Source organism: Pseudopodoces humilis, chromosome 3, assembly GCF_049639895.1.
Source record: "Pseudopodoces humilis isolate 2021_Gansu_Grassland_sample_001 chromosome 3, ASM4963989v1, whole genome shotgun sequence".
Taxonomy (NCBI): Eukaryota; Metazoa; Chordata; class Aves; order Passeriformes; family Paridae; genus Pseudopodoces; species Pseudopodoces humilis.
Window position 1 is genome coordinate 109,577,743 of NC_142202.1, and position 288,358 is coordinate 109,866,100.

Below are 288,358 nucleotides of genomic sequence, written 5' to 3' on the forward strand. Positions count from 1 at the left end.
GGTCATGAAAACACAGAAGCTTTCCCTATGCCAACCCTCTCCCATGTTGTCTACCCATGGGCTCTGTGGACAAAAAATTGACTCACTAAAATTAGTTTAATATTACAGTTAAAATTGCAAAATAAAATTTTTCTTTGGAAAGGTGAAGTGTGTGGACATACCTGCACCAGGTTTTACAACCAAAGGCCACGGACCAGGGAGTTCTTTCTCAAAAAGATGTCCTGAAAACCTGTGGTCTGACAGATAAATTGACTGATTGCTCAATTATTCATTTTTATGTGCAGCTTTGTTAAGAAAAGAACAGCAAATGCTTTGTCCTGTCAGCACTCAAAGCAGGATTCTGACTCTTAGAGGGTTTAGGCACTTGACTCCTCTACAGCTGTTGGAAAACAGGAGCTGGAAACAAACCTGAGTGCTAAATACCTGCAATTTGGTACTTGCATAGTTCAGGGGAGGAATCTGGGCAGAAAAGCCCAGTTTCAAAAAGGAGCCACCACAGAAGTTGAATACTATTTTATGGGGAAGGAGATATCTGACTTGGCTTCATTACAGATTCACACATTCAATCACACCAACATCACTTTTCAAATACCATCTCTTACAAATGGATGTTGTTAACTTTCCCCGACAGTAAAGGCACAGCATGTGATTTTCATCCATCAGAGGAAGCTTAATAAATCAACCAGTACATTACAGCTTCACGCCAAGTTAGCACCTTCATCATGGAATGAAATTAGCAAAGCAAATACACTGGCTAATTGTGAAATATGCTAATTACCAGCTCAACCCGTGAAATAAGGCATGAGTGATGTGTGACGAGCTTTGTACAGAGTCGTGAACGCTTGGAAATGCGACACTTAAATAAAGTCTAAAACTGCTTATGCAGAGAGAAAGGAGAACAGACAGGGCTAGGGAACAGACATGGTGGAAAAATATTTTCATAAGAAGTTTGAAACCTTTTCGCTTCTGCTACTCTCATGGGATTAAAGGCTGGGAGTAGGGAAATGCACTGATAACAGGCTACAGACCATTTTCCATCTATTTCACACCAATCTGAATCTATTCAAGGTCATTACCAAAGAGAGCTGAGCTACCAGTTTGGGATAAATTCACAAGCTGGCACAGTTTGACTTGAAGTCAACAGCATGGTGGTTTTCCATTGGTAGAGAATTTGTCCTTTTATTTGATGAATTCAGACTCTTTTGCTCACCAACCAGGCACTGACAGTTGGGCTTTGCAAATGTCTTCATTTTTGAGAACAGGAAGATGATTCACCAGCCTAGGGCTTTCTCTGCCATTCACCTTGGCTCTTATGGAGACTCTTATTTTCATTTCTACACAAATCTCCTACTTTTTTGTACTTGTCTTCTAAATTATGTAGTGTTTTCTCTATTTAAACTCCTCCTCCCCAGATTTTCATCCTGCTAGAGGAGTGGAAAAAAGGCTCTGAGAGAAGGATAAAATCTTAATGTGGTTCATCAACAAGGGAAGACTTCACATATGTGGAGAATGGGCTCTGTTTTATAAGGTTTTGCATTTAGTGCCCAACACTTCTTCCCCTCTGCTCTGCTCCTGTGAAACCCCACCTGGAATACTGCACAGGAAGGAGGCTCACTTATTGGAACGAGGCCAGAGGAGGCCAAAGGGCAAAAGAGATCAAAGGGCTGTTTCTGCTGTGGAGACAGGCTGAGAGAGTTGGGATAGTTCAGCCTGGAGAAGAGAAGGCTCTGGAGAGAACTTAAAACCCATTTCAGTGCCTAAAAGGGCTCCATGAGAACTGGATAGGGACTTTTTGCAAGAGCAAGGAGTGACAGGACAAGAGCAAATATCTTTAAGGTGAAAGAGAGCAGGTTTGGATTAGATACTAGGATGAAATTCTTCCCTGTGAGGGTGGTGAGGGCCTGGCACAGACTGCCAACAGCAGCTGTGGCTGCTCCGTGCCTGGAAATGTCCAAGGCCAGGTTGGATAGGGCTTGGAGCAACCTGGGATAGTGGAAGGTGTCCCTGTCCATGGCAGGGGGGTGGAACAAAATGATCCTTAAGGTTGCTTCCAACACAAGCCTTTCTGTGATTCTGTAATTCCATGATAACTGTAATCCTGTCAACTCTTTCCATGGAGGACAACTCAAAAAGGTTTACTCACAGGTAGAGCTGAGGTTCAGAGCCAAGCCTTCAGAAGCTTTGAAAATGTCTGAAAATGTCCTTATATTTTGACTACTGAGAATGGGATTAAGCATTATTCTGTAACAAACAGGAAAATTCTGTATTTTTGAATTCAGAAAATTAGTACCCGGAGCATTCCAAGCTACCCATTAGATACTCATAAATTCTTATGCAAGATTTTTTAGGAATGTCACCTGAAAAAAAGTAGTAACTCCATGATCACTTCCATTTACAAAATAGAAAACACAGTGATGTTGCCAGATTGTAAACTGGAGTCAAACTGCAGCAGCTCTTTGCCTCCAGAAACCACAGAAGAAAATAATGTGTGACCTTGGGAGGATGGGTGGAAAGTAGCTTGAAAGTTGTGTGAGGGGAAGTTTAAGTTCAATTACTTTAAGTTCAATATTAGGAAGAAGTTCTTCACCCAGGGGATGGTTGGGCACTGGAATAGGCTCCCCAGGGAAGTGGTCACGACCCAAGGCTGACAGAGATCAAGAAGAGTTTTTACAGTGCTCTCAAGGACATGGTGGGATTTGGAGTGTTCTGTACAAGGCCAGGAGTGGGAATCGATCCTTGTGGGTCCCTTCAAACCTATGATTCTATGAAATAATAATGACCCTGTAGGGTTTCTAGCTAGGCAGTCTGAGAGGCAGAACTCTGGTAGAAGTCAGTTGCTGTCTTATCCCAGCACAGAATGGGTCAGGCTGGAAGGCACCACAGTGGCTCATCTGGTCCAACTCCCTGCTCCAGCAGGGCCATCCCAGAGCACAGGGCTCAGGATTGTATCCAGACAGTTCTGGAATATCCCCAGTGAGGAGACTCCACATCCTCTCTGGTCTCTGTTCAGTGCTTGGTCCCTGCACAGGGAAGAAGTTCTGCCTCCTGGAACTTACTGGGATCTTTAGGGTGCCTTTCAACCCAAACAATTCTGTGATTCTGTGATTCTATGCCTCACCCTATCACGAAAGGCTGGGTTGCTTCTGTCATGGAATCATTAGAATTAAGTTTGGAAAAGAACTTTAAGATCATGAAGTCAAACTGCCCACCTGGACCACCACCTTGTTCACCATGAAACCATGTCCTTAAGTGCTACATACACATACTGTTTAAACACTTCCAGGAATGGCAACTGCCCAGCTTCTCTGGGCACTCTTCTCCAGTACTTTACCACACTATCCATGAATATTTTTTCCCTAATATCCAATCTAAACTTTCCCTGTCGCAACTTGAGGCCTTTTCCTTTCTTTCTGGTATTTGTTACCTGGAGAAGAGATTGACCTCCATCTGTCTGTCCTTCCCTGTCAGGGAGTTGTAGAGAGTAAGAATATCGCCCCTGAGCCTCCTTTTCTCCAGGCTGAGCTCCTTTCCCAGCTCCTCCCTCACCTGCTTCTCATCAGAGCTGTGCTCCAGACCCTTCTCCAGCTCCATTCCCTTCTCTGGACATGATCCAGCCCCTCAGTGTCTTTCAGACACAGCCTAAAGGAAAAGAGATTTCAAACTCTGCTAAATTGTGGAATTAGACTTTATTAACCTCATTTTCTTCCCATTTGCTGGTGGCCTGAATCAGTCACTAAAGTCATGCCTGCATGGAGCTGATCAGTCTGACAGGAGACTCAGGCGTCTTAGCATTTGGAGATTTTAGCATTTGGAATTTTAGGTGTATAAGAGATGTGGGGGGAGGAGCAGGATGATGTAAAGGGACCCAGTGTATTTAGAGGAACTTACATGTTCCTCAGTGCATTTCCCTTGACAGTTTGCAGAAATACAGTGAGTCAGCTGTCATCATATAATATATTAGTATAAAACAGTGTAAAAAGGGACAATATGCTTAGGCACTGATTAAAGAGAAAAGGGGAAAGGAAAAAAAAAAAACCTCCAAACAACCAAGCTCTTTGTTAGTGAAAGGGAATTGTGTGAAAGTTTGGAAATGTGCCTCCACTCAACTTCAGGAATTAGTTTTCAATTAGTTGGAAGTAGTTTCATTCCGGCTGCAAACCAGCCCAAAGACCACCTGCTGTGAAATAAAGGAGCACAGACCAGCGGTTATTATAGCAATAGCCATAAGTTTATTGCTTATTGGTACTAAACTTAAATCTTAGTAATTTTGAATCACTGAGTTAGCTTAGATTTATGGAGATGCAGGATCATTTAGAGCTGCAGTCATTCCAGAAGGGTATATTATCTAAACCAATTTACTTATAGTGATGCAATTGCAATACCAGAGTTGCGGTTGTATCAGGCTTTCCATTATAAACTCCTATTTTCAGGGGCTTGTAATTTGACTGTAAAAATTCAGTCCTTGTTGAGACGTGGCATACAAGGTCTGAGACGAAATTAGATCTGTTCAGCCACCTCTAATGCTCCAAATCTACCACCAGCAAAAGCGACCAAGCAGAAGTTGCCTGTTTAACATCCCTCAGTGTCCTTTTACCATAATTCAGAGGACACTCTTCCTGGCAGTCAGAACATGGCAAGTTCTAGTGGAAGGGGTCCCTGCCCATGGAAGGGGGGTTGAATTAGGTGATTTTAGTGTCCTCCAAACCAAATAGTTCTAAGATTCTGTAATTCTATGAAATTGCTCCTGTGGTGTGATGGGCAGGAAATGCAGTCATATACATTTGTGGACCCACTTGGGGGAAGATTTGCACTCCTGTCTAGCTTCTCTAACATGTGTGGATGAGACTTCAAGATTCATAAAACAGTTGCAAATAACTTTTAAAGATTCTTTAGGTGCAAATAGACAGCTTAAATTTTAGAGAGCTTTAGAAAGTGAAACATTTCACAGGAAATCATGGGCCTTAAGAAAACACCTCCTCTGGTTTTTGCTCTTTAAAAAAATTTGATAAGAAACATTATCAACCTCTTTCTGCTATAAAATTCCCATGACTGTAATTGAGCTAAAATATTAATGTTGACCCAAATGATTTCAACATTGATTCAATTTATTAATTTTAATTCTGATTTATTTATTAGCATTCCTTCATAAATCAGTAATGCTGATATATTAGCTCAACCTGCTCATTTCAGATGTCCCTCTCTATCCACTAGAAGGCACACCTTACATTCTGATTAATATATTTACAAACTGGAGGCTTATTCTGAACCATGTTTAAAAGCACTTTTGTTTTTTCCATCTGATCTTACAGTAACACAGATAAGGTCTGACATTTCAACCAACACAAAATATATTAGTTTTGGCTTTAGCATTAAATGAATCTAGCAATGATTATTTTGCCTCTGGCTGCTAATTATTGCCATGCAGTATTTGAGAAATACTTAAAACCATGGACTGTGTAAACCTACAGCAAAGTTTGCCAAGTCACAGTTGGATGAAGCACCTGCACAGCAACTCCTTGGGAAAAGACTTTTCTTAATCTCATGAGGCATTTAGCTGCAACAGAGACTCTGGAAAGTCACCCCTGTGTGAGCAGTTCTTTGAACTGTGAGAAGGATTTGTATTTTTGTTTATGTCTCATGTGGTTAATAGGCCAGAGAAATGGAAGGTTTGGGTTAACCTCGGAAAGGACATCCCACACTCCCATTCCTTGAGGGGTTGATCTGATGCTCAAGGAATTCAGTGGCAAAATGCCTCTTGATAGCAGAGAATTGAGATTAAATCAACAATAAAAAAATCCCCCAGAGAGTGTATTGTATTCCTAAGAATATGGACCTTGACATGATTTATAAAGTGGAAATTACATGACTGATCATTAGACACATTTCACACCTATCTAAAATAAATGTCCTTGATGAGGAATAGGAGTAGGTGTCAGCCCTAAGAGCTAAGGTACAAAACCATGTCTGATTTATGCAAATAAGTATTTATTAATTTATAAAATAGTGAAATTTGTTTTTTTATTATTGAGATTTTAATCTTTTTTGAAGCTTCTAAAATTGACTTTTATTTAATCCTGTAATTATGAACAAAGTTGACAAAAAGTTGAAGTAGCATGAAAAGCTAGGGGTAACACTAGGGATTTATTTCTGCTGGCATCTGGGTCTTTAACCTCAAGCATTTAAACTTTTATACAAGCCAAACAATTTACAGTGCTTACAGTTGACTTTATTCAGCCAGAATATCTCACAAAGAAAATAGAAGTGTTGTACAGAAAACTATTCACTGCCCAATACCTTGAATAGTGCTGCTAAACTGTGTGATCATAGAATTATAGAATCACAGAATGGTTAGGGTTGGAAAAAATATCCTCCAGTTTCAACTCCCTGCCATGGGCAGGGACAACTTCCACTATCCCAGGTTGTTCCAAGCCCTGCCAAACGTGGCCCTGAACACTTCCAGGGATGGAAGGTATATTTGGAAATAAATGTTTCTGCAGACTTAAATACATAACTTTAATCAAGCAGACTTGATAAACTTGGTTTAACACTGAGCAGGTAAAATATTTTACTGTTATCATTTTAAGTTTGCATTATGGGTTTTATAATAGATATAATTAAACATTTATGTAATTGTATTTGTATTGGTGTCCTTGAGACTGGGCAATTATCAAAGGTCAGCTTTGACTACAACATTTTCCTTAGCATAGAAAATATCAACTCTAGGTAAGATCAAGGAACTGTCAGCTTTTCTATTTACAGAATCAAGGCTTGGAAGAATCACAAATTGAAGGCATCCTTAAGATTTAGAAAATGAATTTTACATCCAGTACAGCTCTGTAGGGGAAAAAAAAATTAATTAGATATTCAAAGAAGTTGGTTGGTCTCTCCAGATACCCCAGCATCCTAAAGGAGCAATTCAGGATTATTTGTCTCCCTTATTCAAGGGTTATTTTGACTGTGGCATGAGCAGAGCTTCAGCTTCAGTGGACTTTGTTTTCAGTTTATGAGGTGACACCTCCATGGAAAACCCAGGAGGAATTGTCCCCAATAGGTGGAATTGGTCTGCACTTTCCTAATTTCATATAAAATTTATTTAATCTATATCATATACATTGAACATTTAAGACTTAATGGGGATTTTTTATGCTCTCTCTGATGACAACAACACAGAGGTGAATAACTCAAAATCAGAACTGGCAGAAAAATGCCTCTAAACCATGATAATTTTATTTTTTCCCACTTTTTTTCCCAATTCTGTTACAAAATGAGAGAGTGAAACAGCAAAGATTTTTTACTAGACAAAATAAAACAAAATAGATACCATTTTGGATCAGGTCAAAAACAATGTTTGTTTTCATCCTTTTACAGCATTTTGTTTCCAAACCAGGTTTTTTTACACATTCTCAAGTGGCAAACTCACAGTTTGGAATGCTCTTGAGATAGAAAAATCCTTGAAAATTATGCTTTCTCACACTGAAAAATTTGTTTCTGTGAAGCTGGCATATTCTAATATTTTGCTGAGGGGGATAAAAATAAAAAGCTTCAATTGGAAAATTTCTGAACAGAATCACTAAAAATATATGGCCATTAGGAAAGATGGCAGGAAAGGTTTGGATGGAAGCTCATCTTTCCTGTTTTGTTTTTTTTTAACCCAGTTTTAGTTTGGTGACTGTCACTGAGAGGACACTTGGCTTTGTCGATTTAGGTCTTGTTTTCAGGTATTCCATCTTCATTTCTAAAACTGCCTGCTGCCTTCATCTCACATGGAAGTTTTATTCACACATTCTTCTTGCTTCCTCAGCAAAAGAGGGAGCTGAATTCTCATGGGATCTCACCTTTTCAGGTCTGATGTCTTTTATTCTTGCTTTCCACATTGGGCGTGAACAATAGTTTTTGTTTTATTTTTAGTATCCTTATCCTAAAATTCACTGCTCTGGAGTAAAATCTGGGTTTCAAAAAACCCAAAAAATGTGTGACAGCATTGGCAAAGACAAACATGTTTATCAAAGACAAATGGGTGTTGGAAATGGATGATCTTTTGGGTTCCTTCCAACCCAAACCATGCTGTGATTCTTGTACTTATTTCAACTCAAGCAAAAAAATTCGTTGATTATGTAGAGAAAATAGGGATCATCATAAGGAGAGGTGTGGATTTACATTAATCATGAGTCAGTACCAGCAAATAAAATGGGCCTTTCATCAGAGAAACATGGCATTGTGGAATGGTAGCTGCTTCCAGACAAAGCTGTGCTCAGGAATCTGCTAACAAATGGTGGGAAGACTGTGGGTCCCAGATCAAATCTGTGCCATGGAGGTGGTTTGCTTGTTTGTGTAGATGTAGTCTGGGGAATTGGGTTCTGTTCTTTTCTATATTATTTTTGAATATATACTTTACAAAGAAATGAAACCTCAGTAAACACACTCCACCTGCTTATGTCTGTTTGCCCATTTGCTAATGGGCGTAAAAATCCTCACCTCTTTTGCAAAGATCCTTGAGATCTGATGACAGATAATGCTATATGTCAGCAAAGTTTTTTGTCAGCATTATGAACATAATCATTTCTAAGGACAACAAATTTAGATCACAAAGTCATTGCTAGGGAGTGAAATGACTTTGGCACCTCTCATTGCGATGTAGAACTATTGGTGTGATTAGGGCCAATAAAGTTGGGACAACTTTGGTTCTTCCAGCCAAAACTCTGGCTTGCTGGCATGTAAAAAACTGGCTGAGCCTCTGCCAGATACTGCATGCACAGCTGTATAGATTATGTGCCATTGCTTTTCCATCAGTAAAACAGGGCCACCAATCCAATTCTTCATGACTGGACTAAAGCTGAAAGGGAATTTGTTGGGGTTAAAAAAAGGGCATGCCCTATATCTTGAAACAGGAGCTTAAATAAGAAGAATGAGCTTAAATATTATTTTTTGTCAGGTTATCTCCACTCCTTTTTTTTTCCATACAAGTCCAATAAAGTGCAAACTAGTAGCATTAGTTTATCTATTACTATAGGGATCAGAAACTTTGTTCTGATCTAGAACTTTACTGAGACATGCAAACAAAAATGCCCCAAAGACAGAGAATGAATGAGAGTGTGTTCAGTATTCTAAGGAACTGAGAAAAGCTCTCTCAGGGAGTGACATCCAGGGTGCAATATGTGCCTAAGATCACTGTTTTAGAAAAGCATCAAATATTACTGCAAAAATATTCTCTTTCTTTCTATTTCTTCTAACCAAGGTGTCTAAATGACCATGGAAACAAAGATAGAATCCTCTGCCATTTCCCCCTTCACCTGATGAGACCTAGGGTGTAAAGATATAAATATTCTAAAAATCTTGGTAAGGGAAACTTTAGAGGGACTGGAATAAACTGGGACAAGACAACTACAAAAAATAAAGAGAGTATAACCTGAATAAAGAAAAACATTTTGGATTTTCTTGGTGAGCTTTGCAAAAAGACTCAAGAAATATGACTCTGGGAAGCAGATTCTGAGATATGATTAAAGAGGATAATAACAAGACCCAAATTCATTTAGTGGAGGGTTTATAAGTCAATTCTGAATGGTACAATAAAGAACAGCGAAAAATGAACTTCTTTATTTATGAAGTTGAGTGTGATACAACTTTACACTGAGTGGTCAGATGTATCATTAACATGTTCCAGCTTGTTAATTTGTTATTCTTTGAATAAAGATCTAAATTTGTAATGCTAAGTACCGTAACAATCTGAATTAGAGAGAGACCAAACGTTCCTCGTAGTTGTAATGTGTTAATCTTTAATCTTCACTTATTTCAGAAAATATTAAAATTTATAGCTGAGACTTTGAATATGGTTTTGAATAAATGCTGGGGTTAGACACCACAGTTAGTGGCTGTAAGGACAGGCCAGCACTGGGTGTCTTGAACTGTCATGACCCTTCCCTTGCCTAAATCATTGCTCACATTAACTAACCAAATAGACCAAAAAGCAAAATGGATGAACACACAAAAAACAGAGAATGGAGTCAATGTAGATCTCTTCTTTGAATAAATAAATACATTAATAAATGTATTCTAGGGCAAATTGAATTTTCTTGTTCAGCTTAGACCATTTCACCAATTTATGTTCTCTTTCAGTGTACTTTCATCGATAACTCAAAATTAAATTTCCTTTCAATGAGCTCTCAGTGTTATGACTTTATTTTTAATTTCTCCAAATTCAGTGACCTTTTGTCCTGTCCACTGATTCTGCCAATCTAAACTGAGGCATTTCTTTACTAGAACCAGTATGCCTGTCCCTGTTCATGTTTTTTTCCCTCTGCTGAAATCGTTACCCAACCAAATGAGCTGCAGTCCCCCGGTTTGAGATTCACTTCACTCTGATTCTCTGGGATTTTTTTCCACCATAAATTTAGATTCAGAATTCCCTGCCCAGTAGGAGAGGGAGGAAAGATGCGTGCTGGTCATTTGCATATTTTAACAGACGGAGCTGCTTTTGCTGTGCAGCTGTCGATGCAGAAGAAATATTCTTTGGGGTAAAGCACTAGGCTGAGCAAAAAAGCCTGTGAAGGCTTCCATCTCTTCCACTCCTGCCTTTCCACCAATTGGAACAGAGGAAATTGTCGTGGTATTAGATTATCTACTCTCCATTGTCACAAGGACAGATATCCCTGGTGGCTCCTGGAAAGCTCAGCTCCTCCAGACACTAAAATCCTTTCTATTTTAATACTCCAAGAACAGGTGACTGTGCTTTTCAGCTGCTTGGATTTTGGTAGCCAAACTGGATTCAGTTTTGCAGTAGATCCATAAAGCAAAAAGATTTTAACTCAATGGTCAGCTGTGGCATCTGCTGCAGCAAAACTCCACATATTCTTTCTGGGAGAAATCCAGACTTAGGAGTGCATTAAATTCTGTTTCTTTTCCAAACCAGGTATTTGCTACCATAAAAAATAATAGAGAGGATAAAGAAAAAAACCAAAAGCTTTAAATCTGTTACTGAAGATGGTAGAAAGGTAGGATTTACCTGTGTTTTTTTAATTGACTACAATTCAGATATGCAGGAATGTTACTAATTCAATGTACATTGATAACATAGAGGTCTGAAATCTAAGCTGAACCTGGAGATTGTCAATGGGGAAAAATAAAAGCCATGCTGAGTGAGTTATTCATCATACCACATAATACATAACATCTAATGTAGAATACCCCCCTGAAGCTGTCCCATTTTATTAAAAGTGAGGAAATATTGGTGATTAGCTTATTCTGAGCACACAAGTACTAGAAAACTAAACATGGATGTGAAAATTCCAGGGTGTCTGGATTTACTGAGCCAAACCAGCAAGGATTCATCCTGTCTTTTGGTAATAGTGCCTAATATGTCTGATTTTCAGAAATCTTCCTTTATGTTTTTCAGGTTTCAGGTTCTGAGCATGGGGATTTGATGTGCCTATTCAGTTAAACTGTACCCAAAATTGCTATGAGGGTGGAGGCAGTTCCTGAGTCAAAAGCAGTAGCACCAAAATATTGACAAGAAAAATTAAAAAAATAGGAACAGAAGACAGAGAGGGAAAATAGCAATATTTTATATACAATGGACTGCAGGGAAAATCAATGAGTCAGTATCTTTCTCTGTGTAACCAGCCTTTTGTTCTGATCACTGCTGTGTGACCCAGAGCATATTTATTAATCTAGGACGTTTTAATTTAACTCTTATTTCAGTTCCCCTGATACATTTGCAGAGCTACATTTCCCACCATGCTCTTTGTTAGAGCATAACCCAGTTATTTCATATTCTTCACTCCTCAGTGCAAAATGCCATGTCTCCTTTTTTTTCTTTTTATTTATTTTGTATTTTATGAGCTCTGTCCAACAATGTTGCCCACATATTTTAGAAGTGGCAACATAAGGAGTTATTTGCAAGAAGTCTTGAAGCACCATCAAGGACACCTGCTTACAGGATTGTATTAAATTGAGATCAGCCAACATTACAGTGTATTTCAGCACTGGAATCAGCCAAAAATATGTCCCTAGCAGTGCTATTTTCATTATTCAGACCTTCACCCAAAATCTGTGTAACTGCCTCTTAAATTAATTTTCACACTTGCCTGTCTCTATAACTAGCTGCAGCAGTGTGCTGTGTATTTTAACTACAAGGAAGTGTTGCAGGTAGAAGATTTCTCCCTGAAGTCACTCAAATCCTCCTTAAATTCAAGCCACGGTCTCTCAGTCCCACACTTGCAGTGGGGGGCACCTGTCATCTTTTTCATCACTGTGAGCTGTGCCCTAGATTCTGCACCCCCTCCCCTTCCCACCATACAGGTACGCGTGAGTGTGTGCTCTTTTCCCACTGAATTTTTTATTCAATAAATAAATAAAACTTTCCTGAAGTTGCTAAGGTCTCAAAGGTGCAGGAACTGGTAATATATATAAAAAAAAAAGAAAAAAAAAAAAGGAAAAAAAATAAAAAAGAAAAGAAGGAAAAAAAAAAGTTCAAAGACAGCCAGCCAAGGTAGAAAGGAAAATATCTGTTCTGTGGGACATGACAGGAAAATGGAGTTGTTCTGGACTAACATCAGTGGAAGGGATGTGAAATATTATTAAAATTCAAATAAATATCACCTTGACCTTATTCATTTGGGAAAAAGTATTGGTGTGTAAAAGTGTGGTTTGCTGTAAAACCTGAAAAAAGAATCCAAATTCTGGGGGGTGGTGCTATAAACTTTCACTGGTAGCAACATACAGATTTTCCAGGAAGGCAATAATTAATGGTACCATAAGGAAATCCTCTCTTTCTTTCCAGTAAGATGCAGCTGTACTGGATTCCTCTTCCTCTTAGCTGATGTGTAGACTAGGCTTTACATTAGCCATGTCTTACAGATCAACATCAGCTTTTCCTAACAACAGACTAAATCTCAGAGTTTTCAGTGTTTTCACAGAATTACAAAATCATTAAATTTGGAAAAGACCTCCAAGATATCCAATTCTAAACATTTCTTCAGCATCACTGTGTCCAGCCAGGAGCCACACGCCTTTGAGCACTTCCACCACTTCCCTGGGCAGCCTGCTCCAATGCCTGAGCAATGCTTTGCCCCTCTTTTGCCAAGTCCCATAAGTTGGAGCCATTCCATAATCTCCTTTATCATATGGAATATCACATCAAAACCCTTTGGACTCAAACTCAGTGATAACATTCTGTACCTACAGGTCTCATGTTTCTATCACAGCAACCGTGAGATGTCTTAGAAGTAGAGAAAAATAAGTCTGAGACTATTTTCTACAAATAATTTTCACCATTATCTTCAGGTTTGGAGCAGCTTGGTCTAGTGAAAGGTGTCCCTACAGGGGGTTGGAACAAGATGATCTTTAAGGTTCCTTCCAACCCAAACCATTCCTCAGTTCTGTGATTCCATTTCAATAAGAGGCAACAAACAGAAGCAATTTATCCCTACCCTGCTTTGAGTAACCTCCACCTTTCTGTGAGGAGGACAGATTTCAGTCCTTCACAAAATGCTCACTCAATGAAGGCCAAATATTCAACATCCAAACTTTTTGAATTTGGAGTGGGAGTAGCAGAGAATGGACAGATTTCTGTTCAGGAAACCTGGGACCACTGAAGATGATTTTTTGAAAGATGAAGAAGTCCTATACATTAAAATTACCAGTTTTAACTAAGAACAGCAATGGTGCCAAAATAACTTTTTGTTCTGTCTCAGTTAAAAAAAATCAACTTGTTTGTTGATATGGTTTTGACTGTGGGCCAAAAGTAAGCATTTGAAATGTGTCTGTGAAATGTTTCAAAGTGATGTTGGTAGGCAGCCAGTGTCAAGGATCTCCTTGAGGTTTATTTTGAGTCCTTAAATAATTCCATTATTAGGATATTGCCTGGCTTAAATTATAAGTATTTTTAAATAAATAGTTTAAATTAGAAATAATTTTATCTGAATTAAATTATAAATAATTTTCTTGGAGAGGACACATGTCCAAGATGGATAACACTTCCTTCTTGCCAATCTTTAATCACAGTCATCTTAAAGCTGTGCTTGGACAGAATTCTCTCAGTGGTGTTTCTCATATCTTCCTTATGTCAAATTCTGATGGCTTGGTGACCCCTTGCAACATGGTTCAGAAGAATTATTTAAAGTTGTTCATTTATAGTGGCCCAGTTCAGGAGATGTGGCTTCTTTTACTCACCTGTTTGTAGCTTTGGGTGCTACAGGTCACCTCAGGGGTTTCTTCTCACGTTGGTTTCTTGGTCAAAACAGGAGCTTTGGGATATGAGCTTTTTGGATGATGCTGAATGCAGTGGTGCTCGAGTTCATGTCCCCAAAATATTTTCATGGCATTAGCAAGCAGCAATAAATAGCAGGCTAATGGTGTACAGGGCTTACCTTGGGCTTCTACAAAAGGGGAATTTGACCTGCTGAAAAAAATCCCATACTGAAGTGAAAGGAACCTCTGAAACCTGATGCTGCTACCACACTTCCAGCATACACTAAATTATATTTTCCACCCTCCATGTGGCAATTTTCCAGATGAGATTTCTAAGACCATTTTCTTTTGCCAGATATATATTTTTTTTAAAAAAATAATATTCTTTCACATCTGTCTTAATTCTACTTAACTCATGAGAGAACTGAAAACAAACAAAAAAAAATTTTAAAAGAATGAGACAGAGAAAGATGTTTTTAAAAAAAGGCAAACAAACCCATCAAAATGATAATTGCTAAGTTATCATTTGCTTGCTCTTTTCCAGTCTAGCTGCTGCAGTAGCTCCTCTCTCGTCTTCCACTCTGCCTAAGCTCCCAAATGGTATCAATTATCCACAAATCTCACAGGGCCTGCACCATCTGAATAACAATTCATTAACCTTCACTTTCCTCCTGCTGATTAACTCGCCCCCACCACCTCCCCGATGTAGGAGACAGCGTGTCGGAAATTCAGCCAAACTTTTTAATTATGCAAATAATACAATACCCGGAGATAATTATTTAGCCCAGGACTCAGGCTGTGTATTCGATGCTCTGCTCTGCTCTCACAGGCTTTTCAGCTCTGTTCTCTTGCTTACATCATCTTGGTTGTGTCAAGGAGAATGAAGGATTTTCAGTTTCGCTCGGTGCAGGTGATCACTCCCAGAAGCGGCGCGCAGATGTGCTAACGCTTGGGGAAGAACAGGCTGCTGCAAGGCTGGCCAGGGAGCACAGAAAGCTAGTTTAAGTTTTCAGTATCTATCTCTCAGCTCCAGCAGCCTCCAGATGAACCCTGTGTGGATCCAAAATCTCTCTCTCTGCAGGGCTGAGTTTTGCATCTTACATCTGGTAGGATCCCATCTGCGCAGCTCAAGTCTTTGCACTGCTCGTGTCTGGTATGAGACTGCTGAGCACTCTGCACTTTTTAGCAGTCAACCCCCTTTCTTTTTCCAGGCAAATTTAATAAATGAAAAATTGGAAATCAACTTTAAACCTCCAAACTTTTCTTTTTGACAGAGATAACTTAAAAGCCAAACAAATTTATGGCCAGGGTTTTGTTTTATAGACACACATAACTTTCACCCAGAGCTAACTCTGGCATGGCAGGATGGATTTGTTTCAAACTCTCTAGCATGCTTTCTGACAGACACATATGGGATTATTTCTATTATGCACAGGGTATGATTCTGAGCACATGAGATTTGGAACTTGGGTCTGAAATCAGTTTACCTCTTGGCTCTAACAAAGTCCCATAAATATATTTTTGCACCAGTACAAGTTGTCTGTGTACTTACCTTTGTAACTCTGGCTGGTCTGTTGAGTTTATTTACCCATTAATAGGGGTGGCATTGCTTTATGAAGAATTTTTAAATCTCTGAACTGAAACTTTCTTAGCATTACAGATCACATCGGCAATATTGAATTTTGCCATCTGCTACATTCATCTGACATCATTCTGTATGAAGAAAAGAATTGATTCTGCCTGATAACCAGCTTCAAATATAGCAGCATAAACAAATCTTTGCGGGATTAGACAATGCAAAATTCAGGAAAGCTTGGCAGTACTTTATATGTCTCAATTTAACAGTGTTTAAATTTCAGGTCATGATTATGTACTCAATATCTCCAATTTTTTGAGTAGAATTTTTTTAAAGTTCAAGATTTCAAGCACATTCAGGCTGACTTCACTCTCCAGGATGTATAAGAGAGCAAGCCTTTGGTTATAAACATCCAAATCACTTCAAATAAGAAATAATAATGCCAGACCTTTCTATTATCTTACAGTTCTTGTTTCCTTAGATGTATGAGAGTAGCTGAATATAATTATCTCAGTCTGGTAAGTGTGAAAGTGAAAAAACAGGCAAAATAAGGCCTTGTTCTTAAATAATTTCTGAAGCTTAACTAAGAATTGCTAAATTCATACATGGACACTGAAGAATTTGTTCCCAGCTGCTTCTTAATGGAAGAGGAGTTCACTTCTCCTTGATATCTTGATTGTTCTCCAGGAAAACCTCCCTTTTTTCAGTGAATATGAACTACTCATATCATGATGCTGGAAAGTTCATCACCTAAAATCCCAGTATTTCAAAGGAAATATACTAATCTCTCTTGTCAGTCAAACTCAACCCACTGGGCAGGTGAAAGAGCTCAGGTGACACAAAATGTATAAATGTTGATATGATTAAGAACTGTGAAAACAGATTAATTTTTCTCTCACATTTCTTACTCTTACAGTCAGTCCTTTGCTCAGGCTGCTGACTTCACCAGGGCTCATCCTTAGGTATCCAGCTGTTCTAACACCTTGTGCAGGAAACCACCCAGCAGCAGAATAAAGATGTGACAAGAAGAAGCCCAAACTCAACATTTAGACCAAATGCCAAAATTTATTTATGAACCCAGTGCTTAAGGAAATACCTGTCTCACAGAGCTGCTGAAAACACTTGCCATTGCTGACTACAATGGAAGAGTCAGATGCTCTTGCTTACTTATTTTGCTATGTGTGGTGCTGCATAACTAATTTTAGGCACCCAAGTTTTGACAGTTCAGCCTATGCAACTGGGAAAGATCACACTGAAAAGCAGAATTAGTGAAGCAAAAAGCAGCCTTAGCTCTCTGGCCCACATTCAGTGTCTCTGATTTTATTGCTTTATATCAGAGATATCTGTGAGCGACTCTGCTTGCCTAGGGCTTGCTCCTGTCCTTTACAGTGGTCAGAAAATGACAATATGCAGAAATCATGCTGAGAATGTAAACAAAGAATGATATTTGATATGAGTGCAACATTTAGGAAGCAGCATCAGACCTCTGCAAAGATTGCTAATGGAATGGGTTCACTTTCCCAAAGGTTAGAGAAGTGCCCACTGAGTATTTTCTGTGAAGGCAATCACAGGAAGAAGGTATAAAAGAAGCTATAAATATCTAGCTTTAAAATGTATCCAGGACATCACTCTAAATCTCCAATCTATGTGAACAGTTAGGATTTGGTTTTTTAGCTGATTTAATAAGATCCTAATACCTATGGATTGCATAATGCCACCAGGGGACATGGGTTGGGTGTCAGTATGGCTATATTGGCAAAATTCTCCCTAATGGAGCTCCAAGACCGTGCCTTGCACCATTCTGAAGGTCTCCATATTTCTGGCTGCACGTTTGTCCTTCAAATTTTCTTCCTTAAGCATAAAAATCTTCCCTGCTATTAGTTCATTCTTGGCAGCCAATGAGTTATTGATGATTAATTAGTTTGTGTGTTTTTGGGTACAGTCATGTGCATGCAAGTAAATTTTAGTGATATTACCATGCCAGGTTTTTTGGCAGATATACAGCATTGGTTACTTGTCTTTCCATTGGTACAAACCTATATTCATCCTAGGCCAGGTTGGATGGGGCTCTGAGGAACCAGATCCAGTGGGAAACATCCCTGCTCATGGCAGGGGCTTGGAACTGGATGATTTTTAAGGTCCCTTCCAGCCCAAGCCATTTTGTGACTCTGTGTTGATGAACTTTCAGATTTAGAGCTGGAATAAGGTTCCCAGGTAACTTAACTACTCCTGGTTCTCTGTCCATTTGGACTGACCTTCAAAACTGAAGTTGAAGAAGGACTCAGTTAATGTATGTCTACAAACTTGCAACTTGATTTTTATATAAGTGCTAAGCTAACTCTGTTTAATTGATTTTCCACATTGTACACTGAGAAATAGGATTTTTATGGCTCTTGAATAATTCAGAACTTTGATTCCTAAGGCAAAAAAAATGGGCAAGGAATAAAAGCATAATTATCATTGTAGCAGAGGTCAAAAGGACAAGCTGGCCATAAGTTCATAATGTACTTGTGCTCTTGGACTCATTGTGGACTGTGGAATATTACCTTGCTGAAATCTTATTACTTAAGGAACGAAAAAAAAAAGCACACAGGCAGTTAGCTGCAAAAGAAATGGAGGAAGTGTTAATTTTTAAGCAAGTTTGACAAAGATTGAGTTTCATATGACAAATACTGTCAGCAAGACAGGATTCTGTCAGTGGAAGAAGTTTAAACATTAACAATTTCTGTCAGGCTGTTGACACAACCACGGCAGACATTTCCCAAGATGCTGAGATGACTGCTGGCATTTGTCAACAATCCTGTCACAGTGACAGCAATAAGACCATGTCTGGAAATGTGACAGTTTTGGCTTTGTGTTCCCCTGAGCATTGGCCCAGGTGTTCAGAGAAAGTGTGGGAAAAACCCGTATTTCTGCATTGTCATTCGAACGCGGAAAAAACACAGGAGGAAAATGAGCTGTCACTCCAATTCCCATGATGCCTTTCTGCTTAGCATAACTCCACTCCACGGCCCAGGGTCCACTGGTCCATACTCTGACAGATAATTAAGAAAGCAGCAGCTTTTTCTAGACGGCTCTTCCTCATGATTTGCATTTTAGCCAGAGGCGACCAGTTATAAAAAAAACATGATGGAAAGATGGTAAGAAGCCAATTAGATGGATGGATGGCTGACTGACAGCTCTCTGGTGTTATTACTCCAGATTTCATTGTATGTAGCCTGGCAGTTTTCAACAAGAACCAACTTTTGCAGGTTTGTAGAGCTGTTAAATGAAGGACTATATATAGAATGCAATGGTTTTGCACAAATCTTTTACATTTTCCTGAAATAAACATTTATTACTTCCATTCTAGTTTAAGCACCATAATCTTTCTTAGTTAATCGCAATTTATGTAGCTGCATCCAGGAATTTTGGAAGACTTTGTATTAAAATAACTCTGTTGATACAGCAATGATTAAAACATTAGTTGCAAGTTAAACTGTGATACTTCATGACACGGCAGTAATTAATGTTTCTTAAGAACAAGTCTGATTTTTAACATAAAGAAATGGCACTAATTCATTTGTAGAAATAAAGTATTTATTTGAAAGAAATAAAGTATTTGAAAAAAATAAATATCTGAATTTTGTTGTGGTGGGAGAATTTGTTCCAGTGGATGTTTCCTTTGTTCTGGGGATCTCTTTTTTTTTTCCTGCTGTTTTTCTCAGGAAGAAAACATTGTTTTGCACAGGACTTAGCAGTTTTAAATATGAAATAGCTTGTAAATTGCTGCTTTCCAGCTCATCTGTGCAGCTCCAACAGCTGGTAGCCAATCAGAAATATTCTTCTCTGCTAGTGCCTGGTGGCTGTATCTCACTATAAAATTTAAACATTAGCAGGGCTTTTGTTACACTTCTGTGTTGTTTGTGAATTTATTTTTTTTTTTGTTGTGAATACCAAATTTAACAAAGCACAGCAGCATTTGCAGTTCCAAAGCTACAACTGCCACCCGATGAGTAATGGCCTTTGCCAACATAAAAAGTCCCTCAGCTTTCTTTGGCTCCTGCACATTTATCCAGTGCTGGCAATTATCTCTTGATGAATGTTTGGTAGTTTTAGCAAAGTTTCCCGCAAGCCAGTGCTTCGAGGGATATGACTTTGTGCATGTGAGTCGTCTGAATTGTTGGGATCATGGCGACCTGAAAATGTTATTCCTTTCTTTTCCTTGCTCCAATACAAAAAAACTGAAGCAACTCCATTGGAATCTCCTTGTCCAGGCCTTAATGGGACTTTTTTTTTCAGATAAAAAAATAATATAAAGATATAAGTCAAATTCACAACATGTTAAAGGCCTGGTTATACTAACGCATGTTAAATAGGAATCTGTGGGGTTTTCTCTGCAGCAATATAGACTATTCATGGAATCACAGAATCACAGAATGGTTTGAGTTGGAAGGGAACTTAAAGATCTCATTCCAAGCCCCTGCCATGACCAGGGACACCTTTCAATAGACCAGGTTCATATTCATATTAATAGAGTAAGTGAATTTATAACAAATTTCTCAGAGCTTGTAAAACTTCTGGAAGACTATGAAATCTCCTCCCTGTATTGCTTTTCTGTCTCTTTTCTCTCTTTTTTTACTACATCCCCATTTTTCAGATTCTAGGAAAAGCCTGAATCACAGGCTTGAGGACATACTGTGAACCCCATGAGGAAAAAAATTTACTCCTCATGCCAAAACTTGCAGACCTTCCCAAAAAACAAGTCTCCACTGTGAGATCCTTCATCTCCTTTTTATATCATGCAGCTACACAAAACTTTCTCCTGCATGACTCCCTATTTAACCACAATAGATGGCCATAACAACTCCTCATTGACTTTTCACTGTGTCTGAAATTTTCTGCTGTAATTAAGGCTTCTTTTTATCCTGAAAACCCTTAATCTTGAACTTTTTATTCAGTAGTAATACTAAACCACCTCTCTATTAGTGATAACCCCAGTATAACACACATTTACCCAAAAAATATCATTGCTGGGGAGCACTGAAGGCTAAATACAACACAAAGCATAAAATCTGGGGTACCAAATTAATTTTGCCACCTAATCACCTAGAAGAGGAAACACCTGACCTGTGATGGGACTTGGAAAACTGGGACAATTCTGAAACAGACTAGTATAGGAATTGTGATGGGCTGCTCATGAAGTCCTGTGTGGGCGAGGAAAATCTCATTTTCCTTTTGCTGACCTGAATTTAAGACCTCAGAATCTGTGAAAAAAAATCAGAATGAAGGCTTAAATCTATATTCATATCCTTTGATGGGAATTTGCCACATTTCTTTCAAGTGGCAGGGAAGATACAAAGATGCTGCTCATGACCATCTCTAAACGGAAATTTCCATCTGCATTTGGGATGGCAAGGACCTAGGACAAAGTGTTTCCAAATAAACCGAAAACTCTGATAATTGTGTATTTTGCTGCTCATTTAAGTGTGCTTTTCTCCATTAGACTTATTTTTCTCCATTACTTACTTTAAAATATGATCTGTAAATTTTGTATAGTAGCTGTTCATGAGAAATCCTCTTATTTAAGATCACCTTTATTCCTTTCAGTCTTCAAAATAAGAAAATGAAAAAGAATTAAACCATCATTTTTAGGAGCAGAATATTTTAATGACATGGAGATCTAATTAAACCAAAATTTTTTTAGCTTGTCCCAGAAATCATGGCATATATAGATATATGTAGATATATACATTCACAAATACGCACATGCATACATTTGAAGGGAAGTTGCTCACAAACAAACTCTAAAGATCTGTCCTCAAGAAATCTGTATGTATTTCAAGAGAAACAAGATCTGGAAGGAAGATGAGAAGGTGGAGAAGAGAGAAGGAAGGATGTTAATGTAAATTTTCTCTTATAATGTTCTTCCAATGCTTATCTATCTATTTAAAAAATTACTTTTAATCTAAAAGTGGATTAATTTCAATCACTTACTTATTTTCATTCAGGGTGAGAAATGTTTATGAAATTTATTTCTACCGGTGAGGTAACACAGATCCAAAAATCCCACGGTTAAAATTAAATTGACTTGACTCACCACTACTAGAGAAGAAAGAAATAAACAGATGTGGCATAAATTTAAACTTTTTCATCTGGAAAAATCCTAAAAATGGCCAAAGTAAACATTGCTAACATTGTTTGCTTGAGCTTCTTGTTTTATTTAAATTTGGATTTATGAGAGTAGGAGGACAGGGACAATCATAAATGAGGCATGGAAGGAGGAGTTATAATGTGTATTCCATTAACATTTTAGGGATGATTTTATTATGCCAGGCTGTGTGATCTGATTTGGAACATGAGAATGACACCTGAAACCACTTTTGTTTGTAAGATTTATGGTGGAAAATACCTTTCCCTGAATAAAAAATGAAACTTTCAATCTAAGTTTGATTCTTCAGACGTCAGGTTGAGGGAGTGGATCTGGGGATCATCCATCCTTTTTTAAGTACAAGTATCTTGATACTTCAATTTTTTATCTTTATAAGTTCTAGGGAAAGCTGAACCTTTGGTTTAAAGGAATCACTTGCTCTTTACGTTAGTGCTTGACAAAATAGATCCCAAACTCCCTGTACACATGGCTGTGCTTTGGGATATCAACCTTACCCAGTTCTTTGCTTTAGCCAGGTCTGTGAGTCAGGATATTGCTTGGCTCTGACACAGTGGCTGCCATTTCTTTAAGGAAAATCCTGAAATTTCTGTACAGGTCTTTCTTCTTATACTCTGGTCTGTCCAGCTCCTTAGAGTAAAATTTTATAAGCTTAGCAGTCTTCCAAGACTAACTTTCTTTGTTCTTTCAATGTAAGTTGCTAGATGGGAACTGCTTTATTATTATTATTATTATATAGTGAAAATTATTTTTTTGCCTTATTTTCCCCTTACCAGTGATGAAAGATTACATATGAAATAAAGACAGAAGACAGTGAAGGTGAGAACTGCTTTATTATCCACCACTATTTATTATTTCCAGTATGATAGAAGATTAACATAACACTCCAAATATAGCCAGGATAATTTAGGAGAAAAATTTTTCCCAAGATTTTGAAGCCAGCAGCAGCATAATTTAGTGATTAGATGGATGTACTGAACATAACACAACACCAGGCTCTTCAATCCAAACCAACATAAATGTGAGGGATGAAAACAACTCATAAAGTCAAACTTAAAGGCAGAGCAAATGTTAACAATATTGCAATATGTCTTAAGGTTTGACTAAAGACCAAGAAAACAAAATCCTTCCATTTCTCCTGTGGCCCGGAGAGCAGGTTCAAAAAGCACAGGGCACAGCAGCAAAAGGTCTGATCACACAGGGGCTTAAAACCCAAAAGGAAAATCACAACTGTTCCCTAATTGGAGGCCCAGAGAGAGCAAAGGTAAGTAGCTTTTTCTAAAATTCAGAAGCAAGAAGAACGAGGAAGATGAGGCATTCACCGAAATGTCAAGATAAAATCGATAAAACATTTTCTGGGAAACCAATGCAGAGAGTGGAAGACATTGGAGATAACAGAGAGGCAAATGCTTTCTCTGGAGCAGATGAAAACTCCAACAGTGGCATTGAAAACAGGTGTTGTTTTCATAATTAAAACTCAAGGGAAACCTGCCTAAAGGGAGCTGTAATAATGAAATAGGGGAAAAAAAAAAATACCCACGGAGAACAACGTCTCATTAGGAGAGATAAACTTCACATGTGAACAACACTGTGTTAAATGACAAATTGTTTTCTTTAATGGCACTCTGGTGTGAGACAGGTTCAGAGGTTCTGCTTGTTTTGCTGCAAACTGGTGATTAATGACTGCAAAGGTTTCCACACAAGTGTGAAAGACAGGAGTGGGAAATGAAGATGCAAGTTGTCTCTCCAAAGGGACACTTTATAAAACCAGTGTCTGGACAGAAATGAGAAAGCCTTTGAGAGATTAGAAAGCCCTTTTAATAACTGGCTGTGGAATGACCCAGTTTAGATATTTTCTGTTTGGTTTCTAGTTAATACTGTTTTCCCCTTGTAACGGATGCACACTAAAACCTCACGAATAAGACCCTGAAGCAATTCTGAAATCATCTACAGTGTATTTTCTCAGAGATAAAAAACATCAGCAGCTCCAGTCCCTCTGATTCTGCTTGGTGTGCAGGTACCACGGAGTCAAACGTGGTGCAGACAGGCAGAGCATTGCTGGAAACCCTCCAGGAAATGTGAAATGTCTGGGTGATTCCACACTTGATTTTCCATAACCTTATCGATATTGTCCCTCAAATGGGGATGCTTAAAGAGGAAGAGAAACTGCTTATGTCAAGAGGTGGCTTCTAGGGCAGAGGAAAACTAGTTTGGTCTGAATAAATCTCTTCTGCTACAGAGTTTTTCAGAGGTGCAGTGTAGCACAGTGATTTCTGATAAGGGATTTTTGGAATAAATGTCTGCAGCAGACCCAATGTTCTCAGGTTTCAATGTTCTTCGTAGGCACAGCTGGGACTCAGGAGCTGTTACAGGTTTGACTAACAGCCTGCTGTGTGCCCACAAGTACCAAATAAACCAATAAATCCTCAAATCTGTAAGCAAGCAGAGCCACTGTTCCAGCAAGTTCCTGGGTAGGAGGCAAAGATAAAGGATATAAAGGATTCTGTAAATTGTTCAGAGGTAAAATAACTTGGCTCTTGCAAATACAGTGACTTGAAACACTTAGTCTACATGCCTATTTATATCAATGTTTAAAATGTTTGGTTTCTAATTACTTCTGTTTTATCAGGCGTAATAAGTAGTAAGTAATGATACCAAACTAAGCAACATTAATTAAATAAAAATAAATAATAATAATACTGTAAGAAAAGTCATACTTCTAAACATGAAATCTCTGTTTGAAGGCTTGGTTAATCATCTGCAAGAAAAAAAAAAATTAGGAGTGAGAATTAATAACGTTCTTACATATGTAACATAGGGTCAGTAATAAATAGCAGTGAATTTGTCTTCAAGCACATCACTGGAGAGATCAATACTTTATTGAGTTCTGCTCTCTAGACATTAAAAAAGATGTTGAAAAACTGAAAATCATGTGGAAAGCTACTGCCAGCACTGAAACCCTTGTGGTGAAAAGGAGTTCCTCCTCTTTTAATGCATCTCCAAGGCTAGACAGTGACAGACCTGAGATTTTATTTCACATTCACAAAACCATGTCAGGAACCATAAGAATCTTCTGCCTCATTGAGAAAGTTCATGACACTGCCTGGAATTAAATGTAAGGCAAGCTGACATTAGGAAATAAAACAAAGCTTTTTTTTTAAATTTTTTTAGACCTATAAATAATAAGAAAAATAGCATGGAATTATAAATTATTTTTATGGAATTTAATAGAGACTTATATTGCCCATCATGGCAACAGGGTATTGGTATAAAAGTTACACCTCCATTTGTATGATTAAGCTGATATAAATGTCTTAGAGCACATAAAGCCTTCCTGTGATCTCAGATCATCCAAAGATCTTTTCCTGAAGGAAAAAGACATGCAGACACAGCATTTTTCCAGAGTATGTAATTGCAGAGTTAAAGAACATTAGTACACATCCTTCTGCTTTGCCAGAAAAATTCACTTTATTTTGGGAGTCAGAGTGGCAAATATGAATCACAACTGAGCAACGCCCCATGAATTCAAGGGGGACACACATGTTAGCTTTTGCAATTAAAATTGCCCAGGGAACTTGCAAAGGTGAAATTGTAATTATCAAACTGGAGCCTTGCCAGAAAAGTGGGACAACCTTGTTGTCTTTGTTTGCATTCTCCACTTTTTCTTTTCAAGAAAAAAAATTTAGGATGCCTTTCCAGAGGCCTTATGCAACATCCTCATCCAAAGCATGGCTTTGCAAATTGAGACTGAAAACAATATTTCCTGTTCCCAGCAGGGCTGAAGCTCTTGCCCAGCCAGGACTGGGACCCCCACCCCAACTTCCTATCCAGAGAAACAAATTTTGTTATCTTACACAAAGATTGTTTTTGCTGAATTATTTAAGCCAACCAGAACAAAAAACCCAATTAAAACAATGTTTTGGGTTTTTTTTCAACCATGGGGTAATTATTGCTATGAATTGGGGATAACAGAATCATAAAGGTTGTTAAAATTCTTTTAGATCATAAATCTAAAAGACCTCTAAAATCATTGGATCCAACAGTTCCCCCAGTTCACCACTGAACCATGTCTCCAACTCTACATCTACACATCTTTCAAATCCCCCTGGGAGTGGTGATTCCACCACTCCCCTGGGGAGTCTCTTCCAATGCTTGACCACCATTTCTGTGAATACTTTTTTCCTACTATCCAATAAACCTCCCCTGGAAAAATTCACTGCTGGATTTTTACTTTTTCTTTTTTATTATTATTTAATATTTCTATTATGAATAACAGAATTAATGTGTGGAAACTTCTCTACACATTTTTAAAGGAAAGATTAAATATTGTGTGAACTTCTTTCACTTTTTGCTCACATTTTATTGTTTACTTCAAGAGTACACAACATTAAATACTAAGTACTATATATCTATACAGAGGAAATGAAGCAATAATTTTTAGTCTAGTCAGTAAAAATGCTTAAGTAGCTGTTTTATCAAAGATAAGATTTTCGAAGAGTTTCTTGAGCTTTCTCTGTTTTCTTATGAATTTTATGTTGCAAAAGTAAAAGAAAATTAAAAACTTTGCTGGAGCACTTTGATTACAGTACAGCAAGAAGGGCAGTTGGAATCATGGATTTCAAAGAAGTTTCATGAGGAAAGTTTTCAAGCTGCAGCTGTGCTCCTAAGGCAGAGCCAGCCCCAAGGCCAAGCACTGCCTTGTGGTAAAATTACACTGTTCATTGCTGGGATGATTCCTGGACTCGTTTTTGGCCCATTCCAAACAGCAACAACCACAGACCATCTTGGGGTTTGCACACAGGAATCATGGCTGGTAGAAAATTCAAGTTGTTGGTTGTGGAGGGTGAGAAAGCTGATCTGTGTGGATGTGAACTCTGTCTTGGGTCGGGGAGAAGTCACTGGCTAGTTTTATGGTCATAAAATTATAGTAGAGTAATAAATTGTTATTAAATTTAATTGCTAGTATAATCATAACAGGTTAATTACCTTTATAGTCAGACCACAAGTCTAGAAATATAATTTGAAAGCCCATTGCTGGGTAGTGACCGGTAAAAGAGTCATGAGAAAGCCAGAACAAGGCTGGTACAGGCAGGTATTTCTCCAGTACCTGTCCCAGCCTCCAGCAGCTGAAGGCCTGGGGCATTCCTGACCCACTGATTGTCTGATGTATTGAAAACCCTTCCTTGCTTCTGGCATCAGAGCTCTGCAGAGTCATTCAGCTTCTGGAAATTTGCCTGTCCATGAAACAACATTTAATTGGCCAAAGTAGCAGCCTGATGCCAGGTAGTGCTTGAGCTGTGGAGAAGGCAGAGGAGATGTGCTGCAGTCCGACAGGAATGGGATGTGGGGAGCATTTGCTGCAGGAGCAGCTAATAGCCACAATCAGCATTGGAGAGCTTGAGCTCTGGGCACACACAGTGAAAAGGTTATGTCTGAGGAAGATTAAAATAGGAAGCAATAATAAGAAAAGCAACACAAGCAAGCAAATAATATTTTGTTCCTGTTTCTAGACCGTGATCAGAGGCATAAAGAGATTAAATTATTTTCCCCAGCATGAACAGGATATGTGTGTCCTGAGCAAGAACTTTTTCTCCTCTGCTTTTGCCTTAGGTTTTCTTCAATCAGATTTGTAATATTCAAACTGCTTCTCACATTGGCCATCAGCACATAACAATTTGAAAGGAGCCCTGCAAGTAAAGCCTGTGTCCTAATGTCTGACTGGGCATGGGGACTGAAGGTCTGCAGGAATTTGGAGGAAGGATTTGAAAAATCACAGAGTGAGGAGAGCTACTTGAACTAGAACTGAAATGCATTTTAAGGCATAAAGAATATAAGGTATATTTGTAAAAGCATATTAGCAAGAAAAGCAGTGGCAGCAAAGCCCCTAAATCAGTGATCATGCACTCATTTTAACAGACCTGCCAAAACTTCTAATTAAGGCCTCCCTCAGGACTCTTGTTTTCTATCTCATTATCCTGATAAAGTGGACACCAATGAGTCCCTTAATGAGGATTAAACTGTAGGCTTTAGTTGAATTTGCATCTCACATTTTCTATCTATGAGACTCTCCCTAAATACACCAGATACACTTGCCAGTTTCTAATTCAGAATTCAAAATACTGTATGAAAAAGAAAAAAAATCTGGTAATAGAATTCTGCTTCTTTGCCTTACAATTGTCCAAAAATAAGAGATAAAAAAAAAGTCTGTTTTGATAAATACAGCATTTTACCATCCAGAGGCCAACAGTGTGTGTCATATTGCTGTGTATGTGGCTTAAAAGGGACAGCTGCTCCAGGGATCTGGAAACACTCTCTTTAGTTTTTAACAGAAGGAAAAACTGAAACGGAAGCAGATGTTTGTGGCTGTATCATGCGTGAGATAAGGCCTTTGGAGACTTATTTTTTTTCCCCGACAGCAAGTGTTTAAAGTCTCATCTTCCTTAAAGGAATTTTGATTTTGTGCCTGACCCAAGAAATATGCTTTGTGTAAATTCACATGACAGAGTTCCTTGCTGATGGTTTTAGTCAACACTGGGGCTGAGCCTTTAGGATGTTCTGAACACAGAGGTGATCCTTGGCCAGGTGGGAGTTTGGTCTTCTGCACCTCCTGCACTGCTCAGCTCTTACCTGGGAGGTAGCACCACTAAAGCCCATGTCCACACAGTGGCCAGGAGCCTGGAGGTCCTGGGAGACAGGAGGATCACCTGCTAGAAATTAGACCAAAAAAAGGTTGGTTTGCCTTCCTAAAATCTGCAAGTCCAGAATTAATGTCCCAGTGTATCCAAAATGTTCAAGAGAGCTTAATTAACACCTTCTAAATGAAGTTTATATCCATCCAGCAGAGATTTGCAAACCAAGAAGCTCATTTCTGTCTGAGTATTCCTTGCTCTTCAAAATGAGCAAGGATCAACACTGATGCTCAAAGGAGCTTCTCATCTTCTTACCTCAATCTAATCATTAACATCTGAATGCAGATTGGTTAGAAAATTTTTGCTTCAGAAAAGACAAGGACAAGGAAGAATGGTTTTAAACTAAGAGAGGAGAGATTTAGATTAGATATTAGAAAGAAATTCTTCCCTGTAAGGGTGGTGAGGCCCTGGCACAAGTTTCCAAGAGAAGCTGTAATTGCCCCATCCCTGGAAGTGTCCAAGGCCAGGTTGGATGGGGCTTGGAGCAGCCTGGGATAGTGGAAGGAGTCCCTGCCCATGTCAGGGGGTGGAACTGGATGAGATTTAAGGTTTCCCCAGGCACAAACCATTCTGGGATTCTATGATTCTACAATTTAGAGATCTTATGTAGGACTCTCAGGGATGTGTGTGCATGTGTGTGACCTGGAACACAGTTTTATAATGACTAGGAGATACAAATTTCTTAAGAAGTATTTTCCACCATTTTTGCATGTCATCATCTACCAAATCTGAGCTGGGAAGCACATCAATGCTATGGAAATAAGATCAATGTCTTCAGTTGTGTTCAGATAGGAAATAAGACACCAATTGTAGCCACAATGAAAACGGTGACATCTGAAATGAAATCAGAGACCTCGGGCAAAGCCAGAGGAAATATTCAGAAAGACTTCAGTCACAGAGGCAGTTTTTTCCCTACTTTGGCATTATTGACCATAAAATGATGTCAGAGACATTTTTTTTTTTAAACTTTTTTTTTGCCCATCCAGCAACAGCTGCCATGACAAGAATTCTGCTCTCTATCTGCTCTGATACCAAAGCAGTTTTCATATCACAGTGGGGATTTCTGTTCCAAAATGTTCCCCTCGACACACAAGAGCAGTGGTGGCTATAGGGGTGCCCAGTCTTATGCATCTTCCAGCAGCTGCAGGGGGAAGGGGTTTTGACACAAGCATTTTTCTTTTTCTATTCCATGGCAAGAAATCAATCAGACTTATTCAGCAAACTATATATGTTTGGGAATGTTTTTCTTTCAAGTCAATAAAAATGGATACACTGGAAAAGGACTACACTGATCATGGTTTTGGTGCAGCAGTGAGGTGTATCCAGTGAAAGAACAGATCAAAGATTTAAAGCAAGCTAAGAGAAAACCTTTGATCTTCATGGAACAGCCAGCCCACCCATGGAATTCCCTCTTTCCAGAATGTGATACCAGATATTACAAGGGCCAAATCTTCTGATAATTTCAAGTGTTGCCCATACAGCTTTGTAGACAAGAAATTCATGATGTTATGTAAAAAGCAGAATTTCAAGCTTATGAAACCCTTGAGCTGTAAGTTATTGCAGTCTGGGAGAGAATTCTGAAGAAATATTGTATATAAACACTAACTTTTGGCTCCTACTAGAGACAGGATATTGGTCTGATCCAGTATCCACTGATCCAGTGATTTTTTGTTCTTAAATATCAGCACATTTCTGTTGGCCTTACAACATGTAATATTTTGTCTTCCAGTCCTAAACTCCCAAAAAAGAGCTTTTTTTCCCCACAAAATTTAAAAACAAGAAGGAAAAAAAATCAACTTTGTTTTGTTCTGATTGATCCAAGATGACTTTTATTTTGCTTTTATTTTTCAACATTAAATTAGTAAACATGTTATTTGCAGTCAAAGCTAAGATTTGCTTTATTTTGTTTAGTCACTAAATAATTTGGACTTGAATTTAAGCAGGTTTGCATAATGACAGTCTGTTATGCTTCTTAATTTGGGAATTAGGGATCTTGGAGGAACCCTACTGTTTACCAGCTTCAGTAAAATATCAATTTAAAATTCACTCCAATGGGTTTGGTTTCTGCTCTTCCCTGTGGAGAAGCACACCTCAAATTATGTGGCAAACTGATTCCAATGGCACCCCAAATGCCCAAATTTCTTGTACTGCACTGACCACACCTCTGCACATGAGACCTCACAACTGACAGCCCTGAGATGAGTTTGTTTGGTGACCCTGATAAAGAAAACATTTTGAGTGAAGGGACTGACAGCTAGGAATTCTCTTCAGCCTTTTTCGAATAGTCAGGGCATTTCTGCAAATCTTGCGTCTACATAAAAATATTCTCAGTGAATCTGCTATAAAATGGCAATATTTTGGACTGCAAGAATAACAATTGCACTGATTAAGATTTTAAAGTCTTCTTAGTTAAACAAGATCTACCATATACCATATATATAGTAGTATTCTAACACTTCCACTTTTGGCTAGAACTGTAACAGTTTAATTCAGGTTATTCATTCTATTCTATGAAATGAGGACACAATTGTTAATGGTCACTGTCATTGTGCCTGACATCTTCCTTCTGAACAGCCTTGTGCTACCAGGACTGAGGTGGCTGCAGGTAATGGACAATCAGCACATTGACATGAAGGAATTTTTAGTCATAACTCTGAGGTCAAAAAATGGTTTGAATATGGTTTTGAGTTGCAGGATGACACTGGGAAATAAATTGGATGAGCTCATCCTTACCTTACTTTGCAGGAAGTAATTTAAAGCAATACTTGCTTCGAGTGGGATTGATGTGGTTATGTTTCCATCATTTGGAGAATCAGAGAATTATGGAATGGCTTGGATTGGAAGAGACCCTAAAGATTGTGTAGTTCTAACCCTCTGACGTGTCTCAGAAATGAATCTCTTCATTTAGCAGTGATAAATCCCAACCTTATATCTTCTCTACATTTCCTTAATATTCAAATCTAGAAGTCAAAGATTGGTTGAGATAGGGCCTACTCTGTATGATGGAAAGAATGAATGGGATGGAATGCTCCAGTTTTGCTTTAAACACAGATTTTCCCATGCTCATCTGAAAAACAAAGCTTTGTTCATCTCTTATTACACAAATGGAGATTATGGTATAATGACAAAGATCACCTCCATATGACAGAGAGAACCAATATCAGATGAGCATCATACTTAATAGCAATAAATTTTAGAACATCGGCTGTATTTCAGAGAGGTCACATTTTACCAGGGGTTAGTCTCTGTGTAATTGCATATCTTACTTTTAAAGGAAAGGAAAACACATTGTAGAAGCATTAAAAGGAGTAGAAACACCTTCTATAAGTATCTAGAAAGTCATTATGTAGAGCTGGAGGCTTCCCTTGCCAGTTTTCCAGGGCACATGATGCTTTCTAAAGAGACAAAGTTGCTGCTTACTGTATATTTTAGTACGGGACCAAAATCTGTCTCCGATGGTTTTGGACACCTTGTTACATCCCATTCCAAAATCTGTCAAGCATGTGATGACAGCTGAGGCACAGAGGAATACATCTCTGGTTCAAGAACAAGAAGGCCCAGAAGGAAAATTTGCTGATTTGCTAAACTCTTTAAGTTTCCAGATACAGCTGTAGGATACTGAGCATGTCACTGTAAAGCATCACAAATATAAGGAGTTTTGTCTCCGTGGATTATTGAGCCAGGCAGCTCCTATCTGAACTGCTCCCATGTAACTTGGGCACTGCCAATAGAGTAATCCTGAAATCTCGTGTTGACAGATAGAGCTGCATTTGGATTCATCCAAATCCAAGTTGCCTAGAGGTTTTGATGGAACAACTTTTACAGGAGATTTCAAGCCAGAACTCTAATGACTTGTGTTTGCTATCATTGTACAGAAACATCTTGCCTCAGAGAAGAAAGAAACCGTTTTGTGTGTATTTTTATTAGGATTAATGGTAGCAGTAAGGGTAATGGGTCCAAGGGACTTATCTAATATATCCATGCTGGTGTTGCAATTAATATAATTTATCAGTGGGAAAGCAAACACAAGGAGAAGATGATTATATTTTACTTAAATTTTGTGGTGGAGGTATTCCCCAGAATATTGTTCCCAGCTTATTACCAATGAGACAATAAGATGTGGTGTCCTATTTTTTACCACCAGATACCTACGTGCTCTCAGAGCCCTTGACCCATATGACTTCAGCTAAAGCACCTTGTCCATGGTTAGAGCCCATTGGGACTTCACTAAAATGGTTCCAAGCATTGGGAGCAGCCTGCCCAGAGCAGTGGTGGAGTTACCACCTCTAGAGGGATTTAAAAAACGTCTGGATGTGGCACTTGGGGACATGGTTTAGTGGTGGCCTTGACAGTGTTTGTCAATGTTAGATTAACAGTTGGAATTGATGACCTTACAGGTCTTTTTCTACCCTAAAAATATTTTGGTCTATGAAAACAATGTGATAATGCCCAAAATTAGATCTTGTATGAAAATTTACAGGTGATTTAAGTGAATTTTAAAACCCTTCTGTGTAGGAACAATTCAAAATCACAGTCTGCAGCCAGTCTGTTTCAAACTTATCTCCACATCTTTCCTACCAGGCATCTCCCTCCTGCAGTGGACCTGGAAACATGCAGAAAAGGCAGCAATTTCACTTGGCAAAAACTCAAATCAACACAGTTACAGTGAGCAAAACTTTTACCCTTGTCCCCAAGAATCTGTCTAGAATAGATGTTCTTATGCTGTTTTCTTTTGGGAATAAAATCCTATCTCTCCCCTGCAGGTATCCTTTCTCTCTTTATAGTAGCATAGTTACTGGGATCCAATTTAAAATGTTCAAAACCCCAAATTCCTCAAAAGGCACTGTGAAACTACACCTCACACATCACTGCAAAAAACAAGCAAGCTTTGATTTATTTCAGAAGTGGAGTGTTCCTTCACTCTCACTAACTAAAAGTTAGTTGTACAGGAGAGGTGCTAACCTGGCTAAAATACAGGATTATAAAGATTCTGATTATTTCCCAGCTTTGCTGTAATTTACACTTCGAGTGTAGAATTATGCTCCCCTCACCTCTAAAATTGCCCACCTGTAAGTCAGGCATCCAGTCCCTGTGGCACCCTGGACAATGATCAGAGAGAATGAAAACACAGAGAGGATATTTATTGTAATTGTTACAATAAATATTGATAGACACATGCTCATCAATAAACATATGTTTATTAATAAATCAAGAATTTAATAAGTAAATTCTCACATGGGTTGGATGTATTTTGTTCTGTCTCTATTTACAGGAGGTGTCTAGATGAACAATTTTGATTTTATTTATAGTTTTAGAGTAAATTTATTTCAGTATTATGAACTCCAAGTTTTTTTTTCATAAATGTGTAGTTATTATATCAGTTTCTCATCTCTTGGGAGCACTTTGCACACACTTTAACCAAGCTGGATCGCCCCCAAACCCCACTGCATTTCTTGCAGCCTGTCCGCTCCTTTAAAATATAAGAACCGTTTTAGGCAAATTTGTTTTGTACTTGTTTTGTTTGTTAAAACACATCCTTTCCCAGGCCCTGGCTGAACTGTACCGCAGGAGCACTAGGTGGCAATGCTGTTACAGCAAAAACTCCAGCAGCTCCCTAAAAACAGCGATCCCAGCCAAGGCTCCCAGGCACTGCTCAGAGAGCTGCCACCACTTCTGCAGCGGCTGCAGGACATCGTTTGGATTGTCCCCCTGGGCTGGCACTGGTGGGGACACACCTCGAGTCCTGAGCTCAGTTCTGGGCTCCCCGTGACAAGAAAGTCACTGGAGCATGTCCAGAGAAGGGGATGGAGCTGGGGAAGGGTCTGGAGCACAGCTCTGATGAGGAGCAGCTGAGGGAGCTCAGCCTGGAGAAAAGGAGGCTCAGGGGGAACCTTCTGGTTCTCTGCAACTCCCTCAGAGGAGAGTGGAGCCAAGTGGGTGTTGGACAAACGAAACTCCCCCAGGTTGTGCCAGGGGAAGGCTAAAGTGATTAGAAAAGATTTCTTCATGAACAGGGTTGTAAGCACTGGAATAGAGTACCCAGGGAAGGTGTGGGATCACCATGCCTGGAGGCATTTAAAAGGTGTGTGGATGTGGCACTTGGGGACACGGCTTAGTGGTGGCCTTGGCAGTGTTAGTTTAACAGCTGAACTTGAGAGGCCTTTTCCAACCTAAATGATTCCATGATTCCGTGGTGTTGCTTGCCCAGGCTTGCTCTGAGTGAGGAGTAGGTTGTTGATTTGTTTCCACTTTCAATATAAAGCAAAGATGATGACCTGACATTTAGCAGGAGTTTGTTCTTCCCCATATAATTTCCAGTGGTTCCAGGGAATATTGAATGCCAAATATTGAATGAGGAACACACAGGAATGAGCTTAGAGTCCTACCAGGCTGGGGTTCAACCATCTCACTGGGGAATGTGAAAACTGAAACCTGATCCTATTAAAATCATAAAAAGATCATAAAAAGCCTTCACTTGTGCTTCCTCATTCCATATGTACTACTTGCAGCGAAATCAAAGACAATATTCCTGATATAAACTCTTGAATGCGGACAGCTTTTGCTAAGATAAGTGCTTTTGAAGACAAAAAAGCCAGTGCAGGTGTTCTACAGCTTTAGTTCAGTATAGCTCAGCCAGAAATCTGTGTTTAATTGCAATACAATTTAATACAATTAATCAGTATTATCAGGTCATGATTTTGAGAGGCTTCTCCACACTTCTAGCATTTATTTTAATCCATTTTAATTTAATAATTTACCATTACTATAAACTCTGTGAATTGCATCTATGGATACCTTCAGAATAAGGAACTGTTCCAGACTGAGTTTATCCCATCACTGCAGAAACTGGTTTTTAATTTATTTTCATGGAAATACTGCATCCTGTTGATAGCAAAACTGCTCTCAGTACAGAAACACCCCCCACTATGGCCCAGGGTGAGGAGAAGATTCATCTTCACTATTTTGGTCCTAAAATGCCTTTATAGTTTTATGTCCTTTACATGACGGTTGGATTCGATGGTCTTGGAAGTCTTTTCTAACCTTAGAGAATCTATGATTCTATTCCAAATGTCAGGCTAAGTAAAAATAAATAAATAAAATGAATGGATGCACATCCATGGACTTGTAAGAGTTTTGCATCAGTATGTGTAGCCAAGTATGTGAGGTTGTTCCATGAATTTATACTTGAAATGTTAAATTTAGATTTTTCTAGAAACTTTTTAGTAGGAAAAAAGTGAGTAGTGCTGCTAACCTAAAAGACAAGTACATTTTCCTTTTTAATTCTCCCATTTATATAGATTTTTTTTCCTCACCAAAATACATTTAGAATATTTTCCACAAGCATGCAAATTTAGCTACTCTGGGTGTAATTGGGTTTTTTTTAGAGCAGCTCATCGATCCCAATTTCATAAATGATATGAGCTGCCCCAAAAGGATTCCTGCTTTTTCCCCTGTCTCATCTGACCACTATTTCCTTCTCCTCCCTAATCACTGAACTCTCCTGCAGTGTGTCAGAGGAGGGAAATTGATTGTTTAAATTGTTTTTTTTCCTCTTTGTTGGGAGAAATCCATGATCTGGTTGGTGATTGAAGAAATATACTGCAAAAAACCAACCAAACAAATGAATAAATATATAGCATGCAAAAAGTAGTTGCTAGTCCTGAAGAGTTTTGTGGGTTTGGATTTTGTTTGTTCCCTTAATATGTCATTAAAAGACGGGACAAGAAAAGATTTTATTACTATTATGGAATGAGCAGTTTCTTTTTCATACTCAGAGCCATCCATTTAGACCAGAATAAAGACAGGAAAGAAATAAGGGATTTTTGCTGGGGTTTAGCCATGTGATCCTACACAGACTCTGACAGTGCAGTGAAGTTGTGCTGATATCTGAAGAAAAATCAGAAGTGTCTATAAGGTGGAAAGTTTAAAGAAGTGAAAGGATGTGCATTTCTGGCCTTATTCATGTCTCATTAGCTTCTGGCACTGTAGATTGCCTAGACCAGCAGAAAACATTTGTTCTTTTTCTTTTTTTGATGCAAATTTTTTGAAAAAAATGTGTAATGTCAGGGAAAAATATGGTGCCCAAAGAACAGACCGGATGTTACATTTTCAAAAGTATCAGCTATTGCAATTAAGATTTATGCCCACCATCCCCCTTCCCAAACAGGTTCATCACCCCATAATACCCTCTGAGAAAACATATCAGCAAGTTTTCAAAAGTACATTCCTGCCATTAGATTCTCCATGATTCTGTGCTCAGTCAGTAAATCCCTTTGACCAGGACAGGGATATGAGAATATCTACAAAGGAATTAATTTAACACATAATCAGTAGTCTTTGGATGATCCCTTTTTTTCTCATTACATGCCTTACTGGGAATTTCCAGAGGTTGTTGGATGCTGAAATATGTGGCTAAAATTTCAAGTTTTTTTGAAATGATCCTACATTTCCAGACACCAAAATATCTCTGGCCTGGTCTCATGGATCACAGTGAAGTGACAGCTGAATAAATACCACAGGAACATCCAGAGCTTCCTTTTCCTTATTAATTCCAAAATGAATGACTCCAAACTTCTAGATGAAAGAAAACAGGGAGGAGCAATGCCCTTTCTCCTTGCTTGGGGAAGACACCATGACTCAAGAGAGGCATTTAAATGTCACAGGGCTTTCTTTACACAGAACATTTCTGGTTCCTGTGTGATTTACTTCCTACACTCTTAATAGAATTCCCAAAGAGGAGCCTCAGTGAAGAAATTTAAGATTGAAGATAGGCAAATGAGCCCAGCCAGACATCCTGGACCTGAGTAAGGCAACCAGACCATTAGAGCAGTTGGAACAATCTTGAAAAGTGCCATACTCTCTGGAAAACTTCTAGCTGGAATTTATTGTGGTTTTTTTTTTATTTTTGACTTTTCAAAACAGGACTTTCACCCACTCATCCCCTGCCTTTGAACCTCCTTCCCATTAATTTTCACCCCATATTTTTAATAAAATACTTTGGTAAATGCTGGTGTTTGCAAAAAGCCATGACGGAAAAATGCTTTTATTTATTAAAACTGGAAGCTACAATTAGGAATATCTCTATGATTTTTTCAACACAGATAATTAAAAATACATATTGTAGTTAAAAAACCCAACAAATTGCAGACCAAAACATCTTTTTTTCTCTATTAATGATATTTTCTTTTGCATTCAGATCAAATATCATTCAAATAAGCAGAGGAGATTCAGTGACTCGTAGAATAATGGAATGGTTTGGGTTAGAAGGACTCGATTCTCTCAGCCTTTCCTCATAGCAGAACTTCTCCATCTCTCTATCTACTTGGTAGACTCCTCTAGATTTTCCCCCACAGGTCCATTGTGCTGGGGACCCCAGGGCGGGATTAAATTGCTTAACATACATGACTCATTAATGTATGATTTCACTGTACAGTTTCACCTATTGAAATTCCAGTCTCAGACAGGCAAAGACACACATTACAGTGGAAGACACCATTTGTGAAGCTTCTTGCATCAAACCCCAGTGTTTTAAGGGTAATCTGGGCCTCCACAAAGGCCACCTCATTTTGTTATAACCATTAAGGCAAAACTGGCTGTCAGGAGGATGTTAATTCTGGAACAATGACTTGGAGAGTTTCATGCCACAGTGCAGCATAAAACAGTAATTAGATGAAGAAAAATTAAGTAACTCCTTTTGTTTTAATGGTGATGTCTTTCAAGGATGCAGCTACACAGTCCAGACTTTTCTCAGACACATTAAAGCAAAACCTTTGTTTTCCTGCCCCTCTCAAACCCATAAATTCTGTTGGATTACATGCAAAGTTGATTTAAAGTGGCTGCTCAATGAAAAGAAAGTGTCGACTCTAAATTTCAATGCTTTCTAATGTTCTGAAGGAGGCTGCAATCTTCTTACATGGACAAAATTAGATTTTCTCTCTTCAATTTGGATTGTGAAATTTTTATTACTGGTATTACAGGATAATCACTGGTTTAAGAATTTTACTTGTTTTTTTAATCATATTATTAAGTTTTTATCTTATTTTTTGAAAGGAATCACTGATTGCTCCAAACAGAGCTCACTCCATGCCCTCTGGAGTTTCTGTCCCACCTGTGCAGATGTTTAGGTTGTGCTTTGTGACTCAGACCTGCACAAGGCACAGAGGGCTGAGCCCTCCTCTCTTTGGGCACTCGAGATTCCCACTGAAGCACTGAATCTGGATTCAGCCTTCCACAGCAAACATATGTCAATACACAGATGGTGACACCAGCAGAATTTTCCCACAGACACTCGCTCGGTATTTTTAAGCAAAAAATGTTTTCCATGCGTCCTCAGACCTGTTGTTCACCCAACTATTCCAGGCAATTTAACCTGAAGGCAGTTCGGCTTGTTTTTTTCCCTGAGAAAAGCACAGGGATACAACAGCAGAAAGAACGCTAAAAAAATAAGCTGGGAAGAAGATGAATGAGCCAGATGGACAGAGGGACTGATAGTTTGATATGCAGAAATAGTTTACTTGCAGAAAATCCAGAAGGATGTTTAGAGAACACAGACTACAGCTTGTAAATGGGAAGAGTTCAAAGTGGGAGCAGGGTATTCCAAGACAGGCTTGTGTAGGCTGGGAAGTAAATGTGTGTGTGACACACAAAGGCTTACTTCTCTAAAGAAAATTTTGTTTTCCCCCCTGAAAAACAAGGATTTTAACTCTGAGGTAAATATAGATGAGAAAGAGACACGCTGAATAACAGAAACATCTACAGGAGGATGAAGCACCCTCTGAAGAGATTTGCCTCCACAGAACATTGTAGAAAATCCAGATGACTAACTGGGATGAAGGATTATCTTTTACAAGATCCTGGTAAAAGACTACCAAATCAACTGCTCAAGGACAGTTTTAGCAATCTTTGCAGTTCCCTGCAAGCTGTAGAGCCCTGTCTTGAAAGAAAAACACTTATGCAACTGAAGTCTCAGTGAGGTGTGAGGCAAAGCACAGGGACAGAGATGAAAGACAATAGAAATTAATCTAACTCTCCTGGGAATGGTATCAAGTAGGTCGTTTGTCCTGAAGAAACAGAAATAAACAGTGATGGTTCTGTTGTACAGAAACTGGAGCATTTCATTAACACCTGGCTGTGGATGAACCTTTGTCACGAAAAATGCAGAGAGCTTTAACAGACCCAGGACATGATTCATTCATTCAGCTTTCACAGAGTTCCAGTGCATGGGACAGTCCAATGGTCCTGCTTCACATACTGTTCTGTAGATAAATATGTATATAAATATGTATATAAATATGTATATAAACATGTAGATACAAGACATTCTCCAGTAACAGTGTAGTCAATGACCATTCTTCCCCCACCAAAGATTTCAGCATCTAAATAATTGCATCCCTTCTCTGTCCCACTTGGGAGGTTCAGAGAAGCTGCTGGACTGCATTTTCTGACTAATTTTTATGGATAAAACCAGAACTGCCAGAAGACACTCTATTAGTGCAATACAGATAAAAAGGGTCTTTTAGCCAAGTCTATTGGTAGCTTGTTCAATTAACTGATCCACTAAGTAATTGATTATTGGAAGGCTTAAAATTATTGATCTCTCCCCAGTACTCTTTCAAGCACCCGTTATTAAATTCTGAGTAGCTGGAAAAATTAAATTTCCTCTTTCAATACCCTCCTGTCTTTCCTGCCCCTTTATTTAGATTCCTAGCAGGCTTTTGTGACTATCAGATTTCTCAGTCCTTCCCTTCCTCTCCATTGTCTCCTGCCTTTCCATAGTCCTGATTTCTCCAGAACCCCACAAGTTTTCACCCTTCTCTGGTCTTTTATATCTCTCATCTCCATCTTCTCAAATATTCTAATGTCTGATCTAATACACCCTGTACTGCTGCTCCAGACTTGGGTCCTGTGGGAATGGCATCCATGGTGTCAATCAGCATCTCCCTGTTGCCTTCACTGCAGCTACCTCCAATTCACATCAGCTGAGGATCCAGCCTTCTGCTGCCAAAAGTACTAATAATTTTGCAGAAATATGGGTCTCTCTCTCCCTCTCTTTCTCTTTTTTTTTTTTTTTCTCTCAGCATGAAAGATCTAATTACAAATTGCTGAAGGCTTGCTACAAATAAAATTTTTAAAAAAGGAGAAAAAAGATACCCTTTTGACTCTGCATTGTCTGTTACTAATTTACTAAAAGGAATACTGGATTTATGTTTTCACCCAAATAAATATTTCTCCTCATGAATACTGAGATCAACTTCTCAGTGAAATATCTCCGTGGAGAGGTTTTAAACTTATTTTCACAGCTGTGAGTTTGTTCAGGCTGATGTTACTGGATATCAGTACTCTGAATGATAGTGACATTACCATGGTATAATGTGAACAGAACCATCCAGCCTAGCTTCCTGCTCCCTGGAAATACCAATTATCCTACCTCCTGATATCTTCAATCCAGTGGGTGGGATGTGTGCCATATTTTTATTTTTTATGATTATATTAAGGATGACAACACATTGAAGGCTAAAGGCAACACTACTACTGGTAGGATGGGCAGTGTGAGGGCCTTTTCTCTGCCCCTGGGGCCAGCTGCAGCAGGGACTATCCTGATTTCTCCTGGGACCCCAGTCGAGGTGTGCCCTGGGAAAACCAGCTGGGTCATGGCAGAGGGGTCTCTGCTTTGTGATGCTTGATGGACCCAACACATCTTGCAAAGAAATGAGACAAAGGGACAGTTGGTGGAGAGAATGCTCAGTAAAATTGAAACTCTTATGGGATTCAGGGGGTGAAGAAGGTACAAGAGCCCTAGAACTGAGCTCCTGCCAGGGGCCTCTAAACCAGCTTCTGCTCCATCAGAGAAGGCATGAGATTGAAGTGGCCTCTGGAAGTCATCTGGTCCCTCTCCTCCCTGCTCAAGCAGGTCCACCTAGAGCAGATTACCCAGGACCAAATCTCCATCTGTAGAAAGAATATCTTCTTTCCATAGCTGGACTTTGCTTAACAGCCCTCTGATGGTTACAAACTCAGTAATCTTCACTGGACCATCTTCCTGCCCCAATTATCATCCTGCATAACCTACAGTGCACTTTCTGCATCTAGCTGGTACCTAGGAATGAGTAGAAGTCCTGCCCACATCACTAGAAATAGTTCCACCCTTTTCCTGTAGGCATGGAATGACATTATTCTGTCTTCTGAAAGGACTATTTACCTTTAGTTTGTAGTCACTTGCCCCTGCAAGAGCCCAACAAAACAAATATGTAGAATTGCAAATATCCTTGGCAGAAGTGCAAATGACAAACTACAGTGAAGGTGATGGCAAAGTGGATTCAGAGAAGATGGGGAAGCAACATGTCTCAGGTGCCTAAGCCCATGGACCATGAGCTTACAGGATTCCTGAATCCTTCCAGAGATGTGAATCAAGGCAAAGAGGGATCATTGAATCATAGAAGAGCCTGTGTTGGAAGGGACCTTTAATATAATTTAATTCCGACTCCTCTGCCATGTGCAGGCACACCTTCCACTAGACCAGGTTGCTTAAAGCCCCATCCAATTTAGCCTTGAACACTTCCAGGGATGGGGCAGCCTCAGCTTGTCTGGACAAATATCCCAAGACATTTCTGATATCCATAGCTGCTCTTGGCTCAGCAGATGCATTGCACACTGGGTGGCTTAGTCTTAAAATGAACCTCCCCCAAATGTCTCAAACCATATCAGCCACCAAAACTGTGAAGAAAAATAAAAATAATTATATCATCTGAAAAGAACAAATTAAAGATTTACATCTCCTCCAGCACCATGACTGACACCAGCACAGCACCCCAAAACTGGAGTGAAACAGTTCCAGTCACTAATATGAACACATTTGTTTATACATTTAGATTTTATGGTAGGTTCCAATTGGTTAAATATGGTCACGCAGGGACATTTGACGCATCCTGTGATATGTGCACAGAGTGGTCTGCTCTGGCACTGGGTTTGCAGATGTTTCTCCTTATGGAGCTGCAGAGTCCTCCCAAGTGACACCGAAATAAGGAAACTGAGCCCTGTCTGCAGTGCCCCAACAAAGAGCAGGGACACAGACATTCATCTCATTTCCTTTTTCTTAGAAAACTCTCTGATCTCTGTAGAACAAGCACTTGGAGACTGTTCACCTCCTGCCACGAAAAGTTTGTCTATGATTAATCAAACAACCCAGATTATCCACAGAAAAGACAACAGATTTCCTTAATCCTTAGCAGTGAGCCTGCTCTTTCCAGCCCCTGAACATGTTTTAGTTCAGCTGATCATTGCTCATCCTCTTATGGTTTACAATGCAGGTCATGAACTTGGAGTATAATATTCCAACACTTACGTTTTTAAAGTGCAATCCATGTACCATTTTAAGCAGAGAAAATACTCAATTAGAAGGCATCATGATACTCAGAGCACAATGCTATGTGACACAGCAAACAGGAGAAGTAATTGTATTTGCTTAATTCAAGAAATCGAGTGGACAAGGGTATCCAGACCTTTCTCTTAGCCTTATTACTTGTTTCAATTTTGTTGCTGGTATTTTTTTCCTCCTGTTTAATAGGCAAGGCAGCTGACAACTGAATTAGTACTGTTCCCTTAGTATGCCACTGGCTCATGACAATAGCCTTAGGGGTAAGATATAGATAACTGAGAAGTTTTCTCACTGTTGTGATATATTTTTTCATATGGTTAATAAGGCAATTGAAATGACATCCTGTCACAGTGGTAGAATCCCGTGAATTTGTGATGTCCCTTGCGTTGCCACTAGGAGGAGATGCACTGTGCTGTTATCCCCCACGCCTTTTCTTGGAGAGCACGTTGAGAGGATATGACAGTCTGCAAGCTCAAGCGTCCTTTGGTGTTGCTAAGGATTAGCTACTCTTTATTATCACTAATGGGAAAGGGCTTAGGGCTGAATTGTTGTTGCTCCACTGCGGATTTCGTTTCAAAAGCCTCACAAGAGTGCCCATATATTCCAATCAGGGAGTTCGTCTAAAGAAACTCAAATAAGAGAATCATCAGCAATTAAAACAAAACTAAACTATAATAATGGCTAAATCTGCATAAGAAAATTAATTGCTTATGAGAAATTTCGTAGCTTTCCTTATAACAGAGTCTAACGAAGTATATTGGGCCCAGATGATTTCCAAAAAAATCAAGTTAAGGTCCTGATGCCAAGTCCTGTTATTGCCAGAGTAAATCAAGGAGTTTGCACTGAAGGCCAGATCAGCTGAAGCCTTGCTGGATCTGTTTACATCAGGATGCCCTGTCCTGAAAGGTGTGAAAGGCAAAGTGAGGACCCAGCACAGAGCACCTTGTGAGGGCAGGGCTTTTGTCAGCAGAGATCTCCATCAGCACCAGGCACTGCTCTAACACAGTAATTGATTATTTCCCAAAGGTCTCTGCACCATCAGCTCTGATTCACATAAAACCAGTGCCTTCTTTCAAGCATCCATGAGAGCTCCAGTGGCTGCAGGGGAAGGAGGTAATCAGAGTGGCAGGGAATGCCCTGTTCTCAGTGGATGGGCAATTGCCCCCTGGCCAGGCAGAAGTGGAAGCTGGATTTATGCACAGGCACATATTGTTCAAGTGGCCCCTGCCTCTGAGCACGCTGTCTGCACTCGAAGGGCTCCAGCTTGAGTGTTGCAGGTCCTTAATCTGATCAGTGTCTAAGCACAGAGCTTTCAGCTGGAGCTTGGCTCACTGAACACAGACCATTGGAAAGCATGTTTAGCTCATAGCTCCTTGACTGGTTATTGGAAAACTCCCAGGACATAAATAAAAGAGTAGAATTTTCCCTTAATCATTAAAATCAAGGCACAGCATGTGTATGTATATATGTACATTTCTTTTTTGCTTTACTTTTGAAAGCTGTCAGAGATCTGGAGTTCCATCCTTTCTCCCCAGCTTTGAGGATCACTATGTGCTCAGGTCTGTCACATCCCATGCTTTGGGAATGTCCTGTATTTATCTGGTCCTATAGAATTACACCTCAGTTTTCAACCACTTCCACTGTGTGACCCCCCTGGCACTGTTTCCTTTAGCCAAAAGCCAGTGGAATCTGGAGAATGGTTTGGAAACAGTGGTGGTCAAGCAGCCAGAGAGTACAAAATAATGGAAACCTTCACTTTCTACATGGGCCCTTCCCAGAAGGTAACCTAATGTCCCCATCTATGGGGACTTAATGCTCTTGAAGATCTTTTCCAGCCTGAATGATTCCATTCTATGACCTTGTGACCAGATCCTGCTCTGCAAGCTGAGTGTTGTGAACTGGTTAAAGAATACAGTGATGCTCATGTAGATATGCTGGGCACAGCTCAGGGGTGTTTAATGACACTTGAAATGCCAACTGCTGACCTGCTGCTCCAGAAGGAAATCTGGAACCCCATTTCACACTTGGCCATCTTTCTAGGTGACCTGCATGTCCTGAGGCTCTCAAGTAACCCTGGACCCCACTCTACTAGGATGGGTGGGATCACTTAGCCTATTTATGCCCTTAGTTTGTACTTATTTTTCTATTGTAAATCCCTGGACTTTGTGCAAATTTATAGCTGAGCAGTTCAGAGGCAGGAACTATTCAATTCTTCACTTTCCTGGAAGGAACATAAATACAACCAAATTCAATCACATTTTTTTAATAGTTTAATTGAAATAGAGCTTTAGAAAAGAAGAAACATTAAATGACTTAGCAAAGACTTTTCTTTTTCAAGTTAAATGTTTGAACTTTCCACTTCAGAAGGATGTTTTAAAATAAAATCTACTTCCATTTTTAAAGGGAATAATAAAGAAGTGATAAATTAGATCAAGATAATTTATTATTTCAGCCCTTTCTGACAGGAGCCATGATCCTACAAGCAGGTATGCACAATTTAAGGACTGTCTCCAGCTTTTCCTCTCTGCTTGGGTGCTGAGAATAACACAGGTGTATGTTTTTGTAGGATTTAGGACCAGCTGAGTTATACCTGATATTCTGTATTTGGAAGCAACGAGTGTGTGAATAATACATCTGAATAGGTCTGAAGATTTAATGTCATGACAGGGCGGAGGGGTGCAGAGTACTGCACAGCAAATAGCAGATTTCCAGTAACTTAAAGGAAATTTAGAGTTAAATAATGGTACATGAGGGTCCATGGTATCATGGTACATGAAAGTGATCAGCAGCTCTTGATATTTTGTCAGAAACTGACTCTTTGAGGCCACATAGATGGGAATTGAAAAGTAAGTGCTTTGTTCACTTAAATAGTGCTATGGACCTGAACATCAGAGACCAATAAAGTATGTTGGAAGAAAAGTTCTCTGCATCTTTCGTTTTCAGCTGTAAAAGCCCACACATGTAATGAGATTATCCAATCTAAACTTCTCCTCATGCCATTTGAGGCCATGTCCTCTTGTCCTGTCCCTGTTCCCTGGGAGCAGAGCCCGACCCCACCTGGCTGTCCCCTCCCGTCAGGGAGTTGTGCAGAGCCAGAAGGGCCCCCTGAGCCTCCTTTTCTCCAGGCTGAGCCCCTTTCCCAGCTCCTCCCTCAGCTGCTCCTCATCAGAGCTGTGCTCCAGACCCTTCCCCAGCTCCATTCCCTTCTCTGCCCACGCTCCAGCCCCTCAATGTCCCTCCTGGACTGAGGGGCCCAGAACTGGACACAGCTCTCGAGTGACCTCAGCCATGCCCAGCACAGGGGACGGTCACTGCCCTGCCCCTGCTGCCACACCACAGCTGGTACAGCCCAGTGCCACTGCTCACCTGGGCACAGCTGGGCACAGCTGGGCACAGCTGGCTCATGTTCAGCTGCTGTCACCAATACCCCTAGGTCCTTTTCCAGCTTTCCAGACACTCTGTCCCAGCCTGCAGCACTGCACAGGACTGTTGCAACACAAGTGTAGGAGCCAGCACTTGGCCTTGATGAACTTTGTAATATTTGCAGTCAGTAAAGTGAAACCAGAGACAAGACTTATTTTCTGCAGCAGCTTGGAAAACTGAACTCCCCAGGATCCTGGAGGGTCAGGTACTGCATCCACCCAGAGCAAAACCTGCAGGAGGGGTTACAGCCCAAGGAGGATGTATGTTTATATGAGCATTACTGAGCCTGATGAGCACTGAAGCAGCATAGTTTTGGCAAAAGTTCCTTTGCCGTGTTTGTAGGTGCTGACTTTTTCCACATTGCACAATACTTCATTTTTTCCACACCATGATTTCAATGGAACAGCTCACAAAATTTAAAAAAAAAAAAAAAAAAAAAAAAATAAAGGTGTAGCTGAATAAGGGCAAATAGATCAGATCTGCACCCTTTGAAGGTTTCTAGAGCCTGTGCTATTGACAGTTTCTTTCCTGAATTTGCTTTGTCTTTGTGCTTGGTGAGTATCTGACTGCTGTTTTAGGGACTACTAGCATATTCTACAGAACACTAAATTTTACAGTACCCCTACAGTAAGCTTAATACCTTTTATCTTGAATACTGTAGTGCATGTACCTTTATTTATAATGCATTGTACAGCCTGTGATGCTCACTAGTGCTGTATTTTTATCATTAGCACTCCAGGAAATGAAAGCACTGTAGCTTACATTAGGACAGGGGCAATTCATGGCACTCTTATTTGTCAGGGCGGCTTTCATTTAAATTGGAGCCTGAAGTGGTCTATAGGAATAAGGAATAAACAGCTACTAGGCAAAAATACTAGAAAAAACTCAAATTGGGAAATAAAGGCCTATAGAAGGTCATAATTTTGCTTTTCAGTTCATTTTTGAGATGTACAGTGTAGCAGAGGTGGAAGGATACGAAGAATCAGAAACTAGTGACTGAAAGAAGCTACCTCTGACACCTGATGGTATTAAGAATAGAGAAAAAAACGTAAGAAAGAGTAAAAAAAAACAAAACCAGAGAAAGAAAGGCTTAGAGAGTGGAAAACATAAACTAATTCATAGCTTCAAATTTAGGAACATGGCTTTTGCCTGATTTAGTAGTGCAGCACTCTCTGAAGTCCCTTCCCCTTCAAGGGGAAGTTGGGGTTTCTGCCATCAGCATTTGGGCTCCATTTCCTCTTCAGATGGTGAAAAATGCCTCTAAAAAGGAGCCAGTGGTCTTTACTCCTAGTGGTGTTGAAGTGAGAGGACCAAACTGAGTGACACAAAGTCCCTGAGGGATAGGAGAAAAATAGCAGCTGAGGCCAAAAGTGAGATGGAGGAAAGGAATAAATGCATGTGCCTCAAGGAGAGTGGAGGGAGCTCCATCATGTCCCGTGACACCTGTGGTGCATCACCACAAGGCTCTTGGCTGTGTGTCTGCACCTGAGCACAAGGGGTAGGCTGTGCTGGCTTTGGCTGGGGTAAAGTTCTCCACAGTAGCTGGGGCTGTGTTTGGGTTTTATGCTGGAAATAGTGTTGATAATGCAAGGATATTTTTTTCTGTTGCTAAACAGGGCTTACACAGAGTCAGGGTCTTTCTGTTCCTCACCCCACCAGAAAGGAGGCTGGGGATGCACAACAAGGAGTTGGAAGGGGGCAAAGATGACCCCAACTGACTGAAGTGATATTCCAGAGAAGATGGTGTCATGGTTGGCAATAAAACTGCTGGGAAGAAGGAGGAAGGGTGGGGAATGTTCAGCTTTATGGCATTTGTCTTCTCGAGCAGACCTAACGTGATGGAGCCTTGTTTCCCTGGGCATGGCTGAACACCTGTCTGCCCACAGAAAGTGGGGAATGAATTCCTTTATTTTGCTTTGCCTTTCCCCACAGATTTTACTTTACCTGTAAAACTGTCCTTATTTTGTCCAGCAAGATGCTTCATTTTTACCCCTCTGATTCTCTCCCTCTTTGAGCCAGGGGGAGGTGAGTGAGCAGCTTCCTACAGGGGTTAAGCCACAACAGATGGTGAGATCTTGGATTCCAAGGTGGGCAGTACAATGCAATCCAGAGTTTCCTGCTAGGGGCTGACTACTCTGGAGCTGACCAGCCCCGCTGGAAGGTTTGTATCTGGACAGAGCTAAGAAAACTTTTATCATCTGAAGGGAGGTCCTATACCCAATGTACTACCATTTTTTAAAAAAAAATATTTTTGCATTAGAACCCACACCTTTGGGAAGAGCACTTTTTGTTGTCTATAAAACAGATTACAAGGAATACAGAGGTCCTGGTCCCGCTGACAAAGCGTGTCCTGCTGATCAATGACAAACTTGTATTGACTGAAACACCATCAAGCCCAAAAGATGAAAGCAAACCAGGAATGTTGTGATCTTCTTTTTTGTGTTTGCTGGCAATGAACTATGCTACAGTAGAAAAGTGGGGTTGATTCTGCTTCCTCTTCCCAATGTGTAAAAGAGGAGTAATGCCATTGAGTTCAGTGGAGTTTGTGTCAGTAAGTGGAAAATCAGATTCAGGAGCTCATCGAACCCAACCCCACATCTTGTAGGAGTCTGCATTTCAACTTCTTTCTCACAGGAGTTCTTTGTTTGTATTTTTACCCTCTGTGTCTCTCTTTATCTTCCTTTCCTTTGAAGTCTTAAATCCTAGAAGTGACCAATCTTTTATCCATAATCTGCAGCATTCAAATTAAAGGGAATGGTCTATAGATTCTAGGATTTTCTGCACACTATGGCTAAATCCTAGTGGAGTCCCCTACGAGCTAAGAAAGCCAGGAAAAAGTGTGAAGTTAATTTGATCTAATCAATGTGCCACCTGCAATCATGTTGTGTTCATTACAAGCCAACAAACAAGCAAAAGCCCTACATATATTTCTCCTTATTAGTTAACTGTTGTTTTATTAAGTGACAGGCTGGCCAAACATGTTCAGGAATCTCAATAATTCCTGTTCTTATTAATCATTGTGAAGCCTTGAAATTCCTGAGATTCCATAAATCTTCTTGCAACTGAACACTTCTAAAATCCTCTTTGTGTTATTGCAGTAATAAATACGATCATTTTTCATAGCAAACCTGTCTATTGCTTTAAAGAAAATAGATAGACTGTAAATAAGTGCATTTTCCTGCAGTAACATTAAACAAAAAGGTTAAGCTCCTACTGACAGGAAAGATGTATTTGCAAGTGATTAGTTATATTTCTACCATAGCGCTTGTCTGTGTTCTTCTTTTGATGTTTAAACAAAGCTCTTGAACACACTGGGTTGTAGTCTCTGATGTCGATTTATAGGTAGGACTGAATTCCAAACACTGAACTCGTAGGCAGGCATTAATAAAAAGGAGAGACTTTCTTCCTGCTGGTTAATATGTGACTAAGCTCTCCCGTTTTAGGCCTCAATCTGTCAAGAACAGGTGTATAATAGGGGAGTCCTTGAGGCGCAGAGACTGGAGCTATACACAAAGGGTTTTGTTCAGCTGCACTCAGGACAAATGTTGAAACACCAATTTACAAAATTGTTTTGACACAGAATTATTTTATGGCTATTATGACACAGACATAAAATTATTTAGGTTATCTGGGCCCGTGAGGATTGGTGGGAACTCCAGGTGGACATAACTAAACTACTGTAGGTAATTGGGCAACACAACGGCAGATGAAATTCAACACAGACAAGCGGAAGATGAAATGTGTTGGGAGAAGAGTTTAAGTGCTAAAAGCCCTATAGACTTGAGGGAGGTCAGATCCTTGAAGAACTGATAAGAACTGAACAAATCTCACTCAAAACATCCAGCTCAGTGTAGATTGCAAGTATGTAGAGAACAGGGATCAAAATAAATTTTTCTTTTATATCCCATTTCCAGTTGCAAACAACCTCTTACATTTCAGAGGAGGGAAAATCACCAACAGCCAAGATATTCCCTCAAAAAAAATTCTCTAACAAATATCAGGCTGAAATTCAGAAACATGAATTGGAATTGTGAGCATCGCTTACATATAGACTGTGTTGTTCCTGAACATGCAGAAGACATATCACCATGGATTCCTTCCAGGTACTTGAAGTGAGGCATTTGGATTCCTCCTCCTTCTGCTGCAGACACAGACCAAATTATTTTTCCAACACCTAAATCAAAATAGATGGGTAAACAGAAGTCAAATTACTCTTAAAAAAAATCCAAAAGCCAAGCACATTTGCACTGGTCAGCTGCAATAAGCCACATCCTCTCAGTACCAGGGAATTACATCTTATTTAAATAAGCTGTATTTATGTAAACTTCACCTTCCAGACATTGGATGTTGTTATGCCCTTGTTAGCAGGGATGACAAGCTCCCTGCTATCAAACATTTCTAAGCACCTTATGCAGTGATCAAATCACCTCTCCACTCTCCCTTTGATAATCTGAGTTGAGCTCCTTAATCCTGATATCTCAGAGCTTGTTTTCCAACCCATGGATCAGGTTTGTGGCATTCCTTTGAACTTTGCATAGTGCATCCCTCTCCTCCTGAAAATTAGCTATGCCCTCTTAAGGAAAGCAGTTTATGGTCACAACATTCCCCTGTCCAGCTTGAAACTGACTTGAAATATTTTTATAGAGGCAAAATTATATCAGGTCTTTTAGTGATGTTTGGACTGAGTGGGCTTTATGTGTTTGAGCTTATGTGCTCTAACAAAGTAAAATGTTTACACAGCCACCAAATACTTAAAATAATAGCACTTTAATACTTTATTCCAGCTTGTAAAGTTTGATCTCAATTATCCCAGAGGTCTTGTCCAACCAAACTGATTCTGTGATTCTCTGATACTTGACTATGAACCTGTTTGGTGTCTCTGTTAGGGCTTCTATCAAAATAACATCATGTTCCTAAATCTGTTACAATTAAATTTGCATAGAACCCTTAAGGTTTTCAGCTTTTATTTTTCCTAAACCTTATTGCTGTCTTTCAAACAAGACCCCTCAGAGATTCAGCACAAGGTGGAACAAATCAGAGAGGTCACCTAGAGCTTGGAAACAGCAAAGCATCCATTGAATCACCCTTCTGCTGCAAAATTCTCCAAGGCTCACAGGCAGAGGGGTGGCTGCTCTGAGAGTATTCACTCAGATTGGGTTTCAGAAGCCTGGCCTTCTCCCTTCATATACTAAATTATGGATTTTCCTGAAATCTTGAGTCTTCTGCAACTTTTTTCCTAAGCATGAACATATGAATGTGCATATATATACATATATGTGTATGTATATATGTGTTTATATTTTTTAAAACTTATATTTTGTTTTGTCTGTATATATCCATCAGGCATGTGATGCTGATCCTGAGCTAGAACATCACCAGGGACTAAATAAATATGATTCCATTGATTTCAACTGAGCTAAAGGAGGTTATGTAAGACAAGGATCTGTAGTATTATCTTTACTTTTCAGTGGTGTAAGATTTTCTTAGTGGTATCAGAACAACTAAGATCAGTGAGTCTGTAGGTTGCAATTGTATTGTGATCTCTACAGCTGAAATAAAGCATTCATTTAACTGAAAGCAGAGTAGTGTTGGGTTCCTTTCTCAGAAAATGGTTCAAGTAGGTTAAAAACACCTAGGAAACATTGTCTTCAGTTCACTTTTTGTACCTGTGTGCTACATTAGTGAAGGGGAACAATTGGATGGATTCTGCAGGGCTGACTGGGATTTTGCCTGAACAAATGTGTATCAGGTGTTGCTCCAGAGATGTCAGCAGAGATAAAAAGCACCAAACAACACACAAATCAAGCAGTGAAATTACTGCAAATGCAGAAACAGAGGTAAGAATCAATATTGTCTAAATCAGAGTGTAGAACTTCTCTTTTCCAGTCTGAATTTTCCCTTTTCCAAATGATTTCATAGCAAAACATAATTGTTGAACCCTTATCAGAAAACAAACTGGAACAGAATATTACACTCCCAGGCTCTCACTCCTTCTGATATGAAACAGAAAGGAGACCATATCAAAACCATAACCACAGATCTTAGAGTATTAAATGTCTTTTTATACTGCCTTAAAATTCCCCTAAACTCTATTTTGGCTTAGTATAGTACCTTCCCCCAAATCTTTCTGTAGGTGTCCGAAATAATTCCACAGGGAATAATTTAGAAAAGGGAATAGCTTAAAGAACATGTGGACAACAAAAGAAGATGAAAACTTTATGGGAAAAGATTTATCTCACTTGATCCTGTGCAGCATTTTGGGTTTTCTACGAAGCAGAGGTTTTGGCCACATTACACCCTACAATGTTTTCCCTGATACAGAATTTTTGAGGTTACAAAAAACCAAAACAGCCAAACAAAGGAATTATTAAAGGAATTTGTGAATTTAATGTGTAAGGAAGAAAAATATTCTCTACCTTCTTATGTGATTGACACCAAGCCCTCATGTTAAAGTTGCTACAGAGTTTTTTACTACATCCAAAGGCCTTTAAAACCGATCCAATGACCAAAGTGATCCCTGTGATTTCCAGTGATTCCTGAGAAATCTGTCTAGTGTCCCTTCCCATGCTGGGGGGCTGGAATGAAATGACCTTTAAGGTCCCTTTCAACCCTAATCATTTGTTGATTCTATGAACTTGAACCAAAAATGACATCTGTGAACTGTAGTCAGAGTCTAGAATTGAAATAAAATCCTCTGGAAAATTAAAAGAAAATTAGAAAGAACAAATATAATCTGGGCCAGTCTAACAAAAAAACAAGGTGAATTTTTTTAAAGTATATTTCAGCACTAAAAATTTTTAAATCACAAATGAAATTGTGAAACTGATTTCAGTAACAGCATAAACATTTTCCCATTTTTACATATAATTGCTAGAAAATAACATACAAAACACACAGCTGAAAGGAGGCGCTGAGCTGCCTGTGTCTTGTGACTGCAATCCCCCTTTTCTGTTAGTAGATGGGGAGAGGACAAGGGACTTCTGAAAAGGAGAGAAGAAATAGAACTGTGCTGGGGAAGAAATAATAATAATAAGAAACTGGGATGCCTTACTGAACAGCCAGAGTCATTTTATGTGGTTTTCCCCTCCAGCAATCAAATGGAACCCAAACAAGTCTATTTCTCTGAAAGCTTGTTCCACCCACCATTCCCCAACTAAAACACATTGTAATAATATCATAAAACAGCTGAGGATGAAGAGTTTATTCTGATGGACTGCTTAGCATCCTCAAAGAGTGGAAATTAATATACCTGGGATCTCACAGTTGAAGCATTTTAATGCAAACTCGTGGTTTGCAGGGAATTGAAATACTTCACCTAAATAATTTATATATGTATCTGTATATTAAAAAAATGGAAAAATGAAATTTCATAATAGCAATAAGTCTGGGGATGTTGTTATCAGGAGATAATCACATCCCGTGGGGGTTCTTGCACTCAGCTGCTCCTCCTTTCCCTTCTCTTCCCCAGTCCTTGTCTCACCCCTGAGGTATGATTTTTCTCCTGATAATTCTTATCGTGCCTCCGTGGTTGGTAATAATAATTAAAATAAAACACTTTATTCACAACTTCCCTGGGTGCTCGGCATACGATCCAACTGCCCACCCACCCTCTGTTTTCTCTACCTCCACTGTTTGATTAACTGCCTTGGAAAGAAGAAGGAAAAATAAAAAATCCAATGAGCAGGGTTCTGTTTTCTGACAGAAAATGCAAAAGGCTGTTGTGGCTGTATTGATCGGCCTGAGAGAGAGGCATTGCAAACAAGCAGAGCTCTCCTGAGAAATATACACTGAAGATCCATACGTTCATTGACATTTTATAAGATGTCTAGACTTGCTAATCCACTATGAAAAATGCAAGTTTTGTAGTATAAGAGGATGGAGAGGGGGCCGTGTCTCTTGCTCGCAGGAGCAGCCCTCTCATGTACCAAATTACCAACAGTTTAATAAGGAGGGAAAGCAGGTCCAAATTAAGACCTGCTTTCAATGGCTGGGATACCCTCTGTATTTCCCAGAATGCAGAGCTGCAATTAGCCTCAAGCCAGAAAAAGGTTCTGAAAGGTTGGTTGAGACAGTGGCTGGATTTTGTCTGTGTATGGGGAGGAGAAGAGAGCTGCAGCTGAAATTTTATAAAGTCTGAAAGTCTCTGTACTAAATGTTCCTTTCCAAAGTCAGACACTTTCCCGCTCCATCTATTCACCTTTCACAGCAACTTTTTTTCCCCCTGCAGACTGGTAGAGGATAAAGTAGTAAATATGACAAGTTCTCAGTGCCCAGCCATCCCTTTCTACCAGCCTCCACGGAGACTTCTGTAGGCAAAGATGAAAATGGAGAGGGGGTTGGCAGAAACCACATCTAGAGGCAACGGCAGAGAATTTTCCACCCCAGAGATGGGAGGAAGAAGACAACTCTAGGTCACCTTTGTGGCTTCTCATATTTACATTGTTGCAGCGATGCCTTAGAGAGATTGGTGCCTGACTCAATTGCTCCAGCATCTTAGGGACCGAAACTGAATTTCTGCTGTCTGGCAGCTTGTTGCCCTTGGAAAGAAACCCTCCCTTCCCTCTTCTCAACAGCTTCCAGTAAAAATTTGTCTGGCAATCTAAAATAAATGTGTGGGTTTTCATCAAATTAGAGGGTGTTTCTTGTGTAAGGTGAAGGCAAAGGCAGGATACTGCTATAGTCAAACTAGAGGTCTGTAACATCTATAAGGAAATTAGGTTAGAACTAGTAGTTTGTCCTGAATACAAATGCAAGTGCACTGCTGTGGTGTATTTTGTGTATACAGTTAGTGCTGTGGCAACAGTTACAGCAGAGCACTGAAGGTGTAGTAAACCATGTGGGATTTTTTACTAGCTTGGGGTAGAGTGACAACACTCAGTGAAACTAAGTCATGTACCCACAAGTTCAATTACACAGAACCAATAGAACAGTTTGAGTTGGAAGGGATGTTTTAGAGATGCTGTGCTCCAACCCCATGGGCAGGAACACCTTCTGTGGATGCTAAATATGAGTAAAAGCAGGGAGCACAGTGCCTGTGGAAAAGCAGGCCACATAATTTTCTCAGTCTTGCCTGAGAAAGTGGCCTGGGAAATCATAAGAAGGAATTAATCCTCAGAGATAGAAGACAGCCTTGCAGGTGCTGTTTGTCACTTTCTTGTTTTCATGCAAGAGAAGGTCAAGGGTTGATGTACCCCACTGACCAATGATGGTAATGTGTTAGTTTTCTAATCAATAAGAGTTTTACCTTTCTGTACTTTCACATATTGGTCTATAAAAGAAGATCTGAGGTAATAAACCTTGGAGGAACTCTCCTGTTCAACTCACAAGAGAGTCTGTGTTGTTCTTCTCTCTGTTCCCAATAGAGAGACAACCTTCCACTATCCCAGGTTACTCCAAGCCCTGTCCAACCTAAACTTGGACACTTCCAGGGATCCAGGGGCAGCCTCAGCTTCTCTGGGCACCCTGTGCCAGGCCCTCACTGCCCTCATCGGGGAAAAATTATAGACCAAGAACAATTGCTGTTAAAATTACCATATCTTAATTCTAAAGCTCCTGTACTAACTCTGACTTACTTCTTCTTGACAGAGGCTCTTAAAAACCTCTCTGAAGGCCTTTCACTGAGGAAAGAGAACTACACTGGATTAGTGTAATAAATTTTAGTCAACACTTTGGTCATTCACAGTGCATTTAGGATCTGTTGGAGAAAATACTCTCTGCCACACAGACAGTCTGTTAGTAGAGTTAGACTCCCCAGAAGAAGGAATGCCTTTGGTAAGAATCCTGTTAGGCAGGGAGATTCAAATTTCGATAGCTGAGAAAGGACTTCCCTCAACTGCATGGAGCCAGCACCCTAGTGGAAAAAAAAAAAAAAAGTATATATATATATGTGTGTGTGTGTGTGTGTGTATGTGTATATGTATATGTATGTATGTATATATATATATATATGGATAAATATATATATATATATATATATATACATATCCAGTAAACCAGTAGTATAGGTATATTTCTAGCAGACTAGAATAGATATACCCTGCAGGAATGAAAGAACTTTTCCTTTTCTATCACTTGGACACTAAAGACAAAAATTATTCGAAGGTGATCTACTGGCCTAGGGAAAGGCTGAATTTATTAGTGGAAAAAAGACAGGATAAGATATTATATTCAAACTCTATTGAAGTGGGAGAGTAGACAACCTAAACTTTGCAGGGGGCTGCACAAAAACCTTATCATATGATCCAAATATAAAAGTCCAAATTTACCGTTAAATCTTGGGTAGGTTGTGCAATCCTATTTGGTAAAAGAGCTGGACTTTATCTTCTGAGAAGCTACAGAAATCCCATCACCACTTACCAAGAAGAAAGGTTTTAATACTTTATGGATAATATGATATGTTCCAAAGCATCCAAGGGACTCCAGAAGTACCCATCCCATTGCTCCCATAAGGCCATGCAACAATCTTCAAGAAAAGAAATAAGTGTATTTCCAGGCAAAATTTTGCAAGGTTCTTTTATTATTATTTTCTTCTGTTTTTTTCAAATTATTAAAAAGCATTGGAGAGCACTACCTTCAATCAGAACATTTACTTTTTTAAAACCAAAACTTCATAACAGGGGAGGAGTTTTGCCTGAAACCATGTTTCAATCCTTGAGATAAATATTTACATCTGCTGTAGCAGTTTTCACTGACATTGTTTAATATTGTCATTTTCTAGCTAGTATTAACTTTAGAAAACCTTTTGGGGAAAAAAAATCTCACTCAATCTACTAGTGATCTGTTATAACCAATATTGAATGGATTTTCACCACTTGAATTATTACACAATAGATGCTGAATCAGGTCTGATGTTAATGGTCAAGGGATGAAATAAAACAAATAAAAATCCCTTTCCCATCCCTTGATTATAAATACAAATTAGTCTTAAACCAAACACATTTAAATTCTTAAGAACTCTTGTGTACCTGAGATTTTCTGTTGAACTCAAAATTTCAGATGAGCTCAAAATGCCCAATCAAAAAAAAAAAAAACTTGAAGCATTAATAATTTCCTGAAAATATTATCTCTCTCACTTATGTTGTTTCAAGCAGGGAATTAAAAAAATATATGTATAAAAATATCAGCAGGAAGTCCTACTAATAGTAAACGAGTCTGAAAAGACAGATCTGAATACTTTAAAAAATCAAGATAAAATACTCTAGACAATTCTTTAGTTATGGAACCACCCTTTAGCTATTTCTCAGTTCCACCTGCCTCAAGGAGCAAGTGAAACTAAGAAACCACTTTTTAAAATAATATTTTCTGGAAGCCAAGTAAAGTATTCCAGGAAGTTCAGCTCTGTGAGAAATTTGCAACTGCTTTCCTTTTTGATGTCCCTCCAGTGACAGGAAAGTCATTTGCCCCAGAGTGTGTATATAAATAAGAAAGAATAACCGCAAAAGAAGATATTTTTTTCCCTTTCACAGTTCCTATGGAAAAGGGCATTAGTCAAAAGAAGTAAAGTATGCTGGATCGTGACTCGTATTCATTACAGCTTCCTCAAAGCCAGCTTGAGTTCAAAACCACATATTTTTAAATTAATAGGTATAGGATCAATACTTTTTTTTCTTTTTCCAGGATTAGTGTCCTGGCTTCTGACAGAGAAAAAAAAAGTAAATCTTGGGTTTCTCAGTACAAAATCGAGAGTCTGTGACTTGCATATATAGTTTGCCTTGGAAACAGAGTTAAAACCCCTGTAATACAGCTTGGAGTTACATTGACCTCCACTGAGCTCTTGGTTGAAAAAGGGATCAAAATATTGCAATTCGGTTGTAGATGTACAAAGAAAACACTGAACTTGACAAAGGATTTTTTTTTTCATCTAAATGCTGCAGTTAATTTGTCTGACTCTTTGTTTTGTTTCTAGGCTCAGGCTCTAGATCATCAGTACCACACATATGCTAATTCACTATAGGCCTCCCAGGTGGAGAAAGGAAAATAATTCAGTCATAGAACCATTTAAGTTGCAAAGAATCTTGGTTGATCATCTGGACCAGACCCTTCTTCAAAGAAGGAACATTTCTGAACTTATATCAGATTGTTAATTCCCATGCACTCCTCACATCCTGGTGCAGCTTAAAGGAATAAGAATTTTGCAGACTGGATTTGGAGAAGTGAAATTTGACTCTTCTATTTCCTACTGAAATAAAAATATTGCTTGCAACTAGTCAGTGTTTCTTTCATCAGCCTTCTCTCTCCCCTCCTCAACAGTACTGGTCATGGGTAAAGTTTCTTAGGTACAACATACTGCATAAAACACAAAACAAAATTTCATTCCATTTACAGCATAGAAGTTCAAATTACATTTCAGACTTGCCAGGTTCCCAGAGTATTTTATCTTAATTTTTTAAAGCATTCAGATCTGTCCTCTCAGACTCCTTTACAATTCCATCCAAGATTAAAAAAAAAATATTTCCAGCAGCATATCTACTGTCACTTAACCACAGAGTAGGAAAAGCAACTCAGAATGGTTTGGGTTGGAAGGGACCTGAAAGATCCTCTCATTCCAACTCTCTTCCATGGGCAGGGACACCTTCCACTATCCCAGGTTGCTCCCAGCCCCATCCATCCTGGCCTTGGACACTTCCAGGGATGGGGCAGACCCAGCTTCTGTAGGTAACTTGTGCCAGTGCCTCCCCACCCTCAGAGCAAAATTTTGTAATTTTATTCTTCTTAAGGCTTTAAGGACAAAGTAAGGAGATAATAGCCCTAAACACCTTTTAAAGCAATCTATGAAACAATAACACTAACTAATGACACTACCAGAATCTCACCAGAAGAGAGTAACAAAGGCAAATTATATTAAAAATTCAGGAAAAAGGTTCTGTCTTACTGTCTTTACTGATGAACAAATTGAGAGTACACCAAGCACTGACTCTGCACTGACATTTGGTGTCATTTTAAAAGACCAAGGATGGTTGAAACACCAACAGGGTGGCATCTGTGATGCAGGACATAGATGAGTTTTGTACCCTTCTGCAGTGATGGATGGAGGAGAAGTAGAACACTGTAAGATATTTAGAGTTTCATTAAAGATGCTGATATTTAAGAACCTTAACTGAGACTCCACATCTCCACTTTGAGACTGTGAATGTAGATTCCTATTATTTGGTTATACTGCCTGAGCAGCACTTTTCTGAACTACTTATGAGAGAGACTAATATGAATGTGTAGTAGCATGAAGGGTGTGAGCAATGATGTTTTCCATCTTTTTTTCACCTTGCAATTATATCTTAATGGTATAAAGCAAAAGAGAATTATCAAGGATCATAATTCCTAATGGCTTTTAGAAAATTTTTTAGTTTTCTTAGACTTTTAGAAATTTTCAGAGGTTTTGGCATGTTTTAGCATCATCCTAAGTACTTCTGAAGCAAAGTCTCTCACCCCAAGTCTCACAGGGCTAAACCGAGGGTTCAGCACAGTCGTTTTGATCTGCATCAAATACTTTAAGCATAAACCTGCCCTCGCATTTTTTCAGTTGAGTGGGAGAGGAGTTGATCTCATTTCTCATTTCCTACAAGAGAGTCACACGCTATTTCCCCAGAATCCTGCTGAACACCAGCCTCAGGTGCCTTCCTGCTCTGGTGTGTGTCAGAAACAGTCTGTGGAAGTCGCTCTTTTGAGAGAAGCACGGAGACTGAGGCTCACCTATCGCAGCACGGATCAGGCAGGCGACACGGAACAGCAGCCCAAGTTTGCTGTCAGACGTAGGCCATTTCTCTTGTAGCTGAACAATCTTCTGTGGACTGTAACTCAGGAAGGCTGTGCTTCTCGGTGAAAAAATAAGATATGGTACATGGCTGTTGGTTAAATTATTAATTTGTAAACCTTAGAGAGAAGCTAACTTATATAAAAAGTCCAAGCAGATAAAGACATACTGGATCATTATGACAATGAAAATAGTGTAAGGATACAAGAATGAGAAATACATTACAAGGTGTAACATATGCTTTATTTTTTGCTTGATTGCTTAAACGAGGTAGCAGTGGGAGACCACTATCCTGTGACAATGTTATGCTCCATTGACTTTATAAACCAAAATAGAATTACCCCTAACTAATCTGAAGACAAAATTGTTTTACAGTAACTGTATAGATATTGCTCAGTGGAGGATATGAATTCAGGGGCTTAGTTTGCCTATAACCAGAAAAAGACTCCAACAAAATGCTGTTTCGATTTATGAATTCAAATGCAGTTATTTTTCTCATTCTAACATCCCCTATACCCAAAACAAATGTGAATGCCAAAAAGTTTTTCATTTTTCTTCTATTTGTTTGCATTAAGGTTGCACTCTAAAATTCCATTCTGGATGAGGATGTATTTGTCTAAACATCTTCATTTCCATGTGGGTGAACAGAGACTCCTGCATGTCCTTCTGTCCTCAAAATCCACCCTGGGCCTTTCCCTGCAAAGCCATGGCTGGGATCTGACTTGGACATGAGGTTTGAGCAGTATTTGGGAGAAGTGGAGGCAAAGCCCCCTCTGGCAGACAGTCTGAGGACAGTTCAAAGCATTTTGATGGAATTTAAGGCAGAGTCTCTCCCAGTACACTTTTACCAGTAAAATACTGGCCATGTTTATTAACATGTTTATTATCTTTCATGTTTTTTATTGTGTTTATTATCTTTCATTATTTTCATGTTTATTAACATGTTTATTGTCTTTCAAAATAGACTGGTCTCACCCTTCTGCTCCTCTGAACTGTGCTGAGACCAAACACAGCACTCACTATTTGAAGGGGGTAAGTGAAAGCTGGTCCATACCAAAAGATATCAAGGACTTCTCTAAATATTTATTTCTATAAACAGTTAATTTTGGCATCTGATTTCACTGTCCTGACACTAATTTACTAACAAAGAAGCAACTTGCAGGTAACTAGCCCCTAGGCTAATGCAACTTGATGAGAATGGTGGAAACAGTTCCTTCCTGTGGTACCCAAAACACACGTCATACCAGGAAATTCTTGGGCCAAAATAATGGAAGAGTTTTCACAGGAAGCCCTGGAAAAAACCCTCTTAAAATATATGGAAGGCAGGAATATGAGAAGATAAAACTGGCTCAAATATTGAGTATTTTTCAGAACAGAATTGCTTAGTTTAGAGCATCAGCTTAAGGTGACACCTTAAAGACAGAAAAACAAATTAGGTATAGTAGAAAAATATTTGTTTAGGAGTTTGTAGGTGTATATCTTTAAAATATAGTATTTTACACCATTATTAAGAAATCACAGATTCATTGTCTTGTCTTGAGACAAACAGAATCTCATACAGGCCTGTATTCCTCATCTTCCTTCTTCTGGAAGATTTTTTTTCCAAGAGATATGGGTTATTTCATGGCTAAATGGAAAGAGAAGGCAACAATGAGGATTTCTTTTACACTAAATCTGCTTTGATTTTTAAGGCAAGAAGCTTTTTGGAAATGAGATTTGACCTTAGGCTTTGATCCTGCTAAGAAAGTGTGTGTAGAAGCTTAAATATTTGCTCATATACATCCTGTGAATTCAATGGGATTTTTCACATGATGAGAAATACAGAAGAGAATGAAAGACTTACTTTTGACTTCAGTGGAAAAAGACCATGGAAAAAATGTACTTCAGATTCATGCAGCAAATTAAATACTTAGTATTTGTGATGCAGGAAAGTTTTATTTGAGGTGCCTCTTTCTTTATGCAACCTGATAATTTGTTTGTGGTTTTAATACATGTAGCACATTAAGAGATCACATAATCATAGTTCTGCTCTTTTTCATGTCTCTGGTGGGTCAGGACAGAGCTGGAGTAATTCTTGGATTCTTTGAACCTTCCTCAACTATAGAACCCTGGTGGTAACTCAGTGAGGGACTGCACACGTGAGAGACATCTCCTCACGGAGACTTCAAAGAAATGGACTGCATGAGAGATGGATCATGCTGATGAGAAGGTCCTTGCAGGAATTAACATAAGCAACTGAAGAAAATTGGAACAGTTTCTCTTCATTGATTACACTTGGAAAAAAAAAAAAAAAAAGAAAAAGGAAGGAAAAAGAATAGCACTATAAATTTAAGTTCTCCACCAGGATGGAATACCAAATTCCATATTTTCTTTCAAAGAGTTCTGACAAGAAAATCAGGAGGAGAAGGGTGTGCTCTTATGCACGTCAGTGTGGAAGAAGGAACAGACACAGAGAGGAGGGTTTTTGGTAGCTTTTCAAGAAATAAGTGTACCTGAATATGCAAATGCACCCTCACTTTCTTTGGTGTTTACACCTGATTCAAATGTATACAATCACATAACAGACAGGCCATTACATATTTTTGCATACATATGTATTTATGCACGTGCACACAGACACACAAGGGTGTGTATGACAGATCTAAGGGAAAATAAGGCTCTGTATCCTGACTCACTCAGTATTGTGCTCTCTGTTGATGCCAGATTTCCTTTTGCTGTTTTGGGTTTTTTGTCAGTAGCAAACATGCTACTACACTGATGAAAGCAGAAAAACAACAAATTTTGCTTGTCCTTTTCACAGCTCAGCCATTGTTAGGATTCCTTATTTACAAGCATTTTAAACCAATTAACTACATTTTCCTGCACCCTTTGGAGGTCAAATGAACTACACAACAGTGATAAATATATTTAATATAAAGGTCAAACCAATGGAGGTACCGAAGGTAGATTTACTTCTCTACTCTTCATGCAATATTGGGGTGAAAAAACAATAAAAAAGCAAGCCTGGAAAACTATGCTAGGATTTTCCTAGCTCTTGCAACTGGGTCAGGAATCCAGACTCTCCATGTTTTAACTCACACAGAAAAAAAAAAATAAAACTTAATTGTCAGAATCTTGCTGCTGATGTTTCCCATGTAAAGGTTACTGCTGCTCCCAAAAAGACTTTGCTCTCTCTCCAATGGTTGTCTGGGCCAAACTTTATATGAATTTTGGAAAGTTAGATCTAGAGATGTTCTGCTTTGGTTTAGCAAAACCACCTCACCATAAAATTGCAGAAAAACTTGTAGAACCTCAAAGATTTCCTTTTTTTCACCAGTGTCACTCAAGGTAATGCATGAGATGTTGTCTTGATCAAATGATTCAGCAAGACAGTACAAGGCATGGAAGTGGCCTCTTTTAATCCAAGTGAGGCCTCCAATCTTGAGACCTAAAATGGTGTCTTCCCTGAGTTTACTTTATTCTTGACCCTTTCATGGTTTCTTCTGTAAACTTCAAGGATTTAATCTCATCTTGGCCACAGTGAAACTTCAGGTAGGAGGCAGAAAAATTCTCTCAGAAGCTGAACTTCTGCAGACCAGATGTAGTTAATGTTAAGGAGCCAGAGAGCTTGTACAAGGGCAAGGGAATTGGGACTGTACAAAAGAAAGCATTAACAGACATGGAGGACAGGTAGATTTATTGATATTCAAATGAGTTTCAGCCAGACTGAATTGTAGAAACAATCCATGGCCAGGAAAAGAACCCAAAAGAGGAGATGGAGATAGCGTATGTCTACTGTCACATCATCGAAATAACAATATCTCACTGCAGAACAGTGTGAAAAGGAAGCCCTTACTGGGGCTGTACCACACAGTTTTATTTGGTTTCCCTCAGAGGTATTAGAAAGCATTGCAAATATGATGAGATGCACTGGAACATGAATGACCTAAAAAGATTACCATTGTGAAAGCATTCCCTGCTGGTTGGTTGAATCTATTTGTCTTTCCAGAGGGCTCTGCTTCCAAAATCTTGGAGTGTACACACACATACACAGACACACACACAGTTGCAATAAATACACATAAAAGGAAGATGTAACTGTTGCAGTTTCCATTTACAGGCCCAATAGAAAGACATTAAAGGAATGTCCTGACATTTCTGGTCATAATCCCAGGCTACGCTCAGAAAGAAATGTTAACTGTGGTGTTCTGGCTTGATCCCAAGTTATATTCAGCTTACCTAGAAAAGGTACTTTCAGGTGAAAAGGTTATCCTTCATTCCCTCTCCAGAGAGCCAAGGCACATATTGAAGACAGTGCTCTACCTCAGAAGCGGCTGCATTTCAGAGGTGAGGAAATAATCCCATTCGTTCACCTTCTGCCAGTGGATGTGCACTCATGGGGGAATCAAACTTTAAAACTGCAGGCTGGAAAATGCTTTGGGACTTTCCAGAGTAAAAAGATAGATTTAAAAATAAAAAGCAAGGAAGGCAAGGAAGTTGGGAAATTGAGGAATTGATAAAGAGTGAACAAAGATGGTAAAGAACAGAGGGGAAAAAGAAGTAGGAATTCAGAGTACACAAATGATTTGAGATTTTTCTAGCTGAGCTCCAGGGAAAAACTGAAATATAGAGAAGCTCCTACTGAAGAAATGTACCCAGCTGGTGGCTCAACTGGGTCTCATGATTCTGGCTAAACCAAAGTAATTTAGCCGTAATGGAATGAGTCTTCTCCTTGTCAGAAATCTTATTATTCCTTCTGGTACTTGCCTGGATATTACAGATATGTAATATCTCTATGGCAGAGGCTGGGCAAAGAAAAAGCTTGGCTCTTACTCTTGCTGATTTACAGACAGAGAAATGAAGTGTACAGATTTAACTGTAGTTTTTGGCTGAAATAAGAGCCAAGAACACTTCTTGTTTCCTTGCCCTCAGCAGAAATGATTGATAGATGAACAAAAGCTGCTGCACCAAGTTCCAGATGATTGAGGAGATTCTTTCAGCACAGGGTCATTCACAAGCCCAAACGGTTTTGACAGAACAGATAAAATTGATTTAACTTAAGAAAGCCACTTTTTTTTTTTTCCAGCCAGACACCCATCAAACATTAAATAAACAATGCAGAGGTACAGTGATCTTGAGCCAAAGCAGACTGTATTCTCTTAAGAGACCTGACTGGTCTTTCAAATGTACAAAGTGCATCCTCTATCTGTTTAGGAGGCTGCCATACTTTATTAGAGTCAGATCAGCTGCATGATGGTATGAGTCAGGCAGAATTGTTCCTCCCTGTGCATTGAACTGTCAATATCCACCAGACCTCTGCAATTTAAACGTGTATAAATAGTGTCTAGAAATGCTCCAGAAGCCCATACAACCAGAATTCATCTATGAAGAAGCATCATCAATCAAAGGATGTGTGTGGCACTGAGGAGGCATCTCCAGGCTGAAAAGGGGTTGAAAAGAAATTTTAGTTGTGCATTTTAATTGTGTCTGGGTATTTTTGCTTACTGAAGCCATGATTGCTGAAGGACAGAGGTGATCTCCCTCACTCTGTGTGCTTGTCCTGTCCTGTCTCTGGCATTGTGGTGTCTGAATTAAGTCCATCCACTGCTCATTCAAGCAAAACATGCATGGGGTGATTTTGATGCATTTTGGGACTATCTAAAAAGAGACAAATTTAAGAGAATAAAAAGTGTTTATATTTATTGAAGGGCCTTCAGGTACATTTAGGGCAGACAAAGACACCCCACAGGAGCTACACACAAAAATGGATGATGGGTCATTGGTTTTCATACTTTTATAAGTTTGGTCCATTTGCATATTGGGGATTGATCTCCCAATTACAGCTTCAGGTAATGAGGTCATTTAACCCAAGTTTGCTGCTCCCCAACCTGCTTTTGTTTATATTTCCTGGGGTCTGAGGCAGTGAGGTGTCCTTGATTCCCAGGCCTAGAGAGGAATCGTTTTGTCTGACCAAAACGCGAAGGCAGCATCCGATGCTCTATATGGAGTTTAGAGTTACACCCTAAAGAATTGCAGGATTCCAAATATATGAAAACCATAAAAGCTAAAATCCTAAGGCATCACTTTCTCCTCACAAATATCTAGCAGGAATTAATGCCGGAACAGCAGAGATTTGGTGGGGGGGTGGGTGGGGGAAAAACAATTTTTTTCCCATTGTTCTCATCCTTCTCCCCCCATGCCGTCCCGCCGGGCCGGAGGTGGCACCGCGCTCAGGTTGGTGCCCCATCATCTCCTCATTGTCATTCCGCCCGTGTCCCCCCGTTCCCTGAGCTCGCCAGAGGTCAGCCCGAGGTCTGGGCTGGAGCGCTAATGGGCGAGCAGCAGCTCCTGGCCCTGCACAGGCACTCGGTCCCCGCACATCAAGGCGCACACGCTCCCGCCGCGCTCCCTCGCCCTCCCTCCCTCCCTCTCTGCCTTGCAAATGACTCTGAGGAGCAGAGGCTGCTGGATGATTTAGATCAGGGGGGTGGAAAGGGAGGGGGGGGGGGGAAAAAAACACTCAGTTTCCCCCCCCCCCTATATTTTTTTTCTTTTTTTTTTTTTTTCTTTTTTTTTTTTTTTTTGAACTGGGCTCCCAGAGAGCACTCAGGGCTGCCACGCAGTGCACGACGCCTACCTGCTCAACTGCAGGGAAACAAGCTTCTGAAGGCTTTAATGGGATTTTGCCCGAGGCTGTTTTATTAAGATGTCGGCTTTTTCTGCTGCCTCTGCAGCTGACACCATTCACTGTCAGCTGCCCCCCTTCCCCAGTCCCCCTCCTCCCGTCCCCCCCAACAATGCACCAAATTACTCGCTTCATTTAGTGCTCATGGCTCAGCACAGGCAAATAAGAGGAAAGAGTTCGACTTGACCAGATGAGTCTCAGCGAGGGGAGGTGAAAAGACACTGCTGCTTAACTGGGGGGTTTCAAGCAGAAAAGGGAAAAGATCAATACCACTGGGGCTTACTCCCACTCTATCAGAAAGAATCATATTTCATATTAACATAGCCAATTTAGTAGCCACATTTACATTCCTAATTTGCATCCTGGCTTTAAAAGCTCATTTGTAATGCATTGTATAATTATTGATGCCTTATATGTGAATATACCACACAGTGGCAGGTTGGAAAGGGGAGGAAATGCCGTCTGGTTTCAATAAACAAACTAGTTACAAGTTTTAATGATTGTTAGTCAGTAATAAATGACTTTATTTTCTTTTTCCATCTCAGATTAAAAAAGAAAGAGCAGAGCCGGACAAGCTAATTAGAGGCTGTGTATTTCAGTAGCAAGAGTAAATGAGATACGGCACAGCAGTGGAAAATGTTCTGTGTAATGCCCCTTTCTCCCTTGTTGTGCCTGAGTGGTAGTGGCAGACCGAAGGATGGTTTCCTATCTAGAACTGAGCAGACTGAGGAAATCCTGTCTGGAAGGCAAGGCACGCTTTGCAAGTGTCGGAAAATATTATCTCTGATATCTCTTATTAAGTTCTCCAGATTTCCATGAAAGCTTAAGGTAAGCCGAGAGGAGGAGAGGAGTGGACAGGAAAAGTAATGATCTGTGAATCTTGGCATACACATCCTCACTTATTTCCTCGTAGGTTATTTCTTTGGTTCAAGTAGGCTGAAATTATCACTGAGGTGGGGTAAAGTTATCTCTGCAAAAGGAAAACAGAAAGGTTTCCTAAAACTGAGGATAATATCATCATCTAGACTGAGGACTTGGGAGCTGGGCTTGCTGCCTCTGTTGAGGACATGGATGAGAGGAAAAGTCTGGGCAATTCAAGTTCTTTGACTTTTAGAAGCAAAGTGACAAGACATAGAAACCCTCAAGAGACCCTTATGTTTAACCCTCTCACGGGTGAGCCCAATTTTTGCCTCCAGTCTTGACAATAAATAAAGCTCCTTGATAAATTACCTTGGCTCTCATAGGAGTTTCATCCATTTGAAAGAAAAAACTCACCAGAACATGCTGAATGAGCCTTCACTGGAGGCTTGTTTGATGGCAACACTTGGGATGTCTTGGGTTACTGTCCAAGGCTCTTCATCTGGGAATTGGGAACAGAGTGATGGTGTTTTACCTCAGCTGAACCCAGCACCACTTTTTTATGTGTTTTGAATTTTACAATTCATGATGCCCCTTACTTCTCCATTTAATTTCTTTGATCTGTCAGAGCAAACACTTTCTGATTTGAGCTGTTTGGGGTTTTCTCTTCAGCCTTCCTGCAAAAGGGTTTGCTGCTTAGCACAGGACATCAGTCACTCTTGTAGATTGTACTTTGGAATGTCCGTGTAGACAGCATTTGAAATACATTTTGGCATATAAAAATAAATAAATATAAATAAAAATAAATATAAATAAAAATAAAAAAATATGGCATATAAAAGTTCAGATTCAATGAGTATAGGTGGAAAGCTGAAATAAAGGCAGTTAAAAAGAAAAAATTAGCCAAAAATCAAAATATCTTTTCAGAAGCTATAGAAAAATATTTTTTTAAAAAAATTCCTTCTATTCTGCCATTGCAAGTCCTAAGTGAAATTTCGATTCAAAACTATTTCTTGTTTTTATCAATTCAATTTATCTCTGTGCAGCTTGAGAAGACTTCCAGGGACTGTCGACGTGTATCTTGTGTATCTTCCTCATGTAACACCAACCAAAACTGAGACTAGGATATAAAATGTGTTTCCTTTTCATGAAGTATCATGCTTTTTAGACAAACTGGATGTGAAATTGCTCAGCCGCTCCCTGAGCAATACCCCAGTGGTACAGGAGTATTGCAACTATTTTGATTAAAAAAAATCAAAATTCTTCCCAATGTCCTGTTTCTCCCTCAGGTGCTAAAAACTGATGGAAAGGAGATGGTGCTGATCATATTCATGGCCAGCCTTCTGAGTTAGGACACTCCCTCTGACCTTGCAACCCCAACAACTTTCTTATTTGTTGTTTCACACAAGGAAAATTACCCACACATCCAAATCTTGGCCATTTTCTAAACACTTTCCAAACAAAAAGGATATGTTGTCCATGAGCCGGAAATTTAGAAGTTTTCTGGAAAACAAAGATAGGGAATGGACTCTCCAGCTTCCTACCGATTCCCAGGAAATGCTGACATGCTGTGCTACGCCTTTGTCCCTTCGTATCACAGATGCATCTAAAAAAGGGAGCATGGGTACCTGTCTGTGCTGAACAAGACAAATTACACAGAAAAGCATTCTGAGACCATGACAAGTTACACCCTGAAGAGGGATTGAGTATAGGCATTGATGTCTTGAGGGTTTTCTAGGATATCTCTCCTATAAAAGAGAGAAATTGGATTTTTCTGTTTCCTATTAATCTTATCTTAAAGTAGACATTCGTAATACATCATATGAATTCTGTCTTAAAAGTACTCATTTTCCCTTTATAAAGGAATGACTTCCTAAAAAAATAATAAGCCTAGAAGTTTCATAATCTGCTTACAAAAGTATCATATGAATGTCTTATATGAGATCACTTGATCCCTTCCATATCAGGGAGTTGGAACTATATCATCTTTAATGTCATCAGATCAAACCATTCTCTGAATCCTACCTTTAAGGTTTAGAAGATGTCAGTCTGAGGGGAGGAAAGACCAGCTCAGTGGTGGTATCTGGAATTGTTTTATTGCTTTCTTCTTTCTGGTGTAGCCCTTTCCCTGGGACTAAGTTGAAACTGAAATCAGCCAAGGTGTTCCAGATGTTTTTGTCCATGTCACCACCTGAATCAGTGACATACCTCTCACTTACCTCCATATTACAACAAATGGTAATTTCATACATTCCATCAAATTCAAATTTTCCCACACAATCCTTTAAATGCAATTAACTTTGAAAAGAATGTCATGTTACTGGACTCAAAGTGGACACTGGTTAATCCTGGCAATGGGAATAGGATCAGCACTCAAAACATTCTGTGGAGAATGAATGAATTATGCATCTTTTGGGTTAAACTTCTGCCACAACTTCATTGTGCTGCCTCCCAGTAAATACTGTTTATACATATGTGCCTGTGTTATGAATAAAAACTAAGGAGTCATTGAAGGGGATTGAGCAAGACAATGTGAATTATGCCTTCGTGTAATTTTGTTATTTTCAAAAGACATCAGTGAAAATCAATTTTTATCAAATATCTTGAGTGTTAGAAGAACAACAGAAAGTCTGATTTCCCATAAGCTGATATATATTCAATACAAAGGGTTACTCATGCAATATCCTGAACCTGCTGGGCAGTAGATCATTCCTGTAACACTGTGGATGCAGGAATGAAAGGAGTACAGCAACCTCGGTTTTAAGCATGCAGTTTACATTAATCACCAAAGATTCCTGTGTAATTAGCAGAGAGAAATCAGCACTCCAGGCAACTTTAGCTTTCAGGTTTCTCAGAAGAGATGGAAATATTAATCTTTTGGAAATATTAATCTTTCTTGCACTGATGAGAAGTAGCTTAGATGAATAACATAGACATCTCATTTTCAGACAACTAACTTATTGAAATGAAATATATCAACATGGATTCAGGCTTTCTATAGGTTATTTTTCCATTCACCTGGCTGCCAGGGTCACACCTGGCCTTTCCAAGGCAGAAGTGTTGCTATGTAGAGAATTCAGACACTTTAAAAAGATGGGTTATGACTGTAATACCCTGTAGGAACGTAGGTTTGACTGCTGTGGGAATTAGAAAAAATAATAATAATGTTCATGTAAGGCTGAGTCTCTCTGAGTGAGTTTCCTTGGGGTTCTGTTGTACCTTATTAAGAACCAGATTTCAGTATACATTCTGCAAAATGCCTCTTTTGCACTGGAGCCATGTGGATATGACAAATTCATTCTGCTATAAACTCTGTGCCTTGCTGAGAAATCATATACTCCAGAGGAATATGTGTATATATGTTACCTAACTATCTAAAAATGTAGGTAGAAGTAAATGCAGATAAGGTGGAAGTATATGCAGATACATACATATGCAGACACAAATATGTGAATTATCCACATATACACATGTAGCTGGTTAGTGGCTTTTACAGTCAGAGAACAGGTTTGCCTTCAGGTATTTCAATTTAATGACATGAAGCACCTCAGCTACACTATAACTGTTAAGCTGAATTTTGTTTTGCATTTTGATTATAAATTAGAAGAGCGGTACATTAACTCTGTTTTGAGGATAAGATTAAAAAAGGGCTCTGTTTATTAAGCTGGTACCGTGGTGATATTTTCAGCATACATTACATTTATAATTGACTTATTAAAACTTATACACTGCAAATTACAGTGATAGCACCCACAGGCTAAGAAATCATCAAAATATATAATGGCAATTTAAGGAGGTTTGTATCCACAAATGGGAATTTTTATCTGGTGTTCTCTTGTTCTAATGTTTTACTCACAGCTTTTGCAATATTCAAATATGTAGCTGGAATGCTGCAAAGAGATATTGAAAGGCAAGCATGAAAAAAAAAAAGAATTGGGTGATAAAAAAAGAGCCAAAGGATATCAACATCAGACTATTTCAGGTGGGTTTTACTTCAAACTTAAAGGAAAAATAAGGGAGTCAACTGGGTCATCTTTTTATTCTAAGCCATGGATAATGTAGACTAATCCCTAACACCTTGTCATCATAAAAAAGCATCATTATTTCCCTATCTACTTTATTAGAACCGTGGAGATTGGCACAGTGAAGATTGCAACAACTTCAGAAATAAGTGCCAGAAAACAACTGACCTCCTAAGGACATCTAGTGAGCTCCTAATGAATGCCATAAAATATTTTATCCTCCTACCATGTAGGTTGCCACAGAAAGAGCAAACAGGGAGTGTTGTGATAAACCCTAATTTACCCAAGCTTCAGCTTGAATTCCTTCGAACATAATTAGTGGCAGCTCAATGACATGGACTTTTTCAGGCTAGGTGACACTGCACAAAGGTGGTCTGCAGATCAGAGCTGGGGATTAGGAGGTGCCAGGCAACAGGACAAGAGAAAACACAGTGCAAAGCTGTGAGTGACAGCCTCTGTCACTTATCACATTACCCAGATGCATAACCCACGGCCATAGCACTTTATATCATCTGTGATTCTGCAGAGGTTGCTTTCCTTTGGCTTGTCCACAGGACTAAGTAGCTAGACATTTGTTGATCTGGAGATACTGGCCCTTATCATCTGCTACTCAGGATGGGAGGTTGAAATTTAGACCTTGCTTGCAGACCCTGCTGACAGGAATGGCAAATTTAGACACAAAATGGCTAAACTTAAAAAGGATCTCAGAGAATTGTTGGAAGATTATTTATTTTCCCAGTAATATAAATATAGTGTCCTAAGATACACAAAACACCTTCCCACAATCAGCAGAAACAATAAAAGGGTCTAAGTAGATCAGAATTCTTTTGGAGAGTAGCCAAAGGTCAGGAAGGACACCTTAAAATGCTATTAAGGGGAAAGAATCTTCTTTACTGATGGTGTTGGTCTGGTCTACATTGGCTGTAAAGGGAGCTTTGTCACCTCTTTTGAGTATGGAGACCTGGATTGCTGCTCTGTAGGCACTGAAATGTGGTTTCCTCAGCGTGGAGCTGAATGGCACTTTGCCAGGGTAAGCAATTTGTAGTTAATTGGTACAACAGCGATGAGATGAGTTGTGTGCTGCAGACCATGTCTGGGATCACAAAACTCAGAACCAAGCCAGGAATTTAACTGACTCCCACTCTTGTGACACTGCTACAAGTCAGCTCTCCTCTCTTGTGCCTGTTTGAGCACTGGCATTTAAAATATGTAAAGTTATAGGTAACAAATGCATCTCACACAGGTGCACTTAGGCTGAGGATTTTGAAGCCAAGATACCTTGTCATGAAACTACACATTCCTGGGTCTCACTTCTCCTCTACATTTTGAAAACTTCTCTTTTTACTTCCCCGGCTCAGAAAATAATCAGACAGAAGTACAGGGAAAGTTTCAGTAAGTTCCTTTCACCGCAGGGTTTTGTGCAAGGTCTATCACAGAAATGTATCATGCTCTGAAATTTGACAGAGCTGTGACAAGGCTTAGGTAACTCTGGGCTGCTCAGAGCCAAGAACATATCCTGGAATTATGTGACATTCACTTCACCGAGGTATTTATTGAATGTCACTGAATGTGGCAAGTCAAGCTACAACATTCTGAGACAGACATGGATCAAGTCCAGAAATAAACACCTTTTAGTTGTGCTGAAGGATGGTTAACATTGCATCTCACTGCAACCCTGTGTCAACACAATTTAAGTGAAGACTGGCTGAGGCTTTGCACCTGTGAAATAACATTTATGGAAACACTAATGGCCATTGTAGCAAAATATACAAATCACAGAACTTAAAGAGCCTGAGCCCAGAGCTGCAGTGAATTTTCTAGGATGGAACGTTTTCTCAGTGTATCTTCCGCTGATATTTATATTTATTATCTAACCAAAAAGTTGATGTATTAAGGTTTCTTTAACTTTAAATGGCATCTCTTGCTAGTGGATTTGTATTAGACCACACAAATGCATCTGAGCTATTCATAAGTAATTTGTGCATCATAATCTTGGAAGGATGAGGGAGAAAAGCCATGAAAACTTTCATTAAATAGCTTTCATGATTTTGAATGCTGCCTGAATTCTATCTTTTCTGCTGCCACTTATGTCTGAGATAAACTATTCAATGCATATGAAATGTTCATCTTGACTAATTTAAGTGGGTGGATGTGAATATTTTTCTCTTTTAATTTGTTTATTAAAATATTATCACAGAGGAAAAATACATTTTAAAAAGGAGCCACCGAAAATTGAAATATAAAAATATTTGCAACCTCATTAGTTCCTGGTGGGATCTTTGTTATGGACAGGTCTGGACAGGGTAAATGAGCACAAAAATTTTTTAAAATTACTGAAGTCCAAAAGACATCAAATGTTTTTTAATTGAGATTGGAAGCATTCCAAGTTTGACTTTGAGAAAAGGCTTTGATTACAGTAGTTCATGTTGGGCTCATGTTGTGTCTGCCAAAAATCCAAAGTAGATCAGAGCTTTTTTGAAATAAACACAAGCTTAATCTGATGTAGGTATTTCAAAACTCCCACTGCTTTAGTTGTAACATTGTCTCTTACTGAATGATTTATAAATCATCCCTCTACAAGCACATTCCTATGAGGCTGAGGGGATATATTTTAACTTTGGGACACAATGCCATGTTTAAATTACAATTAATGGAAACCCTCCACTGTTTTTAAAAGTATTTTTGAATTAGATTGTCTCTGTTTTCCTGTGTAATAGACAAAAACCGTAGCTGGGGTACAAGGGTATAATGGAGTGCTGCTTCTTTGCTTTTTCACTTAGTAGAAAAGGGACAAAAAAGCAACACTGCTAATAAACACTTTAATCAACTATACAGGAATTCAGTTCCTTTCTAAAAGAAGGAAAAAAACCATCTAATTTTGTATTATTTTAGAAAAAGGTATGTTCATTACAGGATATTTGTTTCTAACAAATCACTTTATTCAAAGTGATCATTTCACTTTGGTGGGGCAGGATTTGTCTCAGATCAGTTTAGGGGGTCTAAAAGCATCACATTTCTCATTTCCACTGGGGTAGATTCCTTCCCAAGCTGGTCCCTGGATGTTCTCTGCCTCGCAGAAGGCAGCCCTGACCACTCTGACACTGGCAAGAGTATTTACCCTCGCCAATATCGATGTGGGACAACTTTTGCCTTCCAAGAGGGAAATGTTCACCTCTTAAGTTGGAAGCCTGATCCAGAAGCTGGAATAGGAGATAGCCTGGAATGGTGGTGAGGCTGGTGAGAGCTGCCCACTCACAGCTTGGTCAAGGCTCCTACAAAGAATGTGGAAACTGTTAACAAGAGTAGGTTTAGATTGGATATTGGGAAGAAATTCTTCCGTGTGAATGTGGTGAGGCCCTGGCACAAGGTGCCCAGAGAAGCTGTGGCTGCCCCTGGATCCCTGGAAGTGTCCAAGGCCAGGCTGGACAGGGTTTGGAGCAACCTGTGCTGATTTTGGCTGGGGTAGGGCTAATTTTTCTTCACAGTAGCCGGCGTAGGGCTGTGTTTGGGATTTGTGCAGATCACAGTGATGATAATATAGAGATGTTTTTGTTATTGCTGAGCAGGGCCCACACAGAGCCAAGGCCTTTTCTGCTTCTTGTATGGCCATGCTGGCAAGGAGACTGGGGGTGCGTGGCAAAGGGAGGAGACACAGCCAGGACAGGTGATCCCAACTGACCCAAGGAATATTCCAGACCATGTGACATCATGCTCAGTATATAAAGGAGGAACATTTGGAGTGATGATGTTTGTCTTCTCAAATCACTGTTATTTGGGATTGGGTCTTGCCCTTCTGGAAATGGCTGAATGCTTGCCTGGCCCTTGGAAAGCAGTGAGTTAATTCTTTGTTCTACTTTACTTACATCTGTGGTTTTTAATTTATTTTTTTTAATTTCCCTATTAAACTGTTTTTATCTCAATCCATGAGTTTTCCAGGTTTTAGCCTTCCAAATCTCTCCCTTACCCCGCTGTTGGGGAAATGAGCAAGTGACTCCACGGTGCTTGGTTGATGTCTGGGGTTAACCCATGGCACTCTTGTGGCAGGTGTCCCTGCCCATGGCAGGAGGTTTGAAACCAGAAAATCTTTAATTTCCCTTCCAACACAAACCATTCTGTGACTGATTCCTCAGTGCCAGAAGCAGCAGGAGTTGTTTGGAACCTTGAGCTTCAGTCAGAACTGACCTGGTCTGAGTTCTATAGTAGCTGGTCTGAACAAAATGCTGCAAAGGCAGTACTGAAGTGGAGCAGTCCTTCAGGTTCACAACAATTTTTGAAGAAAAGCTTGTCTCATGAATTAAAAAAAAAAAAAAAAAAAAAGAAGAATGCTAATAGATTTTTTTCCCTATTTAGGAAGCGCAAAAAACATGCAGGATATGCTGATGAGCTCTGGACTAACTGGAAATCCAGAAAGAGTATATTTTCCTTTCTCCCCCTACATTACATCTTAGTTGTAAAAAAACAATCCTTTCGATTTTCAAACTTCAGTATAGGAATTCAAATACTGATTCCCAACTTCATTATGACAGGGATATATGTTTTCTCATTGTGGACATATTCCCTGAAAAAAAATTTTATGTTGCAAATAGTTTGGCAAAACAATAAAGGGAGATTAATAAGAAGACATTTTACAAGGATAAATTATAATTCTGAGATTAGAGGAAAAGCTGAGCAGAGGAACAAAGGTTAAAAATTTCTAATACTTTCAGGCAAATATTAGAAATTTCAGGTTAATTATTTCAATTCTACAATCAGAATCTATTCTCTCATTAGGCACTCCACTCTTTCCACAAAAGCAAACTGTCTTATTTCAGATAAACTTTACATGTCGCTTTTTTAACCTGCCACATCAGAAGAACTAATCAATATTTTCCACAGTCTGATGGTTGGAACATCATATGAAATTTTTGAAAAACATTGCACAGGTCAAATTTACAGTGCTGTAAAATTCTTCAGTATGTTTTCGGCTCTATGAATCTACATTAAAAACCACTGGATTTTATCATGGCAGTCCTGAATGATGACCTAATCTGACCCTGTGAATGATATCACTATACATTAACAATTAGAGAGGCAAAGAGCAGTTTGCTTCAAAAACTTCTAAAAAAAGAGCATTTTGTTAAAATGAGAGCCCCACTTCACTCTGAATTTTAATGCTTAACCTGGTTATTTTCTTTCTTTGTCTCTATTTTCAGAAAAAAAATATTTATTTTAGGAAGCATATGTCAGACAGTTAGACTGATATCTTCTCACTGGAAAGAGTTAATCATCAGCCCCAAATAGTGAGATGAATCTAATAATCAAATATTAAGCTTCTTTGCATTAGTTTGGGTGAAGTGGCAGAGATGCTAAGTTTTATTTTAATATGTTAATCTAATAAAATGATGCAGTTTATTTTATATCTTCAGGGAGAGGTGCTGATATTATCTCAACTTTAGATGCATCCTCGCTTGCCTGTACAGATCAGCCTTCCACTTTATCAGGGTGATGTTACTGGATATGGCAATTTATAATTGGAAATGGCAGCCTGGAGATTTTCTAAAAGCATTTGCTTTCTTCTGAATACTGTGGAATTTCATTAATTATTATTATTTTGACTATGAAAAGAGGATTTGCCCAAGGGCAGTTTTGAGGCTCCTTAAAGATTATATTCCTCCATGGAAGGTTGCCAAGATTTCAAATTTCTCTGTCAAGACACTCAGCTTTTTTGGTGGGAGGTGGCTGGAGTGATGGGAAGCATTTGCAGCTCTGGGAAGGAGACCTCGAGCATTTCTCATTCTCTTTGAGGCTGTTGAACCTCCCTGGAGTGGGGGCAGCTGTCACAAATTGTAGCCCACCAAACATTCCTCACCAAGGCTGCTTTATACAGCACGGGGAGGGACTTGGCTGCCCCTTCCTTGGGCAGGGTGTGTCCAGCTCAAAGCAAGGTGGGGTTACCTTAACCTGTCACATGCCAGAGAATAACTTTGCTTCTCCAGAAAGCCCTTCTGGCAACACAGCCCAAGAAATGGGAAAGGGAAGATTTGATATGAGCACTGAAATCTGAAGCTGGGGATCACAGAGTCCTAGAGGCAGGGAAGGTCGAGGTTGGAACTTCTGGAGTTCAACTTGTCCAATCCTCCTGCTCAAGCAGGGACACCTAGAGAGAGTTTCACAGCATCATGTCCAGATAATTTTGAAAATATCCCCAAGTGTAAAGAAGCTACAATGTAAACCACCTTACAAAAATGGACATTGTAAATAACAAAAGCACTGGTAAATAGATCTGTTTTGCCTAGGGTGTGGAAGGAAAGGGCTAAAGGAAGAGCAGGTTTAATCTGTTGCAATGAGGGCAAATAAAATGAGAAGCTGAATTGCAATGTTTTATCAAAACATGAAAATTATCTCAAAACTTTTGAAAGATAGAACTCCCCACTAGCTTTTTTTTTTCCTCCCCACCAAAGAGATCCTTGTGGAAAAAGTCTCTTCTTTCATCCTCTTCCATTGCACACATGCAGAGCAAATGGGATCATGGCCCTTTTATACTCTGAGTCCTCCAAACAATTCCCAGCTGATGAGCAAAACACAAAGTTTGGATCCACCCAAGGGCTGCGAGTGACTCATCTGTCTGGAGCAGAGAAGTCCTTGTGATGAGTCATTTTTCTTTTGATGCAAGTTTAAAAGAAATTAAATAAAAGGTAAGGACACAGAGTTTTACAGCTCCCTTCACTGCAGCAGTTAGATAAAGCCAACATCAGCTCTAATTCTGAAGCCTCAAGGTGTAAGTAGCCTGCCTAACCATGATGGGATGTTTTCATCTTCATATTGGTGCTTGCTGGAGATGAAACCTCCTTGGCCATTGCTCCAGAAGCACTGCTGAAGTCAGTGCTCCACACTGACCAGCTGCAAATCAAATCCCTCGAAAACTGGACTTTTTGGTCAAAGATTTGATGATCTTGGAGTTCCTTTCCAATCTTAATGTTTCCATGATTCCATGAAATGAGACACAGCTTCCACTCCAGCTGATCAGCACAATAACAAAGGGATGATGTGGACGAAAACAACTCTAAGAGCCTTATGAAAGGAAAGACTGACAAAGATGAGTTACCAAATAATTCAAAAGTTATTCATCTACCCATTTATCTTTCCTCTGTAACTCACTTTCAGCTTTTAAAGCTGTGTGAGAATATGGGTGTTCTTCCATACAGGGAAAGAAAGGTCTAAAGTGGAGAGAGATAGCCAAGGAAAATATACAAAGTTTTATGAAATATGCAGGAGGAATAGAAGAAGGGGGCTCTTTTAGTCAAAACTTCAGCTCCACAAGTCAGCACCCCTGTTTAGCCAGATTTTGCAGGCTAGGGTATAGACTTTGGACACCCTGGTTTTGTCCATCCATAGTTATTTCCTGTAGATCCATGAGAAGGTTTAAAGTTGGAGAACTCAGCTCTCCATCAGTAAGTAAGGACCACACACCTTACAATAAATCAGTATCCAGAGTATTTAGGAAGGATCTCAAGCGGTGGGTGTGGCCTTTAAAAAAGGAATTTAAATCCTTCAGCATTTGTACTTAGTCAATTCCTGTTATAACCAGTAAGAAAGTTTGTTTGCAGAGGGAATCTGCTCCCATCTAATTTTTTTTACTTTTTTCTGTTTTCTCCTTGTTCTTTCTGCCCTAATTTTCCTCCTTTCTGTCTGTGTTTTCTCTACTCTTCCACCTGTCTTTGTCTCCCTCCAGCAGCTCCTAACTCACAGACTCACCCTCCTCTCTCTCCTGAACTCATCAGCAGCAGAAGAGATTTAAAGCATAGGCAGAAACTTGAACACTCCTGAATATAATTTTCTTTTGGGTTTGCTTTACTTCACAGTGGAAAAATTGGGGAAATGTGTCACAGAAGAAATGTTAATATTTTTATTGCAGAAACAGAATGAGGCAAAAAGCAAGGACCTGCACACGATATTTATGGCATTAATCATGCTACATTAAAAAAATATTCTCCTGTGACTGGAGGTATAATGTTGTATACGTAATTCTAAACATTTGTGTCCAGCTTTTAATCCAGTTTTATCTTAGATGATGAACAGTTTTGGTGGATTTGGCATTTGGACTCTTTATATTTCACTGTCTTTCAGTTTTCTCCATTTTTGTGTCATCTTAAAGACCAGGTGAGCCAAAGGGGCACAAGTAAGGAAGCAGAAGCTCCTGTGATGGTTGTTCTCTGGAAAAATTATTGAAGTGGCATTTGAGCTATGACTAATTTATTTAGTATTAAGAATTTAGTGAATTCTTTTGTCACATCACCCATCATAAATAAAAGGAAAAAACCCAGAAACCTGTTTGATGCCTCAGGCATGTTTTAGTTCGTTGTTCAGGTCAGTTCATTTCAATGCTTAATTTTTAATGGTTCATTTAACATAACTGTTTAGACTTGAAAATATTTTCACATAAAACCTGGGGTTTTGGGGTCAGTTGCTGTCACCTCAAAACATTTTAAGTGTCAGATGACAGATTCAACATCGGTTGGAAAAGGTGGTCTCGTTGTTTGGGCACTTGAATGGGACTCAGCAGACTCAAGATTAATTTCAATCTCCGCTACTGATTCTTTATGTGACCTTGGGTCATCTATGTTTCATCTCCAAAGATTTTTGAGTACAAATAGTTCTGTTCACACAGTCACAAAGTGTTCTTGTTTGCCATGCAGTGTCCGTCCTCTGGAAGAAGGAGTCTAGTGAGTAGATAAAAATGACACTCAGCAGTGTCAGAGGTATACAAAATTGCATATTTTTAGTGAGTATGGGAGCTTCTACTTGAAAGTTATTTTCTAATAGACAACATGTTTTAAAAGACAAAATTGTGGTGCAAGATTTACTACATGAGCTGCACAGTTTCAAGACCTCTAATAAGCTTTACTGCCTGTATTTCTTCTTCATTCTGCTGGGTCTAGAACCATAGAATCCCAGAATGGTTTGTATTGGAAAAGATCTTAAAGGTAATCTTGTTCTATTCCCTTCCCATGGACAGGCACACCTCCCACTATCCCAGGTTTCTCCAAGCCCCATCCAACCTGGCCTTGGACACTTCCAGGGATCCAGGGGCAGCCACAGCTTCTCTGGCACCCTGTGCCAGGGCCTCCCCACCCTCACAGGGAACAAATCTTTGCTAATATGCAATCTAATCCCACTCTCTTTAAGTTTGAAGCCATTCCCCCTTGTCATATTACTCTTGTAAAAAGTCTCTCTCCGTCTTTCCTGTAGCTCCTGCAAGCACTGGAAGGCCACAATGAGGTCACCCCAAAGCCTTCTCTTCCCCAGGCTGAACAATCCCAATTCTCTCAGCCTTTCCTTACAGCAGAGCTGCTCCATCCCTCTGCTCATCCTGCTGCCTCCTCTGGACTCTCTCCAGGAGCTCCAGATCCTTCCTGTGCTGGGCCCCAGGGCTGGAGGCAGATCTGCAGGTGGGGTGTATACTCTGCATATTCTGAGAATTTACTGTGGCTTGCTTTCTCATCAAATAAGGGTAATTCTCATTAGCAATTTCATAACGAACACTTTTACCGTTTACAGGAAAGACACAACCTAACTTTGTGTTAAATTTTGCCCAAGAACAAATTTATTGTTTAAATGTTTTTTTATATATATATGTCATTAATCATTTCACTGAACTCTCAGGATTTTCACCTTCATGACTTTCTTACATTCAAAAAAAAACCCCAAACCCATGCATGTAGAGCACTGCTAATGCTGCTTACAAGTGTATCGGCAGGTAAGTGAAATAATCAAGATATTAAAACCAGGGTTATAGTGACTGAAAAGAGGGTAATTTATTAATTGTTGATTACAGTCCTATTGTCAATTTTTCTCTGGTCTTTGGACCAAGAGCAGGGGCCTGTCTTTAAATAGGTATAGATATATATGACTGACTGCTAGTGAGTATATTGGGTGCAAAACACTCAGATTTACACCCAAGCCCACACCTGGAGGAAGAAAATCATAGAATCATTAAAGTTGAAAGAGACTTCCAAGGTCATTGAGTCCAATCTTTGACTCAACACCACCGTGGCAACTACACCACGGCACATGTGCCACATCCAGTCATTTTTTGAACACTTCCAGGGATGAGATGGTGACTCCACCACTTTATTCAGATTCTATGCTTATTCTGCCTAGCTTAGTGAATGTCAATCATTAAAAAAAATAAAAAAAAAACAAAAATTGGGATTTTTTTTAAATACAAAGTGTGTATCTCAGACCAGTTTGAAAAAAAAAACCAAACATTTCCAAATACTGTGAGATCATGATATTGCTGTGAAATGCTGGAATAATTCATAAAACTATGTTGAGATTCTGCAACTGTAGTAGATAGATAATAATAATTAGAGGAGAAGATTTTCTTTCCTTTCAGAAAAAAGGAAAAAAAAAACCAAACCAGCCCAAAGAAACAGTTTTATCTGTTTTCACTCACTTTTCCTGTCAGTGGAAATGATACATCACTATTTTGTGTAGGAATTGCAGGGCCAAGGCACACTGTGGTTTAGCAGCAAGAATCTGAGAGCTGAATTGTGTTTGTTTATAATTCTACCACCTGCATGATAACAGCCTTCATTAAACCTCCCATATTTCTTTTCCTTATCAACTCTGCTTGGCTTATCCATGTAGAGAGTGCATTTTTGAGGCTGGAGCTTTGCTTTCATGTATTTGTGCAAGACCCAACAAAAGGAGACTTCTGTTACACATCTACTGCTATTCCCAGTGTTTGCAAAGTGCTTTCAAACCCTCCTAGGGGAAGTGATCGATGTGCTACAAGGCATTAGCTCTGTAAAAAGATCCATACTTTGCTATGTACAAATAGGCTGATTTCCTTGCCTTCAAAGGGAGGCAGGAGCCTGCTCAAAAGTACTCTGCACAAAGCTGTTTATTGGTGCACTGAGACAGCTCAAGTCAGCTGCCAAATTTTAAATCTTAAATCCCAAATTTAAGATTTGATCATTAAATGCAAAAAAAAAAAAAAAAGCTTATTTTGTGGGGGACTTATTAGACACTCCCAGCACTTGAGATGGGGATTTTCTCCCCAAAACTGCTTTCTCTGCTTTTAGTAATATCAGGGTAATATCAGCGCTTACAGACACAGCCTCAGCCTGCCCTTTGCCAGACCATCCCTCTGCTTGTTTGCTGGAAGCATTACACCTTCAGGAGGGACAGGCAGAAGGGGAGGGGGGAAGCAGGGGAAGGAGGACGGGATGCGGAGTGCCAAGGCACTCGGAATGTCACTTACAGTCGGTTGGCCACAGTTGTCAGGGTTCACTTCCATTAAGCTTTGTGTCAGTTCAGAAACTTTACACATGAGGCTGTGTGAAGCGTTCTGCCACTGCTGACTGCCCGGGGCTAGCCCACAGTACCTATCTTGTCACTGGTTTTCCAGAAAACCTCTCTGAGAATTAGATGCATATGTTGGCCAGGCTAACCAGAGGAGGAGAGGTTTTGTCTCTTATTTGTCAGCCTGGGACTGGATTTTTTTAAATTATTATTCTTTTTTAAATATTTTTTATTGGGTCTTTCTTTGGAGGTTTAAGGAAGAGTTAATTGTTATAAAAGGGTGCAAAGGTTAAATGAACATTTAGTGTCATGAGAAAAAGAGAAGAGTGATGGCAATGAGGTGAGTTCTCTTATCACAAAGAAAAGTCTCCACTATGCACTTTTAGCTGTAAAAAAAGCATCAAAAGTGGCAGTGACAATGTGATGGGATTTGTTCTGAGACTGTATTTCAACTACCTTAAAAATGTAGAGGTTTTTATTAAGACAACTCCAATAAATTTGTGTTGCATTCAAAAAGGAAGAGTCTCTTTCTATATAAATATTCTATACCAAGTTTGGAAAAGTTTCACAATCCTTGTCCTTGTAGAAGATTTCCACTTACCAGATTCTGCTGTAAATGCAACACAGAAGAGAGGAAACAAGCTAGGAAAATCTTGGAGTTTGTGGAAGAGAGGTCCCTAAGAGCTGGTGAGGAACCCATCTAGGGGAGGTGCCTGCTGGCCTCGCTGTTTGTGAGCAGAGAAGGATGTGATGGTCAGAGGCTGTTTGGGGCACAGTGATCAGGAAACGAGAGAGGTTCTAATTCTTGGAGAAGCAAGGAGAGCAGTCAGAAACAACAGTGCCTCAGATTCCCAGAGGAAGATTTTGGCCACTTTAGGAGACGGTTGAGAGTTTCCCTTGGGAAGCATTCCTGAAGGGAAAAGGAGTCCAGGGAAGCTGGACTTTCTTTAAGAAGAACACCCTAAAGTAGAAGGGGCAGCCATTCCCATGTCCCCAAACACAAGCTGGAGGGGAAGATTGCCCTGGATGAACAGAGAGCTTTGGCTGGAACTCCAGGAGAAAATTAGAAAGACCAAAACCCAACTAGAAGTTAATGTGGCTACTACCACAACAGACTGGCAAGAGTGAACCTTCTCACTCTCTATAACTCCCTGAAAGGAGGTAAAAAAGCCAGGTGGGGGTTGGTCTCTTCTCACAGGTAGCAAGTGAAAGGACAAAAGGAAATGGCCTCAAGTTGTGTCAAGGTAGATTTAGATTGAATATTAGGGAAATTTTTTTCACTGAAAACATGGTCAGATATTGGAACAGTCTGCCCAGGGAAGTGGTGGAGTCACCATCCCTGGAGATATTTAGAAGTTGTGTAGATGTGGTTCTGAGGGACATGGTTTAGTGGTGGACTTGGCATTTCTGAGCCTATGGGTGATCTTAAAGGACTTTTCCAACATAAACAATTTTTTCATAAAAATTCTTATCTCCATACTATTGACAGGTGTGAGTCTGAGGAACTGGGACTAAATTTTAAAAATCTGCATACCATTGCATCATTTAATCAATTAGAAACAATTATACAATGGCTGTATGTTGACCCAAGTTTACAGGTTTTTTTTCCCTAGGAAACATCAATGCTGCTTCTGCCCTGGTGGTCTGTCATTTTCTGTCTGAGTTAATTTAGAAAGGAATGTATTTTTATAATAAATTACTTGTTCCCATGCTTTGATAGGGGATTGGTGATTGGGATACACTCTTCCACACATTGTCCAAATACTAAGAAACTATGCTGTGAAAGTATTTTCAGGCAGAAACAGAGCCTGGGAATACAAATCTGAACTTCATGTGATCTCTGAGCATCAAGGTCTGTGCTCACACTAAACACCACTGCCTACCCCTTGCTTAGACTTTGCTTATGCCTTTGCCAATCCAATACAAAGGGTGGAAAACAGGAGGAAGACAGGAATAGAAATGTCCATTTAGAAGGTAAACCTGGGACCTAGAAGAGCTATGTTTAAGTTCAAGAGCTGGTTCAGGTAGGAAGAGCAAATACATGAGTGCATAATGAAAAAGGCATTTGACTCTCAGTGGAACACAGGAATTTGAGTAGATGCCTGAGCTCTTTGCAGAAAGGGGGTCTGACCCTGGCTCCCCCAAAGCCTTTAAACAAATATGTCTCTGATCTACACTTCTTCATTTTCCTTGGCTGAAAATAAACAGTTAATGTTTATGGATCAAGTTGAAAACAATTTTTATTCTAATTATAAACCTTAGGGTGCAAACTTTGTCTCCATCACTACTCTCTGCCTGACATCTCACCAGTCAGGCTGCTTAGGTTTAACAAGTGAATAATGAGGCTGGAAAAAAGAAGTAAAACAATTTTTATTTTTTGTAATGTGACAAGTTCATAAGCCAATTGCCTGCTTCTAGGAAACACTTCTCTTGTTCTTCTCAGAAAAGCAAACATGATTTTTATTTTATTTCAAGTTGCTCTTTTAGGTTTGATATCCGAGGCCTTTTTATTTTCCCTTCCTCGGGCTTTGTTTTTGACTTGCAAAAAAGGAAAAAGGGTGGGAAAGGAAAAAAGGGCAGAGAAGAAAAGAGAGAAAATGAAAGCTGAATATTTGCCAGCCAAATGTTTTTTAAAACATAACATTTATTCACTGAATAAAACTTTCCTTCTTCTTCAAGTCCTAGCTGAGTTTCTTTAACTTCCAGGAGTCTACTTAAGATTATCTCTACAGAGAAGGGGGAGAACGGACATGTCCCACACAGGGCTCTTTCCTCCCAGTTTTAGATTGGTGATTTAGGATGGCATTGTCTGAGGAAAAATATCCTGATGCCTGTCTCTCAGCAGCTTATTACTAGGCTTTGTGTCTAGTAGAGGCATCTGCTTCCTGTTTTTAATCAGGGCAGAAAAATAAGGGAAAAAGTTTAAACAATCTTGAGAGCTAAGACTGGGCTACATGGACTAAGTTACCTTCTGAAAACTTCTTTTTCTTCCCATTAAAGAGGGCAATCCTATGTGCTCTGTTTTCAAGTAAGTGAAGTTAGGCAAATGATCCGACCTGTTAAGAGCTGCTTTAATTTGTTGCTAAAAGTTCTGGACTCTTCAGTCACAAACCAGGACTTCAGCCACAGGCAGAAATGGATGTCATAAGGTGACATCCACCCTGTGGCATGTGGGCTGACTACAATTGGCAGTGAGAAACAGGCACTCCTAGGGTATGTTTAACACCCTGCAGAACATATCAGTCAGATGAGTTGTTCTCTAGAAATGCACCTTTATTTTTTTCTAATTAATTTTCAAGAAAGCCCTAGGTGAGTGAATCCCCTCTACTCAATTACAAAGCTTTACTTTTTTAGATGTCTAATACTGGGTGAAATGAACCATGTCCAGAAAGTCTAACCTGTTAAAGAAGCTGCTATAACAACCCAAATATTTTGCAGTCAGGTACCAAAGCTGTGGCTGCCCCATCCCTGGAAGTGCCCAAGGCCAGGTTGGTTGGGATCGTGGAAGCTGTCCCTGCCCATGGCAGGGGAGTTGGAATTAGATGATCTTTAAGGTCCATTCCAACATAAACCTTCTATTCCAAAATTTGTCTACAAGCTACGCAGAACAGGTATATAATCAGAGCTTAAAAGACTTCTCCTACTTATTTGATTGAAAAGATCAAACATTTTCAAATATCTCTCCCTGTTTTGAACTGCAAATCCTGGGGAATGGCTGAACTTTACAGAAGACCATTAATCAGTATGCGAGTAAGTCTGTTATTCTCAACTTTCCTCTGGGATTGTGCCACTGCCTGTCTAAATGAAAGATCACTCCTTTTGTGGAAAGTGTCAAGCCACACTGCAACTTTCTGACATAAAAAATAATTCCAGGGAAAACCTAAAATAAGGGCTAAACCCAGGTGGGCTTATGTTCTGTTGCGTCTCAACTGCATACTTTTGAGAGAAGGGGAATGGAGACATGCAGGAAAAGTTTAGCTGGCAGATAAATGGAGATTCATTATGAAAAAAATGTTCAGACCTGGTGTGTCTCAGTATCAACAAGGCTGGGAGAGATGTCAGGGGTACGGGTACATCTCATGGTATGTGAGATTATAAACATTGGTGAAACCATTCAGAGAGGATCCCCTCTTATTTTTCTACCTTCCACTGAGGAGCTGAAGAGGTTCCTTGTTCTGTGCCTCCCAATATAGACCAGATGCACATATCCAGCCATAGTCAGTTAGCACTCAAATACAACCATTTCTACAAACTAATAACCTCAGTCCTTTTCATTATGGTGGAACAGCAACAAAAGCCTTTCAAGAGTGCCTCTAGACCCAGCCCACAAATGCTGGGGGTCATGTGAGCAGAAGGCCCTTGCTAGGAGGGCCTTTAGGTTATAATCCAGCTGGGACAGATGGTTTTCTGAAGCTGTCCAGGAATGTCTTACTGAGACAGATCTTTCAACCTCCACAAAAGTTTCTTTATATCATCACTTACTCTTTGTTAGGAAAATATCCCCTTTATCAAGCATCTTCAGATCCTACCACAGAGAAGGGAGGTGCCAAAAGTCCCTTGGCATTATGCTGGGTCTGGTCACTGTGGGCCAGAATGGAGAATACTTTGGTGTTCTGGTGAAGTTCACACTTTTGAGCCATTTAAGAAGAGGTCCAAGGTACTGTGAAGCTCTTGGTGCACCTTATTGTGACTCTGCATCATATGTGATGAGAAATAAATTCCCACAGGCTGAGCTATTAAACAGCATATGCTGACAGAGTGATCTGTTTTAAATTAAATTTAAATTTTAAATTCCACCTTAATATTTTTATGGTTATATAAAATACTTGCTCTGTGGTGCCACAGCTGTTCTCCCTGAGAGTGTTTCATGCTGAATACAGATGGATGGGCATTTCTGAGTCACCCAGAGTTCATTTTCAGAGAATTCCTCCACAAGCCAAGCCAAATGGTAATTTTCTGGAGAGGGTAATTAGAGGAGGAAAGTCAGGAGTAAGACTGCAGCACCTTGGAGATCGTGAGAGTGAAACAAGCCTGAATTAGTTTAAAAAGGCTGCAGAGAAGGTGAACAGCATTTTTTTAGAAATAAAATGGTAGGCAACCCATGGAGAACCTCCAGGGACCACGCAATTCCTTTGTAAAAAGTAAAGCCAACCAATCAACCAAAAATCCCCCAATGCTGCCTCCTTCTGGGTTACAAGAGAGATTTATACCCTCTGTTATTGTCTTTGAAAAACAAGGCTCATGAATGTTTTTCTATGTGCATTGAGAGCACCTAGGAAATACCAGAACTATTCCCATCCTTTGGAGAGGAAAACAGCAGAGGTGACCTCAAAGAGTGCAGTTTTGAGCTAACTATTAGTCAATAATTAGCTAAAATTTAAACTGGAATAACTCTTCTTAGAAAGAATGGGGAATTTTTAATCTTTTCCTTTACACAATATCATTGACTTCTTGTTTTCTGGATTTTTTACCAGTCTTATATATGAACAAATAACAATTGTATTTAGTGTGGGGGTCATGGTTTATATTTTCAAAATGTGTGAAAGACATCAGAATGTTGTGACAGGGTCATTGTAGCCTTCCATGTTAAATCAAAAGAGACTGACAAAAATGCTAAAAGTAATAGGTAGGTTTTGAAAAGACCAAGAAGGACTTAATTTTCTCTCTCTTTTAATGGGAAATCAAAACCTAATTGTGATTTGTGCCCTAAAACTCTCTCCCCATTATAGCAAAAAAACAAATGTTGACTGAAAATAAATTTAAGATCTGTGGAAACCAGTATTACTTTTTCATGTGCTGCATCTATAACTACTGGGTTTCAGGAGACATGACTATTGTTCTTTGACAAAAATATTATTTCTGTATCCTCGATGGAAAATTTATGATTAAATCCTATATATGATGTTTGATTTTAAGCAGAAGCAATTATTTATGCTTGGACTAAGTCTGTTGTAATTAAGCAGACTGTACCTCTCATCTGGGACCTGTGAGTGCTAGGATAATCATTCAAGTGATTTTGTAGGGGAAAAAACAATTAATTAATATCTATGATTTCTGTATTCTGTTCCTAACCAAGCCAGATGACAGGGATGAAATTATGTCTGGAACTTAAATTCTCAGTAAGATGTAGGGAAATCTACCAATCTCTTTTGCAGAACACCTTGCAAGCTCTTGAAGATCAGCAGTAAACAAGAATATAATCACAATTAACTAAGCGCAAAAAGAGGGGCTCACTCATTAAAACTCCAGGTGCACTTTAACTACTGGGGATAATTGCAACAACAAATATCTCCCCACTGTGTTCCCACTTTCTACTCCTTTCTTCAATCCTTGAGTTTTGTAAGATGTGGATTGCAAGACATTGATGTCCTGAAGGGAGAGATCAGAAAGGTTTTAAGATGCTGGAGGTGTCATTGAGGCTCTAGGAAAATAAGGGCTAAGGTTAGGAAACTCTGTGGGTGCAGCCAGCTTTCAGAGTGCAGAGGTATTTCACTCTTCTTTCAGAAAAGCAGATGGATACTGTATATTACACAAGCTCATGTACAAAGGGAAAGGTATGGAAATTAACTTTCTCTCTGGCTATGATAAACCACCAAGGGAAATTCATAGCAAATCTGTCTACTACGGTTAGTGCTGCCACAGAGCTATTACAGAAAAATAAATAGTGGCAATGGTCAAAAGAATGTCAAGATGCTTTCAAGTTGGCTAAACAGACACTTATATCCTCCAGGGGCTTGGTGCACTTTGTCCCGTCCCTGCCAATCTGTTAAACTACTGATGCTTCACTCTGTGAGGTCAGGAGTGGTGATTTCTCACATAATACCAAACAGCCCAGAAAAGCCTGTAGCATTTGCATTGAAAATGCTTCCTAAAGAGGAAAGGGAACACAAACAGATGAGGTGAAAGTAGATGGTGGGGAGGAACTCACAGAGACTGCATGAAGTGCACTTTGCACTCTAGTAAAAATTCTGCAGAAAACATGGCCCACTTGGCAGAAATGTTTTTGAGGCTTGATAAGTGGATTCTAGCAACACTGAATTTAATAATCAGCATTTAAAATTGATTTCTGGGAGACGAAAATGCATAAAATTAAATTAAACAGGAAGTACCAGGGAATCACCCGTGTTTTAGCCTAAAATACCCTGATATAAAATCATACACATATAACATATATACCTGATTTTTCTGTGCTGAACAATCAACAGTAGATTCAGCCATTCAGCATTAGAGAAATTAAGTCCTATGCCAGCAGATACAGTTTCAGTGAAAAACTAAACACTGAGCACCAAATCTTTGTCTGTAGACACAAACCAAAGGCTGACCATCCATCCTGTTGCATTGCCAGCATGACTGCTGGAACATCTTTTATCCAGAATACCTACAATATCCTGAAACTATTCCTAGGTTCTGGGTAAGACTTAGGATGTGTCAAAGTGCATTCCCAAAAAGTAGCTTAGACCTAAATACTAGCATTGAAATAGAAGGGAAGTATTTTGAAGAGTGTTTGGTAGGATACAACAGCCACAACATTGGCTTTTTGTAAAGAAAGGCGATTTTTTTTGTTTGCTGATAGAAATATGTCCTATGAAGTAAAGCTTTCTCAGACTTGTTGAGGTTCTGCCAAGGCAGAGCTATCCAATAAACTTCCCATGAAGGACAGACTCAGGAAGCTGATGATGCTCTAGTGTTTAGGTTTTGGGAAACTCTCAGGGATGAAGGAATAAGAAAATATTGACCAAAGTAATCAACATTGTTATTGAAAGAAATTACACAATTAATTAGTTTGGGGCGGGGAGGGGAGGAGATAATGATAAATTGATGAGATAAATTATAAATGATGGAAATGATATCCAGACCCAAAATTATTATGCTTTTGTACTAAGTGTAGCTTCCTCTGGCTGACTGTGAGATAACCCTGGAAAGAATATTTATGAATATTAAGTTAAACTGGTACCTACAGTAATGGAAAATTATTTTATTTTTTTTTTGTTCCAGAAAATCATTTCTCTACCACAAGTTTTTTTAATGAAGAACTTCTTGGGATTGAAGGCTAATTTAATGAAGAGATGTTGGTGATGACAAATTTTTCAGATAAAGTCACAAAACTGTTCAGGCAAAAATAGACTTTCTTTCAATTCCCTCAGCTTGACACTGAGACCCAAGCAAAGAACAGTACTGATCCTCAGCTGTCTGACAATGTAATTAATATAGAATCTTTATATAGAATCTATAAAATCTCAGCGTGCAAGCTTAGAAGCCTGTGTGTAAAATATATCCCTGCCCATAGAAAAAAGAAAAAAATTACAAAATTATTGAAATTGGATTTTTTTGGGGGGGGTGTAGAAATAATTTGAGTATGTGTTATCAAGCACCATTCAGAGACAGAAGGAATGATAATTTTTAAATTTTAAACCTTCTAAATTTTTTAAGTTTCTTTAATTTTTAAGTTTTAAATTTTAAAACCTTCTTAGGATAGCTATCAATGGAACAACATTTTCATTTTACAAGAAACACCTTTCATAGCATCAGCTATATGATTTTTGCACCCTTATAGCAAAAACAGAGTCCTTTCATCTGAAAAAAACATCATGTTGAGACACCAGATCAAAACAGAATCCAGACATTCTCACACCCAGAGTGTAATCCAAAACAAACAAATATTTAAGAGGAATTTTTTTCTAGTGAATTTCTTGATATTTTGATCAGAACAATGGATTGCAGTTTGAGCTTTCATCTCCTAGGCTGGAATCACAGGATCTCAAGATCACAGGATAATTCAACTTGGAAGGGACATCGGGAGGTCTTTGGTCTAACCAGCTGCTCAAAGCAGGGTCAGTTTTGGGGTCAGCACAAATTACTGTGTGTGGGATCCTCAATCTCCCAGGAAGAGCAGCCCCAACACCCAACTCTCATGGGGAAATTGTCCTTCACTTTGTTTTCTGTTACTCCTACTGGCCTTCACCTTCTCACCATGTGAACAGCCTGGCTAGATCTTCTTGATAACCTTATTATAAGTACTAGAGGTTGATCTCAGGCCACTTCTCTGGGTTGAACAGTCCCACCGTGTTCCTGCACGGAGCAGCTGCTCCAGCCCTGAGCACCCTGGTGACCCTCCTTGAGCATGCTGTGCTTGGTCAGTCTTGTATGCATTAGGGACCCAAAACTGCAGTGCAGCATTTGAGATCTGAGTGCTGTGTAAAGGGGGATAATCCCTTTCCTTGGGCTGCTGGCTCTGCCCTGCTCACACAGCCCGGGGTGCTGCTGGCCCTTGCTGCTGCCAGAGCTCACTGTGGCTACAGAGCTGCTCCTGAATCTCTCAGTGCCTGTACCACTGCAAAGGGCTCTTCCTTCCTGTGGGCAGGACATTTGTCCTTGTTGAGTTCCGTCAGGCTCCTCAGATCATCCATCCCCAGTGTCCAAAACCCTCTGGTCACAGCTCAGCCTTGGGCTGTATCAGCTGGCCCCATCACTTTGGCATCACCTGACAACTTGCTGAGGACAGACTCCACCTCCTCCTTCGGGGCATCAGCACAGAAACGAAACAGGACAAGTCCCAGGAGGGATCATGAGTTACTCACTGGCCTCCAGGCTGAGTGTGATCCATTAACCACCACTCTCTGAGCCCAACACACAAGCACTTTTTTGTGCCCGTCCCATTGTCCGTATCCAAATCCTCTCATCTCAGTCTTTCCAGAGCAGGAAGTCAGTCTCCCTTTGAGGAATTTGATAACACTCAATTAAAAAGAAAGTATCGATCTCTAATTAGAATCCTGTGTCTTATCAGAATAGCAATAAATACCACAAGTTAAAATCTTATCCCTCCAACGGATTTTCTTTTTTATTTCTTTTGGCATGTTGGTGGTCTGTATTGAGCTGAAACATTTAGAATAAGAAACATACCTGGGGCAATTACAGATAATGACTACTAACATTCTCAATACAGCCCAAACATCACTATCTAGGCTGCAAGTGTTTGACTCTAGATAATATCAAGTTGGTGGTAAGAAACTGTTCTAGCTGCCCAGGTTTGATGATAGACAGTTCAGCACATTGCTTAAATAGCTAGGAGCAATGCCAATTAAAGTGAAATTCTGCTCTAACACTGCCTTACAAGCCTTTTAAACAGACTGGCAAATCAAGAAACAGACTTTACTGGAATATTATGTTGTGCAGGTTTCAGAGGAACTTTGGAGGAAATTCTTTAAACCTTCATTAAAAAATACACCTAGTATCACGAAGCATGAAAAATATTTTTTTAGGCAGCTGGTTATAAAAGGAGGGCAGCCAGGGGAAGTCTTATATGTTCATATTAAAGTCCAGAGCAGAAGGTTCAAGTTGCTGGTTCCATTACAGAAATATCCCTGTCTCTATCAAAAAAGTCTGTTTCTAAAGGGAGCTCTTTATTCGCTGTGTTGAGATGGAAACACGAATTTGATATCTATGAGAGGCCAACAGGGTTAGCAAGAAAACAGAGAGAAAAAAAGGACAGAAGTAACCTTTACAAAGCACTTCTCCATCTGATACTGTTGAGTAGACTTGGCTGAATAATCTTCCTCAGATATTATTCATCAATGTGAATGCTGGCATTTTTCTCCCCCATTCCTGCCAAATAATGATTTGTAAATAATTCTTATTTTCGGGTAGTCTGCTAGTAAAAGTACAAATGTTGGCCATCAACATTTAAGTGTTTGCAAATTGATTATTTTTCCTCTTTCTTTCCCCCCTCCCCAAACCTCCACTCTCTCTTTCCTGCCACATGCAAACTATAAAAGAAGTTCAAAGAGACGAAGCAAAAATTATATTCAAGTGTGTATTTTTTGGAAACATCGTGAGGAGGCTGCAGCTTATGCTGCAGAGGGGAGAAAGTGGTCTGAGGCTTAAGCAGCACATTAAATGGCCAACAGCAGCAGAAGCCAAAGCTCTGGACATTACATACACAGACTCTGATGCCTCCCAGGAAAGCTGGGATCATTAGTCCTGGTTCACTGACTTAGAGCTGGAGGTTCCTGATGAAAAGGACATAACACCAGGCTCAAGCTGAGACTAATGGGAAACAATACGCATCTGCAGACTCTGATGTTGCTAATCCAGCTCCTGCTGAGGATGAACAATTGGAGCAAGGGAATATTCCTGAAGCACTGACAAACTGCAATTGAGGATTAGAAAAGCCCCCTGAACATCTGAATTTATAATAAGCCTCCAAGTTGGAATTATTAACAGTTGTCCCATAAAGCAAAGAATCTTTTCTCACTCAGGAATATTTTACTAAAAATCATAGCAGTGTTAAGCTTCTGTGGTGGTTCCTTTATTCCATTATTTTTTATCTTGCTGAATTTGGTAGGAAATTTAATATGGCTGTTTGCATCAGCTGCAGATAAATGAGGAAGAAAGACCCCTGACACCTCAGAACAGTAATTTTATTCTAGTCTAGTGCATATAATTTAGTGATGCCTTACATCACTACACACTCCCATATGTCCTGTGTCCTCTTGAAGGTTCAATGTAGTCAAATATATGGCAAAATCCAATCAGGGACCAGCTTCAGCATTCAAATATCCTTCTTGTTCTGCAAATTATTTTGTGACAGACAGTATCAGCACCAAAATTCGATAGTCTGTCCCTTTACATTACTAGAAAACACCTGGAGAGTTTTTTGGCTCAGTTTAGCTATATCCCAGCCAATTTGCAGGCACTGTTCAGGAATTAGCTTGGGCACTGACCATTTCCAATAAGCATTTAGGATGTCCCCACATTCTTTTGGAGAGAGTTCAGTAGTGAGGATGTAGCCACAAAATTACAGCTGACCTCAGGGGAGGAGTCACAAGACCATGCAGGGTGCCAGGGTAAATTTGGCCTAATTGTCCTGGGTAACAGCCACTGCAGTTCTGAATAATTGTAGTTTTTACTTCAGTAGTGGAGCTGCCTGGAGTCAAAATGATTTCTTTTTGACAAGGTAATAGAAGGTAAAACCAAGGCATGTGAACCAAGAGTGGTGTTTGACTTCCTCCTGAACCTGACAGAGAACTGAGCCAAATCAGGCTGGACCCCCCAGTGCAAAGATCTTGCAGTTGTGATGATCCTTCTGTTTGCAGACCTCTACAGATTTTAGGCTGGGGATGACCTTTTGGATAGTGAGGTTCAACGTGTTGCCAAAAGGTCCATTTCTTTTAGTTGCTTTTAACACATGATTGGAGGATTCTTTGAGCTCTAGGCTGTATCTAAGCACAGAATCAGAGGATGATTTGGATTGTAAGGGACCGTCAAGATCATCCCCCTGCCATGGGCAGGGACACCTTCAAGTAGAAAAAATTTAGTCTTTAATAAATTCTTGTTATACTTAATAATTATTATGCCTTCTCCTTTCAAAGCTCGTGCTGGGGGCCTATCCTGGGCATGGGTGGTATGTCTAAGATAAGCCTGGGGGAGGAAAAAAATATTTTGTTTTTTTACCCATCACTTAATCCAAAGTTGACAGCTTTCAGTGAAAAAAAAAAATACTCCACATAAAATCATCATAAAAGGCTCCTTTACAGCTCCATTTTATTGCAAAAGACAATAAACAGATTCAACCTCTTGACTCAACTGAATAAAAACCTGTAACAAAATTTATAATCCAGTTTGTTTTTTTCTTTTTTAGTCTGAGATTTGGAATTTTACATTGTCCTATAGAACAATTATTTTCCTTTTTTTTAATAGGTAGTGGAATTTTTCTTTGAATGCTGAATACTGTAGAACTGAGGTAACCAATTATCTCTGCTCATTTTCATAAACAAAAGATATTCTCTGCAATCTTTGTTGAGGAACGATGAATAGTTGAAGTGGAAACAGAAAGGCTGAACAACTGTTAGGTACATATTTGATAAAAGTTCAAGGTTATAGATCCTACTTTGTGTCCTCTTAAAAGGAATTAATTCTGCCAAATACACATCCAGAACTTCTCTTTAGAATCAGGCTGTGATTCATCTTCTTCGGAAGCAGACATCTAATATAAATCAGTAACAAGTTCAACTAAAGACGTTTGGTGCAGACACCTAATTTCTCATAAAAAGACAAAATTAAGGGAGTTGAATTCCACCCTTTTCAACTAAATTTCTGAGTATTGACCCAGATTCTTAATTGTACAAACCACTCTGTAACTCCTTTTAGGAGTTAGTTATGTACATCCATGTGTACATATTGAGTATCTTGCCTTTTTCTTTTTTTTTCTTTTCCTTACACCAGTGACATCAAAAGGTAAAAAGTGTAGATCAAAGCTCCTGCTGAAGTTCAAAGATAAAAGCAGAAAAAAATTCAAGAGGCAACAGTCAGTTTTCTAAAATCATGGGTGGAAAAGGATCATCCCCTTTTTTCCCTTTTACTTTGGGGAGAGCCAATAACCATCCACAGACCAGGGTGCAAATCCCTGCTCTGAAACAGAACTACAAACTGGTGGGGTCTCGGTGTTCCTGTCCTTGAGGTTTTTTCCCTGATATTTTTCTAAATTCAGCCTGTGTTGTGAGTTTGGAATCCATATTCACCTCAAGCCACGTACATTTTTAGCATCTTTTTTTTTTTTTTTGTGGAAAGGAGCTGAACAGCCTGACTCTGCATTGAGTAAATAAACACCTTTTTTATTTGTTTTGTCCACGTTACCTGAGAATTCCATTTGATTCCCCCTTGTGTTGGGAGAGCCAAGGAACAATCATTCCCTCATTTTCTCCTTGCCACTCAAGATTTTTAGAAATGTCATATTTTTCTTCAAGTGTTTTGTGCTTTATCTTTTTATTTCTCCTTTTTTTTTTTCCTGCCCCTAGGCAAAGAACCTTGTCTATATAATAGTCTGACATTCTTGTTCCCACACTGTCTTCCTGTTCATGGCTTCTCCCAGAAAGACAGCAGCAGCAAATTCTTTATGTGGGGTGAAATGGGACAGCAGCACAACAACAGAAAAAAAGTCAACAGAAATAATCTGTTGTGATAAAAATGTCTAAGCAATTCCAGATTCAAAAATATGAAAGCAGAAAGATACAAAGTAAGAAATGGAGCATTTTTTCACCTTTTTTTCCCTTGAAAATATGTTCCATTTGAAAGAAATATTTCCTAATTTTCTTTGCCTCTCTATTTTCTACTCTTTCACTTTTTCGTTAGCTGGAACCCAAGGCAAAGATGATGAAAAATATGCAAAAATTAGGAAAAGTAAGTATTGTGATACTTCATATTCTAGCAAGAGAAAAAATGTGTCACAAATTTAATCAGACACGCCATAATTACAATTTATCTACCCTAGTTTCTGCTATTTAAGAATTTCTTGCCCCAAGAACTCCTGTTGACCCCTCTGCCCCACCCACCCCAAAGCATTATTTTAGATTAATTCAGACTAATTGTGTCAAATTAAGGTGAGGAGTTTGTAGACAGATTGCTGAAACCAGAAAGAAAATGTTATAGAGCTGGTTACACAATATTTATAAAATATTAGTTAAATATAGTTTGCTTCTGCTCTGGGCATCTTTTAATACATATCTTGACTTTTAATATTTATTTGAGGAAAACCTCCTCTTTTCTTAGGAGCCACCTCCCATATCAGAAGGACTTTTGCTCTTAAGTCCTGGCTGCTGACAACAAAAGCAATTTTAAAACCTCAGCTGTCATTTTTTCAATAGTAACTATGCATAATTCTTCTATTACACAAGAAATAACACTGATAACAAAAACTTTGTGATGTTTTGTCAGAAAATCCTAATTAATGTCCTAAGAAACGCATTGCTGGGGAAAGCAGATTTAAAGACTTTCCTATTTCAATCACATTTTTAGAAGAAGACTTGAAATATTAAAATGTATTTTTATATGATCAGAGCTTGTCAAAAGTGGTGCTGGTACTGGGCTGATGACCTGAAAGATTCTATGAATTTTTATTTTAAAATGACTTTTCATTTGAAAACACTAATTCAGGAATAAATGATAAATTGTCTTTTAATTTCAAATTATTTAAAAGAAATATTTCAAATTACACAAAATTTTTTTAATTATAATTTTTTATAGATGAACACTTAGGAGATTTGGAGGTTTTGTCCAACTTCAAGACAAGCAAAAAAAAACCCCAAAACCTGAAACACAAAAAACTTCCTGCCAGTCCCTAAGATGCACTTTTAAAAGAGCGTGAAGGCACAACACATGAAAAAAACACAAACTCCTTCTTGTATTTAACCCCAAAATCCAGAAATCCATTCTGTAACAGTAATTTTATGGCAGGCTGATATTGGAATATTCAAGATTCAAAGCAGGCAAACCACACAACTGATGGCTTCTGTCAAAGTTAACAATTAATATAACAGCTTACTTGAAAATTTATCCACAACTTTTAACTTTCTCCTTCATCAGAGCATCCTCTTATTCCAGTGCAAACAACAACGAGTCTGTGGCAATATCCCTGCAAAATACCTGTGGCCTTCCTATTAATGCTCCCTCTGCTTCACTGACCTTCAGGACCCAATTATGCATTTCTTTTCTCTTATTCACCTTTTCCAAGACCAAAAGCACAACATTCTTGGTGCAGAAAGACTGGTTGGAAGTGGTCCAAGATGTAACACCAAAAAAATTCTTTGCGGTGAATTGAACCTGTAATGTGAAATTGCATTAATTCTGTGCATAAAAATAATACATTGATTGTGGACAATGATGTGGACTGAGAACCCTGAGAACCCTGCTAGTCATAAAAATCATTGATTTATTCCAAACTTTCTTTTTTTCAGCTTCTGTCCCATCCCACCACATTGTTTACACCCAGGTCACAAAACACAAACATGTTTGTCCTTGCTTTATCCTTCTATTCACGATGAGAAATAAGAACACTATAAAAAGGTAAAGTCAGTAACAGGTTTTGTTGTCTGATTATTTCAGTTTTAACAAGGATTACTTATAAGAGTTGGAGGGGAAGAAGGTGGATGCAGGATAACTCATGGAAATAATTCACTTGCTATTAAGTGGTTGTATCAAATGTAGTGTATATAAAAAATGGCCTAAGCAGATGCCAGGATGTGCTTATGCAAATATATGCAAATAATCATATTGACAAAGCAATATTGAAGAGGGGAAAACCGACTCACTCAAGTTTTGCTTTTCATGATTATGAACCATTATGAACCATCTCCAAATTAAAGGACACAAGGCTGCCTCAATCTGCTGGCTAAAATGTGATTTATTGATAGCAAAATAATATAACATGGTACAAATTGGTAATTGAATTGCTTTTCCATTAAATCAGTTAATTTCTTTTTGCATGCTGTTGTGTTTTCAGATTTACCAAATGCATTTAGTAAAACTATTAAGAATATGGAAAGGAAAATTTGGCTTCTATGTGAATTCTTCTTTGGGTTCTCTAGTGTTCTGTTGTAAGCCATGAGTCACAAAGGATTGTTTTCTTTCTTACATTGACCTTGTTTTTTTTAATTTCTGACTGAAATCAATAAAAATGCAAAAGAGAATAATGGATATCAAAGAACTTAAAAAATACAGCAATTAGCCATCTGAATATTTTTGGCAAAAATCTAAAAAATAATAATTGCAAAATTAATCAGAATCCAATTCATTTTTGCTAGGATATTTTTAACAAGATTTTTTTCATTCTAATGATCTTTAAAAAACCTAAATATTCTAAACATTTGGCTTGCATTTTCATGTTTTCAAAAAATTTCAATTCTTTGTGCCAAAACCTGGTTATTTTTTAGCTTAGAATTTCTCTGTGGAAATTTCTATCAAATGAGAATCTTCAGATGTAGCTTCAATTCTGTCAAAATGTTATTCAACACTTGAGAGAGGAGGAAACAATCAAACCCCTTTATTTTAGCCCCAAGTATCACTTTCAAGTCTTCTTGGATCATCTCAAATTCAAAAATCATTATCTGATGTTAGGAGCTTGAGGCAAATGACTCCTCTTGGAAATCAGGGTCATCCCAACCATCACATTTTCCTTCATGTGTGTCAGGATTTACACATTAGTCAGTATTTGGCCACAGGCGGATGAAATAAGACCAAAAGCCAACACTGGGAGAGTCGTCCCAAACTTGACTGAAACTTGAGTGCAGCCACGCGGCTTTTCTGCCTCCCATGCCAGTCCAGGATGTGTGTCCTCATGGTTTCCTGATCTGGAGACAAAACCATGTCTGAAGGTCTCTGCTGAGAAGCAATGAATATAAAAGCCCTTGGTACCAGTTAAAGCGTTTACTCCTCCTGCTGCTTCCTTGAGGGAGGATGTTCCCTGTGGTTGTTGTACTCCTGGGTGCCTTAGGCTCCAGGTTGAGAAAACCAGGGAACAGATGAGAAAAGAAATCTCTCATCCTGCCCAAGGTTCATTTGTGAACTTTTTCCTGCCCCAACTTCTCAGGTTTGTGGTTTTGTCTTTTTTTATGTGTGCATAAATCCCCTGAAAAAATCATTTTCATTTGGGTTTTCCATTTTCATGTCACTACGCTTCGCTTATTCTTATTTAGTCTGTTTTAAGTTTGTCAGATAGGCCCCCATCAGTCTCTGAACACATTTACATAATTTAAATACAAAATGCAAACATGCTGACTAATGTCTGCCTTAAATAGACTCTCTCAGGATAAGCTAGACATGTTCCCCATCTCCAGCCCCTCAGGCAAAAACCAGAGAACATAGATGAGCTTCATGCACTACTTTGCAAGTTGATAGACTAAAGGCTGGTGTGGGCCAAGTGCAGGAAGCAAACTCCAAGGTTCAGGGGCCTCCACTGGTGATGTCCAAGCTGAAATGCAGGTCTGAGGAAAACAGGGAATTTTGGGGAAAGTTCCAGAATTGTTAAAACTTTTCATGGTGTTTGAAGTACTCGCTCAGGCTGGAGTGGGTCCCCATATTGTGAAGCATCACATAACTCATGCCAAATTCCTCATGGCTAAAGTAATTTCCAGGCAAAATTTGGTGAGCTGGGGAGGCTCTGAACTCCCCCTGTGACTTGAAAGGCAGGAAAATGCTCTGCCTTTATCCAAAATGAATGATTCCTCTACAGCTTCTCCTTGCCATGCTGGTAAAATAACATTTCTTGTCCTTCTCTGACCTCACTTTTCCAAGGTGGGGTTTTCAGGCATCTTGTCCTTCAGCCTTATACATCAAGGGATTCAATTCACTTAATTTCTGTCTATTAGGTGGTTCAAGTTTTCTCTGAAAGAGTTGTCAGGCTCCCTCAGTTATGCATGAAGGAAACATCTCCAGAAGGGTGCTCACAGCACTTCCTCAAAACAGCGTTTCAAGGTGAGATGAGTTGATTCTATGTTGATCAGGGACAAAGACTTGATGGCAGGTTCAGATGAGAGGTGAAGTCTTGGTTACAGGTGGATTGGATGAATCTCACAGTTTCTGGATAAATAAGGAAGAGTTTTGTACTGGGGGGTGAGGAAGAGCCCTGCGCAAGAGTGACCTGCTGTTTATCTGATCATAGAATATCCTGAGTTGGAGGGGACCCACAAGTATCATTGAGACCAACTCCTAATAACAATATCCTACTATAAAAATCTTGATAATTTTTAAGAGAGGGCTTAGGTGTTTTGTAAATATACTTCAAGGCAGTTTTTAACTCAGATATACTTAAAAGGCTTAGAAAAAGGGAGAAAATGAGAGATTAATTATACTCAAGGAATTATGTTCCAAATATTGAAAACTAGACAACCAAAGTCCTGTCAGAAATGGACATTTCCAAGTCAAAGAGAATATCTGCAAAGTCTTTTCTTCCCTGTAGTTTCCTTTTGCACATATTGATACAAAAACCCAAGCTACCTCTTTGAGAAATGAAACACTAAACATATTTGGACTTATCTTGGGTTATGAACTGCATCTTAAATATCTTCTCCACAAATCTTTGTAAGGAAATCTTTAGACACTAAATAAATGAAACACCATATGATTTAGTCAGTAGTAAGACTACAGCATTTCTAAGACTATAATAATAGTAAGTTCTAGTGGTCATTTATGGTTACAAAGTGTCTGTTTTTGTGATTTGTCTTTGGTTTGCTTTACTTCCCATGAGATCCTGATTTTAATCATTACCTTGATTCTGCTGTGCCATGTTTTTTCACTCCTCCATTTTCTTAAGTTATTCTTTATCTTTCAAATTTCTGCTAATGAAGTAAAAAAATAACTGCTTCTATCTTTGCAGCTATAGTTCTCTTAATTTATTCTGTAAGTAATGGTACTTCTTGACAGAGTACTGAGACCACGTCAGTGTTGCTGGAAACATTGCAGGAGCATTTACTCCAGCTTTGGTTTCCTCTGAATGATGTGCTTGGAAATCAGTGTCACCATACTAGCACAGAAAAAACCCAAAAATACTCCTCAGCATCCTCATTGTTTGGTCTTTGACAGGAATGAACCAAGTTCCCCTGGAGTGAGCCTGCAGGGTTCCACACAAACAGAGTTTCACACAGACTCTCAGAATTAGGAAACAACTTTATGGAGGCTGGCAACTTTAGGCCTGTCTGGTTAAAGAAATCAGAACAACTTTCCTCCTGATGATTTTTTAACTCCACATGAAGGATTTTTCTTTTTTGTCATAATAAAAAATTCCTCCCTGTTGCTTATTTGATAAAAGAGTAAAGCCCATCATTTATTTGATAAAAGAGTAAAGCCACAACCAGTGACAAACCTGGTAAAGCAGAAGAGTTCTGATTCTGTTTATGGCTCTGACACACCCTCTGTAATAACTGCAAATGCTTTATTTGTTTTCACACACCTCATTTTACTCACTGAAATAAAATAATTGTCTGAAATAGGGTATTTGTCTATCTCCTAAAAATCTGAATTCCTTCAGATTATTGAATATTTTTTAAAAGCTTGGCTATAAATGCCTTTTTAGTGCAATATCTTTATTTAATTCAGCTTCTTGTGAGCATCTTCTTCCCTCTCTGAAAGACTCTGGGAGTAGAGACAAACCCTCATACTGAAAACAAGGAAAATATAGCAAGTCAGAGCACCTCTTCTGTCTTTCTGTCACTATTCTGTTACCCCTGGACAGGACCCACATCTCAGTGAAGCTGTGGCTTTCATTTGTCATAAAATCATGGAATATTCTGAGTTGGAAGGAACCCACAAGGTCCATCGAGTCCAGCTCCTGGCTCTGCAGACAAGACAACCCCAAGAATCCCACGCTGTGCCTGAGAGTTTTGTCCAAACTCTTATTGAGATCTGTCTGGCTTGGAGCTGTGATCATTCCCTGGGGAGCTATAAAAACTCTGGAAAAGAAGTATCCTGGAGTCCTGTGTCATCACTGGTTTCAAGTTCATGTGACTGAGAAGAGAAATCCAAGAAGTAAAGCACCAGCTGGAAGTTAGTAGAGCAATTAAAGACAGACATCTGAAGTGACCTTGATTGCCCAACTCTGGGACAAATTACCAAAGGAAGTGATTAATTGTTCACTTTTTTGGACACCTCAGCATGGCAGATTTAAGATGAGAATTGCTAAATAAACTTCTAATTTAGAAAGTCCAAAGCAGACATATCCTAAAGGTAATTAATCTTGCTAACTCCTTCTTCTGAGGACTGATAATTATTTTTGAAAGTTCCTACCTGCCTCCATTGACTAAATGGAACCCAAAAAAGAGTATTTGCTTGGCTACCTCAGTGTGCATGGCTAATGCCAATATTTTTCTGCTTGGTATGGCTTGAAATTAATAGCAATGACTAAAAAAACCACCTGAAATACAGAAAAATGAAGTGATTTGTTGAAAGTCACAGGACAAGCAAATGGAAACAACAGAAGCCACATCACTTCAACCAATTTTTAAAATAGCTGGAGCTACATTGCAAATAAGCCTCCAGGTGGAATGAACCAACTTTCTGGGGAGTTGGTACAACACTGGAGCTCTGTTTGCTTTTCAAGGTCCCCATTTATAAATAAAATAAAATAAAATAAAATAAAATAAAATAAAATAAAATAAAATAAAATAAAACAAAAAAATAAAAATTAAATAAATTAAATTAAATTAAATATAAAAATTAAAAATCCATACACCAAAAAGCCCACCCTAAACAAATTAAAACGAAACAAAAAAAACCCCTATTGATCTCTTAGATTAAGCAGGCCAGTGATCTCAAGAGAACTTGAAAACTCAACCTGAAGACATAAACATTTAAAATGTTAAGTTTAATTAGTTCAGTAATTTTAGAACTATTTTTCTGCACCACAGCACAGCAAAAGCTCCTCAAAGCTGGACCCACAGTAAGAAAGGTGTGTATCCAGAAGGAAGGGCAAGGAATTTTTGGGTTCTGCAAGCAGATTTTATAACTGTCCTTATTAAAAGGTGTCTTAATGGAGTGAGCAGAAAGAGTAACCTGTGTCCATACACAGATTTCATTTACAGGGTGGTTGATTTATTTCTTTTAATCAGAATGCTGGTGGTTAAGTCGAAGCATGAGCTACACACGAGTACAAGGATGCTGCACTAAGAGTATTCCCCTTTTGGGAGCAAACCATATTGGATAAATAGTTCTATTACTGGGCTCTGGCTAGGGAGGTTGCCCAGATGCAATTACACTGGTATAATTGGTAGTGCTTTGGTGTGGAGGCAAGGCTTCATTGTGGATAATTTGTTGACAAAATGATTAATCATTTATCATTTGACAGTTAATCTGGAAGTCTATTAATTCACTTATTCCTCCCCAGCCTCTCTCTCCAGCACTCACATTACATATCCCAGTCTGGACCAATAATCCAGACTGGTGGGCCACTTGCAGGCTCACTGTGGGGAATTGAAATCTGTGTAGCATTTAAAATCATTTTTCTGGTACTGGAGAGACCAAATCTTTTTTTTTTTTCTCTTTTCTTTTTTTTTTTTGTCTTCTTCCCCACCCCCCCCCCTTATTTTTTTTTTTTTTTTTACTTTTTTTGGTCTGATTTCCTCTTTTAATATACAGCTTTCAAGTCTGGTATATTGGGCACAAAAACTGACCTCCTGACCTCGTCTTTCAAGCTGAAGTATGAGGCAATATCTGACCAATTATGTTTCAGTTGCAAGCCCTATGTAGATGGAATATTTCTCAGGATGTGGATAGGAGTCAGTAGTATTTCCCTTTATGTTTAAATGGCTTTTTTAGCCACTTAGAGATTAAGTGGTGAATATAAAGGGAGAGACCAAAAAAAAGGACTTTAAAAGGTGCTAAATTTATCATGTGCCATAAAAGCAAAGATATCTAATAAGCCACCAGTACTTCTTGGGTGGTTTTTCAGTTTCGTTTTACACTTTTGAGATTAAAAGATACATGCAAAAATATGTACAAAGTACCTTTTAGAAACTTTGGAAGAGGTCAAGGAGAAAATAGCTGGATTTCAAAAGCTGAACTTTTCAAGGATTTTCTCTGATTTCTCTAAAACAAGATAGCCTCCTCCTCCTCTTAATAGTTCTTCAATGCCTTTTTGGTAGCCAAAATCTTTGTTCTTTTTTTTTTTTTTTTTTTTTTTAAGCAGCTTTGTAAAAGAAGAACTAAAAATTAATTATGGCTATGGAACTTTTGCACAGAAGAGTTTAAAAAGCACAGACGTAAAGAAGGGAAAAAGATGAGGGCCCATTTATCTCATATTGACAGGACTAGCTTCAAAAGATGACCTTGAATCATAATCATCCTAATGAGCTGAAAATATTTCACTTTAACAAGTGAAACTATAATCAAATCAGTTTCTGAAAGCTCTACTAATGAGCATTTCCTTTGATGAAAACATGGTTCACTGTCTTAGTCTGCAGGAGGTGCACTACAGTAAGAGGCCAGCTCATGACAACTCATTAGCTGACCTGGGGAGAGACTAATTTGAATGCTTTTGATAAAAATTTCAAGGCTTTTTACTTAAATTACAATTTATGCACTTTTATAAATAGTCTAATTTTTGTAAGTTGGGGGAAACGGGTTAGGAAGACTTCAAAGTCATGGAACAAAGTTTGTTTACAACATTTATTCTGTAGGATCTACAGAACTTTCAGGGGAGAATATTTTTAGTTGATACTTTTATTTTTTTCCCGCATAAAAAACAAATGTCCTGAATTCAACCAATTCTTATGTTTGTTTATGCACAGAAGAAGAGATCTGCCCTCCCCAGCTCCCTTTTTTCCTGACTGGTGAAAACCCTTTAAACTTTATAGCATTTAGCACTGGCAATATTTAAAGTCACTATTATTTACTGTGAGATACTATATCAATTATCTCCAGAAAAAACAAGCTTGTCTCATTAGGAATCTCAGTAATTCATTCAATTTCTTTAAACTAGAGGCAGAACTTAAATGAGAAACGATTACACAAATCTGGTTTACTACCGTAGAGCCCCCCTTCCAGGGCTTATTCATTAGGATTATTCATCATTTTAACTCCTGCTCTGCTCAACACAGAGAAACACTTTCCTGTTTTTCCTCCCTGCATGGCAGAGTTGCTGTCAAAGCTGCACTTCACACTGGAGTGTTCCTCAGCTGTTTAAAGTTTCACTCCCAGTCTGATCTTGGCTTTCAGAGACTTTTCCCTCTCCAGCACTGCCTTTGCTGCAGACTTTTAAGGCTGTGTGTGTTATGTGTCAGTGTGCTCTCCTCAGCCTCTCTGTGCTGCAAAAGCTGCTCTGAGATGCACAGACTGAGCACCTTGTCACAGTTTAACAGATTATCCTGACTCTGACTGAAGCAGGGAACGTGATGCTTCCAGTTTGTGCTCCACTCAGTAAGTGATTTTTCTGCAGTACACACAGTAAGGGTTTTGTACATTGAGAGTAAGAGAAGTTATATTTCTCTTGCCCAGAAAAATTGTGGTTGCCCCATCCTGCAAGTGTTCAAGGCTGGATTGGACAGGGCAAGGAACAGCCTGGGACAGAGGAAGTGTCCCCTGCCCATGCCAGGGGGTGGAACAAGATGATCTTTGATGTTTCCTTCAACCCAAAGCATTCTATGATTCTGTGGTTCTGTGAGTCCAGCATAAATCTGTGCTGGCTGCCTGGGATAAGCATTGCAGAGCTCAAAGTATCTTCTATCAGCCCAGATCAGATCTCAGATCTCTCCTATTTGCTGCAAAGGTCCATGAAAATGAGCTTTATTCGCCATTTACAGCTGGAAATTATGGTCTTGATTCAAAACTTGCTAAGGAGATCTGCCTGATGTCCCCCAGCCATGGAATCAACATGGAATCATTAAGGCTGAAAAAGACCTCTAAGATCATCAACCCAGCCTTTGAATATCACATGGTTTGGTATCACATTGTGAAGTACCACATGTACTCATTTTTTGAACCCTTCCAGAGATGGTGACTCCATTGCTGCTCTGATTAGGGTGTTCCATTTCCTGACCACTCCTTTTGTGAAGAAAATGTTCAATCTAAAACTCTCCTGGTGTGACTTGAGGTCATTTCCCATTGTCGTATTCTATGAAGTTTTTGTGCACTTGATTGAATCACTAAGAGTTAGGAAAACTTATCACTTAAAAATTAAGCCAGCAGTTGGAAGCTTTAGTGATTTTTTTCATTTTAATCTCTTGGATTTCACTCATCTATGTGACAATACTTCCATCAAGGGGAGGAAAAAAAAAAAAAAAAGAAAGAAAGAACTTCCCTAGATCCCTTGTAGGATTATACTTTTTTAAGTCCTTGAAAATGTAAAATAAAAGCAGTGGTGGTTTGACAGAAGTGGGAAGCGAGGGAAGGAAAAAAATCTCTTAGAAGCCTCCAGTAACTGAGGTGGGTGAAGGTGATAGGGCTCCTAAGTGCAGCAAGCAGGTGGATGGCATGAGCTCCTCTCTGGAGAAAGGAGAATGTGGACCTGCTAAAGACTCTGACTGATGATCCCTGTCAAATTCTGTTGCTGTGACTGAGGAATTTGCCAGCTTACTGTCAAGCTGCAGTCATGGTCTGCAGCTTGCTGTTCTTTTACCAGAGGCAGCGGAATGGGTTTATGCTCCTGGAATTTTAATTTAAAGGCCTTTTGTTACAGTTTAGATTTTGCTAAATCTGTCAGGGATTGTTAAATTGAGCCTTAAATTTGCATGTGCCAATTCTTATTCCTCCAGCATCTTAAAATCCTCTTGGAGCCTTTTACCTCCTGCACCACCATCGTGTGGTGATTGTACTGTTTTCAGAAAGAGCATATTTTAGCTAGGGTACTCCAGGAATCACCCACCTCATGGACTGACAAGATCTCCTTTTACCTTCTTTTCCCCTTTCATGAAATAAAGATAAAAGTACACATCCTTGTTTCCTTGGGACTGCACATTCAACTTTGGCAAACTCTTTGTATCCTTCCACTGAATATCCCACTGAAGGAACAGTGATAAATCTGATGGGATAATCAAAAAATTCTGAAGCTTTATAGAAAATTGTGATCTCCTTTACATATTATTTCTTATTTCAGTGGTTAATTCTGGTATAGAAAAGTGAATTTTCCTTTGAGAATTACAAGAACATGAAAAACAACCCAAAACAACAAACCCCCAACATAAAGAATAAAAAGAAACTTGGTTGAAATATATTTCTAATATTTTCTTTTTTCTCTTTACAGAAGTCTTAGTCAGAGAAAAATCAAAGGATAGTAAATAATGCAAGAAAATGCAGTTAATTAGGAAAGCTTTGTGGCTAGCCCAGCACCCATCTGTTCCAACAAATAGAAGGAATTGTTCATAAAACTGAGAACAAACTCACCACAGAAAAGTAGAATGGTAGAAATATTAAAAACTCCCATTTGTGGATGTTTTCATAAGGGGAAGAGAAAACTTTTATATTTAATTTACAAAATTTTTCATTACACTTTTTCCCTTATTCTTTTTTAGCATCTTGGTTGTGGCAGAGCCTAGAATAAGCCAGCGTGAGGTGTCAAGAAAGGAAAAACATCCTGAATGTACTAAAAACAGAAACACTGAAAAAAGCCAGTGAGTGCTCAGGTGGACAAAGAGTGAGTATTTGTGTAATCTCCCATAAATTATGATGTTCTCACAAATGTTAGTACAACACAATATTCTTCCAAACATTTATAAAAGACATCATGCTTCACCATCTACTTAAAAAAAATATCTTGGAAGGGAGAATCAGAAGGAATTATGCATGACTTGCACAGCTAATCATACAACTTGAGTAACAAACATCAAATAGTTGCAGCAAACAGCTCATGAGCAACCAAATGTCTGAAAATTATTCATTAAAATAATTCTGCTAGCACTTAATAATCATGCTGGAAAAAAAATAATCACAAAGAGCAAATAAAAATGGAGTCTGTGAGCATTTTAAAAAAATATTTATGCTACTGAAATATACTCAGACTAGGACATTTGGCTTCAGGGACAGAGGTCTGACAGAGCTTCATTCCTAGCACTAACATCTCCCTATTAAAGCCAAAGGATAATTTTAAGAACAAAATTTAATAAAAGATTAGATTTTATGATTCTTAGAAAATTTCTTTCCAAAGACCCAGCGAGACAGGAAGTCATCCCCACTCTTCACCTGCTCCTTTTAAATGTCACAGAGACATTTAGATGAAAAGGCAAAGTTGATGAACAGTGAATAAAGGGGAGTCACAAAAAAAGGGAGAACAAATAGGGATAGAACAAGGAGGAATGTTTTTAAATTAAAAAATGAGAGATTTAGATTAGATATTAGAAAACAAAATCTTTCCTGTTGGGGTGGTGGCACAGGTTGCCCAGAGAAGCTGTGGCTGCCCCATCCCTGGAAGTGTCCAAGGCCAGGTTGGACAGGGCTTGGAGCAACCTGGGATGGTGAAAGGTGCTCCTGCCCATGGCAGAGGCACAGAACTGGTTGATCTTTAAGGTCCCTGTCAGACCAAACCATTTTGTGATTTTATAATTATAATATAAAGTTTCTCCTTTGTAAAAGAGATTATTCCAATCCTTACACTCTCTTCCCTTTTCTTCTGCCTTGATGGTTTACATGTCCTCTACCTTCCACCAGTCTCAGTCCTTTTTGAAAGGATTGCTTCTTGTTACACCAGAAGAAAAGAATTATTATCCAGATTGAAGCACAGATAACTCTTGGTCTGTCAAGTGCAGGACCATGAATATTAGTGCCAAATACTTGAGGAGGAGGCAGACCAGAGTGTAGAGGTGGAAATCAGTGGCCATAGGAAGGGGTTAAAGGGAATTCATGATAGTTTCATGGCTGGCAATGTTATTCTTCATGAAGTTCTGGAGGGGGATGAGTAGAGATAAGGATGACAATTTCTTCCATAGTGGGATATCTAAAAAAAAAAAAAAATGTAGGAAAAGAAGAAAGGAGAAAAGTTTCAAAAATGACAACTATGTGAATTATTTCCATCTTTGCTCATGGTGCTCAGCAGCTAGGATTGTGATGCTAAGAGAGTCTGAAGGATCTATCACCAAGAATGGTGTATAAAATGTGAATTATGCTGGGGATATTTTCTTGGTAATTGGAGTTTTTAATTTTCTAATATCAATATTAGAGCAAAATGTGCACGTGCATGTATGAATACACAATGCTGAAATGTGGACATCAAAATGCATCTGTTTATCTCCTAGGATGCAAAAGGAGACATTAGAAAGGGTATATATACCATTACATAATATGTTCAGAATTCATTTAAATGAGGATTTAATTTTAATGCATAATTTCTATGTAATCATAAAGAAAAAGTAAAAATTATTTTTAAGGGCTGTTTACTGGTGATAGATGTTGAAAAATTAATTTGAATGATGATTAAAAAAAAAATAGTAGTCTCATACCATGTTCCCAATTATCAAGGTGCTTTGTTACAGCGAGAAAAGTGATTCAGCTAAAAATGTTGTATTGTTGTTGATATTTACATCTATTCTGGCCTTACCCAAAAACTTCTCATGTCTCACTTTCACACAATTATTTTCCTGGTGGATGTTCTCTTTCCTACTTATTTGCATCTTGGCACTCATGCATCACTTCTGCTCCGTGGCTGGTGTTTTAGGTGCCAGTGAGCTTAACTGGTAATCTGAGGATGAATTTATAGGGTCAGGAATGGAAAACAGAGGCCACTTCCATGTGCCACAAGCTGCCAGGAGCTGGAACCTGCTGAGACCTTGTCCTCCAGGTATCTCCTTTAATTCTCACACCCTTATTTGCAACCCAGCTCTGTGGCTTCTCCCCAGTCAGATGATCTCCTGTTTCCTCTCCCTGCTCTTTACCTGGTTCAGGTGCCTCAGACCCTGGGAGAGAAGAAATTTCAGAGGTTTGCCTGAGGGTGTAAGGCAGGAAGCCACGTCAGACAGAGCCTGCTGTCTGACCCAGCTCTAATGTTGTGGATTGCTGCCTCCAGGATGCCTGTAGCATGTCCACATGGTTCTGCTGGCTCTCTGGGCCTGAAATACAGTTTAGACCTAGTTAGTGGGAGCAGCACACGGAGGGACTGATTCAGAAAGCTGCACTGGGAGAGAACACATCGCTTTGAAGCTTTCTCTGAAGAGGCTTTGCTTGGCTCCCTGCTTGTCCCTCTGTCCTCATGACATTGATAGTTCACAGAGCAGTTTCCCAAAATACATTTCATACTTTAAGGAGAAAAATGGGAAAAAAAAAAAAAATTAAACAATTTTCCCTGATAATTCTGTTCCTCTGACAAAAAAAAAGCTTGTTTTCTGAGCAAAAATTCAACATAAGTTTTGAAATTGTCATCTAAGCTTATTCAGAAAACAAGATGCTGGCTTTTTCCCAGTGCTATGGATTGCTGTTCCTATTCAGGGAATACATACAGTTAAATTGCAAGGGGGGATGGACTCTACCTAGTGTGTATTTAGAATTTGCTTTTATATATATAACTTTAGAATGTGCTTATAGATATATATGTATAAACATGCTCCAGTGAGACTGCCTCCAGATGTGGAGTCCCCATCACAGGAAGGACATGGAGCTCCCAGGCAGACCCCAGAGGAGGAACCAAGCTGGGCAGAGGGATGGAGTAGCTCTGTCGCCCTGAAAATTAAACCTTCTGATAATGTTCTCATAGTTTTAGTTACTCTCCCATGAGATTCTGGTAAACATAAGTTGTTTATCACATTTCTTCTGAGAAATGTTTTTTGATGGACGTTTTGCATGACCAGTGTGCTTGGGAAGGTGGTGATTTGGGAAGGTGGTTATCCAATCCCTGGTCATTGTCAAGAATCTATAAATATTGGAGTCAGAAAATAAAGTTACTTTCTTTCCTGCCATACCATTGAGATGTGTCCATGTGAATCATTCCTTGTCCATAGTTCTGCTACGAGAAAGTCTGAGAGAATTGGGGTGGTTCAGCCTAGAGAGGAGAAGGTTTCAGGTGCCCCAGTTGTGGCCTTCCAGTCCCTGAAGGGAGCCAACAAAAAAGACAAAGAGAGACTTTCTACGAGAAAGAGAGGGCAAGAGGGAATGACTTCAAACTGCAAGAGAATAGGTTTAGTTTAGATATCAGAAAAAATAATATTTTCTGTGAGGGTGGTAAGGCCCAGGAATGGGTTGCCCAGAGAAGTTATGGATGTCCTATGCTGGGATATATTCAGGACCAGGCTGGATGGAGCTGTGAGCAATCTGGTCTAGTGGAAGGTGTCCCTGCCCATGACAGGGGATTGGAACAAAGTGATCTGTAAAGTCTTTTTCAACTCAAACCATGCTATGATTCTTGATCTTGATTCTATCTTGGCACCCCAGATATCCCCACCTAGAATCACCTTAAGAAGATGAAGAGGCTGAGAGAACAGATGATGCTTATATGGACCTGAAACCTCCATTTCAGCTCATGTACTTACTACTTCATAGTACTTAAGGATTTATTGATGGCCCACAGCCAGGCAGCACTAGAACTGACAGAATTGGCTAGAATTCAGTTTAAGGAAATGGTTGTTTCCATGGATCTTCCTTACTATCACAAAACCTCACATGCTTGAGACATTTCTGCTTCTTCAAATATTTTTCTGTTGGTTTCTACAGCACACGTATTTCTGAATGCAATTGAAATTGTTAAAAGGCTAAATCAAAAAGATTTGTGCTTATTTTTTCCTTTAGAGTGGTTATTAAATTTTGATAAATTTCTACACTTTTGAATCAATTTTTTTCTTGCATCACATTATTCACATTTTCATAGCTCTTTGCAATTATCCATGGAAATGGCTGTGATCCTAGAAGAGGAAAGTTAAGCCTTTGCAAACCACAGAGGCTCTTACAGACACTACACTTGTGAACACTTTGTGTATAATAAATGCAATTTTAATCCCTGTCACTTACAGGTTGTTCTGCCATTGATCCTAGATGGAGGTTAATTCTTCACATGTAGTGAAAAGCACTGTGTGAATACTCCTCACCTGCTTCCAGTGCAAATTGTTCTCAGTATAAATCACGACAATAACGCTTTTTAGCTCATTGGGGCTGTGACACAGATTGGGATATAGTGAGAAACTGCCTCCTGGCAGCAGGGCTGGGGGACATTTACCTTCAGATGATGGCAAGAAACAACCAAAGACAAAAATGTCTTGGACAAGTAGAACTTAGATTGCAACAGCAGCAAGTGGAGTCATGGAGGTAACAGTAAGAGGTGGTGAGTGATCATTCCAGTCATCTAGACTGCACAGTTTTCTTGTGTAGAATTAAATAGATATATTTAATTATATATATTAATTATTAATTAATAATTAATTAATATTAATTATTATAGAATAAATTAATAGAATTAAAACTGCACACAGTTTAAATGAGGTGATTAGCTTTTTATTATCAACTCTTTGCAGTTAGAGTGTGAGCAAGAAAATAAAGGGCATTCCTCTGTCTTCCTCAAAGATTCTTCAGTCTTCATTTTCCTACTTTTTCAGCTGAGCTCAACTCCTCTTCTTATATGATTTTTGCTTCTATATTCCAATCTGATTACACCAACCTGACTGCTTTTAATTTTCCTTGCTGTGGAAGAATACAAATTAAATGGGTTTCTTGCTCATATTTTTGTCTCTCTTTTGCCACATTAACACTCTTTTTGATTTAACTGTTTTCATTATTATTTTCTCATGGTGTCCCCAAAACAAGAATCATCAATCTTATTGCCTTTAAACCACTGTGTGAGAGAAGATTAAAAATAATAAAAATAATTATAAAGGAGAGAAAATGGGCTAAGTTACCTGTTTTAGACAGGTTAGATCCAAATATATAAGAAACTGAATTTTTCCATCTATATTTAAGCCCAAATAAATATGTCTTCCCTTTCTTCAGGGAATTCCATCTGTCTCTTCCCTTAGCATGCAAGTGATGTTTTGCCTGTACTGCATGTAAAAACTGACCTTCCTCCTCCCCACTCCTGCCTGGACACCCCTGGGCCTGTTTGGGTGCAGATTTAGATCACAAATGTACCATTTGTTTCAATTACATTGCTTGTGTTGTAAAACATTATTGCACCTCAGGAAGAAATTCAAGGGCTGAAGTCAACTTGCCAAGTCAATGGGAATTTCACCAGTGCTCTCAGAGAAATCAGGCCAAACTCTTAATTTGCTGTTTCCTCAGTATCAGATACATTAGCTATGACTTCACTAGCACTGAACAAGCACTGAAACTTAATTTTTGGTATGTGATCTGTTAGCACAGATCTGAAACAGTTTTCTCCTGGACCACCAAGTGGCAGGGACCTAGAATTTCCCCCAGAGTCCTGGGCTTTATAATGGATGAAGAACCATTCCCAATAAGCAGTTTACAGCCAACCACTTTGTTTTATTTCATTAGCAGAGACATGCCCAGGCCATAATGGGCACCTCTTGGGCCAGAGAATGTTACTTACATTAGAATATATTTAAATATATTAGATTGAACAAACATTAAGAACAACAATTATTGAGAGAAACAATTGTACATTGAATGTTCAGGCACAGGAAACAAACTTTTCCACATATAAGTTAGGGGTGCCCAACCAAAAGGGTTTGGGATATTAATCTTTTCTTCTCTTTTCTCTCCTTTCTCTCATTCCCTTTTTCATAAATAATTAGTTAACCTATGGCAAAGGGGAATAACCTAAAGTTCATTTTCTAGGCTTAAATAAAACATTAGCTGGTTTGGCATTTTCAGATTTCAAAAGCTTCTTTCAAGAGGTAAAGAGAGTTCTTAGATATTAAAGACTAAAGCCAGTAATAATTGCCACGGGGTTAATTGGGAATGAGAGAGAGCAAGCTTGGTACCCACTCAAATTAGTTATGGATTAATGAAGCCAAGGAAAATAATAAGTTAACGTTGTAATTGATAAAGCTATATCAAAGGCTGTGTGTTTTGCTTGGGCTTTTCACCAGTTTTTTGTACCCAGAATTCTCTGCTCCTCCACTGAACTATTAATAGCCAAAATCTTCATGGTCTACAAATCCAGAATAACTTCAGCCTTCTCTTCCATAAAGGCAGGATTTCACAATGAAGACAATCACTGTTGCTGAATGGGGAGAAAGAGCACATATCATCACTTCCATAATCCTGTCAGAGAAATCTGTCTTTATGCTGCACTGGAGACAGTGCACTGCAGCTCACTTAGCTCTCAGGAAAATTCTCTCAGTTAAAAACTAATTTCTAGGGTTTGTCAGGAGGAAAAAGCAAAGAAATGGGGATTATCTCTTGCCCAGGATAAGCATGTAAATAGCAGAATAACCCTACCTAGAAATATTATACCATACACTGATAAATGTTAGTGTGATAAATCACAGACTTTTGGCATCTGATAGTTAAGTTTCTTGTCAGAGAAGAGAGATTAAAATTATCAGAAAAACGTTTGTCTCATGTTGATGCAGGTAAAATGAACTGCCTGTCTCTCACTGGCCTAAGAGTGATATCAAATGTTTGGTTTAGATGCGATGTTAGATGTTTATCTTCTAAATGGGAAGAATCTGCATTATCCCATAAACAGAGAAACTGAAACATAGGCATTGAGAAGTTAAAATTCATCGGGTCTTGATGGCAAATAACTCAGCTGGACAGGGTTGTTTCTTCACAGGACTCCTTCAAGAGTCCAGCAGACTTCTAGGTCTGAAGGTCCAGGACAAGTGACTGACACTGGCTGCAAATTCTCATATGATATCTGGGGATGATCTACACTTGCAGAAGAGTCCTGTGAAGGCTCTGGCTCCATGGAAGAAATAAAGAATCCACTGTTATAAGCAGTTATTCATCTGCCAGACTGAAGATCTTTAAGGGTATCCTAGGACAGGTCCACCTCTCCTCTTAGTTCCATATCCCGTGTGAAGAGCTGAGCACAGTAACTTAGGACCCCTTGATAGATATCTAATCAAACAGGAAGCAAATAATACTCTTGATGGAGTAAGAGAAGTCTCTTAAGGATTGGTTATTCTCAGACATTTTTCTCTCTTTTTTTTTTTTTTTTTTTCATTCATAATATGTAAAAGTGTAATTTGTAGATGTTTAATTGGGTCAGACAAATGTTACCATGTACCCTGTAGGAGGAACACCACTAGAGACATCCTCCCTTCTTACACGGTAATTCTTTTTAGGTGGAATTTCAGAACTCAGGACATTTGTTAGATGTTTCCATCCATTATTTTGTTTTGAGCCCAAGTGAAATGGGTCCTTCACTTCAGTGGTATCTTTCCTGTTCATATACTCTGCAGAAGCCACTGGATGTTCAAGACATCTTTCCTTTACACCTACTGGACTGACTCTGTATAGTACAGTAAAAACAATAATTTTTCTGGAAATGCCAGATAAAAATACTACAGTCTTTCTTCAGACACAGTGGCCAGAAACATGTTTTCTCACCAGCCAAAAAACCCCTAAATTTTCTTCTTGCTTGGAAGTCTAGCAAATCTTAAGTAGGAGTGGAAGCCCAGATCTCAGGAATTACAGCTGTGTGCAGAAACTGGATAAAAAGAAGGACATAAAACAGAGAATATCCCTTAGGTCTGAGGTTTGGATGAAAGGCAGAGTTCCTGCTGAAGCAGGAGGCATTAATGAGGTTGTGTTTCTCCTCAAGACTTCCTTGTGTCTCTTGCTCTTATAGTCTTGAAGGGACTGCTAAAGCAGAGCACTTCTATATCTCCAAAGCTGACTGAAAGGATGGATACTGGCATTTCACTGGTGTGGTGACAACTGAATATGTCTTCAGCAGCCTTCCTTCAAAAAGTTCCAGTATCCTGTTCTTTGCACTATATTACTCTTAAAATAATATATTGATTGAACTTTTTGTGGGAGACTGCAGGTCTTGGTTCCTATTTCTTGAACTACATGCTTATACTAACTGAAAAACAATCCCTTCACCAAAATTTTCTGTACTTCTCCAGTGTTTGTTTGCAGTAATATCAGGTTGTAACACCTGGGCTGAGTAATAGTTTATTTATCTATAAATAGGTTATTTGCAGAGCAGTCACTAATCACCACCATAAGTTCAGATGGAAGAACCTGACCCTGAAACACCACAATGCAGTTGAACAGTTGACAGCATTTAGAGACTATTGAAATCCTATTAATGGGGCTTCTGTTTAATTTGCACTTTCAAAGAAGACTGTAGTCTTGGAAAAATTATTATCCATCAAAGGCGACCTTATTGAGACATCACAGTGAATATTAGTCTGGGGTAATATGTAAATCTGGGTGTCATTTGCATGACAATGCAGCCTAACCCACCCCGTGCTTCCATCTGACAGCCCAGTACCAACACATAAATTGTAAACAATAAAAGGGCACAGAATGGCCCAGCAGGGGTCCCGCACCACGCAACAACAAAACGTCTCCTGCAGACACAAAGCCCAATCCGTTAGTTTAATAGGAGTGAAACCAATTCAGGAGCTTTCTGATCAAAGATCTGACACAATTTCCAAGCTAGTCCCCAGCATTGCTGTCATGATCTACTGTAACTTATTGTAAGACCCAAAGAAGTTTAATCAAGCAAAATTACTGAAAGTAGAAATCTTTACCACATCACTAAGAGCTCCTTTTTAAAGGCTGGCCTTCTTTTTATTGGAAGCTAACATTGCATGCTTCAAAAAGTACTCTTCAAAACAGTTTTCATAGAGGGATTAGGAACAGGACAGTAGAAACACATAAGCCTTTAATCAATAGGTCACCCGTTAAAATTTGGCTTACAATAGCAGTGTTTGCAAGCGACTGACATCTGTGAGCAGCATGTGTAAACTGTCAAGGCTTCGCTGGTGTCAGAGAAACTAAGATAATTTACCCCAGTTTAATATCAGACCCCTGAAGTCTTCCCCTGAGTCACTGGAGGGGAAAATTTCTCCGTGTGATTCGCAATTTATAAGTGGATTCATCCAAAAACTGTGACTGTATTTTGACTCTACTGAAAACTGGTCCCACATGCCCTTCAAATCTAACTAATGAAAGGGCTCATATACTCTCTTGTCCATTCTCTCATCTTCCAAATACTTTCTCTAGCCTCACTTCTTCAAAGAGGCTTTAAACTCCTACAATGCAATGTAAATGAGGAGAGGAGCTCTACTGAAGTTTCACAGAATATGAGCAGCATGGCTGGAGAAACAGCTCCACATCCCTAAATGTGTTCACCATGGAAAGTGATGCACTCTGAGATAGCATGGAGGTTAAATTTTGTTTGAGTCAGGCAACCAATCTGATGGATTCCTGCTATCCCTACAAGTAGTGTGAGCAGAGCAGCTGAAGGCACCTGGAGAATGGATACCTGGCTTGCTGGTACTGAGTGTGAAACACACTGCAGAACTGTCCTGCATGCTGAGGTTCCCTGTTTATTGTCTGAGGAGCATTGTGCACCTCAGGCATGAAAACCTAAACATGACTGGTCCCTTGATGAGGAGCTGGTTTGTTGTGCAGGGCTATCTCTGAGATCCTACTGGTCTCCAGAGCTTGACAACTGGTCAGACCTGGAGACAAAGATGTTCCTTTACAGTCTTCTCCACTTTGTTCAGTGTTTGGAAAGACAGCAGCTCCTTTTCTCTTAATATGTAGAGATGCTTTTACCCACCTTTGCACTATAAAGTGCTGGATGTGGTGTTGCTTTCCAAGTAGGAATCTGGGGTTTCTCCCCTTGTTGGCTCGAGGTCAGCTGTGCAGGTTTACTGCTCCTCAACAAGAACATACTAAGAGATCTCAATGTTTTTGTCTTTACATCAAACATCACTGGAAAAGTCACCATCAAAAACAAAAAATGTGTTCAGGCAGCAGCAGTTTGAACCCACCAGATGCTGTGGCTTCTCTTCTGAGTGGAGAGAAAATTAACCTGTGTCCTTGAGAAGGAACATGGCCTTTTTTCCCACATGTGTCTGTGCTCTAACCATTGGATTATAATACGAAAGACAGACATTGTCACTCTTCTCAATAGAAGGTGTCTGTCTGTATCTCTACTTAATGAAGTGTCTGTCTGAACTGGTAAACTGGTAATCTGAAAACATCTGCCAGTTCAACCGCCTCAGGGGATGTCACTGGAACCAAAGCAGTCACACTGGAACATCTCTGAGGATGCACAAAAGTGGAATTCAAGGAGCTTCCGGAATGTTTAAATGAGCTGATAAACACCATAATAGCATAATCTCTTCCAAAACTTGGCAGCTATTCACTTGAATAGACAAATAGAGAGTTTGGGTTTCAACCTATCTTATGCATCCAGACTCTGGATGTTATAGAAAGTTTTAGGAAGATTTATCAAGCTCAAAGCTGAGGAAAATGGAGATCACCTTCAGAGCCACACTTCACCTCTTCAGCCTTCCAGTGTGAATATTGAGTTTCATCAGTTTCTGGACAAAATTTTCTATTCTTTTAATCATGTGAGAATTTAAAACAAAATACATTTTAAACCATTTTGCCAGAGAACTTCTAAGATTTTCATGCTGATCCTGTGTTTTTGTAATTTATACTGCATTTTTTTCATATATATGTTTGCATTATATACATGACACAGTGGAAGTGAAAAACCCAGACTTTTGTTTTCGTAAATGAAATCAAACATTTGATTACTTCAACCTGAAAATTTTGACAAAATTGTAGTGTTCTCGAAGAAAGTTTCATTTTGTCCAGTCAGCATTCTCCCATGTTCTTTTGGAGCACTTTATTGCCAGTTCTAAGTAAATTCACATGAGAAAGGTAAAGGCAGCAATATGGCAAACAACGCCTATGATATTTCAGAGAACAACTGCTTGACATTTATATTAGATTTCTGGCCGACTATTACAATATCTTTGATGAGTGAGATCTTGATTTAACTCCTCCTGGAGGTATGAATGCACCTCCCAGAGCCTGTGAAGATGCAGTGCCAAGGAGAAGGAGCAGATGGTGTTTGCCTTGTCCCTGCCCCCTGAGTATTACCCACAGGGATGACAGCTTTACGCTGCACCTCAGCTCCACAGAAACCTGGTGAGGGAAGATCCCATGTGGTCAGACTGAATGAACCCATCTTCTGCTGCTTCTTTCATAAAGCTGTAGAAAAAAACAAGTCTGGGAGAGACCTCAAGAGGCAGTGCCATCCTTTCCCTGCTCGCTGCTAGTGTCAGAGGGTTCATGGTTGACGCAACATAGTTTTGGGGGGCTCTGTCAGCTGAGAGTGGTTTCATGTGCAGGGAGCTTGGGATTAGGAATGGAGAACCTTTGTAAGAAGGTGGGATGTTAATATATTTCTTTCCCAAGTTAGATGGAGCATTCTGGTAGACAATATTGGAGTTTGAACACTGCTCAACCTTACAAAAGGCAAGAAAACCAACAGGGAAATCGTACCCTGCCTGTAGAGGAGGAGCTCCTCATGACTTTGATCCAGTGAAGAGGTAGGACTTATTGCTTCAGGAAGATGCTTCAAATCCTGGCTTTTGGAAGTACACCTAAGTGCGTGACTTTGAGATAATTTCTACCTGTGTATCCTTGGTTTTCAGAGTAGCATTTATTCTCATTTTCATGGGGAGGTGCCCAAACAGTGGAGCCCCCAAATCTGTACTGTAGGCAAAGATGCTTGTCAGTGCTTTGCCAGGTAGTGATGGTTTTCCAAATATATTTCCTGTCTCTTAGAAAGCAATGAGTGCAGTGGCAGCAGCTTCTCTCAGGAAGTCACCTGCTTGGGGAAAAGAATTTAAAGCCTTGCTGAAGGGGTATCTCTGAGAAAGATATTTATTCTCCTTGTTGTACCCTGGATTTTGGTTTATAACAACAAATGGTAGTGCAAAGTTAAGTTTAAATTGATTAAATGTTAGGAATATTAGGAAGAAATTCTTTCCAGTGAGGGTGCTGAGGCCCTGGCTCAGGTTGCTCAGAGAAGCTGGGGCTGCCCTTGCATCCCTGGAAGTGTCCAAGGCCAGGCTGGATGGGACTTGGAGCAACCTGGGATAGTGGAAGATATTTCTGCCCATGGCAGGGGGTGGAATGAGATAAGGTTTAAGGTCCTTTTTGACCCAAGCTATTCTATGATTCTATGAAAACCAGAGTATTTCCCTCTCACTACATCTGGAAACATCAACAAAAACATATTGAAGGACTGTTTTCTTAGTATTTTCTCTATAGGACCAGCAAATGAATGTTACTATGAATGAGAAAATTGTAATCCACAAAAAATATGATATTTTCCTTCATTTAAGAAAAAAGAAAAAAAGAAAAAAATAAATTATTATGTATCCTTTATTTATAGATCCTCTAAAGGCATGATATTTTTATTTTCCGTACTTATTTACCAAATGATCAACTTTCAAGGTAGTGAGGCTTTAGATTGTGAACATCAGTCATTACCTAATGCAGAGCTATACTACATGGGCAGGCAGGTAAGTGGATACATGGTCCTGGCTGAGGCTGACACTGCCACCTTTGTTGGGTTATGGGGTGATAAGGGTCTGATGGTGCTTGCAGTATCTATTTTGTCTTTGTTTCTTGAAAAAAAATGCAGCTACATGTCTAATATGTATGCACACGTATAAGTGTACCAATTTTCTGGAATTGGGAATAAGCTTAAAATTGTTATAATAATCAGTATAGGCTATATTGTGCCTTAAGGCACAGCCCTAAGCAAGGGCTGGTGCATAAACTAAAAAGAACAGGTTGGATTTTTATTTCCTTCCCTTTATTTCCTCCCATTCTCCTCCTTCCCCTAAGGAAAAACAGAGGGGGAAAAAAAGGCTAATTGCGAAATTCTCCTCCAGCCCTTTCTGAGTGCCATCATAGCTCTGAACAGAAGCAATGAGACATTTTGGCAACACCAGACTCTCTTTCTCCCTGTGCACTCATCCTTTCTATTCCTCATGGGCTCCCAGCTTCCTCATCTCTTTCCACCTCCCCCAGGTCACTTTCCTCTGCTGCTGCTTCGGATTGTTGGAGACATCTGGGTTCTCTTTCTGGGCAAGTGCAACCTGGCAAGTCCTTGGCATATTTGCCTGTATATGTCACATCTTCATTAAGTCAACCCTCTTGCAACTCTCTCTGGGCCTCTTCCTCTCTGTTTTTTTTTTCCTCTACCATGTTTGGATGGGTATTCATAACCCTCTTTATGGAATGAAACAGGGGCCAGGCTGCAGGGTGAAGTCTGGTGCCTCAGCTACTTTGTGCATGGGACACCTGCTAGCTGAGGGAGTGGATTTAACCCTCATTTATTGCTCACCACTTTCTGCAAATGCAAAGCTTGCAGTTATTTTTGGTTGCCTAAGTGCAACCGAATAATACACAGGGATACAAAATAATACACAGGGAAACACAATAATACACAGGGAAATTCCTTGACTTCTCTTCCTTAGCTGGGGTATTTGGTATTTTTAGGCACTTGGCTGAGGGATACACATTACAAGCCTGCTGACTCTGAGCTCCCCAAATAATCAGTGGAGAAAGAGAGATGAGCAGACCGGAGGGAAGTGTGCGTGTCTTGCGGGTGCTGAGTTACCCTCTGGAGCTGCCTGTGCCTCCCTGTAGGGAGCTGCTGGAAGAATAGACTCCTTTTGCCTCCAGTTATATGTTGTGGATGTGGGCATTTGTTTCAGACAACAAACTGACAGGCATGTTACATTGATTTGTTTACTCTTTTTTATGATAAAAATGATCATGTCCCATGAATCATTCAAAGTTACATGAATCGCTTTGCTGTTCTCACTGCCTGACCTTTTTCACTTGATCATTGTTGATTCTTCCATTTACAAGAAGGAATCAGAAAGTCGTGCTAGGGGTCAAATACTGTTTATTTTAAAAGTTAAGATCTCATCTAAAGGAAGAAAAAAAGTTCAACTCTTTGTTCATCTTTGAGTGCACTCAGTGGGTCATGCTATTCCTACATCAAACCGAGATTTATTTAAAATTAACAAAAAAAAGGGGGGAGGGGGAGATTGAGCCTGAAGACTCAGTTTTTGCTGGTTCCCCAGTCACATCAGTCAGCAACATGGGATTTAAGGTGTCAGAGGGACAAAGAACAGTTCAATTTGCTCTAACATTGCACCTATCCTCATGTACATATTAGACAGCTATAAAATCTCAAAGAGGCACCATTTGAAACGTTCTGTGTTAAAAGGGGGCAATTAGTGGGCAAGATGAAATGAAGGTACAATTGTAATTATTTCATATCTTGAAACAAAAAGGAAGGACTGAGATGTAATTTCACTGCTAAGGAAATGCAAGGCTTCTGGAAAAAAAAAAAAGGAAACTTTTTAGAACTAATTGCTTGGCTCTAATTAGAGAATCTAACCTTTGGAGGAATAGTGGCTGTTGAAACTCCAATTTTATTTGCATATATTAATATGTACATGACAATTACACCCCCAGAGAAAGTACAGCCTGTGCCCCAAAAGCCTAGTTTTAAATTTAGAAGCAAGAAAGAAATTCTAAACAACTTAAGAACATTTTAGTGCTTCTGTAGACTTAGGATCCATTTTATGAAAACTTTGGAATGCTGAAATGACAAATCTAGTTGTCATTTTAGGTGATGTGGAGATGCACACGCTTATGTTTAAATGTTTGTACAGAACTATCTTTACTATCAATATTCATACATGTATAAGTGTGAAAAAAATAGAACTATAGAATCATTAAGGCTAAGACATCCAAGATCACCAAATTTATACTTTTATCTAAATATACAGATATACAAGAAAGTTCTCAATACTTAGACTGTATTTGCAATAGGTGTTAGCAAGGGGATTTTCCCATCATACCCAGGAGTAATACAGGAATATAGAAAACACAGTATTGTGGGCAACAAGGAGTAATAAATGTAGGTGAAATGAAGAAAATTTGGGGACCTGTTGAGACCCCCATGTTGCTATGGCATTTTTGAGATGTCTGCTAAAGGTCTAGAATTGTAACTCTAAATAATTACCATTGAAACCTTGATTGCAATGATAGTGAGGATAAAAATTAAATAGGTTGCAGAGGGAAGGTCAGGTGAGCTGCAGCTATTCATACAGGATTCAACCACAATCAAGACAAAATATTTCTGCTGTTTCTGATGCAGATTTACCCTAAAAAAGTAAATAAAATACAGGAAACTGTGAATGGCTAATCAAGAGGGCAGTAAAAAATCAGGGCTATCACTGTTGTGATTAATGGAGAGTTTAAGCAAAGTATGAAAGGAAATGTCTGTAAAACCTCATCTGTGTCCTGGGTACTCCCTTTGGATGGAACTCTGGAAATATTGCATGGAATGATTTTGAGGTGACTAATAAATGAACAGCAGTTTTCCCAACATTGCTTCTAATTCCATGGTAGTTTTATATTTTCATGTCATCACAACATTTCAAGCTCACTGGCATGATTTCCTCTCTTTTGGGCTAAATATTCTGGTTGTTGTGGCACAGAGATGGAAAAGAGTGATTGGTTCCAGTTACCAGAGGTGTTGCAGTTCCCTGAACACCGAGTCAAATATACATGAGAGGTCAAGAGTATTCTCATATGTGTCTGTGTGTAAGTTTAACAAATACAAATAGATTTATTTAAAAAATAAGAAAAAATCAGATAAAGATTTTTGAAGAGGGAAATCAGAAAAAAAAAAAATTATTAGAAACACTTCATTTCCAGTTATCTGCAATTAACAATCTTTATTCTGAAATATCCCTATTAAAATGACTCATATTATCACATTGAAATAAATAACTACAGAACAAACTAAAACCTTCATAATTTTTACTGTATTTTTTTACAATTTCAAGCATCATAAAAAAATAATACACTTAACTACTATATGTTGCAAAACAAAAGTCTACCCAAAAATCTGGAGGCTTGGAGATTCAAAATTCAGCGGCTTTTGATGCAAAGGCTTTGAAAAAACAATGCAAAAAAAATCCCTCCAAACAAATATAACTTGTGATAAATGTGTAAATTAAGCTTCCAGAACAAAAAATCAGTTATGCCAACACAGTAAGATTTCAGCATAAACAGTCTAGCTAAGTTTTTTTAAGTAATTAATAACATTTTGTCTTAAAAATACCTGTCACCTTTAGTTTTCACAGCTGTCAGATTTTTCCTTTTCAGAGTCAAACATTCCAAATTCAAGATCTGGTATCTGAGCTCTTGATCCTTAAGAAAACTCTACTTTTGAAAATCAATATCCTTTTTTTCAATGCACAAAAGGAAACCCCAAATTTGTGTAGTTTCATTTGATCATCTTGCTTGGTGTTTTTAATAAATAAGGGCAAAATTTATTCACATCAAAGCAATGAGCAGCTTGAATTGCACAAACTTCAGAAGTGTGATCAGGACACATATTCTGCATCTATCCCAATTCATCAAATATTGTTGTGACCCCTGGCAGAGGCACTGGAAACCAGTGCTGAGCTGCCAGCATTGTCCATGGCACAATTGGCAAGCACTCTCCCATTTCCTGAGAAGGTTTAGGAACTCATCTGGTCCAGGGATTAGTCCCAGCTTTAATATAGTGGGATGAAAAATTCATGGAGAGTTTAAGTATAGGTAGGTGGCAATTGTTCCTCTCAGAGCCAGAGAACAGACCTGTGCTCTTCAGCCAGAGTTTTAGACTAACTTCCCACTTGGATTTTCAACCTGAATAAATGTAAAGGGCCTTAAATTCCTTTTCTAATGATATGGATGTCATGGTTTTAAACCAATAACTAAGAAAATTACTTATTTCTTGCTGTGAGATATGGATTAGAACAAGAGCAAAACAGGCATAAAACTTAAAAGGGAAAAAGAAAGAAAGTTTATTGACAAACTACAATAAGAACACCAGAATAAACTTCCAGAAAAAACCTTTTCATCCCCTGTCTACCCACTATTCCCTTGTTCACATGACAAAAGAGACAAAAACTTTGGAACTTTGATGGTTAAAACAGTCCCAATTCTTGCTACAGTCTTTTCACCAGTCTTTATAGAGAAACAGAAGTTTCTTCCTGTTAATTTATGGAGTTTCTCACAAGAAAAACTATTTTTGTTATAGTTTTCCATTGCTCTAATGTTAGCTGCCCAGAGCTGCTGTTATTAGAGCCCACTCCTCCCATTTCACATCACTCTGAGGTGTGTATGGGCCATGAGTCTAGGGATGGGATTTTTAAGGATAAGTTATTCAAAGGCAAAAGGTCTTCTTCATCTGTTTCTGTGAGATTCACTAGAAAACAGTTTTCTCATTGCCTCTCAAGGCTTCAAATCTTCCAGCACTTCACTGTACCATAATTACTCTACTTTTTTACTCAAAATTTACACTTTGAACACTCTATTCCTCCCTATTTACTGTCATGAATTAAAGGAGTGTTTTTGAGACCTTATTGTCCATTTCCATAGTTTTAACAGAAAGATATTTCAGCTTAATTAAAGCATCTTCTTAATTCTCTACCTTTTCTGAAGCTTCTTTTCTTTCCTGTCACTGGTAGTTTATAAAGTCTCTTTTCATGTTGATCACTCTCTTTTTCTCTGTCTGGATAAAAAGATTAATCCGCAAGTCTCATCTGGGAAATGAAAGAGTTAAAATCTTGCCCAGGCTGTTGTAGGTAGTTCTGTGGCTTCGGCCGGTGCAGGAGCTGGAGCCGTCTGCGATGGAAAGTTCCTCACGGCTGCTCTGGAGAGTGCAGTCGCCGCGCCCAGCCCGCTGCAGGTCCAGAGCCCCTCTCCTTCTTCACTCAGCAGTCTCCAGTGAATCCAGCCACAGCAAAAAACCTGCAGCCGAGCCAGAGATCGGCTCGGCCCGGCCCGGCCAGAGCCCGGAGAAAACCTTCCGCAGGGCCCGCATCCCCCGGCCGGGAGACGCTGGGCCCAGCCCAGTCTCCGCCCGGCCGCATGGCCTGGGCAGGGAATGGGAGGCCTGGAGCTCTGCCACCCTTCACAGCCTGGAAACAAAGAGATCCAAGAGAGCTCTGGTTTTACACTTTAAGGTAGGGTTCACAAGTTGATCCCACTTTTCAATGGCCTAAACTGCTGTCAATTCTCAGCAATGACCGATAATTGGTCAGGAGAAAAGACTCCAGGCAGTTCCCAGCAACTTCAACTTTCTTAAAGGTAAAGTAACTCCATGACAATGGATTATAAGCAGGCTGTTTTTTTTCATAATCTAGATGACAACTTTACAAAAAAAACCAGTTTATCTGTTTACATTTATAACAGAAAGGAAAAATTTTCTGATTGTGAAGTGTTTTTCCAATTGCCATATTCAAACAAACAGAGCCAGGCCAAAGGATAGAATTCTAAAATAAAGGATAATATCCACAGTTTGTATTCACAGTTGGACTTGGTGATCCCAGAGGTCTTTTCCAACCTTAATGTCTCTTTGATTCAAGGAAATATCTGAATTTAGTGAAAGCAAAGCATTTCAGTACTTCTAAAGAGATATTTAGGAGCACCTCCTCTCTCAGTGGCCATGATATCACTTAAGCCATCTTAATTTCTGTACAGACCAAGCTGTGACCACTGCTGGTTTTATTTGCACTGTACATCCCTGAGGATCCCAGTGAGCCATTGGCAATGCTCTTTTTTTTTTCTTTTGCTGGAATCTAGAGGCTTTCTGCTGGATAACTTCTTCTCCTGAGGGGAAAATATGAATAAAATAACAAGTGAAATTTATGGCAGCACTGTTTCTGAGACCCAAGTAATGTGTCTCCATACGAAAGTGAATGTGTATTCATTTAGGAGTGTAAATGATGGCGTGATGGCAGAGGCAGTGTGTGGCACTGGGATCATTCACATCTTGTTACAACCAGTGATTACAGAGGAGTCATTTTGTAGTTCAACAGCATTATTGAGGCTTATTCTCTGTAACAAATGATATCTTTTATTTTATTTTGTGATTATCCAACAGATCACTGAACCATAAAGTGCTGCTGCTCCCAGCTAACAGAAAGAAATACCAGGGCCATATGTCTCTCCTGGAACTGTTACTATTCTGTATATAATTATCATTTTTCTCTCTGCCACTCACACTGTGTGGGTCAGACTCCAGTTACCTCTGATAGTTTTGAGAGTCTGATAGAAATGATGGGAGGTGGAATTTTTGCAATAAGATATGTAATGACTAATCATTATTCTTTTCCCCAAATCACTGCAAACGATTGCTTCACAGTTCAATTAAAAGTTTCATCCTGACATCTGCATGATGAAAGCCATTTAATGTAACATCTGACTTGCACAAATATGAATAATATCATATTCACAAAAGCAATTTATATTTTTTTATTCACTTACTGAAAATGGTAAGATCAATGATCCTTATGACCATGCTGACACCATATGGGTTCTGAACTGCAAAACCATTTTCATACACATAAGTTTACATAAGTTTATGTAAAATTACTGGTATTACAGATGATGCATTTGATTATACTTGTCTTTTTTTCAGTACAGAATGTATCCTGTCTGATCTGCAGTGAGTCTTCTGTCACTGAGTGCACTGTACGCTGCTCTACACACCATCCCCATTTTTCTTAAGAATTAACCATTCCTGCATTTTTCCGCATTAACACATAAAAAAATAATCCATACAGCTGAGCTAAGAGCGCACACACACCAGTCATCCTTTTCTTTCCAGAATTTACAGAGGCAGGATGAGAAATTTGGAATTATTTTATCAATTGTAGTGTTTTGAGCTTCAGAAACCTCTGAGTCAAACTGATTATTTTCAATCTAAGCAGAAATATTTTGAAAAATCTTTTGAAAAATATTTTCCAGTACCAATCCATAAAATTAAATGAGATTTCTCTATAAAGAAATAAGAAGCTGTCTGAAATCAGAAGCCAAATTCAGCTAAAGCAATCTTGTAATGAGGTGGAGGTTGGCCTCTTCTTCCAGGAAACCAATGATAGGACTGCGGGAAATGGCCTGAAGTTGTGCCAGGGAAGGTTCAGAATGTATAATAAGAAAAATTCTTCAGTGGAAGAGTGGTTAAGCCTTGGAACAGGCTGGTCAGGGAAGTGATGGAGTAACCGTTCCATGAAGTGGAACTTCATGATATGGTTCAGTGGGCCTGGTGATACCCAGTCAAAGGATGGACTTGATGATTTTGGAGGTCTTTTCCAACCTTCTTAAACCCATGACCCTGTGATTCTCAGCCTCATACTAAGTGATTAAAAGGCTCCAGTGAAGACTATCTTGAACAGGGACCAAATACACTGCTGTTTTTTAGCCATTAGCATACACACCCTGTTGAAGGATAGGACAGGAAAAAATGTCTTTAGGCGATGATTTTGAGGGCCATATGCTGGAAAGGTTATAAAAGATCTCACATCTCTGAGCTACAGGAACTTGGTGATGAAAAGAATGTACATATGAAATATTTGAGATATTTTAAGTGGTAATGAAGAGATACAGGACCCTTTATGGTATCACCTGGGAAAATTGATGTTTTTCAGGAGATCAGGCTCAGAACTGCTAGAGAACTGGGAGCAAACTCAACCCAGCAGCACCTGTAGTCAAGAAGCATGTTTTAGCCTGGGAGAAAAATATAAAAAAAATAAAAAAAGAAGAAATCAAACCTGCTCAGTTTTGCTACTCTTGAATATGTCCTGGGAGCAATTTGCTTCAATTTGTCCAAAAGAGTAAAATCACAAGACAAGGAGCCAGCCGGAGGGACAGCTTGAATGAAAACTGAGACATGACACACTGGAGATGAGTTGGGGGTAAAAAGGTGCCATTACAATCTGAAACACTTGAAGAAAACTACTTAAAGAGATGAAATTCAGTGTCTGAAAACTGGGGTACAGGAGAATTCTCCACTGCTAATTCTTGCAGCTCTGGTCATTAGCTGCTCTCACTTCCCAGCCCTTGTTTGGTTGTTAATCATCTTAATGAACAAAGTCCATTAGCTTGCTTAATTTTTTTTTTCTCATTATTTGCAGAGTTATGTCTGCATTAACTTAATTGCAAAGAAATCAAACTATTCTGGGGAATTATTTCCATTACCTAGTAATGTCCATCTAATTAAGTGACCAAATTAGGGAGCTGTCCCTCTGTAGGCTTTGCAGCTGTACCCTCATAAGAGAAAGAGGACCAGGACATGACTGAGATAAAAGGATTGTTACCCTCATCCCTTACATGGTTTTGCTTTGGGCCAACTCAGTGAGCTGTACAGGGTTAAGCACAATCCAGGGAGAATTGATTTACCAGTATAGATTTAGCCAACAAGATTCCATGGAAATGGGAAAAAAAAAATCAAATACTTCTATGGCAGATTATTCCAGTAAATATATACTAAATTCTTTGACTGTGCTCTGAAGGATCCTCCCTCTTCTCACTGCCAATGGCAACAGTGGCACAAGGACAAGATAGCTACATTTATAAGTTACCTGCCTAAAGTGAGTGGATGGAAGACAAACTGATGGAGGAAAAATAAATCAGCTTTAGAGGACAAATAATCTTGCTTAATCATAGAGTCATAGTATCACCTATTTTGAAAAATACTTAGATTGCCTTATATTTTATCCTACATTTTTCATTTGGATCTGAAAATGGAAAAGATAAAAGACCAGTTTCCTGTGCAGAATTGTATCCTGTGATGCTGCAGGGTTTGCACATCTGAAAAAAATATCTTGGGTCTAAATCCTTCAGGGTCAAATCTGCAGCCTTTTCTTTACCCTGCAAGCTGGTACTCCAAAAAATGGTGACTTTCAGCTCTGCTATAGCAGGAAAATGTAAGGGGTTTTCCATTTAGCTGTGGAAACGTGTTTAAATTAATCTCTGGTGTGCTTCCTTTCATTCATTCCCATGGAGCTGTATCAGGCATACAATTGACTCAAGGGACCATATTCTCAGCTTCTACGGAATAACTTCTCTATCTTTAGTGTATCCACATGTATTTACACAACTTTTTGTAGCCATTCTAGAGCTGATTATTTCCAGAATAGTTTAAGTGAATAACACAACTCTTCAAAAATCTGCCACAATCAGGTGTTTCTATCCTTATTTAACACCTACTTCATAACTGGAATAAGAACCAATGCCAAATTTAGCATCATAACAGACGAGGTAGGGGAAAAAATATGCAGTCTACTACAAATTAGAGCCTTAAAAATCAGAATTGACTAAGAATCTACATTACTAATGCTGAAAATGGCATGGTAGATTTTGAAATCTAAAGTGCTGAAAAGAAATTGCAGGAAAAACACCCATATTTTTTTTTAATCTGCAGTTCTGTCAGCTGCCTTTTTAATCTGATTTAAAGGGGTCTGCTAATGGAGAGTGAACCGGTTCCCAGAAAGAGCTGATGCAGTAGTTTAGGGTTGTCAAAATGAATAACAATTGTCTTCCCTTAGTATCATCAAATGTAGGCATTGAAAATGGTGTTTCTTGTATCAGCACCAGTGAGTATGGATGTGCTGCACTAAAAGCACTTTGTGAGACTTTCAGAAGTACACCAAGGTGATGCACCTCCACTCCAGATAAGGTGAATGTCAACAGTAATAATTGCCCTGGGACCAGAATTAAAGCATTTGAGAGGACTGTAACACCAGAAATGTAAAGTCCATTGGTGGATTTCAATCCTGAGAGACAGTAATGCATGCCAGAGTCAAGTAATTTCTTTCCTTGATTTTATTTACATGGAGAAAAAATGTCTGCCATTTCGAAATCTCAGTTTGGAATGCTTAAATGCAAAGTAGTTTTTGTCAGAGCAAAATTATTTTTTTCCAGAAGAATTTAATCGTGGGAAGGGTTGTTAAGCCTTGGGATGGGCTGACCAGGGAGATGGTGGAGTCCTCATCTCTGGAAGTGTCCAAGGAACATCTGGATGTGGCACTCAGAGCTCTGGGTTGGGTGGCAAGGTGGGGATTGGTCACAGGTTGGACTTGATAGTCTCAGAGTTCTTCTCAAAACAGATGGTTCTGTGATTTTGTAGTGCAACTATTTTTGTATCCACAGGGAGATCTTTTGTCTTGTTCTATGATTTCTGTACCTACTTGATCGCCATAAAACGATCTTGATATTCAGGAGTCAAATCTCTCAGAAACCCTGGAGATTCTGGCTCAGGTGCTCCCCAGTGTGATGCAGGCTGCCAGTCTTTGGCCCCAAAATAATTTATCTCATATAGTCAGCAAATCGACTTTGCTATAACTCTCAGCCTGCTCAGGAGAATGTCCCAAACTCACTTAGAAGATGACCTGAACCACATCTGACCCCTGCACTGCTTCTGTCTTCATTCTAATTTCCAATTCCAGGTGCAGAACCAGCAATTAAAACCAAGCCAGGGTACATCAAAGCTGTGCTGCTGCTGCTTGCCAGAAAAAATACAAACACAAATCAAGACACCCATGCACAATAAAGATTATTCTTTCAATTTTGTATTCTTGTAGGGTCAAGTAGGTCCTGGATGCTCTCTTTCAACACATGCAGTTCCTCCACTGGATATAAAGAAGGAATATTTTCAGCTATTTGTTTTTGTGAAATCATTTTTATGTATAAATTGCAGCAACACATGGACCAAACTACACCATTTACTAAAAAGTATAAAAGCATATGCCAGATGATCCCAGTACTATCAGTGCATTTAGCACTAATATTTGAGTGCTGTCATTAAAACTGAAGCTGCAGCAATATTTTAGCCATCTCTGTACATAGAAGATTTCTCTATTACTTTGTCCATGAACGTTTTCCTTGGATGATTGGTTGACAATATCTAAAGGATAATTTTAGGTCCTGGAGAATTAAACACAGGTCTATTTTTATGAGGTGGGACAGATTGGAAACCGTTTTTCCCCCTTGTTCCAATGAAATTGGAAATGAAAAGAATGTGTGTCATATGAGGGACAAGTGTCATGAAGCCCATTTGAATTATACTTCATACCCCGCTTTATAGCCTAATGCTCAACTATATCCATTTTTCCTGGCAGTATTTTGCCCATCAAAAACAAGTTATTGACACTTATGTCTTAGATATAAATCAGATCCAGCAGTAAAAGTGAAGAAGGTGGTTTCAGAGAGAGTCAGTGATGGGGTAGAACAATGTATTTGGCTTTTTCCTCTAGGATATTACTTTAATATCACCCAGAAACAGTGGCATAAAATCATTCCAATTAAATGGTCTTAAAAATAAGATATAAAGCAAATTCAGGTGATCTCATTCTGTTCTAAGTGTCAGAGCAGACACCACAAAACTGAGTAGAAATAGTTTAAATTTAGCTGTCTTATCATATGTGTACAAGGACCGAGAATGTGGAAATTGGATTTGCTTCACTGGAGTCAATTAAGAAGGACTCTCAACAAGGTAGGGTTGAAGTGCATTGACAGGGCACAGGGAATACTTCTGGTATTGATTGGCACTGGCTTGGGTATAAATAAAGCAAAGCATTCTGGTTTCTGACATTCATTTTCTATAACAGTGAAATTACACTAATGGATAAAATGATAATGAAAAAGTGAATGCAGAGAATAGGAGTTCTCCATGGAGATATATTCCCTTCAGATGTTAAACTTTAGCTATGCCCTCATTATAAAAGATTTTCCTGCCTAATATACAGCTCCGAGTTTTTTTTTCCTCCTGTTACACTGACCTGTGCTTTTTGTTGTCTCCTTAACCTCTCAGAAATTCTTTGTTTATGAGGCCAAAGCTTAATGAGGTCAGCACTTCCTGTCACTCTGTGGAAGAGCAGCATCTCCAAGCCCTACCTTCTTCTGGAAGTCAATGTATTTGATGTTACTTAATGGGGAGAAATGCCCATTGATATCTATTTTTCAGCTGGAGAGGATGAAACAGTTCTGATTCATATTAGATCGTCGTTTTTTCTCTCACGTATGTGTGGAGGTAGGAAGGACTAACAGCTGCTCCTTCCCCATCCTTGAAAGAATTAGATTTGGAAATCACATAAAAGTCTTTATTTCTGATCTCTTTGACATATATGAGAAGTTGTTTGGTGATCCTCTCTCTCCACAATCATCAGCCTGCCCCTGATATTTCTGTTTTGGCCAACACAATGCACAGTTTCTTCCATTTGGATTTTCCTTAGGGAAATGAGCACCCAATGAGCCCACACGTTCACCTGCCTGTCTCTGAGCACAGCCAAATGGACCTGCATGAATATGAATATTCCATAAAATAATGTATGTTGCCTTTTAACAGACAAATATTTTTCTGTATTTGGAGATTTTATAACTTTTTGCCCTGTCTTATGCATTCATGAATTGTTGCTGTGAAAATTCTTGCAGTATGCCAATCATTCTTGTCCCCAGTCACTTGAAACACTTGTAACACTAAGAACCCCAGCTTTTTTCAACTTACCTCAGCTTCAGGACAGAAAAACTACTTCCATCAGTGTCCAGGCTCTGAATAGACATCCCTGGAAACAGAAAGGCTCAGAATGATTTTTGTGACTGTGCATTTTTATGAATGGCAATAAGTTGCAATGCCCCTAATAGAACATAAATTATAATTTTCCAGAAGGACTGGATGGAAGGAGCAGGTGCAATACTAAATCCATGATGAGATTAAGTTTGGTAACATTATATGACATGTTTGTACTAATTAGCAGCAAATCAAACCTGATGAATTGGCTATTCCTGTGTTTGCCATTATAAGATTTGTCATAGTGCCTGACAGATACCTCAAAATATTTTATAGTTTTCCTTAAAACCTGTGTCTGGAGCAAGGCGCTTTGGGTACTGTAAATATTGTAAAATATTGCCAGTTCCTGGTGTGAACATAAGAAAGGCTGAGGGGGCTGGGGCTGTTCAGCCTCGAGGGGAGCCCCAGCTGAGAGGGGCCCTCATCCCTGGGTGTCCCTGTGAGCAGGGAGGGCTCAGAGCAGGGCCCAGGCTCTGCTCCATGGGGATCCAGCAATGGCACCAGAGGAACAGGCAGGGATTGATCCCAGCAAGTTCCACCTGAACAGGAGGCAGAACTTCTTCCCAGTGCAGTGACCGAGCACTGAACAGATTGTCCAGAGAGGGTGTGGAGTCTCCTCACTGGAGATTTTCCAGACCTGTCTGAACACAATTCCATGCTATGTGCTCTGGGATGGCCCTGCTGGAGCCAGCGGGCAGGAGCAGGTGAGCCACTGTGGTTCCCCCCAGCTGACCCATCCTGTGATTCTGTGGTTCTGTGATATGGAGTTACTTGGAGAGAATCTTGATCTTGGAACTTTATCACCACAGCCTTGACTCATTAGCTGGACTCTTGACTGAACCATGTTATCATCACCACACCTATCTCAAGTGACTGCCACTTCTGCTGATGACACCGCTGTCCCTGCTGGTCCTGCTGCCACCCTGGCTCCTCTTCCCTTAAGAAATAAACCTCCCTTGTTCTCTGGTAGTTAAACACTGAGGGAATTACCTGTCCCAACACAGACACACCAGCTGATTTCAAGTGTCCCCTGGGGCTGAGACACAAAGACTGAGAATCCTTCTCTGAGGCCCAGCAGTCTAAAGTCTACTCTAACTGATATTTAAGAAGAGTTAGTGTGATCTGGACCCAAGTGATATTCCCAATTTCACACAAGTCTTTGGCAGCTCAGAAACCACCGTCCTCATTTCCCAAATCCATGGTTAATGTCTGAATTCCTGGGATGGCCTTTCTACCTTATTGCAGACTCTTCAAAGAATAATCAGTTTCTTATATTCCTTACCTGCTATTTTTAAGCACCCACAGAGAAGATGGTTAGATATCTACAGAACTGCAGTACAAAGGTGATTAGTGATACAGTTTGGGAAAATGCTAAATTATACAAATAATTTCTTAAATATTAATTTGGATGGTTGTAAGTTTATTTGAATCAATGGCTTATTACCCTTGAAAGAGCAATTTTCTTTCATCAGCAAGTGGTGGGTCAGCTGTCTTTGATCAAGGAGGATTGACTTGTAAAAAGCCAAGCCTGGACTGTTTGTCAAGGTATTAATAGTAGTTTGGAAGTTCTGAGTTTGAAGATTGGAAACAATTGTTTTAATTTAATTTCTTAGTTCTTTGATGATTCAGGTTAGTTTTTCCAAAGAAGTCGGTACTGAACCCTTTGAAGAAGGTAATCAAAACCAAGGTTAAAATCTTAAAACCAACACATTAAAAACCCAGTGTTGTTGGATAAATTTTGACTTCAACACTTCAGAATATCCAAGGTATAAAATGATTGAAGGACTTCTTCTGATTTAAGTGATCTTCAGCCAAAGACATTCTCATTTACTCTTATAAGTATTTTTTCTGCATGCTGTGCAGTTATAAAAATCTTTCTTGTTAGCGTCTCCCATAAGTGTTCTGCTCAGCAGCTTTATACCTACCACTCTTTGGCAAAACAGATTTTTTTCCCCTGAATTTCTTCCTCTGTATTCCTACACCTTTCACAGTGAACTTTTTTTGTAGATTTCCAAAGCATGGTAGTTAAAACTGAGGAGTTTATACTACACAAAGGTTTTAATACCTGCCTTACTGCTGGTCCTGACCCAAAGCCATTTGAACTCAACAGCCCAGTGACAATGATGAGTTTCAGATCAAAGCTCGTAAACCAAAAGTAAACTAACTTAATTGAAAATGCAACAATGAAGGGGATGAGGTTGGGAGTAAACAATGGCAACTTTGCTTTTTTTGTGCATTGTAGGAACAGAGACTGACTTGATGGATACAGAGAAAATGAAAAGACAGGGTAGAACAAAGAATGACAGAGATAAAAAGAAGAAGGGAGAGAAAAGCAGAAAGGAAGATGAGTATAGAATGACACAGCAGGAAAAGATTGGGAAATCCAAACCAAAAAGACAACAACAGCTAAAGAATTACAACTATGTGTGTATGAGCCAGTGAATGGCTTCAGTTGACCACTGTCACAGATAATGTAGACATCTACATTTGGATTACAAATATAGATCACTTTTCCAGAAAAAGAGGCCAAAAAAATCTCCTATTTGTTATTCATTTGATTTGAGATTAAGGATCTTATGCAGGTCAGGCAAACATATCCTTTTCCAGAGGCTGTAAAATGCTTTGAATGGGCCTGAAGGACAACATTCAGGTTACAGATGCCTGAAGTTAGAAGGTGAATCTATAAATATCATTTATTTATTTATTTATTTATTTTTAATTTATTTATTTATTTTTATTTATATTGATCTCTTAAAATGCTGGAAATACATTTAAAATATGAAGGATCTACAGGTAACACCATTCTATTAGATCTGAGATGGATATTTAATCTTCTCACTTTAATCTAGTGGTGCTGGGTATGAAGTCCAGAGACTCCAGTGACAAGAAATTTCACTGCAATCAAGAATCCTCATGGATTTGACTTTTGGATTATTCAGAAGGGGTGGTTAGAGGAAGGACATATTTATAGTCTCATTGTGCCCTTCATGAGCTACTCTGTGTGCTCATCTATATATTATATATAGAAATATATATTTTATTATTATATATCCATCTATAAATAGAGCAGCATGCAAATACATCAGAGAAAGACTATTCACATTAAACAGCGATTTTGTTCCAAGAACAATCTGGTGTGAGATGCTCATGAGTAGATTTCTGGTGGAAATCTGAAATAGGCTGATAAAACATCAGAGGAAGAAAGTTTTGGAACAGCCCCGCAGTACAAGTACTGGGAGCAGAAAAACACCCCCAAACCCTAATTATTTTTCAGATGTATTACAGGAATCATAACATACTCCTGCAATAGCTGGGGAAGAAATCCAGGATATGTTTTCCAGTCCAATATTCTTGGGTTCATTGTTGTCAGACTTTGGAGAGAAAGGTAACACCTCTGTGTATTCTGAGGGAGAAAGTGTAACTTCCATCAGGAGCAGGATCAGACCATTTGTGTGAATGTTATTTGCAATATTTTTTCCCTCTCCTGTTTCCCCAGTGGATATGTCTGCATTTTCAGATCCCAGGAAAAAAAAAAAAATAAGGGAAAAAAACTCCCATCTCTACCCAATGGGGACTTCCCTCATTCTCTCTTCTGATGTTTGGTTGCTAATCTGCACTTTTCATACACCCAGAAGCAAATGCCTGTCTGACACAAAATAAAACAAGCTGCTTCAAGTGCTGTTTGGTTCTATAGGAAGAAAACAATTTTTGAAAATAAAATGTACTCACCAAACAACCCACCAATGCAGACTGACATTCTCCATGGTGTGTCTGACAGCGGCAAAATGTAGCACAATGCAGAACAAAGAGGCATTTATATGCCTCGCAGAAATTCTTAAAAGTCTTTTTCTTCTTTGCTTTTTATTTCCCCTGGAAAATAGTTCTAATTTTTACTAAAAAAAAGGAAGTAAAAAAAAAAAAAAAAAGCCCACAGAAATACTGAGAAACTATTAATTATGAATGTTGGGAAAGAGAGGCCAAAAAAACCCCCTTTTTCCCTTGTACTTCTTAAAATAAATAAAAATAGCTTCTCCTTTTGAATTAATTTGCTTTTTTACCTTTCATCCTTTCTTCTTCACTACAGAATTATTCTTCATTTGACAGTTAGCAGCCATGAGATAATTTGGGGTTTTGTTTTGGGGGTTCTTTTAATAACAGTTTGGAATCTTTGTTTTCAGAGAAGAGGCCCACTAGGCACAATTTGGGACTTGTTATTAAAGACTAACTAACATCCCCCAAAGATTTTCAAACACTTCATGCCAGAATGTGATATTTTAAAGCTTTTCCCATTTCACATAATTGGATGCACGTGGCTTAACAAGAGAAAGACAGTTTCAGCAAATACAGGAATTAATGCAATTTATTCGAGATGGTCTCACAGGAGAGATAGAGATTTTATGCATAATTCTGAGGAAGATAAAAATGTTGAAATCAGTTAGGACTTCTGCATATTGCTTCAAGACCACTGACCTAAGCTAAGGTGGTTATTAGAGACAAGGATGGAATTTAGAGAAAGTTGTCAAATTAGTATTCATCCTGTATCCCAAAGTGAGCACAATTATCATCCCTGGGAATATGAGTTCCATCCTTATACTTTCCTGGGATACTTAGTCAAATAATTAGCCAAACTAATTCTAATGTTTGCATAATAATGAAAATATATCCACATTTCATGGGAAAAAAACCAAACCCAACCTGCTATAACTGAAATGTCAAATTTCAATCCTTTAACATGATTCTAAATTACATTAATTTAAGACAGGCTATTGTGAAATTTGTTAAATTGGTTTCATATTTTAAATCTACGTCTCACAAATCTGGGACCCTGAGGTTACACAATTATTTAACACAATCATTGCAGACCCTGAAACAGGAAAAGGGAGTTTCTTAGACATGTAGTATTTATTCTTATAATTTCTATGTCCCAATCCCTATGTTAAATTTAAGTTTAGCTTCTCTCTTGGAAAATTCTCCAGGACAAAGAAATAGTATTAACTTCTTTTTATAATGGGGGTAAACCAGAAGTGTGCATCAGATAGATATGAAATCTTGTTTTTAACCTGAGTTTTGCTCTTTATTTCAGGAGAACCAGCACTTTTTCTTTTTTTTATTTTTAATTATAGAACTCTAAAAGCTATATAGAAATCTAAAATAGAAATATAATATATAGATATGGATTTAGAAAATCTAAAATCTAAATCTATAGAGAGGGATTTAGATTTCAATATAGAAATCTAAAGCTATATTAACATTTTGACACACAGATATTTTTCTCTCCGTGACATAATATATGTTTAACCTATATAACAGCAGTGCTATACTAACTGAAAAGAACAAAAGAGTTAATTGACAATAAAGTTTGAGGTAAAACTATGCCTTCTGTAGATCTGTGTCCAAAACTCCACCCTGGGGCACTAATACTGAGAGATTATGGTGGTTTAAAACACTTTAATTCACTTTCAACTGCAAATTAAGTGGTGGAAGACCTCATGATTTATTTTGTACCTGCTATCATTTTTCTTGAATCCTTTTGCACACAAAGTTGATAACAAAGGATATTCCACTAGTTCAAAGACATTTATTTAAATGTTTTCTCCTTTTCATTCCTTGTGCATTTTTCTCATCTGGCTTTTAATCTTAATTACATAATTTGGTGTCCAAGCATTGGAACAGGCTGACAAGGACAAAGTTGGAATCTCCATCCCTGGAAGTGTTTAAAAATTTTGTGGATGTGGCACTTGGGGGACATGGATTAATAGTGAGCCTGGTGGTGTTGGGTTAACAACTGTACATAATAATCTTAGAGGTCTTTTCTACCTTAATAATTCAATCATTTGCTATATAGAGCTTCTAAAATGAATTTGGTGTGGTTTTATAGAAGAAAGTCATTCACTGAGGAAATTCACAAAAGGAGAGAAACAAAAGAAGCATTGGTTTTATGTAAATCTCCAAAAGATGTGCAGAATTGCAAACCAGAACCACTAGAGAAACATTTCTAATGTCTCCTCAACTCACATAGATATATCCTGTATATTTACATATATACAGGATACCTATACATTAATATATAGGATTGCTCTATACTTAGGGACAGAAGGTTTGGAGCCTTACTATGTTTTCAGATTATATTCATATCAAAGTAAGTAAAGTTTTTCAAAGAAAAAGACTTCAGGAAATTATCTTCCAGCAGTCAGCTCTAACAAATTCCACCATTATCACAACATAAAGACAAATTGTATTTATAAATGTTCTCAATGCATATCCCAGTGCACCATACACTGTAAAAAAAGTGCATATTGTAAAAATTCTTATTCTCTTTTGACTCATTCTACTCATCAGTTCTTAAGGTCTGCATCTGTTCTTCTTCTGCTCCCTCAAAGTCCTCACCATCCTTCAGTGAGCAATGAGTTCAGGCAGAAGAGGGCACTATCACCCTCACAGGAGAGAATTTCACCCCAGATCTCATCTAACAGTGCTTTCTGTCAGTTTGAAGTCATTCCCCCCTGTCCCATCATTCTAGGCCTGTGTAAAATGTCCCTCTCCAGCTCTCCTGGAGCCCCTTTGGGCACTGGAAGGGGCTCTGAGCTCTCCCTGGAGCTTTCTCTTCTCCAGACTGAGCATCCCCAACTCTCTCAGCCTGGCTCCAGAGCAGAAGGGCTCCAGCCCTCATCTCTATAAAACACATGAAATCCCAAGAGATCACAAGGTCCATACTATTAAACCAATACAAAAAAACCCCGAAACAAACCAAAAAATCCCAACCAACCAACTAACCAACCAACCCACCAACAAACCAACCAAAACCTCAGAAACCCCCCTCAAAAAACAACCAAAAAAAAACCCCAAACAAAACAAATTTAAATTTGGAAAGTTGTAAAAAGATTGAAAAAAAAATTTATGATGGTACAAACAAAAAAGTATTTGAATGTTTCAACGCTATGCAGCCCATTTAGATACAAACCACTTTAATTTCTCTGTTAGTAGGGTGTTCATGATTGAATGGGCAAATATTTACATAAGTAATAATGTCTAGATTTGCCATAAAATCCCAACAAAATATATAGTATTTGGTATTTTCATATAAAATTTTATGCTGGAAAGGCTTTCTGATTTGTAAGTATTTTGTCAGCAGCCCTATTTTTTTTGCTTATACTTATTTACACACATATACAGAAACAGACTTTCTTAGTGTTTGGTTTTCTTCAACACACACAAACATGTATAAAAATGCACATATAAAAAAATAACAAAGTTTATTATGTAGAGACCAGCATGGACATGAATCCTCAGTCATTTCATAGCATTCCTGACACTTGACTCCTGCCTTGGATTAAGAGATTCTTCAGAAGACAGAAATAAATAACCGGTCTCTTTTAAGAACAAAGGCTGAAGTGAATATATTTAAAAGCTGCACTGTGTTTTGATGTTATTATAGCAATCAAAGTTAGAAAATCACAGTAACTGAGTAATAAAGAATGACTTCAAAGCCTAAACTGTCTAATGATGATCTGACAATTGCAGTAATTCATCTGAATTTATGAAATTTATATTATGTACACACATATATATATATTTATTACACACAAAGTGTATAATAAATAAAAATAATAAAAAAAAATCAGGATATAAACACTAACCTACATTTGGTGTTATGCTACAGGAAAGATACATATATGTGTGTGCTTTGTACAGAAATTAAAATGCAGTTATATAGACCAGTAGGTCTATATACAATTAAAGACCTTTGTGAAGTTCTTTATGTGCAATTATAGACCTATAGGTCAATAATATCCGTGTGGTTTTGAAAATTCATCTTCTTTGCTTATCACTTTCCTTATTCTTCTGCATTTTTATAGTGATGAGTCCTTTCTTAGCCTTTCAATCTGCCCTGGAAGTCCAGCCTGAATTTCACTCGAACACTGGTGTTTGACATTTGTTCTGAACTGGGAAACCAGGAGTTCTGGGATCTTTAGCAGCTCCAGTTTTTCCTTCCTTGTAACTGAGAGGACAAACTTTTCCAAACCACCAGTTCTTTGGGATAAGAGTGTCACTTCAACCATATTTTTTTATCTGAGGCCATAAAGCCTGGCATTGATGGTAGCTCAATCTAACCCTAATGCTATTGAAAGATCTACTTTGGATTATAAATTATTTTTATTAGTTTGTTTTTATTGTGAGCATTCAAGAGATTTCCGTTATTTATGCCAATAAAAATTTCCAAAACCTGTATAGCAATCAATTTAAAGTCATTAAAACTGTTCCCTGATTATCATCGCTGAACTGTGTCATTTTCTGCAACCAGTTTCATTGCTGGGTACTGAGCTGTGGAGGATTTGCAGGTTACAATGACCCCAAAGGCAGTACCTGGATAATCTTCAGCAGCAAAGCCAGATCAGGTGGATTTCCTGTTCTGCCAGGGCACATCTGCATCCTGCACCAATCACTCACCCCATTGTCCTTACCCAGATGCTTGTGAGGCTGCTCAGAGAACTTGGCATTTTCCATCTGATAAAACTGAGATATCAACTTGAACTCATTTAAAGGTTAGGGTAGACAAAGTGGAGGAATTAGTTACTGGACATGGATTTTAAAAGTCTGGGGTACCAAAGGGGCAAAAAAATGTTTCTCAATAGTCATGTCCTTCAGACTGAGATTTGGACATTCAAAAAAACTGCCTTTCCATTTCATATTCCACATAGAAAAGTTAAAATTAATAGAAATGTGTGAGAGAATTCTCCCAGTAAACTGCAGAAGAGTGAGGATGGCAGAGTTGTGCTTTTCCCCAAGTGACGTGTGTCAGTGCAATAATGCACTTTGTTTTTGGCAAAGGGAAGTGCAGCCAAAGTGAAGTGCAGCCTCAAAATTGCCCCTGCATCAAAAATTATTCTGATTGCTGATGTGTCACTCTGGGTGAATTCCTAATTTATTTTCCTATGAATTGGGAGCAAAACACTGACAGCTTTTCACTGTTAGTTCAATCATTGTTTTATTAACTTAATAGTAATTAAGTACTTTCCAGCTTCCTGATGGCTTTTAGACCCAGATATCTATGACAGGTCATTAGCTGCAGAGAAGAATGGCCAGGCACTAATATTAAGCAATGAGATTGCTTATTCATACACTGCAGAGGTTAGAGTTAATAATCATGATAAATTGAATCTCATGAATATCTAATATGGAAAAATCCAAAACAATTTTCTATGGTTACCAGAAGAGATATATTTTTAAGAAACAAAGGTGAAATTACTCCTTGTTTCACCTGGGTTTAATAATCAGGAATAGAACTATTTGCCAGCAGGTGAAACAGGGACCTGGGGAAAAGTGGATGCTGAAAGAAATTTACGATGAGAGTAAGCAGTAAAATTGTTACATGCCTGCCATGTACTACAGCAGGAAAAAAATAAATAACATAGACCAATGTTATTTTGGGAGACATTAAATCAAAAAGCCAGAGGAGATTAGTATGCTGCTATTAAGTACTCATGAGAGCACACTTGAGATACCTGCTTGGGCCCTGCACTCCTTGGAAAAAAAGTAAAAATGCCAAGAAAAATGAGAGTAGAAGAGATTATGAGACACCAGAGGAAAAACAGTTACTTGGAGCTCACATAATTATGAAACAATTCAGAAGATGAGGACATATTTTAAGAGAAACATGCAATTTTCTTGAATAAAATTATTTCTTTGTGGATGTTTATGCTTTTGGAGAGCCAGAGATGCCTGAGTGTATCAGTACTGTCTGCTTTTGTGTGCACGTGGGCTGCACATTGCCTCAGATGCTTCCACAGGAAGATGAGCCCTTAGGGAAAAGCAGAAGAAATAGCAGCATGGCATCATGTCTGTGCAGAGAGGTTGAGATTCTATTCCTAAATCTTATTGATGACTTCCTCAGCTTCTCTTTTATAAAACAGGGACACTCACAGTTGTCTTTCTCCAGCTCTGGGAGCTGTGAATTAAATACATCAGCTGGACCTGTGAACTTCACCAGTGGAGACCAGCCTGGAGCTCAGGTATGATTTGTTTGCATCCCTGGCAGCTGATCCCAGCCATTCCTGGGCTCACAGAGGCACAGAGGCTGTCAGCTCCCATGTTCTTCCCCCATGGAAGCAGCTGATGGAGCAACAAACACTGAAAGTCTCGTTGGGTCTTGGGATGCTCAGTCCAGAGGTTTTCTGCAAAGGAGCTGTGGGATTCCTGGGAAATCAACATCTCCTGCTTGTGAGCCTCCCCCCCCTTCCCATCTAACTGAGGGTTCCTGATTCTGAGCTGTGCAAATGTGCTGGTGGAAGGCTCAAAAGTGCAAAATACTGATGAATGGCTGTGTTGGGTGGATACATGTATGAAACAGTGATTTGTAAGGTTTGAGGGCCATCAGAGGAAAGAATATTTATTTAAAAGTGTGAGGAAAAGCAGATGACCAGGAAATAAAAAACTTAAACAATAAGGATGAGACATTTGATCTTGGCTTGATAAAATATTGATGCATTTTGAACTGGGGGAGAAACAGCTTTCAAAAACATTGCCAGGGACTGGCATTAAGAACTAAAATCTCATTCTGACTTCAGGAAAACCTCAAACAGCTGCACTGGTGTTGAAATGTTGCACTTGATGTCCAGCAGGAGGCCTGAACATTCCCTTGTCTTCCATGGGCAAACAAACCAAGGTAAAACCTGTCTACACATCCTGCTCTCCAGTGAAACCATCCATGACACTCCATTCAGCAACAATTTGGAACACCTGGGTGGGTTGCAAAAAGCATTTTCCAAACGCTGCTGTCACCAAGCCTTCACAATTCATTTGCATATTAAGCTCCTAATTTCGAGTGCTAGCATGAGGTTTCTTAAAGTTCACGTAGTGTAATTGTTACCTAAGGCTGGGAGACTCTGCTCTGCTTTCTAGGTTATTTAGCTGCAGATAATTTATGAGATTGCTGGGGAGGTTGAGAAATTGTTTCACCTCTCAGTTGTTCATGCTTGCACTGGTTTTACAACAGATGGGAGAGAATTTTGCAGTCCTGAATATTTGATTCATGCCGGCCGACTGCCTCCTCTCACTGAGTGGAGACAAAAGCCAGAAGGCTGGAGAGGAGCTTCGGTGGTTTTTAGAGGGCTGGAGCTGGTTTGACAGATAGCTACACATATATCTCAGTATTTTTAAAGCATAAAAGTGATTATTTCAGTGCTTTGTCTTCTTTTCTTAGTGAAGATGCACAGAGCATCACACAGACCTACAGAAAGTGAACTAAGCAGGAATAGAGTCTTTGGGAGTTCATTGTAAATGACAAACTGACACTGGTTCCCAGAATTGCCAGTGACTTCTGAACTCAGTTTTTCTTGGTACATACTATTTTAATTGTCTAGAAATACCAAGTTGGCCCATTAATAAGACTGCACAGAAATATGAATACTCTTTTTACTGAGTTTTTTAGGGTAAGGACATCATGCAGCCAGGATGTGGGCTTTAGTCCCTCCTCTGGTGATTAATTTCTTACACAGGTCAGAAGGGACCTTAAAGATCATCCAATTTCAATCCCCTGCCATGGGTAGGGACACCTCCCACTATCCCAGGTTGCTCCAAGCCCTGTCCAGCCTGGCCTTGGACACTTCCAGGGATCCAGGGGCAGCCACAGCTTCTCTGGGCACCCTGTGCCAGGGCCTCACTGACCTCATGGGGAAGAATTTCTTCTTCATATCCAATCAAAATCTACACTCCTTTGGCTAAAAGTTATTCCCCTTGGTCCTATCAAGGATGGATGATTACCTCCTGGGAAACTAAAATTTTTAAAAAGTGAATGAACCCCAAACTGGGCACTTCAGTTGAAAGCCTGACATTAGGTGGGATCTGGGCCCTTGCCACCAACAGATGCCTCCAGGGAGTTTTGTGAAAGGAGTTTCATTATGAACAGACAGTGAAACCTATTTTTGGAGTGAGAGTTGTATCTGTATCTTAAGTGGTTGTACACTAAATTGCTGATAAGATAAAAATTCCACTTCATCTTTCAGGAGGACAAAAAAAAGTTTAAAAAAAATAAAAGCTTAATTGCCTCTTAGGAGCCTTTCAGGTAAACCAGGGAGTGGAACACACTTGGAAGGCACTGGGTTTGATATAATTAGGATTTCTAATCGCTTGGTGGCATCAGACCCTAGGGAATGTTGTGCCAACATATTTAAAGGACTTCAGGCATCTCTAGAGCTGGACAAAATTGAACAGGGCTCATGCAAATCCCAATAGCATCAGAATATCGAATTCAAGACATTACAGAAGCATTTGGGTGCTCAAATCTGTTTTTAGAATGAATCTTTAGCCTTTCTGTGCAAAAGATCATCATCTGAAGAATAGATCTAAACATCATCTTCTCATGTTGAAGAAGAGCTGAGTACCACAATGACTGTAAAATCCAGCTCCTTCTGTAATAAGGAGTGTGAGAGGAAAAAATGGACAATTTTACATCTATCTATTTACCTCTCTAATAACTCTGTTTCCAGAGATGGTCAGAATTTGCAATTTCTTTATGACATCTGAAAATATCATTTTCTGGGATCTTGCAGGAGCTGATTCCTTAATGTGTCCATATCCTATTTCCCTATTTGCTATTTCCCTATTTGTTAAATAGAGGTTGTAAAACTTATTTTGTCTGATTTGATCAGACAGAAATCGCTTCAGGGCAGGGACCATCTTTTACCATAGAAGAGTATCATATAGGAAAGGTAATAAAAAAGTATCAATCCAAAATAGAAAATTGTGTTTTCAAGAGGTTATATGGGCACACATCAATTATGAGCTATTGTAAAAGAGAGAATTTAAAAGTTGCCCAACATCCTCTTGAAGCCCAGGTCTTTGTGGTTACCCCATGTGAGGTAGGTTAAGTTATTTATTGTCATTCCTGGAACCCAGTTTCTTTGTTGCATGTAATGAGGATGTAAAAATCCTCCTTTTGGTGCCATGGAGAGGCTCCATTCTTGCTTGTGATGCACCTTAAGCTCCTCCAACGCCGGCTGAAAAGCTTGATTATTGTGACATGCAAACAATAAAAGTTGGGGAGTAGGAATCTCCATCTCTCCCCTTAAACACATTTGACTTACAAGCTCTATAACTTTCAAGCAAGATTAGCATTATCAATAAATCACGGGGTTCACAGATGAGGAACATGACAGAAAGCTGTGTTGCCAAGGCAGAGAGAATGACAATAGGTGCCTTAGCAGCAGTTATAGCACTGCTGCAACAGATTGTGCCCTAAAGCAGAAAATATCCTGCACACAAGAGGTTATTCAGGTATAGAAAAAAAAAAAAAATTAAAAGTTTAGTTATCGTTGCTAACGTTTTTCAGGGTAAAGAGATAAAGAGAGCAGGAGCAGGAAGGGTGGGACCGGGGAAAGGAACTGGGGAGAAATTGCCGAGCTCTCAAGTTTTAAGGCAGCTCAACAAGCTGTCGGGTAGGAAAGCAGAACAAAGTAAAGCACGTTTTGGGAGAAAAGCATCTCTATTTGTAACCATGAGGGCATCCACAGGTTCAGTGCTCTCGCACACTGCAGAGTCCTGACGAGGCGTATCGTGTCCTGCGAGTCCCGCGCTCACTTTTCTGACAGCTCGTTCTCTTTTTCTCACACATCCTCTCTGGGTCCCAGGGCACACCTGGTTCTCTGGCTTCTTCCATCCAATATCAATGAGAATCATATTATCTGTGTGCCAGATATGCTCTGAAAGCCTGGTTTTCCACCAGCCTTACTCATCCTTTACTGCAGGGAGTGATGAAGAAGTAAAAGTGAAGAGAAAAAGAGGAAAATTAAAACCTCAGAAATGCTCACGTAATTATTCATAAATCACACTAGCAGATCTCCAGCTGTAAGGTTTCAGAAGGTGAACAGACTCTTGAGAAATATTTTTTAAAAAGGCATTGGCATTTTTCGATTTAAGGTAATGGCACTGGAGTTCAAATTAGGAGCTGGTACCAGTGAGGGGTCAGGGCTGGAATCAGTAGCCAGGGCTTCAGGGGGCTCTGAGGGGTGAAGGTGGGCATTGCAATGTGAGCTCTGGGATGTCACAGAATCATTTAAGTTGGAAAAGAGCTCTGAGATCATCGAGTCCAACCATTAACCCAGCATTGCCATGTCCACCCTTAAAACACATCCCCAAGTGCCACATTCACAAGGATTTTTAATCCCTCCAGTAATGGTGACTCCACCAGTTCACAATTGTTCCACTTCAGCTGAGAAATCCTCTTTAATTTAAGGATGCTTGTTATGCAGTGGGGCAATAATGAATATCTGTACGTTCCATTCATTCCCATAAATCTGTACTGGATTCAGGGATGGATCACAAGTAGCTTCTGTACTAAGGACCATTTTCTCTCTATGTTTTCATGAGACCCAGACAACATACTTTTCTACCCTTGTTAAATCAGAATTAACAGCAGTTGCAGAAGGGTAAATCTCCTTGATGTACATTGCTATTATGTGCTAGCATGCTGATTACTTTTATCCAGGAGAGGAAATAGAGCTATCTCTGGGTAGATACATGACACAGTATATCCAAGATTTTGTTTTACCTCAGATTTCTTGTGTGACCTGGAAGCACCTCTTGAGAACAAGTTACCAAATCAGGAAGAGGGGACTGCTTTGTGTTTCCCAAAAGCTGTGTGTCCCTGCTTCAATTATTGAGCCTCACAAGCTCAGCCTCTATGAGTCAGGGTGCCATTTCTGGTTTTTTTCTTGTTTTGGAGAAAGTTGCTTCACATGGATTGTGCCTAGTATTGTTCATTTGATTCATCCTTATGTAATTTCAGTGAATATAATGTTCAAACTGAGCATCAATTTGGCAGACTATCATCTGGTTTAGATTTCACACCTTCTTCAGTGTTCTTAGCACCAAAATGGGGCAAGAGGAGGTTGCTGCTTCATTCTAAGCCTGGAATAAGGGAAGATGGTTCGAACTATCTTATCTTCTAAAGTGATTGCAGGGTGATACAGTGGCACAGGCAGCCTGTGGGTCCTTCCTGTGTTTGCAGTTTGTGATGAGCCAAGTCCCAGGCTGCTGCTCCAACCTGACAGCATCACTGCTCAGGGATGATTTCCTGTTCTGAGAGAGGATGATACAGATCTGGGTATCACTGGCACAGCAATAATCGCCCCCACCAGGCTGCTCTATTAATTCTCCAAGTGGCATCACACGCAAAAGAAACAAAGTTAACACAGATAACTCCTCTGGGACACTGGACCCTCAGGGCAGATGAGAAATTGCCCTTGTCTCTGCTTTGGCATTCCACATCACCTGCTCTCCATGGCTCTGTGCTGTTCCAAGCCATTTTCTCATCACATGTCATGGCAGGAAGAGCAGCTGGAGATGATGGAGAAAGTGGAACGTACCAGAGAGAGAATCAACCCCAATGCTTGGTTTTGGTTTGCAGTTCTACTTGACTAACACCTGCAACAGAAAGGGAATCCCAGAGTGCTGTTGGCACAAATGGCAGCTGTCAGAACCAGAATTCCTGCACTGCTCATGTGGTCAATCAATCAATCAATCAATCAATCAATCATCAATCAGATATTTTTCAAAGCCAGAGCACAGAATGAACACATTCCCTCAGGACTCTTATTACAACTATATTCATTTGGAAACAGGTTTTGGATTAAACACTTAAAACTTGAATAAAACCTTTCTCTTCATCCCTCCTGCTGAGTAGGGACACAGTGAGGGACCCTTTGCCTCACTCATTCCTTGACTCACTCTCTGCAGGTTGAACTCGTACTGCAAAGCCCTGTGAATACAACAGATCTGCTGCAGACATTCATGGATTTTAGATTAGATTGAAAACCCTTTACAATTAAAAAAAAATAAAAGTTAGAAATAATTTCTGATAGGTTGCCTGGCCACCTTTTAAATGAGAATAATCTCTACCTTGATTATGCAGGAGTTGTAGGTCAGTCTTTGCATGCAGGGATGCAGTAGGTACTTTTTCTATACTGAAAAGTGGGTACAAGAGAAAAACTTGTTTGGGCTTATCAACATTGTGACTTTGTGCACATTTGAGTACTACTTATTTTCATCATGGAGATATTCTTTAGAGACAAAATTTTTTATCCATTGTAGTACTTTCTTATTAACAAGGATCAAAATCACTACTTAAGGTTATTATCATATTTCTAGAGCAATTATATGCAAATTTTGTTCCAAAGTATTCCAAACAGTTTAAAACAAAATGACCAAGAGAAAATAAGCTATTAGGTCAGTATTAACAATCAAAGCTGTAACATTTAATTGAGTATTTTACAGTGGAGGTGTCTGGGAACTAAAAGTGTGAAGCCCATCTGGAAATTGTCCCAAATGAAAATACTTTTGGTCTTAGAATGAAAGCTGGGTTTAGAATTCACTGAGTTATCAGCTTTAAAATAAGCAGAGACAGTCGGATTGTGAGCTTTCCTTGCTTTCCTCTAGTTATTTTAATAAAAACTGTACTTGCTTAAGTACAACCTTTTCATCAAGCTGAAACAAGAGCTCATAAAACCCTAATTATATGCAAGTGTATCACAAGATCTTAATTTATAGTGTTTTTTTAGTTATTAAATTTTTCCAACTGTAAATAATTCACATGTTGAATCAACCTCTATTGCATTTAATGCTTTAAAAGTAGGTTATTTTTGAAATAGCAGCTTTTTCTGGGAGGAACAATTTGTTTCTTTGCAAACTTGTTTGCAGGAAACCGATTCCTAAGCAATCACTGGACTTCCAGAGCTGGAAATCAAGGAAAATATTGGTGTTATAAAAGAATGGAATTATTATGTTAATTGATCACCTTGGTTCAAAACACCAATCCATGTCAAAACCTGGGGACAGATGCACACAGAATTATATCGATTGTAGACTCTGCTTATTTTTCACACTCCTGGAGCAACACCTGACCCTTGGAGTAACCCTACAAATGAATCTAAAAGCAAACCTCAAACCATTGAAAGGATGAGTTGATTAGGACTGGCAAGAAGAGCACTGGGTAGATTTTTTTGAGTAAGCTGGTGATTATAAAATTCAAAACTGGACCTTCTTTTTTTCAGGCCATTATTATGCTTCTGTTAGAAATTACTATTTTTTCCTGACATTAATAATCCTGAAGGAACTTACTGAGTTTACTGCTTTGAAGAATGTTTTTTTTCTTTTTTTTTCATAGAAAAGTTATAACTTAATCAAATCAAAACACATTTTTACTGGGTCCTTTAGAACGGTTTCTTCAATGCATTTTCCATGCCAAATTCTGCCTCTGGCCACTTCTCTCTAGAACTGTTTAATTAAGCATTTCAGGGCTGGAGGTTTTGGGTGGTTTTTTAATTACATGAAAAAGTTTTTCCTCTTTAATTTTTTTTTCCCCTGATTCTACCATCCACCAAGCCAGTAGAGCAATTTTAGTAAAGCTTTCCTGAAACTGGGCACGAAACAAAGCCAAGTTCAGTTTTCATCAACAGAGATCTCCAAGAGGGAAACAGTGTTTAGTTATGAGGTTCTGCAAAATAAATTACTGAGCAGTGATCCAGGTTATCAATTTGAGTAATCTGGCAGTGCTTTATTAGTAGGATAAAGTTGTGGCAATTTACAGTAATCAGTGAATGAGGCAGCACAAAACTGCATTAGGAACTCTCACTGGGTTCTTGCTAAGTTGTAGTAAAGATATGTCCCACAAAATAGATATTTCCTATTTGATATTTTCACCAGCTACCAGTGCTCTGAATTTCAAACTAGACCTACAAAGAGTAACTTGGGTTGTTGTTTGTTATGTATTCATTTTCACTTCCCTAAGTCTAGACTTAAATATTAATGAAGGGAAGATTAAAAAAAAAAAAATAAAAGCAAATCCCATAAAACCCCTCCAGCCATGCTAGGGGAATCCATCATTTTCTAGCTAGTGGCAATACAAATAATGTAATGTCTTTTTCCTCCTCATTTTTAAGGGTAGTTAGAGACACCTGAACTACCTGGAAAACAAGTAAATAAAAACAATGGAATATTCAGCTGCTTGTGTATTCTTGGCACAGGGATGGAGCACATTTCTTCCTGATTAAAACAACAGGAGTTGTCTGTTGGCTCTGCCAAGCTCCAGCTCCAGTGCTCAGCACTGAAAATATTCCCTTTTGATGTTTCTTTGGCCATAACTCAATCTTTCTAGTAACAATAGTTGGATAAAGGAATGTTTTTCAGTTTGCTGCTGAAATAACAAGCCTGAGGAAAATTATTAGGCTGTACTGAATTAAATTTTTTTTTGTTTGATTTAATATGATCATTTAATCCAAGTCTATTTTCATTAGCTTGCTCTGTTTTTAGCTTTCCTTTAGATTTAGTTTTCTTTTGTAGGTGGATGTTTTCAATGAAATATTGCCTCCATTTTTGTTTTGAAAATGCTGAAACATCTGCCTACTTTTACAAAATGAAACATAACATTAAAAAAAAATCAGTAAATTATCTCCTATACAATATTTATATTAATTTGGGGAGCTGGAGGTGGCACTTAGTTACCTGTGTGTTTAAGTTTGTCAAAAAATATGCATACAACTGAAAATTTGAAAACCTGATTTAGACTTTATAAACAAAGTAATAAATTTAACTTTTATATTTGTTCATAACCTTGTCAGGTGAACATAGGGATCAGAGCTGTGATTTGACAGGTTTTAAAAGCAGCCATCAGGAAGTGCCAGAGTGCTTGAATTTAGGTGCAATAAATTAATTTCAGTAGTATGCTGGGCTCTAGTGGAAGGTGTCCCTGCCCATGGCAGAGGGTTGGAATTAGATGATCCATGACCCCTTCCCAGAGGAACTAGAGGGTCCCTTCCAACCATTCTATGATTCTATAATTTAGATGAACTAAAAGCAGAGCTTGATGAATGAATCTCAGCACATGGTTTACACAAAACAGAGAGAAGAACTTCCAGGGAAGGTTTATCCCACCCTAAGTAGCTCTCTTTGAATACTGTTTTGATTGTCTTAAAATTTGACATATTTTCACTGCTTGTGCTTGGCAGAAACAAAAGGATTTAAGAACCTATAGTAGCCTGAGGGATAAATAAACAAAAAGAAGAACTAATAATAGAGTTATTCAGGGTGGAAAAGATCTCCACCATCATTAAGTCCAACTTTTGACCAAATACAGTCAAGTGCTGCGTCTTCTCATTTTTGTAGTGTTTCCAGGGGTGGTGACTGCACCACTTCTCTGGGCAGCCTGGTCCAATGCTCAGTTGCTCTTTCAATGAAAAAACTTTTCCAAATATCCAACCTGAACCTTCCCTGGCACAACTTGGGGCTGTTTCCTCTCATTTCATAGATGAAGATCTGAAGCTCAGTGATTTTAGGTTACAAACATGAGTTAAACCAGCCTATGGCCAGACTTGCTGCTGCTGGGAAGTAAAAGTAAATCCAGGTCCAAAGGCTCTGGGTTAGCCCATGGATCTCTTTCAATTAGCTGTTTAGCCTTGTTTGTTGCTGGAGATTTTGGTCTCCTCAGGGCTGAGCCCCTTGGGATACTCCCTCATGGGGAGTTTCTCTTATCTCAGTTCTGTTTCAGGAAGGATTCCTCAAAGGCTTGTTAGCTTCTTGTTTCTTGTGTTTATTAATATATATTATCAAAAGACTTGGCAGGTCTTCCCCAGACTTTCTACACAAGTTCCACCCACCATCACCTGGCTCAAGTTGGCTTGAATAGCACAAAATGGCCCCAAAACATGCAGCTCTTTTATCTTTATATTTATCTTCACCCAATTAACAATAGACACTTAAATATTTTTTCTTAGTGACCCAATGACCAAACACCTGTGTGCTGCGCTGCGGCATTCTCTATCCAATCACTTACTATTACCCAAAAACCTCTAGAAGAAGGTGAAGATGAAAGAAGAAGGACAAGAGACAACACCCTAAATCCTCCTGTCCAAAGTCTGAGGTGTCTCAGAAATTAATAAATTTATTTCAAAAACCATTTTAGAAACGCTGAGAATTCTTTCTGGTCTCAAAGGGCAAAGAGATTCAGATTCTGATTTTCCTGAAAAATTCTGTCTTGTTTCCTATTTCATATCATTTAAAAAATAAACAGAACTTATAAATAAAAGCCCCACTGACAAGTGCTGTGTTTTAGGTTAAACACAATCTATAATAAAATTTGTGAAGAATGTTAGAAGGTTTTACTGGATTACAGAAAATGTCTTTTAAGACTGAGAAGTTTTAAGAAAAGTTTCATTTTTAAGAAAAGTCAATTCCTGAAGCAGAAGAACATTCAGCAGCCATGTCTATTCATAAGTAAACTTAATGAATAATTGATTTCTGAATTTAGGGTTCAAATCTAAGAAGGAAAAAAGGGAAAAAAAGAGAATAGGTTGCTTAGGGAAAAATCAGGTTTTCTGATGGAGCTTTCAATGGTAAATAACTTTTCATTATTATTCTGTAATAAATTTAAATTTAAGTGATTAAGAAATCATTCAATATTTAAAAACTTAAATTTATGGGTTTTTTGAAATATTTTTCCAATGTTGAGATCTTACCCATGTGCAAGGATGCATTTTTCACGAAGTGTGATATTTTCAGGCAGAAGGTGACTTGGTCTTACCCACACTAAGCGGCTTCGAGGTAACTATAAAAGACACCATGACCCTGATAACAAATACTTGGTTGAGTTATGTTGGCATCACCTTTCATGTCAGATCCACCCTCTGCCTTCCCAAGACCTTCTGGAAGTCTTCTGGAATATTTGTTTCCAGTAATCTGAAGGGGAACGGTCACAGTGAGATTACTTTAATCACCATCTTTAGGCAATTCTGTTGAAGTGACATGATCCCCACTTTTAGCATGGCCCACATACAGAAAATAAAATAAAACCCTGTCTTAAATGGTGCTGTGTTTTCCTTTCGTCCTAACAGACTCTTAATTGTCAGGCTTTTTTTTGTACAGAACCATGGAATCCTTTAGATTGGAAAAGACCCTTAGGATCATCAAACTGCCAAACCCACCACTCACCCACGACCCCAAGTGACAGATCTTTTAAATACCTCCAAGGATGGTAACTCCACCACTGCCCTGGCAGCCTGTTCCAATACTTGACAACCCTTTTGGTGATGGAAATTTCCTTAATACCCAATCTAAACCTCCCCTGGCACAGTTTGAGGCCATTTTCTCCTGTCCAAAATAATGTTTTCACCCTTTTTTTGTTTTTTTTTTTTTTAATCAACCCACATAATCATTTTATTTAGTTCATTCATAAAACTTAAATAATAGTTCATTATTAGGTAATTAAAATCTTTTTCAGGTTCATTCAAAAGATTTCCAATAGTAAGAAAGAGGGAGGGAAAAGAAAAGCTTAGTACAATAGAGAAAAGCTATGCAAAGCAGAAGAGAAAATAATTGGTTGCCATACTTTGTTTAATCAATACAGTGATAAAATGGCTAAACCCTGAGTGTTAAAAGGGCATTGGCAAGATTAAACACTTAATTGTGGTGATTCTGACTCACATTACCAGGGTTAGATTCAGGGTGAGAAATTTTCTACATGAATATGCCGGTAAGGGAAATCTCTATCTTTTTGGGAAATAAAAGCCAAAGAACAGGCATTAACATCAAGATGATCTTTTTCTTCTTCTAGAGTTGTTTATTATCAGATCCCTGTGTCATACCACAAGGCACTAGAAGTTCTAACCAGCTGGGTTAAGAACAATTATTTTCAAAGCAGCACATGAAAATGTACCCAGAATTGTACCTGTTGGGTTACTTTTCCAATAATTCATTAGAACCTTTTGCTTTAGTGCCTCCAGTTGCAAACCCACAGATTATTATTGTCACTGAAGGGGGGTTTGGAGACAGTGTTTGATTTTAGAAGGCTTTGTTCTATCTTAAGACACTGTTCGCTGCCTCACACAAGGAAAGGAAAAAAGCAGCAGTGAATAGAAATCCGAGCTCCAAGGAACATTGCCTCATGTCCTTTCCCAAGCCCATCAATCTCATCAGACTGAATCCATTTACAAAGCATTTGTTCTTATTTATATTTACTGTTATGCTTATCTTTCTTCTTTTTATCAGTTTTGTCAGTCTTCTCTACAAATGCCAGCTTGCAGCTCCTGCCTCTCATCTACTTCTGTGTATTTGGAAAAGGCTTCGTGATAGTTGCTTAAAATGTTCTGCTCATATGGACAGTACCATGATTTATACCTTAAAATAGATACTTATAGTAGGTATAAAACCACATATATTTACACAGAATCCCAAAGTGGCTTAGTTTCCATGAGAAGCTATAAATGGATAACAAATTTCTATAATTCTTTGAGAATCAAGAAGCAATAGACTGACCCAGTGGTATGATTTGCTGAAGTTGTTAAAATCACTGACAATCTGCAGCTGATGTTCTTCCAGTTAAGAGATGTGCCCCTATGGATGGGATGTGCTCATGTGACTGGAATGATGCTTTAATTCTTGGGAGTTGTGACTGTTTGTGTGGGAAGGATGGAAGAATTACTCTTCAAATCAGAGCGTGAGATGGTAACTCCATCTTGGGCAGGAAATGAAGGCTTTTCCAGCTCTCTGGAAGATCTTTGAAGACCATAAGCTAGGAGATGTTTTGGTCCTGAGTCTCAGAGTGTCATTTGAAGCTCACACATGGATAAGGGTGGACCTTCTGCATGTACAAAGTCCCTGACACAGTCACAGAATCACAGAATCAGAATTATAAAAAATCATGACTTGGAAGGAATCCACAAGGATGATCCAGTCCAGCTTCTGGCCCTGCACAGCACCACCCCAAGAATCCCACCCTATGCTTGAGAGCATTATCCAACCTCTTCTTGAGCTCTGTCAGGCCATTGCTGTGTCCATGCCCTGGGGAGCCTGTTCAGTGCCCAGCCACCCTCTGGGTGAAGAAATGTTTCCTAACACCCAATCTAAACCTCCCCTGTGAGGAGAAGGGACCTTCCCTGGCTCTGCAGGACTGTCCATCTGCCAAGTGTTCACAGAAGCACTGTACTCTGCTACACAGCCCCATGTGCTGGACATGACAGCTGGAACTCCGCTGACTTCAAGCAAAGATACTTTGGGCAGATGAGATTTAGGTTCAGTGTTGAATACGAGCACCTTCCAATGGTGACCTCTTCCACAAGGCTGAAAGAGGAAGAAAGACGGATCAGACAAGTGGGGAGGAAGAAAGAAACAGTGCAGAAAGGGTAAAGCTGGGGCAGAGCTGCCAGAGCAGTAAAATCTTGTGTTTCCAGGGCCTCCTGCCCTGTAGCTAAAGGGATTTGGGGAAAGGATCATAACACTCCCCACCACAATCCCTTCCTCAGGCAGCTCCCAGAGAAGAATAATTACAATGCCACCCCTCAGTCAGGACTCAGCCTTAGGGCGCAGTGCAGCCCAGAGACACCAGCAATGGAAAAGACCTATTAGGTCCATTTAGCCAATCCCCCCGACATTGCAGGGGTCTTCCCTTCCTGCCATGTCCAGCCTTGCTAGCCTTGGGCATGAAGCTGTCACAGAGCTGATGGCTTTGCCACTTCACAGGCTCACGTGTTGCTGGGACTTCTGACACTGGGCTTCAGCAGTTTTTCAGATGTATAATGGATGATTCTGTGACTGCAAAGCCCCCGTGGGGGCCACTGTGGGTAACAGCGCCGTCTTTAATGTTGGGTTTGGTGGAACAGCACCTGCAGCAGGTGAGAAATGTAAGAGGGACTAACAGCAGAGTTGATCTGGTACAGCTTGGCCAATGCACAGGAGGGGTACAAAAGTGGTTTAACTGGGTGAAATGGGGAAAATTGACCACAGTCTGTGGTAGATGTGTGGCTGTGCTGTGTAACCATAGGTGAAGGAGGCGTTCAGCCTTTCCAATTCTCCTCTGAGGGCATTGTCCCCATGTAAACAACATAAAGAGCAGAGAAGTTGAGGGTTTTTCTGACTCAGGCCTTCAAGTCCACTTACCACTTTGTCACACAAAGCTCTTGGCCCTCAGGAGAGTGGGGTAGCAGATTTGGGTCTGGAATAATTGTCATGGCTTTTTTGTTTAATTTTCTGGAGCCACAACAGTATCTATTAATTCATGGTCCTTTCACATCTCCACAATGCTTCTCTTGTTTTTCCCTGTTTAATATTGTACTCCTCTGTCCAGAAATTAAGGGAAGTAGTGAGCCAAGTTTCTTTACATCTCCCATTCCTCTTGTTTCTTTGCTAGAGATGCAGCATAAGCAAACTAATCACTTTATTCTCCTATCTGACTGTGATTCAAAGTTTAAGTAGCTCCTTCGGAGCATCAGAACATTTTATTCCCCTGAACAGTAGTTTAAATCACTCTCTATTTGTTGTAAACAAAAAGAAAAGAAAAAAAAAAAAAGGTAAAAAATAAGAGTATGTATGTGAGTTAAAGAAAATGTGCAAAAAATTTTTTTGGAGAGAAAGATACCTGCAGATGGAACAGGAAAGAATTATGTGCCTTCTTAAAGATATAAGGAATGGAACGGAGTGGAATAAAGATTCTTCCAAGAGCTAAGAATTTTTTTTTTTTCCTTAAATCATTCTCCTCTTTAAGATCCAGGACTCCAGGTTTTAGCTGTAAGACTCTTAAGAAGTCACACTGTCTATCTCCTTTCAGGATTCAGGCAGCAGTATTAAGGTACAGTATTAAGACTTATAACTAAATCTGAAAGGTTTAATTAAGCATTGTCTTGGTGGAGGATAGAACTGAGCCCGTAGAGTTAACACAGTGAGAAGCCAAATTGCTATATGGAAGAGGTGGATTCCTCAGTCCTGCCTCAGTCCTGGCTCTCTCCCTTTTTAGGGAGTCTGAGTCACTCCCCACATGAATCTGAGAATGAACTTTTTCCTACCTCACTTCCACAGCATTAAAACAGAAATAGTATCTTCCCTTACCTTGGAGGCTCATGGAGGGAATAAATCAGGTAATTTCATAAGGCTGTGCCTGCGTAAGCTTGAGCACCAGGGCTAAAAATAGTATCTTTAAAAGTTATCATCAGGAAGCCCAAAGTAAATTATCCAGCCTTTGCAAAATATTCTTGAATGTTCTTTCCCCTCACTGCTCCCAGTTTGTCAGCTCTGTGTTCAGGGATGTTTCTGCCAGCTGAGCTGTGCCTATCCTCATGCCCTGGTTTGTGCAGCCTCTAAACCCAGCGTGGTCAGCAGTGGTTAAAGACAAAATATCCTAGAAGCCACAAAGTCTCCTCTCTGGAAGGAATATCTTCCTTTCTCAGAGCCTCACTCCCAGGGAGGCAGGAGATACAGACCAAGTCCTGTACCTTGGTTTCACAGGTGAAATTCAGCTTATCACTATACTTTGGCATCCCACAGGTCTTGCCTTTTGCTACCTCAGAAATTTCCCAGCACAGTGCTGTGATCTTTTTAGGCTCTGTGGGACAATGAATAAGGTCCAGTTGAATGGCCTAATTTGTGGTCCACCTGTGAGCTATGCCTGACTCAGTGTTGTGGAGGAGAACAGAAAGTGTGAATAAACACCTAGGACAGAGACTGTCAGGTGGTGGCCATACCTTGAAGGAGGCCCACAGCAGGCATGTTTAACACCATTCTTGTGTGTTCCAACTGGCCTGATGACTGTAAAATATAAACATTATCCTAGGTCCTAATGAAAATATTTATAGCCCTATATTGAGGAAACACAGAATAATTTAGGCTGGAAATTACATTTAAGATCATCAAGTCCAACCATTAATCAAACACCACTGAACCATAGTCCCGCACAGGGCCAGGAGCTGAACTCTGTGATTCTTGTGGGTCTCCTCCAATTCAGCAGATTCTGTGATTCTGAGATCTACAGCACTTTTAAATCCCTCCATGGATGATGACTCCCACCACTACCCTGGGCAACACTTGACAATCCATTCAGTGAAGGAGTTTTTTCCTAATATCCAATCCCAACCTCCCCTGGTGCAGCTTGAGTCCATTTCTTCTTATCCTGTCACCTGTCACTTGACTCTGTGACTTTGTCACAGGACTTCCATGATTTCATTTTCTTAAATTCTGTCCCTGCCAACTTACCATTCCCAATACCCTGGATGATGGACAGGACACAGGAGGCTCTCCTCTGAGTCAGGTAACCCCGTGGTGAGCACTGAGAGTGGGGTTGCCCTCCACCCTATGACCTGGTGATGGACACCCATTCTAAGCTCTGGCACTCTGCACCTTCTCCACGATGTGACCAGACACATCAAATCTTCCCTCTTCTTCCTCTTGTGGGACCTGAGGAAACACCAGCCATGTAAGAAATTCTGAGATGTCTCCTTGTCATGCAAGAGCATGGAAATATACATCTGGGTCATTGAGTCAACCAGATTTTATCATCCCAACTTTATTCCATTACATTATCGTGTGCCATCAGTTATCACTCTTTAGTTTTACCAACAATTCTCTTATCAAGACTTTTCTGCTCTGTTTTATCAATATTTATTACTCTAAATGTTATAAGGAGCTGGGCACACCCATTAAGGGTTGTTCTGGTTGTTGTAATAGAAATCTCAGTGGGAGAGAAAAGAGAAACAAGTATCTTGAATATCTCCTGGCTTATCTTCAGGATGCTGTGGCTGGTTGTGTATTAAAAAAACAACAGAGATATTTCCCACTGCTGGAACTCATCTTTCTCTACCACAATATCATTTAAAAAGCCCCCTTCCACATGTTATGTGGTCTAAAACAAAGTGGTTTCTCTTAAATGGTACCTGTCATGGTTTGAATGTAGCACAGGGCCATTCCCAACATTTAGCTTATATACAGGTACTTTAATACAAAGGAAGAAAGTTTAAACATGTAGGTGCACACCATTCCCTCTTACTTAACCTCAGTGACATCCAGCCACTCTTAATTTACTTGCACAGACATAGCCAGTGCCTCTCCCTTAGAACTAACCTTTTCTCTCTTTTTTTTTTTCAATATCCATATGGTCTAAATGATCCTCTCCAAGGACAAGTGTCATCTCCTCTCCCTTTCCATAGAGTTAAAATCAAAATGCTTTATAAGCCATGTATGGTACTGAAAGGTTGATAACGAGGTAGCAATCCAAGGTCTTTAGAAGAGGTTTCACCATATTCTCCTCTCAGAAGTGAGTAAAACAGAGTCGTGGTAGTCTGTCACTACGCCACATTGCTTAATCACATTACTCCCTGCTTTCATTTGCTCTAATTCTTCACTTGGAAGGATTTTTTTTTTTGCTCCGAGTAGAACATTTGCAATCTGCCTTTTTACTGTGCATGCAAAAAGTAGCATGTTTTTAACTTCTGAGAACTCATTCAAGGAGACAGCATCATTTTTGTACATGGTGTTCTCTGAGAGTGCTGCGCATCCTGCATGCTTGGTTGGTAGCAGCTTAATGCTGTCGTGGTCCTCCAGGGGTTTGTCCCATGTGGTTATAATTAACTTTTAATGTCTGCCTTCAGGGCAAAACACTTAAGGGGTTAACCAGTTTTCTCCAACAGAATGAATAGTTAAATGGTAACATACGTTTATCAATATATTCCACAAAGCGGAGGAAAATATCTAAGTATTTTTTCTGCTCCTTGTCTCATATTTGTCTGATTCAGAGCCACTCGCCAACTTGAGAGTAGAGATTATCCTTTCAAATCTCATAATATAAATGTGCTTGCTATGTGGTTAGCACAGTCTTACTTAGTAGCTGAGTCAGTCTGAAGCTTTGTTGGACCAGATCTCGTTGGTATTTAACCATTGCAAGCACTTACAGTCTTTCTTTCTCCCACAAGTACATGTTGCATCATGCTGAGACATAGGAGAGTGACTTACTACAAGGACATGCATGACTTTGCAACTAAACCAGACAGACTTTACTTATAATCTTGCTAGAGAGATGGGGAAAGTTACTACAGAGGAGTATAATTGCCTCATCACCTGGCTCTGTGTCATTAGAGTGGGATTCAGTTCCTTAACACTGCATTACAGTGTCACTGCTTAAAATGACACTAGATACCTGTATTTGGGGAATGCAATCCCACCTTAAATTTAAATGTTCTCAAAGGGCACAATGAGCAGCATTCAGCTCCTCAAACATCTTGTGTAATTTTAGTCACTATGGGTTATCCTGCCAACCCAGAAGGGTTCAGCACTTCTTGTAAATTCTTTGATACTCAAAAATATTTCCACTGATACCAGCTGGTTGCATTCAGCAATGGACACCCTACAATCTGGCACCTTTCTCTGGATACCTGACCGAGCTCAGAATGAACTTTTGCCTTCACATTTTGCAGTCGAGCACAAGAAGTGCCTGTCTCTGAAGCAAGAGGCTTAGCAGCAGAGTTACCTGAGCTCTGATTCAGCAGTCAGCATGTGTGCAGTGATCTCTCGTCACTGCATGGTGTGGACATGCCTTCCAGGGCTGTACTGAGGCTGGAATAAACCCATGGAAGAATGGCCAGTGCTTCAAAGCGTGCTGAGTGAGCCCACAAAGGGGACCAAGCCTGTCAAGAAGCAAAAAAGTTGACCAAAAAGTATATATTTGCTCCTGTATGTTTGGCTGTGACATTTTTTTATTGATGTACCATTCAGAAATCTTGAGAGAGACTTAAGGGTGCATAATATGGCAGAAGATTGTTTCCTCTTAGATATAATGGAAGATTAAGTCTGCATCTGAAAGTCTCGAAACGAATTCATTGTGTTCTTGAAGAAGTTCCAGTAGATTCATTTGCTTTAACGATGGGCACTCAACTGGGGAAATACTTCACTAAAACACTTATATTCTGTGGGAGATTATGGCCACATTCTCTGAGGTAAGCTAAAATCAGATATAGTGTTTTGGGGATGTTCCTTCCTCAACCATCCCATCCCCTTGTCTGTCACTGGCTGTGGGCCACGATGTGTTCCAGGGTTTGAATTCATCATCTCTGGTGAGTTCAGCAAACTGCTGGTTCATGCCCCTGCGCCTCACCAGGAACTGCAGTAGTGAAAGCCCAGCCTTTCAGCTGAGAAATCTCACAGCCTCACTGCTCCTCAGCAGCTGAAGATAATCACGGAGTCATCGCAGAAACAGAATGGGTTGGAAAGGACCTTAAAGATCCCTCAGTTCCAATCCCTGCCATGGGCAGGGACACCTTCCACTATCCCAGGTTGCTCTAAGCCCTGTCCAACCTGGCCTTGAACACTTCCAGGGATGGAGCAGCCACAACCTCACAGTGAAGAATTTCTTCTTAATATCCAATCTAAACCTACTCTCTTTCAATTCAAAGCCATTCCCTCTAATACTAATCTTTGTGCTCCACTGAGTCTCAAGGGTGAGTGGGCACATTTTGCCTTGTCTGCTGTGGGATCCAAAGCCTAAAATAGTGAAACAAAGAGGACCCCCAGGTTGATAACAGCTCAAACAACAAAGATAAAGTCTCCAAGAACTGAATTAGATATGTAGATAGAATTAAATTAGTTACATGGCTAAACCATTTTCCATCCTTTGTAACAAACTACAGGATAGTGATCATCCCTGTTTTAGAGATGGATGGGAACAAGACACCCAGAAATAAACTGTCCACCCTGTGCAAATTAGTAGCACAAGTAAAGTAAGTGCCAAAATCTTGTGGGTGAGTCATTCAGCTGACCACACTTTCAAGTCTGCACAATGTTGTGAATCATCTTTTGCTGGCTTCAGGCTGTTAATTCTTTGCACTGTCAGCCCATTCTACTGAGACACAACCAAGCAACATTAACTTTTATACTCAGTCATTTCCCTATTGTTGACTTGATCCAATCTCAGTGGAGAGTTGCTGTCAGTATCCCTCAAAGAAAATGGGCTGTGTTAAACATCTCTGACTGGTGCTTGAGCAAAAGCCCGAATCCTCCATCAAACATTACTGCCTTGGCAAAAGGGAGAAAGGGAAGGGGAACACAGCCTGATACACAGACTATTAAGAGTTTTGGAAAATACTTAATACACTTGTCTGTGTATTGTCTGTGACTCCAAATTCAACTTACAAATTATGATTTATTATCCAATTCTCCTGCATGTCAGAGAGCACAGCTATGAAGTAAGGCCTCATAAACCATATCACATTGTTGTGTTCACTATTTTTAAGGCTCACATATTTATTTATGAGCAGAGTCAACCTTAAATAGCAGATTTTGTTGACATTAAGGTATATCTGGGGTAGCTCTCTGGCAATCACTGCAATGACACTTGATATTCACAGTTAGGCACTACAGCTCTTGGTAATCTCCTGTAAAATCTTCCACTTTTAAAGAACATCTCAACATTATGAAATCAAAGGAGTAAGATCCACCTCTTCCATATTCTTCTCCCCCCAGTACTAAAAGCAACTAAACCCAACGTCAGCCCAGACCGTATGTTCTCCTAAATCGGTCCCCTTTTGCAAAAGCACTGGAATGTGTGGAAACCATAAGAATGAGGCTCCAGTCCCCTTGCAGAAATATTCTAACTATATTTCTTTTGACTAAGTTATGCTCTTCTATAAGTCTGGAGCTATTAAAAAATTTTCATGCCATCATGTAACTCTTCAGACTCCTACATAACAGACAAAAACTTCATGTTTCATGAAAATCATGATAATATATTGGAAGTTTTCTCCATTGCTGACAATAAATTACATTAATTAAAACACTTTTTTGAAAGTAGTCTTGGTTGGTGCTATGTATGTATAACTAATATTGAATTGAAACATTTTTTCCTGAAGGATCTTCTTGGAGTGGGAGAGAAGTAATGGGACTTTCTTTTCTTCATTAAATTTTGTCCAAATTGCCACACAACTCGACTCTTCACTTTTACATCCAGTCATTTAACACTCTACCAAGCATTTCACAAGTGGTATTTCAAGCACAAATAGTGCTTCAGAACAAAAAGTCCCAGAACAGGTTTTTGTTGAGAAACTGATTTATCTTGGGACAGGGAGTAGTGTAGCTAAGTTTTGTAGTTTGGGTATGACCAGACCTCACCAATAGGCTGCAGAGCAAGAGAATGGACTTGATACAGATGTAATTGATTTATATATTCACAGGTGGGTTAAAGAAGTTGAATATGGCAAACTACACAGAATCATGGAATTGTGGAAGGGTTTGGGTTGGAAAGACCTTAAAGATCATCCAATCCCACCTCCTGCCATGGACAGGGACACCTTCCACTATCCCAGGTTGCTCCAAGCCCTCTCCAGCCTGGCCTTGGACACTTCCAGGGATGGGGCAACCACAGCTTCTCTGGGCACCCTGTGAATAAAGAAGAGTTTCCACAGAACTGAGCAAACTAATGGCAAGACCAGTGTGAAGAATGATTCTTCCAAGATCTTGAAGGTCTTTTCCAACTTTTATGATTCTCTCTCTCTTTAATTGAGAAAAACCAGACAGCTGGTTAGATTAGACTGCTAACTTCAGGTGGCTACATTTAGGTGAGATGGATCTTTCTTCTCTGATATCCACATAGCACCCAGTTACTTCCAAAGATTTCACAGTCAAATTAGGTATATTTACAAGTCAGGTTATTGGGTTGGAATATCCAGTGTTTTATAATAAATTTGCATAAAGAGCTGATGACAGCTGGACTAGCTCCCCACTGCAACACAAAAAGGGGAATTGTGTATTCTGGTAATAAAATATGCTCATTTTCTACTGCTTGTGTTTACTTATATTATGACTCACCTGAATATAGGTTGAAATGAGGGGAAAGAAAACCTTTTATAGGTACATTTTCATTGACTTTGAGTAGGGCCATAAATGGATTTGAAATAGTTCTATAATTTTAGCCTTATCTTCAGCTTCCCTAAATTATCATATTTATCCAGAAATTAATAGAATTCTGTGTTTCCTACTTGAAGATTTCTCTTTTTATATTGTTTTGGTTTTTGGTTTTTTTTTTTATTTTAGGGAACATGGGAACTTTTGTCTTTTTAATTTTAATACTATTTTTGTGTCTTCAGTTCAATCTTTTCATCAGTGTGAACATCTGAGCTTGGTAAAATATACACATGAGAAACAGACACATCAGTGAATGCTATAATTTCAAACTATATAATGGTATAAAGAAATACTCTATTTTTAGTTTCAAAATTGTTTATATCATTTTTCCCCCTTTGGAAACATGGTCTTGACTAACAGTTATTGTGTACATTCTTCAGCTTTTTTCTATCTTTCCTTTGGGGAGTACCCAGGGTATAAAAAACAACAAAAAAACAACAAAAAAACCCCAACAGAGTTTAAAAGATATTTCAGCTTTTAGTAATTAAGCTCTGGTGCGTATTACAAGAATATTAATGCTCTCCTTCTCTATCTGAAGAGGATCTGGAGACTCACAAGGAATTACAAGAACGTGATTTACAAAACATGAAGTTCACATTGTCAGAGGATCCTCTGAAATGCCTTCAGATGACAATTTTTTTTTCTAGTGTTTCACTAGAAGCAGTGAGCAGGGAGAGTCTCACAGCGTTAAGACATTTTTGTTTTGTTTTGTTTTTCTCTCCCATACTTAGGAGTAACTTGTTGGGGTTTTTTTCACCTCATGCTCACTCTCACAGATGAACATTAGAGAGGGTTTGGAAATGGAAGGCCTTTCTGTCTGCAGCTAGCAGGGTCAATTCAGTGTGGCAGCTGCGAGCGGGTGACATAGACTTATATTGACACAACCCACTTTTTGCTGCAGAATCACAAAGCGAAAGCACCCGGGGCTCTTCTGCCTTTTTCAATAAGATACGAATTTTTGTCTTCCTTGTATTAAGCAGAGATCTGTCATCTTGACTTGTACACTAAATGGTCCATTCTGACTGCCTTGTTTGTGTCCAATCCCAGCCAGGATCTAGAAACATGTGTTAACATTCGGCATGTTTGGGGGCGAGCGGGAAGGGCCTGAGGCTAGACTCCCTGATGTCTGCTGGAGGGTAGTCAATAATCATTAGCCCTTCAAGTGGTAGATGCCCAACATAAACTGTATTAATTTATTTAAAAAATCTTTACTTTAAGCCACAGGGAAAGGCATTTTAGAGAACGCAGCTCCCCTGAAGTAACGAAGCGGTGATAAAGACGTAGTGCCACGGAAGTGAAATTCTGGTTTATTGAGGGGGGGTGAGCATGGTTTTTTAGCACTGTGTCATCAGCCAGAGCAATGGGAAACTATTAAAAGTAATTATCCCATGCCTGTCTGTCACTTAAGTTTATCCCTGTGGTGATAAAGAAGTGTGATTAGCCCCAAGTATTTTCTGATTGCCAACATCTCAGAGTTAGCCACAGAGTTAAACCTGCGGCGCTGGGGGAAGTTCTAATGTTCATTGTTATCAACGTGAGGTAAATGAAGCTAGGCTTTTAAATTTTATCTTTGATGTAGCTCAAAGAAACCAAGTTTTTGTACTAATTAAATATTCAGAGAAACTGTGAAGCATCTCATCTAACTGTGACTGTTTATGTGTGGATAGGTGTCAGTGGCAGGCCAAACATTGCTGTCATTTATATTTCCACCCATCTTGGCATGAGTTGGGTGGAATGGTGTTGATGGAGAGACTTATTTAGCATAGTTATTTCCATGTTTTTCTACTGCACATATATATCAGATGTATTAAAGCGATAGAAAAAATTCCAATAGAAGGCAGAGAACTTGTAAGATAGCATTCAGTGCACCCAACCTTTGAAGTCCAAAAGTGGGCAGTTAGTCTCACTCCTTGCAGATGACAGAAAGAACTGGGGACATCCAAAGTGCAATTCAATGCATCCTAAAATAAATAGAATGGGTTTCCTCCTTGAGGTATCTACTCACATCCTTCGGCTACAGAGAGATCTGTGAGGTTGGTTTTCCCATTTTCATATAGCTGAAATCACATGAGAAGAGTCCCACTGGAAAAATGTAAGGATTCCCATATTGGGAGGAAATTCTCACATCCAAATTAATCTAGCTTATCATAACCTATTTAATTTCCAAGAAAGAGCTCCAGCAATAGGAACTCTGGATTCCTCTTGCTATATTTTAATATTATTATAATTTATTATTGCTACATTGTTAGCATTTAACAAGTAAAGTACATAAAAGGAACTAAAGGGTACTCCTGTAAGACACTGAAAAAGCCAACAACCCAGCTGAAGCCTCTACACCAACACAGGCAGCACAGGCCGTGAACAGGAGAAAATGGAAAGTGTATCAGGAAGGGCTTTTACAGGTTTGTGTGCCAGAATAGAAAGGTCAAAGAAGATGCACTCCCTGAAGAGCAAGGTAGGCAAACTGATAACACGGATGAGTGGAAGGCTGAGGTACTCAAAAACCCTTTTTGCCTCATTCTTCACTAACAAGTGTCTCTTTGCATCCCTTTTGAGTGGACAGGGAGTAGGATGGGGACTGTGGGATCAACATCCCCTTCTCTGTAAGAGAAGACCAGGTTCACCTAAGGAACCAGAACACACACTGGTCTATGGGACTTGATGAGGTGCATCCCAGAGCGTTAAGGGAATCAGTGATGTATTTTCAAGCCACTCTCCATCACATCTGAGTAGTCATCATCCTCATCATCTGAGAAATCACGGCAGTCAGGTGAAGTGCCCAGTGACCAGAGAAGAGAAACATCACTCTCATTTTCACAAAAGGTGGAAAAGAAGACCCTGGGAACTGTCAACCTGTCATCTTCACCTCTGTGCCCAGGAAGATTCGGAATGAATTCTCCTAGAAGCCATGTTAGGGAATATGGAGGACAGAAAGGTTATTTGAGACACTCAGCAAGGCTCCACCTAAGGCAAGACCTACCTTGCCACCTTTGTGGCCTTGTATAATGGAGGGACTGTACCAGTGGTCAGGGAAGAGCTGTGAACACCATCTACCTGCACTTCTCTGAGGCTTTTGACACTGTCCACCATGACACACTTCTCTCTAAACTGAATTTGATGTATTGAATCTTCATTGCATGAGGAACTGGCTGCATTGTGGCATCCAGAATGTCAGTAGCCCAATGTCCAGATGGAGATCAGTGACAAGCGATTTTTTTCTCAAGGGTCCATTCCAGGACCAGAGGGGTGGTAGATACCCCATCCCTGGAACCATTCAATGTCAGGCCGGGTGGAGTTATAAGAAACTTGATCTAGTTGAAGATGTCCGGCTCATTGCAGGTCATTGGACTAGATGATTTTTAAAGGTCCTTTCCAGCTCAAACTATTCCATAATTCTATGATTATTATATTTTATAGCATTATTTAGAGGTTTAAATGTGAATTTGTCAGATTCAGTAATCTTTTCAGATTTCTTAGAGTTGTTTTCATGGCATCTGAGATGTGAATTCATTTTTAAGGCTCTGTTGTAGTAATATATTTAGTACAACAAGCCTTCCTCTAAGTGTGTCTCAGTGAAGCCACAGGGATTATGCACATGCTCAGGTTTTTTGCTGAACTGAGGCATTAATCTTTAATATTATTGCTTTGGCTGTCCAGCTGGATAACGTGTCTGCAATTAGTTACCCTAAAATAACTGCACTGACAGATTCAATATCCTCTCTAATATATTGGAAAGGTAGGTCCTAGGTGGAGAGCTACCAAGAAGCCACTGGCAGAATGACCTAAGAAAGGAAGGCAGGCTGATTTGACAGTAAGTTTCATGATATCCTCCCTTTAATGCCATAGTTCTTCTGAACAAGTCTCATGTTTAACACGACTGGGTGTGTAGTGCAGCAGGTTTTTCCTGCCTGGCAGATGGGCATTGACACGTGTAGACCTGTGTGTATCCAGAGCTGACACATCTCATTTAGCTTGTTGTTGTACTGCAAGGACCAACTTTTAATTTGTCCCAAAAATTTCCCAGCTTTCCATCTGATGCTTTAATGTACAAGCCACTCAGACAAGTTACTGCTAAATGATCCATATTAATTCTTAAAAAAAAATATTAAAGCCTTTGTCACAACCTAATAAAAATACCTTCCTTCATTTGTCCTGCATTAGAGCCTATCGTGACAGGGCCTTGAGTAAATGAGTTGGAAGAAATGGTTTTTTTGCCTCATTCTTCACTAACAAGTGTCTCTTCCCACACTTTTGAGTGGACAGGGAGTAGGATGGGTATTGTGGGATCAACATCCCTGTTGATTTGGAATCCTGTGAGATTTTCCACCTAAATAGCCAATTTTTCGAGCTGTGAGATAAGACACGTGATGATCAAGAGTATGCCTCCACTGGAATCTGAAAGGGAATTTATTGGGAGAAAAATGAAATCATTTCTCATGATAACTCTATAGGTAAAGACTGTAGGCACCAGACATGTCTTACAGGACACAGCCCTGGTGCTTTAAACCTCATTAACAAATATCTCTCTTCTCAGTCCTCAGAACTGCAAGTGAAGATGAGTCATGGTAGTGTGGATCTGCTATTCTGCCTTTCAAGTACTGAAATTTCAATGTCCATTCCACACTCATCATTAAGAGCATCTCCATAGCCAAATGGTTATGGTTATATAATTTTAGAAGATGACATCACATGTCTTATAAAAGTCTTTCATACAAATAAGAACCAAAAAATATAATAATCCTCCTTTCAGAAAACTATTTTATACCTACACTTTTTTCTCATGTTCTTTTGTTTTGCAATCTTTTTTTGTGCTTAGTTGTTGCATTTTTTTGAGAAATATGATAATATTAGTTTCCTTTAAAAACTTCCAACAGATTGATTCCTTTTATTAAATAAACCTTATTATTTTTTTTTGACCTAGTGTTTCTCCCTACTGTTTGCAGAAAACAAAATCCATTCTTTCACAGATTTATGACCGCAGCTGATCATTCTTTGAAGCATTCTCTCTCTCTCTCCGATTTTTTTTATTGATCCACTGTCTTACTAAATATTTACAAATTCACCCAGCTGTCTGTTCGTTTTCTGTATTATTCTGAGTATGTCCATCTCCCTCTTCCCTCACAAAGACTGGTTCATAGACGATGTCACATGAGACATTAATTTTCTCTAGGTTTTTTTTTTTTTTGTTGGGTTTGTTTTATACTGGGCTGCTGGAATGCTTTCAGGAAAATCCAAATATACTGAAAATTATTCCGTCGTGTGATTATTTTCCCTTCTTGTCCTTGTCTAGAACCAAGTGTGCATTTTACCTACACCTGACTCCCACCTCCCTTGGAAGGAAGGGTAACTCCTTACAGACACACATCCAGAGCAGAAATATCTTCTTACACATCTTTAAGACAGGATTAATTGCCTCTTCAAGTAGCTTTTTCCAAGGACTATAGATAGAAACCAGAGAACTCTCGGATTTATCTGGTTTATAGGTGAGGTGAATCTCATCTACTTTTACTTCTTTTATTTACTCTGCTGACAATGGGCCATAAGAAAGATTGTAAAAGAAAGTAGGAATGTCCTTGGGAGCTGCACCTTTGGAGCATTTTTTAAAGTGGACTTCAACTGCAAGGAACCATAGATTTCTTTTCATGCATGAATTATATTTATTTATATGTCACTTGCTATTTATTCTCAGTTAGTTGTGTCCTTTACACCTGCCTGATGCAAAGAAAAATACTTTGTTTACTAATTAAGTATTTAAAAATTATCATTCTGAATTACTATTTTACTTTGGGAAATTATTTGAGTAAATGCAGGAAAGCTAATGGGGAAAAAAGCATATATTTTTTTAATTTCTATTTCTATTGAGTAGTCTTTCCTTCAGGGTGCTTTAGGACTTGTATTTTGTGCATTTCCAGGGCAAAAGCACAGCTGGACAAATGCTAATTTTCTCAGCAGAGTGCAGCTCGGAGGTCTCAGTCAGAAAGAAACAAATCACCAGATGTTGCCAGGTTTGAATACACTGATTTGTTACATCCGTTCACTTTCCAGAGAATCCCTCCCTGCCTTTCCATCTATCTCCTTCTCTGAACCCCTGGAGTAGGAAGATTCTACCTTAAAACAACTGGGATTAATTATAACCAACTAATACAAACTCTCTATTTACCCACATTGCTTCACAGAGATTTAGAGAACACCTGAAATGATCCCCAAATGTGAGCACATTTATTATTTAGGCAGTCTTCCTCAGATTATAATTTTTGTTCTTCTGCTCACTGTAAAAATGTCTGCAAAAGTAAGGGATTGGGGGTAAGAAGACAGAAGAAACATCCCAGAAGAAAAATCCCACTGGCTTTAGGGCAGAAAGAAAAAAAATTCAATAGTGCTTATTTTAAAATTTTGGAGAAAACTGTTATGTATTTTTCTCAGTTTCAATGTGGGTTTTTTAAAATAAAACCCCTAAACTCCTGAACCTGGTAATTCAGTGTGTTGAGTTTGAGTCTTTTCAGAGCAATGGTTTATGAGAAAAAAAGAACTTTTCTTTATGGAAGGCCTTGGTTTTTTCCTATGGAAAACAAGAAAAAGACACTTGTACTACCTTGTGCTTCTCCTTTCCTAATCAACTAATTTTCCATTTGATGTTTCCTGGCTCTCTACCAGTTTCTATTTCTCAACCATCCCTCTTGCAGGATTCTTGTTATGTGCCTGCCACTGATGGCATCCAACAGGATCTGGGCTGTTGAGAGATGTGGGATGGGACTCATTTCACCAGGAATCATCTGGTGCCTGCCATCCCTTCGAAGATAAAGCAGAGAAATAAGAATGTCCAAAGAGTGATTTATGAGTCCCAAAGTCTAAAACAGATCAAATGTATCGTTCAGTTAAAGTCAGCTTCTCTGCTGATGATCAAGAGAGGTGAGAACAGCTAACTCACATCTGTATGTCCATTTGGATGGCTAAAGTTGTGACCTGGCTTGATCCCAATTTCTCCCGATGCTAAGGATGACATGTGAGGATGTGGGTTCTCATAGACTCAGAGTAGAATCACTGAGGTTGGAAAACCCTCTAAGGTCACCAAGTCAAACTGTTAACCCAGCACTGCCAAGTCCAGCTCTAAACTGTGTCCCCAAGTGCCACAGCCACATGCTTTTTGAAACTCCTTTGTAACAAATTTAAGATTTTACTACTGTATTTAAGCATCTATCCATTTGATGACACCTTGAAAACAGGGATTATTTTATCTCATGCCTGTGTTGAACCTAATTTATTCAAAAAGAACCAGAAAACAGTGCACTTCTTACTTTTATTTTGATTAGTGTAGATCAGACACTCTGATTACTTGATAAGACAGACAAACCAGCACCAGGGACCATAATTCACCACCTTTTATACCCTGAGTTTCTCTCCTAGAGCAAGAGTTGAGTGTGAATTCAACCAGTGTCATTTTCCAGTCAAGCTGTAGTTGCACCTACAGCACTGCATGCTGTTTATACTCAGATACCCTCAGCTTTTCCCTCCTCCTTCCTAAATCCCTTGTCTGTGTACTTAAGCAACTTAATAATCCCTTGTTTCCAGCTGATTCTTCACTGCAATAAAGGCTATACAGTCCTTCTAGCTGCTTTCTGTTGTAAATGCATTCTTCCTCTTTATCTATGCTATCTATTCATTAAATATGTATTTACTACTGGAGTTTTTAATCACCACAGGGATCTATTCCATTTCCATGTGAATGATTTGTTCTTTTTTTTTTTTTTTTTTGGTGCAAAGAGGAAAACACACTTTTACTGTAGAGAGTACACTACATGTTGTATGACTAATTACATCTTGCCCCTGCTTCATCTTCTTTGCACATAAATATACTCATGTCACTTATTTCAACTGCTGAAAGGACAAAAAGTTCAAAATGGATGGGAGAAGACATTCTTAACAGATGCTTTTCCAGTATCTCAACCCTTACTTCCCTCTCTACCATGAATTAAAATATTAATCATAGCAAGCTCTTTAAATCTGAATGTCAGCATTTAAAAAGGAGTGAATTTAGCATGCAAGAAAATAAGGCTCTGGCTGCTGGAGCACAAGTCAGGCAAGTGTTACCTGTAGCCTGGGATGGAGGAGATCATCTACATGGCCCTGCCAGTGTATAAATGCCTTAGGTACTCCTACCCACACCTCTTTGGGAGAGTTTGTTCTGTGCTTAGGGATGCCACCATGCTCTCAAATGGTTAAACAGCAAGCTGGACTGCTTTGGGTCACTTAGGGAAAGAATGGAACAAGACTTGCTTGAGCCAATAAAAAGATGCAATCTTGTCTCTCCAGAATGAGAAGAAATGTCCTATGTTGAGCCAGGGGAGGTTTAGATTATATATTAGGAAAAATCCTTCACTGAAAGGTGGTCAGACACTGGAATAAGCACGAGGGCAGCAGGGAACCAGGGAATAGGTACCAGTGAAGTGGCAGAGTCACCATCCCTGGAACTGTTCAAAAGGATGTGGATGTGGCACATGGGGATGTGGCTTAGTGGTGAACACAGTGGTGCTGAGTTAATGGTTGGACTCAGAGGTCTTCTGCAACCTAAATGATCCTTTAATACCATATTACTGCTGTAGACTTCCTTGGTAGAAATTGGTTGGATATTAGGAGAAGTTTGTTTACTGGGAGAGAAGTTAAGCATTGGAACAGCCTCCACAGGGAAGTGGTGGAGTCACCATCCCTAGAAATGTTCAAAAAACAGGTTTACAGGGCACTTCCTGATATGGATGAGTGGGCACAGCGACATTTAGTAAAAGATTGGGTTTGATGATTTCGGAAGTCCTTTCCAACCTTAATTATTCTGTGGATCCAAATTGGAGTGGGATAAGCCTCTCCAAAGGGTATTAGCCTTTATCCTAAGGTGGAGTGAGTGATTTTTGGGAGGTGCTTTTACCTCCCCTTTGACAAAAACCTCAATCAGACATTTGGTTGATTTAATTTCTCTGTAGCTGTGATTAAATGGGATGAGTCTGACCTTTCTGCTTTGTTTCACCCCAAGGCTCAGTGACCCTCACTAAGAGCAATAAGGCCTGGCAGCAAGCAGCAGGCCAGTGTTTATTCTGGAGTAAATCCTTGTTAGCCTGAAGCTCCAGTCACCTCTGAGTTCTTGGCTATCTATTCTCATGACTGAAAATCAAAAAGCACTGTCCTTTTTAGGATCAACACAAATGTCACAGTAGAGTCTTTGAAAAATTAAATCTCTGCCTCCCCAGAGACCTGGAGAAATTTAAAATGTTTCTTGATGTGGTTGGATTGTGGGTCATGGCTTTCCTATGGGCCTGATCCAACAGTTAATTATGCTCTGTGGCTCTCAGGCTTTCCTAAACAACTTATTGGTGGGAGAGGCTGTATCAAGATAAATGAGATAGGGCCTTTATGGCATTTAGTCATTGGATAAAACTCCAGAAAAGGGGTGTGAGGAAGGGGAAATTCTTACTTTACGTATTTTAAGGCCTTTTTTATCTTTGCCTAAATGAAAAGAGCAATATCCTGATACTGCTTGAGCTCCCACTATTATTAACATTGGCATCAAATGCTTAATATCAATTTTACTGAATTTTAGCTTTCTGGAAGCCAGATTTCTGACCTAAGCTTAGCAACTGGTTTCTGTTTGAGCAGAGACATTTCCAAAGAGTTAACCATTCCACCCCACACTTCCTCTTACTTCTCTGTTAACAGAAACTTGCTTGAAAACTGGGAATATTTGGATGTTTTGGAACTAACTCTGCCCCTTATCTGCATGCAGCTTTCTCAGAGTAGGAAGAGTTAAACACCAGGACAAACTCAAGGATGTTTATTAATTAATTTACTTTGTAAAAGCAACTTTTTTTTTCCCCCTGGGAAAAAAAATAGTTTACAAATTAATTTATATTTCAGTATAAATTTCACTTCTCAAGTGAAAATGGGGCTCTCTCAGTAACCTGTATTGAACACTCCATGATGTTGTTTATGACATTAAATTTTTCCTCGTTATTTTGCCTAAGAAACTGTAGAGAACACAAAAAGCTCAGCATTGTCACCAAGACTCAAAACATTTCACTAGCATGGTGAGCACCACCAAAGTTTGTGTTTGTTCATTTAACTAATTTCCAGTAGCCCAAATTAAAAAGGTCACTCACACTGGGATACTCAAGTTAACTTATTTTTATTTAGAGACATTAATAAAAGAATCTAGCTTTTATTCTGTTAAATATATATATATATATATATATATATATATATATATTTATATATAATCTGGCTTTAATTAGGAATTAAGATAATATATTATAAATAGATTCAAATTTACTGATTGCTTGATTTTGGTTTTATTTAACATTTGTTTCAGGGCTTTATTTAACCTTTTTCTCTCTGGCATTATTTAACCTTTCACTTTTATGAACAATTAAAGGCGAATGACTATAGGCCCTTCCAAAAACAGAAGAGTCTACTGAAGCTGAAGGGAACATCATCATTTTTGCAAAAGAGAAAAAAAAAATAATTTACCTTTAGGCTACTTAAACACTCAATTTACCAAATTACCCCTGTTTAGTGTAATGGAATAAATGGCATGCATAGAGGATTGCTGTTGGCAGGGTATCATTAGAGCTCAAAAGGTAATGGGCCCTGAATAATGCCCCGAGGAGCCCTGGATGCTGCAAGCTGAAGCTGAATGACCACCCATCAGAAGTTAGAGGGGAGAACAGACACACAGGAAAAGAAATCCAAAAGCTTAGCTTAAAATTTTGTTGCTTTGCAGTGGAGATCTTATCCATGACTCTCAGATTAGCATGAAAACCATATTTAAATGGAATCCCTTTCTTCAGCTGTAAGTGCTTGGAGGTGAGCTGGTAACCCTATGCTGTCTTTGGGGTCAATGGTAAGAAATAAACATTTCCATGTGCAATTGAGCCCACACAGACACCTAAAGTAGGTCAGATGAGCACACACCTTCACCAGCAAGGTTCTATTTTGCCATCAAGCTGCAAATTAAGTGAATAAATCCTAATCAGCATGATTATGTAGTGGGAGGGACTGAAAAAAAGTATTTTAGACAATATTAGTCTTAGGAAATCAATATTGTGTGGATCTTGGACTTACATTCAGAGACTGAGACTATGAATAATTCCTGAATTGTCTGTGTGGGAAGGATGATGGGACTGCCAAAAGAAAACTCTTCACCTTTGCTTGCAGGACCTCCCTGCCACCACTCATCTTCTACAGCTTCTACAGCATAGAATTGTAGATCACAGAGCAGTAGAACACCTTGAGTTGAAAGAAACCCATCAGGATCATTGAGCCCAGCTCCTGTCCCTGCACCACAACAATCCCACCCTGTGCCTGAGAACATTGTTCACATGCTTCTTGAACTCTGCCAGGCTTGGTGCTGTGACCACTTCCCTGGGGCCTGCTCAGTGCCCAGCCTCCCTCTGGGTGAAGAACCTTTTCCTAATGTCCAACCTAAACCTCTGATACAGCTTCATGCCAGAGCTTCACATGGAGAATTACAGCCCTGTGGCCACTGAGCTCAGAACTCACAGGGTGGACATCTCTCTGTAGAGTCTGTGAAAGACATCATCTGTCCCATCCACCTACACAGCTGAAAGTCTCCACTGAAATGTCTCAATTGTTATGGAATTTATCTCTCCTCCTCACAAATATAACTGTCTGCTTCCAAAATCTGAGCAAAAACAACCTGCAAAGATCATTTTCCCAGCTTTGCAAGTGGAATATGTCTTGTTAACTTTCATATCCTTTAATGACTCTTCCTTTCCTTTTCCAAGTTTTGAGTCCTTTTTCTGTTTGGGGTTTGTTTGTTTATTTTTGTTCTTTTGTTTGGAAACAGAGGATTGGTCACTGCTTTAATTTTGCTACTAATCGTAATTAATTTGGCCTTAGCAACAGACCAGGAATGAGGAGGAGAAATAGGGATTCTATTCCATTAAAGATTTCATTGCATTTTAAGCAAAAATGTATAAAATTACTGTTCATCTGCTGCAAAATTTAACTTTAGGTATTTGTAAAAAAGAGAAAAGTCATAAACAAGTTTAATTCACAACAAGTTTAATTCACAGCATTGCCATAGGAGTAAGCCATCCTTTTCTACTGAACAAAGAAGTTAGGACATTCACTTTGGATATGAAAAATCATTTCAATTCCTTTCTTTTTCACAGAGGGGATTAATCCTTTATCTTTCAATTGGTACGGGAGTGTCTCCATGATCAGTGTGGAACATACCCTGAGGTGGAATGCTTTCAGTCATTCCTGGTGATGCCATTTCTCTTTGCATAAATAATGAAACATGCACTGAGCATAGACTGAAACGCAGCTGTCCCACCTCTCAAGTGATCCTCCAAACACCAGGACACAGAGCCCTGGATATTTAAATATTTTTAAACAAATGCAGGACTTATAAAAATGAGGAGACCAACTTTCTACAAGGGCAGATATTGATAGGACAAGCGGAAATTATTTTAAAATAAAAGGAGACTTAGATTCAATATTAAGAGGAAATTCTTTACCTAGAGGGTAGTGAGGCCCTGGCACAGGGTGCCCAGAGAAGCTGTGGCTGCCCCTGGATCCCTGGAAATGTCCAAGGCCAGGTTGGCCAGGGCTTGGAGGAACCTGGGATAGTGGAAGGTGTCTCTACCCATGGCAGGGGGGTGCTGGAACTGGACAAGCCTTGAGGTTCCTGCCAGTCTATGGTTCTATGACTCAATCAGAGAGTGCAAGGAGCAGTTAGCCCAGAATATTACAGGATATTGGGATGAGGAGAGGCTCATATTCACACAGGCACAGTTAAGTGAATTGAATCCTAACTGTTGCTGTATCCTATAAAAGACACTGCAAAGCCCTGTTTTCAATTGGCTGTTCTTTTTAGCCACAACCCTTCTTGAAAGTTTTTCAGTAGACAAAATTATTCAGATTATTAAAAGTATTTGAGTAATTAAGAATCTAAATTAAAGTATTTAAGTATTGAGCCAATATTGTTGTATTCCAAATATATTTCTTATTCCAGATATCACCATTATCTTCTTAATATTTACATTTTCTCTGTACTATAAGATTGAAAACTCTGTTTCTGCAGTGAATTACCGCTTTTGTGGGCTCCCAGAATTAAACTTTAGACTTTAAACTCATTTCTAGATTTAGGGTGAATGAAGAATTTTCTTTAGTTAACCTTTGTTTGTGCTCTGGAAAATTGTCCTCCTCATTTTGGTCTAAAAATACTCCTGATCAGAGAGGTCTGGGGCAAAACCTTGGATATCAAACAAAGTCTTGGACATCTGTTTGCCAGGATCATATTATGACTCTGAGTGTTTTATTTCCTCTGTTAAGTTTTCTATGAGGTGTCAGAGCATCCTCTGTGATTTGTGATATGTTTCTTCCTAATGAGAGGATGTTGTATGGCATTTGAGGCCATGGATTTGGGTTTTTTCCCCAAAATCTTTATTCTTACAATTGTCTAAGGGACACAGATCACAGGTGACTGAGTTTTAAGATGACCCTGCTTATCTCCTGAGCAAGGGGCTGTGCCAAACGTGGAGCAAACACCACGACAAATGACAAAAGGCTTGGCTGCATCACTGTGGCCATCCTCAGCTGATGGAAAGAAAGATGGGCCAGGAGTGTTGAAGGGAGTCAGGCCGAGGCCAGAAATGGGGCAGCGTCAGAGCTCGTTAATGTCACAACAACTCCAAAAGCCATTCGTTATTTAGACAAGCCCTGGGGCGATCCTAATTGACAGCATGGAGCTCAAAGCCACCTTTACTCCCTGTCCAGTAGTGTTCAGCATCATTATAAAATTTATCTCTCTTGATCTACCCCTGTGAGGAAGGCACCGGTTACCCCGTTTTAAAAACAGGTATAGAAATAGCAAACCACTTGACTTATGACATCCAGGACATTTATATCCAAGCCAGCAAGAGAACCCACATCACCTATTCCTTAGGCTGGCATATTTATACCCAAGAGCATATTCCCCAAATGCCAGACATTTTTTTAAAATATTAAGCAAATTAATATTACATGGGTTAGCAACAGATTAACAGAATGATAAAAAAAAGAATCAAAAAGCAATCCTGGAGTCTTCACATTCACATTGAGCCTACTTTAAAAGGTGCTTTGATGATCATCTCTGAACATAAAAAAAAGTTCAGTTTGCATCCTAAACACAGACATGCAAAATCTACCCATCCTTCTCTCTTTCTTCTTTAACATTGGTAGGTACTGTTTCTTAAATAAAAGTTACTGATTTAATATTCCAACTAAGTTATCTTCTTTCTAGAGATGTCCTCCAGCTGGAGGTAGAAACAAAAATGATAAAATTAAAGATACAGTCAGGAAGGGGAAGAAGACTCTACCACCTTGCAAAGGAGTCACAACTATCTGATGTGTAGGTTATGTATCATTATTTCCCCTTTAAATGGGATCTAAACTCTGCCAAAGACTAAAGTTTAAATTAAAATTATCACTATTGCATGTTGTAATTCACAGATTGTTTTTAAACAGAGTGCTTACCTCTGAGAGGTTTTTATTTAAAAGGAAAAGACAAAATTTAACTAGCCAGTATCAGTATCTCACATATGCTTATTGAATGCTGATCCAGGAAAAAAGAACAGCTAAGTAGGAGAAAGTCTGCCTTTTTGTGTATGAAAAGTGATAGAAAGCAAGATCCTAACTTAAAAATATTTGATTCTGTAGTCAGTAAGTCATGAAAAATAAAAACAAAGCCACTTCTGTAATTTAAGATGATGCAAAGCCAAATTAGTTAAGGTGTTTTGATTGATTTTAAAAGCTGAGTGGTGAGCACCATCAATGTTAGAAATCAAAGAATGTGAAGAAAAAGACTAATTTAGATCTGAAAGCTTATTTTGGGCTTTCTTAAGGTTAAAAATGAAAAGCTATTTTAAGGTAAAATATACCTGGTAATCTCTAAAGGAGATCACAGTGATACTACGTCTGATGAAGTAGGCACAGACAACAAACAGTGTCTGATGGAAAATGCAGAAAAAATTATAACAGTCCCTTTTGATGCTAAAGCATCATGAAGTGGCACAAGGGGTGGCCTGGAAAGTAAAGAAATAAAATAAATGCCGAGCCTTTTGTAAAGCAGATGTGCTGTATAAATGCAGACTATTCTTTTGATGTGAAAAGGACTGAATATAAGGAAGGTGAACTGAAGAAATAAGAACAGATGCAAATATTCTTACACAGACAGGTCACAGGTGGAAATACACACCTAACCATGGTAGAAAGGCAGGTTAGATGGATCCATAAGAATTCCAATCTGTTTTCTAACTATTTATTTTATCTCTACTACTCCTGTTATTACAAATAAAAATAAATATTTGTCCATATTTTGAAGAATTTATTGTCACTGAGTTTTTTCCACTCCAATTTTCTAGAAAAAGACAATTTTTTGACATTACAAATTGAGAGCTCTGATCAAAACATTAATTTTTTTATTTTAATTTTTTTCTAAATTTCAAAGCAAATATTTACCTCACACAGAAAAAAAAAAAATCTTCCTTTTAAGCAACTTAGAATGGGACTTCCCAAGGGAGGAAATGGACATTTTTGTTTATGATTTCCCTTTATGTCATGCTGAAATCTTGCTTTATGTCAGTTACAGAGAGAATTTATCTCTCCTGGTTTTTAGCTCAGTATCATGACCGTAGAGTCACGGCAGGTAAGAGATAACCAAGTCCTTAAACCAACACAGCAGCTGCTCAACTTCCCCTGAAGGTTGTCTTTGGTTCCTTGACCTACCTTCACTCAGCAACAGAAGAAGTTATTGCCTACAGATAATCAGCTATAACACATACTTAATATTCTTCTGTGGATATTAATTTGAAAATGGTTCTTTGGGTTATTCTTGCTCATTGCGTCAAGAAGAAAAATGGACAACTGACACAGCAGGTTAGGCTGTGCAAGATGCTGAACTTTGAATTTCAGCCTTGAGGAGATTAAAACTTGATCACCACCTGCTACAACTCATATTGCCATTCCTTGGAGACTGGGAATCAAGGGAGCATTTTGATCTGAGTATATCACCCACTTCTGAAATAGCTGGAGTTGTGGGTTGTGTTGACAACCACAGCTCTCCCGATGAACCTCTATCTTGAACACCTACAGATGGAACAAACACCCCTTCAGAGACCCAGGGAAGAAAAAATCCCACTCTGCATTGATAGACAGGTGGTTGTTTGTGGATGCAAACCTTGGTTTAAAGAGCAGGCCGTGCATCAGTGATGTGGGTTCACTTTTGGGAGGGTTGGGTAGCCAAAATGCCCCATCTACCCTCTGGCACAGAAGCCACCCTGTGTTCAAGAGGTGTTTGTGGTTCCATTTTCTGCTGTTCAGTGCAGCTCTTTGTGAGCTTGCTAATGTTTAGTAAGAGATAACAGATTAAGCCAAGTGCAGGGATAATGAAATATAAATTAGTAGGTTTGCCAGACTTTATCCACAGCACTGTCAGAGTGTATTATCTGGTATATCTAGTTCAGAGCAGTCAGTTAAATTTCCCCTTATCAGAAACTGAGTGTGAAGTGTGGTAATGTTGCTAAGTGCAGAACAAAAATCTCTCTTTTTTTGCATCCCATGACTGCTCCAGGCAACATTCTTGGAAACCTCTGAGTAGGAAGGAAAAGAAGACCCTGAGATATATACACTGTGACAAGCCAGGAGGCTAAGCTCCACCGGTAAACCGTCCTGTGAGCGGCAGTCGCCTGTGGCTGTGACATTACCACACTTTGCTCAGCTTCAGAAAGGGAAATTTAACTGACGACTGCTATGAACTGAAGCCACAGCCTAAACCAGATAATACACCCTGACAATACTGTCAGGCAAAAAAGGCTGTGTTCCCATTGATTTCATCGCATTGGAGACATATTACCCAGGGCTGTGTATGTTTGAGGGTATATGTGAACACTGTGGGAATATCAAAGGGAAAGACACACTGATTTGGGCAGAAACGGGCCTCACAGAGATAAATCCCCAAAGTGCACTGACTGAAATATATATCATTTGGAGAATGGGGCATGGCAAAGATATTGATTGTAATTATAACTTAATCCTCAATCTACATCTGATATACCCTGCTGGGTTTGTTTAAAGGAGTGAGAAGCAGGGGGAAAAATCACATTTCTTGCATCTCTAGTGTGTTTCTGAAGGATTGGAAGTCCGGTTTGTCAGCTTTTTCAGAGGGATGCAAACATCAATAACAGAAAAACTCTAAAGTTTCAGATCTTGGATTCAGCTCAGAGAGGATCCCTGCTTCCCTAATCTCTAGGGCCTTGGACTATAGATGATCAATAAACTTGTTTTCTGAACAAATGATAAAGATGCCACATCTAGAGCCACAATATATATTCTAAAATAATTTAAGAAGTGTTTTAAAACAAAAAGGGTTCTCATACTTGAGAACACACAGGCCCAGAATGAGAAGCCAGCCTCTGAGCATTTGACTTTCAAGGAAATGTTTCTGAAGTTGGGAAGAAAAACTTGTGCTGAAGTCCCTCTATTACACTATCAATTGTTAACCTTCTTGTGGCTCTTGTCTCCTCACAAACTGTAGACCTTGATGCCTGTAGAAAAATGCTACTTCTTAAATTTACATTATTTTCATGATGTCCATATTTTATTTAGCTTAAGAAGACTGAGAAATTTTCTCATATCTCTTTTGCTCTCTACTTCTTGCTTATTGATACTCCAAAGCTTTGGAGGATAAATGAGGAAGGGAAAATGAAAATAAATAGTTCAAATTTTAAAATAAGCTCTTCTGTCATAAAAGTATCAAGGCTTCCAGGTGATCAGGATTTACTATATGTGGAACCTCTATCTACAGATCTCTTGGACTGCTGGTGTCAATTTTTCCTCAATGACTTGGTGAGAAATTTCTGGGTATCAGAATACAAAATTTTCTCTGTTTGCAGTGATGAGCACATCCAAATCCCCTTCTTCTGCCACAATATGTATTGCAAAATTGGAATGAGCTTGCCATGAATATCTGAGTTACTCCAAGGGATATCAGAAGAAGATGAACAAGTCTCATGGATTTTAATCGATGCTTAGCAATATCAGGTATCCTCTGGAAAAGGGAGGGGAAGGAGGAAAAATATTGATAAAACAAATCATTATTTATTGCACCTTTTACAATGGAATTGTAAAGCAGGAAAAAATGGATCCTGTCTCCATGTACAAGATGTATTTGGAACATTTGCAATTAACTCACTTCTCATTTCTCTGCTGCATTCTTTAGGTTCACATACTGTCTTTTTTCATTCTTAAGAATTCAACAGCTTCAACCCCAGCATTCAGCAAGAGCCATAAATTAGGATTCGAGATGAGCTGATGTTTGATTTGAAACATTTCATGCTGGTTTGCAGCTTCCAAATTAGCATGAAACAGCACCAGAGGAAACAGAGGGATTCTCCTGCATTGTACAAAGAGCTATGTGAACTTTTGAAATACTGAGATCTCATTACTGACAACATTTTGACCTCGGAATTTTCATGTGCTGACCTGGAGGCTGCCTTTGGAAGTAGAAACACAGATTCCCCATTCAGCATGCCTGCATGGGTTTATCGAGCCAGATTTTTTTTCAAATGCAAAACAAGAGTACATGGCTTCCAAAAATGAGGAAAAGTAATTAAAAATGATAGATATGAAAGCAGGATGAATAAACGATCAGCTAGGAAAAAGGCAGACAGAATGCAGTCCTTTCTGGGGTGCTTTTGGTAAGCTTTTATGTTTTGTTGCTAAGCCTGTTGAATTCCACCCAGAGATCTGGGATTAAAAGCTCTGCAGAGGCTTAAGGTACCAAACAGCTAGCAGGGAAAGAGCAAGAGCTACTCGTCTTCTGAAGCTCCCTCTTGTTACTCCTGTGACCCAGTTTTATTTGGAATGCTACACAGCAGCAAAAAGAAAAAAAAAAACCATATCTGAGATAAGATAATAGAACAAATACTAAGGAAAAATTTCCTGTTTAGTTGGAAAAGAAACCAAGTAAAATATTCTGGTCCCACAGAAGCCAAAAAGAATCAGTGCTAATGTTGACAGATCCAGAAGTTCACTGCAATACAAAACCTTCTCAAAATCTGAAGTAATTATTTTAAAAGACATTCTAAGTCAAAGCTTGGGAAATAGCACTGCATTCTCATTTTATGGGTTGCAGGAACGAGGAACTAAGGGGTGTCCCTGCCCCTGACATGTGTTTGAAACAAAATTAATTCTAAGGTCTTTTCAAACCAAACCATCCTATGATTCTATGACTAAGTAGCTTTCAAAGTTTCTCAGGGCTCCAGAGAATTATATTTCTTTCTAAAGAAAGTCTGGAGACAAATCTTTATTGAGTCCCACCACATAAGAGAAGGTAAGCTGCTACAGCTAAAAATCTGGCCAATTGGTCACATTTTTTCCAACCTTTCCTCATTCAGTTTTAATGTCATGGAATGAATTCAGGAATTCTGCAGAGTCTGGAAAAGTGCAGAAAGCCTCAGGTGAGGGGAGCAGGAAAGAACCTTCTTTGCAGGGAAAAAATAGAGTCACTGTCAGCACAGCAACAGGTCACTTTAGACTTGGGATTCAATACAGATTTTTAGCTGCTTTGCACTATGTATAAGTCTTGTGAGCTCAACACTTATCACTGATCCCCCTGTTCCTTTGTGGGATTGTTGTATTCTATTGCAACAAAATAATGCTGCAAGCAATTTCTTCTCTCAGTGTCATTTTCATTCCAGATTGCTCCATGCTGGAAATTAGCTGGATGGTGTTGTTTAAACTGTTTTTAAAACACAGAGTGTAAAAACCTCACCTCCAGACTCCACAAGACTTCCCTAACCAACTATGACTGAATGGAAAATTCTGCCGCTCTGATTAAACTTATATGTAGAGGTGAATAAAATATAAAAGAGGTCTTGAGCATCATCTTTTATTTAGTGTCTTGTCCGATAAGTATGATCATACTTTTAAGGATCACAGTATATTTTTAGACACCTTGTAAAGCACTCAAGCTTTTGCTTAGAGTACTAAAAGTGTATGGTTTAATAAGCCAGTTGACAGAACATTAGTGACATCAAAGCCATGGAAAAAACCCTGTTTGCTTGCTCTTCCTTTCATCTGACTTTAAAATACAGTGCAATCGACAGGATTAGGAGAGAAAAGCACACATACACATGCAAACCAAGTGCATTTGACGAATACTGTGTGATGAACTGTTTGAAAATAATGATTATTTTCAGGAAACTGAGATATTCTTCTCCTTCTAAATGCACATCAGATTTTATGCAAGCCCACTGTCTCAATCTGCTCGTATGTTGCAATTTATCAAGGGATTTCTCGGGGATACCAGATTGATGCCATCTGGGTATTGTGTAGACAGGAAAAGTACACGATGCTTCGCCTCCTTTCTGCTGTTAACCCCCAGTTTGTCAGGTTTGCTCTTGAAGACAGAGGATATTCAAGTTTCTATGTCTAATGTCAGGCTAGAGCCCCAGGAGAGGTGGTAGGTGGTTATATCCATCAGGTCACATCTGACATAAACACCACACATGGGACACATCTCGCCCAGCTAAAAATGTCCACAGAGCTGGTTTCCTGCAGTACTCAGCAAAGCCAACATGGAGCAAGGGGAATTTAAGCTAATAATTCATCTGACCGTCAGAGATATTTATTTCAAATGAGCTGCAGTGATTCCTAAAAATGCTTTTTCTCCACCCTTCATTTTTCCCTTTCTCCTTTCTTTCTGTAGAGAGTTAGAGCATGTTCTTACAGATATCTGCGTTTTACCTAATGGAAGATACATTATATGAATTTTTGTTGCATTTCTACATGATACTTGAACTTTTCCTAGATCTGATTATCTCCAGAACCATCTCATGAAAGGGGACATGATACACCTTTGGTTAGATTTTTTGTTCATTAGAGAAGATCCCATAATATAAATGGAAGATAATTGAAAAAAAAAATCACAACCAGCAAGCCTCAAACTACACCTGGGTGCAGAAATATTGAAATACCATCCACTTTGCATATTACTGCCTCCAAATGGCTAAAATGATGAATTAAAGGGGAAGATTTGCTCTCAGAACATCAGTGGCAATATGAATTTAGCAAAAAGATTACCTCTTGGTTAATTTTGTTAGTCACTTCAGTGATAATCTAGTTATACAAAACCTTTCAGAAGCTGCATTAAGTTCACCCTTTGGTTCTGCAAAGAATGGGGAGAAAAATTTTGTCTCTTAGATTGTGTAGTACTGTTTGATAAGAAGGTACAACTCAGGAATGATACAGTACATCCCCCTAAATACCTAAATTACAGACACCTCTGGTTCCAAATATCAATGTTTTAGTGCTACTCCTCTCAACAGCAGTACTGTGTCCATTATTTGACTTCACCTTGGACTGGACAAAATTTGATTTAAAAAGTTGTTATTTGACTTATTTATAAAATACCAGCTGGTCATTATCATATATCCAGAGAAGCTGTGCCTGCCCCATCCCTGGAAGTGTTCAAGGCCTGGTTGGATGGGGCTTGGAGCAACTTGGGATAGCAAGTGTCATCTCTGCCTGTCCATGGCAGGGGGTGAAACTAGACAATTTTTAAAGCTCCTTCCAACACAAATCATTCCATCATTCTGTGATCAGGCTTCATCTGCAGGTCTTAAGGCCTGTTGTTAATGAGAGGGCAGTGTCTTTGAGCAAGAGAGCCTTTGCAGTTTACACATTGTGTATCATCTCTGGTTTTCCAATACTTTGCACAAAGTGGTAGAACAGTAGGATTTCCTAATTCACTGGGAAGCCAAGTGCTCATATCTATGTTACTTTCCATATAAAACACTTAGAATACACTCAGCTGTGAATGTAAAGCCAAAGCTGAACAGTGAATTCTCCTTAAGGCCTGATTTTCCAGGCAGTATTTTGCCTATGGAGATGTTTCAGCATTAATTTTGATCATATTCTCTTTCACACCCTCTATCTAAGGTACTAAAAAGGGAATTCACAGGAATTCGTAAGGTGCCATAAGCAATGTTCTCAGAAGTGTAAAAGAAATGAATACGATAATAGCTTTCAAACTAAGTTCTCCTCAATGTGTTTAGTTCACTGGGTGTTAAAGAACATTTAGTAACAGTTTAAACGAGTCAAATGAGGATGCAATCAGAATTCATCAGGTAAGGCACTACCCAAACTGAGCTATACCCTCTTTACACGTGCTCTAAAGGTGTCACTCCCCTCTTGACCTGTTCAGATGAAAGGTGACTGGCTCCTTTAAAGCAAGTTTTTCAGGGGCATTAATCAAGGCACTGGAAAAGTTGATTTATTTTACTTTTTTAATCTTTTTAAGCTGAGTGTTTAATACCTCAGCCCACTCTGCACAATGGGAGCTGTCAGGTTTCTTCTGGAAGTTTCTTTCTCAGCAAGGGCTGCACATTAGGCACCTCTGGGAGTAAATCCTATTCTGTCTGGTGTTAAGATGTTTTTGCCACTCAGAGGTGGATTACAGTACATGTTTCATGTACTCTTAGTTCCAACTGTAGGAGGTCAAGATCTGTAGGAAATGTCATGAGCTGAGTTGCAAAGTTTTCATCACTCATTCTTGAGAGATATTATATGGATTAGATTTAGTTTAGATGTTAGCAAGAAATTCAAGCAAGCAATAAGGATGATGAGGCCCTGGCACAGATTGCCCAGATGAGCTGTGGCTGCCCCTGGATCCCTGGAAGTGTCCAAGGCCAGGCTGGATGGGGTTTGGAGCAAGCTGGGATAGTGGAAATTGTCTCTGCCCATGGCAGGGAGGTTGGAACCTTCAGGTCCCCTTCAACCCAAACTATTCTGTGATTCTGTGATTCTCTGGTATCAGCCATATGGAAAATTCCCATATAATTTCATTGGGGAAAAAGAAAATGAAATTTTCTCAGAAATTCTTAACTGTTTCAAACTGAACAAGGAAATTTTTCCCTCCATAGGATTGAATATATTCTTCCATAGGAGATTAGTAGTTCTATATGCTAATCTATATGTTTTCAGTGTGGTTTCTATTAAATTCCTTGACAGAACATTTCCAGGTGTGAATATTTTTTGTTACACTCCTACTTAATGCCTTGACACTGATGCAGAAAGAAACAGCAGGTGTCTGGACTGTCTTACAAAAGTATCTGAAGAACTTTTAAATTTAAGGCTAGAGACATTCTTTTATGTAAGATATTTTTGACAAGTAACTCCCTTCAAGAATAGCAAACAGGACACATTTACTTATCAGTCTAATTCATTTGAATATTTTGCAGAAACACATTCTATAAACATATTTATTTGCCCATACATAGGGTGTGAAATGAGACAAAAGGATGGCAAAATGTGGAATAACTGGAATTTTGAGCCACATGAATAGATGAAGTACTGTTGCTTCTTTTTTTTTGCCATCACATGGAGACATCATCACTTCAAGTCATGTGCTGAAGGTTTCAGTCAGGTTTCAGACAGAAGTCCTCAATCAGGGTTGGAGAAAGTCACCTGGAGTAGTGTGAGGTGGCCTGTTCACAGCTATTGATATAGAAATAAATTATCCCCCCCAATCTCTGACAGAGCTGCGCTGACCAAGGATCTGCAGCCAAAGATCACACGACACTCGTTGAGCTTTTGAGGTCCTGTGTCGCTGCTGTCCATGATACTGAGCAAACTACTGTAGAACAAGTGTTGAGACATTCAGATTCCTCTTATTCAAGGAATACATTCCAGTTATCAGACTTAATATATAAAGATTCATAAAATTTTTTGGTTTGTAAAAGACCCCTAAGACCATCAAGTCCAATCATTAACCCCAGCACTGATAGGGCCATCACTAAACCATGTCCACAAGTGCCACATCTACACAGCTTTTATATCCCTCCAGGGATGGTGATTCCACCATTGGTCTGGGCAGCCTGGTCCAAGGTTTGACCACCTATTCTGTGAAGAAAAGTTTCTTAATATCCAATCTGAAGGTCCCCTGGAGTCACCTGTGGCCATTTTTTCCAGTTCTATTGCTTGTTTCTTGGTATAAGAGCCCACCTCCTACTGGCTCCGTTCTCCTGCCAGGGAGTTGTGGAGAGCCAGAAGGTCCTCCCTGAGCCTCCTTTTCTCCAGGCTGAGCCCCTTTCCCAGCTCCTCAGTTTCTCCTCATCAGAGCTGTGCTCCATACCCTTCCCCAGCTCCGTTCCCTTCTCTGGACATGCTCCAGCCCCTCAATGTCAATGAAAATATGAAAATATCTCAACCTGGTGGGATGAATTGAAGCTCATTATCACTCCAAGAAAACTGACAAGCAATAAATAAAACTGTCAGATGAAATTTGTTTTGATTATTTAAGGTAAGCAATAAAACTGAAGTTCAAGAAGGTTCCTGACATGGGTAGGTGGCATTAATTCTTGACACAGGCAGCCTTAGAAGAAATAATTTGAAATATTCATGTAATATATTACCTACTAAGTCAGTTGTGAAGGGAACACGCCTTCACATTGAGGGATAAAAAATGATGCAAATCTGCAATGCATAAAAACCATAAAACACAAGGAATGAGACAGTCAAAATTTTTAGGAAGAAATGTAAAGCCGTAAGTTAAGAACGCATTCTCAGAGTGGGTCACCCCAATCATCAGGCAGTGCTTTGCTATTTTGGAGAACCACAAAATACCACAATGTGTCAGAGCATTAATTAATCAAATTTTATCTTAAGAGTTCAGACTCAATGGGTTTCTGGGACTGTAATTCTTGAGATGCGTCTTTTGAAGATAAACTGAAGAGCGGGAAGGCTCTCTCTGGTTCTAAGGTCTGGCACAGAATTCATGCCATTAAACTCTCTTGCTTCCCCATGTAGGCTGGTCATGGACAAACTGCCTTTTGAGAAACGTCCATGAGCCCTCAGAGCTCTGTGAGCAGAATGTTCATGGGACAGTGTTGACCAAACAAATGCATTTTTCCAGCAATGTTGATAATGCCCTGTGCTCCTCTCCTGACACAGCTCATTTTGGTTTGTTGTAGGCCTGATTTCCTGGGTGACCCTCTTTTGCTCAGCAGCGTAGTGATTAAACCCTTCATTTACGTCAGTCTTATCCTGAGGAAGGACCAGGGATTTTCTGACTGACAAGTTATTATGAACAAATGAGCCATGTCAGCTCCTTTGGTTCTTCATTCATGTGCCCAAACCGAGACCACCATGGGGACTTCTGGGGGGATGCAAGATGAGACCCAAATCCAAACCAGGAGCTGTGTCAGTATAACTGCTTTGCTCAACTTCCACCTCTGTAGGCTTTCAGATTTCATCAGTGTTTTCCACAAACTTGCAGGTACTTATTAGATAAAAGGAACTTAGATCTTAACCTCAATAGGTTTAGTTGCTGACCTTAATATTTTGGCTGTGAAATTTCCTGTGATATATTGTGGATATCAGTGCATGATTGAGAAAGAAACATGATACTAAAATATGAGCAGAACAATCCATATTTTTGCTCCTCTGGGTTTCAGAGTCAGCTAACTAAGCAAGTATCAGAACCACCATTACATTTTTACTGTTCGTTTAGGAAGGACAAACCAAATAAGCCTTAAAGACTTCCCTGGAGTTGTAGCCAGACAGGCAACACATGTGTTCATACACCAAATATCTGCACATTTTCTGGGTTTGAAAACAACACAAACACCTTTGAACATGTAAGTAAGTTTAGGGATACAGATGGATAAATACAAAGACACATCTTGGTAATCTTACAGGTCTTCAGGCTTTCTGCATTCCCTTTGCAACCTATTAGTGATCTGTCTACTAATATTAAATAAGCTCCTTTAAAGAATTTCCCCTAGATTGGCTTGAATCAGGAACTCGGAGATTTGAAATAGGCATTCCTTCACTCCAGTTGAAATAAAACTGTGTTTCTGCTGAAAAGTCAGTTCAGGAAAACTGTACATGTGTTCCTACACCAGGACAAGATAGTCATAATACGGAGGAGGAAAATAAGAAAGCAGGCACTGCTGTTCAACTCTTGTGCAAATACTATAAATTTTGGGCAGGATTTTAATTACAGAGACCTCTTAATGACCACAGGTGTTTTCCTCTTAGAAGAAAAATGCAGGACTTTGCTGTACTCTGCTGTGGACGATTGTGTTGAACTCAAATGAGAATGAATCATGTGTTTTCATAAATTGCAACCATGATAGTTAGAAATACATCACTGTTTATTAACTGTTATTAAAAATGTTATCAAAATGCCAATTTTAATAATAACTTTAAAATGCATGCAAAACTCATCACTTCTCTTCATCTGGTGCTCTTATTTTTCAAAGAAAAGAATTCTGCTTTCATTGTTTATTCTTGGCCACTAAAACACAAAATGTAGAGTAATTTTGGTACTTTCTGGTAACCCAGGGAAAATACTAACATGGTCTTAATTTATTTAAATAAATATATAGATTTTCATACATATATTCAGCTTTTTCATTGTCTTGGAAAAGGAGAAATAAAGTCTTTTTTACTAGATAGTGACTGACATTTTACTCCCAATCCATACCAAGTCTGTTTTTGTGGATATGGGGATTCCAATGAAAATACAGAACATTGATAGTACAGAGATGCTCTCATTAGGCAAATACTTCCCCTCTTGCTCCTGCTTCCAGATGTTTAAATCAACAATGAAAACTGCATTTGGAACAATGCCAGGTGACTGATGAATAAACAGCAGAATTAAAATTAAAATTATTTCCTATAAGCTGAAAGGAGAGGTAATTAAATAAAAAGCTTTGAGAACCACAGAAAATAAAAATATTTATCTTTGAAAAGTTAGGAAGAAATTCTACATAATATTAAAGTCTAAAATTTATTTAAACCCTGACCAAGCAAATATTTATATCCTTGTTCAGCTTTATTTATTTAGATGATAAAGACAAATGTGTATGTGCTCTTATTTTTTTCTTGCAAAGTCATTAGTATTGGGAATAAATCAGATAATCTCTTGAGCTATACTTTATAAAGTGTGATTTTAAACATTTTACTTTAAAAATGTTATAACAATTCCCTGTTCTGCTTTTACCTGTCTTACCTGTGAGAAGACTGACTTGCTGCCTCAAATATATGAGGGGATTAATTTCATTCTGTATATTATTTTTAATTTATTGAAATGATATCATTACATAATGATGAATGGTGCCTCTAAATATATATTTTTTAATTTAATCTAGTATCACCTTAAACAGGAGTTAAATCAGTTTTTGTAAATAACGCATTTAAAGTGAAATTATCATTCTCAGTTTTTAAATTACCACAGCACAAACAGATGTTTGTTCCAAGTGTTTCTAATTTCTTTCTTAGAATGGGATCCTAGAGTAGAGGCATTAGCAAAACTGCTTTGGTGGGCTTGGGGTTTTTTGTGGGTTTTATTGTTTAGTTCACTTTCAGGAGTGCACTGGATTTTGAGAGGCTGGGATAGATTTTGTACAAATTTTTTATGTACGTATCTTTTTTTCTGATGCTGGACCAGACACCCAGGCAGGAGTGGGAGCAAGGAGTGCTCAGAAAATCCAATCTCGCTTCAACAGTCCCTGGGACTCAGCAAGATGCACTGTGGGATCCCTGATGGGTTAGGGATCAGCTGTGTTCCCTTTCCAGAACAAAGCTGTCCCTTCTCTACTATTCCTCTTCCTTCTTTCTCGCTGTCTTTCTGAACCTGCCCCTTCTGTGTCCCTTTTTGAGAATCTCTTTTCCAGTTGCCTGTATGATCATGTTCTATGACTGAGTGATCAGAAAATAACCAAGCCCACACCCCTCTCTGCATGTACAGACATTGCAGACAGATCCCATAAATCAGTCTGACTGATTTATTTATACAAGGACTATTGATTTTCTCCTTCTCTCCATGAACCAGAAGGTGGCATCTGATTACTGGCTTGTAAATTTGCATCTCTTCTATCTTCACTGCCACGGTCAACTTCAGTGAATCCTTTTCTTTACATATTCATCAGTGTAGACACACAAAATTTACATCCACATTCTTCAGTCAAACACACACACACAGATAAATATGATTGTTAACCAGTTTCTGTTATTATTATTATTAACCTGGCATGGAACTGTTTTGCTTTAAGTCTGAAATCACGGTGCATTTATTGACAGGTTCAGCAACACAGTCCAGAAGCTTGGCTTTACTCCCATTCTCCAAACTGGAAAATGAAAGCAAAAGAGATCCAAATGTCTCCTTCAGAGACAGACAGAAATGTGACAAAGCATGGACTTGCTTTCACTCTTGGTCCTCCAGCTACAAGACAAGTCAAACCACATGTTCTATTTTATAAAATCATGACATTTGTAGACTCCTCAAATGTCTGACCTTAGTTTCTATGTATTCAGACCTCAGTGAATAATTAGTGTGTGGGCCTCAATTCTCATGAAGATGAACAAACATCCTATATCCCCACAATGAGATAAGTTGTTCCTGTTGACCTGTAAATGTTTGGATCTTTTTAACCAAGCAGATGATGCTTTTAAACCCAAAAGTGTTTGGCTGAATTCCCTTTGCACTAAGGATAGTTCTTAAAATTCGCTATCATATTAGAGGGGATTTTTATGAGAGAAAAAGTATAAATAATTGGCTTTTCTTATTAGAAACAGGTGGGCAGAGGTGCAAAGAGAGTTTCCAGGGAAATCCGTGGGTTCGCAGTGTAATGGCTCTCAAGACGTACACTTTGAAAAGGTTTGAAGGAGTTGAATCATGTTAATTGCTAAATGTGAGGATTCAGATGTTTCTGGCTTCAATCATCAGAATTTGTTCACTGTTGAATAGTGTTTTCCCTGACAGAAAAGTGTTATAATTTTTATAGAGCACAGACAGGATCTGCTTGCACAGCTGAAGAGAACAAACTGTGCTTGGACAGCTGGAAATACCAATGCATGACACACCCTCCATTTGTCCTTAATCCCATAAATAGAGTGCTTAAGCCATGAAAGGTCATTTAGAAAAGGGCATGGAAAGCTGGACAACAACACAAGGATTTCTGAGCTTTGTGGCAAAGCCAAAAGACCAACCTCCATCTCCAGGGAAGGAATTACTGGTGCAGGTTGTGAATGTGAGCATTGCAAGGTGACAGGAACACGGTGAAGCAGCAGTCAGGACTGCAAGATGGGAACTGACAGGAGTGAGCTGTTCAAAATCAAAAAGAATATAGTTAAAGGTGATGGGATGCTGATTTATTTAATGCAACAGTAAAGAAACAAGAAGGAATATCCTGGGTGAAAGGGAAGCTGTCTGGGTCAAAGTCACACAGGGGAAGAAATGAAGGATGAAAGAGTTATCAGTGCAGTTATTCTTGAAGTCCCTTGTAGATTGTCAAGAGAAGCCATGTGAATAGAGAGAGTTTTCTGTGACAATCTCATAAACATAGTGTTTAAAATAAACATATGTGCATATACTTACAAACATAAATAACATATTTTACACTGCAGTGTGGTTATAAATCATAAAAATCATACATTTACAAGATTAAGTTTTTATTAAGAGCTAATCATTTAGGTGTTCCAGCTCTCAGATAAAAGCTGAAGAACAAGAAAAGAAATTGCCAATGAGATTCATTTACTCCTTTTAGAGCTGGCAGATTTCTCTGACAAATTCAACAAGCAAACCTGTGGCAAATCAGGTTTGGATTAGGTTCTGCCAAATAACAAGGATGCTACAGAAAGCAGATCCATTGGGAAGGTTATGTACATCCAAGCAAGGAGGACTCACTGAACCTGGATGGTGGCTGAAGTAAACAATCTGTTCCACTTCTTTGTGTTCAACTCACATTCACAACTTACTCCACTTTTTCCTGACTGCATTTGAATCTTTTTGCACTGTTTTAATTTCTTTTCTAGTTCTCACTTGGCTTGATTTTACAATTCTGCTTTCATTTTCTATGAGGCATCCTTTTCCATTGTGCAACATCTTCTAAATCAATTTATATTTATGATCCTGTCTCTGATTATGATGAATACTCAGTGAGAGATAAATGAAATATGCCATGAAACACAAACTCTATCTGCTTATCTAGGCAAAGAAGTTTTGAATAAAAGGGCTACATTTGAAATTTAGAAAAAAAAGAAGGATTTTAGTCACTAAAACAGTGCAGAATAGCCTTCAAGTAGGAGAATTTTGAGCAAAAATTACTCTCAACTCCCAGAATGGAGTCCATTGTCCTCATGAAAATTATTTTCTGATATCAGTGTTTACAGCAATAATAAAAGCAGTTATTCAGAAAGACTTTTCCGTCCTGAACTTTACAAAAAAAAAGTTGAAAGAATAAAGCACATCTTGCCTCTCATTGAATGTCAACAGAACAAACATCTGCAGATAAAACCATGCCAGTCTTTCTTCACATTCAGTGGGAGATAAATGGCCAGTTTGGGGCCTGATGTCATTTCTCCCTTAGAAATGTATTTTCTTAGAAAGAAAATATTAAAAATGGAAGCTGTGCAACTATTTTACTAATAGGTGTTCCTGCTTGGTTTTAGTATCCAGAGATACCACACCAAAAGCTGCAGAAATGGGTCTGCTCATGGATTGCACCACTTTGAAGGCTAAAAAAGAAATCCCGTGCATGTGTGTGTGCATATGTACATGTGCAGCTTCCACAAATGAATCCAAAGGGAAAAATTACATATGAGCATGCAACTATTTCATTACATCCCTTCCACCTTCTGCTGCCATGGTGTTACACAAAGCTTTTATTTAGAAAAGGCAGTAATTTTGTTCTAACATGCAGAACACCTGGCTCCCCAGAATATCATTATGGGGAAGGAATGCTTTTATTGTTTTATGATGGTTGCTATCAAAAAACAATAAGAAGAGTAAATGTGTTAACTGATATCTAATTGTCTTTCTATGGCTGGTTTGACAGAATAAAACACCAGAACCTTCTGGAAGCAATTAAAGTTATTAATAAAATGGATTTGCTGTGCACATCTATCGCTGATCACAGCACAGAGCACATGAGCACACAGTTATCTGAAAAATGCATTATTAAGCTGCATTAAGTGCTCTTTTATTTTACCTGGACTTTACTGTTTGCTGTTGTGACCTGGGAAACAAAACCAGAGAGAAAACAGAAGATCTGGTTCAATCACATAAATGAATAAAAGATTAACTCACCAGACGTTTTTCTCAGTGGTTTGCAAACCTTGGGAAAAACTTACCCCTGACATAAATTTCTTTACAGTGAGGAATCTCTGGTCTGTGTTTTCATCTTTGGCCATGTTATTAACTGGTTTGCACTGTCTGGCAGATGGAGCTGACACACAGTAACAAGAAATAAGCAGAAATTATAACATTTTTGCTGTAAGTACAAACATATTTAATTTTATTTGTGAAGATTAACAGGTTTCCTGAATTGTTTGAAACATTAAAGTGCACTTACTGGAGTAGACATAGAAATCCCTGCTCAGACAGTCCATCTATTTCTGATCTAGGACCTTCTGCTTAGAGATTTTCTCAGAACAGGTAAGTTCTGAGTGTGTGTTTTGGATATGAAAATGATTGCACAAGTTGAAGAAAGAGGACAAGATTTCTACCCAGAAAAATAAAATTTAGCCTAGTTGTGGAAGTTAAGCCTACTCCTTTAAAGCATTTCCATACTGTGAGCCTTTTACAGCTGCAAATAGATTAAAAGGGTGTTTAAAGGTATAGCATTAAATGAGTACAAATAACTGTTTTACGTAAGTTGCCTGGGGTACATCAGTAGCCTTCTAAATGATCAAAAGGTATAGCTGGAGGCAAGGTCCAAAATCACCTGCTTATATAAAAGCCTTTTATATGAGGTAGCTGATATCATACATTTACATTGATCTTCCTTTAAAAATGGTAATGAAATCAGCATCAAAATTATGTTAAAGTACTGTTATAACTACCTTGCAGAGATGGGAGCAGGAGAAGTACAGTTCCATCCTTGCACTGCCCCACTTGCCACTGCACTGGGATCATGGATTCTACCTGTACCTGGCTGTGGAGCAGCAGAGCTGAGGTGTCCAAAGCTTATTTAAGAGATTTTGAGATTGATTTTGAGCTCTGAGGAATTTTCTTCACTTTAAGCACATGAGAAGTTCCAACCACCTCCATGGAGGACTCCAGCCTTTGCTGCAGGCTTGAGCATGGATGACTGGCTGAGTAAGACCCAGGCCAGACACAGACACTGATATTACAGACTCCTTGCTGGGCTACAGGGTTTTCAAGCAGCATTAAGTGAAAAAAAGTTTATTCATAAAAACCTGGAAGTGTGGTTTTTCCTTCCAAAAAGTTTCACACTTAATCATGTAAATTACTTCACAATTCTGTATATCTGAACAATGCAAGTAGATTCATTTCTCTAAGCAAAGTTAAATCACCAACATCTGCAGCATTATTATTGTCTGTGCATTAGTGATGTTATTTTTTCAGGCTTTACTTTTTGAATCAGTTCAGCATATCTTTGATATGATATCTATGATATTTGTAACGTGCCGACTCCTAAGCACAAGTAGTCTTTTACACAATAATATTTATGCAATCAGTACTATAAAATACTTCTAGGCAAGTTAAATATTATGATAGAGCAATAATTGTCTATCAGTCAATGTATCAGAGGCTGGACACAGCTCTGAACAACCTGCAAGGTGTCCCTGTCCATGGCAGAGGGTTGGAATGAGAAGATCTTTAAGGTCCCTCTCAACCCAGACCATTCTATGGCTCTGCTTGTCCCCATTCCTGCTGAAATAACCAGGTACCAACAGTACAGCCCCAAATCAAAAGCCCTTTGAGGCTGTGACTAGAGGCAGAAATAAATAAATCTGCAGTTGGAATAATTTCTTTTCATTGACTCCTAAGGGAACTGAGGATGGTGGACTAACATGAAACTAGAGGCCAAGTCAGGAGAGATGAATTTCATGTTGTGAGACCATCACTGACAAAACCAGGAGTATTTTTCCATTTCTTGTTTACCAAGAGGAGTTCTAAACTGGCAGCTGAAGAAAGTGCTCATGATATGGCCTCTCTGAGTAGTACTTTAATAAAACTGCAGCCCTGCCTCGTGGTTTGCAGAATGTGAAGCCAATCTGTCCCTGCAAAGCAAATAACCTGGTATTTTTTCATAAAATATTGCTGAGGTGTTTCTTAACTATTAAAAGTAGAAGACAAATGAATTCTGAATTCAGAACCTGACCAGATTAATTTTGCTTACTATAATGTGGCAATGTAACTGATGTTTTATTTCCTTCTTAGAAAATAAAATATTTATTTCACTTTTAACAGGGGGAAAAAAAAAAAAAAAAGGAAGAAGAAAAAATGTACCCAAGAAAAGGTCCTAAAAAGAAACCTGCAAACCTTAAAGGACATTGATCAGCTCCTTCTCCCCCATGAACACACGCACAATAGAAAGCTTTTAAAGCGCCCTTATTGTCAGGATACTGACCTTGTTTAAGAAAGAAAATGACATCTTTGTGTTCTGCATTTATTCCCTAAATGGGTAACTTCCATCCAAAAACAGGGGAAAAGAAAGAAAAAAGACCAAAAACAAAAACACTTTTTTTGAGATTTATGACTTAGACTATATTGCCTATAAAAAGATGGAAGACCCCACAATTATGTGCATTAATTTTACAGAGAAAAGTGTTTACAAAGTCTAGGGAAAAGGGAAAAAAAACTTCAGCCAAGCTCAGGGTTTAAAAACCTTTTTCAAGATATCTTTTTTCTCTCCAAGGTGCTGAGCTGATGTCAATAAAAGACCTCTCTTTGAGAATAAAATGCAAAAAGTCAAAACAGTTTTCCATTTTATAGGAAACCTTTCAGAGCATTTGCCACCATTTTAATGAGTTCTTCCCCTCTCTGGGTAGTTGATATAGGAATGTTAACCATATTTTAAGATAAAAACAAACAAAAAAAAACAACAAAAAAAAAAGTGTTCTTTGGGCTGGTGCTTAAAGACTGCAAAATTCTTGATAACATTTGGTTAAAAGGCACAGAAATCAAACCTGTCAGGCAATGGCACACCCCACAAATATATAAGTATCTAAAGGAAAGCTGTTGGGACCAGGCTCTGCTCCATGGGGATCCAGCAATGGCAGCAGAGGAATGGGCAGGGATTGATCCCAGCAAGTTCCACCTGAACAGGAGGCAGAACTTCTTCCCCGTGCAGTGACCGAGCCCTGAACAGATTGTCCAGAGAGGGTGTGGAGTCTCCCTCACTGGAGATATTCCAGAACTGCCTGGACACTTGTCCATGCCCTGTGCTCTGGGATGGCCCTGCCTGAGGAAGGCAGTGGGACCAGAAGAGCTTCTTGGTGCCTTCCAACCTGCCCCATCCTCTGCTTCTGTGATTCTGTGATGTGGAGCAACCTGGAGAGTGAGAAACCAAAAGAAGCTGAAGGGGTCCTGCAGACAGAAATATCACTTGCAACTTGAATATGGCCTGGATTTTTTTCTTCAAAGTCCATAGATCAGAAAAGCTGAGCTGGTACAGTGTGTAACTCAACCTGAAGGAAAAAGGGCTCAAACAGGTAATTTTGCTAATGAAATTATGAGGGGAAACCACCCAGTTCTGCCTTGACAGGTTTACACCAGTTTTGAATCTCAGCTCATTTGTTGGACTTATTTATCATTTTAGGTCCCTTCCAGCTGAACTCTCCTACTCCACTGGAATCAACGTGGCATACATGACATGGCATATGAAAGGGAAACAGGAAAATAAAAAAAAAAAAAAATATAGTGAGATATTTCAAGCTTTCAGATAATTAATTGAATTTAATAAAGGTATACAAATATATATCTATCCCCAGTGGTCCTTTCCTAGACACTAGCAAGCAGATTTCTTCTAAGCATCTTGTAGTTTTTAGGAAATGTCTGCAAGGGATGCAGCTGTTTGTAATTCACCATCACATTTCTATAAAAATGACTAAGATGAAAATAGAGTGCAACTCATTAAAACTCAAAGATAAATTAGAAGAGGTTGAATTAAAAGCTTCCTTATAACAAAACACAAAGAACCAGTGTTTCTTTGAAGTACAGATGGTGGTGGACAGACCACCACTGTGTAGGACAATGAATTTCCTACACCTTAATATTATTCCTTACCAAGAAGTACAAGAACTGGAATAACAGCTGTTGGAGATGAAGAATGTTGAGCCAGCAAATGTCATCTATCCTCTTTCTGCCAACAAATGCTGAATTCACCACCTCCCTTTGTGATACAGGGTGTAGGAGACCAAAGCAAATACCTGTTGTCAACACCTGGAACTAAAAAGACCACCTGCCAGGATTGATTGGCATGACTCGCCTTTAACAAAAGCTGCCTCAAAAAAACTACAGGACAGAGACAGACAGGCAGAGTTCAGAAGGAACTTAAATAGCACCACATGCTCCCCACGATGGCTTTATCTGAATCCTGCTCAAAGCCACCTCCCCTTGATTTTTAATTCACAAGTTACTGATGCCTTCAGAAGTGGAAAAAGAAAGGAGGAGAAGAAAGGAAATGGCTTTCCCTCTGCTTTCTCCAAGGATAACACACAATCTGGCTTTGGTTATGGGTAATGGTGGCTGTATTTTCAGATTAATGATTTAGTCCTATTGTCTGGACAAACACTGATAGATATTTCACACAAACATGGGTTTGGTACTACAGTGTCTAGAAAAATACGTTTTATTTAGGGGTCTGGGAGTCTTGCAGAGATCATGTCCATTCCTAAACTTAAGATGTTTTCTTGAAGATGTTTCTGCCAAAAATCCACTCCAGGAGATCCTGCCTTTCAACAGGAGAGTGGCTGCCAGTTCCCTTGTCCTGTTTTCTGTTGTCTGCAAGACAGCAGAGAGATGAGGGAACTTGCAGCCTGACATCTCCTGCCTCCCACTGAGCTGTGCCTCTGAGTGCCACAGCTCCCACTCCTGACCCTGCTGCATGCCATTAGAAATCTGCTCACCACGGATCTCTGATGCTCATGCCACAGCCTGCTGAACACTGAAATATCATTAAATCCATGTATGGCAGCAAGTGCATCAAGGACAGCATATTTCATTTCCTGCTGGCTGCAGCCTGGCATTGTCTGTGTCTCTGAAAATTGCTGCCATATAGTAGCAGGAGCTATTTTTACATTTCTAGACTTGGTGCAAATAATGAAGTAAAAGGACACTATGACTGTATGGGGATTGCTGGAACTGAAGAGAATGCCAGCTACTGATGAAATAAAGAGGTTTTGATAAATGTTCTCTTCAGGTCAAGTTGCTTGAGAATCAATGTGGAAAGACACATCTGCAGATGACCATCAGGCTGACTACAGCTGCCAAAAAATGAGGAGATACTTGAGTCTTTATCCAACTGCCACAATAAAGGGCTCCCAGTAAACAAGTCCAGGATGTAACAAATAGACATTGGCCTTGGACTTCCTTATGATGGTGCACAAAATTGTACAACTACCAGCCATCCTAAAGTGTCCAATTCCCATCTTTTCTTGAGTGAAAAGGGAAATGACAGAAGCTCAGAAGAAATTAGAATTGCAGGAAAGGGATGAGGAGAGTTCTTTTGGTAGAAGAGATCCAAAAGATCTCTTTGGAGTTGTCCTGTGTTTTGTTTGTTAGGATTACAAGAATTATCAATGGGTCTGTAACATGCTGGGCCTGGATTCATTAATTTAGAATGAGTCATGGGGTGACATCTCATGAAATGTAAACAGAACTGTGCAGAAATTTGGCTGGGGGAACCCTACTAAAATGTATTTTTTTAAAAAAAAATCAGAGAAGACATATCTCAGTTTCCTTAATTTACTGATTCAATGCTTCTTTCAATATTTACTCTAACAAGATCATATAACAAACTTCTACAGCTTTCCCAGGGTTCAATGACACTGAGCTCTTCCCTTTGAAGGAAGAAGCCCGGCACTATATTTCTTCTGCTAAATACTCTGTATAGGAAAATGGTCAGTGTGTAAATGTGTTGTGAATCCCAGGTAGCTGGGAAAAAAAATTAAAATTCAAAAAAATAAAAAGTTAAGCAATTGGTGGAAAGACTTTCCTAATGAACAGTGAGGTTCCACATTGAGATGCAAATGTCTCTAACCCTTGTGACATCCATTACCAGTTTTCTTTTGTTATCTGGAGCATGTCATGGAACCTTTTGTATAACATAGGTACCTTTCAGGCCTTACCTCAGTGGACAAACCTAAGGAAAGGTGCCACTGGCATTTATATTTCCCGTAATAATTTTCATTGGGTAATCAGATGTTACTGTGGGAAATGCCTTGGCTTTGCTGAACTGGCTATGGCAACCTAGAGTAATTTTCCAAAAAAGACTCAGGTTCAAGGTGAAAATATTAATTCTACTCAGTCTCTTTAGGTATTTACATAGTTGAGCTTCCTCAGAATCAAGCCTGTTACTAAGATTGCAGTCAATTCAAATAATTTTCAAAAAATACAGAGTCAAAATAAACAGACATAAGAGCCCATTGATTAGATCACTCATGTGGAAGGCAGATGACCTGGTTTGCAGATTTTTCTCGAGCTGTGGGGTGGTTATGACAGCACTTTCCACGTCCAAACAGAATGTTATAATTTCTGTAATATTCCACAGATAGAACCCTAAATGTTTGCTCCAGCACCACTGCTCAAGACTGGCAAGGTTCATGGAGCCAAAGGAGAGAATGTGCAGTTCAGGCATTTGGCTGGAGGTAGGAAGATTTGTAATCTTCCTTTTACAATGTTTATTGTAGAAAATAGCTATCCAAAGAAAAAGAAACATTATTTTTTGATGTTTTCCATCTGGCTCAGAACCTTACATTGTAATGTGGACTCTTAATTCTGCCTCCTCCTGCCTGATTAGCTGCTGACTTGAACACCTAAATCCCCTGTGTCAAACACCTCTGTTCAGGGGTTAAAACTGGGGGTGAATTTCCTTCCCTGAAGCCTTGCATCCAAAGTCTGTTTGGCTTGCAAAGTTTTTGGGAAGTGATATTTTCTTGCTAGGGGCTTTTAGAGCCAAATACGTTCTGTGAGGGGACTGCCATAGTCTGAGGGAAATGTTATTAATATAACAGAACATGTTACTGACATCCCTACAAGCCATTATTTATTTGGAAATTTCAGCCTTTTTCTCTTGATCTACATGGGGTTTTTTCCTCTTCAAAATAATTTGGATCTCCAAGCAAATAAATTCAGCATTTCTGTGCAGAGAATTTTTCTTTTAACAAATCCTGAGATTATATTGGCAAGTTTACAGTATCTAGTAACCATTTTTATTATTATTCTTTTTTTACTTACATCCACACTGAGGAACACACTGAACACCAATGGATATGTTTTATGGATCTCCACACAAAAAATAAAGAAAAGAAGAAAAAAATAAAAAGCATAAGATAGAGCCCCAGCGAAAGCAATGAAAACATTTCCTTTTCAAAGCTTTCCTTTGCTTGCTAGGAAAATATTTATGAAATGCAGTTTAATACATTTGCTGAAAATTAACACAGAGATGCATTTGCAGCTAATTAACCTATTCTCAAAGAAAGCAATTGGGAAATGCTTGATTAATGTTTAAGGCATAAGATACACACAAAAAATGTAGGCAAAACTTCATCATGGCACCCAGGAGATCGCTGTGTGACACAATCTAGAGTCTGTGTGTAGCTCACTCTCCACAGGAACTAATTTTAAAGTGCCAGAATGCTGTGAATTGTCTGTAAAACACTGTAGAAGAAGCTCAGCGTAGAACAGAAGGCATGCTTTCCCTAGGAAGAATGCTGATAAAATTTTAATGAAGTAACATGTTGTCATGGGGATTTGTTGCTATTCATTAATTCATTGTGCTTTTCCCCTATAGTTTTGCTGAAGTTGAGTGACAAATTGTCAAGTAGCAGTCTTAGAGGTTTAAAGTTTCTCATTGATAATCCAACTTTACTGCAAATAGTTTTAAAGTATCCACTGTTTATGGAATAAGCTTTCTGAGGTATTGGAGTTAGACTTATCCATGTGGGGAGAGCCAGGGAATGGGCTGTGTTTACTTTATTCCCTCAACCACCTCACTAACAGGAACTGAAAAATCCACCTCCCAGGCACAGGTCCTACCACATCTGAATATTTCCAGACACGTTCATATTATCAGCATGCCCATCTTTAAAAAAAACAACACCATAGTCCTGAGAAATTTATGTCCTTCCCACTGAGGGTGTGGTGAAAACTCTGGCCTGAGAAAGGGATGGAGCTGGGGAAGGGTCTGGAGCACAGCTCTGCTGAGGAGCAGCTGAGGGAGGAGCTGGGGAAGCTCAGCCTGGAGAAAAGGAGGCTCAGGTGGGACTTTCTGGCTCTGCACAACTCCCTGACAGGAGGGGACAGCCAGGTGGGGTCAGGCTCTGCTCCCAAGGAGCAAGTGACAGGACCATAAGAAATGGCCACAAGTTGTGTCAGGGGAGGTTTAGATCAGATATTAGGAAAAAATTCTTCAGGGGAAGTGTTGTCCAGCTTTAGAACAGGTGGAGCCACCAGCCCTGGAGGCATTTCCAAGCTCTGCAGCTGTGGGACCTGGGGATGTGGTTTAGTGGTGGTGTTGGCAGTGATGCTGGAGGAACCGTTGGAATAGTTGGTCTTAGAGGGCTTTTCCATGATTCTGTGAGCCTCAGATCTGTGGGATTCTGTAGTTTTTTTGGGTTTTTTCTCACAGGTGCTTTATCAATGTAACCCCCATCAGGATGTGAAGTATGGATGGAATTTACCTTTACAAGAAGGCAAGTAAATAAAACCCCATAAAAAGGTTTTCATGACTGACATTTCAGCAACAGCAGGGATCATATTCAAACCATAAAATTGTGAGGTGCATGAGAAAACAAGAAGTTTAGTGGGCTTCTTTAGAGATGTTGACTCATTTATGGTTTTGGCTCTTGAGAGCTGAGTGTTGTTTCCTTACTCAGTGTGTGCTTCCATATCAGACCATGTCTTCTGTCTTAATCTTTGCAAATATCCATACCCAGCACAGGCTTTTGCAATTTCTTATTCAAGATAACATTTTTGTATCTGAAAAGTTATCCTAAGCTCCCTGAATGCTATAGAGAATGACAATCAGCTTCAGCTGGTGTCAGTTGGATCAGTTGTTTCTCATTTAAGCTGTTCCAAAGTTTCAGGGGTTTGGGGTTTTTTTGTTTCCTTTCTTTTTTTTTCTTTTTTGTTCCTATATAGGGAAAATACTTTTTCAGGAAGAAGGTTTAAATTTTGCACAATGAGGTGATATTCACATAGCAACACATTGCTTAAATATAATATTTTCCTGGACTGGCTTCCAGCTGTTTTCCAGATTTGCTGACAATTCTGCAATGGAAAGAGTTAGAGTGTAATATCAGACATGATCATGGCAAGTCCTGGTGTCCAGACTTTAATTTTCCACTAATGTCGCTGAAAATGAAGGAGATGATTTTAAACAGACAATTTAAGACATCTCTTTTTACCCAGACTTCCCTAATTATCAGTAGTGAATATGGATATTTAGCCAGTAAGGGATTTGTAGGAGACAAAATTATTTCATGAACAGCATGATCATTGTTTAGTTGTTCTAATGGTTGCACACATGGTTTTGAAACTACAACTGGAAGAATTTTTCCCTCAGAAGATTGCCAAAAAATTTCTCCTTTCTATTTCTGTACCAGTGTCAAGAATAAATCTTCCTAACCACCACAAACGGGAGATCTAAATTGTTCAGTCTACCAGACACAGTCTTAAAACAATCTCTTAAATTATTAAATTTCATATCAGCTGTGTTTTATCAGAGCTCACCCCTATTCTGTGTTGGCTGAAGAGGGACCTTTCACAAGGGCAGGGCTAGAGCAAGGGGGAATGGCTTTAAACTGGCAGAGGGCAGTGTAGAGGTCAGATAGGATGAAGAAATTATTCCCTGTGAGGGTGGTGAGGCCCAGGCCCAGGCAGTCCAGAGAAGTTGTGGCTGCCTCGTCCCTGGAAGTGTTCAGGGGCAGGTTGGAAGCCAAGGAAATTCATGGATCTCATACCCTGTGCTTTCCCACAGAGCTTTCAGGTGGTAGAAAATTTGAACCAGTTACTGCTGAGGCTGTATCCTGTCTAAACTCAGAACTAAAGGTGCAGCAGGCCATCACTGCTACCTGTTCTATCATCCAGTCCTGCTGGATGTGCCTGTGGCTTGCTTGGAAACAGGATGACTCCAGAGGTTCAGCTTGTTCCTGTTGTTTCATATTTTTGGACATATCTTCTCACTTCAACATGGTTTGAGTAAATATGTGATTGAGAAGTGATAGGGAAAATAGACTGAGTTGGTTGAATCAGTGTAATCATAGATCAGTGTAACTTTACACCAAGTGAGAATCCAGGGCAGAACCTACTTTGTTAGTGTTAAGTGGGGAGTTAAGCCAAATTATCCTGTTACACACTGGATCAGAATCAAGACTTGTGATCCTCCACCTAGATTTTCTTCGCTGTCTAACCTTCTGCATCTAAATCTCCTTTCAAACACACTTGTCTTTCATTCCAGTAGGACCTTAGCATAATTTGCACTTTAATTCTACCTTTTGCTAAATGATCTTAATGTCCTTTACAGGAATTAATTGATTAAGGCTCTGCCTGCTCTTAAGAGTGCATGCTTTTATCCTCAGTTTATCCGGGGGGATATTGAAACGTATCCAAGTCAAGTAACAAGCTCAAGGTCACAGGAGGGGAGTGAACAAAACTGGGAATCAAACCTCCAAGCCTGGATCTGCACTCAGTTCAGGGATTGTGTGCAGGCAGGTCTGGATCCAGCAACTTCTAGCCAAGCCTTGCAGTGAGATGTAATTAATTTGTTACGAATGCCTATAAATAAAATAAATGCTGAAATGATCCACACTTCTCTGTTGTCAAAATCATCCCCATCTCTAGCAATCCCTACTCACTGGCTGCTGACATTATTTCTTGGTTATTGGATGACAGTTCAGTGCCTTGAGTGTTCCTCTCGCTGTAGGGTTAGTAGGATAATTGACAAACCACAGGGACCAGATCCCTGGATTAGGATGACCGGACTGTCAAAACAGCCATGACAAACTCTCACATCAACTTCTACTGCAAGTCAAGTCCATGAGGAAAAAATGCACCTTGGCAGAGCCAGAAGGGAAGTCTTTAGTTTAAATCTTTTCCCACTGCACAAAAAGCTACAGCAAGGGGGAGGAGAGAGAGCATGGATCTTTGTGTTTAATTCATAGAAAACTCTGTTCCAGCAAGTCACAATTAATTAGAGTACTTGAGTAAACATTTTGGGGTCCTATTGTGTTTGCTTAATGTGTTTACTGGAATGCATGACAGATGTCACTTCTGTTTCTTATTAGAGACTGACAAATGACTGTAGAGTCTGTGTGTGTGTAGCCCTCAAGAACACCCACACACAAACAAATGAATTTGTTTTGCAAGGTGAATATTAGCATCTAAAAGTCGTGGGCACTATTTAAATTAGTTACTGTCTACACAGGAACTTTAGAAATTTAAAGCATTTTAGAAATACTGTTACTAGTATTACTGAATAATATCTTCAGGGCTTTTTTTCTTTTTTACATTTAAATTTTAAAAAAGAACACTTGAAACAATAGTCAAATCATTTGCTTTACTTCATGTCACTTTTAACATGTCTCTTAGACTTTCGGAAATTCAGTCACACGTCTTTGAAATGACAGCTAGAGTGGCATCTGTTTATAAAGAAAGAGAAGTGTTCTCTGTATGAAAATCTATATTGCAAAACGTTGAAAGAAAATTAAGATGCAAACACAGAAGAAGGTTATTTACTCCATTCTGCAACTAACACATGGGATTGGGACACCTAGGATTAGAAATATTCAATTGTTTTTAAAATATAAAACTTGAAAATTATTCTCCATGCTTCACTTGGGCTTTGGAGTATGATCAAATGGGTCTAGAATGGCTGATCAGTTTTTGGGGCATTTATTTTATTGAGAGTCACATTTAAGAAAGAAAAGTGAAATTAGAAAAGATTCCACAAACACTGTTTATTTAATGTTGCAGAATGCAAAAGAAGACCTGAGAGTTATAGTATTGAGGATGAAAATCTAGAGATGGGAGGGAACCAGAGTAGGAGGAAATTACATTTTCTGCATGAAAACTAAAATGACAATTTTGGTTTGCATTTTCCAGAATTTTGTGGTTAATTTTATTTTTTTCTCTGTGAGCCACCAAGTTTCCTGGTAGGTGAAAAGATTTACATCCTGAAGCTGACTTGTCATTCTGATGTGAAATGCCCTCAGATTCATGGAGACACACAGTTTGAATTAAAGATTTTTATTTTGTTGTTGTTGTTTTTAACTGCATAATCTAGTCCCTACTCTTTAAAGTCGGTTCCTGGCCTATATTTTGATTTAATAAAGCACATAGACATGTGCAACAACAGGTTTATTCATGTAGTTCCAGAAAAATCTTCAGAGAAGAAACAGAAGTGTAATTTTATTCATTTATTTTTCCTCATAGTGCATAAAATATACATTAAATACATCTAGACATTTTTAAAATATGCTGATATATGTCCAAATGACTCTTTAGCTGCTGGTAGGACTTAGGAGTGAAAATCAACAGGAGGCACCCCAGTTAACCCATCCATCACCTAGAATTGCTTTTACCTGTCCTAACCTGAATGAAATTTCATTTGCTCCCCGGAAAGTTTGCTGAAGTTCTGTGTTGGAGGAGTCAAATCTCCATTGCTGAGAGAGCCAAATAAAAAGTTTATTTTTGGCCTTAGGCCAGTCCTGCTTGTTACCTGTGAAACTCAGTGTCAGTGGGAGGTTAGAACAAAACCTTTCTTTGGCCAACCTGCTGATTTCTTCACTCACATTGTTCTTCTCCGTGGAGTCAAGTAAATTTGGCAGCAGGGGAGAAGAGTCAGCAGTGTGTTCTTGTGTTTCATGTTCTGCCAGCTGGGTCTTTGCTTACAGTAGGCACAGAGAAGTTTTCATAATATACCTTGATCATAGAATCACAGAATGGTTTGGGTTGAAGGGATATTAAATCTCATCCAGTTCCAGCCCCCTGCCATGGGGGAGGACACATTCCACCAGACCAGGTTGCTCCAAGTCCCATCAAGCCTGGTCTTGAACACTTCCAGGGATGGAGAGTCCACAGCCTCTCCTTGTTTAGTTTTGTTTAGATTATTTAGCACTTTTAAGCTCAGATGTTTTAATTTCTGTGTGACTGATACTTCCTTGACCAAGTTAATACCATTGTCACCCTCCAAATCACAGTGTTACATATCAAAAATTAAAACTTTTCTTTATTATTATTTTTTAAAATCATTCCAAGTGAAAAATCTGAAAGTTTCCTTTTGCAGATGATGACTTAGAAATGTATCATTGTTTTTGCAAACACTATTTTCTTTTTCTTTCTGCGCATATTAAATCTGTGAATCTGAGTTAAATCCATAAGACCTTTTGGTAATACTGACTGCACTTCTCACAACTCCACTCTAAGATGAGACACTAAAACAGTATCTACAGTATGAACCTTAAAATATCAGCAAGCATGTTCCAAATGTATAATTTGAGCTTTGTAGCTTACTTCTATACTCTGATTCAACATTTCTGATATATGTGTGTGATTGGAAAAATGACAGTGGTGCCAAATTCATGTGGGATACAAGCACGTTTGCCACATAAAGAAATGACATTATTCAATGTGGCAGAAACTGCATCACTGCAGTTTGAGTAAGTTTTCTGTAAATTGCTACAAGTTTTCCCCCAAAGAAAATACTGTGCTAGAAGTTTTGGTTTGTTTTTTTTTTTCAACAGGGTTTTGCACTGCTGAGTTCCTAATATAGCCTTCCATTAACATCCAAATCAAATTACAGTTTTCCATGTTGGACTTCATGCAGGAATGTCACATATTTCTGATCCTGCTCGGTTTTTATGCAATTAGCAGAACATTTAGAGATTTACCTGGTAGCTGTCTGGGAACACCAAGCTGGTGGTCTTGCTGAAATCCTAATTTCAAGGAATGACCAACCAGGAGCGCCAGCACACCCCAGCATTGGCTCAGCTGCCAGTGTGTTACACTGGGTCAACAAGGACCCTCAAATGCCTACAGCAGAAAGGAGATGACTTTCCCCAATGTTTTGGTGAGATAAAATTACCGAGATTTCTGAAAGCAGAAGCAAATTCAGCACAGAGCTGAGAATACTGGTAAGTAATAAATGGGATGACCTAACAAACAAGGTCTGAATAAGAATGTTTAATATGCTAAAAGCAAAAACATGGCAGGAGACTGAAAGACATGTAAGAAAGCCACATGGACCTTAAGAACCAGGGCTGAGTGTTTATATGGTGTAAATCAGGACAGTGTTATTCAATTTTGTGTTTCTGAAAGGAAGGAAGAAAAGAAGAAATATTAAGTGTGAAAATTGTTTTCTTCTTATGAAAGTAGTGCTGTGTTTTTGAGAATTTATCCTTAAGTTAGGATCCCTTTTTTTCATGGCATGATTTGGATTTTTAGTCAAGTGCAGGCATTGAGAAGTGAGCCAGGAGCATCTCCTCCAGCTTCTGCTTCCCTCCTTGTCCTATCTGAGCTGAAAATATAGAGCTGATATAGAGCTGGATGTGGTTGAAAGTGGCTCAAGGTGCGATTTGTAACCCATAAATAACCTGTCTGTACTCAGTGGCTGATTCAAAGAGGGGCCTAAACTTGCAATTACATACGGTTAAAGGAACTTTTAGCCCAGATAATGAAAAATCCAGTTTTTATTTGCTAATGGTTTGGGATAAATTGCAAGGTCAGCAGTGTTGCTTTGTCTGATCTTTAAGTGAGGCAAGATCCATAAACCTGAACTGTTAAAATCAGAGATCACCTTTTCATCCTTCATTTGTGTCTTAGAATTGGGATCACAATTAGGTAGAGAAAAAGTAATGTTTGCACATATAAATTATATGTACTTATGAAACCAATGGTAGATGTGTCTATTAAAGGAATTAAGAAAAAAAAAAATTAGTTCAAGATTGAAGCCTGGACACAGTGGAAGGTTCTGATCAGCGTTCCAGCAATAACAGGAAAATGTTGAGATCTGTCAAGAAGCTAAATTGAGATGAATTATGTCCTCCACTAGGTACCCAGTGGCAGCCCATAAGGTCTTGCCTTCAGCCTGGCTACTGCAGCCAGCATTTTACCAGCCTTGCACCAGCTCTCAGGGACATTGTCTAGCAGATATCAGTAGAAATTTTCCATTTGGAGTCAATTACTTTCTAACAGAAGTCATTATGCTGGATTCATGAACTTCCAGCCCAACAGGGAGTCGGAGCTTTGATTCCTCAGGGTACCAGTCAGATGAATTTGCCACCTACATGTGGTTTAAAATCATGTGAATTCAAGGGCATATGGAGACATCTGTCTGAACCTGCTTCTGCTATTTGATTGCATTTATTAATATTAAAGTTTTTTCTGGATCACTTCTGATTCTTGTATTCAGTACACAGCTGACACAGATCACACTTTGTGCAGTACTGAGAGTTGAAAATGTGTGGCTTTTTTAATGCTTACGTCTTTGCTGTCTCAGTCATGCTTATTGTGGTGTTTTCCAATTTTTACTGTGTTTGGTAATTAGTCAGTCTGAGAAAGTGGTTACCTTTTTCACAGGATCACAAACAGAACAGTTTGGGTTGAAGGGACCTTAAAGAGTGTCTTGTTCCAACATCCTCCCACGACCAAGTCATTTTCCACTAGATCAGGATGCTCAGAATCCCGTCCAACCTGGAGCGTGTACATGAGGATAATACAATTTCTCCTCTCTCAAAAGAGCTCAGCTTGGCCCCAAACATGAGCACTCTGGACCAACTAAGAAGAAAAGCCCTTAGCTGGTAGGCATTTTTGTGGTACTGGGTTTTAATTCTTCTCCATTCCTCTAAGTTGTGTACACTCAACAAATTAAGAAATGGAGTCTGGGAGGGGCTCTGAGGAAACAAACACAGCTCTGCCTAATCCAAGGAGAGACCTGTTGGCAAAGATATCTTCCTTGCTGCATCTTCCTCCAGTGACTTCCAAACAACAGTGCTTTAAGTATTTTTACTGTTGAGATTGACTTATAACAACTCTGAGATACCAATGTTGGAAACATCCAGCAATGGAGAAGCAATATTTTCTATCAAAGATGGTGCAGTAAATTAAAAAAACATCTATCATTTAGAACAGCACTAACATGGGCATTTTTCTTCTCTGAAAATTTTTCTTCTCTGCTGTTCTTCCTGCTCAGTGCCTGCAGTGTCTCAGTGCAGAGTCCACAAAAGCACAGGTGATCTCACTGCTCTCAGCAGAATTATTTTTAGTCAGAAGAGTCATTTGCAGCAGCATACTCTGAGCATTGCTTAGAAGAAAACACAGTCATAATTGAAAGAGTGTATGAAATTAAAACTTAAACCAGTAAGCACCACAAGGGAAAAAAAAAAAAACAAACTAGAAATCTATTTGTTTATGCAATTTATATTTATTTATTTCTAACTAAGGTTCTACACAATTTTATTTATATGTCTCCAAGCAGGTAATAATTAAGACAGATGCAGCTGCCTATAATACAAACCATTTTTGCTTGCTGTTGTTTGTGCTGTATGCTCAGGAGCTTTAGTTATGTTTTGAACAACCAGTGAGTTAAAATTGCAAATACCTACAGATCTGAGCCTGCCTTGAGCAGCCTTTTTGGTTCTGATTCCTGACCTACTTTAGAGGGCTTATTTATTTTTTTGCTGAAGGTAGCACCCAGCTTTTCAAAACAAGATGCTGAGCTAGAGGAATATTTCTAAACAATAACTTAGTTTGAGAGCAGTCAGTAACTGTAGGCTGTGTAAGCTCTGGGAATGAAGGATTGTATCAAACCAAGGGCCATCAATTTTGTTTCTCTAGGTAAATACACAGTGACTTCAACTGGATTGTAGGGGGAGAAATGCAGGCAGTGGAGGAGGAAGGTGAGGATGAGGAGAGGGGTAGGGTCTAAAGTTTATAGGTACTGTATATAGCAGAAGAAAAATTTATTCTTTGAGTGTACCATAATAAAAAAAAAAAAAATTAAACGTGCTGCAATGTTGCTGCGGTTGTATGTCCAGAGAAATCACATTATGTGACATTATGTAGAGCAGCTCCATCAGTGGCTTCCACTTTCACTGAACTTTCTTCCATCACCTGTCATCTTAAAGCAGTATGTGCATGACTCAGAAGTCAAAATCAATAGAAATAAGGAAAATGTAAGTCCTTTAGGCCCACTCACTGCTAATTTCAATGGCAATCCAGCATCTGAGTGCTGCAGTGACAGGATTTCAGAGAGACTTTCTGCAATAGTGGTGTAAAATAAAGTGTTATTATAGTTAATCTATAGTGTTTGGAAGGACAGGGCTTTGCATACAACACACTGATATGAATATGTGTTATTTAATTTAATATTTATCAGATTATATAGGGAAAATAGACCATCTCCAGCAAAAGCAAAATGCCTGCGGTTCTATAAAGGAGAAAAAATCTAACAGATTTCCAAATAAAAATTCAAATAGGCTTTAACTTTTACAGCTTTGAGTGCCAATAGGTAGATTAAAAGTTAGCTTGAAAAAATGCCTGAGGGAGCAAACAGTTGCTTAATGAGGATACATGGAATGAAATTAAAATGCAGCCTTAATAAAGATAAATTCAAAATGTAATGTTAGCAAAGTCATATTATTTAAATCACATTCCCATCTATAAAGTGACTACATTTGGTCTATCTGGAAAAACAGAATGAAGAAAACATACACAAACCCTCTAATGATCTCCCAAAGCTCAAAGGTTGACTTCAAAATTATGGAATAAGATTTAGCCCACAGAGAATATGAATGGTTACATACAGCACAGAAAACCTCATTTCAACTTAGGGAATCTTCAAAGCTGTCTTCCCAAAAGGGCTGGATGTGCATGTTTTGGCTAGTGAGAAACAGATTAGTTTTGCTAAATATTAATAAGTCTTTCCTATATGCCTTAATGCTTGTTATATTCTCATGCTGTTTTCCTCAGCAGTAAGAGTGTCTTATTGATCTGACACAGGTATTTCACTGCACATGGTGACACCGAACACACAGATGTTAAAAATAAGACCTGCCAGAGCTAAGCTGACAGATATTTACTTTAGCAGCTGCAGGTACTTCATCAGGAACAGCTCTAATTCAGCTCAGCCTATGGACCCATCTTTTACAATACTGTTTTGGGATGCCCTGATATGTTGTCCGTGATCTTCTCCCATCTGTGTCAGAATCACAGAATATCCTGAGGTGGAAGGGACCCACTAGGATCATCAATTCCAACTCCTGTCCCTGCACAGTCACCCCAACAATCCCACCCTGTGCATCCCTGAGAGCAGTGTCCAAACACTCCTGGAGCTCTGGCAGCCTTGGGGCTGTGACCATTGCCAGGGGAGCCTGGGCAGTGACCCAAAACCCTCTGGGGGAGGAACCTTTCCCTGAGATCCAACCTAAACCACCCCTGAAACAGCTTCATACTGCTCCCCTTAGTCCCGTCACTAGTCACCAGAGAGGAGAGATGGATGCTTGTCCCTCTGCTGCCCCTCACAAAGCAGCTGCAGTCTTCTCTGGGACTGTGTAAGGTGCAGGGTATCACACTCAGTCCTAATAAAAATACAGTGGGTACGTACAAGCCTGCCACACCCCGGCAAACACCCCATTTCGTGATGCAGCAAAACACACTCGGTGTATATGGAAAGTGGAAGTGCTGAAAGGAGGTCTTCACCCTGCATTCAAAGTGACATTTCTTATTTAAGGAGCTGGTTGTAAGATAGGGACACACCACTGAGAACAATTGGCTGTGTGGTAAAACACTTCTCACAGAGCTGTTAGTACAGCAGCGTGCGCCGCTCCGAGTCTGATTAGAATTCTGGTGAACAAGCTCCTACAATTATGATTTGATTTTAATTAGTTTAGATATTAACGGAATAGGCCCCAGCAGTCTTTAAATGTCACTGAGTTTCCCAGAAGGCCAAGGGTGTCTCAGCCATCTTTCTTGCTTTGTCCAAAGGGCCTCCGGGAAACCAAGAAAAAGCCAAGAAATATCAAAGCCTCGAGTACACTGTGGTCACCCACACTAATCAGCATTGGGTCTGTCAAGCGTCTCTGTGACTCACATTACCAAACCTTTTAAAAGAAGCACATTTTAATAATTTCCTGAAATTACCCACTAAGGGCATATGTAACATTTAGCACATTATTATATACACTGCACTGAGGTTCATCAATCAATCAAAACAGAGTGTAATGTGCATGCTTAAGCTACATCACAGAAGAGACTGTTGTTGTTGAGAACTTTTCAAAGCACATTGGTGCCAGTCTTCTGGGGTGGCAATTAATTAGGAAGAAGGTGATCGGTGACATTGTGCACTGGGAAAATATTGCCAGGTTTTCTCCAAGTGTGAAGCAGCTTTTTTTCCTTAGCTGAAGCAGTTGATTTGCTTTTGTGAAGCTCAGAGACTGAAGGGTCCTTGAGGAATCTGAAGGCCCTGACTGTTGTTTAAGTCTGTCCTTTAGTTTTAAGAACAGAAAGAACTGTAGAGCTAAAAAAGTTAGAGCATAACTCTATGGAGGGAATTTAGTAGACAAAATACTGTGCCAAATATTATTTTTTTATGATGCAATTAAAATAAGTTTCTAGACTTTAAAATGGCCCCAGTAGATTATGCATCAGAAGGTTCAAGAAAACTAAGTGAAACTCAGCTCCAAACTTAACTGTCTGAAAGTACACTGAGGGTCAAATCTCTCCTTATTATGAAATGTCCATCCCCTGGAAGTGCCCAAGGCTCTGGACAACCTGATCTAGTAGGTGGCATCATTGCTCATGGCAGGAAGATTGGAATTAGGTAATCTTTAAGGTCCCTTCCAACCTGAGATTTTCTATGATTACATGGTTGTATTAGTATTAGAATCTATTAGTAGTTTTGGGCTTGTATCAGCTGTCTAAACAAAGGAGATCATGCTCTTTGAGTGCACTGGAACATTTCAGACTTTGGCTTGGATCTGTCAAGCACAAAGCAGGAGATGGATCAAATCTTCTCTGTTCTGGACAGGCAAGACATTGTGCAGCACTGAAAATGACTGGGCTAAGGGAATTCAGTTGATATCATAATATCCAGCCTCTTCTCTACTGCACAGTATCTAACAATAATATAAACTTGGGGATACTCTCTGTGGTGTCTGGGACACAAATTCCACAAGCACTTAATTTTTAGCCACTCACTCTGCACATTGTTTAAGAGGCTGCAAGTCAGTGGACTACGAGCCACCTGTCAAATCAAGATTACTGAGACTAAATCCTATAGACAATAACATGTAAAGAAATAAGACATTAATATAATATCTGGCCATCAAAATGATCAAATGACTTGATGTGAGTTCCAGATAAAACTCTGAGTTTTTTTGAGTTTTGTGAGTTCACAATTCACTGAATTGTGAGCAGGAGCAAAGCTATGAGATAACAGAAATTCTTGTGAGGCATCTCCCATGTTGTGATGAAACTACCTAAATACCATAAGGAAAAACAAACAAACAAACAAAAACATTCTCTGAGTCCCTCTTTTCTTTGGACTTGATGCCAATCAAGTTACCAATGTTGGCAATGTTCACACTGAATTACACTTGCCTCTGGATCTCTGTGGGGCTCAGTGTGAGGTTCCCTGTGATTCCATCAGAACAGGCATCTTCTGTATGAATTCTCCCTTATTTCAGTCAAAAATGTTCACCATCAGAATGGTGTTTTCTTGGAATGCAATCAAGAAATGCTTCATGAACACAACAGAAGAGCATGCAGAAATTGTTGAGGTTACAAAGCCTCCTATAATTTATTGGAATACTATCCAAGGAGGAAGTCAAACCTGAATCATTTTGGTTCTCCATGGGGTGTCCCATGAGCTATGGGATTATTTGCTACCCCCAAGCCGTGCTGAGGCTCCCTCTGGCAGATTTCCTGTTGGTACAGACCACAGCTGTGATGGAGAACGTGCCAACAGTCAAGCAGGAGGGATGATGAGCAGCTGGATATGATATTCTTTGTTCTGTTTTCATTTAGCATCACTGGTAACTACGAAGGGCTGCTGACTGGTTTTAAAGAGCAGAATACACTCAGGCAGTGCTGGCTTGGCAGCTAGCAAACACCTAGCAGTGTTTAACTAGAGCAGGAAAGGAATGGCTTTCTGCAGTTGCAACAGTGGATAGCAGACTAGGGTATCACAGGTCAATCTTGATTTGAGGAATTTTACCTAATTTAATTGACTATTAATTAACACAAACTTCAGATTACTGAAGAAAAACTTAAGGACATGTTTTCTTTCCCCCTCGCTCAATCTGAACCTCAGCCAATACCTCTTCTCCCCTCTGACTAGTTTCATACTTCCTATTTTTGGGTTTTTTTTTTAAAGCATACTACACTTCAGCCATTCCCATTCTGCTGATACACTGTGTGGCTGTGAGAAGTTGTTAATGGCTAAAACATTGCTGAAATCATCGGAGGACTTTTCCCCACTGTAGCAAACTACAAAGCAGCAGCTGCTCATCTGCAGCCCACCCCTCCCCAAATATGCCTACTAATGGAATTTGGACTGTGACTGGACCTTGGGATGAGATAAAGGGGCTACTATAGTCCAGTCCCAGGAGAAGAATGTATCCACAAGTTATGCCAGAAGAGAGACTGGAATGCTGATGGCTCAAACATTCAGGGTGAAGCTGCTGATGTGCAAACTGCCCCAGCACTGTCCACCATCTCAGGCTCTTTCTAAGGAAAGAGACAAACCCTGGAGGTGGGTCCTGCCTCTTTGTCCTTACTCAGGCTGTGATAACTTCCTGATGGGGAAGTACCAGGACAATCACATGAAGTCTGAAGGTGTTTACTTCTGCTGATGGGCCGAAATAGGCCGAAACTGACTCATCTGGGCTGGTGTAATAGGCAGCTGGATTGTCTTGGAAGGTGCCAGAAGCTCGTAGCATTACATCATCCAGTTGAAACTTGCCACCCCAAGGGAGGTACCTGGGCATTCCCTCTGGAACCTGAGTGAATGTAAACCAAAGAGATGCTGAGTTCTGGGCTTTCCCCCACCACTCGATGGATCCATCACTTTGACCCAGTCTGTGAACCCCTGAATCAACAAACATCAAAATTGCAACAACCAAGCCTTGTTGCCAGGCCTACAGGTAGTGAGCTCTTCCTACACTTATCCTTTCCTTCTCCTTCTTGAACATTTTCACAAGTTATATTTTTATGCTTTTATATTGTCATATTACTATAGATAACCAAAACATCATTTTACCTGTTTTCCTGTGCAACCAAATTGTTTTACAATAAACCCTACATATGTGTATTTGCAAACATCAATCATTCAGTGTTGTTTCACTGTATTAGCAAAAGTCTGGGTTACCCTTACCTCCTGTTACAGGTTGTAAGAGTGGCTCAGAAAGTTTGGCTCATGTTTGCAGCAGTCTGGCTCTTTGCTTATTCATTCAGTGTGGTTCTGCTGTCCCCACAGGGGGGTTCAGGCCTCGTGTGCAATGGAACAGTAAATTTGTGTGCTGCTCTCTCTGCCCTGAAGCAGATTCTCAGCTCTAAATCACCACTAAAATCATTATGGTTGGAAAAGACCTCCACGAACATCAAATCCAGTTGTTGACAACCACCATATTTACCATTAGACCATGTCCTCACATGTTATATCCATGGTTTTTGAGCACATTGAGGGATGGTGACTCCACCACTTCCCTGGGCTGTCTATTCCAAAGCTTTACTTTCCATGAAGAAAAAATTCCAGTATCTAATCTAAACTTCGTGGTGCAACTTGAGGCCATTTCATCTCATTCTGTCACTTGTCACCTGGGAGAAGAATACTCCAAGCCTGAGCTACAGAGCTTATAAAGCTCTGTAGTCTGTGAAGTTTAGCTGGGACTGTGCATGTGTCTGCTTTCACATGTTCATCTGTTTCTCCCTAATGACTTGTTAACATATTTGTCATTGTCAACAACTCTTCCAATGACATCAGATTCCAAGGAATGTTACAGGCTAGCTCAGTAAACGAGAAAAAAATATTTTCTTATGATTCCATCACAAGACAGATGCAATAAAAACTCAACACATGTTTATTAGAGAATCAGTATAGAAGAGGAACCATGTAGCTTAGGAGTGGGAAAATCTCAGTGTTTGCAGTTTATTAGAGATCAGAAAGCCCAAATTCTCACTTCAAAGTGTAACAAACCAAGCTGCATTATTTCCACTGTTTTAGAAATGAATCATTGGTGAAAAGGGTGACCTTCTCCAGGGTCAGATTCAACACCACAAAGTCACAGAATGTTTTAAATTGGAAAGAACCTTAAAGACCACCTGGTTCCAGCCTCTCAGCCATGGGCAGGGTCACCTTCCACTACCTCAGGTTGCCCCAAGCCCAGTTCAACGTGGCCTTGGACATTTCCAGAGATGGGGCAGCCACAGCTTCTCTGGGCAATTCCAGCACTGCACCACCTCCTGTGGTAGAGTTGTTCTGAGTAAACTGAGAGTAGATATTTTTCTTTTGACTATTTCCTCCTGTATTTTAAGTGAAATTATTTTTTTTCTCTTTTATGCAGCAAAACCTTGGATTTAATTGCTGTTCCACCCCAAAACTGATGAATTAGTTATAGTGAGTTTATATACCCACATTTAGTGGTCTAGATTTTGATCTGTTCTTACAGCACCAGTTTACTTTTGATTTGTGAATGGAAAATGATGCCAGAAGATAATTAAATGGCACCACACAAGAACTGTGGCTCTTTATACCAAATCCTCTGGCCTACTTCTTCATACTTGCTCAGGGCTTCTTATTTGTTTACACACGTAGGCCGGATTCTGGCTTGAGGCATCACACAACTGATCAAGGACTGTGCAGAGGTTTTTGTATCCTTTTGATTAGCTCAGGCAGGAGTTGCATGAGAGTTGCCTCTGCCTTCCAGTACTCCCTGTACTTTGTTCTCCTTTCTGTGTATTCATGAAGCAGCATTCTCTGGACCTCAGGCTTTAGGAGGATGCTGCCATCCATCCAGCAGCCACATCTGTGTTATAAAACAACTGGAAATTGCAAGGGTAAAGCAGCTTCAACTCTTCACCAGTTTTCCCCAAGTTATTTCCTCTCTTATTCCTTGCCTGAGCTCAGGGAATAGACAGCCCAAGTTCTGAACAGAGCAGGGAGCAAAAGCTGTTTGGATCTGTCTTTTCCTGGGGTTGAGATGCCACCTATGTCCATCCAGGAATAAACTGCCTTCACATGGCACCATTTAGTCTCACAGATGCCACTAAAATCCTGTGATTAGCTATGTTCTGACTTCCAGTCAGGAATATTTCCTGCTGAAGATACAGGACTGCTATGTCATGAGCAACAAGAAATCAGTTTTCGGCACAAGTCTTTCTTCTCTTGTTTCAGTCACTCTCAGCTTTTGTCTAAGTGAAGCTATTTCATAGAGAAAAAGCAACTGAGAAATGTTACATTAAAGAGCCTATCATTGACAGTGTTTTATATTTAATTACAGCTTTGATTCCTGTTTGAGAATAGCTATAAGGCATCTATTGTTTACAGTCACCTCTGTCTCATTAACAGCAGGAAAACTTTCTTTTATTTTTTTTTCTATTAGCATTGTTTGCCACTGTGAAACAAACAGTGGATCAAGTCTGACAATGTTGGAAGTCTGACATATAACAGATAAGAGTTTTTAAGGGATTGTTCATACTGTTTATTTTGTAAGGGAGAAATCAGATATATATTTAACCAGAATTAACTTTACAAAGGAACAATTTCTTCTCCAGAAATTATCAAAATTTTCCATCCCCTGGACAGAAGCTAAAAATACCACTCATCCAGACAATATGAAAACCAGAAAACTTGCCCCCCATATGACAGACACTTTATTTATTAAACAGAGAAGACATCAATTATGTATAGCAGTTATACTTATGTCAACTATTTTGTTGCACGGGAAGATTCATACAAGGGTGGGAGGACAACAGGAAAGTATGAAAACAAAGAAAATAAATATTTTCCTGGAAAAGGTTGAAAGACAGACAATCATTCCATTTTGATAAGCACACTCCCTTGTGGTATAAGCACAATAAAAAAAATACACAGAGTTTAAGGACTAACATGATTGTGAGAAATATATACATTTAAGAGAGCAGTGATGCAGAGCCACAGAAATATAACCACAGATAATGGTTTGAATATTTTCTGCATAAAATGAAACATTTCTTTTCATTTTACAAAAGGGATATAGCCAACTATAAGCATTCAGAACCACAACTGTAAACATCTAATTAGAAACTGTGACAATGAGTTAAACGTTAAGAAACCACATCTGCTCCCCAAGTTATTGTTTGCTGCTAGAGTTCTGTCCTTCTGTACATGGCTAAACAAAGAGGGCCAGGGATCCTTCTCTGTCTGTAAGGCCAGCTGGGAGGAGACAGCTTGTACCCATATGCTTAGACACTCTTCCTCCCTAAAACAGAGTGGCTGCATCCCACCTGCTGCTTGGGAAGGGCTCCTGTATTGTGTGAACCCCTGAGCAGCGTGCAGACACTGTCCGCATGGGTGCTGCTTAACAAGGACCAAAACCATGGCTGGGAGCACTTAGGAGAGTCAAGATAATCACAGGATTGACAGGATGGTGCCCAACCCCTTTCTGTGTTATTGGCGGGTGGATAAATAGGGCCTGGGAAGTAAGAAATGGATGGGAGGATCAGTTCAGAAAGAGCTGTTCACATGAGCTGAGGGAGTCACTGTAATGACATTAATCATCGGCAATATGCAGACAAGGGACAGACAGTGGGGTCACCAAATAGCCAAAGTGAACACTAGAACCCTGAAATACCTTTTACACCACAGACACAAAATCATGGAATCATAAAATGGGCTGGCTTGGAAGGGACCTTCCAAGGTATGATGCAGACACAGCTTCTCGTGCAACCTGTTCCAGGGCCTCACCACCCTCACAGGGAAGAATTTATTTCTAATATCTAGTTTAAATCTACCATCTTTCAGCTTAAAGCCATTTTTCTATGTCCTATCACTACATACCCTTGCAAAAAGTCCCTCCCCAGCTTTCTTGTAGGCCTCCTGTAGGTACTGGAATGTTCTCCAAGGTCTCCCTGGAGCTGTCTCTTCTCCAGGCTGAACAGCCCCAGCTCTCCCAGACTGACTCAAGAGCAAAGGGGTTCCATTCCTTTGATCTCCTTCAACACCCTGTTGTGTCCAAAAGTTTAGAAATAAAATATGTAACCTTTTCTTCTCTCCTTTCTCAAGCCAACATGTTGAGAAATATGTTGTATACATGCCAACCTCATGGAATGAGAATTAGAGATGAATCATGGCATGAACCCTTATTCTAGACTATAAAACTTGGTGGAATCAATCTGTCCTCTACAGTGATCTCTTTCACATGACATCATTGTTGGCTGGAAAATGTTCTTCCATCCTCTTCCCCTTTCCAGACCCACAAAACCCACAGTGAGCTGAAAACTGTCATTCTTTTGTCCTCACTTTTCTTTTCCTGTGTTGTTCTTATTTCCTCAGCCCCATCTTCCAGCACACTCTACTATGAATATTATAGGCATATTGAGAGTCAACAAGTGTATTTATACAAGCTATAAAGATGCCTGTTCATCCAAAGCAGCAGGCATGGGAACCTCATACTGATTTTCCTTTTCTTGTACAGAAGCAGGAGTTTGATTGACTCACACCTTTATCAGAATTCAGTCATAATGTGTCTCTGTGTTTCCTTAAGGGACCTTTAGCTATCCCTTTCCTTTGGATGTCTATTAAGACTCTTTTTCCTGGGTCTGTCTCTGTAAAAATTGCATCTGTGGGTTGCACTGCCCTACTTTGCACCTACAAGAGCACCAATCCCAGGTACCCACGAATAAAAAGAAAACCAAGAAATGTTAAACTGCTCTTCTCTGTGCCTCAGCTAGACTTTTCCTTGCAAAGGGGCAATGGGAATACTTATTCTTCCAGTGTTACACTGTCAGAAGGAACACTCTGGCAGAATGCAATGTCATTGCTGCTTATAAAAGCCTTTATTCACAGATGAGGGCTGTGGGGTTTTCTTTGTTTCTTCTTTTTTCTGTTTTTTTTTTTTTTTTTTTCATTTTGTATTTAGGGTCTTATTATTCTTTGCTATGGTGCAGCAAAGCCACAAAGAATTACAGCCATAATCATCTGAAGCAGTCAAAGTATCCAGATAGCATGTGCTAAGTAAGGCAGGATAAATCCAGCAGGGTTGAGTTAGCAAAGGGCTCAGTGGATTAGGTTCGAAGCTTGGTTCTCAGGGGTTGGAAAGTGAACAAACACCTGGCACCTTCTTTGGAAACTGAAAAAAAGAAAAGAACAAATGAAAGGGAAATGTAACCTCCTGTCTCAATGTTCCCTTCTCCACATCACATCACTTCACAGGCTAATTGACGTCCCTGAACACTTTCTTAAAACAGTTCCTCCTATAACTTCACCCCATGCAGAAGCTTTTTATGTTTTGTTTTGTTTTGTTTGGTTTGGTTTGGTTTTGTTTTGTTTTTTTTCTTTCAGGATGGATTGGGAGGAAGGTGATGAAGAATCTGTAAAGGCAAGGAAGTTCATGGCTTCCCTTGGTCATTTTTGGTCTTTCATGTCATGGTGGTTTCAATAAATTGAGAAAAAAAATTACTTCCAACCTTTGCCATGTTGAGTTTGAACTCAGAGACTACAGAGATTTTCAGGGGTATGAGAACTATGCCAGCAAATACTACAACAAAATATATTAAACTGATCCTTCTGTGGGGAATGGAGAATGCACTGTCCATCACTATCACTCTGGGGGAAAAGTCAGGGAGGCTCTGTTTACATGTGTCCACTCCATCATTTTGAGATTTTTTGGTATTTCTGATGAAATTGTATTAAATTTCTCAAATGGGGTTAGGAACACCTATCGTTTCAAAATTTGACAAAGTACATCAAAATTTTTTCAAACTCTGTTTTTAGTGTGGGGATGGCTACCTATAAAGACACTCATAAAAAACAATTTTGTTCTTTGTGGATAGAAATAAGTCTTTCTGACTGAATGGGTCCTTGCTGAAGTGACAAACTTGACCTGGGTAGCAAGAGCAGACACAAGAGAGCTCAGCTGAAGCTGAAGGTTCTGGTGATACCTGAGTCCATGGGCTTTGCACACCCTTTTTCCTCTCTTTTTCATCTCCTGGAAAGGAACACTTTCACAAGTTTCAAATTGCCCATCAGACCTGCAAAAAGGAATAAAAGGGGAAAAAAAAATAAACATCGTTGTCTACAAAACTTTTAACCTATTTTAAGAATTTCAACATATTTATTCCAATTAAAAAGCAATAAAGCAACAACAAAAACAACAAGTCCTCCTCCATTATAAGAATCATTAAGGGTGCAAGAACAAGTAAAACCAGAAGTGGAATTTCAAAAGATAATAGCCTTCTTTTCCCTCAGAGCATACATAAAAAAAAAAAAGAAAAAGAATTCTCCACCCAGGCTTAGTCTCTTTTGCTCTTTGTGGCAGTTCACCATGGTCTTGGGAAAACCCATTCCCAGAATTCCAAATATTCTTTCATTGATAAGTATCTCCGAGCTCACAGTGCTTTGCTTACTCACAGTGCTGCCACTAAAGATCTGGAAGATTAACCCAATTCTAAAGGTGAGGACTGCCTATTACAAATCCCTCTCAAAGGACACAGGAGATATTTGAGACAAAATTTTGTTAGTGGGAAGAGCAGCAAAACTTAAATGAACAAAGCCAGACAGTAATTCCACCTTTAATTCAACTACTACTTATAAATCTCCTCTGATTAAAGATAATTCCAGCATTTTAAAGATCAAAGCCTTGCTGGCTGCTTGATTGCTTTTTAAATTCTGATTTTATATTCTACTGAACTATACACCATGAAAAAAATAAAGAAGAAATCTTATTTCATTTAATTGTTGGGGATGAGAATTTCCTTCAGAATTCTTCCATTACGGAGATCTATCTCATGTTACCAATGACAGAAGAGATAATTTTCAGTCAAGGATTTGCACAATAAAAATTTTTGAGGGAGGCAAACTGTGAGAGGTATTTTGGGGTTTTTTGTATAATTTGAGATAATTTAAAGAGAGGATAACAAGCCCCTGAAAATGAAGACATATTGAGATGCCACATCAGAAAAATCCACCTACATTTGAAAATTTCATCTGTGAATATTTGAGGGCTGCTTTTTGGAAAAAAAATTAACTAATTCCAGAACTTTGCCATACCATTTTCATTACCCTGCTGTACAATACTGTGAATATTTTCAAGCTTTTCCCTTTTTCTTTATCGCAAAAGTTTTAGGAAGTTTATATAAATTAATAAAATCCTGGGCTCTATGAAGCCAATCTTGCTTTGAACATGCCTTTATTGATCTTTCAGGTAAATCTACTGCGAATGTTATGAGCCAAACCCAGATCACCAGCTTCAAACAGAATTGGCGGTACCTGTGGAGAGTTTTCCCTGGCAGACAAGCTTTCACTAAAGCCAGCAGAGCAGAGGTGAGGATAAAAATCTTGCTTAATTAACATTTCAGATGTATCTCAGGTTGAGTGATTTAAGGTAGCTTAGACTATCCTATTTGTCTTGTGGAAGATGTCATTTTTATAGGGTAGAGAACTCAGTCATACACTAATAATCAGGTATGTTAAAATGAGGAGAAGAATTTTGCTCACCTCTGGTTCTTTTGTTTTTGTTTGCCTCATTAGGAGGCTACAGCTTCTTTTCCCCAGTTTCCCGAGGTTGGAATAGCTGGGAAGTTGTAGAAGGTTTTTATAATTTGCTAGGACTGTTTTTCATTATTGTGAGAAGGGGAAAGAGAGACTTCTGTCTGCTGTTCTGTGAGACACTGTTACAATCAGAGAATTAAATTGGAAAAGACCTTTGAGATCACAGAGTCCAACTGGTCCCCCAGGACAGCCAAGACCAACACTAACCCATGTCCCAAAATGTCAGATCTGCCCTTTGTTTTTGAACCTTGTCTCTAAAGTCTTCATCCAAGACCCCCTGAAGTTTATTAGTGTTTATTTCTGTGCATCTTTGTTATAATTACCAACATTCAGAATCAAGAGTGTCAGACTTTACAAAACAGTACACACTGAAAGCTTTGTTCTAAAAGCCATTTAAGCATTCCAGAACAAATCTTGGAAGGACAAACTGGAAAATCAAGCTCTGCAGTGATTTCTTTTTTTTTTCTTCTTTATCTTTTCTTTTTCTTTCCTCTGTGGGTTTTTGGGTTGTGTTTTGGGGTTTTTTTTTTATTTGTTTATTTTATTTTTTTTTTTGTTAAGTGGCAAAGGGGATTCAAAGGGACAGATTAAGAAACAGTACACAGAGAGGGTGACAGCTCTTGAATGAGACTACTGAAAGCTGATTATTCGATGCACAGCTGAGTCATCTACAAGTGATCTCTTCTGCCACTCAGTATTAAGAGAAGGACTTTTAGTGTGTTAATCTAAAAAGCAAATAAATCTTGTTATGTATTTTATGAACATGTATTTGTGACCACAGTATCTCAGCATTCTCCCTGTAAAATATACTACAGTAATCAAGTCCAAATAGACTTCATGGACAGGTTTTTTTTTCACAACTCTGGCTCAGACCTCCAGAAAATGAAAGGCTTAGTTAGAATGTCAACAGCTGACAGAGATTTGTGGGCTATCACAATATCACTGGGATTCATGGAGGTTCACCTGAATGCTCAGCAAATTTTCCAAATCCAATTAACCAAAGGCACCATTTCCTATGTAATAAAAATGATGAGTGTCCTCACAACTATTTCACAGCTTGAACTATCACTTAAACTAAGGATGAGTGAGCCAGCTTGGCTATAAAGAAAAATAAATGGCCCTGCTTGCCATTTCCACTGTACTCACTTCATCCCATGCTGGAAGCATAGTTGAGCAATTTCTGTTATTGTTCAACAATTGCTTTGGAGCAATTGGTACCTGAAATTTATGTTCACAGTGACAGAGGAATATGAAATATCCATAGTGTAAATGAGAACTAAAATAGTCTGAAACAAGTACAGGTCTGAGGAGGTACAAGAATTTGTTTAACAATCTGAGATGTGTGTAGTTACACAAAGTGTAATTTATTTCCCTGTGGGGTGTGTGTGTCTGTGTACATGCACATGTAAATCTACTCGTTATCAGCCAGTACCAACAGTCATCATTCAAGAGCAAATTTGCATTATATTAGAGGAGGAGACAGTTTTTTGGTTCGAATTATTGCATCATAAACTGTCCATAGGTTGCAAGGGGAAGGCATGGCAAACAAGCACGAGCTTGTCTGCAAAAAAAAAAGGGAAGCCACATTGTTTATCTAGTTTAATTTTAGGGTGAATTTGAAAGCATTGAATAAATAGAAAGGCCAGAGTAAAGCAAGAGAAAAGATGGAAGATGTGAAGCACCAGCAAAGAAGAAAGAAGTAAAAACAACATTGTCTGCTCCCTACATGTGAAGTTAGAAGTTCAATCTCTCCAGAGGGAAAAACAGAAAAAAAAGTCAAAGGAAACTCTTTTATTTTGTTTAGCAATAACACTGGTGCTTCTAAAGCTCACACATTATCTCCTGCCTCTACCACAACAGCAAGGTAGGCAAAGCACTCCATGACAAACTTACTGAGTTTCTCAGGGAGTGTTTCAGAGCAGAAAACCAAACACAAAGCAGGCAAAACTGTCCTGTGTATCTCAGGAAATCCTTGAAATAAAGGATGGGAGACCTAGATAAAAAAAAGCTGCTTCTTTAGTTTGAGGCAACAAACAACCAGGACTCCTGAAACACTGCCTCTCATTGTGTGACAGGAACCTTGACAGCAAAAATGAGGTTTCTACACAAGTTCTGAGGGGAAAGTTAAATGACAGGAAAAAGGCTGATTTTGTAAAGTCTGACACTCTTGATTCTGAATGTTGGTAATTATGACAAAGATGCACAGAAATAAAATGATGTTCCTGCAGCAAACTCAGCTGTGAACTGTCAGCTGTGCACCAGTAATGAGAAAGATGTGTTTTAACACTGCCATGTCTGTGTGTGATGTGGGGAAGAGTGAAGATCCAACATTTTTAATGTTGTTTCCCATGGTTGTATTCCTCAGTGAAAATGCCAAGGAGCCACTGAACAATGGGAATCATCTTGGATTCACCTCTGCACTAAAGAATTGGAATGTACTTGAGGAGTGGCAGGGGTATAACCCAAATTAAATCTGGGAAGTGTTGCAGCTGAAAGGTAAGATAGTGTATCAACTACAGATTTCATAAAGATGTCAGTCTTCCTCTGACTTACACAATATCCTGTTTTAGAGAAAAAATCAGTGGCAATCAAATTTGTAAGAGAAGCATGGCTGTAACACTGTGATCTGGAGGGTGACAATGATGTTAATGTGGTCAAGGAAGTATCAGTCACACAGAAATTAAAACATCTGAGTTAAAAATTGTTCAACAAACTAAAGAAAAATAAGCTAAGAGAGGTTATGGACTCCCAGCCCCTGGAAGCCTTTAAGACCAAGCTGGATGTGTCTTGGAGCAACCTGGTCTAGTAGGAAAGTGTCCCTGCCCATGGGAGGGGATTGGCATGAGATGATCTTTAAGGTTCCTTCCAGCCCCAGCCATTCTGTGTTTCTATGGTTCTATGAAATAAAACATCACAAAACAGAAAAAAACAAAATAAACAAAAATAGTAAAAAATAAACTCATTCTCAAGACAAAGGGACCAAATAGAACGAAAGGGAAAAAATTCAGTTTCCCAAGTAAGAACTGGTTTTATCAAGTATCAAAAGCCACAGGCTGCTGTAAAAACTCTCCCTCTTCTCTCTAAAAGCCATGGCGTAAAAGGTCGCAGGTTCAAAATGTTTCCCTTGCAGAAATCACTAGTAGGATCAGGGCCCAGTCTCATAAGCTTTAGAAAAATATCTAGTTCTACGGAGACACTGCAAATGTGACAAAAGAAAGGATCTCTTTATGCCACTTTTAACAGTAAATGACACTATTATACTTCAAGATAGACACGAGGCCCCAAGTCAACCTTATTTCAGAGATGAATTACTAAGAAGTGTGCTACAAACCTGTCTTCCTCTAAACAGAAATTAAGGTGACAGGGTACTCATGGGACTGAGGCGAGTTGAAAGGAACTGTGTTGCAACACTAAAGTTAAAGCTGACTTTTAATTTCACATTTTTGCGTTACAAAGAAAAAAGAAGAAGGAAAAAAAGCTGAAACAAAAAACACCTTGAAATGTTGCACTGTTGAACTGTTTAAATAAGTATATACATGAAAAAAACCCCTCCAAACCAGACTGGTGCAAAAACATGATATACTGGAAAAGGAGATTTAATCATTAGTCCGTGCTCTAAGCGGCTTGTCAACATCTCCGGAGAAAAAGATATAAAGCCCCAAATTCACATATTCAGGAGAGAACCTTTTGAAAAGCAGCCATTTGAAACTGCCAACAAACTGAAGACAAAAATGAGATTTGATAGAGGTGACAGAGCCTACAGCATCAGATTAGCTCTTTGTTTGTCACAGTGAGCAGAAGATGTGGCGTTCGGTCTGACAGACTCACTCGTGACCTTTATTCTGCCAAGCCAAATGAGAGGGAGGACAGTGAATGCCATTTTGCATCCTGGAACTGTTGCTTGAGAAGCTTGTAAACAGTGATTTGAATAGAAAATGAAAAATCTGAGCACTGAGACTTCATACTGAGCTGTCACTTCTCCGCCTCACCATTTGCCATGTGTTGTGTTTAGACAGAGGTTCAGTTGTCAGCTCACAGAGAAACGCTCAGATGACAAAAAGCCCACCATGTCTGGACGACTCTTCAGAAGGATCTTGTAGCTGGATAACACTAAACACAGGAATCCTCAGTTCTCTTCCCTCCTCACTCTTTCCCTCCTACTCTCTGGAACTCCAGTGGAAAGGGTGCTGTTGAAATTCACCACCAGTACCTGCAGGACTGACAAGAGGTGAGAGAGAATGCTGAGAAGGTGGAAAAGTCCTGTTTCGTGATGGATATGAAGTTGTGCAGGTCCAGTCACTAAAAGTGTTCAAGGCCACACTTGGGTTCTGAGCAACCTGGTTTGGCAGAAGTTGTCCCTACCCATGGCAGAGGGGTTGGAAACAGAAGATTCTGAAGGTCATTTCCAACCCACACCAATCTATGACCCTGATCCCCTGGTATTTGCAGCAGGAATGGTGCCTGATGATGATTCACACAGTAATTCCCATGAAAAAATCACATTTTGGGAAGATGGTTTTCCTTCTTCTCCACAAGTCATACCAAAGGGAAGAAATAAAACAGAGATATTAAAGGACAAAAAAATGTGGCTAAAGGAGAAGCAATTCCGAGATACAGAACATTTCTGCTCAGTTCATTCATTTTTTTATGTCAGAATACTTACGTCCTTCCCACGTTCCCTTATTCAGTTTTTTTATGCATAATATTTAGTACTTCAGTCCTTTCTTTTCTGATTTTTTTTTCTTGTTTGTGTCTCCCTCTCAGTGAGGACAGACCAAGCCAGTCTCAATCAAGACATTGTCCTTGGAGTAGCCTCTGAAGTGTTCCTCTGTCTCTTACACAGGGACATATGTTTTTCCATTTGATTCCAAATGTTTTAGACAAATCTCAAGTTTCTCACATCTTTACCAAAAACTTACAGGCCCAATATGCTTTGCTTTAGATGTTTCTTTTCTTTGTACTGTTAAGAAAAGAAAACTGAAGCTTTTTGATATCAATCAGATGCAAATTCTGTCAACTCACTGAAAATATTTTGAGCATATTTATTTATATGTAGACACTACTAAGATTTTCAAATGTTTTATGGCCAGTCTGTCTTTGTTCTTATTTAAGATATGAAAACCATATTATTTAAACTTCCTCCAGTGGATATGTCTATTTTCACTGAATTATATGAGTTTTATGGCAGATGTGAGCATGGAAAAAGCTCAGTTGCATTTGTCTGCACTTTGGTAAACAATTCAGTGCAGATTTAACTGAGCTAATGATGCTGACTGGGGTGAAGAGTGATAAAATGGGCTCCAGTTCTGGGCCTGTCAATTCAGGAAAGCCATTGAGGGGCTGGAACCTGTCCAGGGAAGGGAGTGGAGCTGGGGAAGGGGCTGGAGAACTAGGAAATGATGAGGGAGCTGGGAAAGGGGCTCAGCCTGGAGAAAAAAAAGCTCAGGGGGGCCCTTCTGGCTCTGCACAACTCCCTGACAGGAGGGAGCAGCTGGGGGAGTTGGGCTCTGCTGCCAAGGAACAAGGGACAGGACAAGAGAAGAGATTCTCAAGCTGTACCAGGGAAAGTTTAGACTGGATATCAGGAGGAATTTCTTTCCTGAAAGGGTGGTCAGGAATGGGCTGCCCAGGGAGGTGGTGGAATCACCACCCCTGAGGTGTTGAAGAAATGACTGGACATGGCATAGAGTGCTCTGGGCTGGGTGACATCGTAGTCTTGGGTCAAAGTTTGGACCTGATAATCTTAGAAGACTTTTCTAAAAGTAATGAATCCATGGTTCTATGAATACCATAATCCTAATATTACAAGAGAAAGCACAGTCTGAAAAATTCTACCCAGAACAAAATATTTGGGTGGTTACCTTGTACAACAGTGCTTTGATGTATTGCTGTGTACAATAGTACTGCTAACAATATGCAAAATGCCATGGGAATGTGAACCTGTTTCTTTATCACATCATGATGCACATCTTTGGCAAAGCCTGCCTTACTCCCTGAAGCCAATCCTTGATTTAAGAATGTCACAGAATTAACTCCTGGATCTTAATATCCTTTCATTTTTATTGTTTTGGCCAGATGACAACCACTTAATAGGTCCCCATCTCAAAATCTGTTACCTGTCTAGGTTCAGACCAATAACCCGGGGTCAAAAGGATTCATCCTATTATTAATGTCTTGATTCATTATTTGACAGAAGTTTTGAGATGCTGCCTGGTTGAATATGCACCAAAAAGGCCAATAATGTCACTGAGGCATTCCTTTTGATGCCCTCAGTCTGTTTGCATCCTCGTTGTCCTGACACCCTGTAGGGACAGAGCGAATCTTTGTGGGGTGTGCAATGCCCTCTCATCTCCTAGAATTTGCAGCTGGGATCCACTTCACCAAACAATGCACATTTATTGACAGGTAGTCTGACAGCTTTCTTAGGCTGCTTGGCAGCTTGTTTTTAGCAACACATTGTCATGTTCAGTGTTATCACATTTCTTTTAGATTTGTGTGATACTAAAAGGCCAAACCTCCGAGGCATCAATATGGGGTGCAAAGGAGGACTAGCTCTAAGACACCCAGGAAAATACACCTTAGGGGTCCATTGATTTTTCTTCTAAAAATTTATGTCTACTAACTTTCCAACCCTGTCATTGACAAGCATCTTAGCAGCTGCTTCCCAAACAGTTGCTTTAAGTTGAATTTTTTTGTTGTTTCTCTTTACCTTAAGCTTGCAGGTGTCTGAGGCAACTAAACTGAACAGTGTTCACAAAACTCTTCAAATATCTGTGAAATGTGATTCAAATCACTTTCCAGAAAACTTAAGAAGGAATAAGGCACCTTTCTGGGAATGTGATGTGCTAGTCAAACTCCCCACTGCTGAGGAATACAATTGATCACAAGCAGTGGGGAGTCATTGCAGTGCTCAAGTTCAGCACCTGCCGAAGGCTGTAGTTGCAGTACTTATCTCCTGGCAGTGAGGGACACAGAGTATGCCAGCAATCCAAATTTAGACACTGCAAGGGGCAGCAAAATATTTCTGCTGGTGCTTAAACAGACGAGTAGAAATAATTTTGTTTGATTCTTGCTGGTTCTCAGTCAGGGTCAATCTGGTAGATAGTGAGGATTAATATCTAGAGTTTGTAAGTCCTCATTCTTTATTTTCTAAGTCAAATGTGCTTGTTTTGGAGGGAAATTTACATGCTTTTAGAGGCTGTCTTTCAGAGCATAAAATAAAATATAAAGCCTGTCATATGTGCCCTCCAAAACTGAGCCTGTAACTTTAAATAAAGCTGTTATGATTGTGCAGCAAAGGGAGTCTTCCACTGTCTGTATTCTGCTTGGAATTTCAGAAATTGTACCCTCCAATTACCCCAGCTGCAAGCAGCCATGAGAGTACTTAATAAATCTGGTCCAGTTCAAAAGCAGAACCAAAAAGCTGCCTGTATTCCCAGCTTACGTGGCTGTCAGAGTCATATCAGCAGCAAAAACTGCTCCCACTATATGTTGTGTCCAGAAGAGAAGAAACAACTGGAAGGTCCCAGCAGCAGCTGGCAAGTAACAATGACTCAATTCCAGATGGATCTAAAAAACCAGTGATACCTCCTGGGAAACTTTGAAAAACATTTTACTTTGCAATGATCCTGTTCACATCACACTCATTTTAAATATTTTTTTTTTTCCTTTGTTCTTGGCACAGAAGGAACAGAGGAGCTCCTGAGAGATAATTCCATTTTGAGAGACCAGCCCCTGCTAATAAAGGCAGAGAGAAGAAATAGGACGGGGAGAATTGACATTCTGTTGTGATTTCAGACATCAGCTGCTCATTTGTGCTGTTCACTTGTGCAGTTTCTGTAGCTAATTATTTTTTTAAGGATTTAACTCTAGCCACAGGATAAGACAGTTTAGAACCAACCTCTGTACCAACTCATTTGGTCCAGTCCCCCAGACAGAGCAGGGCCAAATTAGATTGCGTAGAATCACAAAACCACAGGATGGTTTGGGCTGGAAGGGTCCTTAAAGCTCATCTCATTCCACCCCCTGCCATGGGCAGAGCCACTTTCCCCTATCCCAGGCTGCTCCAAGCCCCATCCAACCTGGCCTTGGACACTTCCAGGGATGGGACAGCCACAGCTTCTCTGGGCATCCTGTGCCAGAGCCTCCCCCAGTCAGCTCAGGTCCTGTCAGTGAGTTTTGAGCTCAGTCAGTGAGGTTTGACTGTCCCCAGGGATGAAGATTTCTTGGTTTCTCTGGCCCCTTATTCCAATAGCTGACCACTTGCACTGCAGGAAAAGGGTCCATGGCCCCTCCAGGGGACCCTGTCAGGATCCAAATGGGACAAAACAAAATGCAGATCTGAGGAGAAGGCTACAGTATAGGTCCAAATTCCATCCAGGAATCAGGGTCAGAGACAGGACTGGAGATCAGCAAAACTAGAGCTTAGGTCAAACATGGACTGAAGCACAAGTCTGAGTTTAGTTGAGGCTGCTACATCCACAGGTAGAAAGGGTGGAGGTCCAGGCTGGTCTGGGCCATTAAGACCTATCACCCTCATGACCCTGACACCAAGAACTTTCTGAAAAAAATCCCCACAACCAATGTATTGTCTGTTTCTCCTTTTTTTTCTCTCCTATCCTCTGAAAAGCAAAGCTTCTTCCTGTCTGGAAAAAACTTGGCCCTGTGGGTGTCCACACAGTCTTTACTCACCATGTCCTGCAAACTGGATCTCAGCCATGACCTGGAAGGATCATGGAGAAGGGTGGGAAGGGTGGTTCAAGCCCCTCTCATGCATGGTCTCAGACTTCTATTTCACAGCAATCTAAACAGATAAAATGTTCCTGACATGTTCAAAATACTTTCATGAAGAAAGATAACAATTCTGTGTCATGCCTCAGTTGCCTGAAGGGCTCCAGGAGTGATTTTTCCCGAGTACACCATTAGCCAGATATATTTGGGATTGGCCGGTTTCTTTTTCTCCACTTTCCTCAGAGACATCCATGATAGTGGTGCTCAGTACTCCAAGGTGGCACAGGCAATTTTTGCTTTTTCACATTTAGAGCGCTCCCTGTATTCAGGAAAGAAATTTCCACTTAGGTCTGACAGGCAAAGATCTGGAGGTTGTGGATGCAGTAGGTTGTCTTTCACTGCTAAGGTACAATTAGGCTGCAATTTATCTTCAAATGTACAGTAGGAAAAGGGAATCCAATTGATTTCCATGCTTTGCAACCTCAGGTTTTGGTCACACCTTGGCTTTTCCTTTTCTCTGCCAATGACACACACCTGACAAACCCTGAAATTTAAATTCTTTGACTAACTCAAATCCGGGGTATGATATTGGGTAACACTGAGTGCCCAATGATAGACAGAAGGTCAAAATTTAGTAGGATCCCTTGTGGTTTTATAGTCTGTGCAGTGAAAGCCATTAACTCATTTTGCAATATTGAAAGATGATGGCCTCTGGCATATTAATCCTTCAAATAACTCTGACTTATAGCCCCTTTGGCTATAAAGCCTTACACTTTTCCTCCAATACCATAGAATTGGAAAATGCATGTAGCCTGAAAGTTTCTAGAATAACTACGAAGGAGAAAAAGATTCTACCTCTAGGACTGTTCATGCTGTAATTTTCTTAAATTCTTCTGCCAAGCTTGAATAAAATTTGTGAAGGTGATAATTTTATTTGAGAAAGCTCATGAGATACAATTAAGGAATGTCTGAGAGCTTATCAATGCAAAGCCAGTCAGCTAATTAAAATCCATTTTGGAAGGACCATCTAGTTTTAAAAACAGCTTGTTAATGGCCATCCATAGTTCCACTGCTGTTTATATCTTAGTAATTAATTTACCAGACCCAGAAATAGATAGAGAAGACAACACATTTAATAATTAGACAGTTCAGCTTGGGTGAGATGCCATGACTGTGTCATCACTCACTGCAAAGCAGGTCTCTTTAAATCACATGCAGGTAGAAGCTGTAAAATAGTGGTTAATTATTCTAAAGGAGGACTGATAGCAACTACCTTTCTTTAAGAAATATATTTGACATCTTTGTGCAAGCATTAACAGTAGATTTTCTGTCAATTAGAAGAAATTACTGTTTGCCTAGTTTGGATAGCATTGAATATCCCTGTGGTTAAATGAATTAAATAAATTTTAAAACCTTCATATAATTTTTCCTGAGATAGAATATCCATCAAAATGCTTGCTGCAAAGGCTAATTCTTCTCATTATTAAAATACATCAGTCTTTTACTCAGCCTGAATTTGTCCAGCTTAAATTGGATTTTGATTTCTTGCATTCAGACTGATTTGGTGAAGATTCAGCAGCTGCTGTGTGACAGACAGTCATGCCCAGCACTCGTCAAGGCTTGTCATAATTATGTCATGTTATACCTTAATACAATAGTAATTCTATCTTGTTGTATCATTTCTGAAATTATTAACTGCAGCTCTGACTCAACTATTCTATTTTATTTTTTTGTAAACACGTGTCTCCTGTTTGAGCTGTAAAGAAATGATCTGACACTTTGACATCTTAAATAAGAACAGAAAGCATGTTTTCAGCACATTAATTGGAGAAAAAGTCGATCTTGGAATTCAGAGGAAGGAAACCAGATATTTAAAGTAGCAGCTTCTCCATTAACTGTGGATATAATTTGGGATTTCCTGCTAAGCAAACAGTACTCTGAAGTTACAGCACTCCTGAGAAGGTGGACTCGCACTTTTGATGATTGTATTTTGGAAAGGCTTTGTGTTGTGTTTATATTTTGGGAGTCAGAGTGAAAGAAGCGAATTTATTTTGAGTCAGAGAAAGAGCTGCTGAGCTCTGATGAAATATGCATTACAGAGTATACTTTATATTCACTCCTATTTTTTGCTATTGTTGCTGTCAGCTTTTCCTGGAGCAAGGACACATCTAACAGACCCACAAAACAATAGACTGCTTCAGCAGTCAGAGTGCAGATGCCTTTGAAGAAAAGTCTGTGAGGAAGATCTAGGTAATTTCACAGGATCACCTTTATTTCCCTCTGATATATCAATTATATTAATGGACAGGTCACCACTGGTAGCATGCCAGTGTCCCATGACCTGGCCCAGTGTCTCCTGTAGGTGCAGAAGAGGAGAGAATAAACAACTGGTGATTTATGGAGTCTGCATCTCCATATGAAGAAAGATGCCATTAGTAAGATTTTCTCAACAGAGAACAGTAAGAGTCAACAAGAATCTCTAATGCACATTCACTCTCTGGCTCAGAAAGTCCCACTTGCAGATCTTCAATATGAGCTCTGGAGTCTGACCAGCCTGTCAGGAACAGCTCCCCTGGCTGTGTTTGGGGGACTGTGCTCACATGGAGGGCTGGTACAGAAACAGGGAAATGATAATACTGTGATTGTTAGGATGAGAAGTTTCATCCTGGAAATCTGAAAAATATTTAGGACTCTCCTAAAATATACGTAAAAAGGAGGTTCTTGGAGCTAGATGATGACTGCAGATGCTTGGTCAATCTTTACTGTAATCTTTCCTAACAATCCTTATTGTTGGCATTATGTTCACCAGCTAGAAACACCTTACACATCCCACAGAATTTTCAAATTCTACCAAAAATTACACTAACTCACAGTGTAAGAGAGGTGGATCCTGTCTGAGATAGTATTGTATCCTCCATCTCTGCTGCACTGATCTCAGTTTCATTTTGCAGTTTTTTGTCCCCAAAAATTCCTCCTGTAACACATTTTGACCAAAGAATTGACTTCATTTGGCCACAAAGTCTGACCACTGAGAATGAACAACCTGATTTACTTGAGAAGGTTACCCACCTTCTTCTGTCAATGAAAATACAATTTGAGGACTTGGATATATAGTTTCATGGAAAACTCTGGCACAGAAGAACAAACTCCTTGGATGACTGTACAGTTGGTGCGTGTGTATCTGCTCTGCTGTGAAATGCAGTGGCTTTTTTTCTGACTAGAAAATTGCAATCTAGAAGTTTTTTTCACCCACATATTGAAAAAGTCTGTGAAATATGATCATTCAAATAGTGTATTTTGTTGGGTTTTATAGACAGCAAAGTCTGAACACGCATGTCTTTTTCAATGCCTTTCTGTTGTTTTCTCCATATTTTTGGTTCTAAAAGGAAACTGTAATGTCTTTCAGGCAGAGACTTTCTGCTCAGGTGTGTCAAACTTGCTCAGTCTTGTCCAACATGTCAATTGTCAATGAAACCAGAGGTCCTTGTGTCTTTATTTATCACACAATAGATAACAATATCTACAATATCTCATTGTAACAATTATGTTTCCACTCTTTTTTTTTTTTTACAATTTTTTATTCCTTGACTGATGTTTGAATGTCCTCCAATAAACTTCTACGAAAATTTCATTTATAGGGAAAAAATAGAACATTTTGACCACATATTCTGTGACAAAATACATAAGGATGGGGCTTGAAGCATGTTCTAGTGCAAGGTGTCCCTGCCTGTGGCAGAGGGTTGAAGCTAAATAATCTTTAAGGTCCCTTCCAACCCAAACCATTCTAGGAGTCTGTGAAGTGTTTTCCAGTTAAATTTTTTATCTTATTTTTACAGAAGATTACACCAGGCATGGTGAGAAGCAAAGGTTATATTAAAAAAAAAAAAAAAAAAAATTAAAGGTTTTAAAGTGTTTCATTTTTTTAAATTTCTTAACCAGATTATTATTTTTTTTAATACTCTGGTGGACAAGGATACATCCCCAAACCACGAGGGTCTGTCAAACTAACTGACTGAAAACTCTCTCAGCCACTCCTGTTGGGCCATGTTTTAGAAAGGCACCCAAGTCTGCATCATGAGATGTGGGCAGATGGTGTTAGGATGGGGCAGAGGCCTCAGTGCCTTCAAGAGTTTCTTCTGGAACTCTTTCTCTTTCCACTGGCATCTGTGCTATTCAGGCAGCAAAAGCTGAAAGGCTGCTCCTCACAGTCCTATGGAAAACAAGTGGGGCCATATCCAGTTTATTGTATCATTGCTGAAACTTTTTAAGGAACATTGAGTGGCCTTGCAGCTTTAAAAATAAATAAATAAATAAATAAATAAAAGAGGATAGGGGAGAGCAGAGAGGAGGGTGAAAAAAGCCCTGCTGCCAAATTGTGATTTAAACTGAGATTGGCATCAGCAGACATTTCCACATCAGCCTTTAGCACATCTGGTCCAGACCAAACAAATAGAAGATTTATTCTGTCAGTGAGATCATTTAGCATTCCTTTTTATGCTTCAGAAAGAGCCTGTACCTGTCAGTCACCAAAGCACTAGGCTTTTGGTGGCTGGGCTCTGTTGCTCTTTCTGACTAGCCTTGATCTGAGACTTCTAAGAAGGCTTGTGTTCACCCGCTCCACCTGGGAGACCGGTACCCATGCCAAGTTCATTTCCATAGTCTTATAAAAATCTCCTGGAGGATTTCAAACATCTGCTCATAAGTAAAGAAACATTGTCTTGAGATATAACAATAATATAAAGGGCAACTGAACCCTCCTTGCAAATAAAACTGAGCTAATAAATTATTTTGTTTCAACAGTTTTATACAATTCAAACAAAAAACTGAATAGAGCTAAACAGGCTCACACACACATGAAAAATCAGGTGTGAAGGGGTTTCTTCTAACACCTTCTGAGAGTTTTTTGTTTCCTTTTGGTCAAGAGGTTTGTTTTGTGGGTTTTTTTTTTTGTTTTCTGAGGGCTTGATGATAATTATTGAAAGGAAGAGCTGAGGTGAGCAGCTTTAATTAGCAGCAGAGAGTTCAGTGAGGTGCACAAGGCGATGCTCTGAACTGGGGGAGGCAGAGGTGCAGCTGGAGGTGAGCAGGCTGGGGAGCCCTGCAGACAGGACAGGATAATGCAGGATGTGAAGGGTTTCTGTCCTCTCTCCAGCTGGCTGAACAGTGACTTTAGGGAGAGGGGGCAATGGTGGCCAGTCCCTGCCTGGCACAGCAGGAACATCTCTGTGTGCCCCACCTCCCCCGGCACCCCCGGGTAACAGGGCAGGGGCTGTGCAAGAGGAAACAAACAATAAACCAGGACAATGGTTCATTGAATTAGGAGGTGTTACCGAGGTTAATCAGCCCTGCTAAGATGTCTCGTTGTCCTGGGAGACTCCCCTGTGGAGAGAACAGAAGGCCCAATGTGCAGGACAGACTTCTTAGGGAAGCCTGATGCCTCCAGGGAACCCAGGTTAAAGCAGTGAAGATTACAACCCTCAAGTTATTGGTCATTCCTGATTTTTCAAGCTGACAGCAATAGAAGTTGCAACAAGTACAAGGACAATCAAGCGAGACTTCAGGGTGCTGGGACAACAGGTTAAGGAATCAGAAGAACAAGTAACATTCTTCTCTATCCTTCCAGTTGCAAGGAATGCAGAGTGAAGGAACAGGAAAAGCCAACAGATTTCCAGCTGGTGTCACCAGCAGAATTTGGGGGGTTTTGGTTATGGAGGAGTCTACATGACATTGGGTCTGCTGGCATCAGAGATAAAGAAGAAAAGGTCCTTTGCACAGGAATTAACAGGGGTCACTGAGAGAGCTTTAAACTGCATTTGAAGGTGGAAAGGGATAAAACCAAGACAACTGCACATAAACCTGAGGGGGACTTGCCAGTAGCCATGGGGTGGTGTGCTAGCAAGGTTCTTCAGTCTGCTGTCTCACTGGAGGTGGGGATGAAGATCCATGTGGCAGGAAAGACACCAGGGCTGTTGATGTGTTAGAAACCATGGAAGCATCTGAGAATGGTCATGTAGGGATTAGGGTTTTTCCCCATAAAATGTGGCATGATCACTACTCCAAATAAAGAGCATCTGTGTCAATGCACACAGCATGGGCAACAAACAGGAGGATCTGGAAGACATTGTGCAGCAGGGAAACTCTGATGTAACTTCCATCATGAGAACATGGTGGGGTAACACTGCTGGAGTCCTTCAATGGATGCTGTAAACTCTTCAGAAGGGATTGGAAAGGAAGAGGAGACAATGGAGGAGCCTTGAATTTTAGGGAGAAGTTTTGATTATCTGAAACTTATTGTTGGTGATGATAGGGTTGAATGTTTATGGACAAGAGGCAGGGAAAGGCCCACAAGGCCAATATTCTGCTGGCAATCTGTTACAGACCACCCATCCAGGATGAAGAGACAGATGAAATATTCTACAAACAGCAAAGTCTCACAATCTTCAGCCCTTGTCCTCGTGGGGTACTTACCAGATGTCTGCTGGAAATGAAATACAGCACAGAGGAAACAGCCCAGGAGGTTCCTGGAGTGTGTGGAAGAGAATTTCCTGGCACAGCTGGCAAGCAAGCCAACTAGGGAAACAAACTGGGAGCTCACCTCCTCATCAGACAGAAAATGGAGACACTTCAGATATGGAACATGTCAGTTATTAAACATATTTGACAATACTCTGCCACAATCTGAACAGGAACTGAAGGCAGCTGAAGGGGCTGAGGGAGGGTAAGACATGCAAAATGCAATTACCTGCACTGGAATTTCGGTGTGATACTAAAATTAAACTCCTTTGTTTATAGTAAGATGTCCAGACAATTTTGTGACTGTAAGAACAGCCCAGGACCACTATTTCTGTAGGAAGATGAATATGGATGGGTAATGTGGAAAAGTTTCCTTTGACTTTTTTTATTTGAAAATTAATGATGTCTGTATAGCTTTTTTTTTGTGCCATTAAAAATTTGGGGTTTAACACTTGACAAATGTATTGCTTATGTCAGCTACTGGGTGCACAACGGTATCCAGAGGGGTTTATTTCGAAGTCTTCTGCTGGTGAACTTGTTTTGTATTCTTCATTGCTTGGACAGATTGTTCTCTTGTGCCTTCCTTAAAGAATTCCATCAACTTCACTAAAAATCCTCAAATCCTTATACAAATGCTTGACGTGTGAAAGCACCAATGTTGTTTCAGCTGCTTGAATTCTGTTGCAAGAAGTATCCACCAGGAACCACTAGCTTATACCCACTAACAGACACGTGGATATCGCTGTTTAATGAGTAATTTCAAGGGGTAATGCTCACTCTCTTGCTAGTTTTACTTGCTGTTATGTCATTGTACTGTACAACAGTAATATTTTAATTTGAAAATGAGTTGGCTCTTCCCTTAAAAAACATCTGCTTAAAAATGAATAAAAGGGGAGAAATTTGCAGATGAAGCCTTTGTCATTAGGACACAACAGGGTGTTATTCAAACAAGCTGAATTCTTTCTAGAAATGCTTATCTCCACAAACTCCCTTGGCAGTCAGAAACAGGAAAAAAAAAAATCACTTAATGTTAAGATTCATGGCAAAGACCAAACTCTGAGTGTTCTGAACACCCTGCTGGAAGAGCCAAAGTGTTTCTCTCCATTGAATGTGGAGAAACACAGCAGAGATTTCCTTGTTAAGCTAAAACCAACACTAGCCTAGATATCATCCCAAAAGCTGTGGAATAAACACAGTACTGATGCTCTGCCCCAGAAGTGAAGCTGTTGGGATTTCATACAAACTCAACCCAAGTCAGGGGCCAGCTGCAGAGATCTATTTGCTCAGTTCAGTGGCTTGTGTAATGCAAGAGGCCAGAGGAAACAGTCACAGTGCTCCCTGCAGCCCTTCCCAGTCTATGTCTGAAGCCATTAAAGCAAAAATTATGGAAACTGAAATCTTTTTTCTGTTGTTTTTTGATGGGCAGATTCCTAGACCTAGCTCCACCACTTTTCTCATGTGTTATGGAACTGAGTCACATCATTATATTTGTCTCAGATGCAGAATCTAGCTAAGAAGAGCAGCAGTCTGTTCAGGTAATGAACAATGACCTAATATAGCTGATTTCTTTTTCCAGCTCAACCCTCATTATTTTAAGATGCAGCATCAAAGCCACAAAACAGACAGTTGACCCTTCTATTGACTGATTCTTGCAGTCAACGAAAAAAGGAAATTATCAGAGAGAGGAGGAAAAAAAACCAGACCTTGGCAAAAAAGAAGGTGTGTAAAGAAAGAAAAAAGTTGAACTAAAAGGAAATAGAAAAATGGAAGGCTTAATGTATGGGATCATTGCATAAACACATTGAAATTTTTTAGGAACAAAAATGGTGGCAAAATGGCTTTGGGCTAGCTTAAAGGTGATGTTAATCCTCTCCCTGGTTCCAGCAGGATATTGTCACTACCTGAAAACCACACAAGCGTCAACAGTTGTAAAACGTGTGTCTTGAGATTTTGAATTATATCAGTTAAATAAGCACAGAACCAACCTACATCTATTCACAGTGCTTAGCCCAGTAGTTGAGCAGAGCTTCTTACAAGTCTCCTCAGAAATTGTTTTGCAAAGATGATTTTAGAGGTCTTTTCCTTTATGGTTCTATGATGGTGAAAGAGACTAAGTCAGACCAGAACTGAAGAGGTGGCTAAAGTCTCCTTGTCTGTCATGGGAACAAAACCCAATATTTTGCCTGTATGGTAATAACTGAGAGAGATAAAGGAAATTCTCTGAGGATGGCAACCATTTGGATCTTTTATGTTTTATTTTTGGTGCAGCCAAGAAATTAAACCCTCAAGCAGGGTCTCATCATTAATTCCTCCCCAGGGTGGCAGAAAAGCTCATCAATTTTCAGCAGAACCTCCCTTGATTTGAAGGAGATGTTTTTGGCCAGCCTTGGCTCAGGAATCTGAGGAAATGAACCAAATCATTTGAATTATGGACCAGTCACTTGTAAATTCAGCCTGATGACTGCCTCTTATTCCCCTCATGCCCCATGCCACCTGTCCTGACATCAGAAAAATATTGATTAAATCTGTGCAGGTTGCTGGGAATCAGTTGTCCTTCCTGCAACAATCTCACGTTGAGCCAGCAAGGTCATAGCACAGCCCTGTCCTATCAGGTTGCCCCTTCTGCAGCGAGATCCTTGCATTGCCTGCTTTCCATTTGGAAGCACTGAGTGGACATGGAGGGTGTAACCCTGTGACACTTGTTCAAGAAGCCCTTCAGGTCAAGATACACAGGCTATGGCCCAAGACCTAAATCAAAGGGACCTGATCTTCAAAACAGCTGCACTCTGAATAACTTTAAGAAGAGGTCAGCTTCTCTGAAAACTAATTTTCTTTGATTTAAGGGCCTAATTATGGATCTAGCTACCCAATAGTAAGCATCCCTATGAAAAAGTTCAAAACTAGCTGGGGGAATTATCTACTGAGATCACATTAATTTCAGCACCTTTGAAAATATCTGCCCCAGGTTTGAAAAAGTACATCCCTAACTTGATTTTTTTTTTTCCTTTTTCCCCTTTTGCTGCTAATTATTCTTCTCTCAACCCTTATTTTAAAATCCATACAGGACTTTGGAAGCTGTGTTAATTTGTACAGTACCTCTGCACGTGATTCATTCCCATTTCTTTCTTGTGATTTTCACTGTGACGTATGATTACTCTTATTGGTCTGCTCTTCACTATTCCTAACTTCATTGTCCATATAGTAAATTCTGTTTCTAACTGCTTTGTTATTTGTTTTGATAAATGGAGCAGTTTTTGGTCCAAAACTAACGAGTTGTATCTTGTTCTTTTGCCAGAGAAAGACTTTTTATAATGCTCCCACCAACCTCTCCTGTCCTTTAGTGACAGCAGGGATGTTTCCCTTCACTACAAAGATGCTCAATTTTTTCTTTTTTCGTGATTCCAATTATCACTATTTGCAAAAGTTTAGTTTTGGCCTCAGTGGGCACTCAGATTTTCATGTCTGGCCCAACCTGTATGTGTGGAAGAACAGGAAAAACAGCAGAGACATGAAGTGGAGAAAATTCACAACAGCTTAGCAAACTCACCCTTGGATCATTGTTATCTTGGCTCTGCTAGTGGATTCTTCACTATGTTCTAGTTTTTACTTAGACATGCAATCAACAGTCACATGTGACATGCCATGTTGAATCTGATTTATTCCCCTCTTGTGGCACTAATAAACAAGATTATAACCAGCCTTCGCTGCGACTTCCTAAACAGAAGTTGCTAATAGTCTGCAACCACTTATCAGAGAAGGATGACATGTAAAACAAGCAATAAAAAATTCCCCTTTCTCAAAAGCTGTGTGATGTTTGATTTACTTTGTGCCATCCAGGACTGAAATTTCTACAGGTTCCTGAAATCTGTGCCTGGGGAGATTCTTGTTACGTAACACGAGTACAGGACTCTGCCCACACACAAGAAATGCAAGACATGGACCCAAAGTGAGTCAGGAAAGGCTCTACAATTTCCAAACAAGATGTAAGTCTTCCTTCCAAACAAGCTAACTGGAAAAGTGATTGACTTTTACCCCATGACAAAATTTAATATTTTATATTGCAAACAAAATTGCTGGAAGTAGTAAAAAACTCCAAAACCAAATGAAAAAAAGATGCCTATATCTTTTAGAGCTTTTCAAAGACAGCTAGAGGAGACCATATACTTCTATGGAATCTGAAGAATCACCAGGTATTAGTAATCCATTTTTTCCTAATTTTCTGCTCTTATTTCTAAAAAGCTAAATTTTTCAAAATTTCTTCCTTTTTTTTTCTTTATTTTTTTTTCATCTGTTCAAATCTACAAAATGTGCAATGATTTAACACACAGAAATGGCAAACACTTAAGGGACTTGGCTCCTAAGTCCTCATTATCTTCAGAAATATGTTACAGTGGTACTGGAAGCCTGTCTAATTTCATATCAATTTGCTTCCAGCCATGATTTTCTGATATACACCCCAGTGAGTGAGCGAGGGACTAACAAAAAAATTGAGTTTTTTTAACCACAGATACAATTTGGGAAGAGTAATTCTCCCAAGTAGTATATTCTTCATTAGTCTTACTATTAAGACAGCTTTTTTTCCCAGTTTTTCTCAGATATCAGGCATCTAAAATTTTGTCAGTTTTGCTAATTTGAACCTATCTGCTCCTGAACACAGTTACTGAAACTTTATTGAATTATTTTAGCAGTGTGATGCCTGAGACATTTTTTACCCAGATAAAGTAGCCCAATGCTATACAATATTTAATCATGATTTCTCAATCAACACAGGCCATGGATTATTTCCAAGAGGAATTATTTCAAAAGTTAAAAGAATTTGATATTATGGAAGTATTCTGTCATTTGGCCAATGGGCCAAAAACTGCAACTGGCTCTTTAGTTTACCAATACAGATGTAGTTGTGTTGCTTCCTGGATTCCCATGTGAAATTCCTTATTTCTTTATATTTATTCTTTATTCTGGCATGGTTTATATTCTGTGGCACGGTTCCTGGGCAGCAGTGGATCTCAGACATGAACGTTGCACTGAATGCCTCATTGGCACAGAAAAGCTGCAAAAACACAGCTCCCTGTTGAAAAGAAATCAGTGCTAACATGCTTCAGTAAAATGGGTTGAATAATCATAGGGCATCATCTTTTTCCAACTATAATGATAGAATCATAAATTCATAGAATTATTTAGGTTGGAAAAGATTTCTAAGAGCATCAAGTCCAACCATTCCCCCAGTGCTGTGAAGGTCACCACTACGCCATGTCCCCAAGTGCCACATCCACATGCCATACTCTGATTCTCTACCATATTTTCTAGAAGTTGTGGTTTGTTAGTGCAAACTCCAAGGAGTAAAGCTGAAAACTTCCCAATCTGAGTTGCTGTAACTCAAGCCAAACTTGGACTTGCAGCACAAAACTTGACAATATAAAAAATTCTAAGGTCTGCAAAAGAGACTGAGGCTGTGTAAAGAAACATACATTCATATACACTTACATTCATATATGCAAACAAAAACACACTTGCTTCTCCTTCAACTTTTCCAAACCTCTCAGCTCTTATCTCCAGCTTTTGTTCCAGAACCCTCTCAAGTAACTAAACTATAAATGGAGCTGTGAAAATTCAATAAACTGGGAGAAGTGCCTGAATTTTGCTTATCTACTTTAAGAGGTTTCAAGAAATATATAGATACTCCACAAAAGCACAGTGAAATTGTGTTGACGAAGGTGTCAAAATATGTACATACAGGAAGGGATAGCTTGATACAAATTTAGACTTAAAATGGTTTGTTTTCCTGAGGTTGGAATCTGCCAGAACGTTCACTTATCTGTCGTATATCTGTGATGTTGAATACATTTTACAAGAGCAAGAAAGCAATTCAGCAAAGATTTCAAGAGAGACTAGGAATGACTTCTTAGCCATGGGTCACGGGAGAACTTATCAATATAATACAAGAAAACATAAGAAACCTCAGCAATTTTTAATGTGAGATCAAAGGAGTTTTGCATAAGTGCAAGGCAAGGGATTCTTTGAGAAAGATAAAAAAATGTGTGTGCAAACAATGCAGCAGGATTCAAAATTTATCTTTAATGAGGCTGCAGAATCATATAATAAGTTAGTCCAGAGGAGGTGACCAAGATGATAAGACTGATGGAGCACTTCTCCTACAAGTTAAAGCTGAGAAAATTGGGATTTTTCTGTCTGGAAAAAAGAAGCTTCAGGATCATCTAATTCCAGTACTTGAAGGGAACCCATGAAAAGATGGAGAGAGACTATTCACAAGAATGACAGGGCAAAGGGAAATGGCTTCAAACTGACAGAGAGTAGGTTTAGATTGGATGGCAGGAAAAAATTCTTCACTGTGAGGGTGTTGAGGCACAGGTTGCCCAGAGAAGCTGTGGTTGTCCCATCCCTGGAAGTGTACAGGGCAAGGCTGGATGGGGCTTGGAGCAGCCTGGTCAAGTGGAAAGTGTCTCTGCCCATGGCAGGGGGTTGCAATGGGATGGTCTTTAAGGTTCTTTCTAACCCAAATCATTCCGTGTTTCTGATTCTATGAATAAATGCAAAGCTGTCTGGGACAAGATTAATGCAATTTGGAAGGGGCCTCAGAAATCTGTGATTAAACTTTCTACTCAAAGCACAGAGAGCTGTAGCTCTGGGCTTGACCCAAGTGGTTGCTCAAAACCTCTGAGGAGCGAAGATGTACAACCACTTTGAGCAACACCTCCCTGTGTTTGAGTGCTCTCCTGGTGGAAGTTTCTCTTTAAATATTATCTGAAAATCTGTTTCAGCTTATTTCCTTTGGCTGTCCTCATCCTGTCATGGAAATCCAGGTTCTGCCTCCTTTGACCAGAGCAGGACACAGTATTCTAGATGTCTTCTAATGGTAATGGGTGATTCAAACAACCATTGAATCTGAGAGTGACTTGTTTTGGAACTGTAAATGTCTTCAAATTCCACCCCCATGTCATGGGTAGAGATGCCACCCACTGAATCAAGTGTCTCAAGACCCCATCCAGCTTGGCCTTGAACACTTCCAAGAACATTGTAGTCATCAAAGGAAAAAAATATAATTCAAACAACTGTCAATATACCTTTGAGGAAAAAAAAAAAAGACTCTCCCAAACTTACTGTATTTACCACTGGAAAATATAAAGAGGGAAAATTGCAAGTGAGAGCTGGAAATGGTGAAGCTTGTACTATTCTTGGCTCATTCAATGGCCACATATGGAAATATAAGCAAGTTGCAACCCATCTGTGCCTCAAAGCAAAATGGGCTTGAACAGCAAAGTTTTCAAGCAGGAAGCATGGAGTAGCATATGTTTATCTAGAGTATCTTACTTCATGTGAGTGAATGGATTCCAGGTTTTACTACAGCCTTCAGCAAACCACATAATTTTTAACTCATTGTTTACCTTTATGCTTAAGGACCAGAGACTTCTGAAAAAAAGTCAGAATCGTTCTGAAAACTAGACTATGATGGGAAGAAATCAGCTCTTCTAGGTGATTTTTTTTTTTTAATATACATGTACAAGGGGGTTAAGAAACACTGGGAGTAAAATCTCTCTGTTCACAGACTTCAATTCACGTCTGCATGGATGTCTTGATGTGCATTCTTTGTACACGTACATTATAATAATCTTATTCCACAGGATTGCCACATTTAAATATATCAGTTTTTCCATGAGTAAATGAAAAACAGTTCAAACACTCATTGTTAATATTCACACCATCCCTGAAAAGTTCAAGGAGCCTTGGAGGGTTTTTGTTGTAAGACCCTATATGGATATCCTTACCCAAATAATTCTCCTAAAAAATAGAATTTTCTCTCCAAGTTTAGGTCCATCCTCATTTGCTCTGTTGTAAGTCTGTAAGAATTCCATCAAGTCTACACAGATCACCAAGAATGTAAAATTTATGTAATACCGATCAAAGGCTGCATTGTCTACTCATTTTGGACTCCATTTGGACTTTCCCAGGGGAAGATGGCAGCTCCTTACTCTTTCCTCCTTTCTCCCTTCTTTCACGCAAACTCTGCCAAAACCGATGACTTCTCCCTCAGCTGGTTCCCAGGAGCCAATTGGTCTTTCCCTGTCTTCCCCCAGCTAATGTGAGCTGGTTTTCCCCTTGCATACAGCTGCCCTAATTCTTAGAGCATTTCATCCTTTTCACTTTCTAAATGGAAATGTTAAATTTTTCACAGAGGAGGTGCCCTGGGGGGGAGTTTTGCTCATACCCAAGAACTGATGTCAGTTAATATTTGGACATGATTAATTAACAGTAAACCCTAAGGCAAACTTTGCTATTATGAAAATAAGACAATATTCCAGATTACATGAGCGTCTGCCTATATGATAAAGTTACCCAGATGCTCTGAAATCAACAAAGATTTGTCACAGATACAAAGAGAGTCATTATTTTATGAATTTCATATTCAGATTAATTACTTTTGTCCCTCATAGGCAACACAGGAACGACCTAGGGATGAACCACTATTTGAATTACCACTCAGACACCTTCAAGCACTGGTACAAAGTTTTCTAAGTTTGCAGAAAATTATTTGGAGCTCATATTATTTTCCTAGTCAGTGGTTAATTGGTATTTTACCATACAAGTGGAAGGCCAACCTTACCGTGCAGCGTTTGTAAATTCTCAATTATATCTGCAGCTCCATCTTGGGTGGAAAACAAACTCTGTTTGACAAATAGAGCTGAAACACACCATGGCTCAGCTTGAGAAACAAAAATGAGTTTTTCCAGGAGAAGCTAAAGTAGGTCATCATGTAGGCAAATTAGAGTCACGCATATTTTAATGGAGTGCAGATGCTGGAGTAGCTAAAGGAACTCCAGCACTGAAGGACTGAAAACCACACCTGTTTACTGCCAGGGAGGCAGGTGGAGACGTACACAGCTACATAAACAGTGCTACTGAATGTGCAGTGGAAGATATGGCCAGACCATTAACTTATTGTCTTATCCAAAAGATGTAGGAAAAGGCATAATAGCTCTTCATCATCACCAGAAAAATGCACACTTCTTTTACTTCATAAAATAAGGATGTCAATATTTTTCTGCTGTGGAACATTACAGTCTCTCTCAAGACAAATTATTTCACAATCCAAAAATGCTCTATTCCTGTTATTCAGGTATTTTCTTCCAGCTCAGGCCCAGGTGTAGATGTATTTGGGGACATCGTGAAATTACACATTCTGACCACGAGATAAAAAACTTCACAACGAGGTAAACTAAAACTCCTGTTTGTTTTGTATTGCCTTTTCAACAGAAGGACTTCAGAAAATAAAGAAGTCATTTTTTCTGGAACACAGACACAAGAAGCTTAGGAAAGTCTGAAGCCAGAACAATGTAGTCAAATAGCACAGAAAAGTAATATTTCAAAACATGATTCCTCTTCAAAGTTCAGCAAATAATTTTTTGTACCCTCACATGAAAAAAACCAAAAAGATCTCTTGCAAGGAATTTCAAATGCACTTGGAACAAAGAGTTATACATTTGACACCCATAATCCTAAATCTCTAAATGAAACATGACAAAGGCAAAAAATTAGTTAAAACTCTCAACAGTCATAAAATTTCAATCCCAATCCTTATCAATCTGTTGACTTAATTACCACCAATTCATAACAGCTTTTTAATTCTGACATGAACATTTGTCCTTTTTTAATTGTGGCATGGTTCCATCTCTAATGATAAATTCATGCAATAATGGTTCGTGAGCTTTTATTTTTGCAGATTCTGGATTCCTCTGACAAGTGAGCAGAAGAAACTTCAACCAGAAAAAGTGAATTTTCCTCGGGGAAATACACAGTTGATATGATTTGTCTCCAGTTTCATAATGTTGTCAATGAAATGTGCCAAGGTCAGATCGAGGCAAAATAAAATAAAATATATATATATAAAATAAATATAATAAAGGATCATTTTGCTATAGACACCTAATGTAACATCTTGCATCCCAGAAGTATTTTGAAAGGAGATTGTATCCAGGTGTGTTTGGTCTCTTTTCCCAGGTAACCAGTGAAAAGGTGGGCAGCAGAATACATGGAAAGGGCCTCAAGTTGCACCAGGGGAAGTTTAGATTGGATTTTGGGGAAAATATTCTTCACTGAAACTGTGGTCAGCATTGGAACAGGCTGCTCAAAGAAGTGGTCTAATCATGATCCATGGAAGAGTTCAAAAGGCACGTGGCTGTGGCACTTAGGGATATGGTTTAGTGGTTAATGGCTGGACTTGACGATCGTAGAGGTCTTTTCCAACTTAAGTATTATATGATAGGTATGGTTTAATGTTGCTCTTAGGAAGTCAGATTACAAAATGGAAGTAAGGGTATTAATTTTTGTTAATGACTGCAGTTATTTGGTCTGCAAGAGTAAGCACCAGAAAATAATTAAAAGTCAAAATTATCATCACAAGTAGATTTAATTCTCTAATTCTAAGTACAAAATTCTAGAGTTACACAGTAAAAAATGACTTAGCGCAGAAATGGGAGATGTTTGAGCAGTCAGCATTTCTCCAAAAATACCTGCCTACTACAGAAACAGTGACTCTTCTCTGTCATTCCTTTTCAGAGTAAGATATCAGGCTGGGAGGTATAAAGACTTCTAAAACAAATCAAATCATTTCACTGTACTTCGTGGCTTCAGCTGGATAATGTATGTCAATGCAAAGAGCAAGTGGGTCTAGAGGAGAGTAAAAGGCCACCTTAGCTCTACAGAGAATGCAAGAATGGGCAGAGATTGAAAAGATGAGAAAGATTCAAATAAGCTGGAGGAAAGAGATGTAGCTGTTCCTGTAGAGTTCAAGAAGCATTTGGGCAAATCTCTGAGGCACATGGTGGGATTCTCAGGGCCAGGAGAGGATTTCAGTGGTCCTTGTGGGTCCCTTCTGAAACAGGATAATCTAGGATTCTGTTTTCTGTGAAAGAACTCTGAAACCAGCCCAAGAAATATAAATGTTCACAGAATTCTTTAAAATTATTAAAATTATTTAAAGACTGCAATAGAGGGGGGGAAAAAGAGAAAGGAAGAGACATTTAAGATAACATTATGGTCAAAAGACACCCGGTACTGATCATGGAAACTGCAGATCTTGATCCAGCTGCCTGGATCAGTGACCCTAACAAACTCTCCTTCCTAAAGGATGGATGAATAGCTTATAAGACACTTCCTACTGGGCTTTTTATTTCCTAGCTTGGGGTGTACAGATTTATGCTACTCAATTCTTTCACAGTATTAATTCTTCCACAGTATTTTAGACACCCAGATGCAAATTATTGTTACAACTGAACACGTGGAGCAGACCTGAATATAAAAATGACAATAACACTTGTAATAATTAGTATATTCCTTGTTTGTGTTCAGAATATTACGTGGAAAGCAACAAGAAAAAGAAGAAAAATAAGACTTTTTAGGAAGCTAATTAGAAAATGTAAAACTTACATCTTGCAATTCATAGATGTAAAACAATCCACACAAAAAGACCTTAAAGGCCATGAAAGAATGTTTGCCATCTGAAATTTGTAAGATTTTCTGCTATTGCATAACATTGCCTCCAGCAATGAACCTCCCTGAATCACATCAACTCAAAGTTTGTGCTACAAATCCGTGTCACTTCAGAGAGAGACTAAGAGAGAGAGAGAGAAAAAGAAACAGAAAAGGAAAGTGCACCCCATATGGAGTTTATACCAAATTATTTAAAAATATGTTTAAAAGTAATTGAAAAATCATTGAGTGGTGTCTGTCATGAGTCCTGGAAGAACATGGCATGAGAGATCTTAAGTTTTATGGAAAGAAAAAAAAAATGAGCAGGTAAGTAGCAGGCACACTGAGGACGGTGGAAGTTCCATGCAAAGTCACAAAAACTGGTAAATTTTTTTAAAAAGTCATGTATTTTTTTTTAGTGATAGGAGGCGTTTTTAAGTCCAGAAGCTTCCAACAGTCCATTGCACAGGCAGAAGTACAGGCAGAGAATATTTAATTATGGTAGGAATGGACAGATTTTTGGGTGAGCATTTTATTCTATAAGTGGTTTATGAAAAAAAATATTTATATATATTTTTATATTTATATAGGTGATGCCACATTACTTCATTTAAGCACAAGAGGAAAACAGGCTACCTACAAATGATGGAAATCCATCCTTAATTGCCTTGCCAGATATTTCTACACCAAACCCTCAAAACACTGAGCAGAGACCTCTTCTCACAGCAGCACTCCATTCTCCCTTCTTCCCCCATCCCTTCAGACAGATGATGATCAAACCTGATCCCACAGCTCCCTTCCTCATTTCTTTATCTTTTCCCCTCTTTTTCTCTGTGCTTTCCAGTGGCAGCAATGCTACTGCATCCCTTCTGTGTCCTATAAGCAGCAAAATTCCACTTTGCTCCTGTTTCAGAGAAGGCCATCTCAACGCACGGGGTTGGGATTCTCAGAGTAACCATGCAGAAGAGCATCAGTTTTGCTTGCTTTGGAGTTTCTGCTTATCCCAGTCTCTTGCCTGCTCCACTGCTTTGTGTTTGCAGCCCTTTTGCTGTTCCCTGCCTGCCCTTACAAATGTTGTTTTGACATCGTGGTCACCAGGTGCCCCACCACCCCTTCCATCAACAGACACTTGTGCAGCAGATGGCACAAATGGGTTGGCAATAATTCAGTGTCTCAGCATTGGATTGCCTTGTCTGCTGCTTGTGATGGTGGCTAGACAGGGTTAATGACAGTAGCAGGGGAAAAAATATATGAAAAATACTGTGGGGATGCACTTTCAGAGAGGAAAGCTCTTCCATGGGCCAGAAACACCACTGAAAATCTCTGTTCCTAATAAGCGTGAGCTATATTCTGTAGCAAAAGAGGTTTATTTTAGTACCTTCAGTTTATTCACATTAAAAATGTCAAGGTTTCCCTTACCTCCTTTGATCATCATAACTCCAATGACTCCAATTATATTTTCTGCCATATCTTACAAGACTATGATTAGTTTAGCTATGATGGTCTAAAGATAATAAATAAATAAATAAGGTTAGTAAGGGGTGGTGAGAACTTTCATTAGACCAACAAATTTGTGTGTACATACCTGCTGGGACTCTGAAATGCATGGTTAGAATTAGAACCCAATGGTAAATGCTGAAATTTTTTATTCTTTAGCTGAGTTGGTGCCAAAAAAACCCAATTTTTTATTTTTTTTTTAATAGAAACCATATAAAGAGTTGAAAGTCAATTCAATGTGAATAACAATAAATTTCAGGGGTGCTTGGATTCAGGGTTCCAGTACCCTGAGCTCAGTAACCTACAGAAATATGTAGATCATGCAAAGAATTAGAAATGAGTCATAATCAGTTTCTTTACGCTGCTGGCTTCTTACTCTGAATAAACCACTCAAACTGTTTTCATCCATTTCACTGCTTCTAAATTGCATATAATATTCCTGTCCCAGGGGTACTGAAATGATTAATTAATCACTTCAAGTCACTTGAGATTTGAAAATGTGTGTGTGTGTATATGTAGCTTCACATATGCAGAATATATATAAATATTTCCTTTACTTTGTATGTTAGGCATAAAGGGTGTCGTTCTGGAATCAGCACTGAAATTTTTGAACCAGTATAATAATAAAAAAAAACCCATCTTGGGAATTCACGCTGTCAAATTCAAATGACAGTCATACTTCCCATCTCCAAATTATCTCCAGCTATAAAGTTCTCTCTCTTTCCTTGAAATCGTCTCCCTCAGAATACTCAAGAAGCAAAAGTTATTGATACTGAAGAAATTTCACATTGCTTTCCTTTTCCAGTATGACATGGAGTGATTTGTATTCTGCTTTGTGGGACTTTGTCAGGGATTGTAAATTATACTGCAGTCTGGACCAGTGAGAGGCACAAAGTAGTTCTCACCACTGCAGCTCTGAGGGTAAGAAAAAGAGAGGAATAAAATAGAAGAGTTGTATTTTAAGAAAAAAATAATTATGGATGCATTTGCGGTTTTTGTGCAGCATCACTAAGCTTCAACTGTTGGGGTCTTTTCCAACCTTAATGATACCGTGATTCCATGATACTCTGACTCATGATACATGTGACACTCTGTAGTATCACACACAAGGCTGGAGAGATGATCACTAAAATGTGCTTGACTGTTCCAAGCTGCTATCTGTACCTATATGCATAATCATAAGACCAACATATAAAAATGAGGCAGTTCTGCAAATTTATTCCTAGATTTCCTCTTAGAATACACCAAAGAAAAAAAAAAAATCTTTTTTTTTCCTAAATTCTTGGGGTTCTAGCTTCTTAAAAGAGAAATTTGAATAGAACCTCTTGTATGATCACAATGTAATTGAGTCAAAAAACCAGACATATGTTTTTTGCTGCTTTCTGCTTTTAAGCTGCATGGATTTTGCTGTTAGTGGAAGGAAAAAATAAGCTATATACAGCCCTGGCACACATTTTCAGCTCAGCCTGAGTTTCTCACATGATCTTGGGCAGGTGTTTTAAGCCCACATTGGCTCAATTCCCCATCTGTTGATCAAAGCTAATGTCTAGACCAAGTAGAGTCAGTTGACAACTTCAGAGTGAAATGATTTCCTGCCAGATTCACCAGAATGAAAAAACTTTGTGAAAACACATCAAGTCCACGAAAGTTTTTGACACAGAAAACCAGAAGGATACTGTGAATCCAGTGACACCCCTTTGCTGAAGCAGGTCTGCTTGCCACACATGCTCCAGATCTTTGGGAGCAGCTTTTACAGCTGTCACTCTTACAACTAAGCACACACGTAAAAACTCAGAGTAGTAAACTTCCAGGTCCCTCTAGGACTCTTGTTCCTGGTTTCTTTACATGACATGGAGAGACTTCCATTCTTCATTGTGTGGATGTGGATTTGTTGCACAACCTCAGATTTCCAGCTCTTTTTGGGGCTCCTCTCCCTGGCTGTCTTTTGCACAGGCAGGCCAATGGTCATTTCCCACAACGACAGAATGGTCCTGGAAATATATTTGTTTTGAGAAACATTCTGGTCTTGTGAGCCTTGTAAGCACAGGAGAATCCTTCCTCTCCTAAAAACTTACGCCGTTTTCATCACTTCTGCTATTATATTCTGCAAAAATACCAAATAATGATGATTCTCAGAAATTCTTCCCTGTGAGGGTGGGGAGGCCCTGGCACAGGTTACCCAGAGAAGCTGTGGCTGCCCCTGGATCCCTGGAAGTGTCCAAGGGCAGGATGGATGGGGCTTGGAGCAGCCTGGGATAGTGGAAGGTGTCCCTGCTCATGGCAGGGGTGGGTAATTAGATTATTTTTAATATTCCATCCAACATAAGCCATTCTACGATTCTATGATCGTATGATACTTCCCTGTTAAAGCAGAGCAAGGAATCAGAAACTGTCAAATGTATGGAAGCTAGAAATTTGAACAACCAAAGACCTGAAATCCAAAAAATATAGATAGCTAAAATGACTTCACAGTTGTTCCAGTTACAAAATACTTCTAATTTCAGCAGGGTCTAATTCCCCCTCAACCCGCAAAAAAACCCCATTTTTTCAAAAAATTATCATACTTCCTGACCTGAGAATTTCACTCATTTCTTGTATTTTTGAGAAAGTATATAAAATAAATGTATTTTTAGATAAAGTAAGTTTCTAGGAGGCAGGAAAGGATCTATTCTGTAAACACTGGTGAAAAACATGTACAAGTATTACTCTCTGGCTGCTCTTTTACTAAAGGTAGGCATTTAAATATGATGTGTGCAGAAATTTTACAATGAAAGAGACTAAGAAGTCCTTTGCCTTCCTTCTCATTTTGCTTTTAGCTTGGCTTCCCTGTATCCCATGTTTCAAAAAATGGTCATGAGTTTGTGTGCACGTGTGTGTTTGCATAATGACATAATAACATCTCAGTTAGATCTGCTCTGTAATGGGCTCATTAGTATAAATGTGTGTGATTGGCCTCTGTTCTGCTACAGAACTGAAGTTAATCAGATAAACTTCAAAGGGCAAACGGAAGGATTATGCTTCACCTCATGGGGACACAGTCCTTCCTTTGAAGTACCTGTTGGCATCCAGAAAGTTCTGTCAAGTCATCAATACATTTTAACTACCTTGGGGTAGTTTGCTATCTTTTTCTTCTGATGTGAAAAGCTTTCCTTTTCCTCTCATGTAAATATCCTGCTTGGCCCGATGGGATCTGGAACCCCAGTTGGTGCCCTGAGTACCATCACCATGGCCAGAATCAACCAGTCATCAAACACTTCCTTTTTAGTATCCAGGAGAAGTAATTTGGTTCTTCACAAGTTATACAAATTCATGTAGAAAGCAGTGCTGATATTAGAAAGTGTTCAACTTCCAGCTAAGAGGGGCCCATACAAGTGTTAACCAGGGTTATCCTTGTTAATTCAGAATCAGTTTTTCTGCATATATAAGCGTTCACTCGGTTTCATGATTAAATAAAATGTCAGAGCTAAAATATATGCCTGCACATTACTAGTAACAGTAGACAAGTCAGGCGTTTTCTCCTCTGTTTATTCAACAGCAAACCACTGTTATTTGCAAAACAAAAAAGCAACACAGTGAGAACACTGAAATCCTTTCTATTTCTTTTTTAAGCACTCAGACTAAACCACACAAAACCAGCCAGTCATTTCTTCCCTGCCAACTGATTATGCAGCCATGTTGTTTGAAAGCTTGCATAATTTACATTAGCATGCCTAAGATCTCAGGTGACTATGCCTTTGAGGCCAGCATGATAGCCCCAGTGGACCAAGATTTGATATTCTTCCCAATATCTGACCCTTTTTTCCTTGTTAATTATAGGCAGACTTCCCTGGCCTGGGCCCGGATCTGCACCTGTTTCCCATCTCTGAGCAGCTGCTAATTAGGTTGCAAATGGTGGGGCTGGGCAGAGCTGGCCACACAGGCTTCAGAGCCCATTGATCAGCCTGGCGTGCCATGCACACAACAATTATTGCCTTCTGAACTTCCCAAATGAAAGCTGCTCCCAGGCACCACATTGTATTGAAATTAAAAGTGGTATCACTTCTCACCCTGGTGATGTGTAACAGGGCTGCTCCAAAGGAATAAGGGACAGCAGAGGATGAATATTGGGTCCAACACTCCCGTTGTGCAGTGAGAAATAATAAATATATTGAGTTATGTATGTTTAACATGGAGGTGACTCCAAGAGAGTGTTGTTAATGTTTCTCTTAAAATAATCTATTTGTCCTGCTGGCCCCAAGAAAAATTGACTTCTGATTCTTATCTTGGAAACAGAGTTGTGAATGATCCTAAAAACCTTATGCTGAAATAAGCCTAAAAAATTTATTTTGATTAGTGGCATTTGAGCATCACCTCAAAATAGTGGGTTAACTGTAGAAAAACTGAGCAATTTAAGCTAAAATTTAAGACTGACAGTGCATTTGGTGCTCAGAGAAAAGGGGAAGTACATTAAGACTGCAAAGTCTGATTAATTTGTTAATAAATATAAATAAATGTTATTTCCAGCCCAAACAGTGAAAGGTGATAAATGTTTCAGAGAAGCTGAGAGGAGTTCCTCGTGAAAAGAATTAGGTGACTCCCTCCCATTCCGAGATATGTCAGTAAATATGTAATATAAGTTATGCATGAAGTATATGGAAATCCTCTTGGTATTATCAAAATAAATAGTGAGATTTTAGAAACCTAAAGATATATTAATTACTTCAAAACTCTACACACAAGGAAAATATGGTACAGAGAAGCTAAAGTGATTTGCTTGAGCAGGTAAAAAGGGTTTCTGCAAGTGAGGAAGGGATTGTAAATGTATCTTGTACAAAAAACAGTGAAACATTCTTCCACCTACCTGGAGATGTATCTGATTCCACTGTGGTCAAGGACCTTCATCACCAATGGACTGCATGAGAGAATCTTCTTTGTGGTTCTAGATCTTCAATTCAAGAAAGAAAAATAAATAAATAAATAAATAAGTAAATAAAAATAAAAAAATAATAATAATAAATAATATTAACTAAATAATTCTAACACTATTTTTTAGAAGTTTATATCATTAAGAGCAAGTACAAGAGCAAATACTATGAAAAACTCATGGGTCTTTACCCAACCTACTCTGAATAACACACCCATCACCTGTAAACTGAGACTTCTGCAGTCCAGAGGATTCTTTGCCAAAGGAAACATTCTGCAGCAACTTTGCATAGAATGCAAAATAAATCAAAGATTTTCATAAGCAGAAAATAATGTGAAACTCACGTTATAAATAATTCACTGTGAATTATTTGCTTGTCTTAGGATCTGTGGGCCAGATTCCCAGCTGGAGTAAATCCACATGAATGTCTCAGCTTCAGTGGAGCTCTGCTGATTTACACCAGCTCGGGACCAGTGTGTTGATCAAGAATATTTCACCAGCATAATAGGACAAGGGTATGCTTTAAAAAATAAAATAAAATTTAAAAAAAATAGTGACATGCACTGAAAACAGTAACAAAACAGTTCACCAGCTGTTCACAATCTTAATATGTCTGTAGATGGTGTGAAGGAGATAGAAAGCCCTTTGTGCAGGCTAATAGTGTGCTAGGAAGCTGCAGCAGGTGAATAAAACAACAATCATCTTCCCAGTTTCTCAGGAAATGATCCAAAACAATAGTTGGCAGCTTAACTCTTGTCAGCCTGTTGTTTTACAAAATCCAGCATTTCCTTTACTTTGAATTTGTATTAGCAGAGGATGAATCATTGATGCTGCTGGATCCCCTAATTTTTTATATACAGCAGAATGAATTATTTTCATATATCATGTCATGAGCTTTCTCTATTTTTACATTTTCCCTCTGCAGTTGAATCAAAGTGAATATTTCATAGAGATTCCTTTTCTGTAGGGTTTGACCATAAATCAGATTTGCTGCAATCTATCTGCAGAGGTGACCTGTTTTCTCAAAGCTAACATGGCAAAAAAAACCAAAGCCAAACCAACAACAAAACACAAACCCAAGAGAATAAAAAACAAAAAAATATCCTCTAACTAAATAAATCCGTACCAAAACATTGTTTTAATTAAAGACACACACTAATGAATATTTTAAAAATTGGCATAACTTACCTTTTATTAAATGTTTAAAAACATCAAAATGTTGCATAGACTTAACTTTAATAGTTTGGACAGGCTTGGGATAGAGTCTGTCTCCTGCCAAGATAAAAGGAAGCAGAAAAGGTAGTGGATAAATTTACATCAACACATGACTGGATATGAGTGGTTATGTTATAGTTAAGTGCATTATGAAAGATTTAGAAAACCCTGGTCCTGGCTTTAGGCTTAAAGTAATTAGCAATTTTTGCATAACTGAATCAGTGGAGATTCTGAATCTAACTTTAGGGGCATGAAAGTTTTTAATACAATCCCTCAGCTTGTGTTCAGAGTCAGTGTGGTAAGGAACATTGGGATCAGAAAGTACAGGGCACAATAAAGCAGACCTTGTGCTGCAGTGAATTGATTCAGCTAGGAGTGAATCAGATTTAAACCCCCAAATGCAGAGGCTGACCAAGATCTGAACTCACTGGCAGATTCTTGTTGTCAGGCCAGATGGATGCAGGAAAAACATTTGCAAAGAGAAAAAATTGTATTAAATGAGAATAAAATTGCTGTTCTTTTTAGGTGGAAGTTTGGCCAAGTATTAATAAGATGAACTATGTCCTAAAAGGAGCTGGTCTTAGTTATACCTTCTCTGCATCACCTATGAAATCTGAATTTAGGAGTTCCTGAGTGAAAAAACTTCATGTTTACATCTTGGTCTAGAAAACTTGGTCACAGTTACCCAAGTCACTAAGATATTCAAACACCTTCTGTAGAGTTCACTGGAAAACATAAATTCATTCTCTCAACACAGATTAACCTCTGTGCTGAGACAAAAAATGTTGTGTTTGAACCTGGAGGTGTTTAATTCTGACACTGGAAAGCAAAATGCTCGGGAGAAAAACAGAAGCATTCTACAAACATCAGTTCCTCTCAGCAAGGAGATGTGACTCTGCTGGTCCATTGTACAGCACAGACATAGAGCACAGTTTTGCTGAAAGCTTAGATCTGTTTGTGAATAACCCCTGAGCATGAACACACACACAAAGAATTAATGTGCTGAATACACTTTTTATTCTGAATTGATGATCTTGTCCTTTTCTTTCTGTGATTGTTGACAATGGTCCAAAGGTAGAATGACTTTGTTAGACAAGCTGAGGAATCACCTCCAGAAGAGTTCATTAGTCTTTTCTGACTTAGAAAATAGTGGTGAAAATGTATATTTTGACTTCTCTAAAAAAAAAAAATAGATAAAGTTTACTCTTTTTTATAATCCTGGTTAAGAGCACTCAGCAAGATATGATCAGAGGCTAGGAAATTGTCACATATAAAGAATAGATATCTAGCTCTAGAAAAGTACGAGTTCCATAAATCATAGAATCACAGAATCATGGAATGATTTGGATTGGAAAAGACCTTAAAGATCATCTTATTTCACCCTCTACCATGGGCAGGGACACCTTCCATTATCCCAGGTTACTCCAAGCCCCATCCAACTTGGCCTTGGACACTTCCAGGGATCCAGGGGCAGCCACAGCTTCTCTGGGCACCCTGTGCCAGGGCCTCACCACCCTCACGGGGAAGATTTTTTTTTCTAATATTCAATTATTTCAAACTTTCATTATAGGGCAGATGCTCTATCCCTCTAATCATTTTTGTGGCTCTCATCTGCATTCACCCCAAGAGGAGTTGTGAGTCCAGAGTCCCTCCTGTATTACACTGACACAAGTCACAGTAATTACCTCCCACATAATTTCCCCTTTCAGTCAATAGCCACCTACATTTAACGAGCAGAAAAGCTCCCAAGGACATTTTGGAGATTGTTTCTCTTGCATAGCCACCTAAATATTGCCCTGGGCTACCTGAGACATCTGCATGGCCCTGGTGGGTGTAGTACAGGACATACAGGAGACCCATGACCTGGAAAATCAAGATAATGGGGGATAACCTCAGACATCTCCTGCTCTCTAACAATTCCTTTGTTCTCTAAGCAGTGAAGCAAACACAGTTTTTAGGTAATGCCCTTGACCCTTAACAGTTAGATCTGATGGTCTCAGAGATCTTTCCAACCTAAACAATTCAATGGTTCTATGATGTCAATTCTATGATGTTGATTAGATGGACTTTTTTAGACAACTGAACTACGTTGACCAAATTCCTATTCTGATCAAGGGCCTAAACCATGAACACCTACATTTCAGTGTGTTAATCTTGTACCAAACCAAAGCCTAGGTCATTAATGTGAAGCAGACATTGAATAGTCAGCTGGCTAAACATGACCATTTAGTGCCATCTGGGATACCCTAAAGTATTCCACCTGGACTCCAGCTGCAAGTCCCTAGATTCAGATGGCACTTGGAACCACAGCATATGTGGGCTATTAAACCAAGCCACTAAATTTTAGATGGCTAAAATTAGGTTAGATGAATCCTGCTTTCAGGGCCTCAGGATGCCACTTTTAAATCTTCTACACCCTATTAATCTGACACCTAAAGGCTAAGACTGGGAATAAAAATTATGCCTTTCATAGGCTTCTAAATGCAAGGGATATGTTATTACTCCTCAATAGGATCCAAGGCCCGAGGACATTTTACATCCTAAAGTCCTACAAAGGCATTCAGTGTATGAGTTTCTGTAAGCATGAAATGTTGCATCCAAACATGATTTATAATAACTTGGGCTCTCTTAGAAAGACATAAGCTTAGGTAATGGATTGGGTGGATAGAATGGGAGTCAGAGTGCTTATTTGTAGAGGGTGCTGCTTAAAATTAGTCATCACCATTTTTGTATTGGTTTACTTTCAAAGATTAACTTATTCAAACTCTCATCAAGATTCGATGCTACTTTTTGAATGATAATTTATTATCTGAGGACTTTCTAACATATGCCACTACTCCACATGTCTGCAAAATTTATACTAAAATATATGGGGTAACTTTGAGTTACTACATTTTGTTCCCAATATTCTGTCTGGTTCCCATATCCTGCTGTATTTCAACTTCCAGGTTTTGCGCTAAAACCAAAGATTAAAAAATTTGGGCAAATAAAGATTGTATGAATGCACAGCAGCTACATCCTGTAGATTATGGAGAAATTCAGTATGAGAAGAACTATAAATTCCTTCTAGTTCTGCTGTTGCAGCACCATAACCAGCATTCTAGCTACATAAAAAGTAATAACAACTGACATACGGATGCCTAGGAAACATTTAAAATCAAAGACAAGCTCCTTTTACTTGAAGTTCTTGTTTGTATGAAAGCTCCATGCATTGATATTTTGGTTATATCCATTTTTTTAACTTTTTTACATAGTCAGTAGCTTCAGTGATAGTTAAATAGCTATCTATTCCAAAACAAGTTTTTCTTAAAACCTGGTTTGTTTATTTATTGACACACTTAGAAATATGTGCACACACCTTGACATGAGCATCCTTAAGAGACTCCCTTGGTTAGATAACACTATTTAATTTTCAAAGAAAAGAGGCATAAGGTCACAACAGCTAGGAGTCACTGGCCTTAGATGCACTCATCTGAGACAGGATTCAGTGTGGAATAAAGGAAACAATTCAGTTCAACTGTATCATTTGTCTAAGCCAGGTATCATCACCCAGATCTCCATTATGCTCAAAGGAAACAAATAGGTGCTTCCAGCTGTGAATTTTCTGATATAGTTGGGACTTTTTTTCTTCAGAATGAGATGAACCACCCTCTAGAGGCAAACAAACAAACAAAAAAAATCATTTAACAATGACTTCTTAGCTCTGCTGTTAAACTACAGGCTAAGAGAGAGAATTTCTGGAGTTACCTAAGAAAACCTTGCCTCCAAGAAATTAAAAATTTACCCAGCACCATGCTGAAGATAAATAATAAAACCCCTAAGTCTTCTGATTATTATATTCAGATGCCAAATCCAAGAGTTTCAGTACTTTCTAAGATGCAAATTCCTTACAGCTTTTCTTTTCTTTTTTTTTTCTTTTAAATCTTTGTATCATTGCTACAAGCACAAATAACACTCTACATTCCTGTTATTTATACTTAAGGTTCAGGTCTCTGTTTCCTTCCCAATTACTTCACTTTCTCTATTCCCCCCATGCTTAGGCACTCCATTTAATTTCCCTTACCTTTCTCTTCAGGGAATCTTAATATTATTTTTATACAATGTGTTCTTGTAATTTTGACTGTGTTATGGTATCACAGTAGTGGAGGAATCTAAATATATCCTCTAGGTAGTTTGGGCATGTGAAAAAGAGATGTTCTAAGCAGAATATCGTCTAAAACTGTATCTGAATCAGAAATCAATGTTTTTAAAGTGAAAATCTTATTAAGGGATATTAAACCCCTTGATTCCAAACCTTTTAAACCCTAAAATTTCATTGTTAAAGTGTGAAAAGTTTTTTTATTAATTTAATTTTCAATCATATTATTTGGCTTATTATCAGTTATATTAAATAATTCGGTTTTTATTACATTCCACTTATATTATTAATACAATGCACTAAAATGATCTGGATTACTAAACTGCACTGTTTGAACATAGTGATAATATTTATTTTAAATAGATAAGATCAGAATGATGATGGAAAAGGAAGTGGATATATTCATTCCACTTTTTTCTCCCATCCTTTTTTCAATAGCAAATTTCAATACTAGCAAAATCTCCAAAGTGTGGCAATAACTGGAGAACAGAAACTACCATGTGCTGACTGTTCTCATTGTCTCCTGAGAGAAAGAATTGTTTGAGCAGAGAGTGTTTTGGACTTTCCCCAGAGGAGCTGTGTCAGCCCCATCCCTGGAAGTGTCCAAAGCCTGGCTGGGTGGGGCTTGGAGCAACCTGGGATAGTGGAAGGTGGAAGTGGAAGCCCTTGGCAGGGTTGGAATGAGATGTTCTGGAAGGTCCCTTCCAACCCAAATCATTCTGTGATTCTATGGAATTTTTCGGTTTGTTTTTCAATCTACAAACTATTTTGAAAGCAATATAATTTCATAGCAACAAAATGTTTCCTGAGCAGTCTTCTGAGGTCACTCAGCAGCATATGGACTTCATTTTTCATGGTCAGTTGATACATGTCACCAAGAGTTGCTCTTATTACAACTGTGAAATGCTCTTTTCCTTGGTACTTGAAATCTTATGCTTGCAGTAATATTGTCAGGCAGGTATATGACACAGGAAGGGAAGCCAAGGAACTCAACATCTGTTGGAACTGCTCTCTCCTTTATCCATGCCATGAAGCAAATCCTTTCTCTGCAGGACACCCCTGACATCTCCAGTCCAGCCAGCAAGTCCATAGGATCATATCAAGCCTGAGATGTCCAGAATTGCAAATGTTTCTGCAGTGCTGGGCTGTAAAAGTGGGAAGTACAGGTTTGGCTTCAAGGGAACAGAACTGCTTGTCAAATATCTGAGACTTGCCTGCTCTCTATTGTTTACTTGAATATAACTCTTAGAGACCTCCTGGTGCTGAGTACTCTACTCTTAAAGAAATAGGGTTGTCTTTATGTTAAAGATTCCCATTTTTAACCATGTAGAAGTCTACATCTCCCATCGATTTTTCTTCTACGGGCAATGGAGAAATAAAGGACTTTTCAGAGTGGGATTGATCCAGTTCTAACAGGTATATGTAAAATAGAATCAACTGGTCTCAGGAGATGCCTGATCCTTGACTGTAAAGAAAATCAAGACTGAGTTGGAAAGATGTCTAATTTTAAAAAAATTTATTTGGGCAATATGACTGTCACTTACATTTAGCTACCCTGACTCAAAGGATGCAGAAAAGACCAATAAAGAATGTAGCATGTCTTATTTTCACAGGCAGAGATGCACGTGGCAAAAAGGGCAGCATTTCCATGTGCACTTCAGTGACATAGGAACCCATATCCCACAATATTTTTTTTTATTTGAGTCCAGTAAGATCAAGTGGCTTCCATAAAATCACACACAGAGTCTGTGTGTGAGCTGAAGTCAGCTCTCTGGAGTCTGGAGCCGCTGCTCATCCCCACCACCATCCATCCCTCCTTCATCAGCCTCCTGGCCTGACTAAACAGCACTGTCAGGGTCCCTTTCTTTTCCTTTTTTGAAGGAAAAGCTGTGTGGGTCTCTGAAGTTAAGCAAGTTTCTTCTGCTTTACACATCTAAATTAAAATCTATTTAAGAAAAAACTACAAGACATAGTGCAATTTTAAAGTCATTTGGCAAACTGATTCTGTCAAGAAAGCTTAGTTTCATTCTGTTTGCTTGCAACAGCTTTTTTTTTCCATAACTCTGCTGTTCTTGTTCTTTTAATACATTTGGGAGGCCTGTCAAGGCCTATCCACTCTCTAAATAGCTTTGCAGATTAAATTTTTAACTCTACTCTCCTCATGCAGATGTATATTTCTGACAAAGAATTGCACTGACATGTCATCTCCCATCTTTCTCACAAGAGAGGAAATAGCTACGTGCCAGTGCTGTTCAAAAATCTGACTCTCCCCAGCAAACAATAAAATGAAATAATCATAATTATAAACCCCTGCACCGAGAAAACCCACTTCTTCTTTATTTGAGCTTTTGCTACACTAATTTCCTTTGCCGTAGCAGTTTTGGGCTATTTTCTTCTTCACCTTCAGCAACATTTGTAACCAACTAATGAGAAACTGGGGAATATGGGGCAGAGGAAAAATGTGGTTTGTTGATTTAGCTGCTGCTACAGGCACACCTGAACTTTTAGCCAAAGACTGTGCAGTACATCTGACCTGACCTGAAATCCTTCTTTTCACTCAGAAACATTAGTATTACTTTTTCTTCTTTTAAATATAACTACAAAAAAAAAAAAAAAAAAAAAAAAAATTCCTACTCCCCTGCAGATGCCCTGTGTAAGGAGAGGAATGCCCTGCCTCCATAGGAATGAAGGTTTTCTGATTTACTAGATCAGGGGTGTGCCCAGTTCAGGGCTTTTCGAGAGCAGTTGTTTCCTAGAACAGGGCAAGAGACAGTCAGGAGGGAGCAAACTGAATTTCAGTGAGCAGAATCCATCCCCAGATTAGGTATGTAAATTAAAAGGGTCTTCGATGTGTCGTGCAGTTTGTCATCTTACGTTCAGCTTCCTTCTCCCCACAGAATCAATTGCATGTAAATAGGTCGTTGCTTATGCATAAGTCATTGCTTATGAATTCTTATTATCAAACACTTCTTTGGGACTCAAGATGCTTTTCTGAGATAAATATAGAGCAGAAATGGATGAACATGGAAGAAAAATACTGGTAAAGATAATGGGAGATCTCTGGGGTAATTCTACTGCATCTAGTACAAATGCCCATTAAAGAGTCTGAGCATTTATGGTCATAAATACTTACTCAAGGTGTGGAGAAAGCAAAAGGAATGTTTCATGAACCAAGATTATTAAAAAATAAAGGAGATTGCACTTTCTGCCAGTTGTTATATGACAGACTTGTTACTTTGACAACAATTGAGAAATTCTGGGTTCTGTCATTTAAGGATATTTCTACATTTTTGTCCAGCACTAGGGACAGAAGATAGGCATGTTATTCTCTCTTCTCATTTTTTTATTGTGCACCTGATTTGTGTCTCCCATTTAGAAGTTCAGATTAAAGTTTATTCTTATCACTGCAGTGCTAAGACAATTTTTTCTATCGGTCACACTGGAAAATTTTCATATTTTATTTTACTTCCAGACAAGAGATAAATTCTCCAGAAATTATCTAGATTTTTAGTTGCCAGACTGTTCACCCTGTGCTGAAAATGTGGGCTTTTGTTCCACTCTTCTAGAACACCTTTGGTGGACTGCTCCTCTCTTCTGAGGTTCAGGATCGCTCCTGTTGATAGGAATCAAACCTTCCATGGGACTTAGTATGCCTTTGTAAGCATTAAAAAGTGTTAAAAATAATAACAAAAATCCATTGTGAAGCAATTTCTTTACCACTGGAATAATTTGCCACTGAAAAGATACTTTCCCTCAAAAAACCTCCAAACTTTCCCCTTCCTTAGGATCACAATTGAACTGTAAAATACAATGGCTTTTCAAGAGCAGCCACAGAAAAGCTCCATTACCCTTTTACATGTGGAAATTGAATCAAGGGAAAGAAAAAGCCAAAATCCCCAGGGTTACTGACTGTTGGATTTCATTGCTGGATTTCAAAGTTTGTGAGAAACTGAGTAATTGAGACAAAACACTTCACAGTGGATCGTCACCCACTCAGCTGCAAACTCAATTTATGACAATATGTCTTGAAGTGATGGAGTTCATTACTCCACTGATTACTGTGTGTGACCATCTACTAGAAAGGAGTTTTTCACTGAACTCTCTCTGGGAACAGGAGCTGAATATTTTTTTCAGACACCCATAGAAACTTTTATTAGCACTGTACTGGAGCTGGATGTGGAACTTAGTAGTGTGTGGATGATGTAGGGACCTTCTCAGCTCATAAAAGACATTAATACTCACCACAAATAAAGCAAATAACTGTAGAAGGGGGAAAACTCCATTGTCATAGTATCACAGATTCAGTTAGTTCAGAAAAGATATCTATTGCCCTTCTCTGGACATGCTGCAGCAACTCAGTGTCTTACTTGCAGCAAGGGGCCCAAAACCAAGCACAATATTTGACAAGCAGCCTCACCAATGCCAAGTATAGGGGGATGATCACATCCCTAGAATCAGTCTCATGAAATGTGAAAAACTACATCCTATAAATCTATAAAGCTGTTCAAATCACCTCCATAATTCTGGGCGTTAAACAAGTGATATTTTTAATATTGGAGCATTGACTGGTAGAATATTCAAACATACACCATCCATACTCTCACAACAAGTCCAGAGCCTGAACTGCAGACATTAGAAATGGAAAAGAAAAAAAAAAAAACATGCCTGGGCAGTCTTCCACAATGTTCTGCTGGTATCCTTTGCTTCATCTTCGAGAGGTGTTGAAATACATTGTGATTTTGTGTGTGGCTGGGGTGAAAGGCAGGAGTAAACAAGGCTTTCTGTAGAAGAGCTTCTGAGACAGTTGTGATGGAAGAGAATTAAAAGACTGAGTTAAAAGGTGTTATTAGTAATTGAAATACTCCACTTTTTTTTTTCTTTTTTTTTTCTGATTCATCTGCTATCATGAAGCAGGTGAAGACTTTAAACCACAGCTCAAGAACTTGACAATTTGTTGAAAAAGTGTTACATCTGAAAAAGCATCTAAATCTGTTTTGCTTTTACTCACATCTTCCTTAAGGAATTTCAGTACAGAGCATAAGGTCTGTCAGAAAAATATTTTTGAGGTATAAATCTATCAACAGCGAAATAGTTTCAATATGAGAAAAAAAATTGCATTTGCAAAATACCATTCCATTTCTTTTTTCTGCATACATTTCGGTTCAGGGGATTTCAATACCACATAAAAGCTGACAACACTTAAAGCACTAAAAGCAGATTATTTCCATTGTTTCCCTCATAACTGGAAGTCCTGGAGGGCTCACTGATCATGGAAGTTCAAGTGATACTGTAGATGGCTTGTGCTTACCATTGTAAAGACACAAACACTTTATCATATGCACATCCTCATCTGTAAATACAGTCTTTTTAATTACAAGGCTCTGATAGACAGAGAAGAAAAAGAAGAATTTAATTTCTAAATGAAATCTAGAACAGTTTGCCCAGGGAAGTGGTGGAATTACCATCCCAAGTAGGTGTTCAGGCACTTATGGCTTAGTGGTGAACATGGTGGTGCTGCTGTGTTGACAGCTGGACTTGATAATTCCAGAGGTCTTTTCCAACATTAATGATTCCATGATCCTATGAAACTGTGCAGCTCTGAAAACTAGTGGATCCATTGTGTCAGGACAGCTGAATGACACAGGAGACTTAGGAGTGGTAAAGGTTTCCTCATAACTCCAGGATTTCAGGGGACAACCTGCCTGTTTATTTATTCACAAGCTAATTTTAACATTTGTGACTGGAGCTGTAACTACCAAAGAACTGAGGGATCCACATAGCAACTTCTGCCACTTAAATAAAAGTGAAGGTTTGTATCTTCACATCTCTTCTCATTCCTGGTGTGCTATTTAAAGTGGTATTTTGAATTTCTTTTTCAGAGGGGCTGTCAGTTCACCTTTGAGAGAGCTGCAGTTGCTGCTCTGTCACCTCTTATGAAAGGTTTCAGCCTGATAAATGATAGCAAAGCAGATCTGCACAAACAGATGTACACTCTGCTTTGCCTACTTTAGTTAGACTCTTTATGGCACTTGTAAATTAAGGAACAGAATGATATGGAAGAATATTAAACAAAAATGCTCTTCCATTTGACATGTTCCCTGCACCTGCTTGGTTTTGCCTTGATCTAGTCCCCATCAGACTTGTGTCAGACCACCTAGTTCCATATCACTCCCCTTATTACAAACTTTGATCTCCATTGATCTGGACTATAGAAATCAGATAATTTCTCCAAAAAATGAGGGCTTCTCTTTCCCCTACGACCTTTCTCATCTTTGCAAGTGTTTTAGGGATGGAATCCTCTGCTCCCTTTTTGGTGCAAACTTGACCTCTGTTGTCTTACTTGGAAAATGCGCCTGATTTCTAACAAGAGCTTTTCAAAATGTAACACTGCTGATTTGTTGGATAATGAAATCCAAATTGTTCCACAAAAAAAGGTGCAATTATACAGCATGTAATACACAAATAAATTGACTTAATGTTACATTATAATGAAAACTGTGCAAAATCCTCTACACAAGCACAATAAAATAATAAAAAGTAATAGAACAGGTAATAGATGTAAAATAAATGCTAAAAAAGTAGTTCAAATCATTTTCATACCAGTCAAAAGATACTGAGAAGGGCGCATCCAATCACAATAAAACACCAGAATGAAACACTTCTAAATAGTAATATAAATTTTTGTGGACACTTCATGTCCCATGATGTGGAATTGACATATAGTTTGATTTTCTTTTTCCTAATGTAAGCCACAGTTTTACAGTCCTAGTGAAAACATTTTATTGCTGGGGATGTATTAGACATGGTTCATTTCCCTTCTCAGTATGGCTTTAATTTTCCACATCCATGGCTTGACACAGACCCAAACACCAGAAGATGGTTGTCTGCTATAAAGTGTTTGGTTTTCTTTGATTGCTTTACAATTTAATCTATAGTTCATTCCATTAACCCTTTCCATTTTAATGCCACCAAAGTCTTCCCCCTCTCCCTAATATAAAGATTAACTTCCCCTGAATCACTCATGCTCTCGTGTCCAGCGGATTACAAAGAGAACAGGGAGGAGAGCGGTGCTTGGGGTACGAGCTCTTCTTAGTTAACTTCCCAATCAGTGAAATAATTGAATGCACAACAGCAACAGGATTTTCCCTTCTGTTTTCATAATACATTCATAATTATTCATTCATTTGGTTTGGTCATATTCATACCAACGCAGAGAGCCAAGAAAGTGCCACTGTCATTCTAACTTTCTCCTCAATCCCTGCTCTTCAGGGGGGGAAAATAAAAAAAACCCACGTTCCCGTCTGCAGTGTTGTCACATCCGATATCCAGTTCCTTCCGGCAGAGAAAGTGGATCTGGGAGGGTCACCAGATCAGCCTGTGCCTCGGGGCTCCTCGCCTCAAGTACAAAAGACTCGACTCAACTCATGTTAGTGATGTAGGTGGCCTATCGGTGGTGACGGACTGCCAGCTCGGTCTGTGGGCTACCCGTGATAACTGCCTTGAAATGCTAAGTGCTTAATTAAGGACCTTTCATATCAGTTATTGAGGGCTCCATCTCCCATAGCCCAGGGCGTTGTACTTTACAGAGGACTCCCCAGAGCCACAGCCAACTTTATTGCAGTGACAAGTTAAAAAAAAAAAAAAAAAAAAAAAAAAAAAAAAGAGAGAGAAAAAGAAAAGGAAAAAAAAAAAAAGAGAGAAAGAAAAGAAACAAGTGGTTTTAATCCTCTTGCAAGCTCCCAAAATCTTAATACAAGCAGACAGCTGAGCTGACATCATGATCTTCCACTAAAAATACTTTTTTTTTTTTTACTGTTTATGAGAATATTGCTTGCTCGTGTTTTGGGTAAGGTACAGAGTCATCCCTGACAAGATGATCAGACCACTCGTGTTACCCACGGTGATATTCTGCAGTGCACAGCTTTTCCCTTCCCCAAGAACCCTCAGTACCAGATGATGGGACATGTTTATTTAAAGCAGAAAAAACAGATGTTTGCGGCTAAACCTTGTATAATTAATCCTTGCTTTTCAAAAACGGCAGATCCAGTTCTGACAAGGAGGGGGAGAAATATTTCTCTTGCTTTTCATAAACTGTGGATCCAGTTCTGTCAAGGAAGGGGGAAAATATTTCACATCTGACTTAGGTAGCTGAGGTTTGGAAAGAAATACCTTTTGTTTCTGTCTGCAGCAGAGGAGCCCTGCAGAAGAGTGATTTGTTCTGCTTCTGATTTCTCATGAGGACATCTATCAGCAGCAACTCTGCTGAAGTCATTAAAGTTACATCGCTGTGAAGCCACCAGAAGGACAATCAAAAAAAGCCACAGCCTTCATTCAGGATGTTCATAGACAGGATAAGCACGGTGGAGACATTTCTTATTGTGCATCAGTTTCATACCAGAATGATTTTTTATTTGCAGCAGTGCAAGAGACAGTCAGGAGACAGTCAGGATCACGATGAAGGAGAAAATGTTCCCAGTTGCTTTAGCAGCAAATCAAAGGAGCATCCATGATGTAGTCATAGCTGGAAACCAGAATCAACAAGCTTAATAAATTTAATACCAGGCCTAATTTCCCCCCACCATAGCACAGCTGGCTAGGTGGACTGTTTGCAAACACAAAGTCATCAGAACCCAAATAAGGCCCAGAACTCAGGAAGAGTTCTCTGCAAGCTAAACTCCAGTTTGTAGAGCCTTTTGGGACCTCCTGAGCCTGCACTGGGGCTGGTCTGGGTGCTACAGTCCAGGCAGAGCCTCCTGAACTCATCCAAAGGGATGCACCCCTCCCAGCAAGGGATATGTGTGCAGTGTGGTACTGCAGATGTAGCCACCCCTTGCCATCATCCCTAACAAACTAAACCCTAGGAATCCAAGCAGATGCAAACAGCAAGGCAGCCAAATCAAACCATCCAGTATGTGCAGGCTGACAACTCCTCCTTTCATTTCTCTTCTCCAATATCCCATCTTCTTTTCCATTGATCAACCCACTCTGAGTTCTTTGATGTTCCTGAACTTCCTTAAGTTGCCAACTGATGTGGAAGAACTGGATGTCTAAAAGCCACTGACACCAATATGATTTGTTTTCAAAATGCAAATGATAAGCATTTAAAATAAAATTACTCTTTTTAAACTTGAGTAATATTTTATCAGCACAACTGCATAATAATTTCAGAGCAGAGGATTGTCTTCATTAGTCTTTATGTATTTTAATACAGTCCAAGGTTTGTATTTTATATTTAAATTTAAATATGGCATCCTAAATATTTTAAATATTCTATTTGGTGTATGGTATTGTGTATACTATATTTTGTATACTGCATTTAAATAATGCATAAGCAATTTATAATCTGCTAAGAATAATAGCAATCAAAAAAATAGATCAAATCAATCTTGAAGCTTGTTTATTTTTCCACTAAGAGTTTAGGCAGGATTTAAGTAGCAAAGATCTGTGTTATCTGAGATATACATTACTTACTGCATCTACGAGAGAGATCTCGCAGCCTTGTTCATATGAAATATTATCATACTCCTTCTGCACTTCACAATCTCCAAATAAAGGAGAAAAGATTAAACCTATTGCTTGTTCAGTGTGGTGAGATCCTTTGAAATGAAAAAAGCTGAATAAATGGAAGATGTGATTGCTTCTTCATCTGAATTTGTAATTAAAGGCACTTCTTTTTCAGGGCAGAAATCAGGGAGCCTTCTCCTTGTGTACAGTTTTTCATGCCTAATTTAGCAGATTATATTTCTCCCACATCCTTTGACAGTTAAATAAACAGACTTAGAAAATATCTTTTAAAACATTTAAGGTTTTCCATTAAAAAAAAAAAGGAACCAACCAACCAAACAAACAAACAAAAAATAAAAAAAATAAAGAAGAAGGTCAACAAGCTGAAACACATAATATACCTCCAGAAAATGGGAATACTGGGGCCATTGTTTAATTTCCAAGGCCAGGTTACCGGGAAGATTATTGATGATTCCGAGCCTGAGCATCTGTGCTCACTCAAGAGTGTGATGGTGACAATTATTAACCACAAACCTGTTGGAGGGGCAGGAGTAAATAAGCCATCAGCTCGGAGCTGCGTGCCAGAGCCGCATTCCTCCGGACCGTATTTTTCGGCAGCAAACTCCACCTGATGACAGCTACAATCAACAGTGGCTCCAGGCAGCTGCTTTGCTGCAGGCCACATTCAATTATGTCGCCCTGCATTAGTCCCTGGCGAAGCTGTCACCTTCCAGCCTGTGAAGTGATAGCATGAAGAGGCTCCTGAAGCCTCAGCCTTCGGTTAGGGGAGCAAGGGGAAGAGACGGGGAAAAAAGACCATTAGCACTGTGCCTGCTTGCAGCATTCGTTTTGCTCATGGAAGGAGAGGGAAAAAAAAAAATAGCTTAGGTGAGCTGGATTCGGAAAGTTGTCTTGTGTTGGATAATTGAGGATTCTTTTTCCCCCATAAAAAACCCTTTTTTTTTTTTTTTTCTCTACAGGTTTAGGGGTAGAAACACATGCTGCTCCCTTTCTTGGATTTTTGCTGGAGTTGCTCAGCCTTCTATAGAGTGACTCAGACCTTAGAGCAACAGGGAACTGCTGTACTTTGCTTTTTTTACAATGCATTATCCCAAATAATTCCATGTCATTCTGGGAGATCAGAAGTGGTCATAGATACGTAGAATGGTTTGGGACCTTACAGATCATCTCATTCCAGCCCCCTGCCATGTGCAGGGACACCTTCCACTATCCCAGGCTGCTCCAAGCCCCATTCAACCTGACCTAAGACACTTCCAGGGATCCAGGGGCAGCCACAGCTTCTCTGGGCAACCTGTGCCAGGGCCTCAGCACACCCACAGCAAAGAATTTGTTCCTAAATTCCTGAAGGAGCCTTTGGTTTTACCTGTTCAGCATCTGCTCTCCTAGAGCAGTTCCACAAAGTCTCCTGCCAGGAAGCACATGGACCATGATGAGATTTTGAGGCAAAGGAGGGGAGTTTTCATTAACAAGTGAGACTCCTGTGCCAGGACCAAGGCAGCTTGATGGGCTGAGACCTGAAGCACAAATCCTTGTATCTGATGGAGCTGGAGGTGCTTAGCCTGGAGAAAATGAGGCTCAGGAGGGACCTTACTGCTCTGTACAACTCCCTGAAAGGAGATTGTAGCTGAGTAGGAGTCAGTCTCTTCTCCCAAGTAACAAGTGATGGGACAAGAACAAATGGCAGAAATGGACTCAAGAATTACCGGAGGAATTTAGATCTGAAATTAGGAAAAATTTCTCTGAAAGAATGGTCAGAAACAGACTGTCCAGGGATCATCACTGGAAGTGTCAAAAAAAAGTGTAGATGTGGTGCTCATGTACAGGACTTTCCAGAACAACCCAAGCTCCCCCTGCCCAGAAATTTCACATCCCAGTTTTCAGAGGTACAATAGCACTAAAAATATACAATAGCAATAGTTTTGCAATATAAAATCACAGAATCACAGAATGACTTGGGTTGAGAGGGCCCCAAAGATGATTTCATTTCACCGCCCTGCCACGGGCAGGGACACTTTCCACTAGCTCAGGTTGCTCCAAGCCCTGTCCAACCTGGCCTTGAACACTTCCAGGAGTAGGGTTAGATGATATCTAATGTGCATGGATTTATGATAACAGTGCACTAATATTATTTGCTAAAATGGCTGAAAAGATAAATAATCAGGTGGCAGTCCACATGGTGCTAACAATAATCTTCCTTAAATAACATAAAAGAAAAACAGGTGAGTTTTCCCCCTTAAGAAAGACCAAAAAACACCTTAAGACACCTTATATTTTTCCCCCACAGTCATCTCTAACCTATAATATTCCACCAGCCAATTGCATGTAATTAATATTCTCTCTATTTCACTCCAAGACATTGTTCTGCCTCTCTGCTTATTTTACTTCATCATACTCCAGTTCCATTTTTAAGGAGCTGTTTTCCAAAGTGCCTAATTCCTCAATACAGATTCCCTAGCAGTCTAGTGGGGTAAACTCCTGACATAAAACTCACTGCCTAAAAGAGCTGTTGCAGGTCATCGTGTCCTCTTTGAGAAATTTTACTTGGGTCTGTAACATGCTTATCGTATTTATTAATCATGTAGGAGCACTTTTTCAATTATTAATATAAGTGAACCTTAATACAGAACATGCTTAGAAATGACTTGCACTTGTGCTGTGAAGGGAAAAGTGTTTCTTGCAGTGCTGCTCCCATTGCAAGAGAGGAATGGCACAGGAAAGAAGGGCTTTAGCCACCATCATCTCCCTGTGAAGGTTTCCTGTGGTGTGCCTCAATTTCCCTATTTTAAAAGAAACGGTAGCCCAGCTCTGTTTTGCACTGCTGTTGAAAAATATAATTTATTTCCTTTTTAAAAGCAACAAAGGAACCCAGTTTGCTCCAAAAAAAACCTCACAAGCACAGAAAACTTCCCTTTCCTACATTTTTAAAGCAAATCCTAACCATTTGCTTCAGTGCAGAAAAATAAAACTCTAAAAGTCCCAGTAAGCCCCGAAAAAAAGCTGCACAAGGAACAGATTGAGCAAGTGCACCTGGGGATAAATGCATTATGGACTTAGATCCATTATCACACCTCTCCCCGTCACAGCCACTATCCCAACCCCACAGGAAATCATTCATTGAGACGCGGAATGTCATTTTAGTTGTAGCATTAATTTCCCAGCTGCTGCTAAAGATATATTGTGCCCCTTCCTTGGGTATAAAAGAAAATGAGCAAAACTCCATTTGATAACTTCGCTACTGGATGTAGGTTTTATTAAGGGCCAAGGTCTCTGTAGTGTAAACGTTGGGATCACCCGTGCTCCTTGCTAAAGATGGGCCCTTTGATTTTATTGTCTCTCCAAGCAGTGAATAACATGCACTGACATACTGATGAGGAGGTTCCAAATGAAGAATATGGCCATAACTAAAATGATATTATTCTGTCCCCTCAAGGGGAAGCTTTTCTCTCCAATCCCAGCAGGCGGCACTTGTGATAAAACCCAGTTTGGGACATTATCCTCCTCATGTTTATTTACTTTTCCCCTTTTTTATATATACAATCAATATGAAAATGGATCCAAATGTATGTAATACCACATAAACCAAATTGTTTCCTCCCTTTCTCTTTTTTTTTTTATGCAGCAGATTGAATCCTAAAAGCTTCTACCAATCTGAGCACCTCGGAGCCAGGATGTTTTCAGTGCAGATAAAAGGCAGAAAACATACTTGGTAGCAGTGTGCAGTCTGGTTCTCTCCTTTGATTCACACGGCCTATTTTAGACACCTGAGTTAAGATGAAACCTGTAACAACCCAGAGAGCTTTTTTCTTTCCACTGATTACTCAGACATGCTACAATGAGCTCCACAGATTATTATTTCTGTGCTGTAGTTGCTTGAATTTGGTGAGAGGAATCACCCTGTTGTCCAAGGGACTGGCATTCTTGGAGACCAAGATCTGGAATTGTGGCCATGGAAGTGAGAAGCATCTACTGTTGGTAGATTGGCCTAATATTATGGTGTTTTGTGGATAAAAAATATTATGGTGTTTTCTGGATGAAAGGAGCCACATCCAGATGGGAATGGGGTACACTGGTCTCAGCCTTGTGGTATCTGCCAGTCTGGTTCTCCCAGGATCACTTTAAGCGGTTGGTCCACAGTAAAAATTAGTTCACACTCAAATAGAAGCATTACCTTAGAAAAATGGGACCTCCAAAGTGTAAACAAGAGGGCTTTTCAATGAAAACAAGTGGTTATTTTGCAAAGTTCCTTGTAAATGCGGCTCTGTGTGTTACTTTCTTCTTTGCTTGATCAGTCTTCAGTGTTTAAATCCTGGAGATCCTGATCTCCATCACAGACCTATACAGATTAGTTAAATCCCAGTGAAGTGTCTCTTTCAGTCTCATTAGGAGCTAAAACAAACTTCACTGTCCTGGACAAAGGGTTTAATTTCACAGTCGATTTAGGGCAATCTAAGGCTGTTTTCAATGGGAAAATTCCATCCTAATCACCAGCTCTCAGCTCTTCACTGTGACATCATAGAGCACCAGAAGTATCAGAAACAGGATATCAAGAAAATAATTCTGAATGCAAAAGAGGTCTAAAAAACCCATAGCTTTCATCCAGTGTCTTTCAGATCCACCTGATCACTCAACCACACAACTGGCAATTCCGGGTAAGGAAATGAAATTGCTTCAGAATTGTTCCTGAAGGAAAATCTCCCTTAATTAGTTGCATGGATTTCGACTGGTTTAACTTGTGTTTGTGATCAAACCATAGTCTTAAAACCAATTTACAGTAGAGTTCTTTTCTATTTCTCTTATTTTCATTCTTTCTCTGAAATAAATACTATCTTCAGAAAAATTAGAGGTGAGTCAATGGGACTAGTTTAAGCCAATATTGTGAAAATGTGAGCTCTCCACAGAGGAAATTCCGTCAAAGAGGAATGAGTCAAAAACATTTATCACTACATGGCTGGAAACTGAGATAACGTGACTTGACATGATAAACTTCCCTCCATTCGAGTGCCAGAACAATGTCCATTTTTAATCTTCTACCTTTACATGTTTTAACCCTGAAGTAGAAATATATCCTGGCAGTAGGAAGTGACAGATGCTCTGTGTGGTGTGGAGGTGATCAAAATAGTACAGCTGAAACAGTGGCTGATGAAGATGAAACTCTCACTTATCTAAGCTCTGTATTTACTGATAAGTCAGTATTAAACCACCAGACTGGTCCAGAAACTCCATGGTCATTAAGGTTTTCATGGTGCATTAGGAAAAAAGACCAAAACACGTGCTCCTATTAGAAGCTCAGTTACCACTACCCAAGTTAGAATAAGTGTTTAATAGAGTAAGGATTGTTCTCTCTAGAAGTATGTAATAAAATATAAATGTAATAAAATATAAATGTAATAAAATAAAAAATATAAATGTAATAAAAATATACTAATGGCAATAGTTCTAGTCCTCAGAACAATTATCCCACATATTAAATATTATGTCGTGGTCACAGACATGGGACATTCCTGGGAGAAGGGTCCATCACCTCATTTCTGTCCCCTTCCTAGGAGTCAGGCTTTGGGGCACCTCAGGGCCTGGGGACATTTTCATTCTGAAGTGTTCAGTAATAACCTTCAGAAATGGGGATGATCCCCTCTGAGAATTCTCCTGATTGGGGCAGTCCCATGGAATGATGGAAAGGCTGTTTAGGATCCTTTCCTGCTGTAGAATCCTGTCTGTTTTCTTTCTGCACAGTAATCATTAGATTACTTATTAAGAGGGGAAAAAAAAAGACATCAGAGGAGGGATGCTCAAAAAAAATTAGAATTTAAGTATTCTTTTTGGTCTAAAACTGATAGCAATCTCCCAGAAGAGCAAACACGGTGGTTACTGCTGGGGTTAGGCTCTTACCTGAAGAGAAGAAGAAAGTAGATGGCAGGAAGGAGTTTCTGCTGGTGATGTGTATTAAATTCAGGTGCCTACATCCCTAGAGGAAAAAAAATAATTTGGCTGGACCACCTTCCCAATATTGTGCAGTAATTTTTCTCACTGCCTAACAGTGGTGGTGCCACAAAGTGTGTCAGTCTTGGTGAAATCAACAAGTCAATATCTTTATGGCTTTTAGGATCCATAAATTAACTGCTTTCCATCTGTCTCATTTGAGCATCTTGCTTCAGTAGATGTTCTTAGAGCACATCTCTCAGGCTGGATTCTGCTCAAAATGTTATCCCACCTCCTCCTGCTTCCTCCCTACCTGGGGTTCTCCTGCTTTTGGTGGGATAAACAGGGAGGTGTTGGACAAATTCCCTCCAGGAAAAGCAGGGACTAAACCCAGAATTTCCATAAATGAAGTAAACACTCTTTAAGGTGTTATTCCTCTGATCCCTCCTGGGAGAGCATCTCTCTTTCTCTGGACTATAAACACACTCTCAGGTGACTTTTCTCACATAGACATCAGATTTCCAGATTTATCCCAGACGTACTAAATTGTGACATGGAAATACTCCAGTGACCATCTTTAACATCATAAATTTCCTTTCCCCCACATTTTCTACCCTCAAGCATTTTCTTTTCCCCACTTCAGGAGGTGAGAATGGTTCCTTATAGTACAGTTTTACTTTTCCCCAGTTCCAAACTCATGAGTTTTCCCAGAGGCTGAAGTGTGACTCCTCTCCAGCCACAGTTATGCAAACTGGGAGTCACAAACTGTGCACAATTTGAGTGAGCTCCTGAAATCCCGTGGATCTGAGGTGTCTTTTATACAGGCGTGTCTCTTGCATCTTCCCTCTGTCTGTAAACAGTGAGACCAATTCTATAGCTCCAACAGGATTTATTCCATAGGACCACTCAGGCTGCAGTGTCCATCTGCAGAGGAGGTCCAGGCAGCAGCTGAGGCCAGCTGGGATTGTTTTACTCCAGGCTATTGGATGTTGGAATTCAGAGACAAACACATTATACCACAGAAGAGAGAAAGAATGAACATAAACCCATTCTGAGCTGTCCCCTCTCACATGCCAAAGGTAGATAAAATTATGGCTGATGTGGAGAAAGTGAACAGAAAAGATTTATTCATTGTTCCTTCTAGAATGGCAGGAAACAAAATCCCCTGGTAATGAGCTTTAAACAAGAAAAAACAATTGCATTTGCCATAAACTGGAAATCCTCATCACAGTGTGCTGTGAAGTCCAAATGCTGAGCGGATTGGAAAAGTGATCAGATGAATTAATGAAAAAGAGTACATTTGATGGATCGTTATAACTCAACATCCCAGGCAAGAGACGTCCCAGAATCTTGACAGACAATTCAGGGAAAATGGTTAATTTCTCTGTGTGTTCCTGTGAAACCTACCAGAGGCTGAACAGCAAATAAAGTAGACTTTTGCTCTGATGCAGACTCCTGTGCTTTTATATTCTGGGAAGTAATCCAGGATATCAGCCACAAGATAAGCTGTACCTCTAGACTGCATTTTACACCAATATCTTTACTCAAACATCATAGTAACACACTCTTTTTCTTACCCATGCCAAAGTTTTCCTTGCAGGATGATATCCACTCCTTCTCACAGGGATAGTTTTCACACCAAGCCTGATGCATATACAATTCTTCCAAGTGGATTTTCTTATGGATCTTCCACAGGCCATGAATCTGACAGAGTGGTGCTGCCTGGTTTGCTCAGCTGCTGACACTGCTAAAAAATGTTGTCTGCTGGACAATGCAGCTTGTGATGGTAAATGTCCTGCAGCTCTCCTGATATTGAATCAAGTCCTTTTAGAAATTCCAGCTGACAGCACCTTGATGACTGATTTGTCAAATCACCTCATTCTGGAAATGCAACTTAACAAACTTGTGCTTAGGGGATTGACTGGGAGGGCAGGAATGCTGATATCCTGTGCTCTCATGGAAAGAAGAGCTGTACTCCACATTACAGCTGATGATTCTAAGAATTCTAGATAGAAACGTCATGTGCTTTTCAGAAGAAGACTTGTAAGAAATTGTGTGCTCTGATGGACTAACACAGATGTGCTTTATAGAATCATAGAAGCAGAAAAGAGTTTGAGTTGGAAGAGACCCTAAAACTCATCCAATCCCGCCCTCTGCCATGGACAGGACCACCTTCCACTATCCCAGGCTGCTCCAAGCCTGGTCCAGCCTGACCTTGGACACTTCCAGGGATCCAGGGGCAGCCACAGCTTCTCTGGACAACCTGTGCCCTTGTAAATGGTCTCTCTCCATCTTTCTTATGGGGTCCCTTCGGGTACTGAAAAGACAAAATTAAGTCACCTCAAAGTCTTCTTTTTTCCAGGCTGAACAATCCCAATTCTCTCAGCCTTTTCTCGTTGTCAGAGCTGCTCCACCCCTCTGATCAATTTGGAGGTCTCCTCTGGACTATCTCAAACAGACTGATGTCCTCCCTGTATGATGTACAGTAAGCCTGGCTCAAGGTGAATGAGGAAGGAAACCAATCCTTTCCATTGCAATGAGCAGTAAATTCAACTCAAACTGCCTGTGAAACAATTTCTTAAAGTATTCTGGGTGTGTTGAGATGAAATCAAAATCTAAGCTAAAAATGAAAACACTCGCCTTTCTTTTTTGTCTGCTTAGTGCCTCTTTCTGAGAGATATTTGCCACTTTTGCAAACTTATTTTAATCCAATCATGAGAAATGTATGAGATTCCCCAGTGCAGGCACCGAAAAGGGTTCATCAGTGTGCTCAGCATGGCTGGAGATGGGATGCATCATGTGGGATGGTTTCCTGTTCCACAGCCTGTTGGTTTTCCACAGTAAACTAAAATAGAAATTGGTTAGTGGTGCTTAATATTTCTGTGCTGGGCAGGCTGTGGACAAAGTCCAATACCTGAAAACAGAACACCCCCTTTCCTGAGCTGCTGTCCTCATTTACCCCAAATCTCTAACATGAGTGAACTCGTGGGAACACGCCCCAGGGAGTTTGCTGTGGTGTAATTAAGTCTGAGGTGCTGTATTTAGCCAGATTTGGCAACTTTAATGGAGGAAAGTCGTAGAATCTTGGGAAAGCCCAGAAAATGGGTTTTGAGTCTCCTCACATCTCCTCTTAGGAAGAACACTACTAAATACATCCATTATTTGGTAATGTGAGAGTCCTGGGGCTCGGTCATGAACCAGAGAGCTGCACTTTGACAGAGCTGGCACAAATTAGAATAGAGGCAGATTTAGGGGCAGATATTTTGCTTTCAGGGACTGAATTTAATCTGTCTAAGTCTGTGGATCTCTCACTGGAGTTCCTTGATTTTTCCAGTAGTTTGGGCAACAATACCTTGTGTTCTTATTTATGTACTTACGTATATGGGATTGCCTGAATTACAGTGATTTTGGGGGAAATTGAAGGTCTTTGTGATTTCAGACCTTGGTTGCCTTAGCTCCCCAAATACAAAATCAGACATAAAGATGTTTCCTACCTTCTTGGGCTGTTTGGAGAAAAATCCTGAGCAGACTAGGGTGCTTATATGTTTAATACAGACATACAAGTCTCTCAGACAGGCAGCTAGAATAAAGCATAGAATACACACCCTTGATTTCTACAGCCTTGCAGGCATTTTCACCGGTACAAAATGAGTGCCAAATAGAAATAAAACTTGGATTCACATAATTTGTGACCCTTTTTGCAAACAGAAATGACTGCACAGGCTGCAAGGCACTGGCAGTTCAAAACAGAGACACGTCAATATCCAGGAGACTCATCTTTTCAAACGTTGGTTATAAAAAGATGTGAAAAATCAGCCCAAAATGAAGAATATTTGATTTCCCTATTAGGTTTTTCTTAAGGGGGATGTAAACAAAAGCTTAATTTTATTTTGCTAATTACTTTTGATGACGGTCAGTCTTCTGCGTCCCTTTTTACAATAAATCTTTATGGTAGCTACTCTTCCATTAATTATCCCAATAGGAATAAATTTTCTCAACATAATAATGCCACTAATACTCTAGTGCAGGAGGGATTGATATTTTCTTTCCTTTATTTATGAGTGACAAAAGGGAAAAAAAACCTGGGAAAAGTAAATATTCCATTCTTGTGTCTTGTTTAACTAGTGCCCCCTCTTGTGGTGCTTTGGCAGCAGTACCAAACCCCAAAATCAGGTTTTCTGAGGTAAAAAAAATATTCAGGATGTAATATAGGTTTGTTCCAGAGGTGGATTAAATACAAGGTACAGTAAAAGAGATTAAATGATATTAAATGTTTACTCAAGAGGAGATCAATCAGCTGTCAGTATTAGAAAAAAGAAGAATGTTAAGGGGACGTGGCAGGAAGGACACAGCAGACAGGAGCACAGGATGTGCCTGGCTACTAAAATCATTCCCCTTCCCTTCTGAACTGGACTTCTTGCTGATGAACTGCTCGCTGACATTTTAGTTACAACCCTTCTGAAATCATTGCTCATTCAAGCATCCCATCCCTCCATTCTCTCTTCATTTTCCCTCTTCTCTCTCCTGACCATCCTTCCTTTTTTCATAGCTTCTCTTTCGTCTGTAGCATTAGTTCTTCACTTTCTCTGATCTCCAGCTTTTTTCCTTGTTATTATCTCCACAAGCCAGACAGACACCTCAGAACCAAAACAATGTCCAACAACGCCTTTTTTCTTTTTATTCCCCTCCTAGTTTACCACCCCCAGCTTGGCTTTTCAAAATCACTTTTTAAAGAGTCTGCTGCTCTGCTGATGCAGCATTCACTTTCCTTTCAGATGAATTCTATCTGTGCTGGCAGGAGCATGAGGAAAAAATAACCCCAAAATGACCATTGTGGGCAGCGACTCGCAGGATTCTTCCTGGAGAAGTTTTAGGCCAGGAGATGTATCTTGTTCTACAGGGATCTCTGTCAACTTCTCTTTTTATGCATTTAATGCTCTTCCCCAGTGATAGCCTAAGGGTGCTTTCACTAAACAATTAATGTAAGGCATCTCCTGGGAACCTAATGGGTATTTAGCAATAAGTTCACTTCCAGTGAATTGTATAATGTGATATTTTGACAATGGATATAGCGAGGTTCTTGAAAGGTGAAGTTTTCTCCAAAGAAGCACTAAAATATCTAACAGAACTTCTGATAGCATTCTGTGGGGTGGAATGGGGTAGAGAGTGGGTCAGAAGGAGTGGGGAATTTAGCAGAGTGTTAGTGCTGTTGTACAGTATGTTCTTTAATTTTAGTGTCATCCTGTAATAATGTTCACTTTCACTAATACAATGTACAAGTCGTAATCTATTAGTGAAAATAAAATTTGCTGTGACATTTGATATGAAAGCCGCTAGCAATGAAGGATGTAGTACTGCAAGTGATATTTGTATTATGTTAATAAAAAATGATATTAACATATGAAACTAATACCAGGCAAGGAAAAGTGTTTAATATTAAGGCTTGAAACATAGAAAGTAACATGAAATCTCCAGTCTGGTCTGATGTTGCTGTGTTCAGAATCACGCTGAGGAGACTGTAGGCAGCAAGTATTATAAAAGGCAATTTTTAATTGTGATTAAAAATAATTCCAAGAGTTATTACAACAATAATTTGATATATTAATCCAGTCATTTTAACATAGAAGGTGGTATTTTTAAATAGAAAAAAATTTCAGGGCATGCATACAGTATTGGATATTTCCCTACAAGAATTATTCTCACTGTGTAATCTAAATAAAACTAAAACTTCAAAGATGGGGTGTAGGATTTTGTGGCATTTATCTGTGGTGTGACAGCTTGCAAACTGCAAAATATGTCCAGCACTGTAGGACTGTGTATGCAACATTTTTACAGAGCCAGTCCTCTATAGGGTACAGTGTGATATGATTTCACAAAAAAATAAGTTGCAGATAGGTATGTACATAAAATCAGCTCATTTTTTTTCTTCTATTTATGCACTTGAAGCAGAACAGATTGGAGGGGTTGTTTTATTATTATGCTTTTTTCTAAGAGGACCGTGTTATAGTAAAACTGAATAAATCTGAATCTAAGATGTATCTCTATCAAACACTTACGTACATAAAGACAGACAAATGGAATGAAAAGGAAATAGATTTGAAGAGAAAAGTGGACTTTTTTTTTTTTTTTACAGTGTTATTCCCAGAAGCAAAATTAAAGTTTTACTTTCATTTTTCTCATGCACAAAATAACAAGCATCCTACAATCAGTGAAACTACAAGAAACTAAACAAAAGCAAGAAAAAAGTTCTCGTCTCAGTTAACCCATTTAAGCCAGTTGTAAAGATTATATCTTTTCTTTTGCTAAGAAATTTAAAAATAAGAATTATCCATCTGGGTGGGCTCTATTTACTGATTCAGTGTAGATTTTCTGTTATGATGTAATATTAATTTCATTTTCCTTCTAAAACAGTTCTTCAAGGTATTCAGAGTGAAGTCTATGTGATATCTAACATCAGAGGCATACAGCAAGTGATTCTAAAAGTGCTTTATTTCACAGGGTTCTGTCTTCCCTTCTGAGGCTTTATGTTAAAATAAACTAGTTATCATATTTTGAATTTTTTTTTTCAAATATGGGAAACAATATGTTAAGATTTAACAAGGACATATCTAAGCAATGAAAGCATGCGAGCTCTGTTATTTTTATAGGAGCTATTTCCAATAAAAGCAAAGATAATTCTAATATTTAACATTAATTCCATTAAAAATGCAATAAAACATAGCTTTTATGTGTATATTTTTTTTGCTTTACTCATTTTTCAGAATCAGAGTATAAACCATAGGCAGCCTTCATCCCTGCCTCATAGGTTTCTACAGATAATCTCAGTTAGGATTAAACATATAAATATATGGTCAAATACACACTCAGGAGAGCAACAAAAAATGCAGGAACGTAAAATAACTGCAAAGGCTTTTTCCTGAGCTGGGCACGTGGTTATTAAAGTAGCACCCTTATGGCAATAATTTCTATTCAATAAATGTAGCCTAAGGATTTCCAAGTAATGAATTTTTCCAGCTGAAACTGTAAATGAAGACTCATTCCTTTCTAAGAAAAATGTCAGATTCTGGGCCAGTGGAAATTGGTGTAGCTCTGTTAACACCACAGAACTCTGCTGATTTACACAGTGCAACAAATATGGACCATTTGTCTTGTAAAACACCTCAATTTGCAGGACAGAATCCAGCAGAGTTGTCCCTTGTGATACAAACGTTTCTCAGGCTGTATTTGCAGGCTGATTTATCAGCTCAATATTACAATGCACTGCTTTAACGTTCAGAGACACGAGTGCAGCATTAGTCTATGTGCTAAACACAAGCATAAATAACAGTTGATGCCCAGAGCCTTAAACCTGTGCACATATATTCAGCTTCAGCCTCTCGACCTTAATGATCCACTCAGAATTGCACATGAACACAGCATTTGTAGCCTTATGCTCTAACAGATTTCTG